Here is a 288,358-nt window from a genome sequence, read left to right as displayed (position 1 = left end):
GCCAGGAATGACTTTGAATCTCATTTGAAGCGGAGACCGTAATTGTCGTCGGAAATGACTCTGAGTAGGCTATATTAAAATGAACTGAGAAACACATGGTCATTGTCTTTGTAGGATACTGTCGCACCCTATCTACATGATGTAGCTGAAAGTAGCAGAAATGGCTAAATCTCTTAGAAGGGTCATGTGCCCCTCAAAACTGAGAAGGCTTGGTGATAAGTATGATTTTACTCTTTTTGATGATTAACTGACACAATAATCACACGTATTTATGGAGATGAGAAAGATATTTCAATACACGTAAATAATGTGTAATGATCAACTCAGGTAAGTGATACACCCATGAAATGTTTATCATTTCTTCGCATGGGGAACATTCTCAGTCCTCTCTAGTCGCTCGTTGATAGTATGAAGTAGCTAGTACAGTCGCCTTACTGTGCCTTAAGACCTTGGAGTTCCTCCTGTATGTCAGTTTGTTCTTGAGTCTCAGGTGGCTTTCACTGCTCTATCCCATCACCAATCCATCAGAACCCCCCAGCTGACTTCTCTTTTTTTATTGGAAATCACTTTTTCGTACAATGTATTCTGATCATAGTTTCCTTTCCCTCATCTCCTCCCAGATCCTCTCCACCCACCCAACTCCACACTTCATGTTGCAGTTAGGTTTCCATTGCTGCAATAAACACCCTGACTGAAAAGCAAGTTGGGAAGGAAAGGGTTTATTCAGCTTACACTTCACCAAAAGAAAGCCAGGACAGGAACTCAAGCAGGACAGTTGTCTGGAGACAGGAGCTGATGCAGAGACCAGGGAGGAAGGCTGCTTACTGGCTCGCTTCTCCTAGCTTGCTTAGCCTGCTTTCTTATAGAACCCAAGACCACCAGCCCAGAGACGGCATCACCCCCAGTGAGCTGGGCCCTTCCACATTGATCAGTTAGATCTCATGGAGCCATTTCCTCAACTGAGTCTCCTTCCTCTCTGATGACTCTAAATTAGCCAGTACACCTCATTTCTCTATCTCTTTAGGGGAAAATGAACAAAATACCAATAATAAAAAGAAAGGAAGAGAAACAGAATTTATAGCACACAGTAAAAAAAAGAAAAGGTAAAGCTCAAAAAAGTCAAACACATGCAGACACACAAAAATAAAACCATATAAACACAAAATCAGAAATCATAATATGTAAGAAAAAGGCTAATAAGGTAATAATATGCCAAAAACAAATAAAAATAACATTTACTTCATTTGTGTCAACTACTGTGGGGCATGAGGCTCACCCTTAAGTGAGATTTGTATATTCATTGAGGCACTATTAAAGAAAACCAATTTTTCTTTGTGAAAGTTTGACACTTGTGATAGCCCCTGGGTGAAGGATAGGGGCCAGATTCACTTCCCTTCCCCATGCTGGGACTCCCTCTGACTTGGACCTGTATAGGCCCAGTGCATGGTGCCATAGTCTCTGTGAGTATGGGCATCAGTTCTCAGATTGTTTCCATTGTCTTCCAGCCTCTCTGGCTCTTAGTCTTTCTGCTTCTCCTGCAGAGTTCTTGAGCCCTAAGAGGAGGGGTTTGATGAAGACATCCCATTTAGGACAAGTGTTCCAAGGCCTCTCTCAGTCTCAGCACATTGTCCATTTGTGTGTCTCTGCTGGTTCCTATATGCTGCCAGAGAAAACTTCTCTGATAGTGGATGACTGAGACAATGATCGATAGCTATAGCAAATGTTGTTAGGGGTCATTTTATTGTTATGTTCCTTTGGCAGAATGATAGTATTTCATCTATCCAGTCTTAGTTTCTTGGCCACCTATGCAGTGTGAGGCACGGTTTCCGCCTCATGGAATGGGCCTGAAATTCAATCAGACAGTAGTTAGTCACTTATACAACTTTTGTGCTATTATTACATCATCGTATTTTGTAGGAAAGTCGCCATTGTAGATTGAAGCATTTGTAGCTAGGTTACTGTTTACCTTTCTCCTCTGATAGGATGCAAAGTATCTGCCCATACCATGACCACTAGTCACTGAGGGTGAAGGTTCTAGGTAGGCATCATAATGACTTCTCTGTGTTCAGTGAGATACGTAAGTGTTATTTTCCCAGCTGACTCTTAAAAACTGTTCAATGTCCATCAATAGGTAATTCAATTAAGAAAGGGAAAAATGAAGTGAAGTTTTTAAAACTAGAGCAACTGATTATAAGGCTGAAATACTGTATAAGCTCTGCAATTTGTTCTTCTACTCCTTATGCAGGTTTGCAGCAAAAAGCTCCGTGATGCTACAGTGGGGTTCAAGTAGACCCAACACAACATCTGGATTTTAGATCCATAAAAGCTTGGACTTAGTGAAACTGTTAACTGAAGGATATATAACTATCAGGGGGAAATGATAACTATGTAGTTGCATTGTTTTTCAGCAAAGTTTTTGCTCAATTCACAGTGTAGCTCAAATGTATGGGTCTAATATCAGGAAATGTAGGACTATCAACAAGATAGACTATATGTGAGAGAAGAAAGATGGGTCCTCCGGTCTCTTAACTCAACACAGTAAGATGGAATTTCTTTATGTCCCCCACTTTCTTAGTTGTTTCTGCATTATTGTTATCGATATATTACATTAAATCTGATAACTTAGTTGGAAAACACATGATTACTTTAACTGTCTCCAAGAAAAGATTAAACTAACAAAATGTGTTTATGTTTTTCATTTTGCCCTCACTGAAATTACTTGTTGCAACTTATTTTTTATAGACTTCTGTGTATTTACAAAATTAAAACCCATTGGCAAAAATAGCCTGGCTTAAGGTACTACAAAACAAAACAAAATAAAACAAAACAAAAACCTTCACACAAAAGAATCCAAGGAGCTTTCCAAATTCACAAGAACATCAGACTTGAGTACTCCAGGAAACATTACCAAGGATTGACTTCAGCAAGTCAGGATCAAGATAACCAGAGTCCAAGTGGACAGGATGTTCCTATATAGGGGCAAGGCCAAGACTGTCCACCCCAAAACTGCTAAAGGTCTCCAGTTGCACAATCCTGTGACTATCCAAACTTCTCCCACACAAGCCACTCTGCCAATTGGATATTAGTTTTAAAATGTATAGTTCTTTTCTAAATGTGTGTTTTCTGTCTTTGAAAAATATTTCCATTCATTGTAAAGAATTTGGAAAAAACAAGATAAAGAAATTTACATGTAAGTGTACCAAAATCTCATTGTTGCTACTGATTTGATAAATTAACTCTTAGTCATTTTTTCCATTCATTCTTTAAGCTAATATTGCACATTTCAATTTTGTTAAGTCTAGGAAACATTCTACCAAAAACAAACAAAAAAAATCAGTGAAGTCATTTTTATATTCAAAGTCATTGATTTGTGTACCATTTTGTTGGGAAATTTTGATAGATAGATAGATAGATAGATAGATAGATAGATAGATAGATAGATAGACAGACAGACAGACAAATGGAGATGAGAGACAGACAGACAAATTCAGAAGCAGAGAAAAGAGGGAGAGAATTCCAGTTTTAACAATGAAGGTTTCTTCAAAGAAAGTGATTGCCAATTTGTCAGGGTTGACACTAATACTTCTTTGATCTTTCCAGAAAACAACAGAAAATAGTTCTTCAACCATTTTGGTTTACTCTCTTGAATACTGAGGGGCTAGCTATAGTTAGCATAATGTTGAGGGGCTAGCTATGGGTATTGGTCCAATTATGAATAAATCACATTTCCACCTCATTCTCCTTCTATGTCTTTATGTATAAGCAACCATTTTTGTTCTTTCTTAACTTTAATTGATTTTTAAATATTTTTATATTATATTTTATTTTTTTAAAAAAGAAAGCAAACTATCTTTTTTTCATTTTATGTACCAATCCCAGGTCCCAGTTCCTCCCCTCCTCCCATTCCATCCACCTACTTCTCTATTCAACCCCCATCCACTCCTCAGACAGGGTAAGGCACATTTCTTTAGGGAAGGTCCAAGGCCCTCTCTATTATATCTAGGCTAAGCAAGGTATCCATCCAAAGAGAATGGGTTTCCAAAAAATCAGTACAAGAAAGAGGTAGGGATAAATCCTGATGCTAATGCCAATGGCACTGCCATCTACCCCAGCTGTACAACTGTCACCCATATTCAGGGGGTGTAGTTTGGTCCTATGCTGGTTCCTTCCCTATCCCACTGGAATTGTTGAGCTCTCATTAGCTCAGGTGAATTGTTTCAGTGGGTATCCCCATCATGGCCTTGACTTCTTTGCATGTATTCCCACTCCTCCCACTCTTTGACTGGACTTTGGGAGCTCAGCCAAGTGCTCTGCTGTGGGTCTCTGCCTGTTTCCATCAGTTGTTGCATAAAGGTTCTGTGGTGATATTTAAGATATTCATCAGTCTGACTACAGGGCAAGGCCAGTTGGGCACTCTCTCCTCTATTGATTAGGGTCTTACCTAGGGTCATCCTTGTGGTTTCCTGAGATTTCTCTAGTGTCAGGTTTCTTGCTAGCCCCATAATGGTTCCCTCAGTCAAAATATCTCCTTCTTTGCTCTCGTCTTTGTCCTTCCTCCATCTCATCTATCCCATTCACTCAAGTTCTCCTCTCCACTCTCATTCTCCCCTCCCCTTCATCTTCAAATCTCCTTTCTCCTCCAGCCCCCATGATCTCAATTTTATCAGGAGATCTTGTCTATTTCCCATTCCCAGGGGAATCTATGCATGTTTTTCTTACGGTTCACCTTGTAACTTAGCTTCCCTAGGATCATGGACTATAGTATTGTTATCCTTTGCTTTACAGCTAGTATTCACTTATGAGTGAGTTCATACCATGTTCATCTTTCTGAGTCTGGGTTACCTTAGTCAAGATGTTTTTTTCTAGTTCCATCCATTTGCATGAAAATTTCAAGATGTCATTTTTTACCACTGAGTAAGTAGTACTCACTCCATTGTGTAAATGTACCACATTTTCTTTATCCATTCTTCAGTTGAGGGGCATCTAGGTTGTTTCCACGTTCTGGCTATTACAAATAATGCTGCAATGAACACAGTTGAACAAATATCCTTGTAGTGTGATTGGGCATCGTTTGGGTATATGCATAAGAGTGGTATTGTTAGGTCCTGAGGTAGGTTGATTCCCAATTTTCTGAGAAACAGCCATACTGATTTCCAGAGTGGTTGTACAAGTTTGCATTCCCACCAGTAGTGGAGGAGTGTTTCCCTTACTCTACATCTTCTCCAGCATAACTTGAATTCAATGATAATTGGTGTTTTTGATCTTACCCTTTCTGACTGGTGTAAAATGGTATCTCAGAGGTATTTTGATTTGCATTTCCAGGATGGCTAAGGATGTTGAACATTTCCTTAAGTGTCTTTTGACCATTTGAGAGTCTTCTGTTTACTTCTATACTCCATTTTTAATTGGACTATTTGATATTTTGATGTCTAATTTCTCGAGTTCATTATATATTTTAAAGACCAGTACTCAGTCTGATGTAGGGTTGTTTTTTGTCCTATTGACTGTGTTGTTTTACGGAAGCTCCTCAGTTTCAGGAAGTCCCATTTATTATGGTCGCTCTCAGTGTTTGTGTTACTGGGGTTATATTTAGGAAATGGTCTCATGTGTCCAGGCTTTGAAGGCTACTTCCCACTTTCTCCTCTATCGGGTTCAATGTGGTTGAATTTATTTTGAAGTCCTTAACTTACTTGGATTTGAGTTTTGTGCAGGGGGATAGATATGAATCTCTTTGCATTCTTCTACATGCTCAGATCCAGTTATGTCAGTACCATTTATTGAAGATGCTTTCTTTTTTCCACTTTAAGTTTAGCTTCTTTGTCAAAAATCCGGTGTTCATAGGTGTGTGGATTAATATCTGAGTCTTCGATTCAATTCCATTGGTCAATTTGTGTATAGGAGGGCTACTGATTTTTTGGAGTTGATCTTGTATCCTGCCACCTGTAGAGTTTGGGGGGTCACTTATGTATGACTATCATATCATCTGCAAATAGCAAAATTTTAACTTCTGCCCTTTCCAATTTGAATCATCTTCTTCTCTTTTTGTTGTCTTATTGCTCTAGCTAGAACTTCAAGAACTCTGTTGAATAAATATGGAGAGAGTGGACACCCTTGTATTACTCCAGATTTAAATGGAATCACTTTGAGTTTCTCTCCATTTAATTTGATATTGGCTGTCAGCTTGCTGTGTATTGCTTTTATTATGGTTAGATATGTTTCTTGAATCCCTGATCTCTCTGAGACCTTTATCATGAAAGGATGTTTATTTTGTCAAATGCTTTTCAACATCTAATGACAGCATATGATTTTTTTTTTCTTTCAGTTTATTTATATGGTGGATTACATTCATAGATTTTCAAATGTTGAACCATCCTTACCTCTCTGGGATGATGTTGACTTGATCATGGTGGATGATGTTTTTATGTGTTCTTGGATTCAGTTTGTCAGTATTTTAATTGAATATTTTTGCATCTACATTCATGAGTGAAATTGGTCTGTAATACTCTTTCTTGGTTGAGTCTTTGTGTGGTTTTGGTATCAGGGTAACTGTAGCCTCATAAAAAGATTTTGGCAGTGTTTCTTCTGTTTCTATCATGTGGAATACTTTGAGGAGTATAGGTATTAGCTCTTCTTGAGAATTCTGCACAGAAACATCCTGCCCTGGACTCTTTGTTTGTTTGTTTGTTTGTTTTTTGGGGTTTTTTTTTGGAGAGTTGAGAGGCTTTTTATGATTGTTTCTATTTCCTTGTAGGATATAGATCTATTTAAATGTTCACCTGGTCTTGATTTAATTTTGGTATGGGGTACCTATCAAGAAAGTTGTCCATTTCTTTTATATTTTCCAATTTTGTGGAATACAGGTTTTTGTAATATGATCTAATGAATCTCTGGATTTCCTCAGTGTCTGTTGTTATCTGATGGATGGGATGGGGGGGGGGGGGTTGAGCAGACTACCTGCTGGAAACTTGCCTGCTCGCTGGCTACAGAAGCTGAAGCAGGTGGGGAAGGGGGTTCCAGGGTTTTGCCCTGGTATGGAAAGCCTTGATAGTGGAGTGCCCACTTGGTGGGTAGTCACTCACCTCTTGGTCTTCTCTGTGTAGTCGCAGGCTGTGTTTCAGAGTTCCACTCAATTTTAAAAAATATTTTTATATTCTCTTACATATATACGAGGTGTTGTGATCCTATCTAGTCCTCCGTTACCTTCTCTCACTTCTCTCCCACTCCTGATGACGCCTTTCGTCTTCCCACTTAACCCCTATCCTGATATTATGTCTTTTTGTGTGTGTGCAAGTCTTGTGCAGGTAGCTATAGTCCATGATTGCAATCACCACGTCATATACTCAAGACAGTATTTCATAACACTCCTCCACATTCTTTGACTATTACATTCCTCATCCCAGGAGCCAACCAGGAAGTTTCATTCCCCATGGTTCCTACTGCACTTCCTTGACTGTGAGTGAGTTTGTTCATCAGAGTAATACATCACAGAACAGCAAGCAGGACTGCCTTTAAGTTCATGGCTGAGTTTATACCTGACATCTCTCAATAATGGACTGTGACATGGAAGTATAAACCAAATAAACTTTTCCCTCTAAGTTGCTACTGGTTAGTGTTTTATCACAGCAATACAAATGAATCTCTCTAGAACACATCCCTTTTTTTAAAAAAAGTGTTCCCTTGGCCTTGAAGGAGAGAACACAGATGTCCACAGTTGGTCTGAGCACTCAACAGCCACTTCTTTTCAGAACTTGGGATAGCTTAGGAGTTTTTCTGTTAATTGTCATTCACTGCAATAAGAAACTTCTCTTAGGACTGAGAGTATCACCAGGCAATTACTTCTTTCAGTACAGAAGTACAGCAAGCATTTGGGAAAAGCAAATGACAAGCTGAATGCATGCAATAGCAGCAAGGCATATAACTCAACAAAGTGACAACATAAATATCCAAGACTAGCATGCACATGCTAAGCAAGGACAGTAGCATCACAGCTTCCCCCCTGAGAAATTCCTTAATGCCTTTGATGATAGAAGATGTCATTATTACAATTTGCAAAATACAATGTTATTTTAAAAATGCCTGATTGTCACCTCAGCAAGGTAGCAAATGCACATAATCCAATACTTAAAAGAGGCTGGGACAGAAAGAGGATCTAGAGTCTGCCTGACGTACAGTATGAGACCCTGCCGAAAAAGAAAAAACAAAACAAAAGATGAGTAAGTTGACTAAGGATATGACTCAGTTGTGAAAGCGCCTGCTGCGCAAGCAGAAGGGGTTGAGTTTTTATCCCCAACACCCATAGAAATGCCAGGCTGTAATCCCAGTCTGGGGTCAGGGTTCAGAGAGAATGGGCAGATTCCTGAAGCCCATTGATCAGCCAGGGTAGGGACTTTGATGAACTCTAGATTGAGTGACAGGCCTCATTCAAAAAACAAATAAAAACAACAGAAGAGGAGCTGGAAAGATAGCTCAGCAGTTTAGAACACATAGTTCCCAGCACCATTTCTGGTGGCCTGCAACTCCTGTATCTTGAGATGCAAGTTATCCAGAACCTTCTTCAGGACTCCATGGCCATCTGAACTCATGTGCACATATCCACACAGAAACATACATAATAGAATTAATAACAATGATACATAATTTAACGGTAAAAGAGGAAGACATTCGAAGTCATCGCATTGCCTACACATACACACCCAAAGTCAACCTGTGAGAAATATGAAGGATGTGCTAAGTTCTTGCCAAAGGACCCAATCAGTGAGCTCCAGACTACAGGAAACTGGGTCAACCAAACCAGTTTCTTCACTTCAAAATGAATTTATAAAGGAGACGAGAAACCCCTGATTAAAAGTGACTTCAAAGACATTTTTGAAATGTGTCAATCTTAATGCCTTGAGATATCCATGAGGCAACTTAAAATTTGGATACTGATTAAAATTTTAAACATATTTGGGTTCTGACATTTCAGGTGTGCTAATGGCACCGCAGGGCTGGGGCTGCTGAAGTGTGGCTGTCAGGGAGGCATGTAACAGTGTTTCACAGACATCATGGTGTGAAATGTGAGGCTTGCTTCAAAAGACTGTTAGAAAGAAGAGGTGATTCAAGGAATGGTTACTAGGTTTCTCTTGTGTAAAGGCACAAGATAACTCTGCCTCCTGGTTTGCCGTCACTTCCTCTATGGTGTGGGCAAGAATATGAGAGGGTTTTCCTCTTCTTCTTCTTCTTCTTCTTCTTCTTCTTCTTCTTCTTCTTCTTCTTCTTCTTCTTCTTCTTCTTCTTCTTCTTCTTCTTCTTCTTCTTCTTCTTCGGATTAGAATATAACAAGGACATGGGGTGTCACCTTTTCCACACTATGACATCCTCTTTTGTTCCCTTTCTTGGGACACTTTGAAGAAGCAAACCACCCCGAAGTGAGACTCTGCACAGAGCTGCCCCTATGAAAGAGATCAGAAGGAAGTCTGTGCTAATTGCTTATGAGAAACTGAAGGCTGCCCAGATCTACTGGTTCAACCTGTAGACCAGCAATTCATAGCACTTTGAGATGAGTGTAACCTTGTGAGAAGCCAATGCCACAGAATCTTAAGGAACCCAATGCATGTGTTTGAAACCTGCAACAATTTTTCTCCCACAAATAACAAATATTGTATAGGACGAGATGGGTCATGGCTTCATGATTCTTGGAGTTGGTTGTCAAGTACACAGCCGTTCATTTACTAATTCTAGCCACTCACAGGTATGTTTGAGACTCTCCCATGACAAAGATGTCATTAATAGGAATCAGCTAAATCTGTCAATAACAATCTCTGGCTTTCCCTGCCTTCCTTCCTTTAATGAAACCTTTGCCAGTTCCTGATAAATAGAGTTTGTTTCCACCTGTTTCCTGCTCAGCTTTTCTAATGCTGGCCCTAAAGCTGCAGCATTCTCTGAGTATGCACCCAGTATAAATGAGGAATACCCCAATACACAGACTTAAGAGGGAAACACTGAGGAGAAAGTCCTCATGTGTAACTTTCACTGTCATTTTGGAGAACGGCAGTGGGACAGACGTGGCAAGAGGAGTCTTAATAGAGAGAGTGCACAAGAAAGGGTGACAGCAAAGATGCTTTGGACTTACACTAAGAAAACACAGACAAGTCAGAATTTGTTTTCCAGACTGTAAATTCACTGAAGACTCTGTTTTCTTTCTGTTTTATTCAATATCCTTTACTATTGGCCATTTTGCATTTTTACAAACTTTTCCTGGCAGAGAAATAGGAAGCCTATAACACAAGAGTCAGCTGTTGCTCCCTGTCAACACGTGTGGAACATGTTAGCGATCACAGATGCAAATAGCAGAATCTAACCACTGTGTTAAAACAGAGTGAATAATGAGTGCGACTTTGCATTGCTACTGAGCATGAAGCTCACCCATGCATCAGAGGTCCAAGTTTATAAGGTCACAGCTCGATAAAATTTAACAAGTATTTTAGAAGAGCTATAAAATGTTTTTTTAATCAAACCCACATGTAATTTTCTTATCTTCTTTTGACAGGGATGACTTTAAATTAGCTATTTGCCACTTTGTTCTCATAAAAAATGATTATAAGATGTGACTCACAGGGGCTTAAGTTATGTAGAAATGCTAGAATCAAATGTGCTGAGTGTCAGCTGTTGGGGACAAACAACTGCTCACCCCAGTCTTCTTTCTGTGTGGTCCAGCCTATCGTATGTAGGTAATTTACCATACAGGCTCTCGGTGGGGCTACCTGAGTATAAATTTGAGCTCTGTCACTAAACAAAGGAACAAACTCTCAGAAAAACATTTTTCATGCACCCAGCTATACTGTGTTCACCTACAAGTGAGTAGGATGATAGTATAGTTAACTACTCCTTTTGTTAAGGATGAAAAGGAATACCACACATAAATGACTTAACACATAGCAAAGTTCCTTAGCAAATAAGGGCGATCCCTCTCCGCCCATCACTGTTCTGATTACCAAATTACCTGAACCAATTCACTTTGGGCACATGAATTTCAATTAAAGAATACAGGGAGATAAATCTCCCACTCTTTCCCAGTTGATATTTTGATGTTAAAACCAAGGAAGAAGACTATCTTCTTTAGGATCTCAGTGCCCCCTTAGTTTCTCAACTAAGAACAATGGTCCTGAAGAAATGATTGGCATCTGGAAATGCACTGATTGTCATAATTAAGGAGATGTTATTCATATCTAATGGATAAATATCAGAGAGCCTGCTAAGGCCCCCACAATTCACAAGACCTGTCTGGCAACAAAGTTATCCAGTAGGAGAGTCACGAGTTGATGACAAAGAAACTGTGCTAGTTACAGGCAAGAACAGAATTCTTCCTTTAGCTGACCTTTAACAGTTTGGGACAGCATCTATTTACCAAAAACCAAGTCTACTCTCAAGCACTCTTTATGGAACTAAAGATTTCTTAATCAGAGTAAGCAAGACTTCAGAGGACTTCTCCAGGCCCCTGTCAACTAGAACACTTTGCTCTGAGGAGAAGGGGGAAGAACCAGTGTGCAGTGAGTAAAGAGATCTTCCGTCAGTTCTTTTGTACTGTGTGTCTTGGGAAATGTTCTATATTTCATAAACATGAAACCTCTTAATACAAAGGTGCTACCGTTTCTAATTCCCCATGCCTAGAGCAAGCTCATCTGTGCCTGCTGGACCCAACTGCACTAGAAATCTAGAGTGAGTGAGAGAGGACCAGAACAAGACAGTTAAAATACCTTCAGTAGCTGTGCAATTCCAACAGGTCCTGCTTCCATGCCAGTCAAAATACTAGGAACTGTTTCTGTGACTATTTCTCTAGCAACAGCCGCAGCAGAACTCCTCCCCACCACACACACACCACTAACTACCATAAATTTCTCAACCCCTATTATTTGAAGAGCTTGAAACCGGAAGCCCTGTTTTTCCACACTGAAAATATTTGAATGGGCTGTGTGACAGGCTCTCAGAAGCACATCCATCCAACAGCAACAAACCCTGTGCAAACACATCAACTGATGCAGAAATCCTCTGCACTAGAGGATGGGGGAGACCTCCACGCTGACACTGTAGGCGAGCCAAGTTTTCATGTACTTGGATGGCTGACCTCCAACTTCTGACATATTCATTATATTCCAGCATGTCGGCTGCAGATTGCATTGAAGCGATGACAGCTACAAGACAGCCAACGAGGAATGTGGCCATTCTGGCAACAGGTGGCCTTTCAGTTCTACTGGGAAGGTTAATCTAGTTTATCATCAAAGTATACTGTGCTCCAAGAGTGTCAGTCTTGAGAGCTCCAGTGACAGATCAAATAGAGAAAGCACTCTTCCATGGAAGCTGACATTTTGGGGGAGACCAATACTTTGATAGCACTCTATTGTTTACACTCGATTCAGATCTGTTAAGTTGCTCAGTTCTTTCAAGGATTACATTTCAACCTCCGAATTATGGTTCGTGTCCTTTGTCAAATGCTGATGGAGGCAACCACAATCTCACTTTCCACAATCAAGTACGTCTGCTGTGAGGGAATTTTCAGGGTTCGTAATTTGTCAGCAGAAAAACATTCTAAGGAAAAGGCCGACACAAAAAATTGTGTTTGTATCCATGTAGACTGACTCACATTCTTTGATGACTCTTAAATCACACAAGTTCAAACTGGCTCTGCTTAAACACCTTCAAAATGTGATCCTTAAAAGTAATTAACGAAATTTGAACCCTGTCAGGGCTCACAATGGGGAGCACTGACTTCCGGAAGGTGATGACTTCTTGCTGACTTTAACCTTAGATGACGCCAAGACATCCTTCTTCAGTTTTTTTTACATTCCCCGAAGTCTGGGATCCACAAGTGCTGGGTAGCAATGTTTACTCACTCATCTCATTGTGTGGCTGCCTTCCAAACAGACAGATTATGTTTTGCTGTACTTTGGACTTTATTTAAAGATCTCTTAATACTTCTAAAATATAGGAAGGCAATTAAAACACCCATTTGCCTTGTAAAAAGTCACTTTCAGTTGAGTAAAAGCTTCCTAGCCTACTGGTTCACTCTTTATATTAAAAATCTTGGTAAAAGAGGAACAGAACAGTGGTGTTGATGTGTTCACTCCTTTGTGAGCTTCTCTTTCCTGGGGGGAGTCTAAGACATCTAATTCATCTTTATAATGCACAAATTATTTTCTGTCTTTGAGGAAGCCACCTAGACATTGAAAGAGAAGGACACCTCTCTATGGTATTTCAGTCCTTGTCTGGATGGTAATGAAGAATCTTAGAAGCACCAATAGACTCAGCTCATTGTTAATGGTTCTGAAGCAAATGTTGAGCTTTCACCTTGGCAATCCTACAAGTACCACCATGGACAATGGTCAAGATGAGGACCCTCCACATTCACATACAGTCATATAGTTCTTCAGTCATACAGTACTCTGTTTATTGAGAACTTCAGAGAAAAAGAAGCATTGACACAGGTAAGGAAACAAAGTTGGCATGACTATCTTCTTCTATAACTGCTCCCTCCACATTTGTTTAAAATATAATTTATTTTATTTAAAGAATGACTGAGCCAGCAAGATGGCTCAGAGGTAAAGATACTTGCTGCCCAAGAGTAAGAGGTACACGTCCATGCTGTATGCTGTACAGATGTACAAGCAGGCAAAACACCCATATAAGCAATAATTTTTTATAAAAATATTGAAGAGAACAAATTCCATGACATTGTCATCTGACTCCACACAAATGCATCGCAGGCATATGTATACACACACGCATGCGCACGCACACACACACACACAAAAATAATAATAAAAAACTAAAAACTCAAAAAAATCATTATATAGTAATTCACATGTTCCAGACACTATTTTTAGTCCCTCCATATATATTAAGATATTAATTCTCAAAAATGAGCTAGTTGCTATCATTATGTCTTCTATACGAATAAGAAAAAATGATTGCAATGTCTGATTCTAAATCTTTTAAAGATTAACTTTATTAAATTAGTAAGATCCTGAATGTTTACAAATATTCAGAGCAAATTTACTTCTGCTGGAGAGCTAAAAAAAAGTGAGTCTTTACACAAAGGTAAATTACATTGCCTTTAAGAACTCCAATGTTTATAATTATTATAAAAATAATTTAAAATTTAATATATTGGGTTCAGAAAGTGTTATCAATGCTGCTATGTATCTATTTCCTCCAAATTGAAATATTCCTTCTGAAAAGGAGAGATTAAAAAAAAATCATAAAACTCAGGAAGCAAACGAACCTTGTAGGTCTCAGGAAGTTCCTGAAATTTGGAAGACTCACAGTTCCACCCCCAATGCTGCATAAGAAATAAGTTTCCCGAGAAAAATAGACTGTGATCTGACTAGTTTCCTTCAAGGAGCTCCAGGGATGTAGCTTTCAGGAGTTGTCTACCTGGCTTATGTGGGCTTTTCCATGATGTAGCTGTTATGCCCAAATCATGGAGTCCCCCCAAAACAACCACAGAGTCCACACTCATATGCAAAAGCAAAGAGCTTTTATTCAAACTCAAGTTTGGACCCTCCTTGCATCCAATATAGTGGTGAGGTTGGCGAGTCATGAGCCCAGTTGGGGAGGGTTTTTAATCATATCAGAAGTTGGGGTAAAGGAATTTCTAAGGTTTAGGACACCTGATTGGCTAACTTTTGTCTAGGGGTGTCTTACTGAAAGGGGTGGGGTGTGTGCTGGCCTAAGGGACATCAGGTGATCCTATCTATAATGGTTGGACTGTTAGGTATTTCCCATTGGATGATCTGTTCCTGGGTGGTGCCTGGGTGGTCTCTATTGAGCCTGTCATGGCTGGGTCCTAGAGCAGTTACCTTTATGATCTGTGTTCTTGTAAGTAACTCCTTACCTATAGTCCAGTAAGTAACCCTAATGAACTCAATGATTCATTAAGATAGACCTGAGTGGAGCTATTTATTTACTCTGCTGTTGGTACCCTATGTAGGGTGAACAGACATTTGTTTATGTAGTCACAGGAAAAGTCACACCGCAGATGCAAAAAAGAAGAAAGAAAGAAAAAGAAAAACACAATACCTCATGATAACAAATGTCACATTCCAACAAGAAAAATGTAAAATTTATAGGAACAAAGAAACACAAATATAAATATGATATCAAAAAATTAAATTTCTGGATCTGGGGAGATAGCTCTGTCAGTAAAGAGTTTGTTTAGCAGGTGTAAAAATCTGAATTTAATCCCCAGAACACATGTAAAAATGTCACATAAGGTGACATACACTTGTAATCCCAGTGCTAGGGAGATATAAATAGAAAGATTCCTAGAGCACACTGAAGAGTCGGTCTGACCTAATTGGTGAACACCAAGCCAGTGAAAGAGTCTATCTCAAAGAAGGTCAATGGCATTCCTGAGGAATACACACCTGCACATACACACAAACATGAGCATGCATGCACAAGTTTTTAAAGATAATATACTGAAGATTATCATTTAAAATTGTGTTTATAAGAATCTTTATGGCTGGGAGTCATAACAATTTATGTCATGAAAAAACACAATAGTCTGCATATTGAACCACACAAAGTGAGGGATACCTAAGACTGTATGGCAGGGCCCCAGAACAACCTATCATCTAGTGTGTGTGTCAAGGCTCAAGGACTTCCCTATTTATCTCAGCTCCCTGCTATTGATGTCCATCCACCTGTTTACCCATATGGACCTGGATCTGACCCACCATTTTCTGACCCTGGACCATTTTCTGCTCCAGACCTCCTTTGGCCTGACAGCTTACAGCAGAGCTCTACAGCTGTGCTCCTACATCTGACTCCAGCAGCCCCACCAGCAGCTCTCACCCAGCACAGGTCTAGTTCACTATCTTATCTCTACAGTGTCTTTCTCAGCCCATATCTGAAACTTCTTGAACTCCTCTACAGCTGCTTTAACTTACGTTAATTCTGGAATCTGTACCCACTTATGTAGACATATTCACTGTGTGATATGATATAAGAGTTAATATCAGCTATTAAGATTGGAATAAAGAATTTGTCATTGCCTCAACCCAGCTACCAGTTGTTGTCACCGAAGCTATAAGCCTTGTGAACGTATTGCTATTCAATAATTCTACATTATGGAAAGACATAAAAATATTGACTATATTTGTAACATAGTGTGTTCATAGCAGCATTACAATTAGTATTATTATTTTTCTTTTTTCTCTTTGTATTTTTAATTTTTTCTATCTATTACTATCCTACTAATATGAAAACTCTAACAGCCCCATTCTGCCCATGTGCCCGTCTCAAGCTATAGGCTATATATTTACGAAGACAATGCTTTTGTAGCCCAGGACCCTACATTCCAAGAGCCTGGTTCCTCTAACACCTAGAGGTCTATTAGAAAGCAATTTTCTAAAAATTCCAGGAAAACTAAGGAAGTCAGTAGCAAATGCAGCATGGTCATATGTGGAGCACAATATAGAATCTACTCTGGGATGTATGGTGTGCATGAACTAGGATCTACATCCTGGAAGAGTAGAAAAGAAGAGCTGGGGCAGACTAAGTGCAGAAAGGACTGCACATCCTGGAAATTGCTGTGGCACGTGCCCAAGATGGTCACAATAGCTTAAGGGAAGCATGCAAGACTGTGCCTGATTGTTTCTAGCTTCCTAATATAACCACGTGAACCAGTTACACAATATGGAAATGTTAGTTCTTGACAGGTAGAGAAAGAAATCTGTGAAACTGCCTATTTCCTGTCATATCACTAAGATCATGGCCCCTCTAACATTCCAAGGACTGCATGGACCCAGATACCCAGCCAGAGCATGACTGAAGGCCTTAATGGCCACAGTTACTGTCAGAAAACTAAATTGTCCAAGCCTGGTGGTGAGATAGATAGATAGATAGATAGATAGATAGATAGATAGATAGATAGATAGATAGATAGAGATAGAGATGTGCCTATCATTCCAGCTACTGGGAGACTGAAGCAGAGAGATTATAAATTCAAGGCTTGCCTGGACTATAGAGTAAATTCAAAGATTAGCCCAATCAATTTGGCAAAAGCTGTTTCAAAATGAAGGCTGTAAGGAGAAAGGAAGGAATGGGGGAGGGGGAGAGAAAGAGGAAGGGAGAGAAGGGGAGGAGAGAAGAGAGGAGTGAGGGAAGGGAAGGGAGGCAGGCTGGAGTATGCCACTCCTGAATATTTATCCACAGTACTCCAAAGTCAACACATCACAGAGACACTTGTACGTGCAATCCTTATCCTAGTACTATCCACAGTAGCTAAGTTATGAGGCCAACTAAGTCTAACAACAGAAGAATGGATGAAGAAAGCATGGTATATACACAAAAGAGAGCGTCTTCATACATAAAGATGAACAAAGTCATGGACTTACCTTGTTTCAGGAAAATGGATGCAACTGAAGATAACATTAATCAAATTATATCAGTCTCAAAAAAACATATCACATGTTTTCTTTCAGATGTGGTTCCTAGATTTTATATAAATATATAAAATCATATATGTACATACAACATGCAAATAGAAGTGAATCTGCCCATGGGATCAAAAGCCTAAAAAGAACAAAAGTCTTTGAAGAAAGAAATTGAAGAACATACCAGAAAATGGAAAGATCTTCCATGCTCTTGGATAGATAGGATTAACATAATAAAAATGGCAATCCTACCAAAAGCAAACTACAGATTCAATGCAATTCCCACCAAAATCCCAACACAATTCTTCACAGACCTTGAACGAACAATACTCAACTTCATGTGGGGGGAAAAAAACTCAGGATAGCCAAAACAATCCTACATAATAAAGGAACCTCAGGAGTTATCACCATCCCTGACATTAAACTCTATTAAAGAGCTACAGTAATGAAAACAGCTTGGTATTGGCATAAAAATATAAGAAATTGACCAATGGAATCAAATTGAAAACCAAGATATTAATCCATACATTTAGGAACACCTGATTTTTGACAAAAAAGCTAAAATTATATACAATGGGAAAAAAAGCATCTTCAACAAATGGTGCTGGCATACCTAGATGTCAGCATGTAGAAGAATACAAATAGATTCATACCTGTCCTCATGCACAAAACTCAAGTCCAAATGGGTTAAAGACTTCAATATAATCTCTCCACACTGAACCTGATAGAAGAGAAAGTGAGAAGTAACCTTCAATGCATGGGCACAGGAGACCATTTCCTAAATATAACCCCAGTAGCACAGATACTGAGAGCAATAATAAATAAATGGCACCTCCTGAAACTGAGGAGATTCTGTAAAGCAAAGGACACAGTCAATAAGACAAAAAGGCAGCCTACAGAATAGGAAAAGAATTTCACCAACCCCACATCAGAGGACTGATCTCCAAAATATGTAAAGAACTTAAGAAATTAGACATCAAAATATCAAATAATCCAATTTTTAAAAATGGCGTACAAATCTAAACAGAGAATTCTCAACAGAAGAATTTCAAATGGCTGAAAGACACTTAAGGAAATGTTTAAGCATCCTTAGCCATAGGGAAATGCAAATCAAAATTTTTCTGAGATACCATCTTACACCAGTCAGAATGGGTAAGATCAAAAACACCAATAATAGCTTATGTTACAGACTAAGGGGAACATTCCTCCATTGCTGGTGAGAATGCAAACTTGTACAACTACTTTGGAAATCAGTTTGGTAGTTTCTCAGAAAATTGGGAATCTACCTACATCTGGACCCAGCAATACCACTCTTGGGCATATACCCAAAGGATGCTCAACCATACTACAAGATCATTTGTTCAACTATGTTCATAGCAACATTATTCATAATAGCCAGAACCTGAAAACAACCGAGATGCTTCTCAACCAAAGAATAGGTAGAGAAAATGTGGTGTATTTACACAATAGAGTACTACTCAGTGGGGAAAAAAAAATGGCATCTTGAAATTTTCTTGCAAATAAATGGAGCTAGAAAAAAAAAAAACCCTGAGTGAGGTAACTCAGACCCAGAAAGGTGAGCATAGTATGTATCCACTCATAGATGAATACTAGCTGTAAGGCAAAGGATAAGGAGCCTATAGTCCGCGACCCCAGAGAAGCTAAGTAACAAAACCCTAAGAGAAACATACATAGGTCTTCCTGGGAAGGGGAAATAGACAAGATCTCCAGAGAAAATTGGGAATGTGGGGGTGGGGGAAGAAGGGAAGAAAGAACAGGGGAGGAGGGGAAAAATGAAGGGGGCAGAAGAACCAGAAGGAACGAAATGGTCAAGATGGGGGAAGGACAGAAACAGAGAAAAGGAAAGAGGTAGCTTGATTGAGGGAGCCATTAAGAGACTAGCAAGAAATCTAGCACTAGAGGAATTCCCAGGAATTCACAAGGATGACCCCAGCTAAGACTTTAAGCAATAGTGGAGAGGGTGCCTAAACTGGCCTTGCCCTGTAGTCAGATTGATGACTTTCTTAAACATCACCATAGAACCAGCAACTGATGGAAGCAGATGCAGAGAACCACAGCGAAACATTGGACTGAGCTCCCAAAGTCCAGTCGAAGAAAGGGAGGAGTGAGAATATGAGCAAAGAGGTCAAGATTATAATGGGGATACCCACTGAAACAGCTTACCTGTGCTATTGGAAGCCTTCCAAGTCCAGCCTAACAGCACGGGAACCAGCATAGTATCAAACTGGGCCCTCTGAATGTGGGAGACATTTTCAGGTTTGAATGGTAAATAAGCACATAAAAATATATCTGATAGTGAACAAATAAAATTCAATTTTTAGCTCCACAGCTTCAGAATGGATATTCTAACTGTACTGAAGTTCATTTGAGATTTGAGTTCAGGTTATTTTAGGAGTGTGATAATTTTTGCAAGTTCTTTACAATAGAGTATATATATATATATATATATATATATATATATATATACAGATTATGAAATACTTGTGATTCATTTTTTATCATTGTGATATTCTTGAATGTATAGAAACTCCTTGCAGAATTAGCAAACTAGAGCAGCCTCCTGGAGGCCCTGATGGCTGGGTATGTGAGAAGTGTGTGGCACCATACGTTCTCCATGGAACTGCATGTTCCTTCCTGAGGCCTCCGTACTAGCTACCAGGGGAAGCTGGGCAAGAACACCATGCTTCCCTCTCAGAGATCCTAGGACTCATGAGTCTACAACCAAAGCAGGAGATTTTCTCAGATATAGTCTTTGGGATGATTCTCTCCCAAATTTCTCAAGTTTTGTCTCGTGGTAAAACTTTAAAGTATTTTTTAATTGTAAAGTATTACTTATAAATTCACACGATCCAGGAGAGATGGCTCAGCAGTTAAGAGCACTGACTGTTCTTCCAGAGAACCCAGGTTTAATTCCCAGCACCCACATAACTATTCACAACTGTCTGTTAGTTCAATTCCAGGGCACCCAACACTCTCATAAAGACATACATGAAGGCAAAACATCAATGCACATAAAATAAAAATAATTTTTTAAAAAATCTACATGGCCCATTTCTCCATTATGTACAAGTTGGGATTCATTTACTTGGTACCTTTCTCTCCTTCTATATTCTTTGAACACGGTGGGCACGTCTTTATTTCCTTGTCACCATAACACAAGCAGTCATGAAACATGTAGTGAGAAGTAGTGGTGATCCCCCAATACTTGGGAAGACGAGGCAGTCTTCCTGGATGAATTTGAAGCCATCCTGATCTACATAGCAAGTTCTAGGACATCAAGGGATACATAGTGAGACTCTGTCTCCAAAAAAAAACCAAGCAAAATAATAATAATTAATAATAATAGTGAGCAACCTAAAAATTACTAACTTTCCCATTCGCTGTCTCCAAATTTAAACCATTTGTAAAAAGCATGAGAATTAACCATTTTTATTAGATAAGCTCAATGATTGAAAAATAAGTCTGAAATAATAATTCTTTTTTATTTTATAGATGACTCAAAATATAATTTAAATTTACTTTTATATAAATTGATTTACATTTTTATGTTATTCATAGTGTTTTCCTTTGAGGAGAAGTATAATATCTATTAGTTTATATGCAATTCAAAAAATATACAAAATAAGTAATCACATAATTAGACTTATTTCTTGATGTTAAATCACTTCAGTATTAAACTGTCATATTAGCTAATTGAATAATTTTCAATTGAAAGAATGAACTTTTAATTGAAAAAACAAGAACTGAAATCTCATCAGTATGCTCAAATAAAGGCAAATAAAATATCAAAATAGGAAGGTGCAGGGAATAAAGAGTGTTCGTTAACCTTTTGTATTATAATGAAACAAATGTGTGCTGGGTTTCTAAAAACAGAACACTACCAAAAAAGACATCATGTATATTTTCAAAATTCAACAAAATAAAAAAAAAGTTAAGGAACTACATGGAAGTCTCTTTTTATAGTCTTCAAATCAGAAAACTACATGAGAAGATGTTCTTAGCAGTCTCACAATATTTTAATTAAGTTCAATCTAAATATGAGACATGGCTGCAGTGTTGCAGATTATTTAACATAGATGGGAAGAGGTGTGGTCTAGGGTGAAGGTATTAATTATACTGTAGCATATAAAATCCTTATCATTAATCTTCTGAATATTCATGGATTCTCCTTTCAAAATTTCCAGACAGGTCAAATTCTAGAATTCCTCATAACTTTGAAAAATAAGAAGGAATTTAGGCAAAACTTTCCTTTCATGGTCTGTCACTGTAAGGGAACTTCATTCCATATGTTCCTGGATGTATCCTTTCCATAGGATCAAGGCCAAACTTGTGGTTTAGTGTAATTGGAGGCTTTTCTCTGTCCTGCCCCATCTTGAAGCCATTTTCAAACAATCACTCTGAAGTTTATATTAATTATAAATGTTTGACTGATGGCTTAGGCTTATTACTAGCTAGCTGTTACATTCAAATTAGCCTGTTTCTATGACTCTATGTATTACCTCATTTTTGACCTGTCTTGCTTCCTCGCAGTTGCCTGCCATCTCCCAGACTCCATCCTTCCTCCTCTCTATCTCCGCTTGGAGTTCCCACCTTTCTCTATCTTTCCTTGCCATAAGCCAAAGCACTTTATTTATCAACCAATGAGAGCAATATATTCACAGCATACAGAAAGACCATCCCATAGCAATTTAGCATTGGATAAGATAAAAAATATTGAGTAGGGAAAGAAAAATTTTCAAGACCATAAGAGAAATTTTAAATTTTAAATAAATCAAACTGCACTCCAGAGCCCATAAATCACATAACCACAGAGGGATGTTACAGAGGTGAGGATCTTGGACATCCAAGCAGCAGAGAGACTGTAAAAATGACAAAGTATTAGTTCTTTGACATCTTCATTTTTAATTGAAAGCTAGTCTGTTTTTTTAACACAGAAGATGGGATGGGAAAGTCTTGAGTGCAGCAGGAGCGCATAAGGAAATCAGCAGTGATGTGGAAAGAGGAGAGAAAAGGCAATGTCCATAGAAGGATACTCAAATTGTTGGTTTGCTGGTATTTGCCTTTGGTTTTAAGATTGACAAGATTGATTAGAGGCCAAATATTTATTGACTCTTAGGAAAAACATAACTCATAGACTCTGGTAAAATCTATAAATACATACTATATATACATATATATACATGCTATATATAAGTTTATAAATTGTATATATATATGTTTATAATTCGTGGAATTTCCTCCTTCCATCTCATGCTTTGGTAGTGAGGGTTCTTGCATTATACAAGGTAATTAACACATCAGGAAGCCTCCATTCTGCCCATGACCACTCTTTCAAGGACCTGCAAGTGAGAAAATATTTGTTCCATAGAGAAAGCTCTGTTTCCATAGCAACTGATAGATATTTGGCCACACCCTTAGAGATGACAAAGGTGTCCATTTGTGAAAAGTTATGGGTAGCTGTGGGTTGAGAAGTGGTTGCTTAGCAAATTCACAAGAACAGTCAATGTTATTACCTCTCCATACTTCAGAGTAGCTAGAACTAATGTTGAAGAACAAAGGGGGTCAGAAGAGTACATGAATAACATGTACCAACAAATGCAAGATCACATTGTGTTTAATGACTTTATGCTGAAATTACATAACAAGCATGTTTACTCAAAAATCTTCTATGCTTTCCCACATAATGGAAGCATTTTGCACATGTGCTTTCTCAATAAAAACACACTCACCTCTTTTCTTTTGTGTGATGCCAACCACTGAACTTCATGGTCGATGACCCTTGGAAGCAGGGAATCCTTAATGAAATATGTGTGCAGCCAACACTTTGTATCCATGCATTCTACATGTAAGAATTCAACCAAATTCCAACTGAAAATATTTGAGGAAAACAATTATCTCTACTAAACAGGTGCAAGTGCTTTTCCTTGTTGTGATCCCTGAACAATACAGTCTAACAAACATTTGCATTGCAAAAATATCATAACAAGCATTGTGAGTAATCTAAAGATGATGTGAGGGCTGGAGGGCTGGGTGTCAGTCACAGCAAGGCATTTGGTATCTGGGGAGTGTGTGTCCTGGAACCAATCAGCCTGAGGCACCAAGAGACAGCTGTTTATCTTTATTGGCTTATGTAACCAAATGATTAATCAGGCCATTTCCCCTTAGTTCTGAGTCAAGCACGATCAGGAGTTTGGATGTACAGTAGCAGAACTCAGTAAGGCTCTGTGGAAGACGAACCACTGCCTCTCCCTTCATTTTCACACTTAAGAGAGATAAACATAAAACAAATGAAGAAGAACTACGTGGGGGATTTACAGACCTTTAATTTCTTTTTAAACAGAATTCACTACATGGCATTGTAAGGAAAAAGGACAAAATTGGGGGTGGAGATATAGTTGCGTTTATTTCCATCTCATTTTAAAATACCTTCCCAAGGAAGCAGAGAAGAAAACTTACCTAGAAAGCATTCTATTTCGTTGGACTTTAGGATTCTAGTTGATCCTTTCATCTTATTTTCACTATTCTTTTTATTCCTAATTCCCTTAATATAATCAGGTATTGTTAAAAATTGTTAATATGTTTGCGAATTTTTGCTAAATACTTATTTGAAAGCTACCTTGTGTAGTGATTTCAATAGACATTAAATTTGGCTTTTAAAACATGCTTTTCTTTCTTAATAAGGAAAATAATTTTTACTTTAATTTCGTAAGCTGTTTCCAAGAAAATGAGAAAGATTTTTTTCCTCTTAGAATGAGTCTCCTTCCTATATTCTCCACCCAAGGTGGAATACACTGAGGTTTGTGGCTTCTTTGTTGCTGTCTTTTTCAATTTTGCTTTATGAAGTTTTTTTTGTTGCTGTTGTTGCTATTATTATTATTATTGTTATTATTATTAGAGTTTAGTGCATGTGTTCTACACAAGCCCAGCCTTTGCAAGTTCCCAGTCCCTCCCTTTCAAAATGCTCTAGTTCTTTTTTCCAGACAGCAAGAGGAAAAGCAGAATTAACACAGACATGGCAGTTGCCCAGATTGTGGCATCCACATTTATTCACTTTTCAGAGAGGGTCTTCAGATTATGTCACTTTGCTTAACATTCCACCAATTGTGAAAACAAGGACTTAGTGCAATATTTTTAGGTAGAATCGCGGAAGCATCATAAAGGTAAGCAGACACTGAGACTAAATACGACAATCCTGCTTTACCCGTGGAGATGGTTCCAGAACCCCACACAGATACCAAAATGTGAGAATGCTCAAATCCTTTACTTCCATTGTCACAGAGTTTGCAAATCGCCTGTAAGCTTCACATGATACCTGATACAATGTGAATGCCATGGAAATCGTTATCCAGCAATATTGTTCAACAAATGATGACTAGGAAATATCTGAACATGTAGACTGTGTATTTATTACTCTCATGTTTGTATGCACGCTAACCACAGAAACAGTCGACCTGTTGCCACAGTTTCCCATCAGGTCATGCAGGGAGCATTCACCCCCTTCCGTTCTGACTGCTTCCCACTCCCCCACCCGCCTGTGCATCTCTACCGAACCAAGTGACGCTGGCTGTTTCTTTGCCACGCCAAGCTCTCCAGGGCTGTGCTCTGGTTAGCTTCTGTTTATTTCCATGCCACGGAAGAACAGAGGAAATCCATAAAAAGCAAAAACAATTTGAAAATTGAAAAGACATGTGAGATGTTTACCTAAATACAGACTACAGGGTAAGAAGCTCCCCTAAACACGAGGCAAGCTCCTTGGAAGATCACCATCCCTGTTCCTTTATTGTTGTTCATACTGGACTTGAACCTAAAACCCTGAACCAGATAGGCTAGTGCTGTGTGGCTGAGCTGTGTCCCTGAATTGTTTTTAAGTATCTCTTCTCCAGTTTTTGTTTTGTATTTAATATATTTTAGCAGCCATTTCTAATGTATAAATACTTAAATATTTGAGGGATTTTAAAACTTTAAAGTCTAAGCTAAAGTGAGATAAGCTTGCAAGCATTCCCTAAACCATGGAGAGACTGTCCTGCTGGAGCTAGCCCCTTGCTATGAGTGCACATTCGTATGTCAAAAGACTTCTTGATTATCTCCAAGCTCTCTGCCCCAAATTCATGTGACTGATTTGTTATTCTTTTTGACTCTGAAGTGACTACACGTGAACTTATTTGGGGATAGATAAAATGTTAGGTTTTGTCATCTTGGTCCATTTGTTACTAAGTGCAGATACAAACAAGGTACAGCTATCTGGAAAACTGCCTGACACATCAGCTATGAAAAGCAGAATGCTAAGTGCAAGCAAATGGGGAATCTTCTCTCGCCACCCCCTTTTGGCAAAGCATTGTATCAAGGCTGCCAGTGCTTACCAGTGAGCTAATATTAGTAAACAATGCATTTATTCCAGATACTGTTTTACCATATTAATAAAACAGAAGCTCTACTATTATTTTCCCAGTCTCTGATAGTTCCTTCACTTGAGATATACTTTGAAGACTAGGCAGACAATCTGTCCATGTTGGGTCCCTTACTTCAGGAAACAAAATACCTTTTCCCTTTTCTTAAAGGTGGATAGGACATAAGAGGAAAAACAGGTCTCTTTATTTATATTTCTTTATTTAGAACTCATATTAAGTAAGGATCTGTGTCAAATCTTTTCCAATTCTTGACTTTCTGGTCAGAAGGAAGTGATATTGAAGAGCAAACCAAGGCAGAGAGCACACATTCAAATGTTTTCGCACCCTCCCTGCTTCCGTTCTTTGAAAGCTAGAAGTTGCAGAGCTCAATACATTTCGATATTCAGTTCATGCTTAATCAAACTTTTTTAATCAACACAGCGCTCTGTGTTCATGTGCACCTGTATTCCAGAAGAGAGCATCAAATTCCATTATAGATGGTTGTGAGCTACTATGTGATTGCTGGGAATTGAACTCAGGACCTTTGGAAAAAGCAGCCTGTGCTCTTAACCCTTGACCCATCTCTCCAGCTCCTCATGCTAAATAAACACAATGGTTTTATAAAACTTATGGAACCCGAGTGGATTGGAAAAAAACAAAAAAACAAAAAAAACACTGTTGCTCATGCCACCCAAAAAGAGGCATATCGTCCAGATTTACTAATTTATCTAAGCTCAAATTTCTCAAGTCCTGACTGTCTCTTACTGCATGTTTTTATCAGTCAGGTTTGCAAATTTCTTCATTATTCATTGGTTACCTAAATGTCCCTTCACCATTTCTCAGGTAAATACAGAATTAAACATCAACATCACAGCCACTTTAGAAACATTTGTGCTGCGGCCTACCTCCAGAGATCACTGAACTTGGAAAAACATGAACCCTGTCATCTGCTTCTTCCCTGATGTGCCCGTAACCATCCTATCATCATTATCTCTTCTGCTAACAAAGTCCATTTACTTTTTAGCTATTATCTTCTCCTTGTCAGTCATAACTAATGGCACTGAATCTTGTTTAATTTTTCCCTATCTATTATATTCCTGTCATGCTTTTATTTTACCGTACATACAGGTTTTAAAATAAGTCAAAGAAACTGGTTCATTAAAAAATTATTGGAATGCTTCTCACAGCACACAGGCTTTCGTTCTGGCGTCACTTCAGATTCTGCTTCTCAGTTTTGTTCTCCCAATCAGTTCTTTCTGCACAGGAGGAACGTCTTTAACACAATCTTTCTGAAAGTCTGATATCCAATGTTACGATCTGTAAGGCCAATTTGTATGACAGTCAGCTTTAAGCTAGCCATGGTAACTGAGGAGCTACTGGCCTGTTATAATTAACTGAACACTCTCAGAAGGAGCCAGAATTCAAGTAGGGCACGGCTCTTTACCCTCCACAAAAATCTGCCTTTAATATGCTTATAAATATTTGCGACCAAGCAGTGTTATTTTGAACTTGTTCATCTGGTAGGCATTTCGATTTTCTGGTAGGCATACTCATAAACATTAAGCCAAATGCAAAGAAAAGGTCAGAACCGATAACCAAAAAAAGTGAGAATGGATTACCGATCTCTGATTTAACGGGGTTTCTTCCAGGAAAGCGTGTGTGCCAAACCAGTGAGAGACAAAGTAATAGAGATATTCGGCTTTGGTGTTCCAGTCTGTATCAATAAAATACTTTGCAAAAAATTATATAATTTATAATAATAAAAGCGATAGAAGATAAATAGCGTGGCTAATTACTTATATAACCAATAGCATTAGACTATTAGCTACTTCAATATGGACTAGACTGCTTTGTCTTAATAGTGACTATCAAGCATGAGGCTTGCTGGCCTGTGGACATGTGGGACCCAAAGGACAGCTGAGCAGAGGACAGTGATGTAGCTGGAGATAGAAAAACAAAGTTAAAATAATCAAAATTTACTGAGGCAAAATTTTGTGCTTTTGGCCCTTCGCTGTAGGTCAGGCCTGTTTGAGGCTCACTTATGCTTCATATAGTCACCCTGAGCCACAGGTCATTGCTGGGCTTCTTCCATTTCCCAAAGGAAACAGACACAGGTTTGGAGCATGCCTGGGAGGGATAAACGACTGATAGTATTCAGAACCCCTGTGCATCATGGAATTAAAGAAAGAAGTTTTGTAGATAGTCTATATAATTAACCCATACCACAGAGGAACTTTCATCCTTCCTCCCCACCCCCACCTCTCTCTCTGTAGACCCATTTTCACTACATAACCCAGACTGACCTTGAACTGGAGCACATTCTGTCGCTGCTCAGATTATGTCCAGATCTCTCCTGGCAGATGTTTTACAAAGTAAATTTAAGTGACAGACACACTGGTGAGAAGGGAAGGAACACTTTCCTATTAGTAAGAGAGTTCTAGGAAAACCTTCTCAAGTCATATGTGGGCATAGTCTCCAGATCAAATGCTTTTTTTGCACATATTTTTTGAGTTAAAATAAAACAAATGAAGCCTAAGTCAGAAGTATTGCAGTGAGAGAGGGAGACATGACTTCTGTCAAAAAAGTGGAGTTCTGGCAATTCTATGAATTCATCTTTAACATGACATCTTCATTTTGACTGACTGACAAATAATGGTTTATGAATTAAAGCAGAATTTATGTATGTGCTTCCAGAATTAAGCTGCTAAGAGTAAAACATTCGAGAAGAAAAAAATAAAATTGTATCTCAGCCTCAGCTTCATGTACCTAATAATGTTCTAAGTTTGGTGGAATATGCCTTCATACTCTTAGGTAACAAAGAGAAAATTACACAGAGAAATCATCAAGAAGATGATGGATAAGCGTTCAGTTGCTCCGGTAGATATGAAATAGAAATGGAACGGATTTATAAAAAAATAAAGTTGGTACCTATCCAACTGAGTTGTCTGAAGACAAGCCACAGTTGGGTCAGTATTTCAAGTGAGAGAGACTGGAAGTGCTGGGCACATGTGACACTTGCCAGTTATCTCCTGGTTGAGAGCCTCTTGAGAGGTGACAATATCTGCTCCATGTTGCAAGCAGCCACAGCAGGCTTGGCCCATGCCTTTGTTCTCTTTATTAGTAAGACAATATGTCCATGGACATTTCATCTGGTCCTTACACATAAACCTGTAAGACAGACCCATGTGTTAATTTTAAAGATAAATACAAAAAACCTGAAGAAGCTAAAGAGCTGTACCTAGTTACTAAGTGGGATCAACATGAGAAAGACTCCTTAAGCACAGTCAGGTTTCCCTTCTCTGACCCTTGACAATATCTGAGGCTGCTGTCATAGCTACCCTTCACTTTTAGGCATCAGAAGAGTCTCATTTACAGATGTTGGGGGCCAATTTGGTGCAAATCAAACCTTCAATTACTGAATCAATGCAGAACTCCCCTTCTGTTCCTGTGACAAACTCGAATGTACAGCCATGGGAAGGGGAGGAGGCTTAGAGCCATGGCAGGGGCTTGGTGGGGGGCATGACTATGGGGAGGAGTGAGATATCCTTTCCTCTGCTTAACTCAAATCCTGCCCACTCATTTAGAGGATTCCCAATCCTCCACAATCAAGAACAGCAGGTAGATTGTTGATAAAAGAAAACCGCTCTTAAAATTCCCAAGTCAAGCTTCTTGGTTGCTAGTCTTGTTAGTCTGCTCATTACAGCTAATGGATCCTGAGCAGTAGCCACTCAAACCCTGACTCCTGTGAGTTGCTCACTGTGCTTCTCCAGCACGTCTTCAGTGACTTCCGGGTCCAATTCTTCCTCAGCTATTGGTTTGTATTCCCCCATGGAAGGGATCCGTCACCCCAGAAGATGTTCCTTTGGCACTGAGCTGTCCCAACAGAGCTCAGTCCTGGGTGCCCATCCTGGTGAATGTCACTTCTAGCAAACACTGTGACAGCCTGTCCAGGCAAAAAAAATTGAAATTCAGGTCTTTTTGGTGTGTGTTCTCTAAAATTAGGGAGTAGGCCAGAGGCTTACTGGCCTGTACTTGGATCTTTGATCCCAAGAACTGAGAGCAGGCAAAGGAGGGGAAAGATCAAGCCAAGCGAAAACAAAATGCTTTAGGAAGTTGGTTTCCATGGAGGCCAGAGAAGGAATCGCTTCATGATGTATTACAGGCCCTTATGAAATGCAAATCTGAGCTGCATTAAATGAAGTGCAGGGACCAGAAGAGGAAAGCAGAAGCACCCCCTCCACCTCCATCCCTCATCTCCAGTTGGCCTTGTGGCTGACCCAAAGCTCTTATCATTTAAAACTGAGTAGGAAAGATCCCAAGGTCACTGTCAAGAAACTATAGCCAGGACATGAAAGCTTTGCTGTGTGGGTCTAGGTAAGGTCACTGTCTCCTCATTGTACTAGTAGGAAATAGCAGTAGCAACTGGAGTGACAGACAGGAGATAGGTACATAAAAGGTGTCCAGCACGCTGTCCCCCCATGGCCTCTATCCTTTCCCAGATGCTCTAGGATAATTGATTTTTAAAGTAGAAAATCATAATTCTCATTGAGATATAAAGTCATCAGACATCCAGATTATGTTTAAGTCTCTGTGTGATCAGGGAACAAACACAACACTAAAGCAAGCTCAAATGAGAATCCCTAGTGCAGGTGGCTGACAAGATGGCTCAGTGGGTATAAGCATTTGCAGAGCAAGCTTGACAACCTGAGTTCAATACCCAGACTCTGCATCAAGGAAGAAGGAGAGAACAAACTTTTAAACCTCTGACCTCCACAGGAATCAGTATAATATTTATGCACATATGCATGTGAAGACACACACACACATACACACACACCATATATATACAATAATAACAAATTAAATAAAACAAAAATCATTTCAAAGATGAAATCCCAAATGCAGATACCCAGGGCACTGGCAACAGCAGAATAAAAATGCATGGCTTACTAGCCACAGAAGTGGAAACAGGGCAGAACCAATTATCTCTCCAGAAAGAATAGTCATTGGTATCTCTGTAGACAGGAATAATTGTATGACTATCAGGTTTTTTTATAGTTTATAAGATATAAAGTTGTAAGTTATTGAAAATAAAAGCTGCAGATCCTTGAGAATTACATAACTGACATAGTCATCTAGACTAGTGTTTAGTTTTCCATTAAAAAAAAAAAAGATCAATCAATAACTGGGTTTAATAGCACGCACTTGTAATCCCAGCACTCAGAATGCTGAGGCAGGAGGATCATAATCTGAGGCAGTCTGGGTGATGCAAGAAGACTCTGTCTTTAAAAGTCACCACAACCACCAATGAAAGATCTACCCCTCCTTTTTGGTTTTGAAGTTGTTGGCATTTTCTTAACAAGGCTATCCTGAAATATGCCAGTCGTTATTTTCTCATATGGTAGTCGGCCATTCAAGAATTCATTTGTAATTTAACCTCAAAAACTAAAAGATAACGCTGTTGGTTGAGGACCAGAAAAGTGTGGCCCTTGTGCCAAATCTTACAACTGTGATTTTTGATATAAAATTTGAATCTTGTTGTATCTGCAGCTACTATCACTCAGCAACGGGAGAGCTCAGAGATTGTAACAGAGACCCATGGCACAAAATATATAAAGTATTTACGATTGGGCTCTGTACAGAAACCATCGTTGAGCGCTGCTTTGGTCATCAAGCAGCAGCAGCAGTGTGGAACAGCCATGCTCGTTCTCTTCTCTCAGCACAGTCTTCCCAGAGTCAAGGAGAACAAGCATGGATGATGCATGGTTCTCACCGGCTTTCTGGAAGCCCCCTCTGCTCTACTTTATCACCTGAAACAACAGATCTGGGCAATACAGGCACAGCCAAAAGCATGTGACCACTTCCGGATGGAAACTGGAGAAGCATCCATCCCTCCCCTTCAGACTATGGGTGTTTAACATGCATACTGATGAATCTTCAATGAACCTCCAAGCTTATACCCTCCATCACTGTCCACAGCACAGATGCTTAGGCGTTGAAAGTCGAAGCCTGGCCTGTGTAGCTCAAAGCCTGCCTCAACATCAGAATGGGCATGACTCACAAGTTCAGAGACACCGCCTCACTCCACAGTTGTCCTGGCTTCACAGGCTTAAGTTATCTCTTTCAGAGCCATTTGCTGCTATTTTAAAAGATGTTAGATAGGAGGAGAGTACTAGGGTGAGAAAGAATGTTTGGGGCAGAATGCTTGACACCTCCGTGCTGCTTCCCCAGCGTCCAGATGGAAGAGGAAACAGGGTCGGCTTCCACACCAGCCTGGCAGAGGAAACAGGCATCTGCCTCAGGACGGTATTTCTTACTGCAGATAGCAGCCAGCAGTGCTTTCAGATCCAAAAGAAAAAAATGTGCCTCTGCTAAGAAATGTGAGATCAGAACCCAAGCATATTGAACTCAGCTTTGAATTCTCTTCCTCTCTCTCTCTCTCTCTCTCTCTCTCTCTCTCTCTCTCTCTCTCTCTCTCTCTCTCTCTATCTCTCTGTGTGTGTGTCCTTCCTCCATTCCCTTCCCTCCCCACCCCTTTCTCTTCTCCCAAAACAACAACAAAATTTTTGTATTGCTAAATTGTCAAGATGCTTTGGCGTGAGTCAGGTGTTGGGGTTACCATAGGGAAGTAGGTCGCCCTTAAAGGTACCATCTTGCAGTCATTCACTTGGTCCTTCCTGGAAGAGCACAGAAAGGCCAGCACACCAGTTTCCCCCTTCCTTTGGCTACATCAGGAGGAATAGAGGCTCGGGTACTGAGGTGACTGACTTTTGGTGTGGCTGGGATTTTCAAGCTGAGAGTCCAGTTCATGGGAGATGTTAATGTGTCCCCTCACTTTCTCTGAAGGTATTTCCTCTAGTTATTTTTTTTTAAGGAAGGTCACACTTGTAGTGATCATGGAGTTACCTTAGAATGTTCTTTCTCAGGCTATTGTTAAACAAAATCAGCAATGACATTGTGCAGAGTATGATGCACAGTGTTCAGGGTGAAGATCAGCTTTGGGGCAGAAACTGGGTTCAAATCTTGGCTCTGCCTCTGACTAGCTGAGTGACTTGGAACTTACATTTTCTCATGTGTGAGTCAGGAATTGTGCTGTGTTGAAGCTCAGGTGAGAACTGTCGTGGATACTGATGATATTTCTGTAAGTGTTTGCCCCTCTTCTCTCTGCTGTAATCAGCAGTACATGCGCGTGAGCAATGTGGATATTGCCAGTGACCAAAGGTACACTCTACTCTCCTGTTAGTTTCTACTGTTTTCTCTCCCAAGCTTCTACTATAGATACTGGGCTTTTTTCCCTGCTCAGACTAGACGACAACTTCTTGATAAAACCAATCAAACGGGACCTCAAGCTAACAAGTTCACTGTCAGAATTAGGGCTGACCTAGTAACTACCTGAAAGCTTAGGTACCAAAGGGTACCTCAAGGGAGAGAGAGACCCAGTGGAGATGTAATGACTGTATGATGTATATATAAACATGATATAAGAAGAGGGTGCTGAAATTTACAAAGTCCAGTGCTTTTCTGTATAGCAGGCCAACAGCTACTTGCATGAGAGGTCATTCCTGAACAAAAGTTTTGAGGGTGTCTTAAATTAAAAAGGAAAAAGAATCCTAAACAACATGATCACAAAAACACCCAGACATTTAGGTCATTATACAAGAGATGTCCTTTTGTTTTGTTTTGTTTTTATGGACTTTTCTTGAAGGATGATCATATTGTCTGAATGCATAAGTGACAGCCCTCGTAGGTTAGGCTTTTAGGTTATTTTAAATCCTTCGGTGGCTTAAAAATAAAAGCTATATGGCAATTTAAAATGTGCTTTCTTGTATATTTCCAAACAAAATAATTTTGCAAGCTACATTTCAAGTGGAATTTGATGGATACAAAGAAGGTCCTTCCGGATAACCCGAAGATGGTAACAGTCTGTATCCAACATAAATAACAACACCAAAGGCCTCTGCTTCCAGCTCCATGAATGAGTTTAAGGTAATCCCCAGTTACTGCTCTGCAAAGTCTGTACTCAAATTAGCAAATATTTCTGGTCCAAGCAGTAGTCAACCAAGACACCCCAAGGTCCAGCAACTTTCCATTCCATTCTCAGCAACTTCTGAGAGCCCGGAAGACCCTGTGGAACAAGAGGATGCTTCGTGGTTCTTTCCTCTTGGAAACTGCCTAGAGCAGGTTTCTGCCACCAATGGTTGCCATCTTAGAGAACATTCCAACTGCATCTGATCCAGTGTCATATGTGTCAAGGGAAAAATTATTTTCTCATCAATTGTGTTGCCCTAGTTCCACATGCAAACAGACATTCCTTCCACAGTAAGGGGAGCAGGAAACAGTGCTGGCTCCAGGTAGCTCTCAAACAGTTGCTCATTCTTTACTAAACCCTCATCATCTTCAAAACACATATTGTATGCTAATCTACATTTATATAATAATATTTAACTACTTTCGAGATTATTACCCATTGGAAATAAAATTCACAACCATAAAACCATGAAATAAGCTGTAATTGAATTCCTAACTCTTTATTTCACTTATTTTAATTTTGTACTGCTGGAAAACGAACTCTCTGCCTTATAAATGCTAAACAAGTGCCGTGCCACTAAGCCACAGTCACATTCACAGGCTATTTTAAAACACATACATTTTGATAAATCTATAAAAGGAAACTAAGGTGATTTATATATGTAAGTTTCGGGCAGTCATTAATTCTGGAATATAGGAAGGGGAATGGGGTACCACATAGATAGATACAAAAGTATGTGTAAAGCCAGGCATGGGTATCTTGACTTCTTAACAAGTGCATGACACTCAGAAAAAGTCAAAATTTTTGTTAAGTCAATTCTTACAACATCCATAGTAAATATGTTCATCCAAGGGTGGGGGAGTAAGTCATCCAGAGAGTGAAGATGAAGGGGAAGTGGAAGACAAGCATATAGGAAGGGAAAGGAAAGAAAGGAAGAAACAGGACCTTAAAAAGTCACCACAGAAACCATAATCAAGGGGTGAATAGAACAAAACAAGGTTACAAATAAAACTACATAAGAGAAGTCAGTGAGAAAGTCCTCAAGATCAAGAGACTCCAGAGCAATCAATATTAGACAACTTGGGAGCCCTTCCTGTTGGTCTTCCTCTGCTTCCTTCTTAATGAGCAGATATATTCATTTTTTACCTTAGCCTTCATTCTGATCCTTTGTATAAAATTTTCATTTGATATTTCGGCTCTAATAATAATGTAAGAAAAAGAATAAAGTAGAACTGGAGAAGGGGGAGTCATGCAAGTGTTTGACTTATCCCTGATGTTGTAGAAGTCTTTCCTATAGAAAGCATGTAAGGAAAGCCAGTGCACTCCTATAACCGGCAGAGGCTGCCTCACTTTACACGTCTCCTTGCAAATCACACAGCATTTCTTAAACATGCTCTCTCAGGGGGCTTCCTGAAGCTCCAAGTGGAGCCTAAGTTTTCTGGTCGTATTTTGCTCCAGGCTGTATCCCTGATGCCTTTCCTTATGACCTAAATTCTTCAGTCATCACCATTTCTTGCTCAGCTAATTTTTGTTTGTTTGTTTCTTTACCAACCATGTAATTCCTCTTCTAACTGCAGAAAGAAAACGTCCTTTTTCACATACACAGATATTAAAAGAAAATATTGCCGTGGACCCAAGATTCTTCTCTTAAACAGAGGCCTGACTTCCCCCATTCCTGCTTCCAACAGAACAGTCCATTGTTCCCTTAGAGCCACTTAGGATTAAATCCATTTTGTCCTTATGAAACATCATGTTGAGTTTTGCTGCCAACGTAACTGCGTGGAGAGTTGATGGAGACTCTGGGAGGCATCTGATGTCAGAGGGGATTTGCCTCCATGCGTGGATCAATGCTTCTCAGCTGTCAGGATCTGGTCCCCTTTCTTTTCATTGACAAATGCTCACTGGCCTTCTATTTTCTGCCCCGTGATAAAGCAGCATACAAGTCCAAACTGAAAGCCGGCTAGATAGTGTCATGATGCACTTGAACTTCCAGAAAGATAAAACAAAAATCATATGTTACAGAGATACCAAATGGTCCACGAGAGCACCTAATTGCATAGTTCTTGCAGTTTTCCTCACTAAACTATACTGCAAATGTTCTCTATCTTTTCAGTCTCCCCAGTGAAACTCTCAATAGCTCTTGAAAACAAGAAGGGGTCTCATTCTTCTTTGTTAGCCCAAGCCCAGTCCTAGCCAGTCATTCCTGTCTTGGAAGCCCCAATGCAACACTACAGAAGCCCTAGCCAGGACTCACGAACTTTAGGTTCCTACTCAGGTTCTGACAGTTGCCGACAGGATGACACTGGGTCAGTCATTACTTTCTCAACACTGACCTGGAGATCTGGAAACGTGGTCAGCCTCTGCCACAGAGGTGGAATTTAAGAAACAGCTGTGAAAATAAAAGGCACTGTCTGCAAATATTGGTTTCTAAATCTACTGATAGTAATCCTTTATTAGTAAAGCTTGTAAAAGTTTAGTACTTAGAATTAAATATTCCCTCCGTCCCATCAATATACCAGATTTGACAAACTACTGATACACTACTATCTTTAAATATTTAGGGTAATAAATCTACGCTGTATAAAGTGTAACTATTAAATGCACATTTTAATGAGCCAAGAAAGGTTTTAAAATAGATATATATCAAATGGTTTCTCTACCCAGCATTTTAATTCAGAGCAGAAAGAAGAAAGAAATCTTTTAAAAGAAATACAGATAAACTTCACAAGGAGCACAGAGCAAATAAGAGGGGCACAGTGGTTTCCTGTGTTCTTTAGAGGTATGCAGTATCCTTGGGAGTTTGCTTGGCACTTTACAGGTGGGTAATCTTCAAAATATTTGTCAAATAAACATCATCAGGCCCCATCATCTTATAGTCTAGATTTTCAAAGAAACTTAACAATTCACCCTCAAGCTAATGACTATTTGCTGCTTCAGAAGCAATAAAATCAAAGCAGGAGAATAGCTTACTTTCTTCTTTCATATCTCATTGTTTCCTTGAAACAAACATTCACATATCATAAAAACATGAGTTACTTCACTTCATAAAAGTATACTTGGAACCGGGCGATGGTGGCACACAACTTTAATCCCAGCACTCGGGAGGCAGAGGCAGGCAGATCTCTGTGAGTTCGAGACCAGCCTGGTCTACAGAGCTAGTTCCAGGACAGGCTCCAAAGCCACAGAGAAACCCTGTTTCGAAAAACCAAAAAAAAAAAAAAAAAAAAAAAAAAAAAAAAAAAAAAAAAAAAGTATACTTGGAATTCTGAATATCCCAGAATACTCTGGAATATTTCCATAGAATATTCTGGATTATTTGGAGAGATCAGTCAAATACATTATTTACATTCTTTATCTTCAATTACTAGAAATCTTAATCATAAAATTAAAATACAACTGAGAAAAATGGTTTAATAATTATGGGCAACTAAGTTTTACAGAAGATTTTCTAACCACCCTTCCTTTTAGCGAAGGAAGCTATGTTCTTCACACTGGCATATATCTTGACTTCTAAAGGAACGGGCTAAGAACGAACTCGCTGTCTCTAAAGCTGTTTAGATCAGGAGTCTCTCCCATCCTTGCAACAAGCTGAGGAGCTAAGAGCAGTAACTGATACAGATGATTCCACAGATCAGAGCCATGACAGAGCTACATCCTGCTTGCCTCCTTCTTGCTGCTGCTCCCTGTGCCGTTCCTTGGCAGTCCTTCACCCCCATCTGACTGTTTGGTTCTTCCTTCCAGTCTCTTCCCTTCCAGACCTCATACCTCCTGTCTCCTCTCCTCTAACTATGCCCCGGGGTATTTAGGGATAATATTTATCGTTTTGCCCCTTTGGAAGCATGAAGTACTTAAAAGGTGAAGAAATTTGTCATGTCGCTAAAGCATTATAAGGCTGTTGTGAGAACGTAGGTCACTTTAATAAGGGGATGGACCCATTAACTTTCCTCTATGATGTATTATACTGGTAATATTTTGGTCCTCAAAATAAAACCCATGATCATTGCTAGTAATACAAGTACAGAGAGCATGAACATATGATGGTTCTTCACCAAAATAGATAGATAGATAGATAGATAGATAGATAGATAGATAGATAGATAGATAAATAAATAGATTCCATGTAGTCCATGGGCTAGATCGTTCTCATTGCTTTATTCCTAAGTCTTCCTGTATAATTGCATGTCCTCCCATAGTAAATAAAGCTATCTCTCTGCACTCTTACTTTGGATCAGTCATATAGTCAGTAAAATAATGCATACAGCCGCCAATTTTAGCAAATAAAAAACACAGGCTCCCCAGATGGAATATGTTATACTCAGTGCAAGCCTAGACCACAGGAGTCATAGCGTATTTCTGCTCACCTTTGCACCTCTCCCCGTTCATGTTGAGCAGGAAAGAGAGCCAGAGAGTCAGCCTAGGTACATCTGTATCAGTTTAAACCCACCCAGTCCTCATTCATGTGCGTGAACCCAGCCAGATCAACAGAGCTATCTCATTGACCCTGAAGCATGAACAACAGACATAATTTCTTGCATCCCATTGAATCTGTGGTTGCTTGTGATATGCATTACTGTCCTGAAAGGTAGTAAGTACAGCCTTGTAGGGAAAATATGTTATTGTTGAACACAGAAGCATGCTGAATACAGAAAGAATCCAAGGACTGCCTCTAAAATGTCTTTGAAAATGTATCCTCCCTCTGTCACCCTGCACACAGAAACACAAGGGTCAGGGGAAGCTTCTGTTGTATAGTTTTCCTCTCTACACAGAGAACTAAAACCCTCCATCATGTCTGTCACCTCCACATCATTGCTTCCAAGAACTGTGTAGACTTTTCAGCAATATTTTAGGGTTCCTAATGAAGGACAGGTTTATTCTCTGTGGTTTCTCGAAATGGCAGGCCCAGTAGTTTATTTAATATTCCAGGGAAGGGACAGATTAAAGGTGCGTAGCTATCTAATCATATTTGCTCACTGCAGCATGTGAAGAGTGAATTACTTCAGTCTCAGCTTCCACTGGGTCCCGAGAACTGAGGCGGCATATTAGATGAGCACCCTTCACCTTCAGGTGTGCCACATGGAGAGGAGAGCTCCAAAACCCAGCTCCAGGAATCTTGAGCTTTTCAGACACATAACAAATGAGAAAACATGGGGGGAAATTGGTAGGTTTGTCATTTGCTACTTAAAGGAGATGCTGTTGCATTGAGTGCTTTGCTGGCTAGAGAATGATCAACGACAGCCATGTTTTCCATTTCCAATGACCGAATTTACTAAGTTTAAAGCAAGCAACAACGAAAGAAAAACAGTGTTAAGTAGCAGAGCTAGAAGGAACAGACAGATGACATAACACCCAACAGAAACCACTGGCTAGCCTGGCTGAAAAAGCAAACAAAGGGAACACCATCAAACCAGGGTGGTATGGGATATTTGTTTACACCGTGTGAAGATGTGTTGCTGTGACTGATTTAATAAGAAGCTGATTGGCCAATAGCTAGTCAGGAGAGGTTAGGTGGGACTTCCGGACATAGAGAGGAACTCAAGGGGATGAATCTAGGCACGTTGGAGGGGACAGCAAAATGCAGAGCAAGTCAGATGTACAGAATGGGAGAGAGGTAAAAACCACATGGACAGAACATAGTTGAATAAAAACAGGTTAATTTAAGTTAGAAGAGCTAGTGAGACAAGCCTAAGCTAAGGCCAAGCTTTTGTAATTAATAAGAAATCTCTATGCCATTATTTGGAAGCTGGTGGTCCAAAAGGAAGTCCTACAATGCAATACAATAAGGGCTTACAAACAGCAAGCAAAACTCAACCAAGGAAGCAAACAGTCACATTGGAGCTTTCCAGGCAGAGATCTTTACTGTCCTCTTCATGGATCACCTTTCAACCTCCTCTTCCCACTGTAGACGATTTGTACACAATGAGATAAACAATAGCAACACCTGTTGGAAACTTAGCAGTTCTCAAGGATACATTGTTTTTAATAACTTCAGCAGCTTACTGTTAGCCTTTATTCCTAGCAGAATGAGGAGGGGGTAGGTGTTAGGTAACCTGCCCTAGAATAAGGTGTTTTAGAGAACCCTTGAAATCTAAGTGGACTGGAAAAACTAGAGAACATTGGTCTCCACTGACCCCGCCTACCTGAAGGAGCAGTGTTGGGTGACTCTGGCCACCTCCAAAAGCTCCATATCCTCCCAATGGCCCCTCTGAACCTCCAGAAATGGAGAAGAAATCCTTCCTGTGGCCAGTACACTTTGTCTCCATTTACGAATTTTAAGACTTGCCACAAGAATATTTCAATGACTGGTGGGGTGGGGGAGCGTGGGAGCTGATCTGAGAAAGCAGAGATGAAGGAAATTCACATTACGGGTCCAGATAGGGGATGCTGAATACCTCGGCTGGAAGAAGTTACAGATGTGACACATTCCATAGTTACTAAACCAGATGTCCCAAAACAAAATGAGAACATTTGAGCAGGAGAGACGAATCTCTGTGCTCATTTTTCCATTAGACTCTGCTCTTAGACAGACAAAAGTCATCATAATTGTTATTTTTAAAAAGCCAATGAAAACGTTGCCTTAGGGCTTTAAGACTAAGCCCCAACCTGAAGATATTAAAGGAATTCCCATTGCTTATATTACCCCCATCTTTTCCTGGCACCACACAGGTGACATCCTGCCCTGAAGAAAGAGGTCAGTACTGCATTCCAGAGGAAGCCTCACAGAGAGAGGCTCTATCAAAGCCTGGAACATGTGCTTGTCCCTGACAAAGCAAGCTGTACTCAAAGTAAAACTGAGAGAGAATGAGAAAAACTAGGCAGCTCAGTTCATCTTTGGAAAAGCAAGAAGGATTAAAAAGGAAAAAAACAGTGAGAAGGATCAGTTGCGCTGGAAAAAAGCAAATGTAGACTGGTATGCATACTAACCTTCCCTCAAAGAGCTCTCTTAATCCACTACATGGTCTGCACCCTGGCAAAAACATTTCATGTTCTCAGTTCAACCTGGATGATGGGAGATGTTTAAGCTGCTTCAATTCAACAAGAAGTTATTAAGCATCCACTTTGTCCAGGGCTCTCTGCCAGGTGATAGGGAGGCAATAATGATGAACAAAACATAGATTCTGCCCTCAGGAAGCTTTTGGCCGAGGTAAGACAAGAACAGAAGTAATAAAAGTAACTACAAGATACTTTGGTGTGTGCTCTAATACAGGAAGCACAACGAGGAAAAAGATTAAAGGTAGCTGACATGGAAGCTAACAGGATGCCAGGAAGCCTCTTAGACCCAGTGTCCTCAGAGATGCACACTGAGGGGTATAAAGGAATTCAAGAAGAGAGGAGAGAGGGAAGTAGGACCACAAAGTCCGACTGGACTACCTAAGAATAACTGGTGTACTAACATTTCCGTCTTCATCAAACTAAGTTATCTGAAGCCCCAAGAACACAATGTGTTGTCATGAGGGTCCCAGGCTCAAAACAGGATAGAGAATGGGGCCCTTGTTCAATCCCCACCTGCTTTTTCCAGTTGTCATGGGTGACTATTTCCTTGGTTTATAAATGAGTGTGTTCAGCGTGGTCCAGCGTTGTTCCCTTGTAGCCCTTATTACTAAAACAAACATAACAAAAGAAGCAGAGTGACCATGGTTGGAATTAACGATCAGAATTTTGATCCACTTGCCGTACTCAGTTCCATCTTTCCTCCAGAATCTTTCCAACTCCCTTTGCTCCAATTTTTCAGCTATCTGCCAGTATCTGACAATAGTCTACTTTATCATCACAATAAAGATTCTGACATGCTTTCGTAATTACATCATGTCTCTCGTAGCTTCCAGCTCCAGGCATCCTACCCTGCATACTGCCAGTTCAATTTGAAGCAGACTCTTGTGGGTTCAAAGGGACCTAAAATGCATCATAAAGACTGCTCCTATCCTGAAAAAATATATATATTAGCAATGGCCAATGGAGCAATTGGGCATTTAATTGCATTTAAAAATCTTAGTTCATTTATTTTAAGGTAACCATCCCAGCAGACAAAAATAATAATAACAATGGAGAAATTTGTTTCACAAATGTATTCAAACTGAATACACTGCTGGGACTCCTTTTAAAAATTCTTCAGGGAAGTGCATGTTGACTTTTCTTGCTTTAAAAAGAAACAAGACCTGGTCACCCAGGTGTGTTCTCTGTAAGTACCATCCAGGCCATGGGCTGCGGGGCATGCCAGAGCCAAACATTGGTAAGGCTCCTTGTGGTACTCGTCAACCAGCTGGATTGTCCATCATTCTTCAAAATGAGCATGCTAATTGCTTAGTGAACAACTGGTTCTAGCTAGACCATTGAGCTAAACTTCTGTGGAAATTGCTATTTTCCAGTCAGCAGCTGCAAAAACAAAACAACTCCTAGTATCAGAAAGTTATAAAGAAAATTACATCCTTCTGCCTCAGTTTCTTCCTTTAAATAATGAGGATTTAAAAATGGTAGCTGCCTTGCAGAGGTGTTGAGGAAAATAAGGTCATTGAGTTTAGAGTGCTTCAAAAGCACTCCTGGGTGTACCGTGAGCACACAGTATGTGATGAATGTATAGAAGGGCAGCCATCAAGTCTGCAGCAGCCTGGGGTTGGACTTAACCCAAAGCATGCTGTTTGGGAATCTAAAGAAAGAATCCTTCCTTGGTAAAAGCCTCAACTTCCTCCCCCTCCCAACCAAGCTGGCTTCCCAGCCCTTGAAGCCTTGACCACAGCATAGTTTTGTGGCTTTTCAAATGACCACACACAGCAGGAATTCTGTCCACAGCTGGCTGGGCCACTCTCCTGCCTATCGGTAGTCAGTAAAGAGCTAGTGGCCATTGGAAACTTAGATACTCCCTGTCTAGCCACTTCCCAACCTTGGGTCTGTCGCTTCAATCTGGAGCAGAGCACCTGCGAGTGGAATGTAGCATTACTCTGTCTGCTTTGAGGGAAAGCAAGTCAGCAAGTCAGTAAACAGACTTCAGGCAAAAAAAAAAAAAAAAAAAAAAAAAAAAAAACTACACCCATGTCTTGTAACTTGAAAATGATCTGTGCATATCTAGTAGTGAAAACACAACTATCTGACTGTGCAGAGCATTGCTGAGCAAGGCAGAAGAAGGCAACAATCTTACCAGACTTGTATCGTACGCTAATCCCAGTTAGTGATTCCCTAGTGTTTAACTAAACACAAGAACACATAATTAGGAAACGTCTAGGTTTTTATGCTGCTTTCCCTTTCTGCTTTCTCAAGCAACTCTGACGTACAGAACATATGGTCCATAGGCCTACGGCTTCCGTTGGCTTCCGTCAGTCCCTGCTTACTCAGCTGGTGGATTGTTTATCCATTTCACAGATGAAGAAACTAAGTCTCAATAAAACTAAAACTTGAAGCAGTCACACTGCTACTCATAAGTGAAGGGTCAAATGTTCTTGCTTTGCAGTACCTCACACTCCCTCCATTCTACCCCACTGGTAGAATCTATGGTCAAATCTATGGTCAAAGGGAAACAAAAGACAGAATAGAAACTGGTCACCATAGGGAGATCTGTCACTCAGACACTTAGGTGGGGTTCTGCTAGCCATTTTTGAAGTAGATATTAGAATTGGGGTTTGGGGGGTGTGGGTTTGGGTGGGGGTGTGCACATGCATGTGTGCGTGAGCGCGTGCACAAGCGCACATTCAAAGAGATAAATGGTGGAGGAAGGTCACAGGAGCAGCATCACAATGACTATTAGAAAGTGAATGAGGCAAAGCTTCAAGAACAAATGAGAAGGGCTCTCTCTCTCCCTTAAGTGGAATCAATATTGAGAACCCCAAAAGAAACGCAAGTGAACTCCTAAAGATTTGAGTAGGTCCAAGCTCACTAATCTGGTCATAGAGTAAACCGTAGATTGAAGACTCCATCCATGAGGAGCCCTGGGAAGGGAGCATCTTGCCGCCCATGTGTATAAAGGTGTTTGTAATGAGGTATGTCCATCTGTGTTCATGATGGTTGTCATTTGAATGTCTTTCTATAGATTCACATTTAGAGTGCAGGTTAAAAAAAAATTCTAATCCCCATTTCTCCTGGGAATGGAAGAGCCTGAGAGCTTGAACTAGGACATAACACTTTGGAGATGGTATCCAGCACATCCCCAACTTTTGCTTTTAAACCTGGTATGGATCAGACATTTTCCAGCACCCCACCCCCACCCCTGCCATGTCGCTGCAGCAAGCAGCAAGGGGCTGTGGGGCTGCCAAGCTGATGAGACAGACTGCGGAAGTGAGTTCTCCACAGATACATGAGAAAAGAACGGCACTGCCTTCCAACACAGGAAGCTCCTAGTCCAGCTTCTCCCCAAAGTGCACCTCCTAAGGACACAGGATGCCAACACAGCCCAGATGAAAGCCTGGCCTCCCTGTGGAGCCTCTTGTCCTACCCTCCATGCCAGGAGAAGTTAAAGGTATTTACAACAATGGCTGGCCTACTTCAGAAGCTGGAGGCCTTGCCTTGAGGGATTGTAATTATTTAGTTCCAGCCTTCTGTGGTGTCACAGCAAGGCTGCAAGAAGTCAACATGCCTGGAATTAAGGCTTTTTAGAATGACTTTCAAAATGCACAAGACATAAAGCCATAAAGTACACAAGGCATGAACTCTGAGGTGTAGGAGGAAAAGGACGTGTGCAAAGTAAGCTAACATGTGATGGGGAAGAAATACAGATAGTGTGACCTGGTGTGAACTGGAAATCCCCCTCAACTCCCTTACTTTTTCCTTAGGAAGCACTTCTCTGTTTTTTTCTCAGGATATTCGTAAGGACTACCTCTTTTTGCTTGCTTTGCTTTTTCTTTTACGGTGCTGGGGATAGAAGTTGGGCTTCATGCCTGTTAGGCAAACCCCCTACCTCCAAGCAACATCCCCAGGCCTCATTCTGACTATTCATGTCAATAGAGTTACACTGTAAAATTCCATCTGTTTTATTTGGACCCTGGATGGGCACTTGAGCCCACATATCCCATTTTATTTAACAGATGGCTTTTGTGAAAATATCAAGTAAAAAAGAATTTGGAGATAGTGCTATAAATGTGTAAGGAAATGGCGCCATTTAAGAAACGAGTTCCAGCAAATTATTAGGCATAAAGTAAATTATTCTGAAAAAGGTTCACACTTTTATAGAGGCATTCTCCTTCTAAATGTAGCTGTATTTTCACACACTGAGGTTTTCTACAGTGAAGAAAGGCTGGCCTTTATTGTCTTATTACTTCTGATTGGCTTGATATCTTTAGAGTCTTGTACAATTTGTACTGCTAGTGTGAGATGTAAGTATATGGGGCCTGACCCTCTAAGTGAAAAGAGAACAAATTGGAGGCCACTGGGGTACAGTTCCGTATATTAACTCACTCCTCATTTAAATTTCAGGCTAATAGAATGAAGTCACAGTTGGGTGGAGAGAAGACTAGTTTCCCCGCCGGTCTGTGTAGCTGCTGAGTAAGTAGACAGAAAGGCTAGCTGATCCCCAGTGAGTAATAACGTAAGACTGAGCATGGGCAAAACAGTTAAGCATTTCCCAGTTCACATACATCCACAGACTCACACACACACCAACCCTACAGCATTCCTTAGAATGTAAGTTAGTGCAGATAACAAAGGTCCGAGATCATGGAAGTTTTAAGAAGAGAGTTTCTTCCTCTCTCATAAGCTGGCAATTAAGAACTGTCAGGGGGGCTGGAGAGATGGCTCAGTGGTTAAGAGCACTGGCTGCTCTTCTAGAGGTTCTGAGTTCAATTCCCAGCAACCACATGGTGGCTCACAACCATCTGTAATGAGATCTGGCACCCTATTCTGGTGTGCGGGCATACACGGAGGCAGAATGTTGTATACATAAGAAATAAATAAATCTTTAAAAAAAAAAAAAAAAAAAAACTGTCAGGGGTTTCCAGTTTGGGGGAGAGTTTGAGATCCTTCTAGGCTTTTTATTCTCCATTGCTTGGAAGGGCTTAACATTATTATGGTTCTGGCAAATGGTCCCAGATGGTAACAGCAACCATTTCCCTTTCTATGCTATTATAGGAGAATGACTGTGGAGGGGACTGCAACTATTATGTTTGCTTCTCTTCACCCAACTAATGTAAGCTACTTGCAATGTATTAAAAAATCACATTTCCAATCTCTGTTTCAGTGTTATCTTCCAGCCAAAGGGATGGGAGAGAAAGAGCTATGCATAACTTTCTGATAGTGTCATTAAAGGTGTTGCCATAGCTCTGTTACACCTCGCCTTTCCACTATCTTGAACTATGCTTCCGACCCCCAAGAACCAATAGTGACTTTTGTGATGGGGCAGTTTTATAATCCTTCAGGTCTGAAGTTCTTGGATAAGCAATGTCCGCATATGATGTGGGATTTCCCTTTGAATGCTGTAAATACCATGGTGAATAAAGAAATTGCCATGGCCTGTTGATAGGGCAGTACTTAGGTAGGTAGGAAAAGCTAAACAGAATTCTAGGAGAGAGGAGGCAGAGTTGGGGAGAAGCCATGAAACCTCACCGGAGATAGACACCGGAACTTTAGTGGTTAGCCACTGCCTCGTGGCGATACACAGATTAATAGAAATGGGTTAAACAAATATGTAAGTGTTAGCCAATAAGAAGCTAGAGCTAATGGGACAAGCAATGATTTGATTAATACAGGTTCTGTGTGATTATTTTGGGTCTAAGCAGCCAGAAACAAAAGAGCAGCTCCTTCCCTCCAACATGCATAGATACCTACATACACATCTTTAATTTAATATAATTTTAACGTTGGACTGGGGAGTCATTTTAAACATACAAAGCACTAACACGAAGATCTATGTCACTTCTAACTTTCCACAATTTTTGCACAGCTTTGACATACAAAGTAGTAGATTTCTTTATTTTCATACACAGTTGGTTTTCGTTGGTCTACCATCCTCTCGTGCTCTGTCTCAATTCCCTTCATGCCCACCTAAATCCATCTAACCCCTTATTCACCCTTGGACTTGTATATCACATGTGTTCCAACAGCCCTCTCCTCATTGCCCAGAATGTCTCTTCTTCCCTCTCTCATGGGCTCTTTTCTAGTTCCCTGGCATCTCTACTCCCCTACTTGAACATAAGATCTGCATATATAAAAAGTATAAGCCATTTTTATCTGGCCATCTATTTGGGACTCTAGTCTTTCCCCCTTTGTGCATGCTTCTCCCACTATTCTCCACATAAAATCATATTTGAATCATTTTTCCTTATGATTTTATCATTTCTAATTCACCACGAAGGAAAAAAAAAAACATGTATCCTGGCCAGACATTTACAGAATAAGTACACCAACACCAACTCTGAAGTCATATCACACTTTTTACTAAAAATATTCAGCTCTTATTATATCATTTGCAAAGGTAATCCAATTTTCAAAATTACAGACTACCAGGAAACTCATACATGAGATGAATTTTTTTAAATCAATGAGGCGTGGATGTGTTTTCAAATTATAATACCAAATCTGGATGATCACCCACCATGTGGGTGAGGTCTGGCTTGCCTACCCACTTTAAGGCTCTGTAGAAAAGATGACAAGACATTCTTACACACCAGGAGGACTTGCCCCAGAGAACTATCTAAATTCAGCTCAGAAGAGGACCTTGCCAGCCAGAGCTTTGAAGAGCTGTGATTCTTCACATGATTTACGGTTACCTAATACTAGCTGATAAAATTAACAACTTCTAGATCATATTAACTCCGCAATCCAAGCTTATTTCTTGCCTACACCACCATTCACTTCATCTCAGTGGCCAACCTTCAACATAGTCATTGGATACCCAGACTCTGAACATCTGGTGTTTCCTCAGGGTAAGTGCTCCACGGTTTTGGCCAAAAGACAAAGGATGTGAGAAACATGGAACACTGCATTGTCACTTCATGGTCAAGATTGGATATCCCAGTATGTCTACGCTGTTCCGTTTTCTAGAACATGCAACCCTAACCTGAATGAAGAGGACTCTAGGCGATAGGATCCTCCATCATGTTCTGAACAAGGAAATGAGACCAAGATCTAAGAGCTGCCCTTCACATCCCAGGCCACAATGTTGGTGCTCATTTTCCTTCCCTGTTTTGCTACACGGGGACATGTACCACTAGAGATGAAGAGTCTGCCTCATCTCACAGACATGGAGGAATGGGGAAACCTTAACCGTCAATTACAGCCTCTAGTTGTTGTGTTGGACTGCTACTGCTGCTGTGTCTGCCAGGTCACCCCTTACACGACTGCAACATGCCTTTCTTCAGTTTTGGGAAGGAAAGTGGTGAACCTTTCCTCGGCACAATAACAGAGTCAATCCAAAAACACTTATCCTGATTTGAAGATTTTAGTTGGTGTATATTTGTTTTTCTTTGAAATAAAAAGTATTCTATCTCCAGGAGGACTCTTTCCCAAGACCATCAAGAAAGAAGTCTTTTAGTGCAGCATTTTATTATTTTATTTTATTTTGACTGTATCAAAGCTATGACAAAAAAAAAAAAAGCCTAAACTACGTACTCCTGGAACTCAGAATAAAGACACAGCGATGACCTCAACATTTCTCATATGCCTGTCATCCTGGCTGGGTCTCCAAGCTTCTCCCCCTACCTCTCGCTTATCCCTTTGATGATCTGGAGGTGCAGAAGAAGTCACTGCAGCTCTTTTCTCCAGCAGCTCTGTTTGCCCAGGTCCTGGGGATGGCCACAGTAGCCAGAAACATGTAGCATGAGAGAAAAAGATATCTTGCTTCCTTCGTAAAGGAAGAATTGAGAATTGGCAGAATAACCTACTGCAACTATACTGGCAAAACATGGGTACTGGGACCAAACTCGGGTCCTTTAGAAGAGCAGAGAGTGCTCTCAGCTCCTATATCATCTCTGCGGCCCCATACAACTTTCTTTTGACCCTAATATTACGTTTTTTAGTCATGCATGCTGACTTGTGTAGCGGCATTTACTTCGCTTTTGCTATAGCATTGTATTCTGTTCTATGAACAAAACAGCACTTCATTCGCTGCTCTGCTATAGGGCAGTTTGTTTGGAGTTTCTGTCTGGGCATTTAGCTATTAGAAACTACACTAATGAAAAGATCCTTATATCAATTCGAGTATGCCTGTGCAATAAGGTCCCAGTCATATAGCTACAAGGGGCAATGCCCAATTGTATAGTATTCGTGAGTTCTACTCTAAAAGATGAAATTGCTTGTACCAAGTTTCTGCACCAAGTCGCATTGCTACCAGCTTATAGGACATTTCTCTTTGCAACACATCCTCACCAACACTTGATGCTACTGGGATTTATACACTCGAGTCTGGTGCTATATAATGGGATTACATCGTGGTTTTAATTTGTATTTCCTTTAGGTCATACTTTAATCATATACGAACTCAAGAACCAAACTGGGAAAGCAAAACAATTCACCATGGCCCTCCTTAAGAACAAGGTAAACTTCCTCATCCAGTCTCTTCTTAAAGAAGAGTTTTTTTTTTTTCTTTTTTTTTTTTTTAAAAAAAAGAAGTGGGGATAAGGGTAGTCCTAATTATTCATTAGACTTTAGATGTCAGAAAACATCAGAGGCCTTAGGCTACTGTTTGTGCTGTAAGATAAACAGCCGGTCTTAAGCGGCTCCTTTTAGGAGACCACATTATTAGCCAAAGCCATGGGAAAAGCAAATACATTTCAGAGGAATCGTAAATATTTCTTTTATCTTTCCAGATAAAGACATTTAGTATGAGTCCTAATGCACAGGCTGAGCCATACACAATTTATAGCAGGAGAGGGTTTGAAACACTTTTGTGTAAACAAGCACAGATAGTTTTTAAAGGTTGCTAAAAGGCAGTATGGGCTTTTTTTTTTTTCTGGAAAGGGAGCCACTCCCTGAGGGACCAGCTCTGGTCTGTGTCAGGGCCTGTTTCCCACTGGCGAAGCTGTTCCATTAAGCACCATTTTCATCTCTGCAGCCCTTACTTTCATGTAATGTTTACATCATTGACACCTCCTCTTAGTGAGTCCCTAGCATAAACAGAGGCTGTAATGTATTTAACAAGATTTTAAAAGACCTGACTCTGGGACAAGGACAGCCAAACGGGGAAGAGATTAAAGCCCAAGTTTTACAATATCTCAATCTCCTCTGACAAGAACAACACAGCCGTTTCTGTCCAGGAGAGACACAGGCTCCGTGTGTTTATTCACAAATTAAAATGTGATGGGTTCCAAATGTGCTCTGACCAGCCAAATTCAGCGGGCCACCTAGCCTTTTAGCAGAAAATTATAAACCCAGATTATAAACTTGGAAGAGAGATGTGAAAACAAGCTTGCTTTAATTCCACGACATCAGCATGCTAGTGGGAGCTGGGGGTGTCTTGAACTAAAGAGGAATTCACACAGAGTCATATAAGTCTTTGCAATTTGCCATCTTGATTTAGAACAAAAGGCGGCAGCGTGGGGGGGGGGGGCGGCAGTGAACTGTAGAGACTAAAACTTTCCCTGATCCGGTTCAGCTGAAGGGGGCAGTAGAACGCGTGTGGAGGACCTTTCTCTCACCAGTTTGGACTTTGAGGTGGCTTCTGGTTGACCTGTATTTCCTTGAGTGAGGCTGGGCTGGGCGGAGTCTGAGTTCCAGGAAGCTTCAAGGGCCATTGTGGGTCAGAAGTCGAGGGCACTGGAGAGGTACCATCCAGGTCAGTACTTCTCAAAGGAGGTCAGTGGACCGGGTGGGGCACCCACACTTGTCAGTCTCTGATAAGAAAGGTTACAAGTTGGGGGGAGATGATTCAGGTTTATATTGGACTTGGCTGCCATAGGTCAGTGAGCAAGCAAATCACTGGACCAGAGAAAAAAATGAAAAGATGAGCAAGAAAAGGAAATGGTATCTTGCTCCCCGTCTCCACAAATAGTAGGAAGGCAGTAGACTTGGGTTCTTGTTAAAATGTAGGTACTTTTGCTTTTAATTGACAAAAAAAAAGTGTATATTTATGGGGCACAGTGGTATACTCAGATATTTGTACCGTGAAATGATTACACCAAAGGAACTAACAGACTCACTTACTGATTTGCTGTTGACAACATTTAAAACCTCATCTTGGCAATTTTGAAATATGCACAATTAGTCTTGAACTTGGCACAGCTGGCCGTCCAGCGGGGCTCTCTGTCTCAAACGTGCAGCTGCTCAACAGCATGCATGCCCCTCCAGCTCTCCTGCCTCCCTGACCTCCGCTGATTATACCTCTGCCTGCTCCTCCTTCTAATCGGTTTGTTTAGATTCCAAAAAGCTATGAACTCGGAGGATTATCTCATCTGTCTGGGGCCAGCTTGCTTTACTTAAGAGAAGGTCATCTAGCTTCATCCAAGTTGTCACAAAAGAGGACAAAGGATTCTCTTGTGTTGAAGGCCGAACAGGATTGTGTTTTATACAGCATGCTTTCCTTATCAATGCTCCCACTGACGGGCACCAGGCTGTTTATCTAGTTTGGCTGTTGCGGACGCGGCAGTGAGTGAGAGAGTGTGAATTTGTCGAAGTAGATTCAGGTGCTGCTGGCCGCGGCACTGACCACACTGTGAGGAGCACGGGGTCTCTACTCAACACATCTCAAGCCGCTCCCCACCATCTGGACAGTTTCCTTTTGTGATCCTAGAGCAAAACACCTACAGGTATTTATAAGTGACAGCTCTGGCTTTGGGGAGGAGGCAGAGTAAGGTTCGTCATCCTCGGTGCTGCTTGTACAGCTTTTTCCACCTCTTCACCTTCTACTCTAGTAGTTAAGCCTGGCTTTATAGAGTTGCCTGTTCCCTGAAGGATCTGCCAGTGTTTGCAGCATGGAATATGCTGAGGGTTACGACCAGTGTAGGCCTTCTGGAACAGGTGCGGATTATGACTGGCAAGAGCGAGTACTGACCTCAGCTTTTAAAACATTCTCGTAAAAAGAGTGTGTTGGTCTCTGGCACAGAAGTCAGTCGGAGACTGCCTTCCTTCCAGAGAGGATCAGGTAACTTCTGAGGACTAACTTGTGTTTCTCTGTTGTAGTTTCTAGAATACAAGCCAATTTGTGCTTTCTTCAAAATAAACAGAGCTCGCACACAGGATATTTGCAGGCTCTCAGTGAGCAGAGGTCACCTTGTCTTCTGTGGCTTTCTGGAAAACAAACAAACAAACTTACAAACAAACAAAAAAACCAAGACAGTGAGCCATTCCTGGTGACTTCCAGACTGCCATTCAAATCTCTGCTGTGGAAACAGTTACGTTGCTCTGTGCATGTCCACTGGGAGGGGTGCTCTTCTGAATGAAGCCGTTGAATTCCCAAGAGTGGCCCCTCTAACAAGCCCTTTGCTCCGCCACAATTGTACCCTTGTAGGTCCGTTATTTAGTTTCATTGCTCAGAAAAGCACTGAAGTTCTGGGAAGGGAAACACGATTCAAACTGCATTACTGTACCAGAAACCGGGGCCAGCATCCTAAGAAGACAACATTCCTCAGAAGTCACAATGCTTGCAACTCAATCTCTAAACTGGGTGGTGCTAATCTCAGCACTCAGGAGGCAAAAACAGGCTGATGTCTGTATGTTCGAGGCCAGCTAGTCTACTAAGGGCCTTCCAGAACACAGAAACTCTTTCTCAAAAACAAAAGAAAAGGAAAAGGAAGAAAGAAAAAAAAAGAAAAGAAAACAAGTCTCTAAATTGAAGTTGTTTAAAGACAATTCCAAGATATTAAGTTTAAAATTCAAGAATATCTTGCTGCAGAAATTCCTTTACTTTGATGTAACTGCTAATAAATATTTCTGCATGTGTCTCTGTATCTCAGTATCTCCTGTGTAAGATAGGATAATAATAGTGCCCATTAATAGGGTTACGGTAAGGATTTTATGAATTAATAAGTACTGAGTCACAAGTGTAGCTCCTGGTATATGTAAGTGCTGTTGGAGGTTTCCCAGTGACTCAGAATATTGCCACTCCACCCTACGCCCACTCCTACTCACTCAAAGGGACACCATGCTGGTACACTGGAAGGGTACTGACCAACTTCCAACTCTGTCCCACAGAAGTATAGTGTGTGTGTATGTGTGTGTGTGCGCGCGCGCGTGTGTGTTCACTAGTACATGCCAGGAGAGGGGAATGGATTCCCTGGAGCTGGAGTTACAGGGAGATGTGAGTCTCAACACCCAGATGTGGGTGTTGAGAACCAAACACTGGTTCTCAACAAGTGTAAGAAGTGCCTTTAACCTCTAGGCCATCTCTCCAGCCACAATAAAAACATTTTAATATTTGAAAACAACCCAATATATCGAAAATCTTAAACATTTTATCAATATAAAATTATTAAGCCATTTTACTGTTCTTCGCTGTATTCCAAATGTGACTTGTTTTACACTTACAGTGAAGCACAGTGCAAATGCTCTTTTCACCAGAAAATTTAATTTGATGTTCAAATTAAAGGAAAGGTACCATTAAAAAGATAGATTCACTTACCCTTGCTATAACACACACACACACACACACACACACACACACGGCTTGTCCAGGACGCCCCTGGAGTTTTCCAATAAGTGAAATGAGTATCAGTTTTCCAGTTAAAATTTAAAGTATAACCAGGCATGGTGGTGTATGCCTTTAACGCCAGCATTCAGGAGGCAGAGGCAGGCAGGAGTGGGTTTTAAGGCTACCATAGTCTACAGAAGGAGTTTCTACACAGAGAAGCCCTATCACAAAAACAAAACAAAAACAAAAATAAAAGAATAAATAATTAAATAAATTATGAAATCGGTTCTTTAGTCATGATTCAAGTGCTCAAGAATCATATGTAGTTGATAAATCCACAGGGTAGACTCTGAAAATGGACAGACGTAACACTGAGTCTTGGTGAAGTTATTTGACCAAATTCCTAATTTGCAAGAGGAAAAAAAGATCATAAGTTATTGTCTTCCAAATTAGAAGCAATCTACCTGACACTGATCAATAAATTATAGGTCTTCAATAAATAGGAACTAATTTTTACTTAATACTTTAAGTAAAATTTAAGAAAAATCATCAAAATATTGATAAATATAAAGTCATATGAAATGGCTCCATATACCCTCTTTCTAGACTCCACAATAGTTAACACCTACCTTATTTCCATGATTTCAGATCTGTTCTATTTATGAGTGCACCTAGTCATTTTCACGTATTCCAAAGAGAACATTAGTATACCCTGACACTTAGAACTCCATCAAGAATGTGTAATTAAGCCGGGCGGTGGTGGCACACGCCTTTAATCCCAGCACTTGGGAGGCAGAGGCAGGCGGATCTCTGTGAGTTCGAGACCAGCCTGGTCTACAAGAGCTAGTTCCAGGACAGGCTCCAAAACCACAGAGAAACCCTGTCTCGAAAAACCAAAAAAAAAAAAAAAAAAGAATGTGTAATTAAGTTCAATATTTGGTATAATCACTGTGAGTCTCACTGTCTCTGTCTTTTTCTTTCCTTCCTCCTCCCCTTTTCTTCCTTTTTCCTCTTTTGTTACTCCTTCCCTTTCCCTTCTTGCTTGTTTACTCAGGGGTAAAATGCACACATAGTAAAATCCCCAGATACTAAGTAACCATCATACCAGTACTGGAGTACATATGCCTGTCTAAGCCAGAGCTCACTCAAGATGTCCATTAACCCAGATAGCTCCTCCACCTCTTTTTCTTTAATCCCCGCCCTCCCCAGACAATCACTGTCTGACTAACCCTCCTAGATTAGTTTAGCCTAATCTAGAATTCTAAGTAAATGAGACAAGACAGCACTTGGCCTTCTGTCGAAACAATTTTTCCTCAGCATGTTTTTGAGACACACCTGTGTCACGTCCCTGTATATTTGTTCTTTCTTTCTTTCCTTCATTTCTTTTCTTTCTTTCTTTTAATTTTAATTTAATTTTTAATTGCCCAGCAATTAAAAGATGACTATCAAATCTTTGGTGACAAATGAATATCCAAAGGAAAGAGCTCTTCAAGCACATTAAATCTTACCTATCTGTGTCTGGGCTGGTGGTCACTGTAGAAGGTAGATACCAGCTGGGTGCAATGGCTTTCTTTCTGGCCAATAATGCACTCCTAAATTGCCTTCTCCGTCTCTTTCCCTGCGAGTCAAATGGAGTCACGTGGAGTCACACCTGGAGTTTCCTTTCACATTTAAAATTGCTCAGAATTTTAAATTCTTAGCCCCAAAGCCCTTAGGACTCCAGAATTAAGCAGATATTTCTCTGGGTATACAAATCCTACTGTGTTGCATAATGGTCTTAATTTTTCTTTTTTAAATTTTTGTTTCTTTGTTCTCTTTCTTCCCAGCAGATAGTCAAGTATTTGTGTTTAGTTCCTTGCTGTGGAGAAGTCTGTGGCTGGTCATAGCAGAAGTTACCTTTACAGGATTGGCCTGAAGGATGTGGTTTTGCAAAAGCACAGGATTCCTGAAGGAATTTCCAAGGATGAAGCCCCAGGGGTGAAGTGGGAAGGGATAATGCCAGAAACTCCAAGAAGCAGAAACTGTCCCCTGACTGGCTAGGGGTTGGGTGTTGCAACCCCATGTCAACCCTCCCACCTAAGGAGGACCTCGGGAGATGGATGCCAGACGTGGATGAGCCTGGGATCTAGTCACAAGCTACCAACTGAAGCACTGACTGAGAGTCCCCAGCCTTACAGTTCACAGGGATTCCACACTCAGGCTGATGCTCTGATGTGAGAGGGCCCTCTCCTGATTTCAGGTTAAGCTTTCTGATTCTCCTGTGACCCCAGAAAAGAGGATTCCATTCTCACAGTGGCAAAGACAAAATCTCTTGCTCTCTGAGAGAGATGATGGCTCAGATACGCATTTAATTTAATTTTTAAAAATAAAGAAATAGTACATGTTTAGGAACTTGATATAAGGACAAAGAAGAAAGAAGAAAAATAATCAATATAGCATAGGAACAAAATAGTAAGTGAAGGGAGCAGGCAATGACGGCGAAAAGTGAGGAGAAGCGAAGAGAAGTAAAAATGTATGGCCACGTTAATATAAATAATTACAAAATAAAGAAAAGCCGAGAAGCCGTAAGTAACAGACATCTATCCCTTTCCTCACACAAACATATGATTTCAGAATGATAAATTAAAAAACTGCTTAATGCTACAGTTTTGCATGAAGGATATCCAGCTACCTCTCCAAAAACGACTTGGCTTAATTATATTGTACATGTCTGCTCATCTGCTTGATGGTCCAGTGACGGTTGATAGCTGTAAAATAATTCCTATTAATTTACAAATATAGGCCATAAAATTTAATTTTCTTGTCTTTGTTTCAGCAACACTAATTATGCTACAATCAACACTCTCACATATTTTATACTCAATTGATAGCAATGCCAAAATAGCAATGTCAAATATCATTGTTGTGGAGTTTTTTTACTTCTAATTTTTATTGAGAGAACTTTGTCTGCTGATGCAGTGCCAACTAGACCTGTCAATAAAATTCTCTTACACACCATGTTCAAACATTGCACTGGGATTGCACGTACTAGATGAAATTTACTACTGATGAAAATTATACACCGTTTTCATCTCTATATAAATATAAAATAGATACTTTTACCATTCATTAAAAATATCTAGATGTATGTACCAAAAGCTACAGCTTCTCATATCAGATCTAGAGCTACAGACTTAGGAGAATTTAGATTATTCAACAAGGGAGAACGTGTCTCAGATTCCATGCAGCAGTGCTCCAAATGGTAGGTGACTTACAAATACCTATGCAGCCACAAACATAAATAAGAAAATGGAGGCTTAGCCCAACTGGGAATAGCAGCTCTCACAAGACTCCCCTGCATGCTAACAGAGCAAAATATTTTACCAGTGAATCTGCATTTTCGCTTACCTAAGCACTTCTGCCATTCGACTCTTGCACACCCCCAAGTGAGTGCATCTCTGATGTAGCCTGAGTGCAGTTCTTTAGCCTTCCAGACCTTCCAGGTGAGGATTGGGCAGTAGTTCTCAGCATGGGATTAGTTATGGGCTTGTGGCTTACTGTCCCTGCACTGGAGATTGCATCTCAAGTCACAGGATGCCACATAATCTTCAGTCAGCCCTTCTAGGTCTCTGTGATAGATAAGTAGAGCTCCCTAGGGTACGATGTTGATAGAGGTTAGAGAAGCCAGTCTCACCTGGTCCTTGCTTAGGCTACGAGGAAGCAGGAAAACAAAGAGAAGGAAGGAGATTGGGTGGAGGAGGATAGATGAGAAAGAACTTAAGCTACTTTCCGCATGCAAAAAAGTTAAAACTTCTGATATTAACAATCTGTCCAAAGATCTTTTAAGCACTAAAATGATCGCAAAAAAACACAGCTGACCTGCATGTAAACAATTTCTACAATATTAAATATATATATATATATATCATTCACATAATAGAGAGAGAGTTACACACACACATGCACACTCAAACACACACGCAAGTCACACAAATGGGCTCCCTTCTGCTTGTTTGCTTGCTTGTTCTGCAGCAAATAGTCATTTCCTTCTTCCCAGTCCCTTCTGTTTTTACATTCTCATAACCTCTCCACTAATGAGTTGGGCAACGCAGGTATATGATAGTGAGACAGCAAACATCACATTTACAGTTGATCATTTGCACAGGAGGAGGGCAAATAGATCATTAAAACCAAATATTAACCATCTGCTGTCTCCATCAACTATAACAAAGACATTCCTACCGTATACAGATGTCATTAAACAGATGAAAGACTCCTTTGAATTAATTAGTTTGCAAACCTTATTGCCTTTTTTACTCGTTTGCTTATTCATTTGTTGGCTACCACAACCTGGTGAAAGCTTCCTCAGTTCCATAACCCTGTTCTTCCTTGATCTAACTGTAAGAATGAAGGGTTTGGGTGTGTTCAACCAAGTTGAGCTAAGATCCTGAAAGACTGTGTACAACAATCTTATAATACAACAGGACAGTGTTTTGTTTTTAAGCAAGTTATTGTGGAAGAAACCAAACTGATAGAAGGCTAGAAATCATTGACTGTTACTGATTTCATCAACTTCAAAGCATCTCTCCGGTGATGTTCAGGAAACACTAAACCACTGGGAAGTTGCTGCTTTATCTAGACACTAAGATAAGATAAACTCTGGTAAGTCCCTCTAAGTTGAACCAGGGACTGGAAAGAAAAGAGCAGGAAACACATTCCATTGCAAGAGCTAGATATGCTCTTGACCTGTAAGGGTCCAGGGGAAAGGTGCAGAACAGCAACCCCTGCAGAAGGCTTTTGCTCCTGGAGACTAAAGAGCTCACAGAAGGCTGACAAATGGCTAATAATTTCATTGTAAAACAGGACTGTTACCTTGGAAGGCCTCCAGAGAACTGCCAGAGATGGCCAGTCACTGATGTTCCCTCTCCCATGAGTGGCATCCAAGCCATCTGCAAAGGCTCATTGGGCTTTCTCCACAGTAAGAATCCTGGTGCAACTCAAAGTGACCTTTTCCTCAGAGGAGGCGAAGGCAGAGTCACTCACCCTGAGCAGGGCTAATGGGAGAGATAAAGAACGCAGAGAGATTTGTTTGTGCCAATCTCTTTGTTTTCCTAACTTTGGTTTTCCCTGCTAACACTAACTACATACAATCAAAATGTAAGAGTTCTGAGAGCCATATAGTTAGGTGACAGGACCACTTAGTGAAGATCACAGAGTGGACCTACACCAGTGGTATGTTGTGTACGGCAGTAATCGTGTCCCTGTAGGGATACGGTGACAGAGTGATAGCTACAGTGACCTACTCAGCAAATGCTGTCACGCATTTGATTCTCCTTTCAATTCCAGCTTGGTTTTTCAAGACAGGGTTTCTCTGCGTAGCCTTGACTGTCCTGGCTCTCACTTTGTAGACCAGGCTGGCCTTGAACTCACAGATCCACTGCCTCTACCTCCCAGGCACTGGGATTAAAGGTGTGCACCACCACCACCTGGTGCGTTAGCTGGTTTTCTATTGTTCATATCCTCACATCCATTCATCTACTGGTGGATATTTAGGTCACCTGCCTGGCTTGACCTTTGTGAATAGTGCAAATATTTCTTTGACACAGACTTTATTTCACCTGCGTCCAGATGCGGTAGTGGGATACTGGCTCGTAAGGCCATTCTACTTTTCATATTGGGAAGATTATATACTGTTTTCCATAATTACTGTATTATTTTCTCTTCTCCAAAGTTATTTTCCTACCTGAACATGATCGATGATTCCCTCACACTGTGTATCTACAGGACAATCCTCTCAAACTTCCTACTAGCCTGTAGTCTTGTAAAATGGCTACCACCTCTGCCAGGTAGCTATGGGCAGCTCTAGAGCTGTGGGACGACTTTACGGAACCCTCCTCTATTCCTCCGCAGAACCCAGAGACACGTGTGTGAGGCAATCAGGAGGACTTCTGCGTCTGGAAAGATCCTTACTCCTCAGAGAGCATTAGAGAGTGGCTATTCACCGGGCCCGCTCTTCCTTCTGTTACTACTTGCTGGCTCACGGCGGCCAATCTGTCCCATCACGTACATACACACTAGCTGCCCTCACACACATGCAAAACAACCAAACATACGCTCCCTCTCTACGGCATGAACCAAGTTCCTCCTGTTTATAAGCAGCAGCCCAACAGAGCCTCTCCGTTCTGTAACTTGCAGCTCTCTGCAAGCTGCACCAGAATAGAGATGTGTTCGTACTTTCCAGTCACCCAGATTGCCACTTGAGAAAGCGAGTGATAGACAAATAAGCCGCAATTCGTTTAGAACATTTCCCCATGTTTAACTTCCAAATTTGAGAGTCTTAAGCGTGGTTGCCAGAAGCAAGTTTTTCTAAATGCACTATTTTTTTTTCTTGGTTTCTTAGTAAATGGTAACTGAATATTTTCTCCCCTACTGTTTCTTTTCAGAGGCCAAGAGTTTTTTCACTCCTAGTCTGCAATACCCTGCCTGGGCTGTCGCCCAAGTGGCTTTCACACCTAAAGTGAGAAAGAATTAAGTGCTTCTGCAATTCAGAAATGGTTCTGTCTGCCTGGGAGCTGCAAAGCTCTCTTGACTGAACTATTCCTTTTAGACTCCGAAGCTAAGTGTATGAAGGAGCCTACAACGGTGCCAAGAAAGAAGCTAGAGAAAGAAGCCGAATCCATTATCTTCCTATCGGGAGCTCTTCTGGGGAAGGACCCACAGATGCCCACTGGCTGTGTAACCTCTGTGCTTGTCAACTTCCCATTTTCCACAAAATGAATGTCTAAGTTGTTTGCTGACCCCACTTTCATATTAATTATGTCGCTTGGTCCCTAATTCAGTGTTGTGCTTGTCTTAATGGGATGGGTTTGCGCTTGCCTTCAGTTATTCTCATCGGGAGGTGTCAATTTACATCTCAGGACTGTATATTATCCTATAATCTGGGAAAATAGATCTCAGACACAGCAAGCGAGACAAAGGTCAGAAGGGGTTGAATAAGTATCCTTAAGTATTTAAAGATTTTGCTCTTTTTCTAAATAAGCTGTGTTATGTGGAAAAGCGGTCTTACACATTATATACGCTGTTTAAGGCCAGCCCTTCAAGCTGTGAGTGACAGGCTCTTGTTGCTGCTCCCAGGACTCCGCAGGCTTATAAGACTCCATAAATCACAGTGTCTGTTATTATGTTTTCCTTTTTTAAATGAACTGTAAATTTTCAGCCATTGTCTCCTTCTAGTGTTTGTCCTTAGGTAATCAAAGCAAGGCTAACAACGTCTTTCACAGGCAATTTGAGAGATTGGACGGGGAACAGTGAATATACTCAAAACTGGTGTGAAAAAAAAAAAAAACAAAAAAAAAACTAGAGCAATCTATATTTGAAGCTGAGAAAGGGGCTGCCCTGAAAATCACAGGGCAGTCAGTCTATTTCCATACCTGAAAAATACGAGAACAAATCCTCAAAAAAAAAAAATCAATTTGCAAACGCCCATAGGATCACAGAATACCAGGTAATAATCAACATTGCTTTGTGAAGAACAGTCTTGTCAGAACATCTAATTTCCTTCTAAAACAGAGTGACAGGCCCGGTAGATCAGAGGGATGAAGCAGATGTAAGAGAGCTCGAATTTTACAAAGCTCTTGATTCTCTCTTCCATGCTCCGCTCATCAGCAGATGACTTCCGAGCAGATGAACTCTGCAGAGATAGATTTCAAGAAGGCACTGTGCTGACTTGACAGGTAGGCTCTGGGGAGGAGGAGACGACGTGTAGGCTTGGTATAGGAATGAGTGGTTTTTTAGGCCTCTTAGAGCTGTATTGGCATCAAACAGAGTCCTGATACATACTACACGCTCAGTAAAACTATGAGTAGAGCAATAGTAAGTGGGGAAATTGTCACAACTTTATAAGGAATGGCTAAGCAAAGACCCCACATTGAAAGAGAGACTTGCCCCTCCTTTATGAAGAGCCAGCTCCCCAGGGAGCCGAAACCGTATTAGGTAAAGGCTCCGCATTGTCTGATGTAGATTTGGTTAGGGATTATTTTGAGTGGCTTTATATATATGCAAATAGAATGGTATACCATTTATGTGGGATTAGAAAGAAGCTACACAAGTTCAAGCTTTATAAATGCAATAAGAATGTTATACAAAATACTGGCTAAGTCAAAGACAGGCCGTACTCTCAATACATCCTGGAATGAAACTTTAAAGAAGGGCTCAGTGATGCAAAGGAACCAGCGTTTGAAGGCAGGGCTTGCCAGCTGGCTTGACTGTGAGATGTTAAACTCTGCTTAGCCTTTCATTCCCCCAATATGTACATGGGTTCTCCTAAATCTTAGAGGGGAAATCAAAAATATGTGAGAACACATACACACACAGCCCACAAGCATGTGTGTTGATTTTGGTTTCCATATACAAACAGGCACATTTCCCAATATCAGGTATATTGCAGGAAGCTGAAAAATAATAGTGCCTCCCTTCCATTCTCGTGGGGGTAAAGTCTACCCAGGAAAGCACCTGTCATAGCTTCAGTGATGCACCTACCAAGTCCTTTTCTTATGGCACTAATTCCAGTCACCCATGGATATCTGTAGTCCACCCCTTGTTTCTTATCTCCTATTAGTTCCATCTTTTAGATACAAACTTTGTTTAGCAATTGGTTAATCATGTGTGTGTGTGTGTGTGTGTGTGTGTGTGTGTTGGGGCGGAGGTAAAATGTTTTACTCTAATTCCTGTTTGTCTGCATGACTCCTACGTTCTCCTCATCACACAGGCCACTCTCAGTTCCTTTGAAGTGTGCACCTGAGCCAAGTCTGAACCGTCACCACCGTAGCACGCTTACTGTCCATCGATGGCTGTCTTACTCCATTTTAGTTTGCCATAACAAAGATCAGGCAATTTAGAAAGAACCCGGGTTTACTTGTCTTGTCGGTCTAGGTCTGGGAAACCTAAAGACATGATGCAGCATTTGAGGAGGGCCTTCTTTTGTAGCATAATATTGAAGAGGCCATCATAAGGCAAGCCAAGCCAGCTGCTAACCCAAATCTTCCTTCCTCTTATAAATCCATGTGGGGATCGTACCCTTTTGAGTTCAGCTAATCCTAATTACCTTTCTAAGAACCTACTTCCGGAGATTTTTATAGGATTTATTTATTATTGGTGCTGGATATTGAACCAAGAGCCCCACAAATAGGTAACTGTTCTGTCACTGAGAGACAGTCCCAGCTTCTTTTGACTTTTTATCTTTAGACAGGATCTCACTGAATTGTTCAGGCTGATCTTGAACTCTCTAGCCCAGTTCAGCCTTGAACTTATGGCTGGATCTTCCCTGTTCCTTTCTTCAGAGTAACTGGGATTTTAAGGTCTATGACAGGAAGCCTGGTTTTCCAAATATCATTAACATATGAATCCGGATTGAGGCATTTTATTTAAGAACTTTTTGGAGAATGTGTACAACCTAAACCTGTCACCATCTGATGCAACTTTCCACCTTCAGTCTTTTTATGGAGCAATGGAGTTGTTTTGATCTAGAGCCGAGAGAATTTGTAAGTCAACCTCTCCTTTGCTGATACTATCCACTAAACCAATATTTCCCACTAGGAGGATTAGCCACTGTATTTTAATGAAAGAATTCAGAGAGAGCAATAGATAAGAAAAAAGGGATAAATATGATTAGTCATCTTCAAATCCCTGTTTCTATTGTTCTTGAGCCGGAACTTACGTCCCTGCCCTCTCAGGTCTTCAGAACTCTCTAACTCCAACCACTTTACTGCTACTGTTTATAACTATGTTTCAAATTTTAAAATTAAAATCTTTTTTTTCTAAAAATCTTTGAAGGGTATGGTAGCACAAACCTTTAATCCCAGCATTTCAGAAGAAGAGGTGGGACGACTCTGTGAGCTCAAGACCATCCTGACCGACCCAAGGAATTCCAGGCCAGCCAGGGGTGCATAGACCTGTCTCAAATAGCACAGAAACCCTAACCAACCAGCCAACCAACTAAACAAACAAGCAGAACAACCACCTTTGACTGCATATACCCTCAAATACATTCAAGACAAAGAGAAGCCACATTGTTATTTCAAAGCTCACGTATATTCTTGGGCTTGAAACACCCTTTCTGAAGTTTTTCAGAGTTCTACTGATTTTAACTCTCACCCATAGCACTTAGGAATGTCTAATACTCATTCCTTTTAACAGCAAAGCCTATCCCCCCTTGGTTTAGAGGTGAAAAAATACTTTATTGAATTTATGGTAAGTTACAAATTCTGGAAGAATTCTCATCGTTCTTCCTTTTGTATCCTTTGCTCAGTTCTCCATTGGCTCATTTTTCAGTTGATTTGCAAAAGCTATTTACATATTCTAACATCTCCTATCATACATATTGCAAAGAGCTTACTAAATTTTGCTATTTGCTTGGTTGCGACGCCCTTCCTATAGAATAAATTAGAGATTGAATTAGTAATTGTGTCTACCCCTGTTCTTTAGAAATGTATTAAAGTTGCTTTTAGTGAATTCTTCAAAGCTATAAAATCTACTAGTTCTTAAATATATAATTATGTAATTTGATCAGAACACAGTCGACATTTTATTTGTTTTGCTTTTTGTTTTTCATGACAGGGTTTCTCTGTGTAGCTGTGGCTGTCCTGGAACTTGCTCTGTAGACCAGGCAGAATACAATCAACTTTTTTTTTTTTTTTTTTTTTTTTTGTTTTTTGTTTTTTGTTTTTTCGAGACAGGGTTTCTCTATGGCTTTGGAGCCTGTCCTGGAACTAGCTCTTGTAGACCAGGCTGGTCTCGAACTCACAGAGATCCGCCTGCCTCTGCCTCCCAAGTGCTGGGATTAAAGGCGTGCGCCACCACCGCCCGGCTTACAATCAACTTTTTTAAGGCTTTTTTTTTTTTAAAGAAATCATTGAACATCTCCAGATTTCACTTCATTTCCCATCCTTTTGAGGGAAAGTAATGTAAGTTACCCATTGAGTTGATTCCTTGGTCATGGAGGAAGAGAGTTCAGGGAAACTTTTCTTTCTTCTTTCTAGAAGGTCAGTTTTTTTGGTCCTTTCTTTTCTTCACCATAACTACAGTGTATCACCCTTTGTAGTTGATACAACCAACAGACTCTCAAGAACTTAAATTTATATACCACTGGGGTAATAGGTAAGAACAAACCTATGGCTAAAACTTTCAAGTGACCTTGGAAGCCACGACAGACTTAACAATTTGATGGAAAACCAAAAGGAAATAGATTACAGATTGTTCTATTAATGTTGGAGCAAGATGTTGAGGTGGCCAGAGTTTCAGGGAAGTTATATGACATCCGGATGCGATGGTTTAAGACAGCAATAGTCTCTCAAGTTTCTATGCAGTCAAATATCCACTGCCCACATTGCTCTGAGCACTAACGTCAACTTTGCTCCTATCAGAAAAACTGGCTAAGCACTGCTTACACTATTCAATGGCTTTTCCAGCCCCACGTTTCAAAGTCTTATATATTTCTCAAAAATAAACAAACAAAACCAAAACCCAAAATGGCTGGACTCATCCAACAATTGGTTATGCCCCTCCGGGTATGTGGTTCCACTTTGCAACAATTCCACTTGTTTTGGTATTAGTTTCTGTATTTGTTACTTTTCTAGTGTTGTGAAATATCATGACCAAAAGAAACTTAAAAAGGAAAGATTTTAGCTTAATGTTCCAGAGGGAGACTCCATGAGGCCAGGGAAAGCTTGTCAACATTCATCACAGTATTGGTGGTCACATACTTCTATTATTATGTGCATTTGGTTAGACTTGAAGATGTGGCCTTTTTAAAAAAATCATTAGATTGAAAATCAATTTTCCCTTTTAAACTTAAAAAAATGCATTTTTAGCATAGCTGCCAACCTATGTCATCCCTGCCATATTTTACAAAGCAACTTTGGTTCACATAAAGTCAAATAGTTCCCAGAACAAACACCTGCTGAATATGCTAACTTACATAACAGCTGGAGAGGAGTAGCAGAATCTTAGAAAGACGATACGTTTATTACTGGCTAACATTTCAGCCACTGGCACATGGTTATCACCAAAGGGAAAGTAAGGCTTGTCATGGGTCAGCATTCAGTTCTGGAAGCGGCACTTTCCTAGATTCGGCAGGGTTATTCCAGAAAAATTTTCCAGGGACCACTGAGGAATGGAACTGTAGATCTGCAATGTTCCTGAAAGATGATGCCCAATTCTCTTGGAGCCAGTTCTGCTTTTGTCTAAATAGTCTTCATCTTGAACCAGTGTCGCTGTTTTCCCAGGAAAGCAATTCAGATGGGAACTGAGTTGGTTCAGTGCTGTGATGATGTCTTAACTAAAACTGTGAACTAATCTCTGTATTGCCAAAGAGTTCCTTGCTTGGTGGCAGAGAGAAAGAGCTGGCTTTCTCTAACACAGGTGTGTTGTGCTAAACCCTGACTGTGCCCAAACTTGAATCATAGGTGAAAACACCTTTGGGGAACAGAAGAGTGGCTTTCAGGTCGGCAAATACCTTTGTGATGGAGGAAGGTCATTGGTTAATTAATAAAGAAACTGCTTGGCCCTCATAGGTTAGAACATAGGTGGGTGGAGTAAACAGAATAGACTGCTGGGAGGAAGAGGAAGTGAGCTCAGATGCAGAGCAGCTCCTCTCAGAGGCAGACGCGATGAAGCAAGCCGCCAGGTCAGACACTCTGAATCTTTCCCGGTAAGACTGGTGCTACACAGATTATTAGAGATGGGTTGATCGGGATATGAGAATTAGCCAGTAAGGGCTAGAGCTAATGGTCCAAGCAGTGTTTAAAAGAATACAGTTTGTGTGTTGTTATTTTGGAGCATAAGCTAGCCAGGCAACCAGGAGCTGGGGCGGCAGGAACACAGCCCACAGCTCCTACTACACCTGTGTCCTTTGACTTCAAGTCCATCAGTCCTTTGAGAATGGGGCCTCTTTCAGCTCAGTGACATCGTAACATGGCTCCAAACCATTCTCTTATCTGCCATGGTGATATCTCTATGCGTTCATGAATCAAAACCAAATCAAAAATCAAAGAAAAGCTTCCTGGGTGCTCCATCTCTCATTGTATGTGTGATAAAGTACAAATCAACAACAACAACAAAAGCAAACCACACGGAACAAAACCACTGTTTATCCAAAGACTAGTACAACCAGCTTGTAGCATACACCTTTAATCCCAGCACTCAGCAGGCAGAGGCAGGTAGATCTCTGTGAGGTTGAGGTCAACCTGGTCTACAGAGTGAGTTCCAGGATAGCCACGGCTACATATAAATAAACAATTAAATAAATAAATAAATAAATGACTAGTACCAAGTTTTAAAAGAAAAGCTACCACATTTTGAAATTCGGGTATTTTTTATGTCAGTTTTTAATTTTTTTTATTTTTTTTTTAGTATTTTCATTAATACGAAAGCATGTGACTTTTAACAATACTACATGCCTAGATACAGACTTAGTCACATATTTTGGTTTTTGATACAGGCCCCCAAACCTCTCAGTGTATGGATAGTGTCTGGTAAAACCCAGACCCAGGCCTCACCTTTTTTTTTCCTTTGAGAAATATTCTTGCAGCTTCATTTGTCATTGAGATCTACAAGAGCACACACACACTAAAGCAGAGAAGCTAATCAGTCTTAAATGGGCAAGGTTCCATTATTCTCTCTTGATCGAGGCACTTAGCCTCTGTAAATTTGGTACCTCCTCAGCAAAACAATCTAAAATTGTGTGATATTTGTAGAGAGTGTGAAGATGTTTTGCTGTGATTGGTGTAATAAAAAGCTCACTGGTCAATAGCTAGGCAGGAGGTATAGGCGGGACTTTTGGGCAAAGAGAACTCTGGGAAGAAGAAAAGCAGAGTTGCCATCCAGAAGTGGGGGAAGCAGGGTGGGCAGTACGAAAATGAGCTAACGAGCCACATCAAAGAACACAGATTAAAAATCATGGGTTAATTTAAACTGTAACAACTAGTTAGGAACAAGCCTAAACTAAGACCAAGATTTCATAATTAATAATAAGTCTCCATGTCATTATTTGCTGGCTGACGAGAAAGTACTACTACATAAAATCCCTTCTTTTCATTTCCAAATTAAATATTGAAGGGTAACTGGAAGTTTTTCACAATTGGGGACGTTGTGACCAGCTCTGGAGCTGTAACATTCTACAGGCAGTGCACACAGCCCTACTTTGCATGAGCCTTTGGATGCTCTGTCCAGAACTGGAATGTGTCTGTCTGCAGAATGCTATTAGCTGGGAAGCAATGCATGATGCTGCATATTGTCTTCCTGTTTTTATTTTGTTTTGTTTGATACAGGGTATCTCATGTAGCTAAGTCTGGCTTCGAACTCCCAGTTAGCTGACATGGAACTGGAACTCCTGAACATCCCACCTCAAGCTCCAAGGGCTGATTACAGGTGTATACCATTGTGCCTACAGCCGGGCGGTGGTGGCGCACGCCTTTAATCCCAGCACTTGGGAGGCAGAGGCAGGCGGATCTCTGTGAGTTCGAGACCAGCCTGGTCTACAAGAGCTAGTTCCAGGACAGGCTCCAAAGCCACAGAGAAACCCTGTCTCGAAAAACCAAAAAAAAAAAAAAAAAAAAAAAAAAAAAAGACCTAAAACAATCTGTAACTCTAAATACTTGTGGACCTAGAGATTTAAAAGCAGCTTGAGACCCTATTTCTTCATTTCACAGGATTAATACCAAGACAGAAATGAGGGGAATAAAGAGAATAAATCCTCTGTTGATGGGCACCGTGGTAAATTATTGTCTCTTATTAGTGTTGATAAAAATAACAACAGCACAGGTACACAGCACAAAATCAGATAACTGCTATTTTGACTTTCTGCCAAGAGGATATTTCTGAGGTCCTTTAAAGGGAATTAAAGGCAGAAGACAGTTCAGTACAATTGGACAATTTTTGAGCGGGCAAAAGTTTAAGCTTTGGTTCTTGAAGGAGTAAATACCAATTAGACAGAAAATTTAAAGCCAGGGAACTTTTCACTCCTGGCAAGGGCTGGATGCCTGGGGTAAAAGATACAACAAAACATCACACATAAAATTTAAAAAATTAAATAATCCTCCAGAAACTTAAGCAATACATTTATTTGCCTTGTCCTTTTTTCCTCTACAGATCTCTCATGGGTTATGAGTTTATATTAGTTTTATACATCTAATAGGACATAACAAGGTACTTGATAAGCACATTCCATTCGCTCTGGTTTGGTTGGGAGAGACCTCTTTCACTTTTGGTGGTTGCGCTGCCGAAATCTGGAGCCCCTACTCTGAAAGTCCTATTGACGGGGTCCTGGATTTCTCCTTGGCCAATTGTGTCCCTCTCTCGGAAAGCCTGGGCGATGACCCCTCTCTCCCAGAGACCTCCTTATTGGCCTCTCGAGATTCATGGGGACACTCTGTCTCTTGACCTTAGATCACCACCAACTAGAGATGCTCCTTCACTCCCAACACTACTGGTTACTTTTAATACCCAGAATTCACCCTGGCACCTGAACAATGGAAAGGGAGATCCCTTTATGTCTCCGTTTTTTTTTTTTTTCTTTTCTCCAACACCTTTGTGTGTCTCTTACACTCTCAGACTTTTCTACACTCCACTGTGCGCCTTTCTTCCATTCCGTGTCCTATTTAAACCTCTGAGTGCTACAGGAACACCGACTGACTGCCAAGCACTCTGTGCCCACCTTCCTTGGCCAGCTGACCCAGCCGTCTGAGAACAATGCTGCCATGCTTGCACTTGGCGCTGCTGGGGGAGCCCTGCTCGCCACCCCTCTCTGCAGCTGCAAGTCTAGCCCTAGTCTGACCACTCTGCATGTTCCGGCCCAGCTTGGCCTGGCCTGAACTCAGGGAAAGAAAAGAAAAATCTTTCCTTTCTCTCTTCCCAACAACTAGTAACCCAAGACACCTACCCACCTGGACACCCAGCCTCTCTTTTCCCTGCTCTCAGCTGTCTGTCTCCCCTCCCCCAGGAACTGCAGTCCTAATACAGATTCCTTATGCCCAGGTTGGGACCACTGTAATCCCTTTCTTGCTACCTCTCCTTAGGAGCTGCCTGCTAAGTTCTACAGCTCCCTTAAGTTCTTAGCATCTACAAACTTAACCCTCTCATCTTCCTTCTAAAGTCCTGCAGATTCTCTACACACCTCTCCCTCCCCCCTCCTGCTTACCCTTCCTCTTCCATTAACCATTCATTTCTTATCTCGATGTCAGAAGTCTCTCTCTCTCTCTCTCTCTCTCTCTCTCTCTCTCTCTCTCTCTCTCTCTCTCTCTCTCTCTCTCTCTCTCTCTCTCTCTCTCTCTCGGGCTTCTGGAGCCTACTATGCCCTTGGAGTGCCCACCACGTGAGCAACTTTCTAAAGATACTTACTGACTCCCTTTTCCTCTGCACTCTCTCTACTCAGCTCCCTTGTAAAGCTTATAGAAATTTCCTCCAGCCGGATTTTGTTTTTTGACCCTCTCACTTCCTTAGACTTAAAGAGATTGACCTCAGGTCAAATTTTGGCACACCTGATTTCCAAATTCTCACAAATCATAGCAACTTCTCACTACTCAAACAAATGATCCCTAAATCTCTTATAGCTAAACGCGCTCTGCTCTACACTTAGAGAAACCTCAGCTCTTAGGTTCTACTTCCCACTCTTAAAAATCTTTGATCTTGGATTTCTCCACGCTCTGCTCTCAAAAAATTCTCCTATGTGTAAACTCTGTCTCAAGATTTGTAAGTTCACTGGGTATGGTTTAATCTATAAAATCTGTAACAAAAATTGGCTTAAAATTTATAACTGAAGACCTATAATTAAAAATCTACAAAATATATGTGATTCAATTCTTGTCTAAAATACACTGTACATGTTACTTAGATTCAACTCTTGTTTAAGAAAATAGCTGTTTTAAGATAGTAATCATGTGGCCCTCCTCCATCTTAGCTGATGACCTCATTAGGAGAGAAGCAATCACATGACTGGCAGCCATCTTTACCAAGGTTAAGGAGTATATGCTGTGTGACTTCATCTCAAGATGACCACATGGCATAAAACAACAATTAAAAAATTTCTCAGTTCTACTGAACTCTCTGTTTATTATTTATTGTATTGTGTTAGACTAAGGAAGTAACAAGTCTCCAGAATATTTTGGATTGGTATGAATTTTTGTATGGTTATAAAAATTTAACACTATATTTACTATAATATACTATATATGTGATTCAATCCTGGTTTAGAATTATTATATGGTTATGAAATTTTAAGGTAATAGAGGTCTACTCAGATTAGTAAAAGCTGACTAAGTGATTTACACCTAACTACTTATGTCTTTGCTAAGTATTCAACACCAGGCTCCTAAAAAAAATTTGATAACTAAGGACATATGTTTGATAAATAAGGTATATTTGACAAATTAAGGTTTATAAATTCCTAAGGTCTACTCAAATTCACAGTGATATCTGTCTATGATTTAGATAATTATTAGATAGACTAAGTCATATAAAAACTGTGATATTATATAGTGATATGGTATAAAATAATTAAAAGTTCCCCGAATTGATATGCACTGTATTTATGACTAAAATTTTATTTTGATACTAAAAAAAGCATTAATTCAAAAATGTATTTTTTAAGGCTAAACTTACCATGTATAAAAATATAAAGTCCTAATCGTATAAAAACTATTAACTTACTGTAAACTGTTAAAAATAATTAAAACATACAAGTTAATCATCATTTACCTTATAAATGATCAAATTCCTTAATGTGTACAGAATTATACTATAGTCATGCTAAGTACTAATGCAATTAATTACAGTTATAAGCTTTATTTAGCCTCCTCTGTTTTCTGAAAACAAGGAAAGTTTGTTCAGTTTAGACATACTTAACAGATAATGGTCCTCAAAACTTCAGATATCTGTTGAACATGGCAATAAACATGTGTAAATGCAATTTATAAAGGTATAAAAAGTGATTTAAGGTACATAAGAGTCTTAGATCTCTTTCCTTCTCTCTATGCTATTGTTTGGATTCCCAAACTTTTACTATGACTTACAATCATAAATCTCCTTCCCTTTCTACAATATAAATTTTATTTTAGATTACAAACAATGGTAAGGCTAACATATGCTGTGGGACAATGCTCTTGTACCCTCTAAAGATTTGTCACTTGTACTGATTTAATAAAATGCTGATTGACCATTAGCCAGGCAGGAAGTATATATAGGCAGGGTGATCAGAATAGAATTCTGGGAAGAGAGAAGGCTCAATCTGCAGTCACTAGCCAGATGCAGAGGAAGCAAGATGAGAATGCTTCACTAAGTTACTAAGCCACATGGCTAAACATATATAAGAACTGTGGGTTAGTTTAAGCTATAAGAGCTAGTTAAAAATAAGCCTGAACTAATAGGTCAACCAGTTTATAATTAATATAAGCCTCTGTGTGTTTTGTTAGGGTTGAATGGCTGTGGGATCAGGCAGGACAGAAACTTTCATCTACAAACATATATAAAACTTTTATTCTTTTTATAAATTCAAAAATTCTTATAAAGTTTCAGGAAATCAAAATGAACTTGAATCCACCTGTCACAGGTCAAATGGACTCCAGGAAAGTTCCCCTGTCAACCAACAGCCTGTTTCCCTACCTGCCTCTTCTGAGGAGGGAATCTCTTCCCCCTTTTCTGGTTTTGACTCCCCTTCCCCAACTATCAGGACCATGGACCTAAAAGTTTCAAATGTACACCCAACATAAAAAACTTCCCCTAAATTCCTTAACTTTACTTTTGTCTTTATTCTATGCATCCCAAAAGATTTCAAACCAACTGCAGGTTGCTCCAGTAACTCATCAGTCCTGGCTGTTTCCTTACATACTGCACTTTTCTAGCCTCAGATGGTCCTGCAGAGCCTGGACAACAAGTAAAATAGCTTGCTCTTCCTAGCCTTGGCCAGCAACCCAGCTTCTTGGGTCCCCAACAATGATGCCCCAATGTCAGTAGGAAGTAACCAAAATAAAGACACTTGTGTACCCAACACCCAATGACCCAATAATAAAACAAAAATGTGGTAATAAAAGGCTCTGGTAGGCTTGAGCACAGCAAACATGGCTCTGGCAGGTCTTGCCCTCTCCCAATCCTTCTTCCTTGCTAACGTGTTAGTTTACAATCCTAAAGCCAGTCAACAAATTCTATTCCCTTATTTGATCACTTTTTCCTCCTAAGGTTGACCAAGGTCCAGTCATAAAGACACTATACCGACCAAACCCATCCAATCAAAATTAATCAGCTCATCCTGATATGGGATTTCCCCATCCTTTTATGGACTGCCGTTTTCCTATGCACCAAGAGGTAGTACTTTGTCCTTCCGAGGCAAATATCCCTTCCTCTTCTCCCTTCCCTTCTCCACTCTCCTTTTTCCCTCTGAGGCAAATAAATCTTCTTAGTGATGAGGTCTTTGTGTGGTCTGTGCCAACTCCAGTCCTTTCACTCTGATCTTGTGGTTTTTTTTTTAGACTTTTGTAGCGGTGGAGGTAGGTGGTAGGGTGAGCGGTGGTGGTGGTGGTAATAAAATTCAAATGAACACAAGAACACAAAGTATTGCAAAGTAGAAATGCTGAATCCACAGAAGCCTAGGTGGAGTGGGGTTAATAGTTCCCACTTAAAGCTGAGGCTGCACAAAAATCAGGTGCCTGCTAAAAGCTCAGGTCACCTCAGAGAGCCTCCCCATGTGCAAGGAATGGTGGTCCAACATGGTAACCCACCCTTCGGGGGCTGCAGCAAAGTCCTTTCACTCCTGATCACCCAAGCTCCCACTGACACTCACTGGGGAACTATGCACATGGTAATGGGAAAGCACTGCACAGAACAGTGGACCAAGGCCCTGTTCCAGCAAGCATCCCAACCTTTCTGTAGTCTGAGAAGTGTTCTTGTTCACACAAATCATGGTGCCAAAAATTGGCATGGAGGACAGAGATTGACTATCGCTGTGGAAACAATAACTAATTTTCCTGACTCAGACATAAAAATGGAAATCAGATTTCATTAACATGACTGTTAGAGGAAGCATGAAAATCTATGAAGACATGATGGACGCTTATCAATAAGCTTGAAAAGCCGATTTCTTCAATGAATCCCCCAAACTTTGCTTTACCGGGGAAGGGCCCAGGTTTCTTAGGAAGGTGCTTTAACTACAGCTGTACCTGGCTTCTCGGTATTAAGATAAACTATCCTACCAAAGTTCTCAGATAATGGGAAGTCATAACCTAAGGGACCAGCCTGTGTTTGCAGGACACTAGTTCTGGCATCTCCCTCCATTCCTTGTTTCCTGGGACAGGTCATATGCATCACAGGTATCTCATGATGAATTCCCACCATTAACTCAGTCCTAAATCTCTGAGGCCTTCCAGGAGGAAAAAAAATCGTTGTAGCTCAACTCATGGTCAACTGTTCCCTAGGAGATACCAGAACATTTGAATTGTGGAAGGGTCACAGCACAGGAACTGTAAAGGCCTTCTGCTATTGATTCAAGTTTTCAAGTTGAATAACTTGGGAGAAATATGGCAATGTACAATTAGGTGGATGCATCATGAATGTCCCTTCCCATTTCTTCTCCAGTTCTGCTGTGCATAGGATGATTCTGGACTAGATTGCAAACCAGGGAATCGGGGCTTCCAAGTCAGCTGGTTCCCAAACTACCACTTAAGTTTTGATAAATTTTTCCTCTCTTCGAATCCTTTTTTTTCTGTGTAAACAGGATTGTGGCATCCCTCCTCTCCTTTCTGGGCCTGCCATGAGATCAAATGGGGACCCTGTGCTCATAGTCCTCTAAACGAAGGTCAGTCTGGTGGGAATTATTATTCTCTGCAGGCAAACTATGAAGGCCCTGCTGAGAATTCAGTACTGGAGAAGAGCAAGCCCAGCTGTCCTGCAAACTAACTGGGATGTACATTACATCCACAGCACCTATTGTTGAACAGCCAATGAAAACTGAAGAGAAATGGCAGCTCATCAGAGAGTTCAGCCCTTGGTTCCGTACTGCTTAAACATTCTCACTAAATGCTCTCTGCTGTTCTCAGGACACTGCCAATTTACAGCTAGAACCCTCCAGTGAATAAATGCAATTAGCTCAAAAGAACAGACAGCTGCTGACTGCTGCTATGGTGAATGCCTTCAGAAGAACCTGAAAGGCGGCAGGATCCAGGTCCCAATGGAAACTCTTAAATTGCTCCAGAATGAAGTAGCTTCAGATATACTATCATCAAGCTGAATAATTAATGTCTTTTCTGCACTGATTTTTGTAATTTTATAATTGCGTACTCAATGTTGGACAGTAAACCTCAGGATCAATTTCTTGATTTCTACTGCCAGAAATCAATCAACAAATAGCATAGCCAAAGTTTTCAGGATGGAGCCACTGCATGGAAGTCCACTGAGGCACCCCAAAAGCAGCTGACGCCCTGGCTGACGGTCAGGCTGCAATCAGGTTGGCACACACATCACATCTGTCCAAAATGCCATCTTCTGGCTGAGGAATATTTCTTTTTCTTTCTTTGATTATGTGATAGAGTTTCAAGAGTTTAATTTCCAACACTTTTAAGTGTTGCAGGCACACACAACATCCCAGGGTTATCACCCCATGAAGCCATTTTGCTCAGTACCAACCCAAAGTGAGGTGTGAAGCTTTAACATCTTGAAGCCCTCACTCTCTGGATCCACCACGCTCAGGAAGGTCTTTATGGCTCCTTTGGTTTGGCTTTTCTTTCACTCTTTCAGGGCTAAGCTTCAGTCAGCCTTCTACACTTCCCATCCTCGCACTGGAACTAAGTGTGCTACGGGAAGATGCATCTTTATTGTTCTTCAGAGTCTGCAAGAACCACAGAGCGAATTCGATGGTAAAATCAACTCTTGGAGATAAAGATCCAATGGCCAGCACTTGCCCTACTACAGAGCCACATCACCAGTCCCTACAAGTTACCATCATAGTCTGACAATTAAGGCAGAACTTCTGTGGACATTAAGCCAGGCAGGCCTCGACGTTACTTAGATGTTGCCCTCTGTACCCAGTTCAGCAAATAACTTAAGACTTTACTCTAGAATGTCACCCACGGGCTCTGGCTTTAAGAAATCATTCCCTGGCTGGTAGAAATATCTGGGGAGGCTGTGGAACTTTGAGGAGTAAGGTCTAGTAGTCAGAAGTCTAGGGCACGGTCTTCAGAAGTTATACTGACCCTGGTTCTAGTCTGTGATCTGTGCTCCACATAAGTCTCTGCCTCCTGTGCCTGCTGTCAATAATGGAGCCACTGTCTTTTCCGCTGGGCCGAAACATTTCTGAATCTGTGACTCCCCTCTGCCTCTCGGCAAAAACCCCAAACAAACAAAAACCAAAATATTATCCTCCCTTCAAGTGATTCCACCAGGCTTTTTGTCACGGAGACAAGAAAAGTAACTAGATTCCTGTAAGCCTAGTACCAGATAGGGGTAGGGTACTGTGTCACATGTGAGGAAAAGAAAAGGGAAATTTCACTCTCACAATGCCCTGGAGATGCCATTGCCACAGTCCGTTTATCAAGCCAGCTCCCCCTGTAGGGCTCTGGGTACCGCCACCTGACTTAAAGCTGTTTTCTGATGCGCAGACTTGTTTTCCCCTTTTGACTCTACATTCTCAGAACCATACTGACAAGTAATTTAACACAGTGGAAGAGCAGATCAAAGCCTGGCACATAGCCAACATTCTTCCTTCCATAACAAATAACAACAGTGCCACCCTGCCTAGAGTCGTATCTTTGTAGACAGTCACTTGGTGTTTTTCAGGTTGTCACTTCTCAGCAGCCTCAAAGGATTTGCATAAGCTCATGGCACTTCACTGGACTTGATGCTTTGGTCTACATGGGTGAGCAAGGCTGGAATCCACTCACTCAGTACCTAGTTGGGCATCCCATGGCTGATCACTGTAGACTACCTTGATGTAGCCAAATCCCATCTTTTAAACTGGGACTCTTTAAAAGTCCTCCTTCCCTCGAGTCATCACAAAAGATCCGACCCAAGATACTTCCATAAGCTTTTGTGTCTTGGAGACTTCTCAAACCGCAACAGTTGGCAATGGTCTAATCTGTCAAATTCGGAATGCTGTGTTAACTTCACAGAGCATTTACAAAAGCGCAGGACACATTACAGAAATCAGCAATGTCCAGTACAATAGCTGTTAGCCTCCATGGGACGACAAAGCACTTGAAATGTAGTTAATGTTACTGGCAAAGAATATTTCTAATATCAATTAGTTCTAAGAGTTAAGTTTAAATAGCTGCAAGTAGCTAGTGTACTAGAATGACAGTACAAATCTAAATGGTTCATATTTTGAAAATGATGGACAGCTTCTAGATAAAAGCATTTAACAAAAAGAGGAGGAGCTCAGTAAATATTTGGTGCCTTCCATAACTTCTTTCATGCCTTCTGAGTTATTTCAAAGGAAAAGGGAAAAAGACAGCAACAATTAAAAACCCATACTACTTAAGAATCTGACTTCAATGTAACTAATGATTTTTAATATGGGGAGTGGCACAAAGAAAATAAAAAAATTAGAAAAATAAGCATTCTAGAAGTTATGTATGTTTAATGCTTAAAAGTCTGAATGCACATACAATCTACCATCATAGAAGTACTGGTGGCCAACACAATGCGTTAGAACTATGTACAATGCACAGTTTAGTATCAAAATCTTTCTACACTGTAGAGTTTTATGAAACTGTTAATGACATCAAACACTAAGCACTTAAGACACCATGTTTTGCTACCACACGAAGAACGTCAATGACAGTCCATTTCAACTTGCAGCATCCACCCATTGCTAGTATGAAATTAAATGATTTTCTACTTATACAATAAAGTTTATCTACACAGTTCTTTTGATTTTGATCCATAGCAGCAAAGGCACTGTACATCAGCAGATCCACAGACTTAAAAGATCTTTTTAAAGCATTCAAACAAAAAATAATAATAAAAAAGGAGTCACATGTTATAGTTTAACAGCAACAACAACAACATAAAAGATAACACAATGTTTCTGGCACAATGGCACAGCCTGTGTCCATTTTAGGGACATCCAACTAAGACATGGAAAGAATCAGAGGTAAAGAAAGCAACTCATCATCCCAGGAGAGTCTCTTCTTTGTGGCCTTCAGAGGAGGGCTCTGTAAAGCCTCCTCTGTGGGCCTCTTTTTGTGAAAGACTTGCCTTTCACAGCGGTAGGCAGACAGCACTCCTGCACTTGCAGCTCCTAAAGAGCATGCCACAAAACAGCCCGCCATGGCTCACAGCGACACAACTGCCCAGAGACACACAGCTCCCTTTGCCAGTAAATTTGGCAAAAATATTTAGAAGAAATTAAGTTCTCTCTTTGAGGCCCAATTTAATTTGTTTATCTGTCTATAATACAATAAAAAAGGGAATTAAAAACATATTACAAAGATACTTGTCAACAAGTAAAAAAAAGAAAGAAAAACATCCAATTATTTTTTAATATAATCTAAAGTTATAGACATATTGGTTAAAGATGCCCAAAAAGACTCAAAGGAATAGTACTTGGCTTGTCATATTCTACTTATTCAGCCAAATTTCCAAGTGTTTTTAATATAAGTAGAAAACAAAACAACCTCATAACAATACAGCAACATATTGCTTCCATGTGTAATTATACATTTCATGTCTCTATACAGTCAATAGTCTACATTTAGTGACATTTTTAATCAGTTCTTTTAAACCTTCCTTTCCCCTCCCTTACCAAAAGTGAGGGGGTGGAGCATCAAATACAATGCACCTTCATTATCAATGCAGGAGCGGACAGCTTTATTTAGTCAGTCATTGTTAGAAAGCCTTCTTTAAACAAAATAAATATATTACAGATATAATACATAATTAAAGATTCCATTCACTGTTAGGTATTCCATGTTCTTCCAAGTCAATAGCTGAAGATTTGGTATCACAGGTTCTTAAATGAGTATTCACAATTCAATAGCAAAGAGGAAGTGGGGCTATGGAGAGGGATTAAACTCCACAACTGCAATGAGTATTGGAAATCCTTGGTTTTAGATGTGGGAGAGGGGGTGGAAAAAAAAGTACAACAGCGCAAAGTGCTACAAGGAGGAGTCCAGTTTGCACGAAGATTTGTCCTTAATAAATAACTTCATAAACCGTAGCCTTCTTGTCCCCAGAGCCAGTGACAATATACTTGTCATCCACAGAGATATCACAGCTAAGCACCGATGAGGATTCTTTGGACTAGGGAAGAAACATATTAAGAATATCACATACAGGTACTAAGAAACAGGATTGGTTATGGAACAAATATACAGGCAACATGTTCCATGGAGCACCCAGAAGCAGGTACGGCAGTCCCAACATTTCTAAATAGGGCAGTACTACAGCCAATCCTCGAATGCTTATCCATCACTTAGACTAATGGTTCTTGCCCATGAGGCATCAAAGAGACAGTTAACTCAATAGGCAGAGTGCTCTGTCAATGAAGCGAGGCCCTGTTTTAAATTTTATTCCTGGGGCTAGAGAGAGCTCAGTGGTTAAGAGCACTGGATGCTCTTCCAGAGGACCTATGTTAAAATTCCCAGTTCCCACATGGCAGCTTACAACTTTCAGTAACTCCAGTTCCAGGGAATCTGACACCCTCCTCTGCACGCAATATGGTGCACAGACATCCAGACAGACAAAACACAAAGTGAAAGAAAATTAAAACCAAACAAAAAGCAAAAAAAGTCTCTATAAAGCATAGAGTTTAGATATGAGGAAACTCTCAACTGCTACTGCCAGGTGGCCTGGATCTGGACTGTGCCACAGAGCAAGTAATGGAAGATGCTAGTAAAAATGCCCAACACTACTAGGATAAAACATAAAAACATGTACGAGTTCAATAGTTGGAACAGAAACACATTCCATTGAAAGGTATGTGCATGGAGGAAATGAAGGAATGAGGGCAGACCCCACACAGGTTTTAAACCAGGACCCTAAAGAATACTTTGAACATTAGAAATTATAATAAATATAAGATGGCTACCTAATAAACTGAATGTCTCTCAAACTTTTCTAACTGTAACTGTTAATTAAAATTCCCAAGTCAGCATATACATAAGATATAATACTTGTATTTTGTTTGTTTGTTTGTTTGTTTTTCGAGACAGGGTTTCTCTGTGGTTTTGGAGCCTGTCCTGGAACTAGCTCTTGTCGACCAGGCTGGTCTCGAACTCACAGAGATCCGCCTGCCTCTGCCTCCCGAGTGCTGGGATTAAAGGCGTGTGCCACCACCGCCTGGCCATAATACTTGTATTTTATATAAAAGACAGAGTCTAATATTTTTTTCTTTCATTTGTTCACCCAAAAGATCACAAAACCTCCAGTATTAAAGTATAAGCTTCAGCCAGGGATGGTGGCGCATGCTTTTAACCCCAGCACTCGGGACGCAGAGGCAGGTAGATATCTGGGAGTCTCAGGACAACCAGGGATAGATACATAGTGTCTCATATAGAGAAAGAGGAAAGGTATAAGGGGTGTCATGGTAGCTGTTTTTTCATGAGGATAGCCTTGCATAGCATTCTATTCTGGATACGGATAACTAATCTGCTTTATGATGACTTAATGTCACCTTGTTAACGGACCTGGAAGTCTGTCGTATTAGTCCCAAACATGGAACAAAAGATAACACTCTAACTACAAATTAAGAATAGGAAGTCATTAACTTGCCTATGAGATCCACACATTTGCAAAAAGAAAGGAGAGATTGTGTGCATGTCTGTGTTTGTCATGTCTAAATTTGAAGTTTTTACAAATAATTTCCCCACAAGGTTCAACTCTTCTACTAAGAACAGCAAATTTATAAAATCAATCCAGTTCAACAGAACTTTTCTGGGATATTCCTGGGAAAAAGAGTTAGTTATATTTAATTATATAATATTAATTAATTATAAAAGAAAGTGAGCAAGAACTAGAAGAAAACCAACAGTACTTAAGGCGTTTAAATTAAAAAACAAACTCAAAATTTAAAATAAAAATGTTTAGTATACATAAACACAAAAATGTCCCTATATGACCTAAAACTCCCACAAAAAATATAAAAGAGGATTGAGTCATGGGTAATCCAGGATTTGCTGTGACATTAAGGTTCAGAAATTGCAGCAAAAGACTAGTGCTATAGCTTGTGGCTGAGCAACTAATCCTCCTCCCCGCTTCTAGTAGGTTCTTGCTTTGCCTGTTAGAAATGGTATCAGGTGCCCAACATATTTTCAGGATGCATGAAGATGGCACAGCTAAACCAGGACAGGTAGCACACAACACCAGTACTCAGCAAGCTAGGTATTACCTGGAATATGCTGGCCCCGTAAGGTGTCCTCCAAGCATTCAGAAGGTTGTCCTTTCCAGTGCTCACAAACCATTTGCCTACAGGAAGAGAGTTTAGTGTTACTTTGTAATTTGCTTCACAGAATGCTGAATTAACATTCCATTTATAACAAATAAGAATGCCTTTGCCTTCCAAAAATAAAGCCCACCCTCCTTCTGGATTTCATGAGTCACTGATTGTAAGGATAAGGAATAAAGTGGATTAAGGCTAGCAATTTACATAGCTTACTAGGGAAGCATGCATGGTTAAGGAAGCTATATAGCTGTAAAGAAAGACACATTAACAAAATAAAAGACTCAACTTGGAAGGAAGCAACAGAAGAACCAAGCAATCATTCCGGTTGATAGAAAATGAACAAAAGGGACTGCTTACCACAGTGGGCAAACTTCAGTGACAGCACACAGCTCTCATGAAGATGCAACTGGTATTTGTCAGGCTTGGTGACATGCAACACTTCCACATTGCTATTCTCCATCCCCACTGCAAGCCACTCTCCAGTTGGGCAATAGCCCAAAGAAAAGATCTGAAATTAAAACAAATGATGGTAGCTATACAGGACAAAGCCTTTTTAACCAGGAGGTATGTTCTTCTTTTTTTTTTTTTTAATATTTATTTATTTATTATGTATACAACATTCTGTCTGTGTGTATGCTTGCAGGCCAGAAGGGGGCACCAGACCTCATTACAGATGGTTGTGAGCCACCATGTGGTTGCTGGGAATTGAACTCAGGACCTTTGGAAGAGCAGGCAATGCTTTTAACCTCTGAGCCATCTCTCCAGCCCAGGAGGTATGCTCTTAAATATAGAGGACATCAACAAAATCTGCAATAGACAGAAGAACCAAGTCTAAGAAATGATCTCTAGCAGATCCATGTTCAAGTATTGTAATGATATTGTTTGTAATCTAACAAATAAAGCTTGCCTGAAGATCAAAGTGTAGAGCTAAGCCACTAGTTAGCCAGGCAGTGGTGGCACACACCTTTAATCCTAGCACTTGGGAGCCAGAGACAGATGGATCTCTGAGAGTTCAAGGCCACCCTGGGCTAGGGAGATTGAATTTGTCTAAAGAGAAACAGAGCTCACTAAAAATGATCCCAGCACTTGGGATCATGTGCCTTTAATCCCAGCACTAGGAAGGCAGAGACAAGAGTGATATGGCTGGAAGGAAAGAGGAATATAAAGAGAGGAGGAGACAGGTACTCATCTGCAGTCTGAGGATTCATAGAGACAGGACCACCCCTTCTGTCTGAGCATTGGTAGAGGTAAGAACTCTCTAGTGGTTGGTGCTCTGCTTCTCTGATCTTTCAGCATTAACCCCTATATCTGACTCCAAGTTTTTATTATAAGACCAATTAGAAATTGTGCTACAAAGCACACATTTTCTTCTAATAGGCTACTACATTACCCACACAGTCCGCACCTGAGAGGTGAAGTCATGCTGTTGCAGCTGCCGCCCTTCACGCAGGTCCCAGGATCTCACAGTGTTGTCTAAACCGCCTGTCCAGAGCTTGGTGCCATCATTGGAAATGTCAATACAACTGGCTCCATCTGTGTGGCCCTGGAATTGCCTGAAAATATAAAATGTAGGGAAAGCCCTTGAAATGTTAATTTTTATTTTAATTCAATTAATTAATTGAACTCAATTAATTGTGAACTCTGCTGATAAAATTCAGTGCAGGCTTCATCTACAGATCTCATTTGGTTTATGCTTTCTAATTATTCAAAATAACAGTAAAACATACCATGTAACTGTGTCTGGCTGTGCAGGAGAGAAAGGACGTGCTCACAAGAAACACCCAATGTAAGTACATTCAGTGTGATCCTCTGCCCAGGGTCACTTCTGATAAAATGTACATGGGGTATGGAGGAAAGAGTTCAAAGTGGGTCCCCACCACACAGTCAAAGATGGCATTGAATATCTGAACCTTACCCGAAAGGTACAAGAACAACAATTATTTTGTTTTTGGATTGAACTTAGTAGTCCTTCAAGATAAGACCATAAAGGGCTCTTTTCTTCCGACACATGCCCTCTCCATCATAGTGAAAGTTCCCAATCTTCTCGTATCCTTTCCCTGATTATAATGCTCATTCTCATTTCTCAATCTATAATGCTGCTGTCTACCTGTTCTTAACTATGGGAACAGTCAATTTAGGCCATGTGAGCATTCACAGCAGTCCATGAGCACTGGGCCCTTGGCAAGAGCCACACAACTGCTGGTGAAGTTGTGACACACGCAGCACCTAAACTAAACCATATACTACACCTTCTCACTGAGGAGTAGGGGCAATGATGGGTGTCAGCAGGCACAGATAACAAATTAAAGATACCTAGTGAACCCATGAGGTACTGACAACATTCTGTATGTAAAAATGACCTTCACTTCTAAAAATCTAAATCAGTAACGCTTAGTGTGTGTGTGTATGTGTGCACGCATATGTAAAACAAAATTCATTTTATAAAACATAGTGGGGAAGCAAGATATTACATTTAAAAATTTTCATTATCTCTAAAGTTTAAGAATGCTGTATTTCACCCAGACAAACATATACACACTCAGACAGTTTTGAGCACCATGTGGTAAATTAGCTCTCTCTTATAAAGAAAAAGTGGATTCAGCAGACCTACCTCACCAGAGTCTGGTTGTGCAGATCCCACACTGCAATGTTGCCATCACTACAGCATGAGAAGCAGACCTTGGAGTCAGGGCTGATGGCCAGAGCATAGCAGGCAGGGGCTGAGGACGTCAGCTCTGCCTTGATGCGTGGGGTTGGAGCTGCCAGGTCCCAGATGGACAGTGTACTAGCTTCCCCTCCAACAATTAAGGTGCGACCATCAGGGAGCAATCTGCAGGAACGGATGTAGTTATCCCTGTTCTACGGAGACAAAAGCCATCACAAAATTACCCATGAGGAAAGAAAACAGCATTAACACGAGAGCAGGAATCCATAAAAGTATTGTGTTCCCTTCTGGTTTAATGAGCCATTTATACTTATGACAATGATAAAGTAGATTAATGCTACAAAATTACATGAAATTAAGGAAGTACTTAAACTTGATCTACAAAATTTAGTACCAAGATATTTAATCTTAATTAGCACCCAAATGCAAAGATCTAGTCCAACTCCCGCTACCAAATTAAGCAGCCGTGGACGTAATCTGCATATACAGATAACATGGGTCTGCAAACAAACCATTACAATTCTCCAAGCTCTGAAGCCCTGGCCTATTTTGCTGAGGATGAAGGGTCCTGGTATTGAAACCACATCATAGTTAAAGTCACTTGGCAGTAGGCACTTTTGGCCTAGCTTTGCTATGTATGACTAACAGGCAGAAATTGTTTCCCCATACATGAGTTTATGGAAATCTTACATACATTAAATTATGTTATATTGAATGTTACAATAAAGGACTGTTCTGGTATAAGGGAAGAAAACTAAGCTGCAATTTCCTGTACAACCCAAGGACAAATGATAACAGACCAGCTAAGGGGCTGGGAAGCCATATGAACAATTGACTTAAAGTTCTCAGGTATGTTCTGGTAGAAGCAATGTGTGAACTCTTAGCATTCTTGAACCAAGTGATTTACTTTTGACCTTGGGAACAGGGTGAATGCAGATTGTACAGATACACATACTATACATGAAGAACTGGACCACTCTGAGAGAAACCCCCCACCTATCTTCTTGGGACTGCTATGGTTCTCTCATCGTCAAGGTCTTTCTTTGTCATCCCTGCTCACTTACCAGGCAGTCCAGTTGGGAGACTGGGCTCTTGTTGCCAGGATGGCTGATGTCCCAGACCTTTACACAGCCCTTGCCACCTGTGTACACGTGCCTTGTGGGATTGCTGATGGTCACTGCACACACCACCTCCCCATGGTTGAGGGTGTTGATCTGCCGAGCATGTCGAGGGATCCCGGGTCCAATGAGGGCATCAGGGGGAAAGGGGACAGGCTGCATCTGGCCATCGGCACTAACGTGAAAGGAGTACGCTCTAGGGCACAGGAAGAAAAAACAGGAGGAGGATAAATGTAGGAAGCATTAGCTTTTGTTTTGAGACAGGGTCTTATGTATACCTGGTTGGTCTCAAACTTACTATATAGAGAGTGGGGAGTAACCCGTCTGTCTCTACTTCCCATGTGCTATGATTAGAGGTATGCACTGACATGTCCGATTTAAGCAGTAATAGATATCAAAACCCAGGTTTCATACACATAATAGAAATACATTCTACCAACTAAGCTACATTCCTTGAAAATGTCATTAAACCATCCAATATAACAAAAGAGAAAGAAAATCCTTTCAGTGCTACTTGAGATCTGTTAAAACAAAAATCAAATTTATCTGGTACAGCACAATAAGCTTCAAAGTCATGGGGCTTGGTCCATAACCGAATACCAACTAGCTGTTTAACAGTTGCTGTGTGACCATCAGCAGTTAGTTACCTAGCCCCTCTGAATTCAATACTAACTTCAAAAGGGAGAGGATGAGTCTGTAGCTTACAGAGAATTAAGTGGGATAGCTAACATCAAATAGACATAGTACCTATTTTTTTCCACTCTAAACCTTCATTGCTTTGTATTTTTCAGTGGTTCCATGGCCTGCACCAGATTTTACCTATAGATGAATTCATTCCAACCAAATCAGTTATTAATGGAGATGACTAAGCTAAAATTCTAAAGCTCTGAATAGTCTCATTCTGTAGATGAAAACGGTGAGATGGCAGATATGCCAAAAAATAGTTATAACACACTGATCAGACAAATTCTAAAAAATCCAAAAGGAATGATAACTTGAAAAGTGTCCTGCCCGACAGCCCCAAGGCCCACCTTACTTGTATACAGTATTTCCATTTCCAGTCCACACCCTTAAAAGCCCTGTGGTGTGTGTTGGGCGCCACTCTGTTGTAATAGGAGGAGCAGGGCTGCGTCCCCGGCACCCGGCCGCCCGCATGGCTAGCTTATGCCCCGAAATAATTACACGGAAACTGCATTCTTTTAATCACTGCCTGGCCCATTAATTCCAGCCTCTTATTGGCTAGCTCTTACATATTGATCTAATCCATTTCTAATATTCTGTGTAGTACCACGAGCTGGCTTACCAGGAAAGATCTTAACCTGCGTCTGTCTGGAGTGGGAGAATCATGGCGACTCCTGACTTGGCTTCTTTCTCCCAGCATTCTGTCTGTTTACTCCACCCACCTAAGGGCTGGCCTATAAATGGGCCAAGGCAGTTTCTTTATTAAATGAAAGTAACTCCTCCATCAGGTGTGAAAACATTTGGCTTTAAATCTTCATCAACAGATTCTACCTTTAGGACACAACTGTTAGCAAGGGAATAGTGAGGCTGCAGGGATGCAGGTCAACTTTAGGAGAAGCAGGTGCCAACAGCAGGTGGGAAGGTGCTGAGCTTATCGTGGTAGCTCCTAGGTACCACACCCCTTTTTGAGAAATATGTACCATAGCAGAGAAGGCATTTATGGGTGTATGGAAGACAGGGACTTGGACTAAACCATGTGCAGGATAAGAATCAAAGCTAAGATAGTGTGGTGGTTTGAATGAGAAATGCCCCCAAGTTCTCAGGCATTTGAATACTTTTGTTACCTAGTTGGTGGCATTATTTAGGGAGCTTTCGGTGATGCACCCTTGCTGGAGGAAGTAAGGAGGGCTTTGAGATTAAAAGCCTCCTGTCACTGCAGTTTGTTCTGTTTCCTGCTTGTATTTGAAGATGTGTGTTCTTAGCTACCAGTTGCAGCCACCATACCAGGCTCTTACTACTTCCTTGCTATAATTATAATAGACTCTAAACCCTTTGGAATCATGAGCCAAAAGGAACACTTTCTTCCACAAGTTGCTTTTAGTCATGGTGCTTTATTATAGCAACAAAAAGTATCTATTATCAATAGTTTATAGCTCTTTACTGCAAAAGTCTAGGCTGGTCATGTTTACAAAAAGTTAGCCCATCATTGAGGGTATGTCACAGCTGCTTAAGGGAAAGGTTGAAAAAGCTGAGAAGTCAACAGAGTATTTTCTAAGTCAAATAAAGAGGATAAAGAGGACTTGGAGTCACGCCAATTGTGACCTCAGAAGAGTGAGCTTATGAGGAATATGAACACAGATGGGAATGCTAGGTGCAAGAGCTACAATTCATAGGACCTGACTTATGAATAAGCAAGAAAAAGCTTATTCTTTTTTTTTAATATTTATTTATTTATTATGCATACAATATTCTCTCTGTGGTGTATGTCTGCAGGCCAGAAGAGGGCACCAGACCTCATTACAGATGGTTGTGAGCCACCATGTGGTTGCCGGGAATTGAACTCAGGACCTTTGGAAGAGCAGGCAATGCTCTTAACCACTGAGCCATCTCTCCAGCTCCAAAGCTTATTCTTTATACTGGAAAGGATGCTTGGATTCTGGAAGCAACACTATGGGTGATGATGCAAGCTTTTAATACAGGCAGTTAAAACTGAGTAGACAGATTTTTTTTTAACCACTTAGCTGTTATGTTTTTAATGACAATTCCTTAAAAAACAAAAACCCCTTCCAAGGATCCCTTCACTAAATAAGTTCTAAAGAACTTTGAGAATTTAAATAGTTAAACAACTTTCCTTCAAGGTTTTAGCAAAATTTCCATCAATATAATACTCTGAGTACCTACTATGTGACTTCTGGAGCCCAACTACATGAAGGACTGGAAAAAATACTCTCTAGCATTTTTATTACTAGGACAGCTTGGCTTGAGTTCAGGCTTCTGGGGGAACAATGACAGTTTCCATTCGTGGTGGTAGTGGAAACTTCTGGTCAAGACTGAAGGAAAAGAACTGAGCACAAGGCTCAGAAGCATGGTGAGTCAAGCAGCTTGTAATTCTACAGTAGTCTAACTGCCATGACCCTTAGACCAAGGTGGCTACTGCTTTTTTTTTTTTTTTATTTATTTATTATGTATACAATATTCTGTCTGTGTGTATGCCTGCAGGCCAGAAGAGGGCACCAGACCCCATTACAGATGGTTGTGAGCCACCATGTGGTTGCTGGGAATTGAACTCAGGACCTTTGGAAGAGCAGGCAATGCTCTTAACCTCTGAGCCATCTCTCCAGCCCCGGCTACTGCTTCTTTAAACATTCTTTTTTTTTTTTTTGGCATAAAATTTAAAAGTTCTCATATATGTTATATACATATATATATATATATATTAAGATAAATTTCAACCTTAAAAGTGTAAAAAGAATATAATTTTAAAGAAAGATCATTTAAAAAAATTTGAACACCTAAGATTTCATTCAAGATTTATAGACAGCAGTGTCCTAACTTACATTCTAAGTACGATTACACTCCTGTGGCTTCAAGGCTGACATGCATGCAGTACGAACCCTCACCTTATCTACTCTACTACCTCTGCTGGCTACTACTTGGACACTGTTAGCAGCACCTAAAAAAGTCTGTACCTCTTCTCTAAAGGAGCCCTTTCATCACATCTCAGTTCACATGGAACCAGAGCATCTGAGTTGTTATTTGATTAATCCCATGACCTCATTATATAGTCACTGCTTGAAACAGACCAATCTTTCACGTTCAGAGTTCTTGGTCAACAAAACTTGTTAGTCAGTCAACCAGTATTTGCAGAGCATACACAGGTACACAGAATTTTATGGTAATTGATATTTATGTCTTCAACTCTCAAGGAACTCAAAGTCTAATTTGCCTTGTTTCCCTTATTAATCAGCCAAATATTTACTGAACAACTTGGCTATGGAGCCAGCACTGTTTGATGCAATTGGGACATTTGGGTTGTAGTCTGTAAGTTATAGGAGGAAGAACCTTGAGCTTTATTCAGCAGATAGAAGACAAGAACAGAGCCAAGGCCAGCCAGGTGTGCTTAACACTGAAGGGTAGGTGAAATGAGAAAAAAAGAACACAAGGAGACACTAAGGCAACAAACAAGTGTCTATGTAATACTGAAGTAACAAGCAAAGGGAAGTTAGAGAAGGAAGAAATCAATGTACATTTATTTACTCTTTGAACAAACCAACATTGTGAGCATCAATGGTGCCTAAGTAGTATTTAAGGGATTGGAAGTTCCCCTCCCTCCCTCCCCCCCTCCCCTCCTTTCTTTCTTTTTGGAGACAGGGTTTCTCTGTGTAGTTCTGGCTGTCCTGGAACTAATTCTGTAGACAGGCTGGCCTTGAACTAAGTGATTCATCCACCTGCTTCTGCCTCCAGAGTACTGGGATTAAAGAAATGTGCCACCACCACTACTTTGGAAGTTACTTCTTTAACTGAATATTCATTATTTGATGGGAATGCTATCTGGTATAGTCACTGTGAAAATCAATGTGGGGGTTCTTCAAAAAACTGATCTATACCACCCTTGGTTTATACACAAGGGATTCTACATCTCACTACAGAGATATTGCTCATCCATTTTCATTCCTGCACTGTTCATAACACCAGAACATGGAAACAGCCTAGATGTCCATCAACAAATGAATGGATAATGAAAATGTGATATATTTACACAATAGAATATTTATTCAGTTGTTGAAAAAAATGAAACCTGCAGGTAAATAGATGGAAGTAGAATCAGTCATCCTGAACGAGGTAACTCGGACCCAGAAAGAAATATTGCAGGTTTTCTCTTATATAAAAACGTAAGTTATTAAGTTTTAGATGTCTGTGGTCCATATAAAATATCTAGAGGTTAGGTAATTACACTAATAAGCGGCTAAGAGTTTTCCAAGGACGGGAAAGCAGAATATAGTGTTATAAAGGGATAATGGAGATATCAAAATAGAAAGATTAAATGGGGAGAAGGATGGGAAGGAAAGGTAGAAAAGGGAATATGGCGAGGGATAACTAACACTTAAAACCTTTTGAAAAACCATATGAAAACTTATTGTAGAAGCTTCCTAAGATATATACATGTATAAAAGGAATTTCAATGGAGTTAACATAATAGTAAAGATAATAATCCAACTAGACACCATATGTTACCAAACAAAACCCCCAGTACCAGGAACGTGTTACGACTTTTTGACTAAAGGCATTGCATAGCCAGCCCTGCCCCTTGGCCAACATTATAGGCTATTGTCAATGTTACTAGTTCACTCCACAACCTGATGGTTAGAACTTATTGCTCATGACATCACATACTTACGTCTCTGAATATGCAAATATTGAGCTGCTGCTCAACTACAAGCTTCATGCCCTATTGATCAGTGTTCACAGTGCTGGAAGGCACTAGACTATGCATCTTACAATCTCATTCAGCTATGAACCCTTTGAGATATAATAGTGACTTGCCTGGAAAATGTACCCCAGCAAAATATACTGATTACAAGTGAGACACAAATCTTATGGGAGTAACTAACTACTTTTTTATTATTGTTAAAGTTAAGGTTCACACTTCATGAGATGGAACTCATAGTGACACTGTTGATTAGGCCAAAAACCCGAGATGAGATAGGTCATGGGCCTTAGGGGAAACCCTACTAGTTATTTTGCTAAATGAACATAGCAATAAAACAACTCTTAATGACATACTGTTATACCCACAGATACTCATTAGTGCATTGCTCAGTCCTTATCAGAGAAGTTGCTTCTTGCAGATGGTAATTAACATAGAGACCCACAACTGAACAATGTACAGTGTGAAAGACATAGGGTGCTCAGTTCCAAACGTGATGTTTGTATCACACCTCTCCCCTCATAGGCTCAGGGATCTATGTGGAAGAGGAGGTGGAAAGAGTCTAAGAGCCACAGCTAGGAGATGATTCCAAGGAAATAATATTTTTTGACACAATAGACCTGATGCACATATGAACTCATAGCAACTGTGACATCATACACAAGACAGCAAAAGTTCAAGCTAGATAAAATTCCAGCATGGAAAAGTGGAAGTAGGCACAGAGTACCAAAATTAAGCAAGAAGGTATTTACAACTGATAGCTGAGAGGGAAAATCTTCAATGGAGCAATATTGCATGTATCAATCATTCTGTAGGGCAGGTCTCATGCTCAGGAGTAATCAGCCAATACAATATTGAATCCACATTTATTTGTGTGTGTGTGTGTATGCTTTTTTTTGTTTGTTTTATTGAGAAAGAAAGACCATGAAGTTGGGTGGTAAGGAGGCTATGGGAGGAGTTGAGATGGGGCAAGAATATGATCATAATATCTTGCATCAAAAAAAAAACCCAAAAAACAAAACAAAATAACAAAAAAACAAAACAAAACAAAACAAAAACCCCAAAACCAAAAAGGCCAGCACCAGCTATGTTCAAGTTATACCAGTTGGGACTTTTCAACCCCACAATTATGAATCAATGCATTTCTAAACATTATATTAAAAGAAAACAAAATTAAAAAGTCCTATTGTGATCTGCTTTTACAGAACTTATATTTAAGTGGGGAGATGCACACAATGGCTACAAGTAAGCATTCAAAAGCTGGGTCCAATAGTATCTCTCTACTATCAGCCCAACACTTACAAGGCAGAGGCAGAAGGATAACAAATTCAAGACCAGCCAGCTTGGGGTACACAGTGAAACTCTACCTAAAAAAAAAAAAAAGAGGAAGATGACAGTAGAGAGGAAGGCAGAGAAGGATGTTATTTGTACAAAGCGAGTATGGCAGAATGCTCTGTTAAGAGGGCATCTCAACAGAGACCTGAAGTGAGACAGTGAGTCATAGAAAATGTTGATAGAGGGTCATCAGTGAGAATAAATGCCAGAGAGACAGACTCCGTCACGTGTGGATAGTCAAGACTAGGGATGCAGCATATGTATGGCAGGTACAATCTCAGCAAAGATGTAATCAAAACTGATGTGTTTATGTGTTTCCTAAAAGGGAAGAAAAAACACTTTTTTCCTCTTTTCTTTCTTTTTTCTCAAAGCCAAATACTCACTTTAAAAGTTCTTTCTTTGAAGAACAATCTAATTAGAACTGTGTTTAGGTAGTGAGGAAAAAAAAGAGTGCAAGTGTACCGAAACCAAGACTGTGGAATGGGATGCGGTGAGATTACAAATAGAAAAAGAGGCTAGAAGAGGTGTGTTGTACTCGGCCTGTTATCATTCCAGGGCAGTGTCAACAGACATTCCAAATGCTCAGTTAACAGTAAAGAAGCCAATGAGCAAGCTACCTTTTCTGGAAATAGCACTGAGCAGAAGACTGTCCTGTTTTCTTTTCTTTTCAGTTCAGCATGTCTGTTCTCTATATGTTCAAATTCTAATTATCTAAGTTTGCATATAAACATCACACTTTCTGAACACTACTGCCTTGAAATCAGTAACAGACATGGAGAAGCACTGATTGCCAGAGCACTTTCACAACTTACATTTTTATATGAAGGCTTGATTTTAAACTAAAAACCCTATGCCTTGTCTTTTGCTAAGAGAAAATGAAGCCCTATTCCTATTCAGCAATGCCCAAATTCCAAAAGTAAGGCAAGGACTGACTAGAGCTTGGCAGCATAAATCCAAAGGGACAAAAGGTACTCACGGTTTTCCTCCTGGAATGCCTGTCAAGTTTGGAGGTATTGCTGGCACACCACGCATATGATGGTGTGGATCAAATCCCACCTAAAATTGTCCCATGCAAAACAAAACAAAAAACGAAACATTCATTTGCTATACCTTGAACAATATGGCACTTAAAGCCTAATATACATTATTTGAAAATAAGATTTTAGAGACATTTACAGAAGTAATTATTGATAAAATGAAAGAATGTTTAGGATTTAAAGGGTCATTTATTCAGGACAGGAGAATAGAAAAAAAAAATCAAACTACTGACTGTTGAAGTTTATTACAGAAACAAAAGGTTTTTTATTTTCTTTGGGGCCCAATTTTATAGTTTAAAATGTCAAAATGATTACTATATTTTAAGAAGTCACAAACTTTCTCATCTTCCCAAAGAAAATAATCAAGACATAATCCACATATCTTAATTTATACAGAAACATTATGATTCTTCCATAAATACCTTTTATTATATAAACTAGATTAAAAAGAATACAAGACAATGCTGTGTGTTCCCAAACTCTATTATAAAAGCAGGTAAACATACCACAGGTGATCTTCCATAGGCTGCTGCAGCTGCGGCTGCTGCAGCAGCTGCACTCATCTGGGGGGAGATGTTGTGTAGCCCAGCATAAGCAGCTCCAGGGCTGGTCAGCTCCCCATTCATCCCAGCATGGGGCACAATCCCAAAGGGGGTTGGATATGGACAAGGTACAGCCATGGGCGTCCTTAGGCTCGATGCTGAAGAGAAAACCAAAAACACAGAAAACTGTACTAGCGCATTGTTTGCTTAGTTAAGAACATAACCCATAATTCAAACGAACTCATTTTACTATTCTCAAAATTATTCAATCCTTTTGGGTATTTCAATCATCCATCCCATTTTTCTGAATACTTAACACGTGCTAGACATGGGTGGGGTCACATGCTTAATTTCGAACATTTACTTTGTCTAATGGTCAGTGCTGGTTATCACTACTTTTAACAGATTGCATTACTTAAGTCACTTAAAATCTTTTTGAAAACTGAAGTAAGTATACAGTATTTCCCCCCTTACTAACCTAAGGGGTCCACACCTGGTGGCTTTCCAGGTACAGGCCTCAATCCGGGAGTAGAGTTACTGCCAGGGGTAGGTGCATCAGTTCGCGGAGTAGGAGTATTGGACTTTGAAACGGGAGTAGTAGATTTTTCATTCTAATTAAGAGATGGAATATATCAGCCAGGAGAATTTGATTTTAAGAGTTAATTTAATACTAAAACAGTACGCAAAACAAAACAAAAAAAGAAACTTAAGAATTTCTTCAGCTTCTCTTATATTTTGTATTGATTAAAAAGTAGTTGACAAAGACTCAGAGAGGCTCACCACAGAAAAACCTGCACTGAAGCTGACCTGAGGTCATTTCTAGGAACCTGATTTCAGTCAGAGGTCAAAGACATCCTGAACGTGGGCCACATGCTGGTGGCCATGGATATGTCAGGCTCCTAACCACTGTTGATGTCCTAAGAAGTATCCTGGATGATTAGCTCCTCTTAGAAACTCTCACATGAAGCATCATGTAACCCATAGTAGAAAGGAGAGGCCATAAAGAGACAAGCAGAGTTCCAGAAGAAAAGACAAGGGTGTTGAACCCAGACTGTGATCAGGCTTTCCATCCATCATATCCATCCACACATATATTCTGTATCTGCACACAAACTGAAGAATATCCTATCCTTTAGTTGTAAATTCAAAAGGTCACTGAAAACTTCATATGCCTTTTTTAAAAATGAAAAACGTGTTGGGGTGAAAAAAAACAAAAACAAAAACAGGATTTGCTACACACAAATGCAATCAACTCCACAGTTGCAGGCAGAGGTATAGGGACAGGCAGTTCAGTCTGGCATTTGTGTTAAGTCAAAGCAGACTTTTTATAAATGACAGAATATTTCTGAGGCAGTAGCTAAAATTATCACAGCTGTGCATAGCTTGGCAATTCAAATGCAGCTCGTAATAAAATGACTAACACCCCAAACCAAGGTCACCACAAACCACAGGCAATAAGACCACCTCCCTAACTCCAGTGTGATGTTTCTCACCCATTATCTCTCTTGTAAACGTACAGACTCAGGAAGCAAATGCCATCAATTTAGTAAACCTTTCTGCTCCAAAACATCTTTTCTAATTAAACTTGTATCTGAAACACACATGCATCAATCGGAAATTCAAGCCCTAAGAAAAATGTGAAATATATAAAAAATAAAAATTCAAAAATTATCTTGGAAGTGGCAATTCTGGTAAGGATGGGGTAGCTTACAAGGCTAAGCTCTTTGGATTTGGAGGAAGGAGTACTGCTGGAAGATGCAACAGAGGCAGGGCTGATGGGGGCATCTTTCTTCAGGAGGCGTGTCTTGTCCAGGCCATTCTCTCTAGGGGAGTGTGCTGGGCTTCCTCGAGGGGATGATGGATCCTACAAAGAAAAAATTTAAGACTCACAACTGACTCACAACACCAAGGTCCTTGACTGGGGAACTCTTCTAACTGAAAGCATTTAATAGCTTGCATAAAAATACAAAATGTTCTGAAAAAGACAACAAAATTAACTGAAATTGCTAAAGGAAACATCTGGTATTGAGGTCAGATTCTAAACAACAACAAAAAGTTCACTAATCTGCAAGGAACATCAGTACAGTCAGGAGGGCGACCACTGACACCTGTGACCTTCTTGTGGTGGAAAAGGGTAGTGTCAATTGAAAGGAAGGGGCAGCACTTGAGAGGCCCAGCAATGGACAGTCGGTAATAGATTCTCAAAAGTAGGCCACTAGCCTTTGTTACAGCTGCAGAGCAGCAGGAAGGGAAGCTAGCCACAAACATACCTCATTGGACACATCAACTACTAAGTTGTCATCACTCTTCTCACCATCACTGTCCTGTATAGAGAATTGAGAAGCATTATCTCTAGCCCCAGTAAAAACAAGCAACATCACAGTTTCAGCTACATTTATGTGCCCACGCCAGGTCCTTATGTGATGTGATGAAAATTGTATCAAACAGAGTTATCACATTTTACAATGCACTCTACAATGTACTCTTCCTTATTCTTCATGTTGATGTTATGAGTTAGGAAATGATTCCATTTCCCATTCTTGAAAAATGGAGTACAATAGCTTGCTTACTACTCTAAAACTCAGAACACAAAAACTTTCACACCCATCTAGACACAGACTATAAGTGTGGCGAGGCATAATTTGGTCTGGCAGCATTTAAAAATTCTGAGCAACTCATTGCATAGTTAAACTGTGAGATAAAAATCCAAAGTCTGAGCATCGTGTGAAGTTCACAGTCCTACAGGGAACCAGCTGATGGGAAGCAGAGCAACAAATACCTGCCTCCACACTTCCTACCCAGCATGCTCCCTTCTCTTATAGGACCTGCCACTAGAGGAAAACGAGTATCAGTTCATGTGAAGAACACTATGGACGTCTAAGCTAACCACATAAAGTTCTGGAAATAAACTACCCTAACAAATAATGTCGTAGTATACCCAGGTCTTAGATTAGATGTTATAGAAAAGCACTGTGGTCATGTATACATATGTACACATATACATGTATGTTTGTGCACATAAACATACACATATAGCTTCAGCTAGTTGATGGAGATAGCTTGAGACACAGCTATAAATACTATATTTAAAAAAATCTCTTAAAGGATATTGTTATCCTATGTTCTACAATTGGCTGGTAATGGTTAAAATTAGCAGCTGATATAATGAACAAGACAAACTGGCCTCCACCAAAGCAAAGGTGGATGAACTTACATAGCGAGCTGCAATTTCCTTTTCTTCTGTTTTCTGTTTTTTGCTCTCTGAAGAATAGTCTGTAGAGTTCCTGTGTTTCTCAGAACCTCGGAAACTAGCTGATGGGGATACCGAAGAGCTCTGGAATTAGAAACAGACACTGGGTTGAAAAAAATCATTCACTTAGAAGAGCAATTAAATATTTATTTATTATTTATTTATCTATTTATTTATTTAGTGCTGTAGTGCATGCCTGGGGAGCTGTTAAAGGGAGACAGGAGACAGAGGAGGAGATGAAAGGAGAAAGACAGAGGTACAGAGGAAAAGAAACAGAGAAAGACAAAATAGAAAGATAAGTAAAAAGAGAATAAAAAGGACGGCAGGCTGAGTACGAACCCCAAAGAGCAGATCTGGTCTCGAGTATCTCAAGCATCTTGCTCAAGACTTACACAAAGTTGGGAAAGGGAATGGAACCCAGGGAAAGATAGGCGTGGCTTTGTTTTGTTTTGTAAAGTTTACTGGCTGACACAAAGTAGGTATTTGAAACTTCCACAGAGAAACTAAATACAGTTGAGCTTAAAGGATAACCAGTAGTTTTTCAATTAAAAAAAATTAAAAAGGAGGAAAATAATCATTACAGGCTTGAGTAACCAAATGTGGTGGCCATGTGATACATAGGCCATAATTACAGAATATTTTACTCAGCCTACATCTACGGCCTGGAACATGCAGAAGCAAGAAAAAAAAATGCCTGCAAACATCAACTGTGTTATTTCTTTATGTTCTTCATAAGCCTACTCATTTTGTTTCTGGAAACCCTAAACTCATTGTGGCCAGAGCAGAGGAAGTGGGTTCATGCCTCAGGAAACCACAGTAAGGGGCTACGGGCCGTAGGCTCAGGCCACAGGCTTGATGTCTGTTCTTTCAACAGGCACTTAACCTGAGGTGTCCCCTACCTTGGTGACAAGACTTGAAGCCTGAGAAATGTGATTCTCTGCCATGAAAGTCAGCTGATTATTGAGCATATGTATGATAGCTTAAAACTATGGATGAAAAAGTGAAAACAAAAACTACCCTCAAGAATCTGTCAGGCCATGAGCTAGGGAGATGGACCATTGGCCTTAGTGCTCCTCTCTAAAAACTCCATATGAATCTGGAAGAAACAGCGTGTGCCTATAACTCAAGCCCTTCTACAGGGAGACAGAAGGTAGAGACAAGAGAATCCCAGAAGGTTAGAAGCTAGATGGTTTCCTGTACACAGCAGGACACAAGAGACTTTTTTTCAAAAAAATTGAAAGGCAAGGATCAATAAATAATACCTCAAGTTATTCACTAATCTACACACACACACTCTACCCTTAACAACCCCCACCCCAATCTTGGGCTAAATGACAGAAAAGGCTTTGGTCATTGTTCACTAAGGACAAAAACTAAAACAATCAGATGATTTTTGTTTTTATGGTGATGGGGTTCTAACCCAGAGCCTCCCCCATAGCAAATGTTCTCTACCATTTAGCGACATCACCAGCTCCCAAAGAAATTTAGGAGACTAATTAACTTAAGCGTCTCTAAAGACTTCTAGTTTCAGTTTATTTCTAAGCCATAAGACTTGACATTTTTGCTTCCTACGCTTACTAATTCCAATTTGGTATTGTTTTATAGTCACTGTAGTAACACACAAAGACACTGGTTTCCAGTCAGAACTTCCTATCTAGTTATTACCCTTAATACGTTCTCCATACTTTTAGAATCTTCTATTTCCACAAAATAGATTCAGTCATCTATCCTTAGTCTTCTTTTAAAAAGGCAACTGGTTTTCTACAACTTTAGAAAAGACATTTAAACTCCTGATTTTGACTGTATTCCAAAGCACCCACTATGAGTGCCATTCCATGGTCCTGGCCCTGCCCTGCTGCCATCAGTGCATTGAGCATGTTCCTCAGAGCTCTATGTATTTTCACAGCATCTTTATCTTTCTCCATGGGATTACAGAGGTGCCCTTTTGCTCAGTATCTTTTAAAATCCCTTCCAACATAAAATTCAACTCTTAAGGTCTGTTTTCAAAGCTTCCTCAGATGCTTCCTGGCAGAATTAGTTACTCCCTTCCTGTTGTTCCCTTAATAAGCTGTTTATTCAGTGAACAGAGCATGTGCAATAACTAGACTGCTGCTTACTTACAAAACATCTTCCTACTTCATTCAGACTGTAGCTCCCCTGAAGTGCGGCACCCAGCAAGGTGGGCTGCATAGAACTGGCCAGGAATGTTTTTAAACACAAAGAATTCCAAATGGCCCTCAACATGTGTTTCAATCTAGTTCAAAACTCCTCAGATAATTAAATTGGTGGGAGGTGGGAGAGTAGGGTAGAGGGGGAATTTGGGAAGAGATACCTAACACCTAAAAATCTTTTGAAAATATCATATAGAAGCTTCCTAAAATATTCACACACATAAAAAAGAGTTTAAATGAAATTACCTTAAAATGAAGGGGGGGGGGGTAACCCAACCAGAAACCACTATCAAATAAAAAAAAAAACAAAAAACAAAAAACAATACCAGGAATGAATTACTGCTTCGAGTTGTTGGCCAAAGGAATCCCACAAATTCCTATGCATTTAAGGTTATTGCTAATGCTCTTGGTTACCATCTAGAAAATGACAGCAAGACCCTAATGCTAAAGCCACTTGAGTCACAGAATATGATGAAATCAAGTTGATACTAAACTGGAAGCTTCATCTCTATTGGCTAGCTTTCCTAGTGCTGGAGGGTACGATGTATGCTACTGGAGGAGAAATGTTATCATCAGTTGTACTCATCTGTAAACGTCACTAGTTAGCCTGGCCAGATATGGTCACTGTTGCGATAGTGGCATGACTGTTAAAGGAGTAATCAACTTTCTAACTGGAGTTAGGGTCTGTTCTACAAGATGGAACTCCCATCTAGCACTAACAATGAGGCTAAAAACTTGTGGCTAGATAGGTCATAGGCCCTGGGGAAGAATATATTAACATCCTTCTAAAATGCAGATAGCATTAAGATGATTCTTAATCATCTTATTACTATACTCGTAGTCAGCAAAATCTCTCAATCCTCAACACAGAAGCTACTTCTTAAAGGAGGTGGCAATTAACAGACTTACAACTAACTGGTTAATATGCAAAAAGTAAGAGACTTTGGAGTGATCAAACCTAAATGGAACATATATATCACACTCCACCTCTTCAAGGTAAGGGATCTTTTGGACAAGGAGGCTGAAAGACATAAAGGAAACTATTTTTTGGGTATAACAGGGCAGCTATCCACAGAAACTCACAGCAGTTACAACAGCACACACACACAAAGTACATGTGGATGACTGAAGAGGTAGAGGTGGATCTCAGGAGTTGGGGTACGGAATGAACATGATCAAAACACAGTGAATGAAATTCCCAAAGAACAAAAACATTAAAAAAAAAAAACCATTAGATATATTGAAGAAGGTCACTGAATGAATTTCACAGGTTATCGTTTGAGTAAAATGTGCTAGGGTGCCTTGGAACTGCAAAAAAAGGTTCCACCCTTTATCCATCTTATTATTATTTTTTAACCAATAAGATGCCTTCTCCTACCAATGTGGTATTTTACAAATGAAGAATTTGTGTGTGTATGTATGTTTGACGCTATCTAAGCCTTCTGACACTCTACTTCCAGTCATTTCAACTTTCTTCAAAGGAGGAAAAAACAATTGCTAAACAATAATGAATACATTCTCAAAAATTAATGCTAAAAAGTAATGCTGTTTTTGTCTTTTTGTTTTCCTTTGTGAGACAGGGTTTCTCTGTTTAGCCTTGGCTGTCCTGGATCTAGCTCTGTAGACCAGGCTGGCCTCAAACTCACAGAGATCCGCCTGCCTCTGCTTCCCAAGTGCTGAATTAAAGGCGTGCGCCACCACTGGCCTTGCACCAACACTGCCCAGTGCCTATTTCGTCTTAGTGCTCATTTACTGTCATCCATGTTAAATCAAACAGCTTCCTTTTTCTTAAGGTTGCTGTTTGCTGTATGGTCAGCTTTCTTTGTATGTTGTATGAATGTATGTGTAGTATGTGTACACATCTATATTTAAGTTTACATGCATGTGTGCATGCATGTGGTATTTGATGCTGGGTGTCTTACATGGTCTCTTTCCACTTATTTAGGCAGGGTCTCTTGATGAACTAAGAGTCAACCATTTGTGCTAGTCTAGCCAGGCAACTTGCTCTACAAGAGGTGTTTTCCTATTGAATGCTGGGATTACAGAGGGGTCACCATGTCCACCTTGTTTTTGGAGATCTAAATTCCACTGAGTCATCCATCTCTCCAGGCCCCTGCCATAATTTCACTGTAGAAGCGTTACACATTACATTTGCTAGTAAAATAATAAAGTAATTATCACTAGCACTTAAAGGTTAAGCTGCTCAATGAATAGTGAGTGAGGTGATCAGCAACACCCTAATAACATAACTGCTCTAGAGTCAAACTGGCTTGGCATGGATTCTCACCACACAGCTTAGAAGTCTACCACTCCGCTACTGGGTGGGCACTTGGGTCTTCCCTGAGTATGGGAATGGGGAGACTTAAATGATGATAAAGACAATCATGATTCTGCTAGAAAAGTTTATTTTAACATCTCTTGGATTATCATAAAAGCTTAGTTAAGTTGCTTATTCCCATAGCTTATTACCTAAGACACTTACTGGAGGAACTCCATCAGGGCACTATTCACATCTAAACATTTAGGCTCATTCAGAAAAAATATTTTCATTACAATTTATCATAATACAAGCAATATGTTATACATGGATAATCACAGAAACAGATCAATTTAAAAGTCAAAAATACTCTGGATATTAATGTTTTGGAAAGCTCTGCATTTAAAAAAAATCCATTTTTATCAGGAAAAGGAACAAAATGACGTATTTAAAATAAAAAAGTTGGGGGTTTTAATGTGGGGGCACAAAGAAACTCTAAGGGAAAAATAATACAAGCTTTTATGTTTCCTATAAAAACCCAATTATACTGGTAGCACAAATGTACCTTACAGCTATTCCTACTATTATAAAACAGGCTTTTTCAAAAAGGAAAAATTCCTAGTCCTCATTCTGAAATCCACCTTAGATTTTACTTAGGCTGCTGGCCAAATTTGCTATAGAACTAATACTTCCAACAACTCCAACACCTGTCCACCTCCAGATCAAAGATGGAGTGTATGGGAAAGAGTTCTATAAAGGTCACATTAATATAATTAGCTAATTTTAATAACAGGGAACACTAACTGTAATAGCAGTCAAGAGCACCTCTGGAGTCAGACAGTATGGAGTCTTCTATTTAACAGCCCTGAAGCCCCAGGAATAATGTTTACCTTCACTCAATCTTTTTGTAGTTTGGGATAGTAAGATACTATCTTCACCCACTGGGCTTCTTTGAGGATGAAGAAAAACAGTTTATATAAAGGTCAAGAAATAGTCTTAAGCACAGAGCCTAGCCTCTCAATGACAGTAATGCTGATACCTCACTATACTGCGGTTTCTATTTACTACAGATTGTGAAAAAGAAGGTCCATGTGAGGACTATTCCAGGCACTTTGTAGTACTTCCCCTCAACACATACATTCCAAAGGCCCATGAGGATAGGATTTCAATAAACCAAAGCATACCTTTCAACAATCACAGTAAAGTTCTGATTCTATATGATAGAGAAAGAACGATAAATTTTAAAATTTGATTTAAAATGTCCCCCAAATTAATTCTGCTTTCCATTCACAAAGGTATTATGCTTAGACATCCCTGCCCACTTAAAGGTCATAAACAGAAATAATATGCTAAAATTTGAATGAACATCTAAGATAAAGAATCCTAAAAGTTTGGGCTGGCAAGACAGCTAGCTCAGCGGGTAAAGGTACTTGCCACTAAGCCTGACAACCTGAGTTTATCATCTGGAACCCACATAGTGGAGGTAAGATAGAACTCTTCCTCCTCTGACCTCCATGCATACTCTATGGCAGGTGTGTGCCCTGCCCAAACAAACAGACAAACGTGAAAAAAAAAATCCTAAAACTCACTCACTGGCCATGGGTGTTGCCTTCATTATCTACTAGGCACTTAAGAGTAAGTCAGGTTTTAGTCAGGAAAACAGTGACAATGAAGAGCTAAGGGGCACCATGAAAATATGATTGGAGTTTGCTTTATTTTCCAGGCTTCTTTTATTGTCAACAATAATCATTTAGATGTCAAATTACACTGTTACTCTAATTGAAATGTAGTTTCAAACCTTAGTATGAGTGGGTCATGGTAAACTTAGAGAAGTCAGAGAAGGACCAAGATACCCACAGGTCCTTTTACTGATGCTACAACCAAAGTCCAGAATCAACATATCCTCTGCAACCTCTTAGACAAGCTGAAAACGCATACCTATACCAAAAAAGCAAACAACAATGACTAGTAACTTATTTTCTTTCAAAAAGATTTATTTTCTTTTTACAAGCATTAGTTTTTTGCCTGAGAGTATGTATGAACACTGAAGAAGGGCATGCTTGGTGTTATGAATGCCCTGGAACTGGAGGTAAGAATGACTGTAAGCTGTCACATGGGTGCTGAGAACTACACTCAGGTCCTTTCAAGAGCAGTAAGTGCTCTTAGCTGCTACTGAGTCGTCTCCTCCAGCCCCTGACTTCAGAAAATCATAGTTCTGCTGTGTCTCAGTGATGAAGCACTGCACATTTTACAAATGCTACAGGAGGTTTCTAAAAAACATCGACAGCCCAATAAATTTATGTACAACAAACTAACATAGTACCATATCACAGGAGAATGTGATTGATATTTTTATTGACTATTAATAACCAAAATATTCATATTTCCAGAGAGCAAATGAGTGAACCTCAGCTGTGAAAAATATAATACCTTAAAAATGAAAATCGTTTGGTCAAAATGCATAAGTCTCACAGGACAGTTCATATCACATGCAGTTACTGTTGACTGTGGAAAAACTCTGAGTCAGTCACTGGTGTTGGTTTACTGCTCATTACACCAAGACTTTTATTTAAATGACCTGCTTGATTATGGCTGTCAGAAAAAGCATACTCTGCAGACAATCTCACAGAAAATTTTTTTAAATCAACATAAATCAAAACTCACCTTCAAAAATAACTAGAACTTTGTGAAGGTCTGCCCTTGTTAAAAGAATATTTAATATAATTTCATATAATGAGGTCTACCTTTACTATGTTTCATCTTTGTAGCAATTCATGAAGGACATACTCTTAAATTTTTGTTGTTATTACTGTTATTTTTCTGTTTCTCTTCTAGTAAGAAACTTGGGTCAAGACAAACTGCTGCATATAATCAAACCAGAGTGACTAACAGTTTGATAGGGGATTTTGAAACAGCACTTCCAGTTTTTACACTGTGGACATAAAGTCAGATAGCCTTTGGTTTAAGACTGGCCTGCATCAGTTTTTATTAGAACTTACTACAATTCTTGAAGTTTTCATTTCCCAGCAGGTGGGGCTAGAGTGGGGGCATTGCTCTAAGGTTTCAGTAAGGCCTGAAGAGCTCATACTGAGAGGAGAGTACTTAGCATCTATTGTAATAAGCCTATATGAAGAGCCAATCCTCTTTGGCAATGGTGGAAAGTACTGCACAATCTTCACTCAACAAGGATTTACTGAATATACATGAAATGAGATAAATGAATTCTACAGCTTGCCTTTCCATCATAAGTCAAAGTACTTAGAATACAAAAGACATATGCATTGTTTTACTTCATGAAATAGTAAAACAGCACTTTGATATTTAGTCATTCATGTTTTGTTTTTGTGGTCTCGGCATTACACATTACTTGGTCAGGATAAAATGCCCTAATAATTTATAAGGTATCAATACAATTGATTTTAAATTAGAACATTATCTTAATGTCCTCTTGAGGTTTCTTGACTGTTATTTCCTCTTCCTGGAATAAGACTGTTGGCTCTGCACCAGAAATTTCATTAAATACATTTACTTTTTTCTGGTAGTTTGGGGGCAAGAACATGACATTTTGATGCCAAAGATGTGAGTGAGCTTGACTCTTATACAGGTGTCTTAGCTTTCCTCACATGACAGTCACCCTGCATGTGGTCCAAGCTATGGGCCACATGAAGAGACAATGGTGCAGGTTTGGTGTGTGTGTGTGTGTGTGTGTGTGTGTGTGTGTGTGTATGTGTACAAGTACTTCGCCTTGATTATCACAATTTTAACAGAAACTATAATAAACATTTGCCAAGCAATACAGCTTTCTTTTTTTTTAAAAAAAATATTTATTTATTTATTATGAGTACAATATTCTGTCTGTGTATATGCTTGCAGGCCAGAAGAGGGCACCAGACCTCATTACAGATGGTTGTGAGCCACCATGTGGTTGCTGGGAATTGAACTCAGGACCTTTGGAAGAGCAAGCAATGCTCTTAACTACTGAGCCATCTCTCCAGCCCCCAATACAACTTTCATTGCACACAAATGCTTAATTGTCCAGTCCATTCTGTGCCTTTCAATTCAGTGGCCTTCATGTTTGCAAAATTTAACACAGTCATGTGCTTTTGTTCTCCCCAAGAATTCTCTGCCCTCATTAACAAGATACTTAAAATATTTGTATGTGGACTCTACACTAATTAGAGTTATACGCATTGGTTATTTTCTTTTGGAAGAATAAAATTATGTAAGATATAGCCTAAACTACTCTTTTACCTACTGCCATATTATTAATGCTACTAACTCTCCTTCAATGGGGTATATAAATTTGACTGTGCTAAAAACCAAAGTGGCGAGCTTTAAGAATTTTCTGGTAGGGTAAATTGCTTAAGAACTATCTTGTGCTATATTTTGTTTGTGTGTGTATATAAATACCAATATAATCCCAACATCTGTTTAGAAGAATTAAAGCAGGGTAATGACTTAGCACTAAGCTTTGGCAAGCCATACCTTAATATGTCAGGATCCTTACCTTGGTCTTTTCATGTTGTTATTTTTCTAGTAAAATATTTCAATCTATATAAGGTTAAACATATATCATTATGAGTGTTAGCTACAAACAACCTCATATGTATTCTTCTGTGTTATTCTTGCAAATGTTCTATACAATGTATGATAGCATTTCTTCAGGAACACAGAGGATATAAAAAAAACCCAACCAATTTAAATACAAACTGCCTAGTAGTTTAAGGTTGTCAATCTGAACCTCTGGTCTTCATGTTAGGACAGAATAGCTAGTTTCTAATGATTACAGCTGATACAACTTTCAACAAAAAGTGAGTTGGATCTCAGAATAGAATTTGTCAATATAAATGTAATATAGACACACATGTACTTATTTTTCTAGTAGCCACAGTATTAAATGTGAAAGAAACCATAAAATTAATTTCAATAACATATATAACTCCAGACATAAAATATACTATATCAATACATAATCAATATAATATTTGAGATATTTTATAATCTCTCCTCTTTAGTACTGCACTTTCAAAGGCTGGTTTGCAGTTTATACTTATAGTTTATCTTGGAAAGGCCACATTGCTGTTGTTTGATAGGTGCGTGAGGCTTGTGGTTACCATATTAGGCAACACAAATCCAAAAGTTTTCAAAGTCATAAGAGAAATAAACACCCATTAACATTGCAAGTCCTCAGCCCTATGGTAGGACAGGTAGAACAGTTCCTATCTACTTTTCCCAATTCACCTGGAAGTTTCTTTGTTATAGCAGACACCCAAGCCTTTTCACTTGAGAGTTTTATGCAAGTTCTGGCAAGAATTTTCTTTTCTGGCCTGTGAGGCTAAGAATTTTTCAGTTTTTCTGTATCAGTTAACTGTCATATTGTGAAAGTTCTTGACCTGTGATGCCAGGCCTGGACCTCATGTGAGTTCCATTTCAGCTTCTCATCTCCTTTCCTGACTTCTGCACCACTGCCTCATTACAGCTGTTGAACAAAGGAACATGGAGTATGCTCTCAGTCACATGTGATTTTCATTACCTAGATACCGGAAAGTATACATATGTAGCAAGCGTATACTGTTTGATAGTAGTCTTTTGAATCCTTGACATTCAATATAATCACTTCTGTGATCTTAATAGTTGTGTGTCTGTGAAGGGATGGGTGGGAGTTTGTGTAGGTAGGCACACCAAAGGAAGAAGGCTTTCAAAGTGGTGATTTTGAAAGTGAACTAGGCTGAAAACGTATTAAGAGGAAACAATGGGAAACATAAAACTGAAACAGAGGTAAGCAGTGTTGGGTAGAGGTGAATCCAAAGTGATACCTTTCTTTGCTGCAACTCCACCAATCTAGGGTGCAGGTCTTCTTTCAGGGTCTGTGCCAGCCTTGCCTCTGACTGCATATATGGTGAGTGCTGTTGAAGAAACATATCAAGGCCACCAATTTCCTTCATTATTCTAAAAGGGATACATTTCTGGCAGAAGAGGGGCCATTTTCAGTTAACTTCATCCCTGTTGCTTATCATGTGGTCAATAGCTGTCTGTAGCTAGGGAGAAGCACTTTTCTCTGAAGATTGACCAGTGAAAAGGAGAGATTCCCAAGGACTCATGTCCTAGTAATTTTTCTGTGATTGTCATTTAAAAATAATAATCCCTAGGGATTTCCTCCTAAGGCTTTTACTTAAAAGGAAAATCTTCTTCTTTTTCCCCACTTGGGCAGCTAAATCATCACATACAAACGGGAGAAAAATGGCTAACTATAAAACAGAAAGATGCAATCCTTGAGAAAAAGCTTTCTATTAATTTTTTTCTTTATTTTTTTACAATATCAACTACCTGCTGTTTTATGCAGTTTTAATTATGTATTAATAATTCATTAATATTAACTGTGATTGATGGTGACTCAAATATAGAGGGATGAAAACAAGAGATAAAAATGCTTAGATATATGAGCAAAGATTTCAAGAGAAATGACTAAGCAACAGCTTTTCAATGACAGATCTGCAGATGCAGGTCTGACTGCATATAAAACTCTGGAAGAAAGAGTCACCTAGTCTGCATCAAGATTACTCTAGTTACCATATGCCCACAAACAGACTAAACCAGTTGTATTTATATTTTGATGTATATAATACATACATGTACATATATGCAACAATAATAAAACAGGAAAGAAGAGGCTATAAATTTGAGAGTTGGGCTGTGGGTACATGGAAAGAGTTGGAAGAACTTGGGAGAGGAGGGAGGAAAGGGAAAAGAGAAAGTGATGTGATTATAAACCTTAATTTTTAAAAAAAGATTACTCTGGTTAAACCAAGAAAGATCTTGGCACTATCAGTGCTGAAATGTTGACAGGCAAGTCAAAACTGCAGTCTATTGTCTCACCTGCTTTCCAAACAATCTGATGAGAAAAATCTTAGCATTCCATATTCCATTCTACTTACCATAGCAGACAAGTGTGAATACTCTCCTTTTCCTCCATTTGACCTTCTCTCTCTCTCTCTCTCTCTCTCTCTCTCTCTCTCTCTCTCTCTCTCTCTCTCACACACACACACACACATCTTCTCCAGACCTACCAGCAACACCTCTGTCAACACTTAGCCTGCTGTTGGAACTATGGGCTAAAGAGGCTATTGACCTTTATTCTAAACATGTCCTTTCTGGGTTAATTACTTTTGTATATTTGGTGTACTCTATGACATTTAATCACTACAGTGCTACTCAGTAAACAGAACTGAATGGAACTAACTGCAATTCAGCATCAAACTAATTGGTGCAAAATTGCAGCATGTTGAAAATGGACTAGAAAAAAATACTCTTGTGGTATGGAGAAATAAAATGAATACTATTTGATTAATCACCATTTTACTAAAAAGAAAGAACACTAGTCTAGGAGTACACTTTTGCAATTAAAAACTAAAATGGCTCAATGGACTTCATTTTGTAGTACAAGGACAATGTTGTATTTGCTAACCAAATGAATGAATATAAGTAATTTGCAACTCAGGCATGGCTTCTGTGCTCTAGTCTCTCTTTTCATATATGCACATATGTGTATAAACATCTCATCATAGGCAGTCCTCCATTAATAAGGTCAATGTCCTCTGATCTGGTATTCAGCTTGTAGTATCTTAGGAGCAGTGATCTGTTTCAGAAGATTCCAGTTTAGGACTTTCAAGAATGTCTCCAAGAACAAATGACACAGCACAGACATTTGGGCCCCTGATGAAAGTTTTCCAAAATAGGTACTCTCTGACTTCTGTCCACTGGGAATAGACAGTGGGATCAAGAGGACGTTAGTCGCTAGAGTATAGGGACAAAGAGATTCAGTGCAGAACTTTAGTCCTAGCTAGTAATGAGAAACGACTTGATTAAACAGGCTTGTGCTAAGATATCAGCTACGTCTTGAGCTGAATGTTGGCAATATGCTAGATATTTGGGAAGTGAAAGGAAACAAGACACCAGCTTTTCATGGCATAGAATCTCAAGAAGTACATCATGCAATAAGCATGTGCTCTAGTGTGTGAACTGTGGTTTCAGGTTTTGGTCTAACATTAATAAGCTATGTGATTCTGGGTCAGGCAACCCTTCCAAGCTTCTACTTTCAAAGCTGCCCAACGGAGATAAGGGTTTATGCTCTATAAAGATTTCTGGCTACAGTCTAAATGCCTATGTTGCAATACAACTCTAACACCTAAAGCCCAATGTGTTTGTATTTGAAAGTGGGACCTGTGAAAGGGGATTAGGTCAAGTGTGGAGCCTTATGAGTTGAATGAGTAAGCTTGTTAGACAACTAGAGGAAGTATCTGCTCTTCCCACTAATATGACAAACATGGCTAGGTGCTGCTTATGACTCAGAAATGAGCCCTTCGTCAAGACTCTTGATGGGAAATATCTTGACCAAGACTCCTGAGCCTTCCAAACTTTTAAGAGGTATAGTTCTATCCAGTTTATGGCATGAACTATGGAGGCCAATGACAGTTGTTTGTAATAACTATATGAAGGGGAAGGTACGCTGCCCTTCTCTGCTTACTTCTGGAACTTGCCCTAAAAGGCACAGGTTAAGCCCTGACCAAGAACCCCCTTCTGGGCAGCTGGAAGCTGAGAGACTGACCTGTTGTGAAGTATGGAAAGAAGAAGCATGCTCTCAACTGTGACTCTAGCTACACACTCATCTTAGTGCTTCCTTCTCCCCAATCTGTAGAATTCAAGTTAAATGTGCCTCTAGAACAATCCTGACTCATGGTGACCGAAATGTGCCATACACCTGCATCTCCACGTTCACACAACTTGACAAATGACTTCAACAAGAATTCAAGTATAGCCGGGCGATGGTGGCGCACGCCTTTAATCCCAGCACTCGGGAGGCAGAGGCAGGCGGATCTCTGTGAGTTCGAGACCAGCCTGGTCTACAGAGTTAGTTCCAGGACAGGCTCCAAAGCCACAGAGAAACCCTGTCTCGAAAAACGAAAAAAAAAAAAAAAGAAGAATTCAAGTATAATGATAAATGAGAGGCACCTTGGTAGGTAGCCAGGGACTTTGCTAGGCCCAAGACACTAAGGATACAGAAAAAAGAACAGGCAAAGGACCTTAAATAGGCAACATAACCTAAGTTATCAATAAAATAAATTAAAAATAAGTGCAAACACTCTGTGCTACAAAAGGAGATAAATCAGAGGGTAGAACTAGAAAACATGGAGGGCAGAGTGTTGTGTCTCAGAGGACAGTATGGAAAGTAGGGTGGTGATTATTGTGCAGACCCACTAGACCTCAGTAAGGCCTGGGATTTATCCTACATGTCACTGAAAGGCAGTAAAGGTACTCATGGTTTAAAAATGAATCCAAGGTCTTGGAAAAGGTCTAAATTCTCAAACCTTCCCATCAGACTCTTTCTCAGTTAAACTAGAGTAAGAATTTTGAAAGCCTCATGGACAGAAAATATCTTTTTAGATCCATCCTTTGTAATTAAAAATAAGAACAATTATAAATGTAAAATATAAATTCTGTGTGCATGTCAATTCATGTTAAATTAAAATAGCAAAATTCTGAATGAGATTATGAAAGAAGGTCTTAGTGGCTTGAAGCAGGAACCAATTAGCAACTACTACAGTTATCCAGAGCTGGATCACAGAACAAGTATGATGGGAAGAGGACAGATGAGAGGAAGATGTCAGAGTTTTAGCTAAATGACTTCCGTCAGAGAAGCATGCATGTGTACATAAAACTGAAATCAGGTTCATCAGTAAAGCCAACTTCATGCATCTTAAATCAGATATAGTTTCTTAATTCAGAAAGAAAAGGAGTTTTAGGTACCCCATGAGAATACTCCTAATCTCACAGGGCTTATATGACCATGTAAGTCATGTGACAAACAGCATCCTTATCTTTATCAAAGAAATAAATAAAAAAACCAGCCACATGACTTACAATTACACTGATAAAATCTAGTGGCTCTCAGCTATTGCTGCACATAAGGAGAGAGAGAGAAAAAGGGAGGGGAATGGAGAACACAATGGAGAAAAAGGAAGAGGGAGAGGAACACCTTGGCCCTATCCCAGAGCAATTATATTTAAAAAGCTCCTGGGTGATTCCACGGTCGACAACCTATGACCTAAGGCAGAGTCAGCTAATGGCAAGCCACTGCTGATTGCTATCAATCAGAATGCCTAATCAACTAGAACTGCATAGCCATTGGCACCACATTACCTTAGGGACCTCTGCAAGAACACAATTAGCTCAGGGAGATCCCAGACTTGCTAGCCCTGCAGCCAATCATGCAATAATGAACAACAGATAAAAAACTGCAAATTCCAAAATCATAGTTCAGAGCTGTAAGGGAGAAAAACTTCAACCTCAACCCTGTCCTGAGATAAAGCGCAGCACTCTTAACCCACTTCTGAATGCCTGTATGTAACATTCCCATGTGTGACTCTACAATGATGACAAAGAGATATATTTTGAATGTGATAATTAAAACAATAATCTCAATGAAGTGGGTATTATGAGATAATTGGCCATCCTCAGGATATAAGCAAACTACGGTAAAAGCCAAGGACACTTAGCATCAAGGTCAATTACAATAATTGCTTATCTGAATTACATTATTGCTATTGTAAAACCTTATGAAAAAAAAAAAAAGAAACAAAGAACACATACTGAAGTGGAAAGACCTAAGAGAAAGAGTTCCTGTTGTTTGTCATTTAGGAATTCACATGTAAATATAAGACTACTGAACTGAAAGGCTGAACTACACATGGTAACACGGAAACATGAAGTGGCTCTAACTTGACAACACTGGAGAGTTCAGGAGAACATTAGCCCATGGTGATCCAGACAGAGGTGAGTTGTTCTTTGGTGCCCAGATGATGTTGAAAGGTGGTGGGACCATCAAGAGAAGATGCTTAGTGCAAGGTAATCAGGAGACACAGAGGGGGCTACCCTCAAAAGGGATTATTATGGTTTGTGCAGGCCCTGAATCCCTCTACCTTCCCATCCCACAAGTATGTTCATGTCATTATCATGTCTTACAAGACTCTCACCAGAGGCCAAAAATGGACCCACCCCAATTAAGATGTTCAGCCTCAGATATGTTGAGACAACAGAAAACAAAGTAACATGAACCATTATTATGTCTCACTCTCAAGAACTGTGAGCCAAGGAATCTTTATCTTTTTAAAATAACCAGCTTCAGATATTTTGTGACAATAGAAAACAAGGTAATAAATAAGACCTATCATTAATATCAGTCATACTTACTTCCATTAATACTCAAAAGGAAAATTTATGACTGCCTTCTATTGAAACTGAGGCTCTCAATGAAACTACATTATAGCTTGTAGGAAGATTATTTGTGTCCTCCACGGCCACTTTAGCTTGTCTATATTAACATTTAGGATCAAGTACCAAAAGTCAACCAGAAAAGAATCTGGAAAAACTTTGAAGGCCAGAGAAGGGAAACAGAATCTTCGACCTTCTTTCAACTAATTGAAATGTGTTTGGCAATCGAAGAGTCTAAGACTTTAAAGTTGTGATTAAACATCAAGACTTTGATGTTTTATATGGTATTCTTCCCCACTACACTAATGAAGTTAATTAGTGAGGAAGAATGCCATATAAAACATCAAAGCCTTGGTGTTCACTGTCGACATCAATCCAACCAAACAGTAATAAAGAAATAATTCTGCAAAAGGCATTACCTTAGAGGAGCTAACTACTTCTCCTTACAAGCTCAAACTGTACTATAGGGATATTTTTCAAAAAATTCCGAGATGCTATCCACACTGTAGTTCAACTGTTCAGCAACAAAACATATCATTTAATGTAATTTAATTAAGTGGCCCAAAATGTCACATTGAACAAAAGGACTGAGGCATCCCACTGTAGTAACATGGATGGCTGTTAAGTGACCACTGCTATGGAATAAAAGAACGTGGGAAACACAAAGCAAAAAGCCACTGAAGGGTGCACTGAAAGGTAAGAGTCTAATTATATATTACTTGGCTACAGAGATGGCTTGGCAGTTAAGAGCACTGGCTGCTCTTCCAGAGGACCCAAGTTCAATTCCCAGCATCCACATGCCAGCTCACAACTGTCTATAACTCTAGTTCCAAGGGATCTGACACCCTCACACAGGCAGGGAGACACCAATGCACATAAAATAAAAATATATCTTAAAAAATAAATAATGTATTACTTTAAGTAGTGAGTTTAGTTTCTGATGGAGAAGTTACTTTTATTTAATAAAGAAACTGCCTTGGCCCATTTGATAGCCATCCCTTAGGTGGGTGGAGTAAACAAAAGAAAGTGCTGGGAAAAAAAAGATGAGTAAGGAGTCGCCATGATTCTCCCATTCCAGACAGACGCAGGTTAAGATCTTCCCTGGTAAGCCAGCTCATGGTGCTACACAGAATATTAGAAATGGGTTAGATCAATATGTAAAAACTAGCCAATAAAAGGCTAAAACTAATGGGCCAGGCAGTGTTTAAAAGAATACAGTTTCCGTGTAATTATTTCAGGTAAAACCATGAGGACAGCCGGGTGCCGGGGACGCAGTACTGCTGCTTTTATTACAACAAGTTTCAGCCCCCAAACAAAAGAGCAACACCATAAGCTCATAGTTACAATGTGCTCCACTAAATGGGGTAGGGTAAGTGCCATCTTTATCTGGGAAGGCCCAGAGAAACCAACTAGTTTCTTGTTACTCAGAAAGTGCTGTCCAGGCCTGTATCTCAGCCACTTGGGAGGCTGAAGCAGAAAGAAGACAGCAAGTTTAAGGTCAGCGTGCACAATTTACTGAGACATACCCCCCAAACTCCCCCCACAAAATAAAAAGGGGATGATGCAGCTCAGTGGTAGTGCACTTGCCTAGCATTTGCAAGGGAAAAGGAGGAAGAGGAGGTGGTGTTAGTATAGACTTTCAGCTTTTTCCTATCAAACTGACTAAACTGGCATCTGTTGTAACCAAAATGTTTGGTTGTTGTTGTTATTATTATTATTATTAATTGAAAATGTGAAAGCATTTGTGAACCTTATTTTAGATAGAAGGGGACCTGAGTTTCTGAAATAACAAAAGTCATGTATGACTGCAAATGGCGGGCAACAGAAGACAATTCTTTAATTATAAGTGTTTGGTTACATTATAAAAGTCAAAAGAAAAGATACTAACTACTATGTTAAAAATTCAACAAGTTCTCAGCAGCAACATATCAAGAAAAGAGGACAAAGGTGAGATAGGGTGTGTGGGGGTAGGGACTGCTCAGGTGGCTTGCTGACAGATATAGATTCAAATATGGCTTAAGAATGTTTTAATTAACATATACTAATTACACATAGATTAGTTTTACTGTGACATTTTATATGGGTACACAAATGTTGATCATATTCACATCCTCTTAGCCCCTGTTCTGTCCTGTCTCTGCCAATCCCTTTCTTCTTCTCAACTGTGATCCCCCCCAACAACATTCATATCCTTTTCCAGGTTTTGTTTTGTGAACCAATCAGTTTCATCACGGTGATTTACAGGAGCATGGGTTAAGGTTTGTTTATAGGACTACTTAAGCCAAGAACTCTTTCTTGTTCTGTTTGTTTTTGTTTGACGAGACAGTTTCTCTGTGTAGTCCTGGCTGTTTTGGATCTCACTCTCTAGACCATGTTGACCTTGAATTCATGTAGATCCATCCACCTGCCTCTGTCTCACAGGAGTGCTAGGAATAAAGCCCATGTGCCACAATACCTGACAGCCAAGCATGCTTAACACAAAATGAGAGCTTGTACTCTGTGTAAGTATGAAAGATGCAAAGGACATGAAAATGCTAATGAGAGAGAGAGAAGCAGAGAAAGGGAGAAAAAACTGGAAGTAAAGTTCTGAGAATTTCCTCTTGAAGATCTTAAGTGAGAGGAGGGAAAGAAAGCAGAAACATTTCATTCGCTGGGTCAATCACAGATGGTTGCACAGGATGTAGACTGCCCAACTCATGGATGCACAAGGAGCACAGGCAAGTTCACTGCCGCAGTCTACACAAAGTAAACTAAGGTGATGTTGAAGTGTTCACTAGATGATACACGCCTCTCGTGAAATGGGAGCTGCATGAGGGCTTCTTTACCTTTTTACTACTCCTATCACATGTACGTGTGCGTGCACGCGCGCCACACACACACACACACACAGTCTGCACCAAGTGAGGAAACTTTAAAAGCTTTCAACACGTATCATTTGTGGTTTATTAGTGTAAGTTCTCATTATAAGTTAGCATCATATAGCAATTACTACATTAATGAAACAGATTAATCTCACTCGTCCTGTGTGACCTTCATGGTAACTTAATCACATCTACCAAAATCTTATGTCCAAGTAAAGTCACATTCATAGACATAGGGACCAGAATTGAATGCCATCTTTTAGACAGATGCAATTTACCCCACAGCAGGAACCAACATTGTATATGCAATAAGCTCAAGGCTTTAGTAATCAGTCAATAAGCACATGTTGTCATGTGTTCTTGACAATAAAGAGATACAACTAAAAAAATGTCATATATGTACCTCTCATAAGGGTGATATATGTTACATCTCAGCAACTATCTTCTAGACTGTTTCCAACACACACGCGCACACGCATGCATGCACACATGAGTTTCAGTGTTATAGGAGAGACTAGGTCAAGATTTATGTAGAAGTCCTGTCCTTTTGTCTCATTCCTTTCTGCAATCCTGCTGCATGTCTTTCTGCTTTGGAGGAAGTGACAGAATTCTACTTATATTAGTTCTTCAAAAAAATAAAATTTATACGCCAAAGTTATAGGCGGAACTATCCAAAATATTCCAATTCTTGGGTAAAGAAAGACAGCAGCAGGCAGGATATAAAGACCCACCATAACAAAATCAATTTAAACAAATAAACAAGCAAACAACCTAACAAGGGCACAGTTCCTTGAGAGACAAGCTATCAGGTTGAAGATGAAGCATGCCTATGTGAACATTTTCCTAAAAGAAAAAAAAAGTTTTAAGATGGATTAATGCTATACTTAAATGGTATGATTGGTATTTAAGTTCTTAATTACAGTCAATTTCTGAACTCAATAAGGTCTCAATCATAAGATTACTTTTGATTAGACAGAATTTTTAGGTAGTATGCAAACAAAAAATTTTAAACTCAAATAAGGTAGCTAAAAAATATGCTCTCTTATATCCCAATATTCTGGCAAGAATGAATAACATTCAGACATATGACCTTTTGTTCAATTTAAATGAGTTATCTTTAGATATTCTGTGATGACTATTCTTATGATTTAAGTACTGCATAATAAAATCCATCTCTCATTTTACTTTGGTTTAGGAAAAGCTTAAAAATTCCTCCCCAACAGTATTCTGGCAAACACTCTTAAATTATGTAATTCACCAGGTTCAACTGTGCTGCTACAATCACTTTCAAAGAAGATAGTTATAATACATTATCATTACAGCTATACAATCCATGCTGAATGCTCCTTGGCTGAATTCCTAACATTTTAATGCTGAAATTGATCTGTTTTAAAAACATCATGTGAAGGGTTTTTAAATACCATACAGGCCCAACCTCTTTATTTTAAATGCCTTAGAAATGAGCTTTTATGAACAGGGGGACCTCCCCCCCAAGTCCTGTTCTCTAATCTAGAATTAAGCATATTTTAAAGAACAACAGGCATGTTTTCCAAACAAACTACTGTGGTATACAAATTACTCAGCATGAATAAGCAGAACAATGCTTCTCGTATGAGTTTAAAAACCCAGAGAAAGCTGACATTTCATCAAAGTTGTCTTGGAAACAATATTCTTTGTGTTATCTCAAACATGAGAGGTGCACATTTGTGCTCAAGCAATCTGTGAAGCAATCAAATGGTGGTGACATTGTTAATGTTCCAGTACAATAATAAGAAATGGGAGTACATGGGCACTGCAATAATATAAGGCATTCACACAGATATGCCACCATGACTCACACACATTGGCCTCCAAGCTGGTTCCTACGCAGGCAAATTATTTCTCTGCCTCCAAGATGACTGTGGAAGATGGGCTGCCAAGGCATCCATGACTTCTTAGATTTCACCTATAGTCCACGGCTGGTAGTGACTTGACACTGATGCCAGCTTTTAGCCTTATTACTTGCTTTGGCCAATTGTCCAACAGCACTACCAAGTTCTCAGGACATACGCAGCAGGACCTAGACAGGTAAGACTAGCTATGGTCGGTATGGTGTCTCTCAACTCTACCTTGACATAATGAATACTTAGAGATTTAAATGCCAGAGGAAGGTTATAAACTGCTGTTCAACAACTTGATTTATCCGACAACCAATTGCTCATGGCTTAATTAAAGAGAGGATGCTGAACAGGAAACTCTTGGCTAACTGGTTTGGAGTAGCTGTCTACACTTTCCTCCTTCTCCCTACTCAGTAAAGGTGAAACAAGCATTGTAGCAGATCACTGTCATGGAAATACAGGGCTGTGGAAAACGGGAATGGACAAGATCTTTCTTTTTTTTTCTTCAGTGGCAGGATAAGAGAACAAATGGGCAAATCCTGACACTAGACTTGGAGAATGTACACCAAGAATGCCTCCAGAATCAGATGCATTTGAGAATTAGTATGTGGGGCACTTGAGGGAACCAGTATAATACATTTATTGTAGCAGGGTCTAGAATAACAATCTATAATTCAAAGTTAATATTTTAAGTTAATTCAATTTGCTGACAAGTGAGTTTTTTTTAAAATCACTAAATACCTGTGTCTATATAGCTTTGAAAATTAATATTCACTTTCAATGGCCATTTTAATGTGGATATCAGATCTTTAAATCTTCAAGAGAACACATAAAGCTACGTAAAGAAGGTTAGTATAGTCTTAATATCTCAGTACACGAGTGCTATCATTCTAGGGGGAAGGCTCTGTGTCTGGTTGACTTTCACTTCTGCTGTAGTATGCAGAGCTCTTTGCTCTAAAAAAACAGCACATTGTCCACTTGACTGATGACGATTTCCTTTCACTACAGCGGCTAAGTATAAGAAATTTTTCTAGTTCCTAAATACATAATTCCCTCTAGGTTAAATTTTAGTCTTCGGTTGTTTTATATAAGCTTAGAAAGCACCCAGACTATTACTTTGGTGCTAAAAACTAGGTAAAAATGGGAGCTGGGTCTTATCCAAGGCCCCACAGCCAGCAAGAGGTAAAGTAAGGCTCTAAGTATCTTACTACTGCAATGGCATTTCTCTGATAAGCACAGACGTTTGGCGCATATCAGAGATTCCTGTGCAATACTTCTGATTCTAGTGCATTAGGTTCATCACAAAGTGAGAGTCAGGAGATAAACACACTAAATATCAAGGAGATAGTTTATACACATAACTTGAAGAACAACATCTGTGGACCTTGGCACCCCTGGTGTTTTTATGTCTCTATACACATCTTTTCTGCCTTTCTTCATACATTTCATAATGTAGTTCATACACATTTGTAACCAACACAGAGACTGTATAAAGACAATATAAACAGTTCCATGCATTTGTTTATCAATTCCATCATTCACTGCTCATTCTACTGGCCATGTACTTATGTGATATTCATAAGATATTCAAAAGAAAAAGAAAAAAATGTAGCAAGGGTACTTGGTGAGGTATCAAGAGTTTGATGACTGTCATACTTGTACAACCCACTTCTTTTATTATTATTATTACTTAAAAAATACTGATCCACATTCCCATTCCCTCCCCATCCACTCCCTTCTCCCCCACCCCCCTCCAATCCTAACAGAGGGCCATGCACCCTGCCCTGTGGAAAGTCTAAGGCCCTCCCCTATTACATCTGGGTTGAACAAGGTTTACATCCAAAGAGAACAGGATCCCAAGAAGCCAGTACATGCCATAGAGACAAATCCCAGTGTCACTGTCTGTGGCCCCTCAGTCTGCCCCAACTGTCAACCCCCTTCAGAGATGACTCCCAGTCCAGTTGGAGTTGGTGAGCTACCATTAGCTCAAGCAAACTGTCTCAGTGGATGAACCCCTCATGGTCTTGGATTCCTTGCTCATACTCTCACTCCTTCCACTCTGCAACTGGATTTTTGGAGCTCAGTCCAGTGCTCTGATGTGGGCCATTGCCTGCACAACTCACTTCTGATTCAGAGGCAAAGCATGTGGTTTGATGACATGTGTATCATAGAGGTAATGATGGGCAAACCTACAAAATTTGCAAGGACAGCTGTTAAGGATGTCACATCTTGAAAGTCTTAGATAGTACAGTCTCAAGTTTGTTTTCAGAATAGTTACCTCTGATTGTATTAAAATACAGAAATGACACCTAAAAAGTTTAATAAAATAATTCTATAATTACTGGTATAAAATTACCAAGCTGAGGACAAAGGGAAAGAGACACTAGAATGAAAGAGATACAAAGCACAAGGCCTGGGGAGTCACACTATTAATATTTCTACTACTACTAATACATGTACAAAAGAATAGAAAATCATGAAGATGTCATAAACTGAGTTCATGTTGAACACAGAATTAGCCAGAATACTAATTAGAATATGTGATTCTGTTTACTGAAAAGTCACTATGATGTTTGTTCTCTGCAAGGCAGTTTACATATATACTGTCTCAATCTTGACAGAATCCAAAGGAACAGATATACTACTGTTTATTATTATTATTATTAAAATAATAAAGTTAGGAGACTTTTAGTAATTTGATATGTATTCACATCTAGTTTATAAAAGACCTTGTATAGCCCCTTTCTACTCTGCGTAGTGCTGTCTACTGTATGTGGATAATTCATGGCTATAACTTACCATTCTCACATGGATTTGGAGGAAGGCAAGATACTTCTTCAACCACAGGAGGTAAGCTGAAGTAGGATTTATATGTCTAAACCAGTTCTTGTTCATTTCAAATGGTCACATGGACAAGAGTAATATTTACCTTAAGCTAAAACAACAGGGCTTTGCATAATGTTTCACTACTGAATACTGAATGTTGTGGGATAATGCTTTTGTACACTGCAAAGATTTATCACTCATAATGGTTTTAAAATGCTGATTGGCCAGTAGCCAGGCAGGAAGTATAGGTGAAGCAACCAGACTAAAAGAATTCTGAAAGGAGGAAAGGCAGAGAGGCAGTTACTTGTCAGAAGCAGAAGAAGCAAGATGAGAATGCCTCACTGATAAAAGGTACCAAGGCACATGACTAAACATAAAAAAGAATTATGGGCTAATATAAGCTGTAAGAGCTAGTTAATAAGAAGCCTGAACTAATAGGCCAAACAGTTTATAATTAAGATAAGCCTCTGTGTGCTTCTTTGAGACTGACTGGCTGCAGGAACAGGTGGGACAGAAACTTCTGCCTACATACTAAACAAACAAATGCACAATAGGCTTCATCACCTAGTACCCTCCCGAGTCTAGTTTTATAAGAACCAACTCCTTGTTTAAAGATAAGAACACTGCCCCCAGAGAATGGTGAACATACACAAGCTTAAACAATGGTGGCAGGCACTGTACATCTCAGTCTAGTGTTCTTCCCACTCCACCTCTGGTTAGTTTCTCTCATCATATATCTCATTAAAAAATAATAAACACACACAATTAGAGTATGGAACCAAAATAGTTTCAGTGGTAACAAAGGTGGCAATATATTTTTTTTTAATTTTGAGACAGAGTTTCTCCGTAGCTTTTGGTTCCTGTCCTGGAACTAGCTCTTCTAGACCAGGCTGGCCTCGAACTCACAGAGATCCGCCTACCTCTGCCTCACGAGTGCTGGGATTAAAGGCGTGCGCCACCACTGCCCGGCCAAAGGTGGCAATTTTATTTGCTTTATTTTGGCCTGTATCAGAAAGCCATTAGGTATCAAAAAGAATGAAGAATCCCACAATTAAAGTTGTATCTAAGATGAGCAGTGGGAATTAATAGACCATCAAATATAGAAGTTACAAAAGAACATAAATAGCAATCCCTCTATGTCTGCTCAATTAGGACATTCTAGTTTCAGGAGACTTGGACTATGACTGCTTTCTAGAGAGATCAAAGTGGTTAGTGTAGGATCCTCTCATCTCTCACCTCACTTACAATTCTATTTAGTACAGCCGAAATTTTCGTTAAAAGAGATGCAAAAAAAATCAATAATAAAAATTACACTAGCAGTGCTTAATGAATGAAAAAGGGATCTTGAAAGTGATTAAGGCCCCAGTTACAAAGGACTGTTAATGTAAATGACTATATTCAGGGGCCAGGAGAGATGGCTTAGTATACACCATTCTTGTAGAGAACCAGAACCAGAATTTGGTTCCCAGCATCTACACTGGGCAACTCATTACCCTTTGTAACTGCAGATCCAAGGGATCTGCTGTCTCTGACTTCTAGTAACATCTGCTCTCACATGCACAAGCACAGGCACACGTGTGTGCGCACACACACATGTATGTATGTACACAATATATTATTAAGAACAACTTTAAAGGGGTTGGAGAAACGGCTTAGTGGTTAAGAACACTGGCTGCTCTTCCAGAAGACCCCGGTTCAATTCCCAGGATTCACATGGTGGGTCACAACCATCTCTAACTTCAGTTGCAGATAATCTGATGCCCTCCTCTGGCCTCCAAGGGTACCAGTAATATATGTGGTACTTGAACGTGCATGCAGGCAAAACCCCTATATACAAAGTAAAATTAGAAAGAAAAAAAGAAAAACTTTAAGAACATTTTTTTAAAAAAGTATGTTTTCCTGTCCTTTTGTTGCTTGAAATAAAGTTGGTTAATTAAATGAAAATAAATGAAGGCCTCACATATACTAGGCAGGCATTTTACTACTGAGCTGTGCCCCTGCAATTCTTCATTTTATTTTGACATAGGCACTGCTATGTTGCCCCAGTGCTCTTGAACTCACTCTGGAATCTACGTAGAGCTTGAACTTGCAAGTCTCTTTCTTTAGTCTTTCAAGTAGCTAGGATTATAGGCCTGTATCACAAGGACTGCATTTGGCATAAGACTTACTTTCCATCTTAATTCTTTGGGAATGGATGCAGAAACCCACCCAAAAGTGCTTTTGTCAAGCTACACATCTCAATTTGGTATTTTTAAACTGTAACTCACCATAACATGCAGCCTTTAACTTAATTCCTCAAGGCATCTTCCATAAATTGACAGAGCACTGGATCAAGCATTTCTCTGACTGCCAATCAACTATCCCATCTGTTCTATTCTCCGCATATTAAGACGCTTTCTTTCTTTCTTTTTTTTTTTTTTTTTTTGGAGACAGGATGAGGTAGCAGCAGGACAGAAAGGAAGGGCTAAAGGAAAACTAGCAATAGTATTTATCACAAGTGGTTGCCACTTCATCTGTGACCTAAATCTCCACAAGTCAGCTAGCAGGAATTGGGAGCCAAAATGCTGGAAGAATAGGTATGTGCTCTAGTTAAGGAATAGTCAAAAAGATGAACAGATTTTAAAATTATGAATCAGTATAGACATTTAGGTTATAAAGCATCACTACTAAACTACCTTGTGACTATACTTAAAAAACAAAATAGCCATCCTTGCTTGTCCATAAAATAAAAATGATACTAAATTATAAAACCCAAATCACAAAATTCTGTTATTATACAAACATCGCTTTTAACCTCTAACAAACTGATAAAGCTACAAGTTAAATGCTCTCAGCTTTTTGTCATCAGCAAAATTTTAATTGATCAGATAATAGATTCTAAACAGCAAGAGGAAGATGCATCTGCTAGAGATAAGAAATATAATACAAAACACCAAAGGCTGTGTGGTGACATTCTAAAAGCTGTGAGGTAAAAATGGTCTTCATTTACCAGTTTGAGAGGTTCTCAAACTGAGAACCACCCACAGGATCAGTTTACAGATCAGTTACACAGAAGGAACTTATCACAAGAGCACAATCAAACACCAAAAGGCAGCAGCCCTTTAGCTTGGATTTTTGTTGATTTGACATGCATGAAATGGAAGCAGCTCACACAATAGTAAGCACCTTTCTAAAAGGCAGACTTCCTAATATCTCCAACATACATTCAGCCGAGGCTATGTAAGGTTCTTCAGACAAGAGAGTTTAAACTGAGCAGAAGTAATGAGGACAGACTCTGGAGTTAAACAGTGACACTCTCCTGGGCAATAGTGAGCCAGTTACTTCATCATTGTACCCAACTCTCCTCATCTGCCATATGTGCATCACAAAAGGAAAGCTCCAACACTAAGTCATGCTATTTTGCCTAATGAAGTAGAATTGTACTCAATATCGTTTTAAATGGACTACGAGGTGAGGTCTAGAAATTGTTTATAAAAATATTTTTGTTACAATAGCATTTGTTATCCTATTTTATTTGCCTATCTCCCAAAATAAACACAACAACTATTAAAAAATTTCAAGGCCAAGTTATATTAGTTTTTTTTTTTTTAATTTCATTCATTATGAGATCAATATACCAGACAATTCTCTTTGGTATTTATCTTGACTTGCTCAGGGATATATCCTCCAGGTTCTTGAAGGCCAAAGTTTTCTATCAGCTGTGCCCTTTTCACTGGTTGCTGACATTTAAAGCATGCTTTCACATATTGCAATGTTCTAAGACTATCTAAATTGATTGGAATTACATTTTTTAAAATATTAAAGTATTTTATCACATTATTTATTTATTTAGTTTGTGGATATGCATGCATGTGGGGTTACAGGGAACTTGCAGGAGCCAGTTCTTTCCTTCCATCATGTAGGTCCTGGGGATTGAACTCAGGCTGTGAAGTTTGGCAGCATTTGACTTAATCCGCTGAGCCCTTCTACCAGCATTTTTAACTCAGTCCCTTGGCTGAGTGTTTTCTTCACTCTAACTACTCTCCCTTGCACTCTTATTTCTTTTTAAAAACTCTAAGACTTCCACTCAATCTCGTCCTTCTTCTTAGTGTTTCATGAGCTAGCAAAGGGATCTTTTTACATAAAACTAGTATCAAAGAAATATAATGGATGCTTACTTTTCATGACTGGGGAAATATAAATCCCCTGTAACAGAACTTCAAAACTTTAGCTAAGCATGGAAACTAGCATGCCAGTCAGGTAGGTAGAAAACAGAGTAATTACCAAGCAGAAAGATGTCTTTTTGGGTGGGGGGTATTTCCTGGACCCACTTTTCTAAAAACAAGGTCAAATGGTTGGTAAGAGAGGCTGCCCCAAATATGATCTGATGATTCCCAGAGCCTGTATTACAGAGATCATCCAGGAAAACGGTTTTCCACTTCCAGATAAGGCAATTCTCTAGAAAACAGATCTTTGCCAGACCTTTTTTCTGGCCCATGTGGGAAACTAAAACCATCACAATTCAGAAGCCTCTAAAGTCTGACCCCAGTGAAAAATGTAGTTATGTCAACCTGCTGCCCTAGTTTTCCTGTGTGCCACAAAGGCAGTCACTCCCTACACCTAATGTGTATTTTCTTTGCAACAGTTCTGGCACCTTTGGCACTACAGATAAACACGGAATCAGCTAGACTCTGTTGGTTTGAGCAATATGATTTACATTCTGGTTATCCTGTGTAACAGAAGAAAATCTTCCTCGTTCTGTAGCAGGAGACAATTATATAGCACAACACTGATAACTAAAGGGAACACATGCCAAAATGAACCAACAAAATATCGACCCCCCCAAACCCACATGCTTCTTTGTTCACATAGACTTGCAACAGAGAAAAGTCAAGCTAGTTGCTACTGAGGTTACTTGGGATAATACTCTGTGAAGGAAGGATTCAGAATTTAGATAAGAGTGGGGCACAGACTTTAGCTCTTACTGGACCCTGGTTTGCTGCTCCCAGCACCCCAAATGCTGCAAAAGCCCCTCTCTCTGCAATGTACCCTGCCACAGCTGATTCTTAATGCCTCAGGAGTTTTCTGCGTCAACTCAGCCCAAGGAAAAGGAGCTGCAAATCAATCAGTATTATAGTGCAGGGATGTGTGTTCTTTCCCCTAACAGCCAACCTTGTTGACAGGGATTAGGTGTATGAGTAGTAAAATAATGAGAAGAGGCAAGAGTCTCCTCTGCTCAACAAGCTCTGCTGGGTATGCTCCCTCCCCACACAATTAGGGCAAGGCAGCACTGTGAAGCTTTACAACACTAGAGGGACAAGTCCATTTTATAGATAATCTGACATGAAAATAAAAGAGGCACTCTGCAAAACAAGGCAAACCGCAGTCCTCAGTTGCTCACTCTGCATTTGAACATGTAGTTGCTGGTCTCTCTAAGCATAAGCACACAGTCAAAGCCATTTAAACCAACATTTAACATATTTAAAATAACAAGAAGCTACAATATTCTCTCAGTTTGGTCTCTGGTTTCACATATTCTGAGTGGCAAGTGGTCTTGCTCTAAAACACAACAAAGTCATGATGTCACAAGAGGTTAAATGATCTTGAATCACAAAATCTCCTTAGGAATTACATATGTACTCAGCTGGCTACACTTAATTTTCTATCATCAGCACTTACACGATCCATTTCATAGATTTGTTATAGCAAAAACTTAATTCCAAAATAATTTCCCCCATAGCCTGGCACATTTCTAGTTTGCTTTTTTCTGCTATTAGTCTGCTAATTTAAATATTCTAAAAAAACCTAAATCAGTTCATTTTCAACTATTCATATCGTATACTAAACTTTTTTTTTTTTTAAGGAGTAACAGTAAGCATGTGGTAAGTGCAGATACTTTGACACTTGGTTGTTACAGCAAACATCCCTACATTGCCTTCCTCACAAAGGCTGGCCTCAGATCACACTGTGTCACATGCACAGAACTAGACAGGTCCCAACATGTTAGCCAGCTTCCCAACCTTCAGAAACCAGGTTCACAAAGAGCTTCCTTGAGTCCCCCTTCACAAAGATGTTATTTTAGTTTTAAGAGCATAGCAAGTATGAATACTCACTTAAGTATCAAGAGGAGAATGTGCATGACTACAGAGGCTCTAAAGTCTCTGACAATAGCTATCTTTGCAGTCCTCGTCACTGCCTTAGGGCACAGTGTCCCAATCTATTTGTCTTGGCCTAAGCAATTTTCCCTTAAACTGATTCTTTCACTTACCTGTCTTTTATTATGTTTTAGCTTAAAGTCTCTTATTATTTTGGAGTGTGGCTGAGACAAGTATGTGATGTTTCATGTCCTCCTACCTTTTTATTTTTTAACATTTGTTAAAGATGATAAAAGTTTTTGTCTTGCTTTTGTTGTTGTTGTTGTTGTTAAAGTTCTCTTCATTTCCCACCTCCTTCCTTGAAAACTAAACTTTGGTAGGAATTGTCAACTCCCTAATCTCACAGACAGTATTCCTACTCAGTACAGAACTTCAAGATCTAGGATCTTTTGTTTACTGTTACTGGAAGAAGTAATATATCATCTGAGAACCAAAACCCTGGGAGTTACACTTTGCAGCATTTTCTTTCTTTTTTTAAGTAATCTGGCATGTAATATACATGAAAATTTGCAATCAAGTTCCTGACCCTCAGCTGACTACTCGACTCCAGGACTGCAGAAAATGCAAATATGAAAATAACTTGCAATGCCCACCTTGAAAGGTACAGTTAGCTAATATTAACAATACATTAACTATGTAATTTCTTAAGATTTGATTCCATAAAGTAGGCTAGTCAAAGCCTAACAACAAACAAAAAAAGAAACAAGGCACGTTTTTCTTTACTGGTTGAAGGTGGGGAATCCAAAACCCGAGTCTTAAAAAAATAGACCAGGATAAAGAGTCCCCAGTCTCCTCCCTGCTCTAGAACTGAGTAAAGCAGTACCAACAAAAGATCCCCTTGATAGGACGAGGGCACCCTGGACATAGCAAACAGAAATTATGGCTTTTTTCCACTAAAATAAAATTTAGTCAATCCGATGAGCATCACGTCACCAAAATGTACTGCTCCAAACGACATTTTAATTCCCCAAATATAGGTGCCATTTATTTGTGTTAGTATTTCATAAACATGTTTTTGGTTTCATTAGTTATTCCAAATGAGGAAAGAAGATTCTGTGACAGTTTGCAGTAACTACACTATGGTTAAGTTATGCTGGCCAATGCTTTTAGACAAAATTTCACAAAATTTCTGATAGGAACCTGTCAGCAGGTCCATTCTCTGGAAATGACCCACCTCCACTGACCATCTGTGTCCTGAAAGCAAACTCATTGGCTTGTGAGTCAATACTGGGAGGGTCACTTAAGGAAACGTGTATACAACCCAGGGCCAAAAGGACTATATTTAGGCTTCTGATAGGGAATAAAAACATACAAAAGAAGCTGGGGTAAGATTTATTCAAAGTGAAATCGTAGAACAGAAGGACAGTGACTTCTCCAACACTCAATCATTTTCAGTCACACATGCTGTCCTGTAATGTGCATTGATAATTCTTCATGAATAAAATGCCAGTATTATCATCTGCAGTTATGTTGTTGACATTCTTCTGCTATTTCACTAAAAATACTATTAATTTTCTGGCTTTGCAACAGCTGAGCTACTCCACATTTGAATATACAAAAGAGTATTTTGTTACAATCAAATTAAAACGTATTCCAGAAAATTACTTCCTTTTTTCTAGCTATATTATTTTAGCATATATGGTCCTTCCTAATTCCCCATCATGATGTCATACTTGCCATTAGCCAATTCAAAATACCTTAATTATTAAATTACCTATCATTCCTGGTCAGCATCACACTTGATAGCCATGGTGAACTATATGACTTTTTTTTTTTTTTAGGGTTATGGCACTGTTGGCCTCTTTGGTTTTCTGGTCTTTAAAAAGAGCCAATGTACATAAACACCGAAGTCCCTCCCCATCCCCAGTTTCCCCCCTCCCTCCCTCTCTCCCTCTCCTCTTTCCCTTCTTCTCCCTCCTCCCCCCTCCCTTGTTTCACATCTAGATAGGTTCTACCATTCTCATTTAAGTCAGGATGAAAACCACAGCTCCTGCCAAGCCCTCCTGGCATCTCACCACTTTATTTGTTCCCATTTGTATCTAATGCTTTTGTCAACAGTTCAACAAAAGTCAAAGCAAACAACCCACTGCAAACACCAGGGTAACAGCAACAAGCAGGAATCCTTCACAATTATCCAGCCCAGCTGCTCAGAGATCAACAGGGGCTGCTTTCATTTACAACAATGTCAACAAAAGACTGAAACCCAATAACTAGATGGGTCAATACCGCCACTGTATACCCTCTGGAGGAGGAAATGCTGTTCACCTTCTTTGCTGCTTCAGCAAACATGTAGAATAATTCAGTCAGATGGACAAGTGCTTGTCTAATCATTTGCTATGTGAATAATTCAACAACTTCCCATGTAAACTACTAAACAAGGCTCTTCAAATATTCCTGTGGCACTTCTAGCTAGCCAACCAAAGCAGAGCATAAAGGAAAGAAAAGAAGATGAAACAAAAATCCTGACTCCAGTAAATTCTAAGTGATAATCTCTGTTCTTAGAAGCCCAAGGCTTCATGACTAATCCTTTTAGGTCTGACCTTCGCCTGGCATTCTCACCACTGCCTGACTTTATATTTATACTAAGAAGCAGTGTGTGTGTGTGTGTGTGTGTGTGTGTGTGTGTGTGTGCCTGTGTGTGTGTGTGTGTCACTGCAGAGCCCCAGGGAGCTTCACTCAACTGCCTCCCCATTGCAAGCACTTCTACTGGCTTTGAAAAGAGTTATTTTCAAAGTATACTGAGATTCTGAAATAAGCTATAAATGTAGTTTAAAAGTACTGTTTTCTAAAGGAATCTTAGAATCCCCTAGCCTAGTTTTCATAAAAATGTTTATTCAATAAACAATATTTCAAGATGCAAAAGTTCCAAGCTCCCTCTCTTTTTTCCCCTGAAGCATATGGTTTGTGAAATATAATAGGAACCAAAGAATCTGGCAAATGGGCTGCTGACTTGAGTCAGGGGGCCCTCTACCAACTGAGCCCCTTTTGGTAGGACCAAGAAAACAACTCCCATAGACTTTGTATACAGACTGAGTCCTCCACACTATGAGTCTGGGTGTCACTTTCAGGACTGACCCAGTCCCCTTCTTGATGCCCCTCAAACAGCTGGTTTGAGAGCACCTAAACCTCAAGGCAGTATCTAGGGTATAATAAAGCTGTGAGGAACTCAGCCCAAGAGGTTCCAATAGGGACAACTCCAGAGGGCTAATAATTAACACCTTGGTTTTACATTATTACAATAGTATACTTGATAATACGATGTGTTAAATCTTCCATTGAGATTTTTATCCTGACCCACAAAAATGGGCAGACCCAACATGCTAATGTCAGTATTCAGAAGCCCCATCATAAAACACTGAACTATGTTCCGCAAAACCCTGCACCCACTGCTATACTGTATGCAGCTCAGTGGTAGAGCACTTGCCTAATATATCAATGCCCAGAACTACAATATCAATCAATCAATCAATCAGTTAAAAATAAAAATCAAAAAATAATGTTGGTGTCAGGCTAGCACAAAGAATAGAATAACTAAATGCTAACCAAATTATTTTCTACAATGGTGTTCTTTTTCTAGTCCTTAAACATAACAGAGCACTTCCTACTTCTAAGATGCTTTGTCAAACCTAAATGAAGAAGGCAGTAGAGATTCAAATTCATTTCTTGTCGTCATTATAGCTTGTCAACTCACTGACAGGCTCCAGGTTCACTAAATACTGTGTGTTTTACTACTTACCACCAGGGATTACAAATCTTCTAGAGTTCTTGGCATCAAGAATTGTGATTAAAAAAACAACAGGCCAGAATACGAAAACCAAATTTTTGAGATTTCTACTTCCTTCTAACGGTATCTCATGGTTCCCACAACTCTTCTGCTTTTCAGGCTGGTTTCAAGTTTCTAACTAAAGTTACTCACTTTAGAGAGTGAGAGAAGATGCTATCTGAACTACAGATGAAGCAGAAGTAGAAGCTACAATGACTATCCCCCAACCACAGAAATCACCTGAAAGTAAGTGTGAATCATTAAATATTGGTAAACCAGGCAATAATAATTTTAAATCTCCATATTCCCCTTGTTTTGCTAACTTCTCCAAAGAGCTTTCAGAATATTAGTGGAACGCACACATCAAGTCAGGGCCACTAACGTCACTGTCAGCATTTGCACATGGTGCTGGTGTTGTGGATTTTTCTTGTCAGACCTACTTCTCTCATCATCAGAATCTAGTTTTATATATAGGTTTCAAAGTTTATCAATATCAACAGGTTTCAAAGATCAGACACTGGATAAAATAACTTTTGGTCAGTTGTCTATCAAAAATAAAGAACCTACCTCACTATCTCACTTAAACTTTTTTGACATAAAAAGGAAAATATTTGAATTGAGAAAATTAATTCTCTCTACTCAAAAGCCCCTCAATATAAAATGCTAAACAAATCAAACAAACTGTGAAGATTCTTGTCTTCATGTATTTAATAAATGTTTTACTTTCAGTAAGAAAAAAAAAGACTATCTCCATCATGACAGTATTTCAGCCATATCATTCTTTCATTTCTCTCCAGAAATAGAAAAGGTTATGGCAAGAAAGGAGAAGGGCAGAGGTAGCAAAGAAGGAAGAGTGAAAGGAACTGACAGTGACAAGAATAATTTACCAGTGAAAATCTCGGACTAACAGGAAGAACTATACAGTCTGAGGATCCAGATCAACGGCAGCAAGGGGGGTGGCAGTTTGTGAAAAGAGAAATTGAAGGAGTCAATTCTGATGGTTGATGGAGAATCTAATCAAAAGAATCATTTCTCTTGCTTATTATGTATGTAGTCATAGCTTGTTCCCCCAAGAGCAAAAATGCTACTAGCCTATTTTGAAATTCTCAAAAATAAGGTCATACTAGGTGACTACCAAATTTTATTATCCAAATTCCAACCTACTCATCCAATTCAGAAAGATCATTCAGACCAATGGTAGTGCAATATGGGGCAAGGGCTAATCTGAAGACATGGGTACCTCCAAGCTTGCAAGTCATGATAACTATGGTATAAAAACAAGTAATTATTTCAATTTTCTCTGCAGATTATTTTTTCAGAGCAGCCCAATAAACTCAACGATGTCCAGATATACTAGAAAAATTTTTATTCATTTCTCCATGCCAGAAGAAAGTAAGTTAATAACATCCTACTGAGAATGCTGTCAGGCTAAATCCCTCTATTCCTGCATGCACTACTGGGATAAATCTCCCTTCACTTTCATTCCGCCACCCACTCAGGGCAAGGCCCTGGGGATAGCTCCAGATTACCCTTCACACTTAGTGTCACAGGCCCAAGCCCAAGTGGCCCAATCAGTGCCAAGAAAAGAACAAACCAAGAAAGATTAATTCGCAGATGTTCATGCATTTCACATACACTGTGCCCCATGGTCCGTTGCTAGGGCAACAGAGACCACCAGTGCGAGCTTTATTGGCTTTATGAAGTGCATCTCTGGGACTATAGTCCAAGAAATGCTGCATAATAATAGTGAGGCTTCTCTAAAACCTTGTTTTGTGTTTATCCATGGTTAACCTTACAAGTATTATAACTTCCCTATAACCTCCAACACTGGTCCTACCACCACCAAAAAGTTTTACACAGAAACATGAAAATGCATCTCCTACAGTTCCATTTTAGGAAGACCTCCTTCAAACTGAACATTAGATCTCATGACCAAAAAGTAAATGAATAAAATCCTACACCAATTTGGAGACCACCATATTAGTGCAACATACCACACCAACATTGACCACCAAAGCCTGCACACACATATCCCTTACCCATGTTCTTGGTCTGCCTTTTCACCTACCTGCTTGCCTGACTCCCCTACCTCCCTCCCCCAACAAGGCCTCAAGCCTGGTAGCAAGTATTCTCTACCACAAAGCTCAGTCCAGTCCTTTTACTTTTTATTCTGTGATAGTCTCACTAAGTTACTCAGGCTGGTCTTAAAAGGGTGAACCTCCCAAGTTTCTGCAGTAACTAGAATTAGAGTCCTCTACTACCAGGCCCAGCATAGCCCTGTATTTCTACACATCCAGAAAGACCTTGCCTTTAAATATCAGCAATCTGCCTCAGACAGACAGACAGCAGAACCAATAAGCCTAATCAGGCTAGTCTCTTCAGTGCCATTAACGGAGCTTACTGCAGTGATTCAGATTTGGTGTCTCCCTATTATGGCCACTGTGTACTTCAGATGCGGCTAGGGCCAACTAAGAAACTGGGTTTTATATCTTTATTTTAACTAATTTAAGTTAAGGAAGTGTCATATGGCTACAATATTGAACAGTGTAGCTTCAGGTGCTTACCTAAAACCTGTCTTTTTAACTCAAATTTCTCCTTAATTCATGAAAATATTACTTCAAGTGTATGTACATAAGGACAGCTTTAATGTTCTTGGCTACTGCTCACAGTGCTGATTCCAAAAGCCCCAAGCACTGCATCCATCCAGTTAGCCTGGCTCTTTGTAAAACAGGCCCAGAGAGCAAGCTCTACTTCTTCCTTCAGGTCTCCACTTTTCCTCCTACCCCCACCAGGGTGAGAGGTTAAAATCACAAATGTCACAACTCTCAGGGCAGTAGCACAGATCAAGAGTTAATCTAAAAGGAAGTGGCGGGTGAAGGGGAGAATATGGGCTGGCAGGACTAGGGAAGATCTGTAATCAAGAGGAGAAAAATAAAGCCAGTGAAAGGATCAATAGAAGGAACAGCTTACATTCAGATTCCCAGGAGAAAAACCGCAAGGAGACAATCATTTCCTGGGAAAAGCTCAAGCCTAATGAGAATTTACTCTGCTCCTTTATGTGACAACCAGCCCTTTTGTGGCACAGGCTTCCTGACTGACAGGAACCCAGGGCCCCTTAATAGGATTTCCATATTATTTCCAACACCTGCCCAGAAGTTATTTGTTTACATTGAAGGAGGCAAGATTCTTAAATCAGACATCTGCTTCTAGTTCAGGCATATCTTAGGAAGTCATCTAGAAAGCAGCTTTGTTGCCATGGTGACATTTTTATTTTTCCTTCTTTAGTTGGCTCAAAACATTAGCATTTCCAATTTCATTTTGTTTTTCAAAGGGCCAAATGTCATTCAAGAAAACAGAAGTATTTTTTAAAAAGCTAAACAGAATTTTCACAAATATCCAGAATAATTAAAATTACCGTAAGGAGGGCCAAATGCAAGGTGAGGTGTTATTAGATTGCCAAGGGCACTTTTCTAAGGGTAGCATCACTAGTTTACCCTCTCCCCCAAACAGGTCTTCTTCCTCTCAAGTCTGAACCATCAGAAGCTCAAAGCACCAATTTAAAGAAAATTCAAGAATTCTCCAGGATATGATGCAATTATTTAACGAGTTTACTTCCATGTGTAAGAATTCTTCACATGTACCCTATCCACATACCCAAAGTCTCATTGACAAGAATACTTAAGAATTTCTATGTCCATCTTACTGCCTGCAATTCAGTAAAGAGAGAGGTAAGGGACATGTAAGCTTTTCAGGCATTTGTTGGCTGCACAGGTGATGTAATATTAAACACTACGAAGAAGGAAAGGAGCACAACAGGTTGCTCTGGTCTCTAGTAACATAAACCTAGGCACATCACCAACTTCAGAGTGGTACTGACAACTGAAAACTAACATTCAAACAGATATAACTTAAGTCAGAAGCACTGGTAACTAAGTGGATTTTTAGTATGATACCTTATTAAATGCAGAAATAGGAAACACATGGGTGCTGATGCATGAATCACCTGGCAAATTTAAATGAATATGCTGGACAGTCTTTAATATGTGGAATATTAAATACTTGTAACAATTAATTTGACTTGCAGTATTTGACTAAACAATACAAATCCGGAAATGACTTTATTTCTATGAATAGCAAGCTGAATTAAAGGAACCAAAAACTTGTTGAGAAGTACCACTTAGCCCTCAGCAAACTTCCTATCACTTCTTCATGAGGCTACTAATTCTTCTGCTTTATCAAAAGCCATGGCATGCGTTATAAGATGATGCTTGTTAGTGGTGGCTCCATATGCAGAAAGTTGTTTAAGCCAGAAGATAGCTGAATTATTTCACACCATACCACAAACCAAAATACGCAAGACGAACAGAGGTAAATATTGCAAAAACCAAGAGAGAGACAAGCACTAAGATCCTTCTAGATGATTTTTGTGTTCCCTCCATTCCAAAATGGATGAGTATTTTAAGAACATAAAAGGTGGTGAACAATTCTTGGGAATAATTCTTTTGGAAAAATTATGTATACTTTGAGAAACAGATGCTTCTGAAGTTACAAGTGCCAAATGCAACACTTCAATCGTGGGCTCCTCTGAAATGTTTTTAAATGTTAAATATAAATTTACTGTATAACATTTTTTCAAGAGACAAAATGCATTCTAATTAAGAAAATTAGATATAATAAGCATCAAGATGAAAATGTCTAGTAACTGTTGGTTTAAGGGGGAAGAGAATTTAAACTACCTTTGCAAAATCAGCTAGGGAAGGCAGATCTGACAATCAGCCTACCCTGTTAATTAATATTTGTTCTGCTTCAGCAATCGGTGGAGGCAAGTGCAGCAAAACAAGCGTGACTCCCCCGTCACATCATTAATCCACTCGTGCTCACCACCTGAGGACCAGCTGTGCCCCAAAGACATTCATTCATCTGTTCCACAAACAAACAATTACAACACATTTTCTGGAATTAGGGCACCTGTTACATTTCACACAGCTTACATGCCTGGAGGCAGAGCTCAATTAATACTACACAAATTTGTGCATTATAAACCAATAGAACAAAAGTTCCTGATGGTTCTTTGATAAGGTAATTGTTAAAAGTGAAATTCATGATAAAATGCTTTTAAAAGAGTTAAAAAGCAATAACACTAAAATATTTCAAATTACCATTATATTTTAGAAGATAGAAAGCACCACATTAAATCATCCTTATACTAAGCTACCCCCAAAAGAATAACATTCCAAATGGCTAAGATACCTAGAGTTACAGATTTGAGATCCAGAAGGCTAAGTGATTGTCTACTGATTGAGACAACACAGCTTACCTAGCACTAAAGAAGGGTCTGTCTATTCAGGAACCTGGCTTCACATTCCTGTCAACTAGTTCACATTCTAGACTTTTCTAAAGTTTGCTTGTGGTTTTAAATATAACAGGAAGACCTTTATTACTTATGATAAGAGAAGGGCACAAGAATAGTTTGTATTATTTGCCTGTACATGTTGATGTTGAACAAAGAAGTGAATTTTACATAAAACAAAATGAGTCAAAATTTGTGTTTGCTTCAGCAGCACATATACTAAAATTTGGGGGAAACGCAATACTAATTATCAATAGAGTTCTATTTGTGTCTTTTACATACAGACAATGATGTATTGAAAATGTAAATCTACTGTCCAAATGAAGTACTGGTTAGCATGGGTTCTTAAAGTATATTTTTAATATATGTTTCCTCCACTAAATTCTTACAGTATTGAGAGTAAGATTCTAATCTGTGAGGCAAAGGGAGAAAAAGAAAAATCAAAGCTTGGTTTAACAAGGGCATAAGTAAGTTAGGTCCAGCAGGATTGATCAGCAGGTAAAGGCACGTTGTTACTGAGCCTGATGATCACCAGAATTTAATTCCTGGGAACCACATAGGAGAAAACAGACACCTGAAAATTAATCTCTGGTCTCTGTACAAATATCATGGAACACATAATGTGCATGCACACACTACATAAACAATCATTGCTAGTTGTGGTAGTGAACACTGGTAGAACATGCTAAAGGGTAGGGGCAGAAAGATAAGTTCACCCTGGCTATACCTGTGGGGATGCAGAAACTACTCAGCAGCTAAGAAAAAGTGTTTGCTACTCGCACAGAGGGCCTGGGTTTGGTTCCCAGCACCCACATCAGGTGGTTCACAACTGCCTGCAAATCCATCGCCAGAGGATCTGATGCCCTCTTCTGGCTGTTACGGGCACCAGGTGGTGCAGAGACATAAATGCAATCACTCATGCATGTGAAAACAAGCAATCTAAAAAGAAAAGAATTAAACAGTGTCATCAGAAAAAATATAAAAGGGAAATCATTTTAGATGTAGAAAGGCCTAAAAGTTTTCACAAAAGAGTAATAAGGAATCTTATTTGGATCATATTTCAAGAAAATAAATTCTGTGAATACTCACAGAAAATGGATTCTTGGCTATGTATTAAAAATATCAAGTAGCTATTTTTTAAGCAATGAAAGCTTTTTGGTTATGTTCAGTGAAGAGCACTGACCAGAGTTCCATTCCCAGAGCCATAATCAAGTGGTTCACAACCATATACAACTATAGATCCAGGGAATCTGATGCCCTCTTCTGGCAAACAGGGGTCATTTGCATATCCAACCCACAACACACATACACACAAAAACAAAACAAACTTTTAAAAAAGTGGTTATTTAGATGAAATGTACCCTTTCCCCAATGACTTAAGAGGCAAGTGCATGGTATTTATAATTTACTTCAAGATACCTCAGTGAAGGAAAGGATTACATAAAACATGGCAAAAGTACAGCTCTTGTACCTAGACAGGTTTCTTCAACAGAGTTTCTTTGTGCGATTCTTTGTACTCTGTTGTATGTTTCTAATTTTTAGCACAAAAGGATAAGAGTAAATCACCCAAAGAGCTGTCCTTTTGATATGGCACTGGCAATGTGACTTTGGATAGGGCCTTCATAACACTAAGCCTTTCCTCAGGTAAGCAACAGGTTGAGCATGGCACCTGCTTTTGTAAGTGACATCTAAACTAGGAGTTAAATATGCAAGACGGAGGAGTCTTCAAAGAAATCAAAGAGGTTAACTGGACTACTGGGCACCCACCAACCAATTCTTTTTGAGGTTTGGAGAAACAGCTTTGTGGACAAAGCGACTGAAGTGGAACCAGAGTCAAATCACATTTCCTATTCAGATAGCTTTCCTCGATTGCCGACAAAATACTGAGGGAAAACAGATCTTAGTGCAAGCCTACTATTGGTTTGCTTATCTGGTTCTGATGTGGGACCTCTGTGTGCTGTGATTACCATTAATGAATAAAGAAACTGCAGTGGCCTGTTGATAGGGCAGAACTAGGTAGTTCTTCCCCCTACATGGTTCTTAAGCTATTCTTTACAGTATTTTATTGGTGCCTTAAATTCCTTTCAAAATTTTATTTTCTATTCTTTCATGTCTTTAAGAAAAACATTTTGTCTTTCTAAAGTCTATAGTAATACAAATGGACCTACCATGTTTTCCACAAAAGTCTAATATCCCTATAGTAATATGAGGAACAAAACTGTCTTGAGAAATATGGTTACCCCCTTCCTGAACATTTCTTCCAGTGTTCTCACCTGTACTTTCTTTCTCACATAGGACATTTCAAAGGGCTGAACATGTTCAAAAGACATGCTTTTAAAACAGATAGTCCTTTGAGACATAAAAAAATATAGGTATACTTATGGGGGGCAATGCAGGAGTATTCAGCTACAGATCCTAGAACAGAATTTGGGTCATTAAATCTAAAATGTGCAAAGCGAAGTGGCAAATAGAAGTAATCACTCTGCTCAAAACACACTCTCACCTGCAACACCCAGCTAATGAGGCAACAGTACTCTCCTGGCCTGAATCATACACTTGAGTATGAACATAAAAACAACCTTATTCTAATTTTCCAGTGATAAACCTTTACTGCCAACAGTGACTAACTGGGAGAGTAAACAGAAACATATGATGTTTTTAGTCATCTGTGCAGAATAAGCACTAACATACAGATGAAACAGAATAAATAGGCATTGCCTTACACACAACAAAAAGATCACCATAAAAGTCTTTAAGCAAAAGCAAAGAATTCTCGTAGGATAAAAAGTATAATATTCACACACGCAGAAAAGCATTTAGTGTGAAAAATATGTAAATCTTTAAAATTAAGTGCAACAGCTATATTTATTGCAATGGCAAAAAATAATCTCAATGTTGATGGGCTTTGTAAGAATACAGGCCAATACTGCATTCAGCATTTTAAAAGAGTACAGAGGTTCTGGAGATAACCAGAATGTATAAATGACTGAGAATGATCATAGTCTATGAAGACACACAGTATCTGGTGATATTTTGACAAAATAACAACAATAAAATATTCACCATTTAGAGCAGGAAAATGCTTGCACTTCTGCTGTATTTTACAGATAACAAAAGGCAAATCCTTCAGTTCTAATAGAGAAGGGTGTCCTATATTCAAGGGATTATGTACATTAATAGAAATGGGTTAAGATGTAAGAGTTAGCCAATAAGAAGCTAGAGCTAATGGGCCAAGCAGTGTTTTAAATAGTATAGTCTCTGTGTGATTATTATGGGGCTGGGCAGCCGGGAACCAACAAACGGCTTCCTCCAACAGTGTTAATGAAAAAATGCTCAATAATAGCATATGGAAGAAATCATGGAGCTTACTGACATTACATAATTGTGAGTTTATCTATCTGTTTCAGTTGACCTTAACTTCGGTGCCTGTTTTCTTGCTTGAGTATTAGAATTATGTAGATGCTGGATGTAGGGGATGGTACTAAGAGTAATTTCTCAGCTTTAAGTTCCTAGCAAGTTTAGGAAGTTTGATGGTTGTTGTTCTAAGCTGTTGACCACATTTAAGATGAAAACTGGAGAGTGATGGAAGACCTGAATGGCCTGGAGCAACTTGGATACCTCAGCAACTGGGAGGTTCTTGGCAATAAGTCAATCAATGTCCCCTATGATGAACATTCTAGAACCAATTACTTTTACCCTAAATTCCTTGGGGTTCAGTACATAAAAATATTTCATAGGTTTTATCTATTCTTTTTCTACAGGTGAGAAATATGGAAGAGAATGGGGAGAAATGGAATAGGAGATGGTCAACTACTCAGATACCAGGTAGGAATTCAGTTTGGGAGTCTTTTGGGCTGTCTACACCAATAAGGGTAAGAGCACATTAGTAGTCTGAGTTTCTTAACCATTTTCAGACCTCACACGTGGGGCTTACTACTGGTCACATACAGTCAGTAGATAGCCAAGACAAATAAGGAAGGTGGCAGGTGTTACGGCCCCTTATTTCAACAGTACTACTGTACACAATGTTTTAGTTTCTCATCACCAAGTAAATTGATTCTAGGACTCCCCACAGTGCTGTCTCCTTTAGATCCATATTTACATTCTCTCTCAGTGTCAAAAAACTTCAGATGGAAGTCTGCAAATAACAGGCTTAAGAATGAACTTGGCTACCGGAGCTATAGAAAACTAGATCAATAAAGCCAACAGCATGTGATTTAGTGGGACAGAACTTCAGAGAAGAGAAAGGAAAAGGGAAAGACCTAACAATTTAGTGAGAGATTTCACTGCTTTACTTGGCTTCTCAATGAAAAGCATGTTAATTACTTGGGTCTTTGCAGTGAGCCTAAATGTCTGTTTTATAAGCTGTTCTGAAATCCACCCTGTTTAACAATCAGTAGCATGAAAAAAAATTTTTTTAAAGAATGTCTCTCACAATTAAACACATCTACAACTTTGTATAAATCAAAATTTTGGTACCATATCAAAATGTTTTGATGAGGCTGTGTCATACTGCCCACATCTTCATCATATGCAACACTAATTACTACCAGCAGATTCCGATTTCTCTGCACATTACAGGCTTTTAGAGGAGCTATAAAACTTTTCAGGCACCATTAATTTAAATTTGTATTGAAATTCCTTTTTGACAGATGGCCAAAAATTACTTATTATTTAGAGTACAAGAGCTGCCTGTTTCCACATTAGAAGAGGAAAGGGAAATTTCTAAATCCAGAAGGAATTTATGTCACATCCATTGCCTGTTAAATGTTAAGGAGAATTATTGTGCATGAATGAATTATTTCAAACTACCCCAACTAGTAGACAACTGGATCACTGGCTGCTACAAACCACCCCCAGTCACATAATTAGTCAACAATCACAAAAATCCCCTCTTAGCCAGGAATTCCTTACAAGAGGACAAGGAAGCTCAATGGAACAGGCAACTGCTTAGGTGTCAGCACAGGAAACATTAGCCAACTATTTCACCTTGTAAACATACAGGACAATTCCAGACCAGACACAGCACACTTCAGGTATGGATTTGTAACTGTCATTCATAATAAACCAGAGAAAAACCATCAATTTATTTTCTTGGTACTTGCCCTGCCTTCTGACTATTCTGACACTTCCAAGCTCCCTCTGAAAGATTATAGAGGGTTTAAAAATATACCCTACTGTTTCTTATATGAGGGAATATAAAATGTAACTGGCATAAAGTGTGCAGTGATATATAAATATTTTCACAATGTTCTGTGAGTGGGGCCGGAAAGGAGTCTTTTGTCTACTTGCCTGCCTGAGGGTATGTATTCATCATGAGCAGTTAGGGAATGTTTACAGTATAGCCTTAGAGAAGCTTCCTGAGAACTCCTGTCAGCCAATCCTGACCACCTTATTCACTTATTACTTCTAAAGTACATGTGGATACACTCTAAGCTTTCTAATGTGGGAACTGATGTGAATAGTATACATAGACTTCACAACTGCAAATACATAATTAAAATTTTATGTGTACATTTCTAATTGTTGACAGTTGCTTGTGGCTGCAGTTTCCCTGTCAAATTCAAAGTTTCTTGAAGGGTAAAATGGATATACTCAATATTGAATTTCCATTATTTAAGGGATCTAAATAAAATTTTAATTTAAGAAAGAGTAAAGTACTATTCATAGTGAAAGCAAAGAATTGTGACTGGGAAAGACTTCAGTTTTGGATATAGTTGACAAAAAAAACTACAGAGGGTCTAACTAATGTATGGCCACAACATTTAATTATTTAAAACTCTAAAAGACAAAATGACAGTATTCATACTCTGGACTAGTGTTTCATTACTGGGTTACCTTGCAATGGGTAAGTAATACAATGACACGCGCTATGCAATTGGGCATACACATGGCATATTTCTACTGTACATGAACCAAAGGTAATGGAAGCACTCTCATAGTTTATTCAATTCCTACATGACAGCTTATGTTTTTGTTTGCATACTATGAAATTCAAATGCTCTTAGCCTATCTCTTTCTGGTATCACGTAAGACAAGCATACACAAACCATCAGGCCCTAAATACTTTTTGTCTTCTCCACAACTTGCATATAAAGAGAAGGCGGATAGTCTTCAGAGAATTACTTGCCACACTACAAACCTAAGTATTACAAATAGAAAATGCAATGTCTCTGGTGAACAGAAATATTCTTATGGACAGTTTGTTTCTTCCTTCAGGTTGCACATGAATCTAGGGCCTCACACATACCAAATACAAGCTCTCCCACTGAGTTACATATCCAGGCCAAACAGATGTTTGATGCTTTAATGTAGAACTTTATAGGTAGAATTTTTTTCGAAAGTAAGTATGTATTTCTTATTAATTAATACATTTATTATATTGCATTATCTTAAAGTAGTTTTTAAAAACATAGTAAGAACTATTAATACAAACAATGCTATCTAGTTCATGACTCAACCTTGTTCTACAAATCTAATCCTCAGAAAAATATAACCATTGTTTAAAAAGATCAACCACACACGTAAGATGAACACAATTTGGGAAATGCCATCTATATTACTCTCTAAATCTCAAAGAATTCATTATTAGATAGATTCCTATCACTTAGAATCTTTTAAAACTATTCTTGTGCCTGAATTTTGAGTCCTACCTTGATGGAGTCTCTGTCTGTAGGCAAAACAGCAGCAAGGCAAGCATGCAAGAGCGGGAAGAAAAAAAGAAAAGTGCCTGTTAGTTTACATAAAATCATAAAGCTATCAAACCTGACCCTGCTAAATAGTAAATTGAACAGATGTCAACTTTGCTGTAAAGTTAATTATTAATAATATACTAACAAGATTCACAAAGCACTGGTTCACCTTTGACACGATTTCAATTGAACCAAAGTTAGCCATTCTTATTTGTGTACCTTATTGACTTTTCCACTTATGAAAGAGTTTATAATCATGAGTCAACTCTACCATGGTATCAAGATAACTCTAGAACAAATATTACAGTATTTCTAGCATCAGAGAAGGTAAATTTATGCTTATGGAATACAGACAATTTGCCCCTAACTGTAACTCTGGTAATAACACTGAACCAGCAGTCGATAGGACCTTCTTTTTGATTATAAGCCACACCCTTTCAAACAAATAAACCATCCCTGTGCTAAATAAATTACCCTAAAGGAATGGTGGAAGAAATTTTTTTTTAACCTTAGTGGCTATTAAAAATTATCAGTTTAAGTGTAATTGGACGATTTCATTGGGACTATTGGCTTCCCAATAATGACACAGAGACTTATTAATCATGAAAGTTGAGCCGATAGCTTAGACTTGTTTTCTAACTAGCCCTTATAACTTAAATTAACCCATTTCTATTAATTTACTTCCTTGTGAGGTTTTATTACCTCACCTCCATAATTTCCATTCTGCTTATTCTGTGTCTCCTGGTATCTGTGCCTTCTTCTTCACAGGATACTCTCTGCCCCCAAAATCCCGCCTATTGGCCATTCAGGTTTTTATTAAACTAATTAGAGTGACACAGCTTCACAGCGTACAAAAGATTATTCCACAACATTAAACATAGATGGACTTTTCTTTTGGCTGCCAGCTCACTCACTCTCTGTCTGTCTCTGTCTCTCTCTCACACACACAAACCATGACACTGAGATTTATATTAATTATAAAAGCTTGGTCTTAGCTTAGGCTTGTTCCTAACAAGTTCTTATAACTTAAACTGACCCATATTTTTAAGACTATGTTCTTTTATGTGGCTCAGTTACCTTTGCTCTGTATTCCCCATCCTGCTTCCTCTCTGCCTGGCTAGTGACTCTGTCTTTCTTCTTCCCAGAGTCCTCTCTGCTGCTGGAAGTCCCGCCTAACCTCCTCCTGCCTAGCTATTGATCATTCAGCTCTTTATTAAACCAATCAGAAGGTGCCTTAGCAAAGATACATCTTTACAGAATACACAAATATTCTGCAACAAGTAAGCAGTGCATAAACATACAGGAATATTACTAAAATGCCCCCCTTTACCATCACCTTCCTTAGAGGAGAATGAAGGCAGAACTTGAGAAAATACAACTGAACTCCTGATTTGTTAATCTCATGCTTTTGAACAGCAAAAAAGGTATTTAAAACAACAGATTTTGTCAATTTGAATAGTGTTATCTCAATAAGATAACCAGAATCTTTCTTAGTATGCTCTGAAGGATGATCTAATTTACAAATAACAATTAAATTGGTCAAATATCAAATAACCCTTTAATAATTTAAGTTTTCCTCTCAAACAAACTGGTCAAAGCTGATTATCAATGCTTAAGTCATTTAAAACAGGATTTTACTACTAATTTAGATTTAGGAAGCAAGGGATCAAAGGCAATGATCTGGAGAGCTGGAAATTTAGCTCAGTGGTAGACCTAGCCTAGCATATGTAAGGTTCCTTAGTTCCATCCCCAGAAGAGCTAGAGTAGGAATAGGGAAATGGGGCAGCAAAATCTGGAAACAGTTCTTTACCTTCTGAGCAATACTAAGGTATCATGTGGCAAATGACTACTTCTAATAATTAATTAATCTGCCTTCTGATGGAAATCCTTTTATTTAGACACTGGCAAAATAAAATTCAGAGACAGAATCAAAAATGACATCTGGAATCTATCCCTAGAAGATAGATAATACCACACTAATATCCAAATGATCACTTACTTACCTCTTTGGTGATCATTGTCATGGTGCTTTTTCTCATCTTTAATTGGGAGGTGAGATTGACCTCCTAGTGCACTGGAGAGGGCTAGAAGTCCTGCACTGCTACCAATGGGTGGAATGGCTGGGGGCTGAAGCCCTGAAGGGTGTGGTGTCAGAGGCACAGGCAGACCATGTCCATGTGATAAATGCTGAGCTTGGAGTTGTTGCTGCTGTGAAAAATTAGCCATAGATATTGAATTTGTCCCCTCAAGGAAAACAGAAGGTATGAATAGATAATGAAAACAATACTGCATTCAAGAAATAGTTACCCTCATGTATTTTTTTTAACATCAGGGAAGGTAGAGAAGGAGATATATAATTGATGTGTTACTTCCAAAATCTATTTTTTTTTCTTAACACATGTAGAGCAAACAACCTAAGTTTTTAAAATGACAAAACGGGCCAATAAACTTTCAAAAGATAAATGTTATTTAACAAAAACTCTGTATTATTTTGTTTTAGTACAAAAGGCCAGCTATCATGTATTTCTAATCAAAATGTATATGTGAATAACTGTTAAAGCAGTCATGTTGAACAAGAAAAACTGAAAATCGAGAAAATTAGTGCTAAACAGTTGTTCCAGAACCACTGCACAGCACGCAGGGAGAGTTAATTTGAAAGAGAAAACCTGAATTAACAACCCAGAAAAGGAAGCTGGTTGCAGCCACAGTTTTTTAAGCCCTTTAAGTGTCCTCAGTGGCACTTGAGCAAATTACTAAAGAAAATCCAATGTAGCAAGGCTTGGGTTCTCCTGTAGGCTTGCTCAATAATGCTGAAATAATTGGGCACTCTGTGCACGTTTAGTGATGCTCGAATGAAAAGCTAGAGGCCTGCCCTTGTACTCTTCTCTAGCAGCTGACTTTGTGTTGTGACAGGTTTATTTGAGTGGGACCGTGATGCATGCACCAGTAACTACGCTGACAAGAGTTTAAAGTCATTTTTACCAGCACACTGGCAACACATAGAGAAAGCCCTTAAGAGGTTGAGATGGGAGTGCTTGACCCCAGCAGAGACTGAGTCAAGCCTGTCTACAGGAGCTACTGTGGGTAGGTTTGCTGCCTTTGCTGAATGGGGAAGAGGAGGAGGAGACAAGGGAGGATGCTGAGTTAAATACACCCTGCAACAGGACACTCTTCAACTCAAACCCAGCTAACAAAATTCTATCAGAACAATTGCTGGGCAATTCTGAGACTAACATATGTAGTTACTAAATATCAATTATTGCCTTAAATAAGTCACTTTTAGGTCAAATCTATAATAGACAAAGAATCCTATAATTTTCTTTCTTAGCAAGATTTGACAAATTGTTTTCAAAAATGAAATTACTTTCTAAAAAGAAACTTGAAATGGCTTTTTAAAGTATTTCGAAAAAAATGTGATTTTTTTCTCCCTCTTTAAATTACTTTCTCTTTCTTCTTCCTCTCCTGTGTGCCTTCCTGTATGTGATTATCAGCTCTTTTCTCCTGCTGACCTGCATCTACTTTCTGGCTTCATACATTTACCATAAAGCAAGCAAAGTTGAAACAACTAAGGAGAGTATGCACACACATGGAAAGGAAATGTTGGAACACTCTCAGATGCTCCAAAAACTTAACCTCATAATCCATGCATAAGAGCTTTTCCTAAATGCAGTTTTAAAATGAGATGTTTCCTCCCTGCAAGTATGAACTTCATTGGTTGTTCAATGCAGAGTTATCAGCCTTGAAAGCATACATACATGAACAACAAGAATGGACTCAGTAAATTTGTGCACGTGTGCAAATATGTGCATGTATGTATAGAAATAAGAACTTGCTGAGTTTTATATACATGTGCACACATATGTACACATGGACACACATATATGTGCACCCATATGCAAACATTTATACACATACATACATACATATGTAGGTGTAACAACAATAATAAGAGGCTACCAACTTGAAAGAGAGGAGGCATGAGAGGGGTTCAAGGGAAGGTAGTTGGGAGGGGCTGGAAGGATGGGGGAAAGAGATGATATAATTCTATTTCAATTAAAAGCGTATAAAAAATTAAGTGGTTCCTCATTTGAGTGACCAAAATCATATTCACAATCTTTATTTACTGCTACTTACTTGTGACCAAAAGTATACATGCAAAATTATATTTTCTAAATATGTAGAAAATTAGATACATGATGAATACAGGAATTTAAGTAAATACAAAGTCAAATTTACTTTAAAATCTAGTTCAATTTATTGACAAACTGTTCCAATTCTCTTTTTCCTCTAAATTTCAATAATATTTTATTAGTACAGTTTGGGTCTATGGCTGTTTATACTTCGGAGCTCAACTGGCAAGCAGCTACAAGCTCCTCAGTATGTGTCCCTCTTTCACTGAAGTCGCATGACACCAAAGCTCCAGACACAGAAGCATTCACACACATCTGATACGCTGAAGAATATTCACGTCATTATACATGGCAAAAAGAAAATATCAGCCTAACTGAAAACCTTCAGTGATTCCAGTGTGTTATTCTTCTCTCTTGGAAGATAACAGGTTTAAAAAGAAAAAAAAGGCATTAACTGACTTATTTTTCCATTCAACTAGTTAGAAAATATGTACCAGTCTGTCTGCTATACATGAGAGCTACAGTAAGCTTCTTGGTCTACTCTCCTTCAGATAGGCTCAAACAGGAGCCTTATCTCCCATTTTTCTTTCATGTGTACCTTCAAGGAAGAAGATTTATTCCAATAAAGGGAGGGCGCGCGTGCACGCGCACACACACACACACACACACACACACACACACCTGATACCACTCTAAAATGTCTCTTTGAAAGCTATTCCATGGTTTTTAAAATAATACCCTCCCTAGATAAAAACAGTTCAAATTTCTTAGCATTCAAGATCTTCCATGAAACTAGTATCACTTTGACAATACACCACAGTACAACATTCAGGAAACTTTACCTGAAATACTCATCAATTGAATGAGTATGTTATTATTACTAGCCATCATCAATACACATATATACTCAATAATTTGTCTCTGTATATTTAAATTCTCTTCATCCTATTCTAATGTTCTTGTGAAGGGATGCCTCCCCTGATTACATTCAATCAATCTGATTCAAAGTACTATAATACTGCTTCTGAATTCTGATGGCACTTGAGGACAAATTATTATAATAACACTCAATAACCCAAGAAAATAAAAGGAATGTGTATATGGATAACTAGATATAGTTGCATATGCTAACATTTGCCACACCTTTATGAATAGAGCTATTTCATTTAAAATCTCATAGTACTATATATTTCTTCTTCTTAGTATGTTCAAGCAGGTATCAACTAAGGCCAGTACCATCTTACAAGTGGATTAATCTTGGCTTTATTTTTTTCCTAATGACCCAAATTTCAAAATATAAAATACAGTCAAAAGAAATTTAAGTTAGCTTTTTCTATTATATTCTTCATTTGCAATAATTTAAAAATAAGCAAGTTTCATACAATAGTAAGGAAACTTAAAGCTTATTGCCTCTTCACAGGAAAACTATGGACTTATTTTTTATTGTTGGACCTTTAGACATTTTAAATGTCTAAAAGAGAGCTACCACAAAGCTCTCCTTAAAATAATGAAGTCAGATACCCAGTCGTATGACTGTACGTCAAAAGCTTTTATTGTTTCTACTGAATATATGGAATACCCATTTATTCTTTGCCTAGTTTCCACAAATGCTAACATCATATGCAATGTTTAACAAAATCTACAAAACTAAGAAAATTAAAATCAGAACATCACTGTTATCCAAACTACCAACCACATTCAGATGTTTACCCCACACCAATGAACCTTCTCTGTTCCAGAATTGAAACTATGGTATCCTATTCATATTTAAAGAGCTTTTCAGTTTTCACTTATTAAAAAAGCCTTTAAAGAATTTAGGAATAGTAACAACAAATGATTGTCATATGTTGAATAGCATATAGTTTGAATAGGTTTAAAGGAAAAAAGAAAATGAAAAAGGCTCCCGTAAACTCATTTCACAAGCCACATATTCTTATAAAGTGCCTACATAATAAAAAGATATTCATCACGGTGTTCTCTACAATACAATTTTATTAAGTATTTTTAAAACATAAAATTACATATATAATGCTATTTAGCATGTCATCAAAAAGTAACTATTTCAGATATTGTAATATTCCAGTTGATTTTCACAGTTGATGTTTATAGCAATCAAACAGGCTCCTTTTAGTCTTTAGTGGCTATTTTCTACATTTGTTTCTAAGTTCTTACCTTGGGAACTATCCTAGAACTAGAGCTAGCATTAGACACCATCTTCTTTAAATAAATCCATTAAGCCAACAATGGTTAAACTTAACTCCCAACACTTTCATTTAAAAATGATTTTAATGGATTAAGTATCAAACGACATGAAGTTAAATTAAAAAATAATCTGTATTATGCTTCCTTCCCAACAAAGCAGAATCCATGGCAAGGAGTAGACTTCCCTGAGTACAAACTTGCAACACTGTGAGTCCACGACTTCTCATTTCTGCTTTCTGAAAACTACTAACCTGTAAAGGTTTTCTACTTTATCCTCTCATAGAATAGATGAAATCCTCTATTTTAAAAGACCAGAGGATGGAGGTGGATGGTCTTTGGACTTCCCACAGGGCAGGAAACCCTGATTGCTCTTAGGGCTGACGAGGGAGGGGGACTTGTTTGGGAGAGGGAAATGGGAGGTGGTGGTGGGGAGGAGGCAGAAATCTTTAATAAATAAATTAATTAATTAAAAAAATTTAAAAAATAAAAAAAATAAAAGACCAGAGGATGGTTTTTATATGCATATATAGAATACTGACATAGATTTGTTAGTAAAATAAATCAATATAAATTAACACCCTGGATATACAAACCAGCAAGCTAAAGAAGAAAAAAAAAATGTCAACTTTAGAAGAATTAACCCCTCCAATAAAGATAAAAACTAAAGAGGAGGGCACGAACTGTAGGAACAATTTAACAATCAACCTATTTTTCACCATAAAGCCAAGAGACAAAAGATATCTTAGAAAAGTTATTTCCACTGATAATTTTTGTCAGGCCATACCTTTATTTTTATGTCTTATTTCACTAAAATATAATTAAAACATAAATAAGGACATGAAAAGGGGTGATTTGTTTGGGAGGTGGAAGGGGCTAAAAGGGGCTAATGGGGCAGACTATGATTAAGGAAGGGTGTGTGTGTGTGTGTGTGTGTAGCTATAAAAGAATAAATCATCTCAACAATAAAACATAAATTACTTCTGCTTCCCTCCTAATGTGCCATTCAAGGAAATAAACATTAAAACACAGCAAAGTTTAAATTCAAAGCAAGTAAATACTCCATCCAGATAATTTAATTCTGGAAAAAAAAAGAAACAACCAGATACATAGCAGCAAGGTGGCCGACACACCTTAATTCTGTTCACTGCATTTTACTGGCCATTCCTTAACAAATATTTATTTACAATCTCAAGGTTGGAAAGGACAGAAATCGATTTTACAGGGAATATCTTTTGAAATGTCTACTAGTAAAAAGGAAAATTTCCTTTGAGTAAAAGGTTCCCAAAATTTGGGATGATCAGGGACTGACTAATAACAAATCGGAGCTGACAAGGGTAGAACAGCTGCCACTGGAATTCTGCCCATCCCCAACCCAGCCAGGTTTCCTTGCTCTTGACTCTACCCTTCATGTCTACTAAATTCTCAAACACCATGCATCTTCATTAGAAACAACAGACTCCTGACAACAATGAGCACATTTAGTGGCCATAATTTTGTCTCCACCCTTCACCCCCCTAGCTATCATGGGTCTTTAAAAAAAAAAAAAATCTACCTAGACAAATAGTATTAGGACAATAAGATAGCTATAAAGGCTTAAAAAGAATTGCTGTTCTTTTGTTTGTTTGTTTTTTAATACTCACAAGTCCTTCCTTGGTAACCTGAGAAAACAAGTGGAAATATAGACATTCTAGTGTCAACAACTAGAGAATGGCTCCCAGCCTCTCAAAGCCAGAGCCCACTGGCTATGAAGCACACAAGCATCCTACCTACCAGCCAGTCACAGAACGTGTTCTCATTCAGCTGGAAGAAACTATACTAAGAAAGAAAAAAAAGGCCAAGTAGACCTTAAGAAGCCAGAAACAGGTACCATGCTATGAAATGGAACACTTAGGACAAAGGGAATATAAGTGCTATCAGGCTTATAAAAATACTGTTTTAATACAGAAATCACTGTTAACCCCATCTCCAAACTATGGGGTTGGGCAGAGTCTAAGAAACGAAGTCCTGGACAACATTCAAGAAGCATTAAAAAGAAGTGGAACAAGAGCCAGTCAGCTACAATCCTCACCATCTATGAGCAAGAAATAACCACTTGATGCTTCCAAGTTTCTTGTAACATCTACCTCCCAAGGTGGCTGTGAGTATTATAATACACCTTCTTCTGTTATTGGAAAAGTGTACCTACCCCCTCTCAAAACACACACAAAAGAAGGGATAGTACATCAGTTACTTTTATATTGCTATGATTAAGACCACCACAGGAGGGAAGCTCTTTTTCAAAGGATATTAATTTAAAAGGAAATTACTTCTTTATTCTGAATTAATTCAGAGCACATAATGAAATTATGGGGTACAAAGTTGTGAGAAAACAGGTTATTTGGTGTCAAGAATTACTCCATAGATTATGTAGCCTCCCTATAATGCGATAACTGGAAATATACAACATCACTTGTAGTATTTCTACTTAAAAATAAAACAAAAGCCTGACTCTAATCTTGAAAAAAAATTAGAAACAACCAAACAAATTCAGGATATCGACGTTTCCACAAGGCTAGTCTAAAATCTTTAAAATGCAAACAAAATATACAGCAAAGTAATGTGAGAACTATTTCAGAGTCAAGAAAAATGAAGAGATACGGGGGAAAAAAGGAGGTTATATATGAACACCAAATTGGAAACACTAGAAAGAAAAAAGTGCTAACAAAAGTGCTAAAATACATCCACAGCTGGACAAATACGATGACTCTCATACTGGACAAAGAAATATTTTAACAGCATTGTTCCAACACCAGAAGACATCCTTGTCCACAGAATACTGTGGGACAATGGTTTTGTACCCTGTAAAGATTTGTCACTTGTATTGGATTAATAAAATGCTGACTGGCCAGTAGCAGGCAGGTAGTATATATAGGTGGGGTGACCAGAATAGGAGAATTCTAGGAAGAGGAAAGGCTCAGTCTGCAGTTGTCACCCAGACACAGAGAAAGTAAAATGAGAATACCTCACTGAAAAAAGGTACCAAGCCACGTGGCTGACACAGACAAGAAATATGGGTTAATTTAATATGTAAGAGTTAGTGATAAGAAGCCTGAGCTAATAGGTCAATCAGTTTATAATTCACATAGGCCTCTGTGTGTTTCTTTGGTACTTAACGGCTGCAGAACTGGGCAGAAGAGAAACCTCTGTCAATAACATTAGACACATATTTAAGTATTAATGGTAAAGTACCATGACTGTCTCACTTTCAAGACGGTCAATACTTAAGTACATGTGTGCATGTGCACAAGTGACAAAGCATTACCTGGTACATTTCCTCATGAGCATCTGGTGATTGTTCCATTACTTATTCAAATTCCCTCAGCTGTGGGGCACAAGGGACAAAGGTATGTTCTGCCTACCATATAAAGGTTTTATAACCAATAAACGCATTGGTAGAAGCTAAAGATTAAACCAATCGAAGGAAGAATAAAAAGAACAAGGAAGAAACTTTTTCAAGCTAGGCATTGCTGATGGGAACCCCCACAAAAAAAAGGCATGTATGTAGAACAAAGCTCTACAACAACATTTCATGATAGCCTTGAAGGCGAAAGAATGGAAGAGGGTTATTTATTTTTGTGTGTTGTGTACATATGCACATATATTTTATACATATAGATATGATAAATCTTTAAAGTACTCAGGTATAGATCTCATATCAGGAATAAGCATTTTTGATATATATATATGAAAAAGCATATATATGCTGAACCTATGCTAAAATTATGCTAAATTATGTTAAGCAAATACTATGGGTAATACACTATGTTTTCCATTCTATATCTTTAATAAAATCCTAACAGAAAGACTGATAAAAGGCACTGGATTAAACTCACATACCTTATATATGTATTTGTGCATACATCTGTCAACTGCTTATGTTTGAGTCGAAGGACATTTATAGGAGTTAGTTCTCTCCTACCAAGTAGGCCACCAGGATTGAATTCAGATCACTGGGCTAGCTGGAAAGCGTCTTTACTTGATGAGCCATCACTCCAGCTCTGGTTCTGGTGTTTTGTTTGTCTGGTTTTGATTTTTTTGAGACAGGGTCTTTCTAGTATACAGTTCTGGATGCTTTAGAACTTACTATGTAGACCAGGCTGCCCCTGAACTCACAAAGCTTAGCCAGCCTATCTCCCAAGACTTAAGGTGTACGCTACCACAGCTGGTTGTTAGTAGTTTTGCAACTGGTATGATCAGAATCATACTCCTATGCTGGTTATATATTACAAATGATTTCCCCAGATGCTGGCTTACCATCTTGTTTTCTCTTACGGTGTCTTCTGAAGAAATTGCCATATTTGCTTTAACTGAGAAATAAACACTAGTAATCTTCACTGTCCTGAGTGAGATAACCCAGACCCAAAAATATGAATATGGTATGTACTCACTCATTAGTGGATTCTAGCCATAAACAAAGAACATTGAGCCTATAGTTCTATAGTTCATGATCCTAGAGAAGCTACCCCCCTCCCCCAAAAACATACATAGATCCACCTGGAGATGGAAGCAGACAAGATCGCCTGGCAAAAGTTGGGAGCATGGGGGTGGGGGTAAAAGGAAGGGAAGTGGAAGAGGGAGAGGGGAGAAGGGGAGGGCTGGGGAGAGCTTGGGGGAGTGGGATGGTTGAGATGGAAAAAGGATGGATATGGGGACAGGGAAGGAGATATCTTAATTGAGGGAGTCATTTTGGGGTTGGCAAGAGGCTTGGCTCTGGAGGGATTCACAGGAGTCCATGGGAATGACCCCAGCTGGACCCTGGGCAGTAAAGGAGAGGGTGCCTGAACTGGCCTTGTCCTGTAGTCAGACTGATGACTATCTTGAATATCACCATAGAACCTTCGTCTGGCGATGGATGGAGAAAGAGACCCACACAGGAACACTGAACTGAGCCCCCAAGGTCCAGTTGAAGACTGGAAGGAGGAAGAATATGAGCAAGGAAGTCAGGACCATGAGGGGTTCACCTACTGAGACAGTGTGCCTGAGCTAATGGGAGCTCACCAACTCCAGCTGGACTGGCAATGAATGAGCATGGGATCAAACTGGTCCCTCTGAATATGGTTGACAGTTGGGGCAGACTGAGGGGTCAATGACAATGGCACTGGGATTTGTCTCTACTGCAGCTTTTTGGGATCCTATTCTCTTTTGATGCATACCTTACTCAGCCTGGATGTAGTGGGGAGGGCCTTGGACTTCCCACAGGGCAGGGTGATTTGCCCTCTTAGGACTGGAGGGGGTTGGGGAAAAAGGTGGGGGAGGAGTGGGAGGGAAGTGGAAGAAGGGGAAGAAATGGGAATTTTGATTGGTGTTATTTTTAAAGTAATAAGAAATAAAATAAATACTAAAAAAACCCACTAGTAATCATTTTCTCATAGTTTGAGCTGTCATTGACCTATTTAAGAAATTAGACAAAATAATGTGAAAATTTTTTGAAGTTTTAAAAGATTGTTTGCCTCTAGAATTGACTTCTACAGATCGAGAAATACAGGAATCAAACTTCCATTTTCTCCAAAAGAACAATTTGCAACCCCTAGTACAAGCCGCTGGCATCCACTGTTCTCTCTCTGATCTGCTTACTCTTTCTGACATAGAAGTAGATCTATGACTGAGCAGTTTAAATTTTTTTTATTTATGTATTAGGCTGCATGTATATGATGTATACCATGAACAAAAGGAGGCCAGAAGAGGGTGGAGGATCCCCTGGAACTGGTTTACAGAAAGTAAGCTATGATGTAGGCACTGATAATCAAACAGGCTCTGCTCAAGAGAAACAAACAAGTGCTCTTAACCGTTACCCACTTCTCCAGTCCCTCTTTGTGTAGCTTTATTTTAACTCTATTTTGTTTATTTTTACTTTTGTTTTATATTTTTTGTATATATTTGTCCTGGAATAACTCTGTAGACCAGACTGTTCTTGAACTCTCAGAGATCCTTTTGTCTCTGCCTTCCAGGCATTGGGATTAAAGGCGTGTGCTACCACACCTTGAAGTCACAGAGGTCAATCTCCCTCTGTCTCCTAACTGTTGGGATTAAAGGTGTGTACTACCACACCTGACTAAGTACTTTAAATCTCAGGGTAAGGCTTCTTAAATGGGTCACAGGAAGCTCAAAGAAAAGGGAAAGGAGTGATGGCATTTGTTACTCAGTCAAAATGAAAAGCATATTATTCCTTAAATGACATCTTACAGAAAATGTGAAGTCAGAAACTGGGGACAGGAGTTTGTAAGACATAACCAAGAGATGCTCAGGGTTCATGGTATTGATACCAGTTAAAAACCAACCAGAATTTTGGCTGAAAAATAAGCCTTACTTAAATATAGCCTTACAAGACTATTTTAAGATGAAACACAAAAGCATTTAATTTTTTTAAAGTTCACAATACTATGCACACAGAGAATGAAAGCAACAAGAATGAACAGCACGAAATAGCTAGAAAGTATTCAGCAGCTCAAACCAAAACAGAGTGATGCTTGGATATGGGCTATGGCAACAAGTCAAAAAAGAAAAGAAAATTTTAAAAAAATGGAGAGAGAAACTGAGATTTTTTTTTTAAGACAAAGACATGGTTATATGAGAAGGTTTTTAAGGATAACTCACGATACCTTGTAAAATTGGGCCTCACTTAACCAGGCAGATCAAACCATGTAGATAGGCCAGAGAAAGAGAAAAGGAAATAGAATTTTGTCTTTTTTTTCAACTTGAAATACTATATATGAAATGAAGAGATAAAGAATAGCAAGAAATTAAAAGTCTAGTCTAATCCTACCAGCCAAGAAAACACTAATGTCAGTGGATCTATGCATGGTATTTTCAATGCATATGTAAGCAGTTTTAAGTGAAAACAACATCAAGCTATCTTTTAGTTTAGTCTGCTGTCTGTCCTATCTTTTCCTATGTAGTATATATCAAGAACATTGCACTGTATTTCTAAGTGATGCTACTTTGCTGGTAATCACTGGGTGGTTTGCCATTATCTAAATATGGTAGTGTTCTCTTAATTGATCTCCAGCTACCGGATGTTCAGGTTGTTTCCACTATTTTATACTCAGTCACAAGGTATTAAACGCACACCCATACCAGTTAAGATAGTTACTCTTCAAGTTACAGAATAAAAACATAAAATAATAAGAAGACATTTTCTTCATTGAGAAGAAAAAGAATCTTTTGTTAAAAAAGAAAATATACTTCTTTATATCTCATTAATTGGATAGGTCATGTGCCCACTTATCTGTAAAGAAGTCTGACAAAGCATCTATAATGTCAGCCTTCATTGTAGAAATTGGAACCCATCTACAAGGGAGAACCATCATTTGTCTTTGCTCTTGATCATTTCAGCAACCTGTTAAAAACCCCCAAAAAACTTCCCAGTTTTCAATATAAGTGACAACAAGCAACTTCAACTGAGGGTGTGTGTTCTGTTTACCATCAATGATTTCTTCTCCTGGGTATGTAATTTGTACAGAGCTGTATCTAAAAATTGCTTTGGGTAAACTCAGAAAAACTCTGGGGAAATTAAAAGAAAAAAAAATCCTATGACTACCACCTTGCTTTCGCACCTAAGTGGCATAGCCTTGCTGCTCAGAACACAAATCTGGGCCAAAAGAGTTTTTCCCATTTTATGACTCCACTAAGAAAAAAAGTTAAGAAAAACAACAAACTTTTAAAAGTTCTCAAGTATAATTCATCTTTAATTTGTAAGAGGGTGAAGAGGTAGCTCTAACTCCTTTTAGGTCAACAATGTTTTTTAAATTTGAGTATTACTCTACCTCGTAGTATTTGCTACTCATAAGCAATATATAGACACAAGACAAAAAAATGAGCACAGAAAAAGAACGAAGCTTACAATCAAACAAGGATATAACTTTAAGGAAGGACTATTAAAAACACAAGGCATTAAAATGTGAGTTCTAACTCGATTTCTCCCTGACTGGCCTCTTGTCCTCCCTCAGTCATCTCCTTCCTCAGTCCTTGTCAACTGACTACAATTAGCTATCAGCAGACCTTAATAATCCCTTCTGTCTCTAACTCCCTGGACAATATTTAGCAACAAATTCATTGCAAACTTCTGATTATCAAGTTTTGAATAACAATTCTGCAATGCCCCCTTGAACTTCTAGAGACATACATTCTGTATACATGTATCCCATAATATTTTACTGTTTAATATTTGATTTTTATTGTTCTTGTTATATAGTCCTATTCTTATAAGCACAGGTTCAAACATCATTTGCATTATGAGACTAAAGACAAGAAACCTTTGTCTTCTCATATTTATTAAAACTTTTGATTCTTATAAGTAAAGGTAATGCCAGCAGACAAGAAGCAGCAAGGTATGAATCAAGATAATGCAACCAATCTATGAGAGAGATATAAATCAGATAATTCGGGCTAACCAATAGGCGTGTGCATCAGACACTCATTCCACTTCCCTCTCAACACTTGAGTCCTGAACAACTCTAATAGTGTATTTGATGCTAAAGACAATATGCTCTCACTGTAAAAGAAGGGAGGATAGTCAGGAGAATAAAAAGAATGAGAGCATTCTGACAAACTCAATAGAAACAGAGATCTCATCTCTGACACTTCCTCCTTATAGGACTCCTTTTGGGAGTTAGTTCTCGATTCTAAGTTGTGATTCATTATTGTAAAGTAAATGAGATTATTTCTACATTGGGTTGATACAAAAATTAAACAAAACACATGCAAATGCTTAAGACAGTACTTGAAACAAAACACATATCCAGTAAATATAGGTTCTTTTTATAGTCACTGTAAGGTAAAGAATAAAAGCCTAGAAACACGATAAATCTATAGAAATCACCAATACAAAAGGGACCCTAAATTTTAAAATGAAAATCCCATAATCATTACAATAGGATTATAAGGTTAAACTAGACAAATTAGTGGCTATTAACTTCAGCCTTGAATGTTATAAAAAAGAAAGCCTAAATGGCATTACTATGATCATATGACACTGCAATTTGTTTTTTGTTTTGTTTTGTTTTTGTTTTTTGGTTTTTTGTTTGTTTGTTTGTTTTTCGAGACAGGATTTCTCTGTGGCTTTGGAGCCTGTCCTGGAACTAGCTCTGTAGACCAGGCTGGTCTCGAACTCACAGAGATCCGCCTGCCTCTGCCTCTGCCTCCCGAGTGCTGGGATTTTAAAGGTGTGCACCACCACCACCCGGCTGACACTGGAATTTGTATATTTTCTATCAGTCTACATTTCCTCTCTACCTAGGCTCAATGCAAAAAAAAAAAAAAAAAAAAAAAATCCAAACAACAGTTCTAACTATAGTACTTGCTTATGCATTTACTAAATAATATTATGAGCTATTATATGTTTTTGATTTATTTTATAAACATTTATTGAAACAATGAGCTACTCAGTTTGGCACCATGGTTAGAAAGTGAACAAGAAGAGTGTCATACAGATCAATGCTAAGTGCTATGAAGAAATAAAGAGGCTAATGGCTCAGAGAATAGAGGGGACGACACACCCATAAAAAGGGTTGCCAGCCAGGCAGGCCCTTCCTGAGGCAGGCAATCTAAATGGACGGTTTGAAGAAAAACACTAAGCACTGAAGGAAAGCACTAAGCATCATCAAGACAAAAGAGGGGGCACTGTGGAGAGCAGAGCTGCTACACAAACCTAGTCAAGAACATGCTTGACCAGTGCTGCTCAACAGCAGGTAAATAAAGCCTGGGGGTGTGAGAAATCTATACGGCATGTGAGAAATTCAGATTATTTTCCTAAGCAAAAAGGCCAACCAGAAAATTTTAAACAAGAAAGCAATGAGATTTGATATATGTTTTAGACAATGACTACTGAAGCCTGGTCAGCAAATTAAAAAACCCAAAAATCATATCAGGAAGCAGCTGTAAAGGACCAGCTGAGAAAGTGTCTTAGACCAGGGACAAATGGAAGATGCACTGACTAAGGGCACAAAAGTTAGGAATCACAATAGACAAGATTTTAAACAAAACGTTTTTATACTCATTAAGCAAAATAAAACTCACAAACATAACATAACAAGAATAAATAGGATTAAGAACCTAAACTGAAAAATTCTCAAAGAGTAAGTAGGAAAAACTATCTGTGATAGAACTGGGTGCATACTATTTAGAGACAAGAATAACGTAAAATCCACAGAACAAAAAACAATTCTCAAACTAGAATTACCTCAGTGTTTAAAGAAAAAAAGTGAACACTCAAGCATAATAGCTCATGACTGTCACCTCAGCACTCAGAAAGCTGACGCAGGAGGATGCACATTTGAGGCTAGTCTGGAATGAATATCTAGTAAAATCTGTCTCAAAAAACGAACAAAAGTGTATCCTTTTCAAAAGGCACAGTGAAATTAGAAGAGCTACAAAAATCAGTGAATATATGTGACAAATACATAAAATATTTATCTAAAATATTAAAAGATGATCAAAACATAAATGACAAGGGGAAACAGTGACGATTTTGTTCTTCCTTTTGAAGATATAGAGATAGTAAATTACATAAAAAACAATGCCATTCATTTTTATTCAAAACAAGACAGAAAAGCACAACAAATACCACTAACTGAAAAGCTGTAATCACAAGGGTTGGTGAAGACGAAGAGTGAGGCTCTCCAGGCCTTTAAGAAGGCTGCAGAGCAGCAGGGCCTCTGTGAAAACAGTGTAGCACTTACAATCTGAGACACACTCAGCAGATCATTTAGTCAGAATTCTCACTGTTAGGTAATAACCCAGAAGAATTCTGAAATTTGCTTTAAAAATGTGGATGTGAATAATTCTTGTACTGCTATTCTCAGTCACTCAAAATTGAAGATAAGCCCTTTGTCCTCTGAGATGTGCAAGGATAAGCAAACTGGCCTACACTAACCATGGGATATCATAAGCAGTACACTGGACCTAGCTATTGACAAAGAAAACTACATGACCAAGTCTCGAAGGTCATATGTTTAAAGAAGAGGCATTCAAAAGGCCATAGAAAAACAAATTTATTTACAGTACATTCTCCAACAAGCTCACTTTCAGAGAAAACAACTTTAATCCAGAGGTACTGCAAGGAGGGAAACTGTCTACAGAAAAAGAGGGGGAGGGATGGAGAGTCTGCTCCTTCTCTGAGGTAGTAGCTCTACAACTATATTCATCTGTCAAAATTCATACACCTGCACCAAATAGGACTACCTCCACAAATCTGACTTAAAACAGTATCAAACATTAATGACAGACATATTTCTGAGTTCTTAATTTCAGGCATCTAAAACTGCATCTACAAACATACAAACATAAAAAGAACATGAGTATCCTTAATTTTGATTAATGCTTACAGCCTCACTTTTGTCTTCTATTTTTCTTCAATAGTCTTCTAAACAACTTTTATTGAAATTGAAATATTAAAATGTTTGGGGCTGGAAAAATGGTCCACTGATTAAGAGCACTGGTTACTCTTACAGAGGACTCAGGTTCAATTCCCAGTACCTGCATAGTGGCTCACTATCATCTATAACACTCAAGGTGATCTGAAGCTCTCTTTTAATTTCTGACCAGACATAGATGTGGTCCAACAGACAGGCATGCAGGCAAAATGCTCACATACATCAAATAACAAAGTCTTAAAATTTAAAAATAAAAAACAAATTAAAATGTTAAAATGAATTAAGGTAGATTTGTGCAGTGAAATATAAAACTAGAAAACTCACAACTTCCAAACCTAAATAAGGAAAAGTGAAATCTGAAGATTCACTTCAAAACACATCAAGAAATATTTTAAAATACTCAGAATGAGAATACTGAAGAACGTGAAGTGAAGGCGTCAGAATAACTGCTGAATTAACAACAGGAGTGCGTGCAACTGACTTATCCTCACTAGTCATTGAAGAGTTCTACCCTTTTTACAAAGGTCTTTAAGGCAGCTTTGATGACCACAACTGCACTTTCAGGTTGAAGGAACCTAAAATTAGTTTCTTGAAGGGCAGATTAAAAGTCCTTCCAATTTTCCCTAAGTCCCAAGAGTCATGCACAATTAGTAACACTTTCATTGCCTGTTTCAACTGAGTATATCTCACTTAGAGCCCATGTTTGCTCTGCCCTCTCAACTTTCTGAAGGATACAAAGAACCAGGCTGAGCCCACAGGAAATAAGGTCTCTAAATGGCAACTGTTCATGCTGCATAAAGAAACACCACTGAGTAGAAGTCATCAGAGAAAAGGGAGTGTCAAAAAAAGAAAAAAAACCTAACAAAGAGATAAAAATTCTGAACTGTTGACTTACAAGCTAATCTGAGCAAACCTGCTTTCGCTGTGTAATAGTGAACCCAGTCCATGCACAGATTGTCAAGCTCAACCTAGCAAATTTGGGAGCCTTTCTCCCAGTGGACTCCCAGAGCCTACAATAGTCTCAAGCTTCATCGGTTACCCACCTAGACACATTATCCAACACTGGTGACACTGTGCTCACTTCAAAGTAAGCTGTACATGTGCAGCTCTTGATACAAGGAGGGAAAGAAAGCTCCTCCGTAAACAGGAAAAATAAAGAACTACATACTTCAGGTTAGCAACAGTTTGGGAGAGGAGATAAAATGGCTGGCTTCTAAAAATTTCTTCCAGAAGAGCTTTCTATTAGGAATTAAAAATACACACAAGCAACAAATCAGAAATCATACTCCTAACCTAGAAATTTTGTGACCTCTGAAGTGAAAATTGAGCTGAAAATTATTTAAATGTATGAGTCTTTGTTATGAGAAGGGAAATCAGAGCCTCTTAAGAGTCTCAGCAAACTGCAGCACAAAGATTGAATTATAACTACATCACTCAATATTGCATCTCCTTTCTCCAAGGGAAAAAGAGAGCAGCGAATCAACATAAAGAGGGACTTGATGCAAAACTGCTTTAGTTTTAAGCATCATCACAGCTCTGTGAGCACATATAAACAGAGCCCTATAAGTGCAAAAGGCCCAGGGCCACCTGCACAGTGGCTTTCCATAACCAAGCTTCTTAAACCATGTGTGGAGACCAAGAAAAAACTGGCAATAGTTTCTGAATGCAATAACCAAAAATTAAAATGCATTATGAACCCGAGGTGTTTCTGGTAGTGCTCACCCATACTGTGGCATGGAACTGCACTGAGTGTTGATTTTAAACACATCAAGGCGTGTGACACCAGCAAAGACTACCTGAAACACTTCAGTTTATAATAGAGATGACTGTGTGCTACAAATTACAGTGTTTTACTGTACAAAGTTTTCTACTCGTAGAAACATCATGGTTTAATTACAGAAAATAAAAGTTTTTAAATATTTTCCTACTATTCTTTATAGAGAATCTCTTTAAATTGTACTATGTTAGAATGCTTATTTTTAAATTTTACTGTTAGAGTTGCTGACCTGTGTTACAAATAATCAGAGAGAACTCTGACTTGGAATTAGGTCAGACTTCCCAACAGTTTCTGAAAGTCTTCATATACTGATCATTTTATTCTAGCATTTTATGTGAAGTGGGGTTATGAGCACTGAGGATTATAAAATCAAAATACTGATCAACTCGGAAAAACTGTAAACTGCCCAACATCTTATATTATGAAATACTCAGCTAATATTTCTTTATATAAAAATAAGCACATTTATCTCATTAGTATGTGAATATATATATATATATATATATATGTTTTGCCCCCACATTTATTTATTTACTTTTCATTGATTTAAATCCGGGATGGGTACAGCATCACACAGATTCTGTGTCCAATGGTCTTTGCAGGAAGGTTGCTTCGGAATTTGGCATGCACCATGCCACTGTTTCCATGGGCCTGGAGTTACTTTCCCCCAGATCACTCTAGTTGTTGTTTTTTCATTTTTTTTTTTTTTTGCTTTATACACATAAGCGCATCTCTTGCCCAAATAGAATTCAGTTTCATCTCGGGCATAAACACCTTCAATTTTAAGAAGAGCTGTGTGCTCTCTCTGGTTCCGGAGACCTCGTTTATAGCCAGCAAAAGTGGCCTTCCACCACAGCCTTCCAGACATACTGTCTTTTAGAAGTCCAGTTCCCAGCAGGCCTCCACAGGCGCCAAGATAGCTGAAAAAGGACGGCCTCAAAAACTGTTTTATAATAAATTTCTTTGTCATTATCAGCAAATGTTTTATTTATATATCTATATATCCAAAGCTTCATGGAAATGTCTTGGATGAGAGGGGCTGCAAATACAAAGATTTAAGAAGTCTTGGTCTCCAAAGCCTTTAAACTCCAGGCAGACGGTAATCAAACTGAAATAGCAATAGCTGAGAAAAACCCAAATCTACTCTATAGCTCATGTTAAAGTTAACTTAATAACATATACAATAAGAAAGCACTTTACCATATACAATAAAGACTAAAAGAAAAATAATATTACTGGTCATAAGGTTTGTTTAGATTTAAAAATAACATGAGCTGTAAATGATGAGCTTGTAAAGACCGTTTACACACAGACCAGACATTAGAAAGAACGTACAATTGTAACATATGACCTCAGTAATCTCCCTACATGATAAAGACCCTTCACAAACTGATTCCTTTGAAGCCAAATCTTGAGAATGGTAAAAATTCTAGTAAAAGAAGGGCTAGCACATAGCTGCTGTGCGTTTCAAACAATCCTAACCAAGTGTTAGTGTGTAGGGAAAGAGAAGTGAGAAGGGTGGCATTCTTAATTCTATGGTTACGATGGGCAAATGAGTGCTAGCTACTGGCACCCCTTGAAGGATAAATTTTTACAAAGCACCAGAGGAAAGCAAGTCCTCCTAATCTTGCACCCTCAAGCCATAGCACGTATTAGGGATGAGATGGGTCCAGGAAAGACAGTTTCAATAATGTGGGAAAGCCATATTCAATATAGGCTAGCAGCAGAACAAATCACAAAACCATTGGTGGCCTGATAGTGAACACAAAGGAATGGAAAACTGCTCTTGGATATATACAATGTTTTGACTTTTGTTAAAAAGGTAAACTGTGTTTTTCATTTTATTTCAAGGTTTATCTTACTAGTGGTAAGATAAACTACCTGGCCACAGGATTATATATTATATAATTAGTATAGAAGAAGTACTCACCTTTTTTGTAAGATTTATTTCCATTTTAAATATGTATATGTGAAGGGGTGCATGTAAGTGTGGATGCCTTTGAAGGCCAGAGGCATGAGATCACCCTGAGCTGTTAGCTGCTCAATGCGGGTGGTGCTAGGAAGCCAAATTCAGGTCCCTGAAAGAATAGTTCCTACTTTTAGTTGCACACACTTGTTTTACATATCCTGCACTTTTATGCCCTTAAGGTTTTTGTCTAATGACCTATTTTAAAAGACCTATCAGAAATTATCACAATGTTTCATCCAAATGCATTTGAGTCTTAAAATGGTAGTTTTGAAATCTGTAATAGAAAAGGGGGGGACATATTTTCTAAACTGTCCTTATGTTAATACTCTCCCCCAAAATGTCAATCTGCAATAAATACATGCATATTCATTCCCGCACGGGTGAGCGCGCACACTCACACACTTACACTGTAAGGGTCAGTAGAAAAAATAAGCACGCAAATTTATATCCAATAAGAGTCAATCAAATGACAGAAACAATAAAACAAAATGTTAAGACAGAAAATAGCAACAGTAAATATTGTCTTTTTGAAAAAATAATTCAAACACATAGTATAGTAAAAGGCAAAGGCATTTTAAATCATTTCCTTAGTAATACAAGTAATATTTAAATAGATTTAATAGTGCTGCTCCAAACCAATGAATTATGGGTTTAAAACCTATTAAAATGTAATGTTTTTTTCCTGAGCTGAGAAGAGAGAGATTTAAATCCACTGAATTTTAATATTTCAGCTTGAGCTGCAGGAGGTAGAGAAAGTCCAAATGAACTATTCCATCAGCACCATTCAAGCATGAACATTTTAATCAGTTTTCCTTCCTTGGAGTTCTCTAACACAGTTTACGCTGTCATTCTGAAAGCACTTAACACAGAAAGTGTGAAAAACCACCAAGGCTTGTTATTGCCTTCACAATTGATGGCAAATAATTTTGCAGACTTCCTATCATTAAAATGTCACTACTAAAAATTGAAGTTCAGCATTTCTAGTGCTAAACTGCATTTTCCTGCAACACCATGGCATACCTGTTCATAAAGGTTATTGGGATGGGGTATTTTAATGCTTGCATTTATATCATTTCCCCTTTAAAAAGTTAGGACAAAAAAGAGGATGAGGAATCTTTCTTAAAAAATTTATTTTCATTTTCATAAGCTGAATCTCTTTTTCTCTAATGCTTACCCTAACAAACTTTTTCTTAACAGTAGTTTGTTGAAATTCTTATGGGTCTAAGTTAGCCTCCTTTATTAAGTATAACCACATTCACACAGCATGTACTGATTATATAGTGTAATGGATTTAAGAATCATTTTAAGATAGTCAGATGACTCAATCTAATAATACAGGAAATGAAAACATCATTTCTAATTAGATCATATTACTGATTTAAAACTGCAATTTGTGTGTTATTCCAACAGCGCAATCTCACAGAGATTCTAATTTAAAAGCACAGTGGCTAGGAGGACGCATGACAGTATCAAACTACATGCATACTATTCCCCCCAGCCCATGTGCGGTAACTCAAGGAAAGCTTCAAAGGAACATGAAATCAAAATACAAGGCAGTAACTATAAACAAAAGCAAAAGAGAAATTTCCTGGTTTTCTTTCTTATAAATAAAAGAAAAAAATTAACTTATTTGAGCCTATCAATGCTTTTAAACTGAACATGACCTGTGAAAGAAATCATTATAACTGTGTTTCATTCCATTAAACACAACTAGCTTATTGTCAGGAGAACAGTCACCTCTCCAGGTTTCAGGCTCACTTCAGCATTTTGCATTTAAACTGAACGGATCACTGGTTTGGCTCATTTACCAATGAAGGTAGAATAATATTGCAGAGTTAAAAGGTGCGCTTCATCAGATTTCATTAAATCTAGGAACATTCCCTCTTGTCTGGATGATGTGCCTACATATTAAATAGGTGCATATGGAGAGATAAATAAACGAAGGTCTGTAGTAGTGTAGTGGGTCTTGTGCCTCCTGGATGAAATGTTGTCATTTCCCCAGTGCAGAAAAATCACTGCCAATTTTATTCTAAAATCTCAGTAAGACAAATCTAAACCTGACCTATCATCACTCTGGTAGCAAATCAAAGTGCTGCCATTTCCTGGAAAGGTAAGGCAGTGGATAAAGGCTTTTGTTACCAAGGCTTAAACTGAGGCCAATCCCTAGGCTCCACATGGTAGGAGAACCGATTCCTACAAGTTGCCTTCCAACCTCCACGAGGCATGTCATGGCACAAATGTGTCACCACCCCAGCATACAAATAAATAAATAAATAAATAAATGCTACCATTTCTTAAAACGAGTACAGAGAACAATAGGTGCATTTAAATCCCAAAAATGTACATAAATTCTCCGAAAACTGATACAAGACTATCATCATGCTTTAAAACCAAAAAGAACCTCAGCTGCAGAATTTTGAAAGTGAAGCTTGTAGCCAGGTTCCTTCTTTCTCGGGTGTTTGTGGTTACCTAGAATAGCAGCATTTATTTTTATTTTTGTAATATCTGTTTTCAGAACAGGCAGATTATATAATTTTAACTCCATTCTGTCCAAATACAAATAGTTTGAAACTCTACAAAATTCACCAACATCAACGCATAATGCTTTGATAGCATGAAGCTCTACTGAATTATTTTTAAGTAAACTTTTAGATTACATAATTAAATCTACATGGACAATATGACTAGTAGGAACAACTACAACTTACAAATGGTTTCTCTGAGAAAGCAATGTTATCCTATTCAACACCAAGTATGTGAAACCAAAATAATGTAAAACAGCATTAAAATCTATGTGAATTGATAAAAGTAGGGAAACTTATTTGATTTTCTACCTGTCATAATTTTTTAATAAAAAAAAACCACAGGTATGATTTACTGAATTTTCCACTGTTCAGCTGATCACTAGAAACTAGAAAAGCAAAACAACCAAAATGCATTGTTTTCCTAAAAACAGGTGCTAATCAGATGTAGGTAGCAAGCTGTAAAAGTCATCACAAACACTAAACTACATAGAATAACAACTGTAAGTAGGTTCTATCATCATTCACCTGTGAGAATCTGTAAAAACAAAGAACACACATACCATTCTGACATGACCATAACTCATTCACATGAAAAGTCTCATGCAAGCAGAACTGTGAAGTACATAGTTTAACTTTTAAAACTGAGCTGTTTCTCTCTCTCTCTCTCTCTCTCTCTCTCTCTCTCTCTCTCTCTCTCTCTCTCTCTCTCTCTTTCTCTCTGTGTGTGTGCACGCTTGCTGCTATCTTCTTGAGTTTTAAGAAAGAAAAAGTAGTCATCAAATGTTTTCTCTTCACTGCCCCATCTCTCTTTCTCCTGAGTCTACAGGGTCTTTCTGGTTCCGCCTCTGCTTCCCAAGGCACATTTTTCTTACTCCTTTCCATTATGATGTCTGTTAATTTACTACCTTTTTTTTTCTGGTGGTCAGAGAGAAACAAAATAGACCTTCAAATAGGCCATTAAAGAACAAGCTACAATCAGACTACTGCTATCAACACCAATGCAATGATCCCTGAGTCCTGATTCCTTAGTTAAAAGACAGGGGCATAATTGTAGCAGTATCTTCACTGCAGATTGATTATTAGGCGACCCTTATTCTTATCTTCACTCAGCAATTTGAATTTTAATGAAAGCAAATGGAATAATTAGCATTTCAAAGTGTGTTTGATACACTGAGAGAGAAAAAGAGAAAAGACTTTTGTGTATAATTTATACACAAAGAAAGCATTTGGGAGGGAGCAGAAAAGAGTGGAATTTTCTTTAGAATGTGGCAAAGCGCTTCCAGCACTTCTGCATAAACTGTCAAGTCAGTACCAGACTGTTTACAACCAAGAGTTCTCCTCTTTATTATTATTTCTAGGTTTTTATCAGTTGTTTCATTTGGAACTAGAGTGAATGCCTAAACCTATGGATCCAGCAAGTTATATAAAAGATCATTGCCACTACTGCCAGCTAGCATTTTCTAACTGGGCCACTGATTGTTTTAGTTCATCTACTTTCTTCTACAAATGGACACTAACCTGTAAGATCAACTCATAAGAAAGAAGAAAGAGTAGAAGCGGATAAGCAAAAATACATACTTACTAAAAGTGTTATTAAGACAAAATAAATCATTTGGAACGATAAAAAGAAATCAGGTCATTTTAACATCAGAGCAAACTGTATCATTTCTTCCTATCTAGTTTAGCAACAGAAACTAATGGCACAATAAGGAAACATGAGAAAGAGTTGTCCAGTCTCCTCAGGGGAGTTTTCAGGAGCCAACTTCATTAGTAAACTGTGGCACAAAGCTTCTGAGCAGCTAACAAATGCCTCAGGAGACTGAAGGGCAAGAGCTCAGTTCACTGTGGTCATCTATTACTTTCTGCCCATTTGGTGGAACAAAATTTAAAGAGAGAAAAACAAGAAAGCTAAGGACAAACACTAAGATCAGAGCTAAAATGGAAAGGCCACGTACCCCAATGATGGCGTTCAGTTCTGCCATGGTCACCTGCTTGGCCCGTTCCACAGCCTGCACCACTTGTTGCTGGTGCTATAAATGAAGATCAGAAACAGAATACAATTATTTGTTTTCTACTTAGTCAGAACAGCTTTTCCTAATATGTCTTCTAACTTTTCATGCAAAATAGCATTTGGGAGTCTCCAGATTAAATAAAATCCCCAGGTGGTAGATGACTACATAGATGTCAAGGGTCACTGGGCCCACAATGCTTAGGAATAACCAGGTATCAGCTGTACACATCATCTCTGTGCTCATGGAGGATGCTCCCTACATCTGCACTATCTGCTCATATTTCATTCTCAGGCCAAGAGAGCACTCTAACCAAACATCTTCTGCTAGTACTGAAAACAAAGCTCAACTTATCCCATCTGTTTCTTTATTATCTCCTTTTCTCTATGCTACTTACAGGAAGAACATTTTTTTAAGTATTCCCTACAAGTACTTATTTTTAGATTCTTCTATGGTGTTCATTTGCATAAACAGTGAAAGGTTATTCTAATTCCATGTTCTATCTCTCCTGGAAGTGTAAAAGCGTCTATGTTTGTATTTCTGTCATGAAGGGTTGCATGTTTAAACAAAATATAAGCAAATGAACTTGAAGTACTTCATGTACTTTAAATGCAATTGAAAAACAAAAATTTACAAATCTAAATTATTTTTCCTTAACAAAACTAGAATCATTAATACTGAAAAATCTCTCTACCCTTGATTCATTTCCAAGGAGAATGAGCAATACGAATAAGTTTTATGATATGAATAAGTTTTTTGATACTGGTAAGAATCAAAACACAAGGAATACAGAATTGTGCATGGTGGCACTCACGCCTCTGGATAAACACAAGCAGTTGTATAAGACTCTCAAAATGTAAACATAACCCCATTAAGTACATGTGAAGAGTCTAGTATCTATAGACTCAAATTTGGTCTGTGGAATTCTTTCAAATAGCTTTAGCAAATGAAGGACAAAAAGGTATGTCACAGGCATTTCTCTGTGTGGTTGGAAGAGGCTTGTGTTAACTGATCTCTGGTAAAAATTTTAGCATCTATTCTTCATTAATTTGAAGTCAATACATGATTCAACTATAAAACTGCTTACAACACACAAAGAACTCGCCACAAAACATGTAATTTTCCTTTACTATCAAGTTTCCATGTCTAAACTCTCAAACATATATATGATATTGTGACTTAACTTCTACCTCTGACATGAACAGAGATATGAAAGGGAGGTTCTGTGGTAAAGAAAACTACCTTAAATTAGTTACATATAACATGGTGTTTTATCCTTTGCTTATTAATAGAAAAATGTTACATAACAAGTTAGTACCTTTTAAGTTTTCACAGAAATAAGCTAAAATATATACTTGTGAATTGTTTTTAATTGTAGGAGTTTCAGTTTCAAAACATGACCTAAAAGGAAGCTCAGTCTATAAACAGCTACCTACTTACTTTTCCATATTTACTAAAATGATAAAAATTTCTCTTATGTAAAATTTGGAGGAAGGGATGGTGAGATAGCTCAGACTACCAGTAAGGTGCTTGTCATAAAAGCATGTGACAGCATGCACTTAATTCCAGCACTGGGGTTGCAAAGAAAAGATCTCTGGAATTTACTGGCCAGCAAGTCTAATCAATAGGCAAGTTCCAGGTTCAGTGAGAGAGCCTGTCTCAAAATGAGGTGGAGAGAGAAACTGAAAAACACACCAGATTTCAGTCTCTGGCTTCTATGAGCACATATGTACATGTGCACACAAACAAGTATGCAGACACAAACACAAACATACACAAATCTAGAAGGAATAGACAGTAAGAGTCTATAATAATAGCTTCAGCTTATCTTAAAGACACTTTAAAACTACCTGCCATGTTTACTGAGCACTTACTGTGTGCCAAGTTCAAAGCTCATTTTAAATTTATGCTATTTCTCAGCATTGTGAAAAGCAATGTACTTGCAAAGTGGCCTCTGAGATTTTTAATGCTCCATGCAGTTTTAAAATCTGTATACATACTTGTGTGTGTCTGTGGATGTTTGTGCCAGCAGACCAGATATGTTGGATCCACCTGCAGCTGGAGTTACACAGTTGTGAGCTTTCCCATGAGTGCTGGAAACCACTCTTTAACCACTGAGCCATCTCTCCAGCTCCCTCCCATCGTGATTATGTCGGGAAATTGTTGCAAACTTTCTACCTTTTAACTTGTGACATTCGACAGTAGCTGTTTAAAATTTCCAAGTGAGACAAAGAATAGCATGTGCGCTCACCCACAACACATAGCACTCACTCTACTCATGCACAAATTCACTTATAGTACAAACGCTCTTACCATGAGAAGTCTCAATCTCCTGAAATAGCTCCTTTACATTAAGTATTAAATATTCAAAAAACAATTACATGGAACAGAGATATGAAACATAACTATGTGAGGCCTCTTTAGCATGAGGACTGTGCAACTGTTGCTTCATAAATTGTATCTCAACTGCTAAGAGACAAAGACGCCTCAGGCAGCAACACTCTACAGCATTGAAATCAAGTGCATTTTTTTGAGAAAACTCAACTCAATTCACTGATCTGCCATCAGATCTAACAGTAACTTGTTAGGAAGCTAACATAAAAACGGAAGTTGTGACTCAGCTTGTGTGCTTTGATAGCAATGGCTAAGGGCATACAGTTTTTGGACTTTACCTGCAGTTTGGAATTCACCTTCCCTGTTTCTGCTCACACACATGAATTCTCTGCTGATTAAGGACCTTTTGAATATAAGCTTCCTGAGGCAAACAATGCCACCTCTCTTGTGAGCTCTCAAAACACAAGTACCACCCTATCACGCCTCTCTGCACAACAAGGAAACACATCACCCCATACACTGGACGCACCCATCAGGTAGTGTGAACATCAAAACTCACACAGAAAGAAGAGGTAAAAAGATGAGAAAAGCAAACTTTGTTATTATTCCCCAAAGTTGGCTCAATGCATTTTGTTTTTCATTATCAGATCTTAACAAATAAGCTCCCTGACTCAGGAAATTCATTGTGCTTATAATGCGGATAGCTTTTCCACTATGCCTGACAACTCTTCATTTTCCTCCCCTTCCCTCCCTGTCACTTACTCCCATTCCACTCACATTTTATTTCCAGCCCCACGTCCAGCTTGTTCTTTCTGATACCACACCTCAAGTGGTGAAAAAGGCACTTTAGCCCCTGCTACTAGACAGAAAGGAACAGCCCCTTCTTATGCTTCAACGCTACCAAACAAAATATTAGTAAATACTAAAAAGCCAAGGGGATGACTGAGATTTAAAGGAGACAAAATATATCTAATTACTTTTTTCTTAAAATGTTGAACCTTACATTCCTTAGTTTTAAAAAAAACTATGCCGTAGAAATTTTATGACTGCAGAGTTACTGAAAAATCACTGAATTACACACAAGATAAAATAAATTTATGGGACATATATTACACTTTAATATGATTATTTTACAAAAATACTGTAATTTGTAGAATACAGGTATTGCTGGGGATTAAAAACTGTACATTGAATTATTTTCGACTATTTTCATTGTTATAAAATTATTTTAATATTTGATCAAAAAAGCATTAAATTTTTCTTCCATGAAACAAAATTATAAGTCCATAGAGGTCCAATAAGGCCTACTGATGAATAGACCTTTAAGAACCAATATGTGTGCAATAGGTTTTTAAAGTATGTTTTTCAGAAGTGATAGCAATGTCAGTGTCTCTCATAGCAATTATTTTGAGGCAAGAGATGTGATACTAAAGAGAAAAGTCATAATAAAAATTGTTGCACTTAAAATTTTTATAAATTTACTGCACATATTCGGAAGAAAATTTCAGGCAAAAATGCAAAGATGCTCAGAATTCTAATAATGAAAAACACCCCCCCAGATGTGAAGACACAAAATAAGACTCACCACACCCATTTAATATACAATGCACAATTAGAGTACGAAAAAAGGAAGGGCATAAAATATCAGAAGAGATTTTAAGAGGGAATCACGAAAGTCTTAGCTTTTCATTCATTTGTTCATTCAAATATGTTAAGTGCCTAATAAAGCACAGGCACCAAGGTTAGGATTATGACATGATAGACCACACCCCCTGATCTCACAGTTGTTTGATTTCTATGAAAAGGGGCTGGAGAAATAGCTCAGAGTTAACAGCCCTTTTTTGTTCTCGCAGAGGACCTGGGAGAGATGATTCCCAACACCACAAGGTAGCTCACAATCATATCTAACTTCAGTTCCAGAGGATCCAACACCCTCTTCTGACCTCCATGAGCAATATATGCATGTGGTATACATATACACATGAAGGCAAAACTCTCATAGACAGAAAAAAAGATAAATCTAAAATTTAAAAACTCTACGAAGAAAGATGGGGAATACTCAAAAGCTCTGTAATTACTACTGAGGAATAAATTCCGAGAGAAAATTAGAGGATGTTATGCAATCATTTATCAAGGAAATATCTTAATCTAATCTAATCTAATGTAAATACTAGGGGAAAAGTCCCTAAGGAAGCTGCCTTGACAACTGCAACTGGATGGACTACTGTGAATGAAGAATGAGGAGAAAAAAAAACCAGGCAAAAGGAAGAGCTTAGCAAAAGTCTTGAAGTCTCTCAAGGAAGAAAGTAAGTTAGCTGTGTGTGACTAGAGGAGCAGGAGCTGTGGAACCCTGCTGAGGAACAGGCAGGGTAGGATTGCTGGCCTTTGGGATAGGCAAAAAGTGGAATAACAACAGCAACAACATAAGCAAATGCACGGAGACACGAATGTATGGCATTTTCTAGAAAAGCACCTATTGGTAGAAATAAAATCTGGAAGAAAACAAAAGATGCCCAGCAGTGCAGGCTTTATTCTTATAGAAAGTGAGATGTTATTAAAATGTTTTAAGCAGATGAATCCTGTCAGCGCTGGACTTTATTAAGATAGATTTTACTGAAGGCAAGGGCAAGGAGTGAACCAGACTGCAACAAGAACAGTTACAGAGCCATGCAATATTCCAGGTGAAAGATAATTAGGTCAGAACTTGGACTAAATGCCTTTCTTAGGAATCATTAGCCACATGTAATAAATGCCACTTATTTACCATAACGCAAAACTAAAAGAACCTTTAGAGATTCGGAGACACGGAAACCAGGCTTTGTTAACCACCAAATGAGACTCTGCACCCTTACTTCCAAATGCTGTCTGGTTTGGTATGGTAAGAACTGCAGTACCAATTACAGGACAAAAAAACATTAGTATATCCAATAATTGACTCTCTACAGCATTCTAGCCAGTTGTCAGCCATTATCTGAAAAAGAGTCATAGCCTCTTATTAATAAGCTTTTTCCAGTGGAGGAGAATGAACATTAACTCTGATGACTTAAAATCTACTTTCCCAAAACTTCTCTTGACCCCAGTTTTGTCTCTAAATTTGCCTCTGCTTCCAGCATCTGAAAATAGTAAAACAGATTTTCAATTCCTTTCTTCCAGGTTAAACATTTGTAGGTCACTCAATGGCTCTAAGGCCATTCATCCTTCATGGCATACTCAGTGTAGATAGAACACAACGCTCCTGGTACATCTAGCAGATCAAGTCCAAGTAAAAATACCACTATATGCTTTGAAAGTTTCACTGAAATCTCCCTTTAAGAATTTAATAACCCTACTTTTAGAATCCTACTAGAGAATTCTTACCAAGTTTACAGGCATATATGCAATTTAAATATAACTGTAATCTCCAAATAAGGCTGTACTAGTGTTCCAAAATGGTTTCGCAAAAAAAAAACTAAATATTACAAAACATATAAGCAACACCAATACTTAGTAAAATGAAGAACTTCTCAAAGTTACACTTCAGATGGTGAACATATACACACAGCCTATTAATTTTGGCTTGAAATATAGGACCAAAGACTACAAATCTAAACAGAGTTCTCAAAAGAAGAAGCATAAATAGTCAATATTTTTAAGTGTCCAACATACTTGATCATTGAAGAAATGCAAATTAAAACTACTTTGAGGCTCCACTTCACCCTGGCAAAGTGACTAACATCAAGAAAACAATCCCTGGGGAGTGGTGGCACATGCCTGTAATTCCAGTATGCAGAGGCAGAAGTAGGCCTATCTCTGGGAGTTCAAGGCCAGTTTGGTCTACAAAGAAGAGTTCCAAGACAACCTGGGCTGTTACACAGAGAAGCCCTGTCTTAAGAAATAAACAAAAACTTTAAAAAGAAGTTAAAAAAAAAAAACACAGAAATTTCTGGCATTGATGTAGTGAAAGAATGTCATTCTCTTAAGTAGAAGGTAAACTAGCAGCCACTGTGGAAGTCACCGTCAGGTTTCTCAAAAACTACAAATACAACTACCATATGATGAAGCTATTGAGTGCTCTCGAGAGTGCACGCACACACGAGACTCTCTAACCTATGACAAAGACACCATCACACCCATGGTCAGGGCTACTCTAGTCACAATATCAATGCAATCAGACCAGCTATTCATCACTGGATGAATAGATAATGAAATTATACTAAAGGAATTTTATTCAACTGTTATAAAATAAAATTGGTGGAACATGAATTGAACTTGAAAAATAAAAAAGTAATCAAGGCTCCGAAAAACATCTCATTTTTTTCCCTCTCATATGTAGATCCCAGTCTCTTGGTGTACTTATGCAGTGTGTGTGTAGATAACAAGAAACAAAAGGGAGACCCATTAGAAGGTGAAGGAGGTTTTAATGAGTGGAGAATAGGTAGCAACACAGGCGATAGTAAAGTGGAAAGGAGAATAGGAAGGGAAGGCTTAAGAATGGATGGGGTCAGAAAGATGGAGAAAAGAGATGAGAGAGAGGAATTCAACCAAAACCGAGTATGTATGAAAATACCAAGGAAATCTACTTTGTAGAATAATCAAAAGACAACAATAATACAAAAAATAAGCATTTAGGAATACTTTGGAAAAGCTGCCCAAGTCTTTTCCACACTCATCGTTTGCCTTGCCTTCTTCCCTTCTCATATGACACAGAATTATTATTATTATTAATTTTCCAAGACAGAATTTCTCTGTGTAACTTTGGAGCCTATTCTGGAACTAGCTCTTGTAGACAGGCTAGCCTCGAACTCACAGAGATCCGCCTGCCTCTGCCTCCTGAGTGCTGGGTTTAAAAGCGAGTGCCATCACTGCCTGACTCCAGAATTCTTTATTGGTATGTCCGAGCTCTACAGTTCACAGATGTCCAATAGTACTTTCTACAACATTTACAGTGTTTGATTTGTACTAATAATATGTCATCCACCAACCACAGATGAATAAGCACTGAGTACTCGAAAGGTGGCTAGTAGAACTGAGAAAGTAATTCTTAATTTTTCTTAAACTTTACTTATAATTTGAATTGACATAAATACTTCTGCATTAGATGATGCAACTCTGTTTATACTCAGAGTACTTTGAAATTTATCTTCATTCAAAGATAGTAGGTTTTTCAAGCATACATTAATTTTGGAAACTTAAATATAAGGTTGCCAATGCTGCCTTTGGAGGGAAGCCCACATTTAATTAAACCTTCAGGATAAAAAGAAAAATACCTCCTGAGAGTCATCTTTTATTTCCTGAGGTCAAACAGATCATAATCCCACCATTTTGCTACCAATTGTCATTAAAACACATGGTCAGGTAAAGCAAGAATATTACTAGTCATCCAAAAAACACAGAAGAGAATTATGCTCGAGTAGCTCGGAGTTGTAATGGTAATAAAAAGAAAAAAAAAAACCTATCCTAAATGATATTTACTCTGCACATGCCTCAATGTAAAATTCATAAAAATGGACCAAACCTTCAAAGAATGCCCAGTGCACAACCCTGCATAGAAGGCACTGTGATACATTACCAAGCCTGACCAATTGACTCCAACTGACTTGTGTGGTACAGGCTACAGACACAAATGTTTTCCCTAGATGGTCTTAAAGAGTTGTCTGGGTGCCTGCCTACCAGAGATTTGTGGGGGATTTCAGCAAAGCTCACCTACATCAATGTTACCATGTTACCACAAGCCACTGATTCCTTACAAAGTTAACAGGCAATATGAGTTAACGTGGAGTGATCACGCACCGGTAACACTGCTACCAGTGTGTGTAACCACTGCATTTTTTTCATTCCCTCCCTATGGCACAATAAGAAAGTGACTGATCACATTTTTCAACTTCCATTTCACAATTATTCTATACATTCAAAATGTGATTCAGAGAAACCCATACCCACATCTTAAATAAATGGCATGAGTAATAAATTTCTAAATCACATGCCTAAAAAGGTTGTTTTCCTATTACATTAGAAGAAACAAATGTAGAGCTAAGATAAAAACATATGTATCATTCGAAATTTTAATTCTATGGGATTCATACGACCCCTATTGCATAACTATGTGTCACTGTCTACTTCTTAAATGCAATGTAGAAAGCCCAAGTAAATCTAGAAAATTCTGAGGAAACAAACAATGAAACAAAGAAAATTCACAACATGGTACAACTCATTAGAAAACCTAATAAGTAAATGGGGGAAGGAGAGCTCCCAGCTGGAATTACTCTGTACCTGAAAACATTCAAGGTGAAAGTTACCTTTTCCCTAAGTAAATGTGAGCTGAAAAGTAAAGGACTAAAACTCTTCAATATAATTTAGCTTTAATGGTCTGAAATGTCTAATGAACATGTCTGTTAAATATTTTTTAAAAACAATTATTTCATTTATCAAACCAGTATTTACTCAAAATAACAGACACATATGAAAAACTGCTCTGCTCCTTTGTAAGCCCAGACCCTAAGTAAGTCTTCATATCACTGTGAAATCCAGCCTACATGACGCCTCCACCAGCTCCTAGGCAGCTCTGCTTGTTTTAAATACCTTACGACCAGAACCCCTAGTTATGAAGTTCGAGAAGGAGGAAAGGAAGCAAATGTCCATTCCCCTTGGCACTGAATGATTAGAAACAAGCTGGTCGGTTTATGGATGGCAAGGTTTAAAACAAGGACCATGAGTTTAAAAAATGGGACTTCAGTAGCCACCGTTCAGAAGGAACTATGGTCTGCAGGTTATTTCAGGCTGTGGTCTAGAAATGGTTTGCACAAATGCAGAGAGAACAGATAAGTAAGTACTCAGATACAAATGGGACATCATTTCACAACCACAGTGCAGGGCTATCCTGACAAGAGGGAGAAGAAAGCTTGTGAGGGAGGTCAGCAAACACTGGAGCATAACAGTATCTTCTGGACATGACAGGGCCGTGACACTCGAGAACTCACAGCAGCAGAGTCTGTGAGCCCTGGACCCTAGCTGAGGAACTATGGATAGATGACAGCTTCAGGGGAGAGAGAGAGTTTCTTTAAGGGTTTAGCCCCTAGTAGACCAACCACACTCCAGTGGACAGCCCCCTTACTCAGGAATATATCTGGGCAGTACAAAGTAGATTTTGTTATTAAGTAACAAAGGAAATGAGGTTGGGGAATAGGGAAATGAGAGTGAATCTGAATTTGGGGGATGAGGTGAGGAGGTCTGGGACATTACAAAAGGGGCAGTAAAAGTGAACTTCTTTCACATTCTGCCCATTAAAAAAAAATGCCCCCCCCATTCCTGTTTCTGTAGACAGGGCAGGACCCAGTGGAGCTATAGAAAATGAACATGAAGATAAAAAGTTTACAGTAAGTTGAAGTTAGCAAATAATTAGTACATTTCCTTTAAAAACAACTGTTTCCTGAGAAGAATAAGCTTTTTTTCATGAATAAATCAGTTAGGTAAGTTGAGTTCTAAAATTAAAATATCCTGTTAGGTCTTTTACATCATCACCAATTCTTAATATTTTATAACCTGTTTTTAATTTATGTGTTGTAATATGAGCGGCAGGGCTGCGTCCCCGGCACCCGGCCGCCCACATGGCTAGCTTATGCCCCGAAATAATTACACGGAAACTGTATTCTTTTAAACACTGCCTGGCCCATTAGTTCCAGCCTCTTATTGACTAGCTCTTACATATTGATCTAACCCATTTCTAATATTCTGTGTAGTACCACGAGCTGGCTTACCAGGAAAGATCTTAACCTGCGTCTGTCTGGAGTGGGAGAATCATGGCGACTCCCTGACTCGGCTTCTTTCTCCCAGCATTCTCTCTGTTTACTCCACCCACCTAAGGGCTGGCCTATAAATGGGCTAAGGCAGTTTTCTTTATTAGTTAACCAATGAAAGCAACAGATAAAATACAAGAACCACCTCCATCATTTCCCCTTTTTCTGTTTAAACAAAAAAAAGCTTTTATTTTAACATAGTAAGATTACATATAGCAAAACAGTTTATCAAGCAAGAATTACAGTTATAATATTTATATCTATTTTATCTTTTATCATAACTAAGGAAAACTATAATTATAACTAACCATTTTTTAACTCCATCAAAGACTCCAGAAGGATACAATATTACCTAAGTAAACAAGAAATAAGAAACTTCAAACTCTAGAAATGACAGAGACATCTTGCTGTCTGGACAGTCACCCAAAGTTCCTCTGTACCGTTGGGGCATCCATCTTCAGCCTTCAGGCCCATAGTATCCAGCAGACATTTTCATCAAGCAGGAAATTTTAAAGACAGTTTAGTCACTTTTTGTTGTGTCCTGCAGAATGTCTCTTAGACTCTTTCATGAGTCAGGAACCCCGAAAGACCGTCTCATCTTTAGGCGAGTTTAGTAGTCCTCTCTCTGAGGGTTCTCTGTGTCCAGTTTATGCAACAGTTCAGGCAAGAGCAGTTTCTTGCCCAAATGGCTATCATACTCCATAAGGAGCCTCTTCGATGCCCATCTTCCTCTTGAAGTAGATTGGTGCTGCCAGGAGCAGATGTGTCTCATTGTCATAAAAAGCCCTAAATTATTAAAACACTTAAATGCCATATTCTGTAGCCTTTGAAAGATATGAAGAATGCCTATCTGAAATATATCTATGATAATGGGCCAGGCAGTTTTCTTTATTAGTTAACCAATAAAAGCAACAGATAAAATACAAGAACCACCTCCATCATTTATGTTCATTGTTTTGCCTGAATGTATGTGTGTCTGTATGAGGGTGTCAGAAGTCCTGGAACTGCACTTATAGACAGGTGTGACCTGCCATGTGAGTGCTGGGAATCAAAGCCGGATCCTTCAGAAGAGTAGCCAGTTCTTTTAACAACTGAGCCATCTCTCCAGCCCCATCAATTCTTATTAACAAGCCCTATTACAAAGGTAGCTCTGGAGCCTATCATAAAACGGAGAACTGTACCATCAACACCATAAAGGATGTAAAAGTGGCTGAGCTCAGGTTTTTTTCACACTGCATCCTTTCGCATAAATCTGTCTCTTGTGATGAAGCCTGTTCCTTGTTATCAACACAACTTTCTGCAAAATGGAACTGTTTACTGAGAAGAGTGTTGAACTACAATATTAGAGAACTATAACCTACTAGGAATCTGAAGTTCTTAAAGGTCTTAGAACACTTAGAACCATGAAGTACCTACTATTTGATTCTAAATAATCCTTACAGGGAGGGATACATACATATATACTATATACACACACACAAAACCAAAAACATAACTGCTCTCCAATTTGGTTCAGTATTTAGGTGTTTGATATTTAACACTTGAAATCTAACAAGTCAAAATAATGGCAAAAATATTCTTTTCCTTCTGAAAAGTTAATCGTAGAACTGACTGCTTGATGCTAGAGTGATAAAAGTCCTAGAGAACCACATTGAACTATTTCTTTGAATTTTTCTAAGTTTCTCTTCTTTTCCAAAATGTCTTAGAACCTAAACAGATTCCATTTCCCTGAAAGTACACTAGGAAAGGAGGAACTAGGTACTTCTTATACCAGATGCTATTTCAGTTTCAATACATACAATACACATTTTAAGGCAGAATTAATCTCATTCAATAGGAGCACAGGCTTACAGAGATAACGTTACCAGCATAAATCAATGTAGAAGAGCTTTGATTTAATCCCACATTAGCAGAAATGTTGCCCCTATTATCAAGATGTAACAGTGAAACATAGATTTCTTTTTACATCAGATTAGCCTTAAAAGGTGCAAGCTGGCTGGATGGGGGAGGTGGGTGTGGGATGGGAGAGCATACACCAAGACAACATTTGCTGGCATTCCTCAGCGTGACTGAGGATCCAGAAAAACTAAGGGTCTATAGGCTCTATCCTGATATTGCTCAAGAAAAATAAACATATGCCCAGCTAGTTCAGACTCTTTGGGCATAGTTTTAATTTACAAAGAGAAGTAAAAAGAGAAACAATTCACATGCATGCAAAACACAATGATTCAAAAGGATTTAGAAGCAGTTCCAGGCCTTCCCCAAAGAGAACTCACAGACCTGTCTTTGCTGGTATCATCACAGCCAGAGCTGCTATACCCACAGGGAAGAGCATGTGCTAAATGCCCAAGTGTGGAGCCCTGCTAGCCCACAGACGAGGAAACTGAGGCTGAGAGAGGCAAAGTACTTGCTAAAGGCCACACAGCTTGGGTTGGATTAGACAAAGCCATGTGATTTGTAGTTGGGAAGTCAGGGCTCCACCTAGGTATGGTGGCCAACAGCTGGCACTTCTTTATAGAACTGACAGCTTGGAGGCGGTTACTTGTAATTTCTTTCCTGAAAATGAGACAACATGAAAAAGAACTTCCACAGGTATTACCATGATATATATTTTATGAGGACAAAAATCTGAGAGCAGAGTACAAACCTGTCTAATAGCCAAAAGAGGGGTGAAGAAAAGGTTCAGTCAGATGATGGTTCGTGGTTACCGAACTCTGGTATTATGGGTCCTATGAAATTCTAAAATCTAAGTAATAGACAACTATTAATTTTTAACAGCAAGAGATAGTACTATCTTTGTCTAATACTTAAGACTTTAGTAGTAACTATGTATATTGGCTCCAGTTTTTAATGCTGCAATGAAATATTAGAAAAGAATCTTTCTGTAATTTTAAGATAATACATCAACTTTTAAGTATATTTGAGCTAAAATTTGGTTTTTAAATAAAAAGGTTTTATAGTTAAAAATTAAAAAATTTAATAGTTTTAATTAATTAGTACATTTTTTGTAAGTTTGAAAAAAAACTATACACTATCAAAACCAATTAACACACAGAACTAAATTAAAGGCAGACGTTCTAGATGTATATAATTTACCTCCTGTTTCTGTCAGATTCCAAACACCTCCATCTACACTGTCTTGTAACTTATGCAAGTCTCCAGGGAACACCTTCCTTTTTTCCCCCAGATAGAATCATTTAATTTTTCAATAAAAACGTTTAAAAATAAATTCAAATGGCATAGCTGCCTTCCTGGCAGCAACACTGTCACAAAGAAAGCTGGTGTTAAAAGATCAGATTAAGAGTCTTCAGTCCTGGCACTAAGTGATACCCGTAGCCATGCAAGAGTGATTTTCCTGCCACTGAGGAAACAGGAAATAGAATCCTTCTTTCTCTAATAGCCTGCCTCTTCCCCACCCTCCAGATTAAGGTCCATCTGGCCCCAGAGAGGAAATGAGGTATCTGCTTACAGAATACCCTAAAATACAAGGTTGACTATGTTTAACCTCAAACACAAATGAGACCCTGAACAATGAGAACAATCACACTTGTGGCTTGTACTTTAAGAGACATACTTCCATTGTACAAAATCATAAATAGTAAAAGAAAGATATACACAAAATTAGGATTTAGAAAACCACGATGTAGGATTATTATGTATATTAAGGACTGAAATCAAGAACTGCCAAACCTTAGGAAAACAAATAGTTTAATGTTGAAAGAATGATGTCTACCCTTCCAGACAAATGCAGAAGAAAAGGGTTGTTAATACCTCTCCCAAGGCTTTTCTCTATGGGGTACAACATCCTCAACCAATTAATGTCAGTCTTGCTTAGTGTTGCTACCATTGCACATTCTGCTCCTACTGGGCCTGCTCATACAAACAACATAACTCATGTGGGAAAATAAATTAGTACCTCCAAGACCACCTTTCATTTCTGACCATAAACCAGTCTGCAAAAATGCCACGTGGACAAACTTGTCCTACTAATTGCATAGAGTGGTCTGTATCTGCCGAGATCCAAAAACTAATACCACCCCAAGGGACAGTTTTAACTTTTCCCCTCTACCTTTGAGCATCACACCTCAGCCTAGTTTTAGGGTCACATATTCTTCTCACTCTTTATCTCCACAAGCAGAACTTCTTAAAGTAAGAGACAATCAAATCTAGATGAGGCCTGGAACAGTCAAGCTCCCCAAAGAAATGAAAATATGAGCTAGAGATGGCTAAATGTTGAGAATACTTGGTTCTCTGGCAGAAGAACTAAGTTCTGTTTCCAGCACTCCCTTGTTGGTTTATAGCCATCTGTAACTCCATTTTTAGGGATCTACTGCTTCCTTTTAGCCTCTGCAGGCACCAGGTACATATGCAGCACACATGCACAGAGGCACACAAACAAAGATAAATATTTTTAAAAAGAAAGAAATGCAAATATGCTCTTTAACACTTAGTTAAAACACATCTAATCTAGTCACAGGTAAATACTAGGTAAAAATAGGTAAATGACGATAATGATGTTAAGTGGTCATAGACGGGGAAAACAGCATGTGAATTAGGACGTAGCAAGGTTTGTGAACGGAGTGTGCCCTTCTTCAACAGAATAGTTATGCAAATCAAATCCTGGTTTGGACAAAATAAGCCAGACAGAAATCCACATGTCTATAATGTATGTACAAACTCAAATACTGGTTTGTGTCTAACCCCAGCACATGCATTGTTAGACAAATGTGTAAATAGCTGTTTTGAATGGCAGTGACAGAACACAGTAACTAAAAAGAGTGAGAGGAAAGTGCCTTCTCTATGCAAAAACGAAGTACCAAGCACTGTGGTCTCAAGACTTTAGAAATAGTTCATTCTTCTTACAGCTGATCATACCAGAGCAAATAAAGAATTTAATAATCCAAAAGCAAAACTATCCCTTTCTAGTATTATCATTTAAACTTTCTACCTACCCAAAGCAAGCAAATAAGCAAAGTAAAAAAAAGGGGGGGTGATACAAAGAAACCACCAAGAACTAGAAAGGTAGACCCTCCTTTGCACCTGCATAAATTTTTGACAGTATACACTTTCCTTGGTAGTAAGCAAAGTAAGTGAGCCACATGCCAGGCACTGGTCCACAAAGAGGCGCCTATCAGAAAAGCCTAAAGTGACACAAAAATGAGTACACTGAATTTATCTTGGATGTTTGTTCTAAATACATAGACAACATAAAAGGATTAATCATTAACTTAAAATAACTTTTAATAGGCAGAAGCCAAAATTCCCATTAGGTGAAGCTCTTATTGAATCCCAATGCTCAATGACAGATGTAGAGATCAAGTTCTTGTCTTGGTGACAATATTACCACCTCTGCAATTAGATGGCATTACAGCAAACAGGCATAATCCTGAGCAATACTACTTTTAATAATGGCAACAAAATATTTTAACAATTAAATTTTACTTAACAGATATATTCCATTATTAAATACATTTAAATTTTGTTACACTGGAAATTAATAAGGTTCAAAAGTTGGAATGAGAACACTACATCTTAAAAATGTAAAATACGAACATCAACAAAATGACAAGGAAAAAAAGAAAGAAAATGGCAAGGTCAGAACCATGTCTAAATCCCTTATCTGTAAAAATCAAAATGGCAACAACTTCTAACCATCAGATCAACTATCTTACCTCTTGGGACAGGAAAGGAATGACCTGTGCACAGATAGCATTTAGTCGTTTCACAATCTCTGCCTGCAAAAAAGAGAGAAACACAATAGGAAGAACAGTCAGCTGGATATAGATTCCCCAAAATATTAACCGGATGATATTAAAAGACTCTTGTCCTCTGGTTGACGGTGTCAATGGAAGAGGAAAACTACCTTCTTAGCAAGCCCATTAAAAGGATGCAGTGACAACAGAGCCACATTAGCATCAGGATTTACCAAATAGCATTCATCTTAAAATTTAATCTTCAAGCACCAGAGTAATAAAAAATGGATTTAATCTCCATGACTAGAACCCAGTTTCCTAAAGCTTTCATCAGAAGGACCCTTGCCCAATCTAATGGTTTTCTTAAAACCCCTAGTCTTTATTTAATGCGGATGACACAGTTTTCCTCTACATATCACAACTGTTTCCATAACCAAATGATTAGACTTCCACAGTTGTTCTCTCTCTTCCCTACCCTCTCTTAAGTTAAAGCAAACCTTGAATTTAACGACTGAGAGCCTCAGCCTCCAAGTGCTTGAATCTTAAGCATGTGCTGCCACACCTGGCAATCTGTGACTGTCAACACTTAGTGGGATTTTTCTACTTAGTTCCCAATTTCCTGGGGGGAGGAGGAAGGGAGAGAATAGCAGTAATCAAGTAAACTAATGTAATTATTAATGACTGAGTAGCAGGATACTTTCAAACAGTAAAGGATTCCATATCTGTCAGCCAGGGTTTTTAGTGTGTAGTTTAGAACAAGCTATATATAGTCTTAGTACATTCGACAGAACAATGAGTCTGAAGACTATCTTCACTATCATTTTTCTACAGATCTGCAAAAGTTTTAACAAAGTTAGACTATAGAAACTATTCACTAAAAATACAGGGACAAAATATATTTGCTTTGTACACACAATTCTGCCTTGGAACTGTGGGGGTTTTAGAGCAATAAAGAAAAAAACCATGCTGTTACATGTTTTATTTAAAAACCTGCTCAAACTTTACTTATGTTCACCTTAGTATGAATCTTCAGATGGCATTTAGACACTTTATGATAAGCAGACAGATTTTAATATATGCACATATGTGCATACAAAATTGCTCATATTTTAATGACGGGGTGGTGAAAGGGGGAAGTTAAGAAATGTTAAAAGACAGAAAATGTACAGCAATTACTATTCCTGAGACATTCTTAAAATAAATTTCATCCAGAATCAGTCATTTTTATGAAAGCACACAAATGTTCTTTTTCTTGCTAAGTCATTATAGAACAGCAACACTACTTATGCAATCGAGGCTTCCTTGTTTTTGCAGCAACCCTTTTAACTTTGTAGCTATGCAATTACTTAAATGCCAGCACCTTAAAAACTTCATCAGCTAACCCAAAACAAAAATTCACCATAAGTCCCCAATGTAGGCTTTCCATTACAGCCTGTACTTAACGAGAAAGACAAAGCCCAGAACCACTAAACAGCAGTGACTAAGACTCCACTGTGCTGCCCTGATTTAATTTACTGCCCTGGCCCCACGGATCATTTAGCCATCCTTTAAGAATGCTTAAACCACAATGAAAGGCTGCAATGGGAACCACCAAACCCCTCTCCACCTGGATGCACATTCCACAGTGGTGATGGAGTTAAATTCTAAGGTAAGTTAAGAAAACAGAACAGCATTCAGGAGGCTGAATGCTCAGTGTCTCAAAGGCATTTGGTGGTTAGGCTTTTTGTAGAAAGAGGTGGGGGTAGGAATAAAAGATAATGAGACTTTAGGGCAGACCAAACTGATGATTCTTATGCTTAGAACCATCTGCCAAGCATATTTTCCTCATTATGTTGTTTACATAAATAAAATAGTCCCTTGCTAGAAGGGTTGAAAAAAAGTATGTGGGCATGTAGGAAAACTGAGTTCTTTAATTTGCCTACATAATGTAGGCAGTAAAAACTACTCAGGAAACTCATTCATCTGGTCAAATAAAAAAATAAGAGGCATTTGGCACCTCAATAAGCTATTTTAGGTCCAAGCATCTATTTAAGGCAAAAACAAAAACAAAACAATGCCAAAAGAAAAAGAAAAAAGTCTTAATACTAAAAATTATGTATGTTAACACACCAACAGAAAAACAAGGGTAAAATCTTCAAAGTTTTCTTTAAAGGTCTCCTTTTGTTTAAAAGACTTCTTAATTTCTTTACGCTGTCATGCCAATAGATTTTCATGGACAGGCTAATTGGCAGCAAGGGGGTGGGGTATGTCTGTGTGATTTCATACAATTAAGCAGGCCATTCCTCACTTTGAAAGCTAAAGTTGCCTCGGAAACACTGCTGCTTCCATGGTCATCTAATTTCACTTCTTTTGTCCCACTGGACCAAGCTTTGGGGAGGCATCATTTATTTTCAGGCGTTTCCACTGGGCTTCAGCGATCAACCAGTAATACCGTGGACACACACTTCTAATGGCCTATGTTTTGAAACTGAGTCTAATCTAATGGCGTGGGGCCCAAACTCCTTTTCTAGCACAGCCATTAAAGGATGTAGGTTATTGCTGTTGTCACCATTGATATTTGTCATTGTAATGTAATTAGGGCCCTAAAATGATGCATTACAGCCCTTGGCACAGCTTCTATTAAAATCTTTTCTTCTGCTCACTGAACTGCGACCTGCTTTCTGATGAATAACAGACAGACAGCTTTAGGGTAAGAAGCAGATTCATCAAAGAAGTATTTTTCAGCTTTGGGGAAAGAGGGAAAAAGACAACTTAGCAGGAAAAGCCATAGTACACATTTGAATTGCATCTGATCACTTGAAATTCTGATTGCATCTGATGAATCTGGCTTAGACAATATATTTCCAGTCTTTGAATCACATGGTTAATCAGGGCTCTAATCTGCTATCCATCAGACTATGCCAGTTCTTTGGCTTCCAATCAAATTTATAGGTGATGTGGGTCATGCATCCCTGAGCAATGCATTCACAGATAGCCCATTGAAAAAGGCAAAGATGCTGAAACACTGTTCATTGTTAGAATTGCGCAGTTGTTATAGCATTTGATGCTTTACAGGGCATTGCATAACTACTGCCTTTAATATCCATGATATGCCTAATCAGCACTTATAGTCCTAATAAAAGGACAATTGTTCATGTCAAAAAATGACCAAAAAGAACCCTCATACACTGACAAGTAAACATTTGATGCTTCTATTACATCTTCCGTATTCATAAAGATAGACATTTAAGAAAAGCAGTTGATGGTGCTGGTGAAATGGCTCACCCCTTAAAACTGCTGAATACCAGAGTTCCATTCCCACACCCACATCTGGAAGGTGACATGGGCCTTTTAACTCCAGTTCAAAAGGATCAGATACCCCTTTTATACACATTGGCACTTGCACACATATATGCATACATATATAGGGCCCATATAAATAAAATTTCCTTCAATTTTTTTAAATATTTATTTATTATGTATACAATATTTTGTCTGTGTGTATGCCTGCAGGCCAGAAGAGGGCACCAGACCCCATTACAGATGGTTGTGAGCCAACACGTGGTTGCTGGGAATTGAACTCAGGACCTTTGGAAGAGCAGGCAGTGCTCTTAACCTCTGAGCCATCTCTCCAGCCCCCTTCCTTCAAATTTTTAATAAAAAAGTTGAACATATTTTCCTACACTCAATTCACCACGATTCCATTTCTTTTTATTTTCTACCTTTGTGTCCTATTCCAATAGATTCAATAAAAATGACAATCTTCCCTACTCAAAAAACAAACAAACAAACAAACAAAAAAAGCCATTTGGTTTTGACAAAATACCTTAGAGAAAAAGTGACAACAAAAAAGACATTCTGAAAAAACAAAAAACAAAACAAAATCCTGACTTTGCACACACTCATCACCTAGTACTGTGTGCCGTTATGCTAACTCTAGAGAAGAGATGAAGAATGGGACAGAAGTGTCACCAGTCATGTTGGGGGAAACAGGAAATTTCAAGTCACTCATTTTAATTCTTATACACAGGCAAGTTAAAAAAATTTATTAAGTATCTTATAGCATGGAAAAGATTTTTTTTTGCAAATAAGGCCTTTATAAATTTAACTTATCTATCTACCTATTTATTTATTCATTCATTTAGGATTTTTGGGACAGGGTCTCACTACTTATCCCTGGCTATCATGGAATTCACTACATAGACCAGGCTGAGTAAGACTGTTTTTAAAGGATACCCCACTTCCTCCAACAAGAGGAACTGTCTGTGGATGCTCAATGCATATTATACTGAACAATATGAAAGTGTCAATTACACTTTTTTTTTTTAACTTCTCCATGCTTCTCTCTCATTGAGTTACACTGAAACAATGTCTCTATTGACAGTATCACTAAAGCAATGTCCTCCTGGTTGTGTTTTAAACTCACTTTCAAGCCATTTTACTGCACGGTGAAGTGTGCTATCAAGAGCCAATGCACAACTTGGCTAACTGAACACTTTCAAGTAACCCATCTGTCCTAACAAGATTCATGGTACTATTGGTGCCTTTACATCTCATGAAGCTATTTAAACCTGTCCCTAATAGTCTTATGAAAAACTTTCACAAGTATTAAATTGTGCTCCTCCTTCTTCCTTCCTTTCTTACCTTGAGCTTTCTAAAAGTACTTCTTTAAAGTAAACCTTAGATAGTCACCTATTACCACATTACCTGTACTTTGATACTATGATATTATATTTAATACTGCCTCAGCATTAAGAGGGATCAAAAGAATGCTATATTATACGGGGAAAGATTAATGATCCTTGTGCCTGACATTCAGTAAGTCATACAAAGTCAAATCACTGCGGTTCTCAAGCCTGAAAAAACAATGTTTTCAGTTATGCTCAGGCCCTCAGAGAGGAAGGGCAGGAAATAAAGAAGGATGAGAGGGAAAAGCAGGGTTCAGCAGGCAAGGAAAATTAGCTTCTGTGGTGACTTTAACCTCAGTTTTCAGAGAATAGGGTGGAGCTGGTTGAGATCCTCATTACCTGTGTTCACCAAGTTCTGAAATGCTTCTCCAGTACTTTTCTGTATCACAGCAAGTAATGTCAGCTACTATGTTCCTTTTCCCTCCATAAACGTACTGGGCATTTGAACTCTAATTTACAACTGTGCATTTTCATTCCTAGACACAGGGATGAATACTCTTTGTGACAACAAATGCAAATAATATACTTTGCTTTTCTCCCACAGGACTGATTCTGTCCAAAATGACTTTGAGAAATACCCAAAAGTAAAAAAATTTTGGATTCTGGCATAAATAAAACCAACTCATGGTCCTTTCCTTATCAAGGTCTCACAGGGATGCCTGTACTATATATCCATCAAAGCAACAAGCCATCTCTTAGGAAAAATCATGCCAGATGATTAGGTCATTTCTGCCTGGTCAAATCCAGGAAGATCAAACCTGGAGGCCACAGGCCACACACACCCTAAGACAGCTATGAATGAAGCCCAACACATTTGCAGAGAAGATCATGTTTTGATGCTGAAAGGTTGGACAATACCCTGGTTAGGTTTAGACCTTCTTTTTCTGTTTACTTCTTGCTACCATCATTCAACAGTTCTCCATTTATGTCTATATTCCTGAGTATTTATTTTCTTCTCTTTCTCCCAACATTATCAAAATCTTTTATGTCTTCATGTTCCCCCTAGTTACCTGATATTTCAAATATTTACAGCCATCATCGCCAAAACATCCTTTCATCTTTGAATACTTACCCACAATGATGAGTACCCAGTCTGACCAAAATCAAAGTTGTGACTTGTCCCTATTTGGCCAGATACATGGCCCTCATCCGCTCTTGCTATAGTGCTGGGTTACACAGCCTCGGCAGGTGAATCACAGCCCTGGCCAGTTTGTATAGAAAGTATTTCAAGGGTAAAGACAGAGACTCACTCTTTCTCAATTCTGTTTTTGTTGACCCTGCTACCTAAAACTGTCTTTACCAGGCATCCCAGGACTCATTCTGCACCACCATCATGTTAAGTCTCAGTCCACAAAACATCCTTTCCCTGCAATGACTTCACAGAAGAATCCCTCTTCCACTCACTGACCCACTCCAGCCTTGTGTGCCGCCAGCATCTGCCATTAGCCGGAATTATCTGTTTACCAATTGCCTAGGAATCTTGGTATAAAGCAGATGGAATTGAAAAACTCCAAGGTGATGCTGAGAGACTCTGCTGACCCATAAAAAAGGCAGACCTTATGCAGAATAGCAGAGTTTTAATGAATATGAGCCATGCTGTCAACAAGGACAGCCCATGTGGCTGGAATACACAAAATATTTAATGTATCACTTTGTAAATGAAGTATATAATCCAGGCCAAGCAACTGGAATTTCTTAATTTTTTTGTAGGCATGCAAGAACTGTTACGGAAGAGCTGGAATACACCAATATACCAACCATAAAGGACTATTCATCTAGAAGACCTACTCACATTCTAATTTGGTTTGCGTAGCTTCCTGGAACATATCTTTTCTGACATTTAGGAAATCAAGCTATTTAAAAAGAATAAGACATACTCATTGGACAACAAGAAAAAATGCAAATTCATTCTGAGTGACTTCTGAATGGTGAGTCAACGATTAAAGCTTCCATTCTGAATTCTTGGCAGGATATGTGATTTAAAAGATTATTAAGAGACAGAATGCAGCTGTATCTTAGTCTCCTTCTATTATTGCTTGTAGCAGATTACTGATCATCTGAGCCTTTGGCATTCAGTACATCTGCGAGAGGGTACACTAGGAGAGCATTTTGTATTCAGAGTTCAGAATAAATTCTAGACTAGTACCTGAAATAAATCAATTTGGTTAGAACAGTCACAGAAAGGCCTTAGTCATGCTGCAGCATCACAGGGCTCAGAGGACATAAAAGAACAGCTCCTAATATATCAATGTATAGTGGGTCATGAGAACTGCACATGCTACAGGGTATTCATACCCACCTCATACCTATTAAGACACTGTTCAAAATAGACTATGAGAGCCAGGCAAGAGGAGCCATGGACACTGCTGTAGCACAATACCTCCAGAGAACACGTGCCTCCTTAATAAGGCCAGGAATTGCTTCAGTGTTCCTTGTTGCATGAGCCCTGAGCATCAGGTAAACTTACCCAGAATTCTATTTTCTGGTTCCCAAAACAAGCTGCTGATGCACATGACAAACCTGTTTCAATACACTCTTGTTCAAGGTTTTAAAAATTAGATTTTTTTGTTTGTTTGCCAAGAGAAAACAAGTATATTGCCTAATTTTTGTTGATGGAGTGGTATATTTCACCCAAAAGGGACTCTCACAAACTGACTCCACATCCAAGCTTCTTTCAACAGCTCAGGCTGATCGATACCTTTCCCCTGAGGGAAGCAAGCCATCTGGGACAGACTGGTCCAAAAATTAAGCAGCAAAAAGAAAAGACCCATACAACAGATTGAGATGCACCTTGACCCAGTAACCATAAAACCCACAAACGTTCCCTGTAGTCTGGCTTCTAGCTACTATTACATGGTAGGTGGGTGGGTGAGTGTTACATACTCCACGAGGGAATTTAAAAAAAGTAAAAACTATTGTCTATTTGTGCTTTTTTTTATGTATTTAATATATTAAAAAGGAACATAGTATAAATGCTGTGGTATAAAGAGGATTCACATTTTTCACAGAATTCTTAAAAACGATTTTACAGTGAACAAGCATCAGCATCTTGAAACATGGAAGTATTATTAAACAAAATTTCAAAACTATAATCCTTGCAGTGAAACATTTTGCCATTTTATCTATCAACATTGCTGTTCCTCTAAAAAGAATTTATCAACACTGTCTTCTTATGTAAAAATATACATGTAGATATTTAACTTCCTGAGTGACTAGTCATACATCAAATATAATTTAATGAAAGGATTTTAAAGTTCTTAGAATGAACTAGTATAGATTTATAATGTATATTTGTGATAAAATTCAAGAGCATACCACAGAATTTGTACTTAAATTCTGAATTAGAAAATGATTTATCCCCAAACAAAACCAATAAACTGTTAATAAAACGGATTACTGAGTTCCATTTTCTCATTTATTAACAAAATGCAGATAGCCATTTCAGACTACCAACTTGGATGCTTCCTACTATCTACACCAGAATGATTTCGTTACCAAGAAAATCCTTGCAACACAAAAGGGTGAGATAATTCAAATATTTGCTTTATAATACAACCAATCTATACAGTTCATCTTCCCCAGACGGAAGTGACTGGAATGGTGGGACATTCTTTTGTGTAGAATCCTCCCTCTTCACAAGCCCCGAGGTGCAAATGTGGAGCTCAGTCCTGCCTTCTCTAGAAAACTGATGCTAGGCTTAAAAACGTCTCTTCTTCAACGACAGGTGGAAAACTGCGGGGCTACTCTATACAGTTTCAGAAATATTTCCAGAACAACAATGAAAAGGGCCTAAAATGGCCCTGTAAAAAATGTCCTTGGAATGCTTGCTAGTGTCGAGATGAGGACCACTTCCCACTTCTACTACTGTCCCTTCTGCTATCATAGTCATGGTTCCAGCCATCATGATTCCTGTCGTCATAGTAAAAATCCTCTCGGCCTCCTCTGTAATAATAGTCGGGCCCATGATCAGAGTAGCGCTGCTCACGACTATAGTGTCTATCTGACAGGTAGGGGTGATTTGTGCTTTTATAATCTAAGTTGCTTTTAGAATGCACAGTCACCCCTCTATCCATGAAAGATTTGTGATGAAAGCCCCCAGACATCTAATCTGAAGATGCTTATTATTCATAAAATGGCAAGGGATTTGAATAAAACCCATACATAACACCTAACAAAATGTAGATTTTATATATATATATAAATATAAATATATATATATATATATATATATAAAAATATACTTTACTGTTTAGGAAATAATGATGGACAAGCGTGCTTAGTACAGACACATTTCTCCCAAATACACTGAATCTACATTTAGTTGAACACACATAAAAGGAACTGTGAACAAAGAGAGCTAACTGTATTTCAAGTTACTTTTAAATTATATAATGCATGGGATTTATGATATTTAAAGACATGCACCTTAGTAAAAAGGCCTAAACCATGAATACATTACTGCCTTTTTACTCATTTAATGAGTATATATTAACTGTCTACTTATTATTGTGAGAACTCTTAGGTGCTGAGTGGAGATATGGGTGAAGTGAACAAGATAATCCCTGCTGTCCTGAAGTTCAAAGCATAAGGATAGAGACAAACATAAATACACAGACATACAAAAGAGAATTTCAGATATTGAAAAGGGTGAGCCTGGTTTGGATAGGATAATAAGAACAAAAGGAAGTGATTTTGAAATAGAAACATGACCCATAATATCATCTTCCAAAACAGGTTCTATACCACACCTTGCAGAAGTTATTAACAAATACATATGCAAAGTGTTTTCTACCCAGATGGCCTCTCTCTGCCTAAACAAAACTAAATACAGCTTTCTTTCCTACCAGACATCTCAAAACATCTCATTTGGTAGTTTAGCTTAATATTTTTGCAATGAAATACACAAAAAGCAATACCACTGAAACCTCCTTGACTATGGAACCCTAAAAGCTCTCATAGCAGACAATATTCTCAGGAAACAGCTGGTTAGTGATTTCACAAACCAGGCCTCACCCCAGATATATTAGCTCAAAATCTCTAAGAGTAGGACCTGGGAATGAGTGCTCCATTTAAAAATTCCCTGTGTAATTCTAATGTATAGGTACAACTGAAACCATTATGCTAGAATACAGGATACATGCAGCAAAAGCCAGTGCAAAAGGGTGCAGAAGCAGTCTACTGGGGTCTGACTAGGAGGTCTTCAATGACATACACCAGAGATCGAATTTGACATAACATGGTAGGTAGCAAGGAGATCCAGGGACAATTTCTAAGAAAGTGGTAGCAAATTATAAGCATGTAAAGATATCACAATGTCTTTAGGGTTCTGGTCCTCTTCTTACCACAGATTACATTTGAATGGCTATGGAATGAAGAGATAATAAACATAAAACATACTATAAGAGGAAAGATGGAAGTTGAAAGATCATTTTAGACCAAGGACAAAATGAATTCTCGAAGCACCTCCAACTTAGGAAATGAAATAATCTGATTTCAGGTATTTGCTTTCACTCTGAGCTAGCAGCTGTGGCACACAGTTTAGTGAATGCAGAAGGCTCTGACCCCATGAGGTGTTTACAGCCCAGCAAGGAAGAAGATCAAATAGAAATAAATAAAAGAAACCAGGCCTATTGGTGCAGGCCTATAATCCCAGGTACTTATGAGGCTGAAGCAGGAGCCTCACAAGTTCAAAGCCTGTCTACATAACAGAATAAGCTCAAGGCCAGACTGCACAATGTAATGAGACACTATTCCAAGATATAAAGTAAAAAGTGGGCTTGGGTTATATAATTTATTTAGCTCACTGGTAATGTGCTTGCCTATCATAAGAAGAGCACAGGGTTCAATCCCCCACCCATTCTGTGGGGAAAGGGTTAAGGGTACTGGGGAATATCCCTTATATGAAACATAGTAAATCCTCAATCTTTAATAATTTTCTACTACTCTGCCAGATTCCATGTCATATCTGAAACAGTGGAAGAAGAAATAAGATTTACAAAGCCCTTAATAAAATAAATGAGGTAGACAGTATTTCTCAATGATTAAGGCATGAATGTTATCCTTGAGGAACCAGGATAAAATGAGTCTGAAAGATGAAGGTCAGGACAAGAAAAGAGCATTCTAAAAAGGGGTAGCCTGACACACCAGCCTAGCGCATTCACAGCACAGGAAAAGCAGTGGCAGCAAATGTAGCTCGAGAGGTGGTTCAGAGAGCCTAGGGGTCAGGACTGTTCCCACCAGGTAAGACCACTTAGACATGACCTTACTCATAGTGAGTGATTCTAAATATGGTGGAAAGGAGTGCTGCATCAGGTCACAGCAACCATCCTACCAATTAAAGAGAGCCTGTTTTATACAGGGTATGTCACTTACTGTTCAGAGCAATGAAAGAATTTTACTCTTGTCCCTACTTTAAGATAAGAACAGTGAAGCATTAAAGAAACCACCATAATCAGAAAGATAGCCAGAGAGAAAGAAATGCAAGCAGGAACAACAGCAGGCAGATTTTAGAAAAGTGTGGCTTGGATGCATGGTATGGATAATGAGTAAGAAGGAAGCACAGAGATCTTGTCCTCTCCCAGAGGGCTTCCTGCCTCCAGAAACGGGGTAGACAGGTTCGTTGGCTTCCTTACACAAGCTCACTGGACCTCAAGCAGGCTTGTGGAGGAGGAAAACATTTGGAAGCATGTTAGGTTTAACTACCATGAGACACTCCAAGGAGAAAGACAACAAAAGAAAAGTTCATCTAGTGAATGAGATAATGCATCCAGAGAGGAGAATAAAGCATACAGATAGTCCAGGTATCTAACCCAATACCAGAAATAAAGAAACAGCAAAGGCTATCAGTAAAGACAGCCAAGAAGCAAGGCAACAGATTCTCTGGCACAAAGGTCTACCAAACAATAATGGCGACCAGAGTGATAAGTAAGGAAACACATTGCATGAAGAGAACTATGAGTGGTTGGACTGGATTTGGACAACGGAAGAAACCTATGAAACAAAAAAGAAAGCCTGAATGTACAGCTACACATCAAGGTAGGCAATTCAAAGGGTTGTGTCAAGATTTGTGTTAGAGAACAGTTACGGAAGGGGATGGAAACAACTCAGCCTAAAGTGACTATAATGTTCTAAAAGCACAGCAGATATAATCATTAGCTATGAATTCCCAGATCTGCAGGTAATTTTTCTAACTAGTAATCTAACATGAGCCATAACTAAGCAAACTCCCAAGTGATTCCAAACTCCATGTCCACAACCTTGAAATGAGAAGAGGTGTCCTATATATGACTGGCAGAAGTACCTATGCAGACTGATGTATGAATAAAATTCTTTAAGGGAAATAGTTGCTTTAGAACAGAACTGAGATTAGATAGTACAATAAATTAAGTGATTATATTGTTAGGTATTGATCGAAGCTCAAAGTTCTTCCTGTTCTCAATTAAGAAAGTATCCCTCACTAATTTATACTACACAGGGGAAGGGCTGTAGAGCTCAAGAGGAAGCTAAAGAAAGATCTAAGGAAGAAGATACCAGACTGGTACAGTAACAAAGAAGAAACAAGTGCTTCCTCAATTGATGAGGAGTGGGGTCACAGGTCAGCTCCAGAAAATTAGCTGTCTCTCCACTTTGGTGAACTATGACCCAGAAAAGATAGTCTCAGTATTTACATTCTGCTACTGATAAAGGATCTCTCTTCTGTTTTCTCAGTAAACAGATACCTGTCCTGGGTGCAGTAAAACTTATACATAGTAGTAAGGAGTAGCAGCAGCTTCCAGGTACAGGAGGAAGGGTTCGGATCGATTTTAAAGCTTCTTTGATGATAACATGGTCCTAAAATTTAAGACTACAGAATAAAAGTTATGAGATTTATATAAGAAATGTTCTTGTCACTGAGTAGATGGTGAAAATCGAGGTAAGAAACCCCTGAAAGAAGAATTTACAAGCATTTAGAAGAATTGAAACAAGTTTTACATTTACAGAAGCACAACTGCAATGCCCCCCAATGCTGCTAACTTGTCAAATGTCTGGGCCATGATGTGCATGTTCATACCACCTAGAATTTAATCAGAACGTTAATTCAACTTACTTTTTATAAAAGTATTTAAGATCACACTTTATTTTATGAACTTCAATATGAGTCTATAATCACCTTACAAATAACCCTGATGAATCTTTTGATTGATTACATATTCTAAAAAGTTAGCCATCCCCACATTATCACCAATTAGCAGGACGATAAAGGGGCTTATGGCCAGGATGTAAATCAGTTACTGTTTAGTTCAGATGGGTGAGTTTTTCTTGTTTTCTGTTTTAAACATAAAGACACTAACCACAAAAGAAGTTGCATGTTGATTTATATTCCAGTACAAGCTCCTTATCTCATTGCCCAGATTTATTAAATGTTCACAGAGTTGCCGCAATCCACTAACCATGCTCTAAACTCTACTCCACGGTAACAGCTTTAAATCCCAAACTGTAACCTCTTTAGCCTTACATTTTAGTCTCAGTGTCTTCGTGGCAGCAAATTTCTCCAATACAGTCCTAAGAAAACATTTCTTACCTTCCTTCCTGGCTTAGGAAAGCTAACTGGCCACAGCTATAACACTTAGGAATCAAGTGAGTGAAGTCATTCAGGGGTCTTCCTACAACATTTCCTAAGTTGTCTACTGGGTCTAAGGTTCATCAGTTTAAGTATGCTTGAACTTCTGCATAAAATGTACTTTTAAATTGTTGTTTTAAATTATATTTAATAAATTCTCCAAAATGATTCTTTTTGATTACTTACCCCAAAATGTTTCTAAGAATTTAGAGGTCAATCTAAGATGAGAAAATGTGTTTATAAGTCACCATTTAGAATAGGGTCTTAGTGAACAAAGAAGAGAAGAAAAATGAAAAACCACCAACTTCTCTATAGCAATCTAACAGTCCACCAGTTAGTCACTGGGTCAGGGCTCTGATCATCAAGCCATATACAAAGCAAGAATCAACGGGTAACTACCTCTAGGACCTCTAGGGTACCAACAATCACAGTTGTTCAAGTCCCTTATATAAGAGGGTCTATTCACATGTGAGCTATGCACACTTTCCTATGTACTCTTACTCATCTCTACATTACTTAAAATATCTAATGCAATCCAAGCGTTGTGTGAGTAGCAGTTATACTTTACTGTTTAGGGAACAGGGAAAAGATAAAGATATCTGTGCATAATCTGTACAGACAAGTCTTTTCTCAAATAATTTTTATCAAGTTATTTAATGACATACTTTTTTGGAACTTTAAAATGAAATAAAAACACATTCCTTATTTCAGGTATTCATGTCTGAAACCTGACTGGTGAATTCACTGAGGGACAAAGCCTCATCAGTCAGTCTATAGAGGAAGACTTCAGTCCCTGTCTTTGGCCTCTACATGATTCACAGTATTTTCTTTAGCTTTCTGAAATTCTGCTAGTATTTAATTTCCTTTAATATTACTTTCTATAACGAAAGTAAAGAATCTAAGCCCTATCTTTAAAGAGCTCAATCTAACTTAGACTGAAGAAAATAAAGACATTACCATGTTTGGAGAAAGTATCTATCCAAAAGGATAGAACCCATAATGAGCACACCCAGGTTATGTCATTACATTCAATTGGCCACAAATTAACACTAGCTCTATGTGATACAATAGAAATTTAAAGCCATGGTCAGCTTTGAAGAAAACACCCCACACCCTATAAAGCAACGTATGTTTCCAATGTTTACAACAGACTACATTGATGTGAGAGAGTCCCCTATGTGTATTGCTTGTATTGGTTAATGAATAAAGAAAACTGCTTTGGCATGATAGGGCAGAACTTAGGTAGGCAAAGAAGACAAAACTGAATTCTGGGAGGAAGAAAGCAGAGTCAAGAGATGCCATGGATCCTCCACCTGAGACAGACGCTGGTTAGAATCTTTCCTGGTAAACTACTGCCACGTGGTGATATACAGATTAACTGGGTTAAATCACTATGTGAGAGTTAGCCAATAAGAGGCTAGAGCTAACGGGCCAAACAGTAATTTAATTAATACAATTTCTGTGTGATTATTTCGGGGCTAAGCTAGCCGGGCGGCTGGGACGAACAAGCGGGCTTCTCTTACAACACTACATGACAGAGCAGTTAAGACCACATCCTGTCCCCACATTGGACTACATCTGCGGCTTCTTGCCACCAAGCAATATTTTGATTTACCAAAATGTTCTAGATGGGCTTCCTAATTTCAAATATATTTAACTTTTCTTACTATCACTGCTATTCTTACTCAACTACGGAAGCTTCAGTTTAGTAAGTACCAAAGGGTACAGTGACACTTTGAAATATAATGCATGCACCATCTTGAGGGGAGAAGCTAAACATACACAAATAATTTATGTTTACTTGTGTTTAGCTCATAATAAAAACAAACAATTATTTCTTTAGAAACATAGTAGTTCTACAATCAATTTAGACTCAGCTTCATATTTACTAAAGACTTCAACACAAAAAGGAATCATTCACCTATCTAGGTTTGTTAGTCAAAGGATTTAAGAATAAAGGAAGGAAAAAAAATAACACCAAGCACGAGAAATGTAAGAATAGTTGAAGTTTCAATAGGTGACAAATAATTTAGAGGGTTTTGCCCCTATATTAGCATTATGAATCTCTCTAAAGAGGAAGAAGTTAAAACTACACTTACTTAAAATTTCTTTCTATCAATATAATAATTATGGCAACAGTCACAAAAAAAAAAAAAATTCACAGAAACATAAAGTCACCCAGTGGCCAAATGTTTTCCTTAAAAGGAAATGTTCTCCAAATCACTGTCCACAAAGGATTGCCTGGTCTGGGTATAGAACACGAGCACTAACTAAGTGGTATCCTGGAAGTCTAGACAAGAGCAAAGATACAGCAACAAGAGGAATGAAAAAAAAATCTTCCTTTTGCTTCTTTCCTTTCACGCCTTCTTCCGCAGGTACTCATACTGAATACACCCGACACCAGTTTTTCCCCATTCAATGTCTCTCTGCTAATGTCCCCATGTTTCTCCCATCTTGTAGAGGACAGTGTCTTGAGGTCTTCTGCAAAGCACTACCACAGCCATGAATATTATACCACATGGTTTCCTTCTCCTTTCTAGTCCTACTACTGTTCCTGTAACTCAGACCCAACCTCATCAATGCTGTCTCTCTATTCATATGACTACAATCAACATTCACTGATATTTGCTCTTGGATCCTAAGCCAGGTGCACAGAAGAGTATACCAACAAAACAGATGAGGTCCTGAATTTTCGTGGGATGGTCTTTTTATGATTCCTTGAACAATCAAAGCACTCTTTCTAGCATGTGAGGCCTTCAATAATAAACACATCCTAAATAAACCAACTCCTACTACTCTCTTGTCTACCACTGGTAATGCTAACCATTCCTAAAACACACAGAACATTCTTGATTCTGTGGCTCCCATTTAGAATGTTCCCCATTCTTCTCTTCCTGCCTAAGAGGTCTTAACTCTTTAAAATTCTTCTGCCACCTTCCATGACAGCACCCTAATAGTCCCAGAACAAGAAAGAAGACCTCTTCTCCATTTTCTATCACAAGTGTCTCCACTGTACTGTTTACACTGATCAAGAGAAAAGACAGGATTTCCTGAGGGGACAAGCCTTCTTACCTCTTCTAACTCCATAGGTCTCAAAGTACCATCTAAGTGGCAGTATGAGTCTAAGTAACTGTTAGTCAATAAAATATAAAAGCCGTCATAGCTTTCATGAGTCCAGGACTACAATCTCTTGTCAAATCACCCTTCCAAAGAATAATGCAACCCCACAAAGCTAGAGTTTTTTTCATGTTTTCAAGTTACAATCTTAACTTTTACAAATCCAATACTAGATACTTGAATTTGAGAAGCTATGTTAATTTATAAAGATGGTTTCTGAGTATTCACTAAGCAATACAATCTGGTAACTGCTTATAATTATGTATTTTAAGTAATCGAGAGATGGTTTGAGGTATACAGGAGGATATGCACAGTCGCATGTAAACAATCGTGAACCTCAAATAAAAAGACAACAGTAAAGTATGGAATGTCAAACACCAAAGAAAGTAAGGGAATGAAAAGTGAAATTTGGAGGCAGGGATGTGTTTTATCTTACCAAATTATATCCCCAACTGAAACAAAACAAGAAAAAACAAAAACTTCAAGCTTTTGCTTAAAGTAATAAAAAATTCTATCCATTTCACTTTATCTGATTAAAGCAGAACCTTACCACACCAGCTAGATCAAACATTTGGAAATGAGGATTTTGTACAGAAATATGCTATGTCTGACCCAGCTCCATCCTTTACCACTCCCTGTGAGAGCTACAGTGTTCATTCTACACATCACAACTTAGAATCTCCATCAAGAACCCTAAGTAAGCACTCCCAGCCCCACCAAAAAGAAGTTAAAACAGAGTAGCTGTGAAATTTTTACTTTTTACTGGCTATTTTAGGTTAAGTGTAATTTAAGTCTCACACATTCACAGCACAATACAATGGAATTTACAGGAGAAAAAAAAAATAAAAACTCGGGCGCTTGGTGGGCAGTGTATACCTTTAATCCCAGCACTCAGGAGGCAGATGGATATCTGAGTTGCAGACCAGCCTAGTCTACAGAGCAAGTTTCAGGACAACCAAGGATACACAGAGATACCCTGTGGAGAGTGGCGTGACACCTCACGAGCTCACTGATTGTGTCTTAGTTACGGTTACTAAAGTGATGAAACACCATGACCAAAAGCAACTTGGAGAGGAAAGGGTTCATTTTATTCATAGTTTCATGCAGCAGTTTGTCATCAAAACAGTGAGGGTAAAAAGTCAAGCAGGACAGGCTACAGAAGGATGCTGCTTACTAGCTTGCTCATCATGGCTTGCCCAGCCTGCTTTCTTATAGATCCAGATCACCAGCCCAAGGGAGGCACCACTCAAAATGGGCTGGGCCCTCCTCCATCAATCACTAGTAAAGAAATATCCTATATCCAGATATTTTGAAGGCATTTTGTCAGTTGGGGTTTCCTCCTTTCAGATAACTCTAGTTTGTGTCAAGTTGACATTTACCATGTTTTAGACTTAACTATTTAGAGAAAACTCAGGATTCAATGTCATTTCATTAGGATTAGACAAAGTTAACTATGATGTACTCTGCCCTAAGTAGAACATATGTGAAAGAACAGAAGGGCTATTTTGCAGCAATATGTGTACTGATCCCTCTGCTAGGGCAAACCAAGCAAAGAGGTCTATTGGATTCTCCCTGACACAATCTACAATACTTATCTTAGTACTACCCAGAATGGCATACCAGGAGAATTGCTGGGATGAATGAAAAATCAATCTTTCTGCAAACTTTCCTAGAAAAGGGTAATAGTAATTCTAGTGCCTTCTAAGGGCCTCACATAATACTGACTATCCAGTACTGTCCATGAAAAAGCATTCCATCTTGCATAATAACATAAAAACCATCTGGATGTTTTTAGTAGAAAACAAGAATTCAACAAGAAGCAGAAGAATAAAATTTTTATTCTTCAAAAAATTTTATTACCTTCTTTTCTTTAGGGAAACAATGATTACAAAAAGGTCATATAATATAATGTTTCCATTCAAACCTGATAAAACTCCCATCAACTCCCTGTGTTTACCACTCTGGGAAAGGGAGAAGAAAAGTCTCAAAGCAAGCAGAGTTTGAAGGACTCTTCAGTAGTCATCCAGGCTGATTCTTGGCCTACCTCTTACTCAAAGAAATCATAATATGCCCAAATATAAAAATGCAACAGAATTCTTTCCTCTCTGGAGCTGTTTATTAGCCCTAACACTACTGAAATTTTAGGGTGGATACTCTCTGGAGTAGGGACTGTCACATTCACTTCATGATGCTCAGCAGTACCCGACCTCCACCCACTAGAAGCCAGCGGTACCAAAGTTGTGACAACCTCAAGTATCATCAGGTCTTCTGGAGAAAGGCCTTGGTTGGAGATGCCTGTTCTAAAGCAGGAGCTCCTAAATTTTTGTTTGTGTCCCAGTTTTCTCTCCACATCAGTAACTACTCCCTGGGAGTGGAGGACATACGATTAACATTTAAGTGCCAAGAACCCCAATCCCATCCTCACTTCAGGTAGAGACTCAAAAGTTCTGCAGTCATCTAGCCATTCTCACATGTTTAAAAGGAGAAAAAAAAGGCACTATGCTTTCTTTTGTTAGAAACTTCAACTTCAAAAGAACAAAACTATTCAGAGTCTATGATCTCCAGGCAAGCAACCAGCCATAAAATCTTTAAAAGGAAGGGAGGGAGGGAGGGAAACCCACTAAGTTAGCACACTTGCTTGCAAAATTAAAAAAATAAAAACACCCTCATCAGGTTCTCTATCACTTGTAATATTCAAGCTAGTTGTATGCAGAGCACAACAGTAGTCTTTCAGGTACATTAAAACAAAAAACAAACAAACAAACAAAAACAAAAAACCTTACATGAAAGGTTCACTGAAGATGCAGGCATTGCCAATGGTTCAGAACTTGAGCTCTGAAACCAGTTTCCTGAACCTAGATACTAATCCCATCAGCTGCATATTCCTTATCATCTTGGTTTCAAGCACAACAAGGCTATCTCGACCCCTTCCTCATATTAAGACATCAGAATAAACTGTTGCATCCTGGTACCCATGAGACACTCAGTCAACCTGGATTTATGATCAATGATGTTCAATGAAAATCTCTCTAACTGTACTCAAGGACTGTTACAATGTGGCCATAACTGCTCAACAAAGATAAACAAAATAGTATATGGTTCTAGATCATGAATCACTGGCAACAAATAATTATTAGAACTGTCTACAACATCCTAACATTGTTCAGACAGAGCTTCTACCAAAAGTACAAGCAAGTAAAAACAATTTCATTTCCTCTTACATAATATCATCTTAAACCTTAACTTTCTGAAATGGCATCATACAATACAAAATTAAAAGATAACTTAGGGGCTGCAGAGATAGCTCAGTAATTAAGAACACTGGATGCTCTTCCAGAGGACACATATCCAATTCCTAGAACCCACATGGTGGCTCAAAACCATCTGGAACTCAAGTTCTAAGGGATCCAACACCACTGCCGCCTCTGTCGGTACTTCATGCTCATGGTACATAAACATACATGCACGCAAAACACTCACACACATAAAATAATGTTTAAAACTAAAAAAATTAAAGATAGAAGTAACCAATTCTACCTTTTCTCTCATTTTGTTTGTGGTAGTAAGAACTGAACCCAAGGCTTGCACATTAGATAAGCAAGTACTCTGAACTTCTGGCTCCTTTTTTTTTTTAAACCACAGGTCACCAGGCTCAGAGGCTTTGACAGAAGTAAGATAACAAACTCTAACCTCTGATTGCCTATCTAAGGCTTTTCTGTTTATCATAAAGGTAAGATTTCCCTAGGAGCTCAGAAAAAAAAGAAAACATGGGTAGTTGACATTCAGAATAAGGGGTGTTGCGAAATATACACGAAAACGTAAAAAGGCCATTCTCTTAGTTATTCCATCATATAATCATCTGCTTCCTTTGCTGGGTCCCAGGCGTTAAGTGCCAGGGACATAGCAATAAGTAAAACATAGTCTTCCTTTTTCAGCCTTTATACTGTTAATTAAAGAAGTTGATATCTACTAAGTTTTTGAATCCTAAAGCCAAGATTAAACATTTCTCTATTATTTTATTTACCATTAAGTCATTTGATTAAAATAATACGCTCATTGTTAACTAAGTTAAACAGTCCAAACCTTTCCTAAGTAAAGATTCCTGATGGATGAAGGCACAAAAGCTCCAAGGACTTAAGTTATCCAGCTTACTGTCAGCCACATCCTTCCTTCAAGTGCCATAAGATAAACCTCAGCTACAGTCAAACATTTACACTGACTTCAGAAGTAATCCCAGGTGCTAGTTACACAACAGGTAATAAACTCCTACATATCCCCTTTGCACAACTTATCCTAGGAAGAAGTAATTTCAAATCCGCATTGTTATACATACAATTTTGGAATCTAAATAATATATGCCAAAGGAAAATACAAAACCTGGCCACTCTAAATCAGCTCTTGTACATTTTAATCTACATATTTGACAACAGCTGCTCAAGTCTGCATGAACATTACTTTAACCTGAACACTGATCCTAATAGAATTAAAACATTCCAAACCATCCTAATTAACTACGGAACTTTGTTACCTAACAACTGTGTTTTAGTTTACTCATGGACAGGATAGGGATAATTTTGACACTGCCAAGACTTAAATGAGAGAAGGAAAAAAGTATCTTGCAAAATATGAAGTACTATACAAACATACCTTTCTTGAACTAATAGGCAATTATGAACTTAAAACAATAAAAGAAAATTTTACAAGAAACTTTCTGGGCTGAGTGTAGCTCAGTCAGTCACAGAGCACTTGTCTATAATATATAAGGCCTGTTACATCTTCAGAACTAAATAAAATAGTCTAGCAGATCCTACTGTAGTTATTTAAACTCTCTATACATCTCTGCCTTGTCACATGTTGTAAAGTTGAAATAAATAATACTAATGCTATAATTTCATAAGGTTACAAGAAAAGAAGATCACCTGCACAATAAACTATGGAAATTTGCTTACTCTTAGAATTATCACTCTTTCAACAACACTATGCCATTTCATTACAAATATCATCATCTCCAAAGTTCCCAACTCTCTAAAAGAACTAGTAAGACTTACAGAAAAGTTAGTCAAACACACCTCAGTACACAGTTAAGATCAATGCACATTCAAGCCACATGTACAGTTATTAATAGTAGAACTCTTCAAATATATACTGACTAGTAATGGTGTTCAAAGTGAATTTTAAATTCAGTCAGAAACAATTCCTGTTTTCGACTTTAAAAGCATGAACATACCAAAATACATATATTCTACTTTAGCTGTTCTTATTCCTGAACCCCATGTTCAGCTGCTTTCATTTCCTCTTTCTACATGTCATTTTCCTACAAACTTCACTAGTAAGTTGAGCACTGGTTGTCTATTCTGCAACCCAAATATATCCTGAAAAAATACTAACTGCACAGAGGCTTAGCTACTATCCAAATAGTAGTTCTCTCCTTCACCAGCTATTCCATGAGCACCAGCACTCTCAGTATCAGGGGTGCTGCAGAAGGCAATGCTAAAAGTGGAGCTTACACGGTAGCTGGGAAGGGGAAACAGGCAATAAACAAGTGTGTGCCTAGAACAGCCTGTTTGTGTGGCATGGTTCAGGAATGAGGGAGCAGCCAGTTTGATTAAACACTTTGCTAAAAGTGGATCTTAGCTTTAGATTTCAATTTGCTGATCCCAGATTCCTTCTGGGCAGGGCACTGACACTGCAGGGTGGAGGGAAGGGGGAGCAGTTGAACTTCAGGCACAAGCACACAGATCAGATCTCTCACTAAAGACGGCAGTGTAGGGCTGCACCTGCAGTACTTTACTTCTCTTGGTGCAGAAAGCCAAAAACATCACAGAAACAAGCATATTATTTGTTATTTGAAAACGGTTTGGCCAATAATGAGAACTACAGAAGGGAAGTTAAGAAACTTTCTATTTCCCCTTCAGTCACTGGCTCTCCTATGTGACCTCAGGCATATTCACTGACCTTTATGAACTCTGGTATCCCCACCCATGCGCTGATCCTTCCTGACTGTCACACTAGGCTAGTCTCTTAAGCCTTTAAGCTTCAGTGTCATCTGTTAAAGGAGGCCAGAGGAATGACACTGCTTGGCAAACTTTAGGGCACATTACTGACAGAAGCTACTTAAACAAACACAGAGATCCAAGCTTGCTAGCTGCTTTATGGAAACATCAGGTAGACAGAGGTGAACATGTAAAATGCCTAAGCTCTCTGCAAAGAAAGGTGTCACAAGTACTAGTGTTTTTAATTTCAACAGCGTTACTCTTTCCAGTTGTATTTACAGGCCTTTCTAAGATCTACAACTAAAAGATCCTACAAACCTTCAGAAGCAGAATATGGAGTTGAAAAACAAGAATAAAACCAGGTGTGGAGGCTCACAGATATAATCTCAGCAACCAGAAGCCTGAGACTGGGGGATTAAGAATTCAAGTCTGGTCTAGGCTACACAGTGAGACCCTGTTTGAAAGAAGCAAGCAGCAGAGTCAAAGAATTATTGCCAGTTTCCCTCCCATCATCTAACTTGCCTATGTGACCACAGTTAAGGAGGGTCCTGCAGAGTTCTGAACTCCCTGGAACCAACCAACACTTGTTGAATATTTGTACATTGAAAAAATATTGCTGTGATTGGTGTAATAAAAAACTGAACAGCCAGTAGCTAGGGAGGAGGTAAAGGTGGAACTTCAAAGCAGAGAGAACTCTGGAAAGAAGAGAGGAGATGCAGAGCAAGCAGGATGTGCAGTAGGAGAGGTAACAGCCACGAATCACGTGGCAGAGCACAGATTAATATAAATGGGCTAATTTAAGTTATAAGAGCTAGTTAGAAACAAGCCTAAGCTTATAGGCTGAGCTTTCATAAGGAAAAAAAAAAAGCCTCCATGTCATTAATTGGGAGCTGACCAGACAGAGAAAGACTATACAAATGCTGGATGGAGAAAAGTTATGCTTTTGTTTTGAGATGCAGATCCCTCTACTGATGGAGGAAGGTCATTGGTTAATTAATAAAAAAACTGCTTGGCCTCATAGGTTAGAACATAGGTGGGATTATTAGAAATGGGCTAAATTAATACGTGAGAATTAGCCTAGAAGAAGCTAGATATAATGGGCCAGGCAGTGTTTAAAAGAATACAGTTTCCGTGTAATTATTTTGGGGCATAAGCTAGCCAGGCGGCCAGGAGCCAGGTGGCAAGAACGCAGCCCGCAGCTCCTTCAACACCCTACACAACACAAATCCTTGTGTATTTATGAGCAAAAATAATTCTCTGAAAATGACAAGATAACCCATCTCCCAGAGAACAGAGTAAACCTAAAGGATATCCTGGAGTTTTACCCTTCTGCTTCTTTGACAAACCAGCTAAGAAAATCTACACTGTGCCCATCTGTCTCCCTGGATCAAGTACAGGTTACACACTGCAGCTCTCTGAAGAAAACTATTGGCTCTATGATATAGAAATAACAAGAGCCTGGCATCAATGCTGTGGGTCACTTCCAATGAAAACAGAGGGGTATATAGATTTGCAGTGATGAAGGCCAGCTAAATCCCTCTTTACAGACCGAAAGCAACTCCCACTGACAGCAGTTACTAAGTCAAAGTCAAAACAGCTCTATCTTTCACTTTGGCTAAGACTTCTAAGGCCTTCCCCAAGTCTAATAATTTCATAAACTGTCTTCAGGCTACTGATTCTGAACAAGTCCTAAACCTTACAGTCATCACCAGTGTAAATCAGTGTCTATGCCTAAATGTGCTGTCTCCTGCTTCTTTCCAACAGTCTTGTTTGCAAAACTGGTAACTTGGCCTGTGGGACCACTACACTAGCCCATCTCCATTACCAGAATGAGGTAGAGTTTCTTTTTTTCCCCTTTTTATAAAGTTTTCAAATTGTGTGTGTGTGTGCATGCACAGAAAACGTAAGTGTAGATAACCGGAGGCCAGAAGACGGGGTCATAACCCCTGGAATTGGAGTTATAGGTAGCTGTGAGCTGCTTGATGTGGGCACTGGGCACAGGACAGTAAGCATTCTTAGCCACTGTGCCATCTCTCCAGTCCCCTTTTAATTAGTATTTTTCTGAGTCAGTTCCCACTGTGTAGCCCAGCCTGGAATTCACTATGTAAAACAGACTGACCTCAAACTGATGAAAATTTGAGTGTCTCTGCCTCTAGAAATTTTTAAAAGATAGTATGAAGAATGATAAAAGAAAATACCTTCTGGAAACATATCTCTTTTTCCCTTTCTAGCCAGCAAAAGCATTATCACCAAATTCAAAACCCAGGCTATCAAATATGAAAGGCAATAAAAGTTTCCCATTAAAAGCAAATACAAAGAACTTCTAAATGTTTAACATATAATTACCAACTCCCTTTAGCTGCTCTGTAGGACAAAGAAAAAAGTAAAATTTTAGGAAAAGTAAATGAAAAACATAGCAATGAGCCTTCACTGAGGCTGAAGAAGCATCCAAAATGCAGTTCATTTTTGTCTAGCTCATTATTCCAACACAGCTCAGAGCTACACTGCCTAGATGCAAACAAATTTGCCAATCAAAATGATAAGTAAAATAAACAATAGGAAGCAGATATTGAGGGGCAGTGAGTAAGAAATATGCCTTTGAATGTTACAAAGAAATTCTCTCAACAGGAAAAGCAAAACATCTGCCTTCATTTAAAAGTTTGAGTTGTGTGTGATTTCCTGCATCTAAGAACCTCTTTCTGAACAACAAAGAGGCCACAAAACATCATATTTTCCCCTCCCAGCCTCCCCCTTCAAAAACCCCAAGGTGATGATTAACAAACAGCCCCCTTGTCTTCAGACAGTCTAAGAAGCCACAGGAAAAGATAAATTAAACAGAAGAAACCTTCGCAAGTAAACAAGAAACAGGCTGCCTGGGGAGAAGACAAAACTTTCCTATAAGAAACAGCAAGTAGTTCTCCTCACTGTCAAGTGGTAGACCAGGGAAAGCTACCCAGAGCTCTCACCAATTGAGGCAGCCTGCTGGACAGAGAACCCAACCTGAATAGTTTCAGCCTTGGACTCCAGGCAGCTGTAGAGACTCTTCATAAGATTCTGGGTGCAAGTCCAAAGTTCAGGGGCTCAAGGGCAAAAATCAAAGACTATTTTAGCAGCCAGGAGCATCTCCATTCCAGCAATGAGCTCGGGCCTGAATCTCTAACTCATGGCCAATTCATTTCCTAACAGGGCAGCCTCCCAGGCAATCATTCCAACCTACCACCTATTTCTATATTACCATGTGCAGATCTGACCCTGCTTAATCACCCTTTGATTGGACATAATCCTTTTCTTAGGATCTTTATAAGAATTAAAGAATTTTGGCAGTATGCCCAGATCTTTGGTAAGCACATGCCAGATATATAATAAACGTTCACTTCCATTGCAAGGAAACTCTTAATTCCACCCAACAACCACTACTTAAGGTGAGGGAAAAAAATACAGACATTTTCCTGTGGTGCCTCAAAACCAAAAAAAAAAAAAAACTAACATAAAAAAGAAAATATGGAGGAACCCACAGAATTCAGAAAATAGCCCTCTCAACACACGTACACACCCTCAGGGGTTAATTTTCACCTTCTGGATCCTCTTGCTGAGAAAAACCGTTTACTGGGGTCTTGCCCAAGAAACTGCCACCTGCTAGTGACAATGCTAGAACCTCTGGCAATTTTGGAAAGAAAATAATTTTAAATTTACATACATTTAGATTTACCACAAGGAGTAAAGTTGGCCCCCTACCCCAGAACATCCAAATCAAAGAGGTTAAGTAAAAGAGAAACACAACCAAAAACCTCTATTCCATTACTATTCATGACAAAATAGGATCAGGGATCAGTAATCTTAAAACAAGAACACAAGAACAAACATGAGCTCCCATTGTTCTCTTCTCTTCCTCTTGGAGCTTATGCATGAGCATCAAAACCTCTTTAACACCTGCCAGCCCAGTGGTATCCACCCTTGTTCAGACATTCTAGATTATTTCCTAATGGATGTAAAACAGAAGAAAGTTCTGAAAGCAAATTCTTCATCAGTTTATAAGCTATTTTCAAATAAAATACCTCACTTTTGATAATGCTTTCCTTTTACACATATGCAAGTTTAACCATACTCATTTCAGAAGTCACTACTTAAAAATTTTACTTTTATCTATATATTCAGACACCTGCTTCTCCAAGCATGCTTTCACATTGAAACATATAGAAGATATATAAGAAATAGGTAATATCCCCCAAGAAAGTTATCTTGAGAAATCTGCTCCGAACAGAACTTCAAATAAATTGACTTCTACCGCAAGCACTGTCCCCAAATAAACTGACTGCATCCTACAATCAAGTGCACTCAAGGCTGGAATGTCAAGTCAGTCATATATTATTTCAACCTCACTAAATCTCTCCTTATTCTCCAAATCCTAGGCTGCTTTCTAAAATAGTTCACTAAAAAGCACCAACCTAATTAACAACTGCTTCCTCTGCAACTGTGGCCTTGATTTCACTTATTTACACATTAACTGCAGCCTCCTTTTGGCCAAGCCAGTCTATTCTCTGTACCATGCCGAGCCTTTTATCTGCCCTGGACAGCATTTTCTCCAGCAGATGAAGTAGATGCCGATTGATTTGCTGTCGAGCATGGTAAATTAATAGCAACAAATTGCTGAGGGCCCGTCTCGCTGCTCCACCATGCTTCGGCAGTTTTGCTTTATTTGCTCCATGATGGGCAGCAGTCGGCCTCTTCAAGTCAATTTCTTCTTAACAACCTGCAATACTTTTCAATGGTGAAAATAGAGCTGTTCCTTGTAAGTCAGAAATCAATATCCTATTGCCCTCAGAAAATGCTAAACAAGCAGTATTGGCAATCCACTTGGTACTAGAGGGTATCAGATATAATGCAAATCCATACTGCTTCCCTCCTTGTAGTTATTACAGTTTGCTAAAAGGTTCCTAATGTCATTTATCATCATTTACCATTGACCAAAGAGGCAATGATTATGATATCCTATCAGTTGGCAAGGCCTTTCTTTTCTATTCAATTAATATTTTAGCAGCACTCAAATGGTTGTGGCCCAGTCTTGTAATAAAATTTGCATGGCTTGGGAGGAAATAAGAATTTTGTTGCTTTAAGGGGAAAAAAAATTACACACAAGAATATGCAAACACGACAAACACTTTATAAAATTGTTCAAGTTTCACTTTTAGATTTTAGGTGTCAGATTCCAAAGATTTTCTGATGATTCTTAAAATTCAAGTACTAAGCAAATAAATTTTAGAAGAGATCTTCAAATTATAAAGCACTGAGAAAATTGTGATTCTCAGCCCCTCCTCCCTTCCACATCACAGCACGTTCACCTATTTCATTTCTACAGGTTGAATTCACACATCAATGGCTCCTAATCTACATCCAATATCCACATTTCAGAGTGGCAACAGCAGAGTGTGATTCCATTAGAGAGGAATTCTTCAATTATAGTGCTGCAGGCGAAGGATTTGAACAAGCAGCATCTAATGGTGGTATCAAATGTACACACCATCCTATTTGCCCAGGGTCACTGACCCAACCAAAGTCATACTACACATAAAGAGGGATCAGAAGAAACTATCAAAAGAACACTGGTCCAACTATCCCATCTAAAGCAAAAAACAAAACCCTGCAAAGGGCAATTCTTGAAAAATCAACGTTCTTTCAGTTTTTAAAAAACTCTATTTTGAAGACATCACAATGAATTCCATGCCATTTCTAACCAGGTCCTAATTATCAACCCCATTTTCACATGAAAACTGAAGACAATGGAAAAGTAGTAATTCCCACTGTGGCCTAGAACACTCCATTTGAACTTGAATTTCTTTGGTTTTTCTTTCCAGCTTCATCTGTTCAGCTCTATCAATTCTCCTAAAAACTACCAAAAATTACATTCATATTTTATGCTTCAATTCCATGCCATGTCACTGAGTCCCCCCCACAAAAAAAGAACGAAAAAAATCCCACTAATTTTGCCAGACTAATGCTATTTACTCAGTTACCAAAATTTAAATTAATTATGTTCTCAAACATAATTGTTAAAAATTGGCAACATTACGCAGGCTTAATTAAGATTAAATCCAATTTACTAAATGTACTTTAATTGGTACTAATTACATTAGCTTTCATTTCAGAATGACAAATTCCCCATAGGTTTCATTTTATGGTTCTCCATCAGACTCAACCCAGGGCAACTGATGATGAGCATCAGCAAGCAGGAGGGGGAGGACTAGGACCCTCCCTGTTTACCACTGCTTCATACTAGCATCCTCTGATCCATTTGCTAAGTCACAGATTCGTAGACCATTCAAAACCTTCATTTTCAGTCCCAGTTAAAAATTTCCCTAAAATACTCTGTGGCTAGCTGCAGCCAAGATGAATAGGAACACAGGAATATTAACAACAACAACAAAAGATATGCACAAGGGTTTCAAATATCGGGGCCACCAATTACTAGGGTACTTCTGAGGTCTCCTGGGACTCCTACTCTTGAACCCTTGAGACACAAATCTAATAAGTGAATAAGCCTAAACCGATCTTGAGAAATAGGCCCAATTATGCCTCCGGGCAACTTCCTTGCATTATTGCTGCTTTCCATTACAAGGGTATCCAGCGGGTGCATCTGGAAAAGAGGCTAAGAGAAACTACGGCTGTCTGCCCAGGAAAACAAATAAAGACAGATATGCCTCTGTGCTTAAGGGGGAAAAAGAAAGAAAATATAATAAGTAGGTGGTTTGCAGGGCTGTCTGTATTTCATAATGTGATAAACTGCCCTCGGGATTCTTGATATGATTGAATTCAAAAGCAAGAAGGGAAAAAAAAAGCAAAGTGTACTCTTCTCAATTTTAAATGGACAGCATTTGAGGCCAGCTGGACAAGATGACAAAATTTAGTCATATAAAATGTAAAATGTGTAAAATTAAGGGATCTCATATATACCCCCCAACATCAAAATAAGAAACACATATAGCTATGTGACCTAGGTACAGATAGCACAAGGAGATCCAGATACTAAATGGTCAGAGTAAGACAAAGTATAGAAAAGGGAGAAATAAAGGGGCATTCATCTAGTTCATTCTTTAAAGAGAAACTAATTTGGGGAGAGCACATAAAAACCATAAACAAACAAATGAATCAATAAGTATGCACAAAATCCAAATTATATAAGCAGGTAATTGTATTCCTGTGAGGTAGAGCTAAAGAGAATACACCCATAAGCTGGATACATTTTGCTGAAGCAGTATTTATATCACTAACATAAACGGCAAAGATCCTAAAATAAAAATGTAAATATGCACCATTCAAACTACACCATGTATATATTAGTATACAGCATATGTAATACGCTAACATTAGCATAATCAAATAGCATACAGAGTAAGACAGAACTTTAAAAAGTCTTCAATGCAAATAATGTAATTTTTCGCAACTTTTATTTCCAAACACCATCCGATTGCCTCACTGTCTAAGAGCCAGCCGTCTTTTAAAGGAGCTACTGATGAGAGCGCATTCAGGCCATGCGGTAAACAACTGTCAAGAAGAGTTCTTACAGCTGGCGACAGGCAGCCATGTCACACTTTTTAATCTTAGAGGGCACGTACAACAAACACCCTGACCACAAATAAATAAGACATAGAAAGCAGAAAGTTGTCTATCGCCTCTTTCTCGGCAGGCAGATATGCATCTATTCTGAAATGGTTGGGGAGAGTCCTGAAGTCCTTCATGAGGAGATGACTTCAAAGAAATGCTTCCTGGAGGAATTACCATTGCCAAACAGTATCATACATATACTATCTTCGCCATTTAGGGAACTTAAGCCAAATCATTTCATTTGGGCTCTTGTTAAAAAAAAAAAAAAAAAAAAAAAAAAAACAAAGCCAAGCCCTATAGCAGCTGTAGTAGTCAGTCACATACACCCATATACCCATGAGTGCTTGCTCCCCTGCAACCCCAAACTAATTACTAGATTTTAAGACCCAGGGTTAAAGAGTAATCACATCCTCCTATCAGGTTCATTTACTCTGTACAAATTTTGGAGGTTAAAGCTAGAGTTCCTGGTAAGACCCAACTAAGTAGCCTCTGGGGACCAGTACAAGGATGTTACATCAATTTCTTTTATAGCTCTGCAGATTTCGTTCTGATCCTCCCAGCTCACTCATTCTCTACTCTCTCATAGTGATCCAATGAAGACTTCACACAATTTACAATTCTATTTATTAATATTTTCCAAGGACAGTTCTTTCATAACATAGAATTTTGATGGTTGAAATATATACGGCAACTGTTTTAAAAAAGAAAATATGTATTTCAAATTTTGCATATGGCTTTTAAAAGTGAAGAAAAGTTTAATATACATTCTGACTTAAAAATAATACTTCAAATTATTAAAAGTCAGGATAATATGGAACATGAGGAAACACATGCAAAAAACTAACCTTCTCACTCATTCCCAGTCTTTTCAAATATAGATAGAAATGACAAATGTACCAAAGAAAAACCACAAATAGACAAATCTCTTTTCTAAGTGCGGAAGTCTTACTGTCATTTAAAATAATTATAAAGAATTAACTTACCTGCTTGTGCATTTCTATGTTCAACCCATAGGACATTTCATAATACTGTCAAAGAAAGAAAAGCAATTAAATTTGTATCTTTCCAATAATCTCTCCAGTTTGTTCAAAATGACCAAGTACACAGAAAACAAAGCAACCAACACAAAGGCCTTACCTTAACCAAAATATCCACAATATCTGGGTCAATAAATAAAAAAGGATGCCCAATTACTATCTTTAAGAAACTAGAAGTCACCTTAAGACATATCCCAAGAGAAAAAAACTAAGAAAATGTTAAAACTCAGCATTCTGAACCTCTCCAATTGTTTCAACATCACAAGCAAATGAGTTGAAAAGTCTGATAAAAATTTGATTTCACATGACTCTTAATTCCTAAGCAGAGCGGAAATATCTCACACAAACGCTGATTGGTGTTGTGAAGAACTGTAGGAAAAGGTGATGCTACCTCAGAGTTCAGCTTTTGGTTTCAGAGTACTACTCACACATGCAAAGCAGCAGAGCTTAATAGAAAATTAATTAATCAGTTACTCTGTAAGTTCTTTCAACACAAAATATACTTCTGAATCATAAAAATGCTTCATAATACTTCTGTAAACATAGATTTGATTTGTCTGAATGGAAGTATAACTACAGTACAGAAAATCTGGCAGCTCAAATCAACACTCCTAAGAACCAAAATAACACTATTGAAATTGAAAGCATGCACACAAAAATATAAACAAAGTAGCATGATGAATGGGAAAATTTCTGAAAAGGGTTCTGGTGTCTTTTCCTATCCAAATCAATAATTAAAAGGCATAAAACACATTTAACTTTAAGAGTATATAAAAAAAACTGTCTGGTTACAATTGGAGCAAGAGCAATAAAACAACAAAGAAAACCACTAACAAAAACATTTTGCTTGTGACTAAACAAAAAATAAATGAGGGGTTTTTTTCTCCTATTTTTTTTCAATCTGTAAAAACAAAGCAAAGAAAATTATACCCCATGCAACTGAACTTTTTGAAAATTTAAATCAAAGCTGGTTGTCAAAGCCAAGTTATAACAACCTAGAATTACAGGTTGCTAATGGACACATACCCACAACCTCAACACTGGTAGGGCCACTGTGATGTATCCTGCAGCCTCCAGCAATTTAAAATGTATTCTTGCTTTCAGTATCCCCGGCTAATGAGCACTTTGAATCTGTGACACAGTTTTCTTACCATGACATAATGCCGCTGCATCTCTGTCTTCTCACTGGCGAGTTTCTCACATTCCAGCTTCAGACTATGCAAGACATAAAATCATCTAAGTACAGTGTAGAACTTAATCCTTCAACTCCAAACCCACATCCCTTCCACTAATTCATCACCTCCTATTGTCAGACCAATGATATTAAACAGCACTTTAGTAATGAAAGGGAAGAGAGAGAAATGAGCGACAAGAACCAGCCTGGTCTTGCCTTTTCAATAAGGATAAACTGTGGGGGTTGGGAAAGAGGGCTTTATGTCTGAAAGAAATAAACACTCTAGCCAATTTAATTCTGCAACTTCATCCAGAATTGAAGAATATTCACTAAATTCACTTACTAAAACAAGAATTTAAACATTGATAATTACATACAAAAGCAAGAACTAAGTCCACGAAAATGCCACAGGAGAGGTTTTACCTTTACTATTCTAAGAGATTAATGAAAATGGGAATCAAAACAGTCTCATGAATGATGTCTTTTTTTTCCCTCCAAAAAAAAAAAATAATAATAATACAGATTAGTCGAATATCATGGGGGGAGGGGGATGCTGATCTGGTCCAGCAGCTTGTTTGGGTTCGTGCATTTATGCAGTAAGAATTCTGCACCATTACGGATCCAATGAAACAAACATGTTCCTAAAGCACTCCAAGACTGAGAGCCTCGCAGACTAAAGTATTGTTGTTGTTGTTTTTTAATAAAAGTAATGAAATGGCTCACTGTTTACTTCCCCTGGCTCTCAAGCTATGCCATGGAATGGCAGAAGGAAGGGATCAAGTACAGAGTAAAAAGGAACCAAGAAGTCAAAAGGCCCCAGAATCTTCCCAACCTTCCATTCTCCTGACCCAATAAATCAATATCGAAAGTTTGGCCTCAGCGTTTTCCAAGTCTCCACTGTTTCGATTGTTCTGTTTCCTTTTCTGTTTACAGGAGAAGAAAATGCTTCATTTCTTTACACCTGCTTGAAGGGAAAAGCGGCCCTGACTTGCCTTTTCTGCCCACAGGGGGAAAAAACAAAAGGTAATACCTTTGGGGGAGGGGGGGGGGACGAAGGGGGTGGGGTTTGTGTGTTGGGGGGGTAGACAAGAGCTAAGCAAACAGGAGGATCACCTAAAGTCAACATCGTTACCTGTGATATTGAGCCTGTAAAAACTGAAACTCTTCCTTAATCCGATCACAGGATTCGGAAATTGTAAATTTGAAGGGTTGAGCAGGCTGATGCGGTGCCTAAAGAACAACAATAAAATATTTAATTAGCCCACATTGCAGGTGGGGGGGAGGACAGCCGGCGGTGGTGGCGAGGGGGGGGGTCGTTGCGCGGCTCCCGCCTCTCGCTCCCCGGCAGGGGTCCGGGTGCCTCCAGGCGCTGCCTCCCTCAGCTCACTAGACCCGCACCTCAGCCTGCTCCCCCTGACCCCCATCCCCAGCCCCGAACCCCCGGCCCCGCGCGCCCATCCCTCCCTACCCGGAATCGAAAGTGGCCCGTCGGGGGCAGCCGCGCCATGGCGTCGGGCCGCCGTCAGCTAGCTGAGCGAGTCCGGCCTGCAGCCGCCCGCACCCTCCGCCCCGCAGACTCGCGCCGCCCGACTCGCCCCCTCGGGAGAGAGGCGCGGGCGGAGAGCGGCGGCGCGCGGCTTCCCGGGGCTTCTGAGACAACAATAAGAAAATGGCTACAAGTCGGTCGCCTCCCGCACCCTCGGAGTCCGGCCGGCCGCGGACAGGGCGGCGGGCGCGGCGCCACTCACCGGGTGGCGCGTCTGCGGGTACATCTTGCTCAGGTCGCGAATCATCCACGCCGCTTTAGTTGGCTGCGCCGGGCAGAGGCGCGCGGCTCATCCGCTTCGAGGGCCCCGCGGCGGCGTCCCGGGCCTGCGGGTCTCGCGTGACGCGGGCGGCAGGCAGGCGCGGCGGCTGGGCGCGGGCGGCCGGCTCCGCATTCCCCGCGGGCGTCACTGAAGGCGGCGGGCACCGTCCGTCCTGCGCCCGCCGAGCCCCGCGCCCGCCGAGCGCCGCCCGCCCGCTCGCTCGCGCCCCACTCCAAACTTTTTTTATTTGTCTTTTAATTGGCTGCTATTCCTCGGAATGAATGGTCGCTTCTTCCCTGAGTGCGAGCGCAAACTCCTTTGGTTCGGAAGAGGTCTCGCGGCGCTTGGGGGTTCTCTGGAGATTTTTCACTTCACAGCAACGATCTTTTAAAAGGCACCTTTTAGCTTCTTTTACCACATTTCATTTCCTTTTCTTCCTTCCTGTTTTTTTAGCCCCAAATTGAAGGGGATTATAAAAATAAAAGAGCGAAACGCTTGCGGCTTTTTAAAATTCTCTTTCAAACTCTGCGAACACCACCTCAAAATAATACACGAGTGTGTAAGAGGGGGAAAGAAGGCAGCCAACAGCCGAACGCCCGCTCGGAACGGCTCTAACAACGCGCTCTGTGTAGGTGACTTCTTTGACCAAATTTAGCAGCAGCTAATCATTAACATTCTGATACATATTCACGACCATCCGCGGAGGGCCCGTGGAGCATCCCGGGAGATGTAGTCCTCGCGAGGCTACTGTGGCCGTGGATGCCGCCAGATTGACTACAGTCTCCGGCTCGCCCCGCGCGCGCTCCGCGGCGCTCTCCAGGCGCTCCGCCCTCCCGCGGCGCGAGGGCGCCGCACCAACCAATCGGAGGTGGCTGAACATTAATCGCCGTTCTGTGTTACTGCCCATCATTTCACCGCTGACAAATGGCAAGCCAGGAGGGCGGGGCCGGAGGGCTGGACCCACGTGGGGACAGGGCGTGACGAGGAGTTCCGACCAATGAGTGCAAAGGATTGGTGCCGGCGGGGGCGGGGCGCAGTGGCCCGCCCGGGGCGGAGCCTCGCCCTGGCCGCCGTTCCCTAGCGCGAGCGTTCGAACCGCGGAAACATTTGTTCAGCTGTCAATCAAAGTAACGTGGGGTGGCGAGCCGCGGCTGCTGCTGTCGCTGATGCCCTGGCTGCATCTTTAGAAGCAGGTTTCGGCGGCGATGGCGGCGGCGGTGAGCCTGCAGGCCGGTCCGAAGACGCCCTCCGAGGCTCGTCTCCCGCCCGACGCAGAGCCCGGGCTAGCGGCCGCGCCGGGGTGCGCACTAATTAGGGCCCGATGTCTCGGTAAAGAGACAAGCTCGGCCTTGTGCAACGCGCCGAAACCCCTGTTGAGACAAGAGAGGGAGGATCGCGCTGATCCCACTACGTGCGGTTCACATCCATTTTACGCGCTGCTGGAGTCGGCATAATTTTCCGCGTGAGCGCGGACGCGGTCGGCCCGGTTTAGAGCCACAGCCGGGAGGCGTGCACTGGGCTGTTCCCGGAGCCTCCCGGCCGGCCAACCGACTGTAACGTTCCCTTTCTTGGGAGGCACAAGTCAAGTTCGTACCTGGTTAAAAGAGGGCCCAAGATGGCCTGGAGAGGACGGTCAGGGTCCGGGGGAGGCAGCCCGCAGCAGTTTTGGGGCTTAAAGGGTGTGCGGGAGCTAGCAAGCTGCAGTAAGAAATCTCTGACCTGTGGGCAATCAGAGTAATTCGGAAAAAGTCAAGCAGGATTATAGCTAAAGTCGCTGCGTTTGGGACATTTATTCCTGAGACCCACTCTGAGTACCGGCTAGTACGGTGCTGTTGTTTCAACAAAAGTGAGAAACCCGTTTTTCCTAATGATGACGCTTTCCTCAGAAAAGGAAATCAGTAGCTTAATGCCCAACTCTAGGCGTTCCTGTGGGGCTCCTGTGCACTGGCCACTGAGGACACCGGGGCAATAGCCTTCCTAAAAATCCAGAACTGTAGCCCACAGAATGCTTCCGTTCTGCAGATAATTTCTTCATTTCCAAAATAAGACGACGAAGGACTTGCCTCTATAGGATAGAAAATGTGGCCAATTCCAATAAAGACGGAATTTTGACGTGAGGATATAAAAAAGGGAAAAGATCTTGATAATGATTGCATGTTGATTGGGATTGCATTCTAAAATATCGGTTAAGCAAAATATGTTTCTGTTTTGTCTGTTTTTTAACCTGGCTTCCAAGAACTTTTAAAAATTTTTACATTTATTTAGTGGGGGAGGAATGAGAGAGCTAGCGTGTGTGTGTGTGTGTGTGTGTGTGTGTTTACTACCCCTGGGCATCAAGCTTGCACGAGACAAGTGCATTTACCTGTTGAGCTACCTTGCTGACCCTAAATTATTTTCTGAAGTTCCCAGACATCCATTGTACAGCAGTGTTCTGAGACATTCTCAGAAGGCTTGAGTAATGCCATGTCTGCATTAGGACACTGAGTCTCAGAACACGAACAGCCACTGTTTTTCTGAGGTTGTTTATTTGCTTTCCCTGGAACTTTTTAGTAGCTTATTACCACGGTGTCTCTAAGGGCAGTTCCATGTTCTTTCTCTATTTCAGTCAAATGGTAGGAAGTTCCATGGGACTGGGGACTTGGTTAGGCAGGGCTATGCTCCCAATGCCCTGGACGAGGCCTGGCTTGTAGCTAGTGCTCAGTAAATGCTTGTTGATGGCCTTGGCAAATCCAAGCCCTGTGTTGTCCGTATAGAAGGCTGCCATAGCATTTGGCTTAAACTTCCTGAAATTCCATGCAGTCAGTTCCCAGGACAGGAAACCAGAAGTTTAATACCGGAGCCTGAAGGGCTATTGAAAGGATCAGGGTGGAAAGAAACTCTGTTCATAGGAAATATCAACTTATAGTAGAGACCTTTCTCTTAACCTCTCTCAACAGTTTATGTCAACAGAAAAGTGGCTGGAGAAACGGAGTGTTTTTTGTTTTTTAAGGATACTTTTAAACGGCAGTCTGCGTCTGTGTGTTATGTTTTGGCCTTCAGTCAGATCTGCATAGTTCATAACACGCCTCTGAAAGCTGCCGGGTGAGACAACACATCTCCCAGCCCGGCCCCCAGCACGCTGGGTGGTACTCATGTTGGTCGTGTCTCCTACTCGGCCCTCCCTTTGCTTCTTTAAGTTTTTTCACAGTTGAGCCGATCTGGGAAATGATTTAAGGGCTTATTTTGTTCTACCACAGAGTGGGAGATTCCAGAGATCTCATATGAGATGGCTTTGGTGGCATCTTTGGTGTATAAAAGCCATGCCTAGCAGGGTCCAATCTCAAAATTGACAGATGCCAGGCCAAGAACACTTTTTACGAAGGTTAAAGGCTACAAATCATTTATTATTTCAGGACGTACCGGTTGAGCATATCGTAAATGCCAAAATAAGAGAACTTAACAACAAACATGGCTATTACTGATTTATTGCCGTTCTTCTAACTTTTACTCTCTTTGTCTGCTCAATAAAAGTGAACCTGGACCCTTTAATTCCAGCAGAGAGAACAGGTTCATCAATAGAGGGCCCTGGAGAGATTCCAAGACAAAGAAGTTTGCCTCCTAGTCCAGTGTGTGTGCAAGGTCATTCCCCAAAGAACAAGGAGCAGGAGGCAGCAGCGGCCAGCAACTTCCGCCAATCAGGTGGCTTTGGAGGAAGTGTCTGAGCATATACCTCCCTCAACAGATCCTCCTAACACTCCACAAGTTGCATTTCCAGCAGATGCTGATGTGTGGACTTCTGACAAGTCACAGAAAGTAGGTTTCAAGCGGGAATCATCTGCTTCTCAGCTGGTTACAAGAGTTCCAGTTGTCAATCCGCGAGCCTCCCAGGGTCTCGCAGGAACAATTCCTTTTCCACAGACCACCGGGGACAGTGAGGGTGGTGGTAGGGGGTGTTCTGTCTCAGTACTAGGGGCAGTTGCTTCTCTTTATACCTGTTTTGTATGTCTCGGGCACTACATTGCACATACCCACACACAAAATAGCTACAGTTTTAAAAATTTTGAAAATATAACCAAAAATTAATCCAAAAATAAATGTATAATGAATCAAAGGTATTTCTGGCCCAGTGTTCCATTGCAGGACTGTAGCATTGATTCTGAACACACAGGTCCATGCTACCATGCTATGCAGCATCACTGAAAGATGACTGGAACACCTTCGCTCGGAGTCTAGACGACTGCAAGTTATGAATTTCAGTGTTTTTAGTGTACGTACAAAGTTTTCCGCTCTTATGGAAAAATAATTTAATTATAGAAAACAGACTTTTAATATTTTCCTACCACTCTTCTTCTGCATGTAAGTATCAAATTAGTATGTCTTTGGATAGGATTGTGTTAGAATGTTTGATTTTTAAAATTGCTGTTTGAATTGCTGACTTGAGCTTCATGAAAAAAATCATTCAGTGAATTTTGGCTTGAGATTAGGACAGAATCTCCAACAATTTCCAAGGTGGCCCTAAACATTCTTCTGCCATTTGATTCTGTCTGTGTGCTTATGCGAAGTGCTGCTTTCTGAATTGATGATCTCTTCATGGGATCTCTCAGCTCTGAAAATGTTGCTGTGTCCTGCAGCAGCATCAGGTATTCAGCTGGGATTTTGTTCTTGGTGTGAAAATAAAGAGGCACTTTCATCTCATTAGTATGCAAATGTCCTTTCATCTTTAATGATTAACTTATAAATACATCAATGAGTTATTTCGAAATAAATTTCTTTTTGATTTTATTGTCAGTAAATGTTTGATATATATACCTACTCAAGGTACCGTTTGACTCAAGGTTGCCCAGAATTTAGCGAAAAGGATTAGCAGGTAGAAAAAGTTAAAGAGACACTGATGAGAAGCTTTTCACTTTGACCAATCATTTTTCTCTGATTCCTTATTGTGGGTAATAATTTTTTTATAGTGAACTTTACTTGTTCAAATTACTTTTTTCTTTCTCTTCTGAGTGAAGCCAGGCCGACAGTAAACATCGAGAAGTGTCTTTTCTGTTGGAGCTTCCATTTCTCTGTTGGAGCCTGATGTGCAGGAGGGGCCAAGAGTTGTGAAAAGAAATGAAGGGGGAGGGAACCCCAGTACCCGGGGAGATGGAACAGCACCAGATGGGAAGGCTTCCTGGAAGAGACAATGTTTAAGCAGAGACCTGAATGTCAAGAACAAGTTGGCTGTTGCACGCACCATAAAGTGAATTCAGGTGAATATAAAAGCTTCAGTTTCAGAAAATGTTGGCAAAGGTGAGAGATTAAAAAAAAAAAAGTATGGGGCAGGTGGAGAAACTTAATATTAAGTCATGACTACATGAATCCAAGTCAATAAAGATCAATCTATTGTTTTTATCTGTGGGCAGTTGATTTGGGAGACATGGGTTTCGTATATACACGCACATGCACGTGCACACGCACACATGCACTCACTCACCCACCTGTTGCCGTGCCATGGTCTCACCCACTAATGGCTGGCAGCAAATTGTAATTTGAGTAGAGGCTGCATGCAATTCAAATATGCAAGATCTGCTTTGAATGTACAAGTGAAACAGTGAGGATCCCGGAGACCACTTCTAGATCAGCAAGATTTGTTCAGTGAGTGGTCACCACCACCCTTTCACCTATGGTAAGACGGAGATAACAAAACCATAGTCTAATTATTTGAAAGAACTTCGTGTCTCAAAGAGTGCCAGACCTGTAGGTTGTCTGGGTAGCTAGAGCTTTGTCTTTGCCGGTTGCCATGGTGTGGGGTGATGGAGACTAAGAGCTACCTTTGGATTGGGAAGCTCTTTCTTGGTGGGTAAAAGGCAAGTGGACTTTGTTTGCCTTTTTGCAGGAAGGGGGGTGGTCTGCGAATTAGGCAGATTTAGATAGATACTGAAGAAATTTCAGGGAGAAAAGAACATTCTTCATTGAAGTGTTGTATTAAATGAACTTCTAAAGACTCTTATTGTGAGTCATTAAGGCCCTTCTCCCTGCTAGGGACTCAGGTACCAACAAAGTTTGTTTGTGTGATGGGAAAGGGCCATCTTGTTTTTACTTTGCTTGAGGGGTTGACCAGTGAGCCAGGCCCACATGCAGATCAAGAAATCTCTTTCTTGTTCTGAAAAAGGTCAGCATTAATGGGGAGTGCATGAGAATGATAAGACCGTCAGCAGTCGACTTGCCCTAAGTCAGCAGTAGTTCTGAAATCCCGTGGAGACCCCAGGTTCTCTCCGACCTAGGTAGGTAAAGAGAACTGCAGCTGTACTTCCTGCACCCTATGCCAATGAAGCAAGTCAAATATGAGAAATACACCGTCCGAAAGTATCTCTCCTGGAGAAAACCTCATGTTATCATTATTTTCCTTGAATCTAGAAGGAACCTTGAAGAAATTGTTCTATTTTGTCCAGTGACTTTAAGCAAACAGGGTATCGTTATTTTTACCTTAAAGGTTAAACACTGAGACCCCAAACAATTACTTGCCCAAGGTCATACAACTTGAAAGCACTGTACATCAGAACTCCTGTCCCCTGCCTCATTATAGGATGCCTTGCATAAACCCTGATTCCACAAGTGGATATTCAATCCAAGTAGGCAATTTAAATACTGTTCAGCTCACCTGCCTGGTTTAAGCCTTTTTAAACATATGTTTTATTGCTGGAATGTGGGTGGATGGTGAATCCAGGAAGGAGTGTTGCTGCTGCCTCAGGGCACAGGCAGAAACGGAGTATTCCCACAGCCACAGGAAGCACCTGCCTGCCTCTCGGTAGCCCTGTGTGGAGTGTCTGAAGGCTTGATAAGTGAGATTCAAGGGAGACGAATGGTGCTGAAGCTGTAGTCTGACTCCGGGAGAACAGCAGGGTTCACACCTGTGCAGCTGATCATGGAGCCTCCACACAGGCTCCTGCTCTTGCTAACGATCGCAACAACCTGCAGGGCAGAGTTTACAGGAGAAACATTGCATATTTACTCTCGGAGATCGGCAGTTTGAGAATGGGATAGGTATGGGAGAAAAACAGCTAAACATCGCATCATTCTATACAAGAAAGTAATAAATGAAAGTTCTCTATAGCTTTGCTTCTATCCATAGCCCGTTTCTTGATCGCCTATAACCTGCTCAACTTTAAGCCTTTCTGATCTCATCTATATGAAGTCTTTCCATAAAGGACATCTATGTGATCTCTATACCCTTTTCTACCTAGATGCAAGCACTGGCCCTTCTAAAAACACCATCTTAAAGTTAAATTCTTAATATAGATTTTTATTTATATACATTCCCTAAACTTGATTATGTTTTTCTGCCTATATTTTTTAATTGCCCAAGGAATAAATTGTTGGAATGCAGATTGAGGGGGTATGAATTCAGACACTTGTTGAAAAGTGACGGCTACACAAAAGAGTAATCTGAACTGTAAGGGTCTGTAATCTTAATGTCAGTGCTATGCAAGTTCCTCCTGTCATCATTCAGTTCGGTACTTGTTCTCAATATTCTACTGCATAGGACAACTCTGATCAATCACATCACTTCCTTTAACAGCAATCTATTAAAAATATTTGAATGAGCCACCATTCATAGTGTATCTCACCTCATTGTACTGCTACTTTGAGAAAAGACTTTGACACCCTGGGAAATTTTCATTCGTAAAGCTGTTTTCTTTCTTCACTGCTTGGTTTAATATAGAACAGAATTTAAATGCTTTTAGTCTAATTTTTAAGGGTTTATTTTATTTAAGTGTATATATACATATGTGCATACTCATATAAACACACACATATGTGTGTGTGTATATATATATATATATATATGAGTGCAGTTACCTATGTAGGCCTACATAGGCCAGAGGAAGGTGCCAGATAACCTTAGCACTGGAGTTGCCAGCAGTTGTGAGTTACTCAACACACGATCTAGAAACAGAACTTGAGTTCTCTGAAAGAAACTATATGTAAGTCATCTTCCCAGTGCCTGGTATGGGTTTCTATTAAAAAAAAAAAAAAAAAAAAAAAAAAGTCCTAAAGAGAGATGGCTATTGTAGAGATCACAAGTGTTTACAGAGTTCCATAACCTTTTACTATATATCAATATACAAAAGCACCAAGAAATAGATGAGTTTTAAAATGCCCATTTTACACCCTAGCCAACTGAGCTTCTGTAAAACCAACAGTCCCTTTAATCTTACGCAACTGTAGTAAGCAAACAAATTGGAAATAAAGATTGAGCTTTAGAGTTCACCTCTTTCCAGTTTACTAAAGCTGCCCTTTAATCCTGTACAACCGTTTTATTACTTTGTGCTCTATGAAGTGTTTCTTTATAAAACTGTTAAGTAGAGGAAATGGCATTTGTGATTGTCTTACCAAAATGGAAACCATAACTCAGAGGAGAGTGGCCAGCTTGGTTCCTATGCATGTCTACAAACAAGGACGTGTGAACTCCACAGTTTGGGCTAGGGATTTATCTGGGTAGTAGAATAATTATCTGGTGTATGTGAGGCCCTGCGTTCAAGCCTCAGTACTCAGAGCAACAAAACAGACTCCACAATTTAAATTCATTTGTACAGCCACAAAGAAGAACCAGGCTTTAATGACTTAGATATTTACATTTAAAAGTATATGGGAAGGTATCATTTGCATAACTTAAATGCCAGCTATTTGGGTATCTTCATCTTCCAGCCTGCTAGATTTCCTGTTTTTGTAGCTGTGAGCAAGATACTTCCCCATCAATCCATGTATGATCAGAAGTCCAATATCCTTCTCAGCATCTCCAGGGAACCCTGGAGATTTCTGCTCCTTGGAATCATTGCCCACTGTGATTTCTTCTTTTTGATGAAAGCTTGGTCTTCATCATGTGCTTACAGCACATCTTTCCATTTTCACATCAGACTGACATTTTGGACATTCTCTACTCTTCTGATTAACTCTGACACAGGCTGTACATGGTGAACATTCTCTACTGAAGATGCAGATGATGGAGGGTATCACAAGTCGAAAAGACAAACAGGGAGAGTGTGATACTCTCTGTGTCCTATGATTATTGTCCCTACTCCTTCTACCTGCTCAATGGCAGATGCGTCTATGCAATGGACCAGCGATCCCATCCAACCTCCTCCGAGGAAATCCGCAGACAGTGTGATTGGCATACGTTTCCTGAGATAGTCTCTCCCATGCGGAGTATTTTAGAGCTTAGGATAGATTTCTGAGTCTGATTTTTTGCAGCATCTACACAAAAGAGATGAAGAAAACTCACTCATTTCCCAGCCTCAATTTGAAACTCAACGCAAGATACCTTCTGTAATTTATCCAGTGAGAATTTAAGGGGGAATTAAGGCTTTGAAGAGGAAAGGCATGATGAAAATAATCATATAATCTACAAGAATGACGTTCGTGAAGGACCTAAATAGTATGTAGACTGCACTATGCAGACAATTTTCCCTTTACAAGCTTAAGAAAATTGGTACTTATGATTTCTAGAAAGGAAGCAGTTTATTTTTAACTCCTTGGAGAATCTAGGTTCTTCAAATTTTCTAGACAACTAATCACTTGGAAAATTATTATGATGACAATTGTCATGTATAAATATATTTTAATAAGACAGAGGAAAGATAAAAGAATTGTCAGCTATTTACTTCGGGTTCAATTCGGAGACTTTTTGTTTGTAACATGTAGATTGCTATACAGCAATCTAGTCTACAGCAATTTTTCCTCAAAACACGAATCAGATTGTAACGGCTAGTCACACTGAGAGATTCATGCTAAGCTATAGCTACACACCAACTACTAACTATATTTACAACATGAGTGCTAATGATGTTTCTCATCAGTTTGAGGATGAAATGTTCGCAATAATTTGATATAAACAACTGTATTTCACACCACTTTTCAAAGTTAAAGAAAACTAGATTTTTGTTAGATGATGTATGTCAGTCACATACACTTTTCTAATTATTTATGGAATGCTCAGGAACATTTATCAATGCTGTGTCAAGTAACTCTAATTAAAACATTATTATCTATAAAGCTACTGCATACACAACTAGAATTTTACTAATTATTAAAGCCCAAATCATCTCAAGCCATCGCTTAAGGAAGAAGGGTTGCCAAATGAAATATCAACAAGTCAATTCAATGGAAATTTAAATAGTAATGAAAAGAGAGGTGTAGTTTTGTTTTGAATAATTCTGATGTCTTAGGATTTTGACCTCACTGTGTTCTGCTGTCCCCTGCAAAGACCTTGAAAAGTTGTGATTTCTTAGAATTTTGGCCTCACTGCATTCTGCTATCCCTTGCAAAGGACCTGTGTTTTTCCCTTGTTCCCCCTGACATTCTTGTGCCTACAAGGCGCTGTTATGGCACTGACTGAATGTGGCGCAGGTTAGTGTTACGGTCTGATTGTACAGAGTGGAGGAAGACTTGAATAAATGAAGTCCTGAGTGAGTGGTACTGTTGACATGGACATGGCCTTTTCAGAGATCCCAGAACTTCAGACCCACAGCAGAATGGCAAAGCCTCCCCATCTCTGCTCTCCTGGCATGAACCTCAGAGGGAAATGGCAAAACTTTCCTCTGGACCTTGTGTAGATCTTGATAGTGTGTGCTGAAAATGTCCACCATAGCATTCTCCCCAATGGATATTTATAGCCCAAACACTGTTCCACTAACAGAGACTGATTCTACCTAGATTAGCTAAACCTGTCCCCTTTTATCAAGCTATATTCCATAAACCTTGGCTCATCCTTTATCTGTTCGTAATGAGCCTGCATCCTTGCCAGCTGTACTCAGCAGAATACACTTTCTTCCCCCTCCCTGTTAACTCTATAATAAAACACTCTTTTAAGAAGGCCCCAGTCCACCAGACCCCAGATTTCTGCAGTTGTGTCGGTATAGCTGCCTTGTCCACATTCTCTCACTGCCCCAGGCAGGTCCAAGGCTCTCAGAGTGTGACAAGGCCTTGGCAACCAATAATCTCACCTACTTGAGAGGCTGAGACAGGAGGACTTCCAAATTCAAGGCTTATCTGGGCTACAAGTAAACCTGGGCAACTTGATGAGACCCTGCCTCAAAATTAAAAAAGAAAAAAAGTAAGAGAACGAGGAATGTTTGCCTACAGCATGTGAGATCCTAGGTTCAATTGCTAGTGAAAGGTTTCTGTACCCGGATATTAAGTCTCTCTGCTGACACAACCAATCAAACCAAGCCGAATTAAGAATTGAAAGTTCAGGTTTAATGAGTAAAACAGTGGTCTGGGGTTGGGGATGGAGAAAACCACCTGGCAAACCAGCTGTAGGCATGATCCCAGGCATCCCAGGGGGAGAAGCCTCCCTTTTGAAGGCTTTCTGGGACTGGGCAGGGTTTGAAGTGGGATGGGGTGAGGTAGAGCTACACCCAAACATCCAGCACTAAAATAAATAAGTAAATACATACATAAATAAATAAGTAAATAAAGGATTGAATGTAATACCTTGATTTCCCTCTCATTTTCCTTTTATAAGTAAATCTATGGGATCTAGGGCAGATTTTCTGTCTTGCACAACTTTTCCCAATTAGCAAATCACAGAATCAGATTCAAAGCCAAGACTATTTTTTAGAAGATTATTTTGTTGTTCCTCAAACCATTCTCTTCGGTGCCAGAAAGAAATAAGACGTTTATGTATATAATTTTTGTTTGTGAGACAGAGTCTCAGAATGCAGTCCTTACTGGTCTAAATCTGTGTAGTCCAGGCTGCCCTTGAACTCAGAGAGATCCACCTGCCTCTACCTCTAGAATGCCAGGATCGAAGGCATATGCTTCTCTGCCTAGTTTTTGTATATACTTTTTAATATATAATTTTTTAATATAAAAATATGTAATAATTTTAAAATTATTTTGGGAGCTGGGAGATGGCTCAGTAGCTGAAGTGCTTACTGCACAGCTTGAGGACCCACAGAAGAAAGCTGGGCATGGCAAACTTGCTGGGTATCTGGAGACAAGTAGATCCCAGTGCTCATTGGCCAGTTATATTGCAAGCAGTCTCCAGCTTCAGCGAAAGATTCTATCAAATATAGTAAGATAGAGAGTGATAAAGGAGGACAGTCAACATTGACCTCAGTCTTCATAGATACGCATGTGTATTCGCACCAAAATCTTATATACATGTGCACGCAAGCACACATATACCATGCACACACATATATAAATTGTTTAATTTATTTTGATTTAAAAGATTAAGTTGTGATTGATAATATATTTTTGTCTTGCTTTTGGAGACACAGTCTTACTAGGTATCCTAGGTTACCCTGAACATCGCCAGGTAGTCCTGGGAGACCTTGAATTTACTAACCTCTGACCTTAGTCTCCTAAATACTAGGATTCCAGGCACGCACCACCACACCCAGCTTAATGCATTTTGGGTATTTATGCAGTAAGATCTTCTAGAATTGCCATATGAAAAGAGAATCAACAAATGGTTGCTAAATTTATATTTCTCCGATTGAACAAAATTAAATTCTAATTCATTCAAATTGTTTTTGTGTACTGATGAATAATCAAATGGCCCATTCTCTAAATCATCATTTTGTGTTTTAATTCTCAGCAGAAGAATAATCACTAAAATTAGTGTTCAAAATACAGAAAGAACTAGGGTGTGTATACCAAAACCATAGAGGTTCCCTGATGACCCTATACATTTAGAGATACTAGAAGTTTCTGACATGGTTTTGTGCAAACAGTACATGAAGCTGTGATGAAATAATATGACAGACAGACTCCTGAATGTGCCCGGCAGTTATTTCATGGGCAATTCCCTGCCCACTTATGGTCATTCTCAAATCTTTCTTTAGTTAAAGAGGGGCGAAACATACTTAATACACAAACCTATCATTTAATTAGCTACATTTTTTTATATTGTACTAATAAACAGTGTTCCAAAGGCTTGTTTGGGTAAGATAAAAAAAAAAAAAAGACAAGAAAAGCTGGAACAAGGCACTGTATTGTTTGAAAAGAACCTCCAGATATTTTAGGTTGACTGCTCCATTAAGCCACCCCCCCTTTTTTTTTTCAGCAACATTCACTTGAGAAAGCAATCTAGAACTTTTTTTTTTAAAGAATGTAATATCTGTAAGTATTTTTGCTAACCAACATAGATTTACGAGACACAAGCAGGAGCAGAATTGAAATTTCATATCCGAGTTAAGGACAGACACAAGCTGAATTCAAGTGTTTGTTTTCTGGAACGCTGAATTCATCCTCTGGATTGTACCACAGAAGGCTGCAAGCAAAACACGGGCGGGTCTAGCAAACAATCCTAGGCTGTTTATAACAACTGAAGCTGCGCCTTTCATATCAGAGTCCCATCAGCAAGGGGAGGGGGCAGCAGAGATAAGCCCATCAGTGAAACAGTACCCTTTAACAGCAGCCAGGCACTTCCTGCAATCAAAACCATGCTAGCATGTGGCTTGTTCGAATCAAAATTACTGGACTGGAGCCAAACAAGGAAAAAAAGTAATTGATAATGTGGTTTTTCAGAAACCATCCATCCATCAAATGTGTCAGTCCTTCATAATACTTTATTTCCTTCTGAACAAAGATCTTTAAAATTCATTGTGTGCACTTAAAAACAAAGTGGCCTTGTGCTGGTTTATAAAGATTCTCTTTTAGTTTGGGTTTGTTTTGTTATTTGATTACATTCCCTCCCATCCTGCATATTGTTTTTTTCCCAGAGAGTTGCTAGAAATTTCGGCCGTTCTTAAACAAAGCATCTTTGTGCCACATCAGCTTGCATTTCCCTTGGATTATGTTTGGGTGGTGACTTTTCCCTGACTTCAGCATGTAGGATCAGAGCCACAGCCTCAGTAAGTAGACTGTAACCAACAGATTCCCTGCCCCTGTTTTTGTGCTCTGCATCCTATTAACCTGCTGGTTGGAAATGCAGGAAGTATTGCATACAGAGGGGAAAATGAATGAGGAAATGCTACATTGCATTTGCAACCAGAAGACGCCATTCAGAGTGACCAGAAAGGAGAGGAGCCTCTTCTAGCATATATGACAACCATTTAACTAAAAATGTTCATTGATTTTAGGATCTTCACCATCAATTTGCAAAACTGGCAATGAGTAAGCTTATTATCAATATCCAAAAGTAATGTCTGAGATGTGAATTCTAGCAGTTTGCTCCCCACAACCCTGGACAACTTCTGTTTTGAAGTCAGGCTTAGGAGTCAGTGAAACACCCCTACACACACACACACACACACACACACACACACAATTTTGCCACCAATATGGTTCACATAAACACATGTCAAAATGAATCATTAAAGGTATCTGGCCTTCCCAAGCACCTTTTTTGTTTCTTTTCCCTTCATTTTATTTTTGCTTGTTGTAAGATTTTGCTATGTAGCCCAACCTGGCTTTGAACTTGCCATCCTTCTGCTTCCATCCAAATACCCATACTACATACCTACATGCACCACTACACCCAGTTCCAAACATTCTGTTTTAAATGTGAGTGGCATAATTAAAGCTTTGCAGTTGAAAATATGATACAGAGCCTTGTAGATATGATGTGAAGAAGAATTTCATATCATCTTGAAAGATTTTTGTACTTAACAAATCTAGGTGATCCTATTCTGTTCTCTCCTGAAATCTTCCACAGTCATATACAGAGTAGATATTTAAGAATAATGTTTAGATTTTGTTGTCAGTGTCCTGAGGCTTATAGGCAGAAGTTGAGCATTATGAGACACTCTTATTACTGGAAGCGGCTACTTCCTGGAAAGACAAACCCAGTCAGTTACTGCATCAGGAATCTCAGGAGATTTTTTTTTCTCTTGTTCTGCTGCTTGTTTGGTTTGTTGTTTTTCTGCTTCTGTTGTATGGGATATGTAGCACTGTCTCTTCCACACACACAGCAAGCTAGCACTGGACTGAACTCTGTCTCCAGGCTGTTTTAGAAAAATAGCCCATTGAGTCCAATAGAACCACTCACTAGACCATGGGCAAATAATATGGGCCTCACTCCTGGAGAAAAATGATTCTATCCCTGACTAGAAACCACCTGTTGCCAATAGCTCTTCAGGTAGGTGTGTGGCCTCATGATCTCCTTCCTCAGCCATGCTGAAACATTGAATGCTTCATCTTGTACAGGTCTTATGCAGGTAACCACAAACAACTGTGTTCCTGAGTGGACCTGCCATGCCATGTCCAGAAGACCTAGTTTTACTGCCGTCCTCCCCAACCACAGGCTCTTACAATCTTTCTTTCCCATCTGCTGAGATGTTCCCTGGGCTTAGGGATAGATTGGGGTACCAATGTCCTAATTAGAACTGAGCAGTGGGCAGTCAGTTATTCTTTACACTCAGACCAGTTGTGCTAACTGCCATGCTCTAAACAACAAAAAAGCTTTTTTGATGAGGACTGAGTACTACACTTATTGATAGATATAAGTACTTAGAAGATCACTCTATAGTTTGATATTATGCCCACTTAGCAGCAATAATTACAGTAGGTTCTCCCCGAAGGCTTATGATTGTCCTAGCTGTGGCTTCTTATCCAGTATTACACTACCAGGCATGAGTTTCCTCCTATGCAGTGTTCCTTAAATTCAATCAGAGAGCAATTGGTTATCCCTGTAATTATCACCAGATCAAACAACTTCCCAGCTTTTAATTTTTTATCTTGAAACAGGGTCTCACTAAGTTCACAAATTGTCCCTAAGCTCCCTCTGCAGACTAGGTAAGATTTGAGCTTAAAAAGCTCCCTCTGCAGACTAGGTAAAATTTGAGCTTAGAAAGCTCCCTCTGCAGACTAGGTAAGAAGATTTGATCTTAGATTCAATCTGACTGTCTCATCCTCCAGAGTAGCTGGGATAATAGGCCTATATTTTCATCCAGGCCCAGAGTTTCTTCTTAAAGAAAACCACAAAGAACTTCGGTAGCACACAAAACTTCTATACTACAAGACCTGTCCCTTGGCTTTCTCTTTTGGCCTGCTTCAAAATACTGCCATATAAATATATATATATATATATATATATATATATATATATTTGTATAAAACATCAATTTTCTTGTGTAACTTCTGTTGTACCTATAAGATATTAATCCTGGAATAGCAAAACAGAATCAAATGTTCATTCCTTGTCAAAGATTGCTACCTAACGAATACAAAAGTATATAGGACTCCAAGGTTACCTTCCGTGGGAAAGATGTTATTAATTTGAAAATAGTGAAGAGGGCCACTACTAAATCATGGTGGATACACTGAAAACAAGAATTGGTTTAGCTTTGTAGGAGATTACCAATAAAGGCAACGATATAATCTGCTTTCTAAGTTCCTGAAGAAAATGCGAGGAGAAGTAGAGATATGTTTATCTTTTGTTTCTCAGCTAGAGCTTACTTTCTGTAAGCTTCCATTCTACACATTGCTTCATGCTAAGCCTTGTGGTGTGATTAAAACCAAACTACTGGGTTGGACTGAAGAGATGACCCCATAGTTAAGAGCACCTTCTGCTGTTACAGAGGCCTGGCTTCAGTTTCCAGCACTTATGTGGTGGTTCATAAGTACAGCTCTAGTATCAGAAGATCTGACATCGTCTTCTAACCTCCATGGGCACCAGGAATGCATGTGGTGTGTGTACAGACATACAAGCAGGCAAATCACTTATACACATCTTTCCTCTTGGGGCCAACACTCCTTTGGGCACATGACTCACCCTGCTGACTTTATAGGTACATATTTACATACTTTCCCACGTCTCTTTGAGAATGAATCAGGGTGTGTCAGAGCTTCCTAACACACAGCACAGTATCACTAATTAGTATGATCATTAATTCAGTGAAATGTGTTAAGTTGGGGAGAAAAAGAAAGAGTGGATTTCTACACTCCTATCCACATTGGGGATCTTGTAGGCTGTCTAGGCAACCAGGAATGACCTTGTTAACACACCCAGGGTGGGGTTGGGACAGCAGGCAGGCTTACTGAACTGCTGACTATTTTTCTGTTGCATGAATGAGACCTAGAATGTATTTGGTTTCCAAATGCTGCTTAAAAGGACAGTCACTGTTTAAGTGGCAGATCAAGGTCCATTTAGGGTCATCAGTATAAGCAGGGACAAATGGAGAACTCAACCATCAGAGGGATGGATACCAATGATTGAGCTAGAGGATCAAACTGACCAGCCTCCTGATCAATCCACAGAAGACCCTCCTAGAAAGAGAGACCCTTCGCCTCTCTCTCTGGTCATTAGCTCCCCAGTCTAGGGATCTTCTGCAGTAGACCCCACAAGCCTCCTTAGCAAACGCGACTTCTCTGAGGATTCTGTCTTTTTTTTTTTTTTTTTTTTTTTTTTTTGGTTTTTTTGAGACAGGGTTTCTCTGTGGTTTTGGAGCCTGTCCTGGAACTAGCTCTTGTAGACCAGGCTGGTCTCGAACTCACAGAGATCCGCCTGCCTCTGCCTCCCGAGTGCTGGGATTAAAGGCGTGCGCCACCACTGCCCAGCTAGGATTCTGTCTTTTTACTGTTGCCACAAAGCTCCATAAAGCCCCTCCCTTCCCACTGCACCCAGAAGCAATGTTGAGCAAAAATTGGGAACAAAGGCAGAACTCTAAGGCTGAACACTTCACCTAAGCAGGCTGAGTGTCGATATAGAGAAACTGTAGAGAGGATTAAAGTCTCCCAGATTGTTAAATCCAGTGATGTTCTTTTATCCCTGTTTCTCAGGTAGATATTTATCAGTTCGTAGAAAAATGGAAGAAACTGCTTCTATTAGTATCTGTTAATAATATAAGTGAATATGTTGTTCCTGGTCTCAGAGTAATGAAGGTACTACCCTCGAGAAGGACAGAATCTGAAGAGTGATAATGGGAGAACCCACATCAATATAACAGAAGGTATCCATTAACATGAAAATCTGCGCAAGGCAGATCAACTTTCAATTATGCATAAGTCAACAAATTGTGATTCTGTGAGCATCACTATGATATTAATGGTGTTTTCATTGAACCAAAGGGTAGTGCCATTATTATGTGATATCTTAATGCTATTCCTTGACCCTGGTTTAGAAGCAAGCAGGTACTTCAGTGGGTTATAAACCTTTAATCATAACTGTCAGGTACAAGTGACAACAGAAGTTTCAGCACTGTAACAGATTAATGTCTGCTTCTCAACGGACCTTTTCAAGAAATAATACAAAATGAGACAAAGATAAGCAGATGTCGGAGATAGACAGAGAATGACCAGAGAGGCTTAACAGATTTGGGGAGAAACAGAAACAGAGCTGTGGATTCTTTGGGGCATGTCAGGACTATGGGCTACCTATGGCATCGTAGCGCACCATGTGCATCTTCCTCACTGATGACACCGTGGACTTCCAGCCTTGATCTGCATCATCTGCTTGGTTCTTTCTTCAGCTCAGGATCAGGATTCCTCTAGTTCTCCTACCTCAAAAATCTGTGTGTGCACACGTGTGTGTGTAGATATGTAGGTGCTGGGTAAGCAGAACAGGTGATATCAAATGGATGGACCACGGTGTTGTGATGACAGAGCACTTTGGATCTTCCCTTTGAATTTGAATGACCTCCCTCTTTATGAAGCTGGACTTATTGACTGAAGGCCATTATCATGGTGAGATGAATGAGAGGAAGTGGTTACACATGCTCTTTCCTCCTTTTGTGTTTATAGCTACCCAGAAGTGAACATCAATATTTAAATGTCTGGATTATCTGAGGCTTGTAAAAAACCAATTAGCTACTCCTCAAGCCCAGTGTTTGGAGCCTTTGTGGACCAGAGCATGGAACTGTTTAGTTCTTGTGGTCAGAGGATGTGGACTCAGAGAAAGGTTAGAAGGGTAAGGGTCATTGCTGGGATAGTGGGGCCTTACGGTAGACTGTATCCTGAAAGAACAGGCTGGAGCCAGATCAGGAGGCTGGGGCAGCCCTTAAGAGGCAGTTAGTGGAGGGCTCAGCAAGAATCCTGGTCACACTGGGAACATGTGGGGAAATACGTCGTAAACTTGAGCCTTTAATTCTGAACAGTTAAGACCATCTCTGGCTTCAAGGGAAGCCTGCCAGATTGCAAAGTCTTAGTAAACTGCAGTAATTCTGGTTTCTTGAAATGAACATGTCTGCTCCCTTCAGAGGTTAGTTACACACTTGTATCTGCATATAGGGCCAGATTCTCAAGCTGCAGAGACATCTATGCTTGGCCTGGTGCTGAGGGCCTTGACCCTCTGGATTAGGGCTCATGTTATTGGGCAGGGTTCCTGTTTTGTTAGTCTAGACTCCCAGGATGTCTGTCAGAGATCAGTGTTCTTGCTTCGTTGGTATTCCTTTTCCTAGTTTGAGGCATCATTAGCTGTCTAGGCAATATCCATTCATCTACTTCTTTATTAATAGAACTTCCTTTGTGTTTCTGGACGATAGTTTCCAGGAAATATTTTACCTCCTTCATCAAGAAGAACAGGATTAACCAGCCTATCACTTCCTGGCTTGAGCTCAGACACACTGTCTGGAGCAATGGGATGAGCATGTGGCTAATTAAAGTACAGAAGCCAAGGTCAGTTTTTTTCAGCAATTATTTGTTGAGCACCTGCTATGTTTCTTGTCCCATGGACTGGACACCGCCACCATCGTATTCTCTATTAAGGCCTAGGCCGAATCTGCTGCTGCAGCTAAACTTCTGCCCATATTCAAGACCCCATCATCTGGGGGACAAATATTAAATTCTGTTAGACCTTCTTACATGCCCACACTAGCAGTGGCAGAGTGAGCGGAAGAAGGATGGGAGCCTCTGTCGGGCCCTCTTGTCTTTGTGAATGGGGTGCTTGAACCGTTACTTTGCTAATGTGTGATCTGAAGACAAATGGCACAGGAGATTAGAAGAGTCTAGAAAGAAGGTGGTCAAGGTGAAGTCACCAAAAATATGAAAGTGTCTAGTGGTGAATAGAACATATCCAACCACAACTACAGTTTCCACAGTGCAGAAGAGTAAGTGTAACTTTATCATGATTTCAACAGTTTCAGAGCGTATCTGATTTTGTGTATCTGATCTTTATCAAACAGATTCAGGCAGAGTAGGTACTCCTGAGTCTCAAAACATTGAGATTGCTTTTATAGAATATGACTATTATCTGAATTTTTATTTAAAAAGAAAAATATGTGTGTCTATGTGACAATTTCAGCTGGGAATGGCTATGGCATATTTGAATATAAACGAATAGGATTGGCTTTTATATACAAGTGAATTTGTTTTCTGAAAAGTGAAGGTATTCTATTGGGAAGTTTGGGTGACTATTTTTCATTAGACTCTTTCTAGATTTTATTCCAAATGCTTATCAACCTTTAAATTCTCATTCTGTAAAGACAAAGCCACATAACAGACCTGATCTTCAGCTAAATTTATATAGAACAAAAGTGCCAAAAGATGACCCAAATCATGTTACTCTGTTACCCCTTCACCTTAGAGGATGGAACTAGCTAATCAAGAGCTTTTCTTACATATCACCTGGACATGGTCTGAGTTGCTCTCAGTGCCACTCTGCATGCAGCCCACTGTCAGTTCTAGAGCAGTCTTCCATGGAACCGTGCTCCTGGATTTGCTGTGTTTACACGAAATATACATGTTCTAGAAGGAGCACCCTGCTTCTGGAAACAGTCTTCAAAACTTATAGTTCGAATCTGGACTGGTTCCACAGATTAGATGCTATTTGCTTAAACTCTAGCCTACGGTATCTTGGAATGCAAATCACGTATCATCCATCAAGCTAAAGTTTTGAAGGATGTAGTAGAAAATGTCATGGTAGTGGCTTGTGAAACCTTCCTCTTGGGACATTCTGTACGATGCTACAATAAGAGGTGAACTTCACCCATTTGGAAGGCACACCGGCATCAGAAGAGAGGGGTTGTCAAACAGCCATTTCCGTCTGTCAGCAGTGGTTCTGTACTGCTGAAGAGCTGGCATTTCTGTCAAACTGAAAGATCTTTTTCTCAGGGCAAGGTGTTACGGAAGTTCAGGGAAAACTCGGAAGAATCAGGAAGTCTAATCTGCCTTGCTTCCCTCAGTCCTTGCCTAGGGTTAGGAGAGAGGTTAGTTTTGCCTCCTTTTTTTACCCACCTTCCCAACCACACAACAGAGGAAAAGATCTAATTCATTAAAGTAAAACCCAAGGAAACAGAGACTAGGAGCAAAAGAGAGTGGGTGATATTTAGCTGGACGACATTTCTGGCAAGGAGGACTAGCTGGTTGTGATGTTGCAAGAGAAATCCACAACCTGAATACAGAAGCCAGGAATTGCTTAAGCCCCAAGGAAATCCAGAGCCCTCTAAGTTTTCTTGACTCAATTGTAGTAAGCAAGAGGACTGTGAAAATTCCCTAAATCTGTTTCCTCTGTCTTCCTGTTGCAGTTGAAGAAAATGGAGGAGGAAAACTGCCCAGCTGGCAGAAGCTGAGTTTCCAGATTGGCCAATTAAAGAGCTCAATGTATTGCCAGGAAAATGATTCAACACACTGATGCCAATGACACCTACTAAAGCCATCATTTATCTTATTATTCCCATCAAGCTGGATATTTTTTGTGTGGATGGGAATAATGGAATTACCTTCTTGCCAAGGCCACACACACACACAGAGAGAGAGAGAGAGAGAGAGAGAGAGAGAGAGAGAGAGAGAGAGCACTCCCAGCTCCCATTGGAGCACTTGGGAGTAGGAATTAATAACTTGGGTCCTTCTCTTTCCCCCATTTCTAAATGAGAAGTTTTGACTGTGAATGTAGTAATTTTATACCAGCATTAACTGCTAAGTGACAGAGGAATCTAATTTGCATGCTGCGGTGGGCTCAGACCACCCTCAGATTCTGGATATTACACTAGGAGCATTGAGGTAGAATGATTATATCTGTGGTTAAATGTGGGATTACTCTGTTTTGTAAATCCGTGGCTATATTGGTTATCTATTTCCACAAAAATTCTGTTAACATGCAACCACAAGATCCAGTAGCCTAAAACAACAATCTTTTTCTTTAGCTCTTGAGTTTGTGGCTTGGTTGGGCAGTTTCAGTTTTGGCCAGGCTTGGCTGATCTTGGCTCAGCTTACTCATAGGTCTGTGACTCAACTGGTGGTTTGGCTGGTGGCTGACTGGTCTAGAATAGACTCATCTAGAACCATCTGGCTCTGCCTACATTATCTTTCCTCCCCCACAGACCAGCTTGGGCTTGTTCTGATGCTGGTGGCAGAATTTTGAAAGAAGCAAAAGCATGTAGGACCTCTTGAAATCACAGCTCAGATTTACTCCACAATTAATCTCTTGTATCCTATTCTGCTGACCATAGCAAGTCACAAAGACTGTGAGGAAATAGGCTCTACCTTCTTTGTTAAAAACGAAGCATTTTGGAGATGAGTGTTTCAATATTTAGTTCATGCTGTCGTTCAGCGTAGAATCTTCTTGCCTCGACTTCTTGAGTAGCTGATATTATTTATAGGCGTATGTAATGGGTGCCCAGCTTAGGCTTTACCTCTTGATGGAAGTTGGTATAAGGTAATACAGTAAAGACAATGACTAGTAGGCAAAGTGGAGAACTACAGACATTTTTGCAATCAACAGAATTGCTTGGGAAATTATGTAAATAAAAGGAGAGAGTATTTTAAAGAGGTGGTGGCCAAGAGATGGCAGGATCTCTTTATCGCTTAGATTTCCTCAACACTCTTGCTTTTTTGTATTGATTGATTTTATTGAGCTTTACATTTTTCTCTGCTCCCCTTCCTGCCTCTTCACTCCCTGCTTCAACCCTCCCCCAACGTCCCCATGCTCCCAATTTACTCAGGAGATCTGGTCTTTTTCTACTTCATGTAGTCTCTCTTAGTGTCCTCATTGCTGTCTAAGCTCTCTGGGATTGTGGTTTGTAGGCTGATTCTCTTTGTTTTATGTCACTCTTGCTTTTTTATAAGCAGCACACACTCCTCTTACAAGAATAGAAGCAGAAAAACCCCTGTAGACTCTCTTCCCCTACCATGGTGATTATCCAGAGATGGGCATCTGTCCAAACCTAGGTTAATCAGTCATCTTATGCCTTATTTCGTATCTCATCTTAGTGTTTTTTTCCCCCTAGGAGCTGATCAGACCTACTGAAGTGCACTCAAAATGCTTCTGACAGTGGAAGGGACAAGAATTCATGAATCTAGAGACTGCCATCCATCATCTGAGGGACAAAGTAAGTCTATGACGCTGAAACTGACACCTGGAGAACACATAGACAATGGGATAATAAAATCTCAGGTCATTTCAGTCCCTCTTATAATAGTTTAGAAATTTTGTCACACTCATTATTCCTGTGCATTGGGTTTGGAAGGCAACTTTTACTCTCTTCTTTTCCAATGCAAACTAGAAGCTGGTCCACCAAACCCAAGTAGTATAATATACGGTGAGATTTGGAAAATAGCTCTCTGCTTTTCAGCATCTTTTCACTGTGTTTTCATTTCATTTTATTTTATTTTGGAAGGTGTATGAATTGGAACACCTTAACATTTTCAATATATTTAGTTCAATGTCCCCATTTTGAAGTCCCTTTCCTGTCTTTTCTGCCACATCCTTTTCCTCTCTATACTTCTAATGTACCTCAGACATATGTTATATAGTATCACCCATATATCATAGACTATGTTTATAATTCTATGTACATCCATCTAGTTAAATTGTAATTTGTTCCTTTAGGCTAGACAGTTTTTTTTTTTAAAAAAAAATCTTATTTATCTTATTTACTTTTGTGTTCTTGGAGCATAGTATTGCATTGATTTTAATAAAAATGCAAGTATCCTAAAGATTAGTCTATTAAAACTTTAAGCCATTAATATCCTAGCTTGAATTCATTGATAAACATCATTTAAGAGTGTACTCATTCACCCACCAGTAACTCGAAATCTTGACTACGCAGTTGAATCACCTGGGGAGCTTTATAAATATATTGGTGCTTGAGCCTCACCCCAGACCAATTAAATCTGAATTTCTGGGATTGGGGCCCAGGCATCAATATTTTTAATAGATTTCCAAGTGGTTCTAATATGCAGCCAGGATTAAGAAGCACTGCCCTGAATGTGGTTTCTGTCTAATACAAAAAGCCAGAGTCAAAGGAACGATTGCATCTAGCTGGGAGTAAGACATCATGAAACAGGGAGTATTGAATTAAATGTTAATGACTGAGTAGTGTTTCAGTAGTGAAATCTAAAGGAACAAAAAAGGACCATATAGATATTGAAAGCCCCGGGAATATAAAGGAAAGGTGTATCCAGCTGATACCAGTATAGGGATGTAGGGTAGTGTGAAAGGCATTTATAGAATGCTTTGTGCCAAGTACTGGGCATTCTTTTGTCAATTAATCCTCACAATTATATTCTAAGGAGAGAACTAGTTTGTGAATGAAAAGAACAGAGTATGTAAGCCTCTGCTTAAGATCATACAAGTAGTGGTAAATTTAACACTAAGTCTAAGCTGGTCTCCAGGCCAAAGCATTCAATCTTAACCTGGGACTGAAAGGTGGGTGGCACCTGCTGGTTGTTACCTTGTTTCCCAATTTCTGCCTGCACCAATTGTAACTAATGAAGCACTTGTGGGTTCAGCCTGGGACTCTTTTCTTGAGTAGGTATCAGCATGGTTAGTATGATTGGCTACGGTCTACATTCATCCACCAAGTAGGGTTTAGCCTGCTTGTTCTCAGACATGAGGTCTGGTGGCCTAACCACATGGCTAGGTCTCTGTGGATCACCCACCAGGTTCAAGAGCCAAAGGATGGAGGAAATCTCACTTTTGAGCTGCAATGATTCCAAGAACAATGCCTCTAATATATTTGTTTTGTCTCTAATATTTCCTATTTATTTTACTTCTGATTTTTAGAAATGAGGGCAATATCCTATGCTTAGCCACCAAATCTACCTTTTTCCCAGGCAGACCGTGTAACATCTTGACCACTTTCCATCTTAAGCTTCTTTCTTCCTCTCAGCTGGCTTCACGCTGCTACACCACAAATCGGATGCAGCTGAGTTAAGGCAGAGAACAGACTGTGCTCTTCAAGCTAAACACCAGAGATTTATTGTTCAATTTTCTTTAATACAACGGTGCTAGACCAAAAGGGAAATCAATAGAGAGATTTTTCTAGAACCAGAAAGTGACAGTAGATGGAGTTAGGAAATGCATTATCTAGAACTTTCTTATTGCAGATGGAAAAAAAAAATAAAACCATTTCAAACTAATTTAAGCAAATAGAAGAAAAAAATTGATGAATGCCCTAAGGGAAGGTTTGATTAGGACCTCAAATCAGATCCTCTGCTTTATGTCCATTATATTAGTGGTCTTCATTCTTAAACTCGGTGTGAGTTCCCTTTGGTTCAAAGATTGATTATATCATAGCTAATACCAGTAATGTTAGGAGCAAATATTCTTATATTTTTACACTTACTCAGGACTTATAATCAACCCTGTGATTAGATTAGCTTGGATTTATACCAACCTCCAGTTCAATCAATGCACACAAACTGATGCAATTTTGTTGATGGGATACTTAGCTCAAATGCTTATCTCTGACCAATCAGCATGGCCAAAGAATTTCAGTGCTTTAGTAGCATTAGCATAGCTCACATGAGCCATCTCAAACAACGTGATCTGAGATTGGCATAAGGTAACTACACAAAGGACACTGAAAATATTGAAACCTGAGGGGAAAAGACAAGAGATGCCAGAAAGACGAAAAACAATAGTTACCACTACAGAGAGAATGACTTCTAAAGTCTAGATCTGCGGCAAATGAAGATTCTTCTACCATGTAGCAAAGATGAGAGCCATAACAAGATTGACCCCATTAGGCTACAGCCCATGTTTCTATGCCAGTAGAGAGAGATTGCCGTACTGCCACAGCCAAATCAGATGAACTACGAGGCGGCAATTCTTCCTCATCTTTTCTGCTAGATGATTAAACTATGAAGCAGTCTTAGTTTTAGGAAGTATTAACAACTTCGCTATCTTCCTGCTCATGGATATCATGGATAACTGAGTCTTAACTGTTAACTTCAACTTGTCATTTGCATAAGTATTTTAATTTCATCACCAACCTTTTCTGTCCAAGCTTTAATGAATCATTCATTAACTGGTTGATAATTCTACTTTTACTTATTATTTGAATTATCATCAAATCAGTAGAAAAATAAGCCACTCAGTCCAGAGATAGAGAAGCAAGCACTTTGTTCTGTTGGAAAGGCGGATTTAGGTTTAATTGATATTCCAAAGAAGAGTTACAAGTATTATTTATGTATTTGTGTATAAGCATTGACTTTTAGTAATGTTAAAAATAGCTTTGTGTTTGGTCACCATGTTTTATAAAAACCACCTTAACGTATTAGAGTAACAGAGTGTACTAACTGATAAAATGGCTATATTCACATTACACAACTTTACCATATTACTGAACAAGCTGGCATGGAATGAATGCAAGGCCTATAACAATGCTGTTATGCTAGATCTTTGAACATTAACACGAATACATCAAAATTGCTTGTATTTTAAGAATTTGCAACAACCACTAATGATGAGGAATGGCAAATATCCAAATATCAAATAGAAGGACACAGAGTATTTATAATGAGATTTTATCTGTCCCACCTGCCAGTTCCCAAATAATGACATGGAGACTTATTAATTATGAAAGTTTGTTTTAGCTTAGGTTTGTTTTTAACTAGCTCTTATAACTTAAATTAACCCATTTTTATTAATGTACATTCCGTCATGAACTGCCTATCCTGCTTCCTCTGTGTTTCCTAAATTCTTCCTTCTTTCTCTCTCTGCATGGAAGTCCTTCCTATACGTCTTGTCTAGCTATTGGTCAATCAACTTTTTTATTACAAGAATCACAGCAATACATTTCCACATGGTGTACAAATATCCCACAAGTATTCATGAGGGACAGGAACTGAAGGTATGCAGAACTCAGTTTAAAACCTTCCTTGCCTACCATCTCTGCTCAGTTCATCTTGTTTGTAGTGACTTTGTCTTGTTTTTCTCCATCAGTGACAGTTTTATATTTTATTGATTCCTTTCAAGAAAAAGTTTGAAGGTTACCAGCTGTCTTGCTCAATAGTAAAATAGAATATATTTCCAGAAAGAAAGGCAATAAAGTATTTAAAATTCTTGTCTTTGTAGACCAACTAACTCCAAACTATCAATCATTTTTGGCAATACAATTTGCAGAAGTTAATGGACTTACTTTTGCCTTAGCTTTTTATCCATATAATGTTAAAATAGAGAAAATAATAGTGCATGCATCTTAGGAACTTCTACACAGAGTACACATTTAACATGTGACAGTTATGATCATTAAAATCATCATACAAAAGAGAATTATGTGTGTGGGGGGAAGTTACTATGGAGACTAAGGATGATTGATTAATCATACATATAATCCACATAAAATATGCCATAGGAAAATACGATTGGGACAGATTTTTAAATCATAGTCTGTTAGGATTCTTTTCATTTTAAAGACTGTTGGCCCTTGATTTTAATGCAGATGTGAAAGGAGGGTGCTTTAGACCATTGTATTTTGGCCAACACAGCACCAGTAGTACTCTCACGCATAAGGACAATGAAGCATGCAATGAGCTGCTTTCTCCTCACTTGCATTAGCCTAAAGTCCTTGGCATGAGCCTCTTGTGAACCTGTGTGCAGAGACGCTGCTGCCTTCCTGCACTGCTGTACACCCTGCTTGGTCTCTCATACAAATGCTCTGCAGCTTGCTCAATCCACCCCTCCCCAGGTTTTCTCTGGGCAGGGAAGCTGATCTTCACCAAACAACAGTGGGCTTTGGTGGGGACCTACAATTAGAATTTACTAGAGATGTGTGGGTGGGGCATGCATTCCTTAGGCTCTCCTTGTCCAGATACTATTCCTGAGCTACACCTAAACCTTTGCAGTTCTTCCCATTGACCATCCCAACCAGGGTGTCACTGTATGCACCTCTTATGTCAATAGCTTTCTACATCCAAGTCCCTCTCCCGTGGAACTCCGCTATCCCTTGCTAGTTTCTCTAAACTGTGCTCACTTTGTACGGTCTATTAAACTCTTAACTGTTCACTCTGAGCATGCCATCTGTTTTCTACTGTACTTATTATCTACTTCCTATGTGTAGTTAAGTCTTATACGTTACGACAGATTTTGACCAATCAACCTTTCTTCCATTCTAATACATTAAACAAACAAAAGCAACAAAGACTTCTAAGAAACGTGGCATTGTTCCAAGTTCCTCTGACAAAGCTAATACTATTTCTGAAAGCACATTAGCAAGAACTATGATGTTAGACTTGAATACATTTCTACCACTGGAAATAATACTAATAGAAATTTGAGTGAAAGGGAAATTCGCTCTTGCATTTCTTGTGACACCCATGCTAGCCACTGCATTTAGAATTATAGAAAGATACATTTCCTTTTTTTTTCTTTCACATGCTATATTGCAAATTTTTCTTGATGTTTATAATTTTAAATGTGCTATTTTTCCCCATTAAGACCATGCAGGGTACCTTTGACACTTTCCTCTCATATGTCATAAAGGTTGCAAATTATTTTTGTTTAAGGATTGGTATGAAATTTTATTCTGGGACCAAATATGTTACTCTGGAAACAAGTTCAAAGAATTCATTATTGGACTCAGATCTCATAATTGGAAACAAATTCACACGTCCCAAGCTCCGTAATTAGCACATGCCAGACTTCCCTTCATTGTTGGAAGTCACTTCGCTGATATTAAGTTTTTATTCTTTGGGAAAGCTCATCTCTTTGTAACCTTTTTGCAGGATCGCACATGCCTTCTTTTACACTGAAAACATTCTGCCACAGAACAGTTAGAGCAAAGCAGGAAAGGTGATCCTTCAAACAAGGGCCACGGGAGTTCAAATCTAAGTTAGAAGAAAACAAAGGAGAAAGAAAGTTTTTCTTCTGGCAAGAACATCTTTTAGTCCTTTCTAGCTCTGAGCATATGAGGACCCATGTAAGTAGCCCCTCAAAAGGCAGGCTCAAAAGTTCACCCACATTAGTGTATTTTTTTTTAATGTATAAATGCTTTGTCTGCGTGTATGTCTACATGCCAGCATAGGGCATCAGATCCCATTATAGATGGTTGTGAACCATGTTATGGGTGCTGGCAATTGAACTGAGGACCTCTGGGAGAGCAGCCAGCGATCTTCATCACTGAGCTATCTCTCCAGACTCTATATTAGTGTCTTGAACGGCGACCTTTTCTGTTTCTCTTGTCAGAGACAAGTTCATTGCGTGGGTTGTCGAAGCCTACATTAAATCTAAGCAGTTTTCTACTAAGTCAAAATGCACCAGGATTTATTAAACAGTACTGACAAATTCCAAAATTACCCCCACATTGTCTGATAGGGATGTTTCTTTAAATATATTACTGAAAAGTGTTTGCGAGCATGTGGTGACTCACACCTGCAGCTCCAGCACTCAGGAGGCAGAGGCAGGAAGATTACTGTAAATTTGAGACTAGTCTGGGCTATGAAATGAGGCCCAGAGCAGCCTGGCTACAAAAGTGAGACCCTGTCTCATTCTCCAACCCTTCAAAACAAAAGAACAACAACAAAAAAATGTATTTGCAGCAACCTGTCTTTATCTAGGAGAGTATTAAATAATTTTAAACCATTATCAAGAGTGTAACTATTACTTTTTTAGTTCTTATATTGTTGAGACCCTTGCTACACAAAGAATGTACTATGGAGCAGGGTGTTGACATCACCTGGGAATTAATTAGAAATACAGAATAGAGAGCCAGGTGGTGGTGGTGCACGCCTTTAATCCTAGCACTTGGAATGCAGAGGCAAGCGGATCTCTGAATTTGAGGCCAGCATGGTCTAGAGAGTGAGTTCTAAGACAGCCAAAGCTACACAGAGAAACCCTGTTTCAAAAAAAGAAAAAGATTTTTTTTTCCCGGAGTATATGGTCATCCATTGAGACAGCTGGAAGGGCCAGAGTTTGGAGGAAAGCACATGAAAGATTTTATGGGCTACAGTCATGCCCTTGCATCCCTTCCCTAGAACATGAACACGAGTACACATTTTGCTATAAAGCAAAACATAACTCAGTTCTGTGCATCGGAAGAAGAAAGTAGAGATTTTGGAGGAAACCCAACAGTCACTGCCGCACTGCCAATTTTGATAGTTATTTAGCTACAAGCTTCTGTTTCCATCTCAATTAAATGTGAGTGAAAATATACTCAATGCTTTAATGCGGGGCTTTATATTTCTGTCACCATACAATTTTAGAATTAGTAGGATCTTTATAATCATCCACTCCCATGTGTTATTTTAGTTGTGAGAAAACAGGAACCCAGAGATGCCCAATGGCAAGGCCATGTGGTTTGCTACTCAGAGCTGGTTCGTTAGCTGAGTTGAGACTGTCCAGATCTCCATACCATGCCTCTTTGACTTGAACCAAACTTGGAAGCTCACAAGACTATTACTCCCCTAAGGTTATGTTTTTTACTGTATTTAGTATTGTTGTAAGTGAGGTTTGTAAAAGCACTGAATATCTAGACATATTGTTCACTCATTTGAAAATAGCTTACGGCCAGCAAGATGGCTCAGTATGTAGAATCACTTTTTGTATAAGCCAGATGATTGGAGTTCAATACCTAGAATCCATGGTGGAAGAAGAGGACGGACTCTTGAATGTTGAATTCTGACTCCATATGCATTGTAGCATGTGTACACAATACAATAATCAATAAAATTAAATTAAAAAATCATAGTTATTGTGATTTAATATGGCATCCTACTTATTAGTCTATTGCTGCGGAGAGTCACCATCACCGAGACAACTGACTGAAGAAACCATTGAAGTGTGGGCTTGTTTGCAGCTTCAGAGGGCTAGTCCATTATCATCACGGCAGGGAGTATGATGGCAGGCAAGCAGGAATGATGCTGGAGATATTGCTGTGTGCTACAGCCTGAACTGCAGGCAACAGTCAGAGAGTGAAACTGGACTGGGCATGGACTTTTGAAATCATAAAGCCCTCTACCAGTGGCACACCTCTTCCAACAAGGCCATGCTTCCTAGGCCTTCCCAAGCAGTTCCACTAACTGTGGGCCACGCAGTCAAACATGAGCCTCTGGGGGCATTCTCGTTCAAGTCACCACATATGGGAAGCACTGTTCTAGTGGGAAATGCAGCTATGAATCATCCAAACAAAGTCCCTGCTACTATCAATGTAACACATGATATTTAGATGATGGGCTTTTAATCATAAGAGATGCCACTGATAATTTACAATTTAGCAGTTACATATGGATTCCAAGCAATTTATAAATGTTGCCAGTTTGAATTTTATAGTGCAGACTTTAGCAGCTTTTTGTTTCTTTACAATTAGTTAGTTTATGGCAAGTGTCTTCTTGTAGTTTACCTAGCTAACCTTTTAAAGTATGCCTTATGCATTACTTCTCAAATAAATTCTGTTGCTGTTTTAGGTTAATAGGTTTTATTATGTTAAAAACCAAGCTTTATTTTAAGTCTCAAAACAGATTGGGACATTTTTAAGAAATTTCACTCACATGTTTTGATTTATCAAAGCATTTTACATTTACTTAAAATATTCCATTCCCTAGAGAAGTCCATAATGTACTCAGTGCAAATTGAACATCAGAAATCTAATGTAGCCAAATGACAGAATGAAACTCAAAGAAAATGTGAAGGCTTTGCTCTTTAAAAGAAAAATCTGTTTTTGTGTTACATTGGGTGTAGCTATTAGGGAATTATCTGGAAGTTATGTGTCACCTGAGTACAAAAATATATAATAAAGTTTATCGAAAAAGGTTTTACAGTCATAGTACATGAAGAAAAACACTTAGCATGTTGCTAAGAGGTCTAGATTGAGAACCTCAAGACCCAGGATCTAACTGTGATGGTACTTAAATTATATAGTCTAAATATTTTAATTTCATTTTATGTGCAACAAAACATGTTTTAACAATAGCACTTATTGAGCATTCAATGTATACCTAACACTACGATGTCATTTCTTCTTTTAGTCCCTCGAGGAAGTAATAGCAAATAAATGTCCTCTTCATCACCCCACTCCCCAAACACACCCTCCCGGAAGATATTAAGGGCAGGTTTATTTGGACCCTGTCAACTTGGAGACACTAAGGTGTGGTCTATCTCCTTCCCATAAACAACTCTGTCTTTCTAGATTCAGTTTCAGTGCCGATCAGGTAGGCATTGGAGCTGCGAGGGTGCTCTGGTCACCCTCCTACACTACTTTTGAGTTTTTCTGTCTTTGCGGCAACAAGAGACTAAAAAGCAGGTTCGTGGTTTCCTTATAGTTCACAGCAGCTAAGGTTGACTTGTTTTCTTTTTTTTTAAATTTATTTATTTATTTATTAAAGATTTCTGCCTCCTTCCTGCCACCGCCTCCCATTTCCCTACCCCTCCCCCAAACAAGTCCCCCTCCCTCATCAGCCCTAAGAGCAATCAGGGTTCCCTGCCCTGTGGGAAGTCCAAGGACCACCCACCTCCATCCAGGTCTAGTAAAGTGAGCATCCAAACTGCCTAGGCTCCCACAAAGTCATTACGTGCAGTAGGATCAAAAACCCATTGCCTTTGTTCTTGAGTTCTCAGTAGTCCTCATTGTCCGCTATGTTCAGCGAGTTCGGTTTTATCCCAAATTGAAATCTCAAGGTCCAAATCAGGAGCAGAAGGAGAGAGAGCCCGAGCAAGGAACTCAGGACCTTGAAGGGTGCACCCACACGTTGAGACAATGGGGATGTTCTATCGGGAACTCACCAAGGCCAGCTGGCCTGGGTCTGAAAAAGCATGGGTTGACTTGTTTTCTAAACCTCTTCATTTATCACCTCTTCTGATTTTACTAAGATTTCTGGCTTAAAATGATCTGTCCCTGAACCCACCTGAGAGTCCCCAGTGCTGTCTGGTTACATGCTTAACTAAACGGCACATCCGACACCTCCTATTACCATGTCATTGTAAAACAGAACAGCTTTCAGATCTTGTTTATGCTTCTTTACACCAGTGCAACCTTATGAGGAAGCAATCTTAATATTATTGTGTTATAATTTTAATTCACAAGCATGTAAAAATTGTTTATGCGTTTATGGTCAAAAATGTATAAAGATTGAAATATTTATTTCTCCATAGTCTACCACTTTTTTCCCCTTTTTCCCCTCCTAACACCCATAATGTCTTGATGCATGCCTGATCTCTCTCTCTCTCTCTCTGCCTCTCTGTCTCTCTCTGTGTATGTGTGTTTAACCCTTGTAAAAGTCATTATAGTACAATGACTCTAAGATACACTTTTTTTTCTTTCTTTTCTTTTTTTATTTGAGAAAGGGTTTCTCTGTGTAGCAACTCTAGCTGGCCTGAAACTCGCTTTGTAGACCAGGCTATCCTTGAACTCACAGAGATCCTCCTGCCTCTGCCTCCTGAGTCCTGGGATTAAAGGTGTGCACCACCACCATCTGACTACTTTTCAGTTTTTAATATCTTTGAAATTAGTATGTATCTCTGATTGTAATTCTTGGAAACTATTAAAAAATAAAGTGTGCAAATATACCACATTTTCTTTATCTATTCTTTGGTTGGGAGGCATCTAGGTTGTTTCCAGGTTCTGGTTATTACAAATAATGCTGCTGTGAACGTAGCTGAGCAAATATCCTTGTTGTATGAATGAGCATCCTTTGGGTATATGCCCAAGAATGGTATTGATGGGTCTTAAGGTAAGTTGATTCCCAATTTTCTGAGAAACTGCTATACTGATTTCTAAAGTGGTTGTACAAGTTTGCGCTTCTACCAGCAATGGAGGAGTGTTCCTCTTACTCTATATCTTCTCCAGCATAAGCTTTTATTATTGTTTTTGATTTTAGCCATTCTGACAGGTGTAAGATGGTATTTCAGAGTCATTTTGATTTGCATATCCCTAATAGCTAAGGATGTTGAACATTTCCTTAAGTGCCGTTTGGTCATTTGAGATTACTCTGTTGATAATTTTCTGTTTAGATCTGTACCCCATTTTAAAAATCAGATTATTTGGTATTATAATATTTAGATTCTTGAGTTTTTTTTGTATATTTTGGAGATTAGTGCTCTGTCTGATGTGGGGTTGGTAAAGATATTTTCCCATTTTGTAGGCTGCTGTTTTGCTTTGTTGACTGTCTTTTGCCTTACAGAAGCTTCTCAGTTTCTGGAGGTCCCATTTATTATTTTTTCTTTCAGTGTCTGTTCTACTGGTATTATATTTAGGAAGTGATCTCCTGTGCCAGTGCATGCAAGGCTACTTCAGACTTTCTCTTCTATGAGGTTCAGTGTTGCTGAATCTATGTTGAGGTCTTTGATCCATTTGAACTTGAGTTTTGTGCACGGTGATAGAAATGGATCTATTTGCATTCTTCTACATGCCGACATCCAATTATGTCAGCACCATTTGTTGAAGATGCTAGGAGTACTACTCAGTGGTAAAAATAATGACATTTTGAAATTTGCAGGCAAATGGATGGAACTAGAAAAAAGTATCCTGAATGAGATAACCCAAATACAAAAAGACAAACACAGTATGTACTCACTCTTAAGTGGATATTAGACATAAAGGAAAGGATAACCAGTCTACAGTTCACAATCCCAGAGAAGTCAGGAAACAAGGAGAACCCTAAAAGAGACATATATGGGTCCCCCACCCCCAGGAATGGGAAGTAGAAAAGATCTCCTGAGTAACTTTGCAGCATGGGTGGGATAGGGGAGGGTAGTAGAGGAGTGAGGAAGGGAGAAGGGGAGTGGGGATGGGGGAGAACATGAGGGATCCAGAAGGTCAAGTTGGGTGAAGAACAATGAGGGAGAGCAACGAAAGAAATATCTTGAAAGAGGGAGCCATTATGGGGTTAGTGAGCAACCAGACACTAGATATATTCCCTGGAATACACAAGGATGACCCCAGCTAAGAATCTAAGCAATAGTGGAGAGGGTACCTTTACTGTCCTTCCCCTCTAATCAGATTGATGACTACCTTAATTGTCATTATAGAACTGTCATCCAGTAACTGATGGAAGCAGTTGCAGAGATCCACAGCTAAGCACTGGGCCGAACTCCTGGAGTCTAATCATAGAGAGGGAGAAGCGATATTATGAGAAAAGGCACCAAGACCATTGCCTACTGTGGTTTTCTGTCCTGCACAATTCCCACAATTAAGTCCCAAAGAAATCACATAGAGGTCTACATTAATCATAAACTGACTGGCCCATTAGCTCAGGCTTCTTATTAACTCTTATAACTTATATTAACTCATTATTATTATCTATGTTAGCCACATGGCTCAGTACCTTTTTCAGTGAGGCAGTCACATCTTCCTTCTTTTGTGTCTGGGCAGGACTGCAGAGGAATGGGCTTCCTCCTTCCCAGAATTCTCCTGTTTTCATTGACCCGCCTCTACTTCCTGTCTGGTTGTCCTGCCTATACTTCCCAACTGGCTATTGGCCAATCAGCATTTATTTAAAATATAATTGACAGAATACAGACCATTTTTCCACACCAAGCCATGATGGGGAAACCCACAGAAATAGCTGACCCAAGGAAGTGAGAGCTCACTGACTCTGTATTGACAGCTGGGAAACCTGCATAAGACCAAACCAGGCCCTCTAAATGTTGGTGACAGTTGTGTAGCTTGGACAGTTTGTGGGGCCACTGGCAGTGGAACCAGTATTTATCTCTAGAGTATAACCTGGCGCTTTGGAGCCTAATCCCTATGGAGGGATACCTTGCTCAGCCTTGATGCAGGGGGAGAGCCTTGGTCCTGCCTCAAGTGATGTGACAGACTTTGTTGATTCCCCATGGGAGGTCTCACCCTCTCTGAGAAGTGGATGGGAGTGGGGTGGGGTGAAAGTGGGAGGAGCGGGAGGACAGGAGGGAGAGAGAACTGGGATTGGTATGTAAAATAAGATTGTTTTAAAAATAATTTTAAAAAGATAAAAGGTGCATTTTCAGCAACGCTTGGTTTCTTGGATTTACTGGCAAGAACAATCATAACAAATGAAGAAACAGAGAACGAAAAGTGCTGTTGTCTTCACCAAGATCCTGGTCGGCACCAGGAGAGCAGAGCCCAGAACTCTTAACATGCAAACCTCCTGGGAAAGAAAGATGAAGGTCGGTGAGACAAGTTTTTAGTCCAAAGCACTGTGCTATCTGAGAGCATCAGATTGCAATCCAGACCCCTTTCTCTCTGTATGATAAAACACTATGTGTTTATTTTATTATCATCATCATTATTATTGTTGTTGCTATTTTTTTTTTTTTGAGACAGAGTTTCTCTATGTAGTCCTGAAACTCACTCTGTAGACCAGGTTGGCCTTGAACTCAGAGAACTGCCTGCTTCTGCCTTCTGAGTGCTGGGATTAAAGGCGTGCGACACTGTGCCTGGCTGTATAATACACTAGTTTATCCTGTAACTTTGAGTAGTGTTTCGCTACACCATTTTAAATACAGGAATTTGCCCTTGGAATTCTCTGAGACACCTGATATCACTAGTATTTTGATTCAAAACAGAACCAATTGTATTATTAAATGTTTCAATACTTTAAGTATACATTTTCTTAACTGCGAAGTGCAGGTAACATGAGCATGTGGCAAAAACTGTAAAAGTAGCAAAGGAGATATGCAGAAATGTAATGATTACATTATGTGTTCCAGCTGCTCTGCAGCTTTCCCCAGAGGTAAGCACTGCTTGGCTTTCTATGTATTCTAGAGAATTCTATGTAGAAGCTACAGTCTAGACCTTGACTATCTCCTATACCGAACCTATATCAAGATACCACATTGTAACCATATGTATAATTACTGTCAATTAAAAGTAAAAAAAAAAATCCAAAACCAAGAAAAGGAAGATTCTGGAGCATTCTATTCCTCTCTGTAAATCTGAAAGTGGACAACAGCAATAGCCAAGTAATGACACTCAAATGATCCACAGTGAGAAGCGGGGTTGGGCAGGACATCCTCGGCCTGTGGAAATGCTTATAAAAAATTAGAAAGACCCAAGAACAATGGAGTAGCACCCTGCGTACTCACCTGTACCACCCGGGGAAGAGTGCCAACCTGGGAGGCTGGGGCTCACTGGAGACAACATTCCGGGAAGATGGTGAACTGAAGTCCCACACTGTATTTCCTCTTTGTTTTTTTTTTAAATATTTATTTATTTATTATGTATACAATATTCAGTCTGTGTGTATGCCTGCAGGCCAGAAGAGGGCACCAGACCCCTCTACAGATGGTTGTGAGCCACCATGTGGTTGCTGGGAATTGAACTCAAGACCTTTGGAAGAGCAGGCAATGCTCTTAACCTCTGAGCCATCTCTCCAGCCCCCAGTATTTCCTCTTAAATTCAAGTCGGAGGAAGGGGCAGAGCAAATGCTCATGCAGTAAGTACCGGGACAGCCTTCGGGGCTAGAATGAGAAACTGCAGCTCAAGGCACTGAAATGATGGAAAGACATTGTTACTGGAGGAAAGGAAACACTGAAAGTCAGGAAGGTCCATTAAAGTGCATGGTGCCCTTAGATGCTGCAGCAGTTTGGGTGATGGGAAGAGCTTCAGAGCTTTAGCCCTCATGTCTCCGTGAAGTCTCAGCTGTGGGAGAAGAGGAACTGAGGGGAGGCATAGACTTTCTTGCCTGACAGCAAGTGGGAATCAGGCTAGCTCTGATTTGCTAGTTGCCATAGGGAAGAGGGCACTTTGCTTAATTCTCTAATTTTTAGACAGTTTGCTGTTTTGCTGCAGTCACACCGTCGTGGCAGGTTATTGGGAAGACAAGGTAGAATAAATGAGGGCAGTGCTTTTCAAAGGCTGTCCCAAGGACCAGTAGCATAGACACCCAAGGGATCTCGTTAAAAATGCAAATTGTTGGCCACATCCCTGGCTGATAGCACAATTAGAGTTACCCAGTCTATGGCTTAATAAGTCTCCCAGTGGATAACTGCAGGATAAAATTGAGGAACTCAGAAACTGGAAAACCTCTGGCAGAGTTCACATGTGAAAGTGGTAAGCGCCTTTATCAGTGTGTCCCTTCTTCATTGGAGTCTCCAATTCTCTCTGCTCTCTAATGTGATAAACTGGAATATGCTAATGTCACCCTTTGACTTCTCTGTTAGAGAAGGAATGGGCGGAGGCAAAACTCCAAGGAGAAGCCAGGCTGTCACAGCCAGGCTCATACCCCAAAGGCCTTGACACTCATTCCCTAAGGCTTTCTTAGTTTCTAGGATTTCTGTTGAAAACATCCTCTCTGGCTTCATCAGCTTCTGGAGACCCCAAAGAGACAGAGGAGAAGAAAGCTCACAAGAAAATTCTTGCTCCACCAGACAGGCTCTATTTGGGTCTGTGACCTTGCTATTCTTTCTAACTGGTCCTTACTATAGCAAATTTTCTTCCTACATAAAAATATCAGCTAGGCAGTGGTGGCACATGCCTTTATATCCCAGCATACAGGAGGTGAAGGCAGGCGGATCTCTGTGAGTTTGAGGCCAGCCCGGTCTACAGAGCTAGTTCCAGGACAGGCTCCAAAGCTACATAGAGAAACCCCGTCTCGGAAAACCAAAATATATAGTGGACACTCTCTCTTCTACTAAAGCACTCTTTAGCCTTTTAGATTTAGCCCAGTTTTGAGAATACGTCAGTGGTATAGTATTTACCTGGCATGTTCAAAGCCTTAGGTTTAAGAGAGAGAGAGAGAGAGAGAGAGAGAGAGAGAGAATATAAATTAGACTTAGCTCTTTAGCATAGCAGCCTTGTCAAACTGGCCCCAAAGGACTTTCTCAGCTTCAGCCTTATCTCCCATTTTCTGCTTCACTCCTGCTCTCCTCCAACCCTGCCTTCCTCTTCTCACTCCCAATACACACAGGTCTACAAGCCCACAAGCACATGCCAGTGGTGAGCACGAGCAAGCTTTGTGGATGTTATCCGAGAGCGGATGGTGAGGGAAACAGAGCTCCAGCCCAAAGGAACACCGGTGTGAAACGACATGATGGAAATGGGAGTCTGAATGTATAAACTAGGTGTGGTGGAAGATGCTGACTCAGCTGGTTCTTTAAGGAAAACGTTAACTAACGTGATCCCACATGTACAAACGGGGAAGGACTGCAGACTGACCAGGTGTCAACACCTTCGATTCTGACTGCTCAGGTCTATGTCGCAATTCTATCTAGGATGGAATCTTACGCCGACTTTTTTACCCAGACCTGAATCAAAACAATCACAGCTAGCACAGCTGGTGACTTAGGGCTTCAGCGCTAAGCCACCATGACTGGAATCTAAGCCCATCACCCTGCTCCCATGTATACTATTCCAGACACTTTCCTGCCTCTTTAAAGAGCATAGACGGCCTGAAAACTTGGCTGACAGCTCCGACTTCAACCCACAGGGCCTTGATTTAGAAGAATTATTTTCCTGACCTTAGGAGATTTTATTTCCTTCTAATTGTGTCCTAATTGTTTGTTATTATTTATCCGTTAACTACTCTGGGTAGGGATACACTGCGATTTGCAGTTGTTTATTTTGTAGCTCTTTTTTTGACAAATTCTTGGTGGAGAGCTTCCTCTGCACAGCTGGTATCAATATCCATAAAAGGCCATTTGAGCAATTTGTCAGCCCTCTAAGTATCAATTTCCTGGAGTGAGTGTCTTCAGTGGCCTCCACTTATGTCTGAAATATTTTTATGAATGTTTTTGCTTCTGAATTATTTTTGTAAGATATGTGGGGAAAGGAAACTTGAAAAAAAATACATTTTTAAAAAAGATGGCATAGTATCCTCTTCCTGGATCCAATTGACAAAGCTTCAATCCAGGAATCCCTGTGCTAGACTATAGCCTCGACCCGTTAGAAATGAGCCCCATCACAGCAGTCAATGGTAATAGCTACACAGAGGGCTTTGTATTTACCATTTACTTTTCAAGAGTTTCCACATTTAAAAAAAATGTGGAAAAGGACTAATATATTTTTTTTACCTCCATTAGAAAATTACCCGTGTTAAGACATACTTTAAATTGGAAACCATTCCATTAATCCACTCCAGCCTGCTTAATTTCTTAAGCTTTTGTGTCCCTGCAGGGTTACATTTACTGTCAGGTCCCAAAGAAACTCAATGCCTGTGACTCCTCCCTGCACCTCTCCCCATCCTATACCCTAAACCTCTCCAGTCCAGCATCTGGGCTTTGCTTCTCCCCAGCTTCTGAGTTCTATATAAACTAACTTTTGATTCACTTTTGAACTCTTGGTCCATGGCTCCTCTCTTAGTCCATTTGCCCTCTTGCCACTTCCTTTCTTGCTTTCCCTCCTTCCTCTCTCTCTCCATCTCTCCTTTCATGGTCTAGTTCAGTCTGAACCTTCCTAGATGCCTCTGCTTGAAATCTCCCTTCTATCTCCAATAAAACCCTTCTCGACCATACCTGGGAGCGGTCATTTCCTCATTTTCATTCAGTTACATTCCCAAAGAAATGTAGAACTTGCTATAGAGTGGTGAACAAAAAAGATCTGATGGATCAATGAGTGGAGATTGGTCATCCTAAAAAATTCTGCCAGTGAGTTTTACCCCATTGAATTGTGTGCTGTTTACCTTGGAACAATGGTCTCTGTCTTGATATTTTTCACTGCTATAGCAGAATACTAGAGGCCAGTAATTTATAATTGTCGGAAATGTATTGACTAATGGTTCTCAGGACTAGAAACTCAAAAAAACTACATGGTGACAACTTGGCCATGGCCTATATTGCAGTCATTTCATTGTAAGACAAAGAAATGAAGAGAGGGTGAGTCGTCCCTTTATAAAAAAGCCACTCCCCAGACCACAAACACTCCTATAATAGGGTGCTAACTACCTACAGAGGGCGGTGTCTCGTGACCCAGACATCTCAAATTAGGCAGGCCTCCAAACAGCTGCATTTAGAACCAAGTTTCAACACATGAACTTTAATGAATACATTCAAATCATAGCAGCTTTTCATTAACCATCAGTTAAAGTGATTCCCGTCTGTGCGTATTTACCTTATAAAGCAGTACGTGTGCAAACTAGCACAAGGTCCTAGACACCCATGGCTGCACGGGTTCTAACAGCACAAGACGAAGAACAGCCAAACGCCATCCCTAGACAACTCGTTACCATCACACAGCAGAATACTATACAGACATCACGAAGAATTGGCATTGCTGCATCTCACGTGGAAAAGAATATATTTTGGTTTGCTTGTTTTGGAATGGGTCTCAAGCTCATGGAAAATTTGTTAAAAGTAATGAAAAGCATATTTTACCCCTTGAGTTACTTGAAAGTAAGCTCTTGTTATATCAACTCTGAACACGTTGACATCTATTTTCTTGTAAGAAGGTGTTCTCCTACAAGACATTGAAACAAACACATATCACCATCAGGAAATGTTACCAGTACATTATTCCCATATAATCTTACAACTTGTTAAGTTTTATGATCTTGTTACAGTTCTTTCTTATATCAGGCATGGCATTTAGCTGCCATTGAGTAGCAGTCTCCTTGCTCAGGTTGTTGCCAATCCTGTCTTCCTAACCCGTATGACCTTCACACGTAAGATGACTGGGAGAAGGCAATTTGTAGCCTGTCCCTCATTTAGCCTTGTATTATGTTTCTTCATGATTAGGTGCAGGTTATTCACATTTGGCAAGATAGTCTTTTCTTTGCAGTCTGTCCAGCAACACAAGGCTTCAATTTGTTCATTGTTGGTGATGTTAACCTTGACCCCTTCAATAAGGTGTCTTGCTAGGTGTCTCTATTTTGAGGTTGTTCTTATTAATATTTACCAATTACAAAGAAGAAAAGAAGGGAACTAAATAACATTGCAGAGTTGCTTGAGGAAGGTTTCCTCAATACCAATCTTTTTTTGTTGTTGTTGTTTTTTTTTTGTTTTTCGAGACAGGGTTTCTCTGTGGCTTTGGAGCCTGTCCTGGAACTAGCTCTGTAGACCAGGCTGGTCTCGAACTCACAGAGATCCGCCTGCCTCTGCCTCCCAAGTGCTGGGGTTAAAGGCGTGCGCCACCATCGCCCGGCCTGCCAATCTTATATACATGTATATATATGTGTGTGTGTGTTACATATATATAAATATATATATACATACATATATGACCACTTACATTTACACATGCATATATAACATATATAGTATGTAAGTAGAGTATCCTCCTTTGGGATAATTGTAGTAAACACTTGTTTATAGTCTTCTAAATTTATGTTTTGAAATAATCTTAATATGAATAGTTCGGGAGCCTGGCTTTTGTTGCTTCATCTCACACGTGGTCTCAGACATTATTTACCCCCATTTCTTCATTTTATTTCATGCAATTTTTTTCTTAATGTTTAAATATCTATGTCCTTAAAAGTATATGTTAAAAGTTTGTAATTGGTGTGGTTTGGAATAAGTGTCCCCTAACGTCTCGCGTGTTAGTTTCCAAGTCATGTGCTTTTGGGAAGCCATGGAAACCTAACAAAATGAGGACAAAAATTAGTCCCTGGGCCAAATGAGAGTGTGCTCTAGAAGATCCTTGGGATCCTATGATGGAGGAAGGTCATTGGTTAAAAAATAAAAAGCTGCTTGGCCCTCATAGGTTAGAACATAGGTGGGTGGAGTAAACAGAACAGAATGCTGGGAGGAAGAGGAAGTGAGCTCAGACTCGATAGCTCTGCTCTTTGGGGTAGACGCGATGCCGCTCCTCTCCAGAGCAGACGCAATGAAGCAAGCCGCCAGGTCAGACATGCTGAATCTTCCTGGTAAGACTGATGCTACACAGATTATTAGAGAGGGGTTGATCGGGATATGAGAATTAGCCAGTAAGGGCTAGAGCTAATGGGCCAAGCAGTGTTTAAAAGAATATAGTTTGTGTGTTGTTATTTTGGGGTATAAGCTAGCCAGGCGACCAGAAGCTGGGGCGGCAGGAACACAGCCTGCAGCTCCCCACTACAGTCCTATCTCTTCTCCTCCTGCACTTTGATTTCAGGTGCCATTGGGATCAGTTTGGGCCACCACTGCAATCTTACTGCAACAAGTTTCACCTCAGAACCAAAGCAGCAGGGTCCCCAGCAAGGAGCAGAACCTTTGACTGGCTCCACGTGTTTGTTAAGAGTGCTATAGAGCTGGCTAGGACACTAAGAGAGCAGAGGTATGGGTTGTAAGAGGACATACATGACACAGCTAATGTAACTCAGGGTTCTTACAGTGTACATACTGTTCACCGTGGACACAGTGAACACAAGTCCCCAGGAGTTTTAGCAGTTGGTGGCTGACACCATGCAGTAATCACTTCAGATTTCTTCCCTCCTAAAGCACTCCCATTGTGCTGGGAGGGTGGGACTTGCCCTGGGACTTGCCCTCAAGGACCTGAGACTGACTGATTAGTATGCAGTGATTGGTTTAGGATCTGTCATGTGATTTGGTATGGATCTTTTGGTATGGTGCTGGAGGAATGGGTCTTTTCCTCCACCCCATACCCTTCCGATGTAGATAGTGCCTAAAAGTGCAGTAGCCTTTTACAGGAGTAGGGAGACAACTGGCAGTAAGCTTGCTTACTTTGAACAGTGGCAGCAAGAGAAACCCAGACCGAGGTCTCTGACTCACCACGGACTGCTGAGTCAGAGGCAGCACATGCCTACCACCTGGTAGACAAAGACTGAAGGGCCTATTTCTTTGAGACTCTAAATCAGATTTTGTTATCTTCAGTCAAAAAAGCCAGGAAAACATGCACAGAGGCAATATTATACAGACTGAGATTATATTTAGGTATCTATTGATATAAATATGCATATATGTGTGTACCAGCAATTAATGAAAAGAGAGGCCATGAAATTAAAATTTGAAAGAGATTAAGGAGGAACATATGGGAGGCTCTGGAGTTAAAAACGCATCGTTTTAAGATGAAAGCCCAACCAAAGGACCAGGTTCAACAGTGCCAGTCTTCAGAAAGCAAGAAGATGGCTTAGTGTGACATCCTTCAGTGCAAGACAGAGATGGAGGAGTTTCTCCATAGGAGGCAAGCGGTTTCTCCTGAAAGTATAGAGCAGAGTTTGCGGGTCCCTGTTGTGTTTCAAAGAGATTACATACTATGCATAGTTTTGTACTTGCAAAAAGAAATTTCTAAGGATAGATAGACAGACAGACAGACAGACAGACAGACACACACACACACACACACACACACACACACACAGTACCCAAGGAGCAGAGAATTGGCAACAGTAGAGGAATGATGAATGAGAACTAAACAGTAAACAGAAAAGTAAACTTGAAATATAAAATTGAAAATTTTGTTTACAAAATAATGTTTTGGTACAACTTATTTCAATTCTCCTTACGCTGTTTTTTGGCCCTGGGATTTGGAACTTGATCACCTAAATCTTAAGTCTTAATTCCATTATCCATGGGATGAGTGTTCTAATGAGTTTCCTCTTTTACAACTCAAGAGTTCTCTATCAAACCACTCAATTGTGTCTTCAAATGCAAAGTTGTACACTGGTTCAATTAATAATTTAAATTATTTCGGTTAAGTTATTCCCACTTGAAATTTTCATCTGCACAAGTATATGGTGACTTATTGGCAATACATTTGGAAGCAGCCTGGGAACAGGTTAGATGAAGGAGTATGGACTTCTTCTCACGACAAAACCCTGAAGCTGTTCTAACTCCACATTCCAGCCTGCTGTTTAGCCCTTGACCGCCATTGCTGCTGACACCATTACTCTTTTTTTCTCCATTGAAAATTAATTAATAAGCAACTTACTAAGCTTTGGCTCCTCCTAGCACTGATCTCCATGAAAATGGGAAACCTTTGCTTAAAAAAAACAAAAACCAAAAAACCTTTTTTTTTTTTTTTTCTGCTTAGTGTTAAAGAGGCTTATTTCATTACAGAATTTTCAAGCACTTGTTTTTATTGTTGCTCCCCCTGCCCCCTCCCTGCCAGTGCCTTTCTTTTCCCAGGAGCCTCCTTCCTACTTTCACACCTGACCTTCCCTCAGCTCCAGGTCTTGTTGTCCTCTCATTGTTTCCTAGCCTAATTCTAGAGTAGGGAGTCTTTGCCCACTTCACAGTGGATTTATGAAGGACTTGGCACAATGAACTCGTTCCATAACTGTTTGCTGAGTGAGTGAGTGTGGTAAAGGTAGTGAACCAGACCTGTTCAAACATCTGAACAAGCTTCTATCAATGTGTGAGAAGAGCAGGGTGAATGGCAGCAGCTTGTCAACACTCGAGTGCTTGTGTGGTCAGGAAAATGCACATCACCCTAGTTTGTTTTCCCATGGCTCATCATTTATTGCAGAAACTTACAGGGTAAATGTAGAGAATCTTGGAAATACAATAATAGAAAGCAAATAGATTCTTATTAAAATAGATTAGCTTCTAAGTCAAGCTAATTCAAGTACTAATTCAAGTATCCTTGGATGCCTAGGACATGTGACTCTGAAAATGTGTAACTTTAAGGTTTTGTGTTTAAGCCACAGACCTCCAGAGCTTGCACCCCTCAAACAGAGATGATTAGTTCCTGAGGGTTTGGCATTAGTTCAGGGTGACTCCACTTTGTTAACTCTGCCCACTGATACAGAGATGAGTACTTTGCGTTGGTATGGATCTTGGTCTACTCATATAAATTTAAGGTCAATTTTGTTATATACATATTTCTGTTCTTGATTAAGGTATTGTGTTTGTGCATCTCATTTAAAAATGTAATGTGTAATTAAGAAACACAGGTTAGTAGATAGTCATCCGTAATAGTCAAACTGTACTCATGTTAGTTAGGTTTTCTAGACGTACAGAGATATATTTCTGATGGATAGGTATTCTCTAAACCTTTCAAAGATTTACAGAATATGGTATTTAAATGTTTTAAAAATTAGAACTTTTCATGACAATGAGATATATCTGCTCCTGGCAGAAGCAATCTACTTCAAGAGGATGATAGGTATCAAAGAGGCTCCTTATGGAGTTGGTTAGCCATTTGTGCAAGAAACTGCTCTTGCCTAGACTGCTTGATGGTATGCTGTATGAATTGGACATTCAGGACCCACAGAAAAATGACTGAAGAACTTGCCTAAAGAAGGTGAGACAGTTCTTCAGGTTCCTGCTTCATGAAAGAGTCTACCAGACATTCTGCAGGACACAGAAGAAAGTGACTGACAAACTGACAATACAGGCAGAACTGTCTTTGAAATTTCCTGCTTCATGGAAAAGTCTGCCAAATACTATGGGCCTGTAGGCTAAAGATGGATCGCCCAATGTTACAGAAGAACTTTGCGTGACTTTCCAGGTAGTGAGATGTCTCCCTTCAGTTCTAGGGTTTGGGAAGTTGCTTTCAATGTACTTCCTGTTAACTGAGGAAAAAGTATATCCTTCTGGGGTCTTTGATAGACTTGAAGAATAGATAGTTATAATTATAGTTTCCCTTAGTTATGATAAAAGATTATATATAAATATTGTAACTGTAGTTCTTGTTTGATACCTATTGTATTATATGTAATTTTACTGTGTTAAAGTTAAAACCTTCCTTTTTATTTAGACAGAAAAGGGGAGATGATGTGGGACTCCCCTCTGTATGCTGTGAATATATTTTACTACCTTTGGTTAGCAAAAGAAGATGCTTTGATCTATAGCGGGACAGAATATAGTCAGGCTGGAAGATATATATATATATATATATATATATATATATATATATATATATAGAGAGAGAGAGAGAGAGAGAGAGAGAGAGAGAGAAAGAGAGAGAGAAAGAGAGAGAGAGCAAGTGGAGTCAAGGAGACACTATGTAGTTGTTGAAGGAGACAGGCAATGGAGAACCTTACCCATAAACCATGAGCCTCATGGTGATACATAGATTAATAGAAGTGGGTTAATTTAAGATGTAAGAGCTAGCCAATAAGAAGCCAGAGTTAATAGTCCAAGCAGTGATGTAATTAATATGGTTTCTGTGTTATTATTTGGATCTTGGTGGCTGGGAAATGAATGAGCAGCCTCCACCTACAGCCCACCTGGGCTGAAGTTTTTGATCAGACTGTCCCTCTTAGAGCTGGATGCTGCGATGCCAGCTGCTCCCATCCCTCAGGCCACACAGGAGCTGATCCATCTTCTACATTGCCTTCCTCTCTGGGGCCTCATTAGCATCTTTTTTTCTACAGTGGCCTCTTTATAAAGTTCAATGTTGAAGGAGAGAGGCACTTGGTAGAGTTGCTAGAACCTTCAGCTGTATTTTTGTCCATTGAACAATTAAGTGTTTATCTTCCCAGGACTGAGACACAGGAGTCTTATTGACTCTAGATTAGGCGGGATTCAAGAATAGCATCCATATGTGTCCTGCTATGGACTCATCATCCTCTCTCAGATGAGTACTGTTGCTAACTTACCTTCGGTTGAATACCATTGTCCCTGTGTATGTGTCCTCCCCACTGTCACACACACACCACACTGGGCACCAATTTGTAGTAGTACCAAAGAGTTCCACAATAGCCTGCAATGGAGTATAAAACGGTTTATTTATTTGGGGATAAACTAATAGTAAGGCTAGCTTTCTGCAGTCCTCTGTGTGTGCTAGGAACTGGAACTGACTCCAGCAGAAAAGAAGGCTGTGATACTTTCCACCTGTACTTATAGTACATGAGACCAGGCCCAAAGTGGGCCAGTATCTTAAAGGTTATTGGCTGAAGGAATTCCCACAACAAGAAATTCTACTTTTCCTGTCTGTAATCTTTTCTCCATAGTCCCGGTGTATGTCAAACAGATCTGCAGATATGAACTGCACAGCAAACAGAATTAGAATTCTTTTCCATTCAACTTCTGGGTCCTACCAAAATTGGGGTACTTTGAATGTTTTATGAAAGCAGGAAAAAAGATTGGTAGTTCTTAAACCCTGTTGATGTAAGAGGGATTTACTGACTTGGATTTGGAACTTAGCTCACCTTTTATTTACACTGAGAACTTTGACAACCAACTGTTCTTGCTGGAACCTACTTCCTCCACTTTGTAAAATGAACATAATTTTAGTACCTACGTCATAGAGTTACTTAAGGTTGAATATGCTGTGGGCCAGTGTTCCTACTACAGGCCGGCATCACATTGGCTCACCCCATTCTCTGTAGTCAAGGTTTCCACCTAGATTTAATCTTTTTTTCAACACACTATTTAGTTTATCTCAGAAGAAATGATTTAAATTCTTAAACGACTGTTTTGAAGAATATTAAAAGTTAGAAGATGATGACAAGAGTTGTTTATTGCAATTCATAACTCAGGTAAATATTGAGATCAAAGTTTGTTTTTTTAATGAGAGGCTTAAGGAATAGTCTCAGACTTAAACCACAAAGCATGATTTTCAGAATTAGAGAAGATCATAGAGAAAGGTGGGATTGTTGGCAGGTTAAATTCCCTGTCTTCCTATGAACCACTGCTAACAAGACCCTCCTTTTCTACCACAGAGAACTCCAAATGCTAGTGAGAGAAAAAAAAATTTCATCCACAATACCTCCAACTAATACTAGATGTTGTCTAAGAATTTTCTAGAAATTTAAAAATCTCTCTATTTTCTCACATAGGGGAGATATATGTGCCACACTGGGAACATTTATAAAACCTTAGGCAGAGCATTTGGAAGGTGGCCTCGCTTAGAAATATTAGAAAAGGACACATCTGCCAAAATAATTCCCTAAGGAATTTGGAATCAATACCCTGAAATAGAGAAAAGTGCATATAAATTTGGGACTCAAATTTTGAGATCCATCTCTTGGGAGATAAAGCAGTGTGAAATAGACAAGTGTTTTTATCTTATTTTAGTTTGCTATAACACTGAATTATTTTTTTTTGTCAGCTCTCTGAGCCATTGTTTCATTGTGTGTGTTTACTTTTTTTTTTTTTTTTTTTTTTTTTTTTTTTTTTGGTTTTTCGAGACAGGGTTTCTCTGTGGCTTTGGAGCCTGTCCTGGAACTAGCTCTTGTAGACCAGGCTGGTCTCGAACTCACAGAGATTCACCTGCCTCTGCCTCCCAAGTGCTGGGATTAAAGGCGTGCGCCACCACCGCCCGGCTGTGTTTACATTTTTAAAATCGTGTTTTCTTGCTCTTTTATTCAGTACTGGAGAAAATTAAGGTTTTGCATTCATTCTTACTTCGAAAGGATTTTAAATTTAAGACATATTTAAAAACATTCAAAATGAATACACAGACCTCTGGCATAACATGTGTCTTTGTTTTCTGTTACTATAACAAAATATAGAATTCAAAGTAATTTATAAAGCATAGACATTTATGGATCTAGACAATGTAAGTGCAATGTCACATAGCTACATCTGGTGTGGACTCTGTGCCACACCATAAAGGAAGAAACCCAGAAGGACAAGCAAGTGTGTGGGGACAAGCATGAGAGGCACTTAGCTTTACCGCACCTTGCTCTAATAATAACGAATCCAGTCCAGGGAGACAGGTGTTAACCCTCTTACAGATATATATATAATCACCTCTTAAGTCTCCTACTTCTCAATACTGCCACAAGGGAAATCGTGAATTTTTATGTGACAGGGCCTCATGAATCTCAGGTTGACCTCAAATCTACTGTATAGCCTAGGATGACCTTGAACATCTGATCTTCCTGCCTCTCCCTCCCAAGGTCTGGGATCACAGTTGTGCACCACCTTGCCCACATAGGCAAGCTCTGTACCAACTGAATTACATCCCTAGCCCAGAGCATGTTTCATAACTTTGTTGTTGTTTGTTTCTTTCTCATATGAACGTACAATATACAGATGTATACACATCGCTATTTTTTCGGAAGCTAAATAAATTAAATTTTAGCTGTGTTTTTTATTACCTCCAAATACTTATTATTTGCTAATCCGAAGGTCATTCTTCTACACAATCCCAGATAATCCTTTAAAATCATGAAATATTACCATTTAACATATTTGAATCCCATTCAATTTTATCAATTGCCCAATAAAAATGTTTTCTAGACCTCAGGATCCTGTAGAAGCCCACCGGCTGCACTTAGCCAACATGGTTCTTCAGTCTTCTTTAATAAGGGAAAATGCCACAGGTTTTCTTGGCCTTATGACTTTGATACTCTTGAAAATTACAGGTCAATTGTTCTAAAATTTTTATCCCTAAAATCCCTACAAAGAGTCCCTAAAATGAATATCCCTAAATTTAGATCAAATCTCATGTTTTACTTGATACACATTTCAGCAAAAGTATGATAGAATGTGTGTTCCTCAGGAGATATTTTCTGCAAGTATGAGATGTCAGTGTGCTTCAGGTTAGATGCTGTTTAAGTCTCAGCAATCAGCTTTCAAAGGCTTTTTCCAGGTTTCTACAGTGTAAAATTATTCACAGGGTGTTTTGTAGCTATTAATTAATAGGCAATTAGGTAATTTCTGGGAACAGTTTAACATTGTGTAAATATTTTGTTTTACGTCAAAATCTTGCCTATCAGTTTTATCATCTTTTGATGGACTTTTATATATACTTTATTTATATGTTTACTATATAATCTATGTTGTATGTATATATAGTTTTTGAGACAAAGTTTCACTATATATCCCTGGCTGGTCTGGAACTTCTATATAGAAAAGGCTGGCCTCAAACTCATGGAGATCTGCCCACCTCTGAACACTGAGTGCTGGGATTAAAGGTCTGTATTGCCATGACTAACTTCAAAATTAACTTCAAAATTAAGTTAAGGTAATATTTGAAAAATGGTGACTTTGTACAAATTAGTTTTTGTTTTATTTGTTTCACACGATACAATGTTATAGGTAGCGCTACATATCACCTATCTATTTATCCTCTATATATTACCTATCAATCATCTTTCACCTATATATCTATCTCTACTGGCTGGTTTTGTGTGTCAACTTGACATTGCTAGAGTCATCAGAGGAAGGAGCCTCAGTTGAGGGAATGCCTTGAGGAGATCCAGCTGTAAGGCATTTTCTTATTCAGTGATCAATGGGGGTGGACCCAGTCCACGGTGAGTGGTGCCGTCCCTCAGCTGCTGGTCTTGGGTTCTATAAGAAAGTAGGCTGAGCAAGCCATGGGAAGCAAGCCAGCATGCGGTACCCTCCACAGCCCCTGCATCATCTGCCTCCAGGATCCAATCCTATTTGAGTTCTTGTCCTGACTTCCTTCAGCGATGAACCGCAATGCTGAAGTGTAAGCCAAGCAAAGCCATTCCTCCCCAACCTGCTTTTTAGTCATGGCGTGTCATTGCAGCAATAGAAACCCCTGCTAAGACAATAGCCATCATATCTTTATATAAATATCAAGTTGGGGTCTTCAATGAGTTACGACCTATAGTGGCTTGAATGAGAATGCCCCCAGAGACAGGTTGGTGGTGCTGTTTGGGTAGGTTTAGGAGGTGTGGTCTTGCTGGAGGAAGTATGTTAGTAGGTGCAGGGGAAGGGCAGGCTGTGAGGTTTAAATACTATGTGCTATTCACGGTTTGTTCCCTCTGCTTTCCGCTTCTGGTTCAGGATAGGAGCCCTCAGCATCATGGCTAAGCCTGCTGCTTGCTGCCATGCTTTCCTGTCACATCATACTTTTTCCTCCTGGGACTACAAGCCCAAATAAAGCCTTCATTAAATGAGTTGCCTTGGACATGGTGTTTTATCATTGCAATAGAAAATAAAACAATACAATGTATTGTCATTGTTATTATATATTTCAAAGTTTGAGTTATCCCATATTTGCCAGTGAAGGTATCTTTAAGTTAAATCTCCTGCCCTTTTGACTCTTGTTAACTCCTTAGATCCTTTCTTGCTTTCTGGCATACGTTGTTTCAAGCTCATCTTCTTTCTGTGTACTCACTCTGGATTCAGCCACTTTTCTAAAACACTTGACTTCCTTTATTTAGAAATCAAGGCCCGAATCCCTTAACTACCTTCATGCTGTTGTATTGAGGTCCTCTTTGCAGATCGTACTAAAGGAGATCTGCGTGGACACAGATATCCACAAGCACACTTAGAGCTTTCTTCCTGTTCGTGTATGTTTCAAAATCATGATTCCACGCTGATACTTCTCATTCCAGTTCAACAGTCCTGAAAACTTCAGAGGAAATACTTCTACTCTTTCTATATGTGTAACTCCTGCAACAGTGAGATGCCCACTTCCAGTTATTTTCAACTTATTTATTTTTTCAATACTCTAAGTAATCAATGTTCTTACCACAGGGCCTTTTCCTTGAGCCATAATTCTACCAACCATTTCTGGCCAGTGAATATGCAATTGATTTCCTTGACTTCAAACAAACAGAGTGGGTGAAGGTCAGCTATTGTGTGCTCTGGCATTGCTCTAGCAACTTTATCAAGACATAGGATGGAAAGTGTGTGGCAGCGCTGACACTTTTAATTCCAGCACTTGGGAGGCAGGGGCAGGTGAATCTCAGTGAGTTTGAGGCCAGCTTGCTCTACAGAACGAGTTCAAGGGCAGCTAGAACTGTTTCACAGAAAAACCTTGTCTCAAAAAACCAATGAAAAATAAATATAAAGGGCTGGAGAGATGGCTTAGTGGTTGGGAGTGCTGATTACTGTCTGTGGTTCCAGATCCAAGGGATGTGACACCCTTGCGTGGATGTACATGCAGGCAAGACACTTATGCTCATGGAATAAAAATAAATAATAAATACATGCAACTAATTATGTCCTAAAAAATTTACAATCAAGTTTATCATGTTACATTGGCAGATGAGTTTATGTGAAACAGAGCTATGATTTCATTTTGTAGGAAATCATGAAAGATGGATAGTTCTGGACAGGCCACATCTCACTACTTCTGTTGCTAAAATTCCTTCCTAAGGGGAAGCCAAAGCAATATCTAAGTTCCCAATGACAAACTGAGGGGTGATTCTGCCCAAGTTCACTCTGGAACCAACGAGTATATTGTGATGCCTTACAGCACATAGGTGAGGGTTATATACAGGGGCGTGAATTGTCTCCTCATCCCTGGTGCCCCAAACAGGCTGCACCTGGAAAGCTTTATCCAGGAAGGATGCAGGTACCCCATAACTTTTCTTTAGTAGCGCAGATCAAGCTCCCCTTTCCTATCCAAGGCCGAGTAGCATACAACAGGGGGTAGGGGGAACAGGATACTCAGGTGAGGGTCTCTGACCCTCCCAAGAATCTGCCAGGACTGTTGCAAACAGCCTGTTTTTTTTTTTTTTTTTTTTTTTTATGGGACAAAGGTACTTCAGAGAAGAAAGAAGTGACACTTGAAATTCCACCCTTATCCAGCCCTTCTCCACAGAAGTGTCTTTCTTTCAAAGCATGAGGTACTTGGGATAGAAAATGTCACCCCAGGACATCTGTGCCCCTAATGTATACTAGTTAGTTTCCTCCTCTTCTTCCTTTTATTATTTATTCTTCTTTCCAGGGGTGAGCTTTTAAGCAAGTGTTTGATGATGATGTCAGAATATATAGAAGTATTCTCCACCTTGTCTTTTTCATGTCTTCATTTTGTAATATACTGTCAGGAATTGAGACATCTAGAATTATGTAACACAGCTAGTTGTGACGATGTACGCCTTTGATTCTATCCTTGAGAGACAGAAGCAGGTCAATCTTTGTGAGTTTGGGGCCAGCCTGGTCTACACAGTGAGTCCTAGGCTAGCCAAGATTACATAGTGAGACCCTGTCTCAGAATATATGTATATTGAAAGCACATTGATGTAGATATTTCCTTGTATCTTAATCATAGTTACGTTGAAAAACTTAAGAAAATTAACATAATATGATTAAGGACCTCTAAGTACATGACCACTTTATGGAAGATTATATAAAATTCTGTTGACAAATCATGATTTTATGTTTCATCTTTTTATCACACAGTGTCATGACATTGTTCTAGTTGTTAACAACCTGCTTGAAGGTAATATGGTAAGGAAATAGTGATCTAATAGCCTTATATTCTTTGAAGATTATTTTTTCCAGTCACATCTGTTCAGCATCACTGGAACAAAAAGTATAAAATGCAATGAGTTTGTTACTCCAGTGTTTGACTTCTCTTTTTCCCTCATTTCCCCAATCCCCTGATAAGCTGTTGGCTCTCAGGGGTTTAGGTCTGCAGTGTGTATCATTGCATCACAGGCACTGATGTGAAGAATATATAATAGGAAGATTGACTTACTACAGCACCTATAGATGACTGTTTTCAGTATTCGTGTAGGTAAGGGAATGAATGTTAGAGAGAAAGCTCCTAGTAGAAATCTTCCCAAAATGGATTAATTAGAACTACTTGAAAGTCTTTAACCAAAGAAAGCTACAGATTGATTGCTTGTGGCATGTGTACTTGAAAGTGTCAATCTAGAACTGTCTCATTAGTTAAGGAAAAAGAGGCTTTGGATTCAGTTAGGAACCATTACAGATGGATGAGAGAGGATTAGGAAAGAATATTTCAGCAGTTTTTTAAAATTTAAAGTGTTTTTTTTGTTGTTTTTTAAGATTGTATGTATGTATGTATGTATGTATGTATATGTGTATGTTTGGGCATAGAAGAGGGTATTCAGTCCCCTGGGGTTGGAGTTAAAGGTGGTTGGTTTTGGGCCACCTGGCATGGTGCCGGGAACAGAACTCTGATCCTCTGAAGGAACAGCTACTATGCACATTTCCAGAGCTATCTCTCCAGCTCCCCCTTATGCTTTAAAAAACTTATACTAATAATCTTAGTATATAAAGTTATAGGGCAAAGCAATTTAATAGACATTCTCTTGTCTAAATCTGCACTAGCATATCTCTAACAAGAAAAGTGGACTCAAAGCTTTGCAAAAGGGTCAATTCAAACAGAAAGATTCTCAAAGTAATATGATAAGTCCTGCCTGCAAAATATGGTAGAAACACAAATGTTTTCCTGGGTATACCACATTAAGGCTAGAAAAATATTTGTAAAACTTTTGCAATTTAGGATATTTGGATTTTTTTTTAAATTGGAGTCTTGTTGATATTTTGACCTAATTGGAAGAGCTAGTTTAGTTTTTGACTATTATATATGATCTTACAAAAGAAATTTTTCTTTGGAATGACAAAATAACAGAGTTAGGTTTTATTGTTGTTATCATTTTTTTTCTTATGAATACTAGAGAATTTTTCCTCCATAATGGATCATTTATGGTTGGCTGTATGGTTGACGTTTACTTTAGTCAATGGGGTCAAAATTATTTTAAAATGTGATGGCGATACTCTACCCCTGGTTCTTAGATTCCAGGCCAAGGAACGGAGTTATTGAATATTCTGTGGAGTCTGGTGCAAGCTTGATCTCTAAAGAGAGTGGCTAGATAGTCCTGGTGCAGAGTAATTGGGTGGAGAGGCCTGTGGGCAACATTTCAAGGGAAACATTGCAGAAGTTAATTTTGAGGAGTTGCTTCTATTTTTATTTCACATGAGCATGCCTGGTTTCCTAGCCCTTGTGCTATAAGCAAGAAGCTGCAAACTTTTCCAATTAAAATGGAAAATGCCTAGGCAGAGTCTATGGGCACCAGGTAATTGGATGAGAATTTCACCATGGATCTTGCCCCTGCTCATCCAAATATCCAGAGTGTTTTCTTTACGACCTGCCGAACACTGGGGATGGGGAACCATTAAAAATGCTTCATTGACTGTGTCAGTTTCCAGGCAGGTGCTTTCAATTTTTGCCCAAAGTTAAAGGATCCCTAAGCGAGATCATTTGTAAATAATTATCTTGAGATTTGACTCACCCAAGATCATATTCTTTTCACATGCTCATGATTCTGCCAGCTAAACCAATGATTCACAAACGTTTGCTCTCAGGATGCTTTTTATTGCTAAAACCTTTGGAGAACTCAAGAGTTTTTGTTCCTGTAGGTTTTTTTCTTCAATATTTATCAGTGTAGAAATCAAAGGTTGAAAACCATTTAAAGTATGTATTAAATTATTATAAAACACAGCAATAAACCCCTTACCTGCTAATGTGGACATTACATTTTATTCACGTGACTATATGATTTAAATCAAAATAGTGAGTGTAAAGAATGGCACTGTTAAGTCTTTGGAAGTCTCGTGTCAGATTCATATGCTGTATAGTTCTGGAACTCTCTATCATGCTGTCATGAAACAATGAGACTAAAAGAGGCAAGATAATCTTTGTGTTGCTATCCTAGTATTATAGCTTTGACCTCACAGCCCCTCTGAAATGAGGAACCCCTACTGGTCCTCAGACAACACTTATTACAGAGTCACTGAGATAAACAAACATGAAGAGAATTACAATCCGGTTAAGTGCCCCTGTTTAGAACTATGAAGGTTCAGTGTCTTCATTGGCTGCTCCAGAAGTCAGCAGGTAGCCAGCATCACGGAGCAGCCTCCATGATGATTCTGACCTAGACACCTCTGCCCCCATGCTCTGTCTTTTGCTGACTAGTACAGGTTCCTACGTCTAGAACTTATTAACACAGAGGTAATACTTCTAAGCAGAATCTGTGAATTAAATGCTGAAAGTTGTAAAAGGAATAATAAAGTCAGGCTTGATGGCATAGGCCTGTAATAACTGGCCACTGGGGAGGCTGAGACAAGGTGGCTCATAAATTCAAAAGCTGACTTAGCTACAGAGCAGGTTCAAGGCCATTCTAGGCAGTTTAAATTTACTAAGAACCTGTCTCAAAGAAAAAAAATTGAAAAAGAATGGCAGGCAGCTGTAGCTTTCTGGTAGGTAGCGTACTTATGTAGCATTTGAGGGGTTCTAGGTTAAATTCCTAGTGTTGGGGGGGAAAGGAAAAAAGAGAATAAGAGGAGGAAGAAAAATGGAGGAGGGGAGAGGAGAGGAGGAGATACTGGGCGGGGGCCGAGATTGGAATAGGGAAGAGGGGAGGGAAAGCAAGTTAGAATTTTCCTGATGTGGAATGTTGGTTTAATAATTGACAAAACAGCCTGCAGGTAGGCCATTGTGACACAGGCCTATTAATTCCAGGACTTAGGAGGCAGAGGCAGGCAGATAATCTGATTTCAAAGCCAGCCTGGTTTGCAGAATGAGTTCCAGGACTACACTGAGAAACCCTGTCTCAAAGACAAATAAACAAAACAATAGACAAGATACTAAATGAAATTCCCTTCATTGATAGAATAAAGGAGAAAAATCACATGATCGATTCCACAGATGTGTTGACAGCACATGAAAGCAATACTTATTTATAATTAAAGCTCATTAAATTGTGATAGAAGGAAATTTATACAATCTGATAATTTGTATCTTGAGAAACATACAAAAAATACCCAACAGCTTTTTTCTTCTTTAACATATCAAATACTCACAACTATATTTAACAAACATTGTATAAAATATCTACAAAGAAAGCACAGAAGAAAAAATTACTGAGATAAAATTTAGTGTCAGGTAAGCAAAGGTAAGCATAAGACCCTTTACCATTAAGAATTCTAACTTCACCAGAATTCTGTAATATTTCAATCCAACTCCAAGATGCATTTTATTCTATTTTTTTTGTAGAAATTGCCAATCTTATTTTAAAATTTATATTGAAATGAAGAGAGAAAGGATTGGCAGAGATACTGTTGAAGACAAGGGAGAGCATTTGTGATCTCCAGACAGTAATTCTGGGTTGGTGTCTCATATCTGTAGTTTCAGAACTAGGGAGGTTGAGACAGGAGGATCACTGGGCTTGTGTGTGTATGTGTGTGTGTGTGTGTGTGTGTGTATGTATATTTGGGCCATAGTTTAAGGAGTGTAAAGCAAACTTGTTATTATTTATCTAGAATAAGGCATAGGTTTAGGGCTGTCTCTTATATTACTCACTGCCTCAAAACAAAGAAAACAACAATAAAAATACTATATTAATTAAGGATATATTCATTCACACTGGAAAAACATAATTAGAAAAAAATCAAGTTCAGAAAAAATTACAAATATAAATACTATTCACAACAAATGTGTTATTCTATTATAATGCCAAACAAAGTATGTTATGAAAATGGTGCTGGATTCATTTATTATCCAGTGATAGAAACATCCTGTAATTCCTACAGTATTAAAAAAGAAAGAAGCTCTGGAATGATCGTAACTAAATGGCTTCTTAGAAAGTTGAGAAATTCTTTTCCACTTGGGCTGCTAGGAAGCCTCTCTTAAATGGCAAACATAAGAAGACTAGCCATAAAGGAAAACACCGACAAGCTTGAATTACACAAAAATTGAGAACTTTGGCACATCAGGTAACAGAAAGACTAGGGAGAAAATGTATTTGTATCATGCTCCTACCAAAGATCTCTTAATATTATATAAATGTGTGTGTATGTGTGTGTTTGTATGCATGCATGTGTGTGTGTGTGTTCATGAGCAAGTACACAGATATGTCCATCTTAATAAGAAAAGAGTAGTCAATGATAAAGTAGCCAGTGATTCAAGAAAATTTAATGAGTTCAGTGTCAGTAGATATTTGGGAAATACACTTACAGAATGAATAAAGCAAACCCAAAGCACATCAAAAAACAAATTAATTAAGCAGACCAAAGCCTTACTAGACCATAGCAGGGTTTAATGGAGGTAGAACAGTTGGAATTCTCATACACTTTGGCAAATTCTGTGGTGTTAACCTTCTAAATATTAAAAAAAAAATACCTTTCCAGGATGGGAGGAAAGTCAATGATGCAAGCATGAAGACAAGTTTGACTCTTCGACACCTCTCCCCTTCTAAATTCATGTGTAGTAACACTTATAATTCCAGCACAGAGTGGGGGTGGAGGTGGGAGGGAGAGAGCAGAGCAAGGTGGATCTCTAGGACTCAGGGCTTACTGGCCAGTTACCCTGGCCTACTAGACAAAGGCCAAGGCAGTATGAGAGCCTGACACAAAAAGAAAAAATAAACAAAACAAGACAAACACCCATCCCCAAATAACCAACTTTGCCTGAGAAGTGACACCAGAGCTTGTTCTCTCATTCCACACGTGTATTTGAACACACATGAGCATGTGCACACATATACAGTATACGCTTTTCTTATAAACAATAGTTTTTCTCCTACATATACATCAACATAAGTGCTACATACCAGCCCTAAAACATGTACAACAATATTGAAGACAGCATTGTTCATAATAGCTCCAAGTCAGGAAAAAACCCTACTATTATTTGTTCATTTTTAAAATTTTTTTATTATTTTATTTTATTACTTTAAAAAATACCAGTCCGAATTCCCACTTCCTCCCTTCCCCCCATTTCCCTCCCACTCCCTTCACACACCCTCACCCCTCACCCCCTCTAATCTTAAGAGAGAGCAAGGCACCCTGCCCTGTGGAAAGTCCAAGGCCCTCCCCACTACATCCAGGTCGAGCAAGGTATACATCCAAAGAGAATAGAATCCCAAAAAGCCAGTACATGTAGTAGAGACAAATCCCAGGGCCATTGTCATTGGCCCCTCAGTCTGTCCCAACTGTCAACCACATTCAGAGGGACTAGTTTGATCCCATGCTCATTCATTCCCAGTTCAGTTGGAGTTGGTGAGCTTAGGCACATTGTCTCAGTGGGTGAACCCCTCATAGTCTTGACTTCCTTGCTCATATTCTCCCTCCTTCCGCTCTTCAACTGGACCTAGGGAGCTCAGTCCAGTGCTCCGATGTGGGTCTCTGCCTTTGTTTCCATCTGTTGTTGGACAAAAGGTTCTATGGTGATATTTAAGATAATCATTAGTCTGACTACAGGGCAAGGCCAGTTCAGACACCTTCTCTATTGCTTCGGGTCTTAGCTGGGGGATAATCCTTGTGGATCCAAACATATATAGATCCACCTGGAAACTGGAAGCAGACAAGATCGCCTGACAAAATTTGGGAGCATGGGGACGGGGGATAGAAGGAAGGGGAGAAGGGGAGGGTTGGAAAGAGCTTAAGGGAATGAGATAGTTGAGATGGAGAAAGGACAGATATGAGAGCAATGAAGGAGATATCTTGATTGAGGGAGCCATTTTGGGGTTAGCAAGAAACCTGGCTCTAGAAAAACAATATTTATTTATTAAAAAAAATTCTTTTTAAAGGTTTATTTTTTTATGTGTATGAATGTTGTTTTCATGTATGACTGTGTATCACATGTGTGTTTGGTGTCTACAAAGGTCAGAAAAAAGGCATAAGATTTCCTAGAACTGGAATTCTAGTGGTTGTGAGTTATCATGTGGATACTGGGAATCAAACCTGGGTACTCTGCAAGAACAAGTGCTTTTAAATGCTGAGCTGTTCTCAAGCTCCACGGTTTTCTGTTTTTGTTTCTTTAAAGACAGGGTCTTGTGATGTAGCCCTGATAGGCCTCAAGATCACAACAATCCTTCTGCCCCAGCCTCTTGTTTGCTAGGATTACAGACAGGAGCAACCATGCCCAACCCTAGACACATGGTAATGTAGTGGTGCAATGGGCCACACCCCAGTAATGAATAGGAATGAGTCACAGCTACCTGTAACAATTCACAGAAATCGCTCTGATAAAGGGTGAGTTTATATTGCTTTAAGACTCTACTGGATAAAGCCTTTATAGTAAGTAAGATAGACAAGGGGTAAGTAATAGCTGCAGACTAAGAGTGAGACTATGGCTTTTGATAATCACCTGTATATGCATTATATGGTGATTCATCACTTCGGCCAAATTCAGCAAAATAAATTCTTTAGATTTGTACACTTTCTGATAAGCATGTTACATTTTTAAAAACTGAAACGCAAATGTTTCTCTTTACTAGAATACAGGTGCATAGTCTCCCCACTGACTCAAAGATCTTTAAATTAAAGCCCAAGATACTGAGCAGAGGAAGAAATGAATCATTCCCTTGTGGCATTGTCCAGCATTCTGGGTTGTCCTCAAGTAAAAATGGGTGTCAGTTTGTTGTCTCTCTTGAATCTCTAGTTCTGCTGTTTCTTTGTGTTCACTAGATCAAGGTTGATGCCTGCCAGCTGATTAAAGGTGCATTAGGAAACGTGGCAGAGATGGGGCCACAGGGTCTGAAGCCTATCAATTGGCGTTTCAGCATGTGCAGGTAATCTGAGGCACCCTGGGGGAAATACACTTGTGGGGAAGAATAGTGCAAAGATCAGGTAGATGGTTCTGCCCACAGGAGGACAGGTTCCACAGGTGTGGCCACTATACAGAACAGATAATGTCCAAAGGCATGCATGGGCGTCAGGAGAGTTGAAGTGAATAGGTAATCTATTCGTTCGAGTATTTATTGTCTGTTCTTGAACAGAGATTGTTAGGTATTGTTAATGACTGAGCAAACATCTCAGGGACACGGCTTCATAGGGACTCTGCTACAGCAATCAGGGTTGTTTTTTTCACTTAGCACTCCCTTTAATGGGAATGCGTTTCCTGTGTTAATGAGTGCGTGCATATACTTACCTTTAAAAAAAATCACAGTCTTTATTTGTAAATATTGTATTCTGCTGACACAAGGCCTGGTAAGAGACTAAGGGAGTCTTGACAAATTCAGCCAAATTTCCATTTCCTCCCTCTGTAAGCAACATTATACATTTGTAAGAAATTTGGGCAATAAATAGCAACCAGGAGTGCATAAGCTTATACGTGACTTGTACCAATGCCAGCCGCACGCAGGCTTTGCCCATACAGTGCGGCATGAATTATTCAACACTTCTGTGTTAAATGGCCATTTTTGGAATCTAGTCTGTATATTTGAAGTTTTTGCATTTTAAGTGGTAGACTTAATTTGTGCTTATCCTGAAATTATAATTGCTATTCTGACATGCTGCCTTTAGCAAAGTGTGTATTCTTGTGCATAGAAAGTACATTTTAGAATGATGGCATGATTTATAACACACACACACACACACACACACACCCTAATATTGTGGCAATTCTGTGCACATGGCATACTCAGAAATTTTCTTCAAATCTGAAGATCCAAAGATCTTACAAGTAAAATAAGGCTGTATTTAAGCAAATTATAATATAAATTAAGTATGTAAAAGATAGGTAGAAATTATTTCTAACCAAAAGAGTCAAAAATTTAGCAATATAAAGTGGCGACCACAGGCTGGACTTGTGGTCAGATAAGATGAATGTACAACCGAGTTCAGCTACTCATTAGCTGTGTGGTCTTGGACGATATACCTCTCTCTGTTGGGCTCTGTGTCCTTCTGTACAGCTCTTATTACTTGTCTTCTAGCGATACTGTGGAATTCAATGAGGTAAAACATACAATGTTCCATTCTCATCAGGAGATTAAAAGGAGGACTATTAATATTTAGTAGAAACTTCTGTAACAACAAGATTTTTTAATGCTCCCTGCTGACTTTTGGCTTCTTTTCTTTGTTAAGGTGTGATTATGACACAATGCTTTTGAAACCTTGAAGGACATGTTCGTCTTGCCCAATCGGGGTAGGAGATACTGCTGACACATTCCCACTTCCAGCCTGCCGTCTTCGGTGTCAGAAGGGAGAGAGAAGACCATCTGTGCCAGGACAGCATCTGTCGAATCACTGGGTGAAGTCATGATGTAAATTGAAGAGGTTAGAGGTACTGAGAACTGTGACTATTCAAACAGATCTCATGTGGATGTCTTTGAGAGTCAAGCTTTGAGCTTCTTAGAAGCAAGTTTTTTAAAGTTAGTTCTGAGTCAGGGTCTGCATTTGAACAAATGTGTAAGATTTAGCTAAAAATTTCCTAGGGCAACATCACATAGTCTGATACCCAACTCCACCCCATGTTTCCGAGTTAGGGTTTCTGTTGCTGTGAGGACTAGAGAAACTCCTATAAAAGGAAAACATTTCTTAGAGGTGGCTCACACTTTCAGAGGTTTAGTCCATTTTCATCATGGTGGGAGGCAGACATGGTGCTGGAGAAGGAGCTGAGAGTGGAGGGGGAGCTACATTGTGATCCTGCGGGCAAAAGGAAGTGGTCTGAGACACTGGGTCTGGCTTAAGCATATATGAGATGTCAAACCTTACCCCCACCAGTGACACACTCCTCCAACAAGTTCATACCGACTCCAACAAAATCACACCTCCTAATAGTGCCACTTCCTTTGAGCTTATGTGGGCCAATTACATTCAAACTGCCACACCGTGCCCTCCCACCTCCAATCTATTTGACAAGCATCGTTTGAATTTTGTACTGAAGTCAGTATGTCAGTGCTGAATGAATGGGCTATGGAGGTCTGCCTTTAAAGTGAGTTCCTACCTGTTTATGGGAAGACTTCTTTTCATCTGTAGGTTTCCCTTTATCCTTTCCTGTCTCTTTCTCCTCTCCCTGCTGAAAGAATTCAGATGGACTTTCCTCTTCCAAGACGAAGCTTGTTCTTCATTGAGAAGTTTAAAGTTCCCTTAGTAGTTGGTTGAGGTCTGAAAACATTACAGCCATTTCTTACCCAATCAAAAAAGACTGGGAGACAGACCCCTCTGTAACCTGCTGGCTGGTGTCTGAGGGTCCAGCTAGAGCACTGATCACTGCCCTTTGCTTATTTCAGGATGCTTCCTCTCCATAAAATAATTGAGATTTCTAAGTAGCCCAAATGCTTTCACCACCCACTACAGCAAAAAACAAATACAGTTATTAGTAACACTTGCTTACTCCCCGTTGTTCAACTTGTTGGGAATTGGGGCAAGCAGAAAGGGACCCAGAAAAGAGAACTGTGTTCGGAAACATCTGACTGCCACCCAGCTGATCCTTGCCACACCGACCTTATTCTTTCCCCTGCTCTTACTCACCTCTAGTTTTCTCTCCTTTCTTAAGATTTCCATTTGAAATGCTCTTTGAATGACAGGCAGTGAACCCCAGGATCCAAAGGAGCTTTGATGTTTGCCAGGAGTTCTAGAAGACAGTGGTTTCCACAGAGCTAACTACTCTGGCAGAGAATCTATCAGAAAACTCGCATTGAATACAAAGAATTGGCTTTCCTAAAACAAAAAGAATTAGTATCTTTCTGGGAGGCTCACCTGGAAGATTCTTCAGGCCTTTTCCCTTAAGATGTCTGTAGGCACGAAGCTCAGTTCTTATTTCAATAGAACATTTATATGTCAATTGCAAGAAATATGTCGAGGGGTGCAGTTGACTTTAATATCTTATTGAGCGATGTGACAAGAATTTGAAAATGTACAAACTAACCACGGGATGACCTTTCAAAACTGAAATGCAAAAGTGGGAATGACATTTTCTCATTCAATTATGTATTTTGAAGTCTAAATTAAAGCACACACAACACCAAATTAAACATCTCCTCCCCAGAGTGAATACCCCAATCATTTATAACTAAGCAACTTAAGTGTCTAGTAATCAACAAACATTAACATGTAAATACTTTGTTTTAATAAGCCATGAACATTAATATGCACGTGGCTGAAATTATCCCTACTGAAATTCTTCATCTGCAACCCAAAATATCAGATACGGGCTGTGGGGAAAGAAAACTGTTAAATTTAATTCTGAAAACATTCATGGGAGTTTGCATAAATCCTCTTTATTTTCTAGTGGATTTTTTTTTCTTCAGGATTTTTTTCCCCTGCCCCTGCTAGGAGCCTTATGAAACTGAAATGTCAAGTGAGGGTTGCTTTATATCATGTTCTGTCAATCAAAGGAAGGGAGGCTTTCTGCATCTGTTGCTAGTATATTGGCACTTTTTGAAGAGAGTTTCGGCGGGAGCGAGAATAAATAAAGATCCTTCAGGCACTTTCTCATTTATGGATGAGGAATCAAAGCAGTCTGAAACTTCATTTTCAGCCTGATACCCTGAAGATTGTTGGCTGATAATTCTGGATGGAACAGCTTATCTTGGAGGATTAGGGAGAACATGGCCTTCCTATTACTTCTGGCTTCAGCCTATTCAGCCGGGTAGACTTTGTCACACAGTATCTGGGCCTTTACATATGTCACTAATCTTATCTATATCTTTTCAGCTCCTTCTGTTGGAGCTGTGGTTTCCGGTGCCTAAACCTCCATTTCTTCATTACACCAGCTGTATAGGCATTAGCCTCCCCTAACAGCCTTTCTAGACTGTGTAGTTCGGTAATGGCAAGTTTTGCAGACATTCGGCTTTTCTGAGCAGGCTCGGGCAGGATTTTTTTATCCCAAATCTTAAGACTTTCACATCAATTATATTTAAAAGCTTCCTATGGTTCCCAAACAAACTTATTTCCCCTCTTTACCAAATCCGCTTAACAAAATGAAATAATCTCTGCAATACATTATCTTTGCCACCATTAATGATAAAGCGAATGTCTCCCTTCCGTGCCTGTGCACAAATGGCGCATCGTCACACTTGTGTCTGTTAGCAGGAGGCAGTGTCTCACTCGTAAAATGAATATTAAGTGTGTAGTGAATATAAGAAAGGGAGACCACAAACCTGACTTCAAAATTACCTCTGTCTTCAAGATGCCTATAGTTTAGTGGAGAAAAATGTGAACAGGCAAACATTCAACATGATGCAGGATACAGATGATGGCTCAACACAGGTAGGTCTGGGGGCCAGAAAATCTGAGAAAGGTGGTCAAATAAAAGATATTTGCAAACAAATGGTAAGGATTTGAGCAGAGTGATGTTGGTCTGGAATTTCTCCAGGGCTATTGCCCATTAGTTTCAGGAGATGTACACGTCACAAACAGCCCTGGCCTTAGAGAGTGGCTTTGGAGAAGCTCTGAGTCAAGCACCCAATCTCCATGTCTCCTGGGAGTTAAACTCAGAGTAAACTGCTCTACCTCTCTCCTAAATACAGACTGTGTGTGTCAGCCACCCATGCAACTGCATAGATCTAGCCAGCTGTCCCACAAAAGGAAGCTCTTTAAGGTAGAGGGGCACTTGGCTTTTTGTATGTTCTCCTTTTTACAGAAAGTGGATGAGGACAAGAGGTCTGAATCGAGAAACCACTTGGAGCAGGGGATGGAGTCTACTGTGGGGAAGGGAGAAGGAACACTCAGAAAAGCATGGATTTCTGGCATGGAGATGGCACACTAGGCTGCTTTGCGTGTGTTTTGTGTTAGCGGCAAGGCCTTTCCTCTCTGGCATCTGCATTGCCAGTCTATTTTCACCAGTGTTTCTCACAGTCACGTTTTAGGAACACCCATGGTACCCGATAGAGCTTCTAGTTTCCCAGCATAGCACAAAGTGATAGGAAACCCTGTCCACCAAATATTTACTGGGTTCTTAAAATGCTTAGGCTACTTTTCCTCAAAAGTATGGGCCCCCCACTCACCCTCACTTAGATTTCACTTGCTTGGTTAAAACATACTCATGGATAGGTAATTGAGTGCAGAATATGGAATGTAAATCATAATGTCACAGAAATTGAGAAGAGACAATTCACATTTAAAGTTAGGGAAGAATTTTCAGACAAAATATAGGGTACCCAATTAAAATTGAATTTTAGTTTCAAGAATAATTTTGGGTTTAACTATTTTTCAACTATCACAAAGGAGATACTTATATTTAAAATTAATATCCCATCCTGGCATGGTGGCACACACCTTTAATCCCAATACTTGGGAAACCAAGGCAGGTGGATGTCTGTGAGTTCAAGGCCATCTTGGTCTATATAGCAAGTTTCAGAATAGCCAGAGTTACACAGAGAGATTGTGTCTTAACACTTGCCCCAATAAAAAAATAATAGTATTTCTAACTTAAGTTCAAATTATAAATCTTACTTGTCTTAAATTTTACTTGGTGTACTTGTTCAGGAATTATTTACCTATTTTCTGAAATGCAGATTTGATAAAGCATCTAAATTTTATTTGATAATTCTTCCCAGCCTTCCATTGTGAGTTCCTAGGGTATCTTCAAAGGGGATTGCATTCAAGTTGTAGAGAGAGTGGATCGATGGGAAGAAAGGGGGCCTTCCTTTCCAAAGCATGGAACAGAACTGGGGCTACATCTGGAAATCCAGAGCACCCAATAAACATGACATTTTAAAAAATAGTGTCAACTGTAGTCAGTGAAAAAAAAGAAGGCATGTAAAGCAATATCACACCCAACATTGTGTAGCATAAAATGCTTGTGTGGGTGCTAATATAGAGTAGCGGTTCTCACATTCTGAGCTGATCATGTTCTTTGTTGCTGTGGTCGTACTGTGCGTGACAGGATGACAAGTGCTGCTCCAGCCTCAATGTCCTCTGCACTTGCTTTCAATTGGAACAAACAAAAATGTCACCAACACTGCCATATGTTCCCTGGAAGTAAGGGAGACATAATCTTCTATGCTTTAAGACATAAGATATTAAAAATAATGTTTCTGGAGTACAATAGGCCATAGATATTCATCTTCCTCATCCTAGTGGTTCCTTTGTGGACAATTTGTCTAAAGAGGGCAACATTTGTTTTAAGTTTTTAAAAGAAAAGTATGTATCTGTGTGTGTCTGTATGTGGGTATGTGTGTGTCTGCGTGTGGGTATGTGCACTATGAAAGCAGGTACCCTAGGAGCCCAGCAGGTGATGCTGGATTCCCTGAGCTGTGATTACAGGTGGTTGTGAGCTGCCTGATTGGGTGCTGGGCCGGCCATCTCTCCAACCCCTAAGAGGGTGCCTTCGGATGGTGATAATAATTAATATTTTAATACTACTTTTTAGCAAGGATGCAGTTTTTCTTTCTCATTTAATAATATGTTTCATTAATATTTTGGACTGTAATCTTTTTGAGTGAAGCACTATTCATCTTATAAATAGCTAGATCTAGTACTTGACACATAGTCCATGAAGTGTGAAGTGAAGTCTGGGATAAAACCTTCAGGTTCTGTTATGAGAATTCCAGAATCAGTGAACAAGGCAAATGTGTGAGCATGGGAAGAAGGTAGGGTAGGAAGGAAGCCCTTAATGTGGCCTCAGGTAAATTGCTACAACAGGTAGGATGAATTCCTAGAGAAGGACTTTAACCTGTATGAAGTCCTGCCAGTAGATTTTCCCCAGGGATTTTATTGTATGCTGTTTAGCCTCATTGAGCATTGCCTGCACTTGCTGTTTCCATTAATGAATTATAACTCTCATCCCCACAACCAGGAGTAGCGTTGTCTGGAAGCCGTGTGCCACTGTGGTTACCCTGGCTCTCAATCACAGATGCCTAAGCTTCAATTTGTAACCTGCTGCTCCCTGTTCTCTTGGCAACAATCCCATAAAAAGTCTGTAGGTCTGAATAACGTACTGATCAAGAAGCTGCCAAATTTTTCACTTGGTGCTGTACAGCTAATACCTCAGGATGATGGGAATCCTGGGGAAGGACAAAACTTTTAAGAAGTGTAAAGATCCAAGCTACAGGAACTTAAAGGTGTGTGTGTGTGTGTGTGTGTGTGTGTGTGTGTGTGTAATTGTATCTATATACATCCATGATACATCGGGATATTTTTTCATGTACATGGTTTAAGTCCTGATGTCATTCACATCCGGATATTTGACCGGATATCAGATTCAAGATTGGCAAGAGTTCCTTCAGCTTAATAGTTCTCCACTCATTCTTTGGTTATTTCTTTCCCAAGACCCATTTTTTTTTCATTGTCTGTACTCTCTGTCCATATTTGATTTCAGTGCATTATTTGTTCCTTTCTCTTTCCCATTCCCCAGACGGAAGGGATTTCTTGTTGGCATGAACTACTGATTTTCCAGGTCCTTCTTGCTGTATGGAGTCCTTCAGTGCTGTGACACTAAGAGATGTTTGGTGGTTTGAATAAGAATGTCTTTCATGGGTTCCTGTATTTGAATGCTTAGCCATCAGGGAGTGACACTACTTGAGAAGGATTAGGAAGTATGGCTTTGTTGGAGGAAGTGAATCACTGGTGGTGGGCTTTGAGGTTTTAAAAGCCCAACTAGGCCCAGTGGTTCTCTTTTCCTGCTGCCTATAAATCCAGATGTAGCTTTTAGCTACTTCTCCAGCATCATGCCTGCCTGCATGCCACCGTGCTTCCCACCGTGATACTGATGGACTTACCCTCTGAAACTGTAAACAAGCCCCAATTCAATACTTTTTTTAAATAAGAGTTGCTGTTGTCATGGTGTCTTTTCACAGCAATAGAACACCAACTAAGACAGGCTGATTTTCTCTAGGTCGTAAGAAAGTCAAATAACACCTTCTGAGAACCACCAACTCCCTTTACCTCCAAGGCCCACAGTAGACATTGCTCACACTTGGTCTCAACACATCTACTCAAGCAACTAGTACAACTGCACAAAACTGGTTGTCTGAGAAAAGTTCTTCATTGTTCTCTGAAGTAATGGAACACAAGAAGGAGAAGGGAGAGTCAAAGAAATAAGCAAGAAGGTAAGAGGTTATTGGGACAATGAGGCTAAGAGGGCAAGACAGAGGAAACCACCAGTGAAGGAGGCAGACCTCAGAAACTGGTCTGTAATGAGACTGCAGTTCTTTTATGAGCTGTGCTGTTCATGTACCCGAGTCCATATGAATGAAAGACTAAAACTATTCAAGATATTAGGGAAGGTAATAAATATTGACATGTCTACAGAAAGCATTAAACTAATAAAGACAAATTATCAAATGTGTGCTTTCCTACATGATTAATAATAATTATAGCCATGTATATGAGCTACTTCTCTTTCTGTCTCTTTACCATGCAGCATGACAAATAATGAGCTTATTATTAATGATGTAACTGTTAAATATTTTATTTGATGACAACATTGAACTCATAATACATGATTGGAAAAATTAGAAACAAAAGATGTTTCTCGTTCTTTTTATTGTCCCTGACACAGCTTCCCTTGTCTTACTCACTGGGTGTTGGCACCAGTGCAGAGTTCAAGGCCACGGTTTACTAGGTAGAAAAGACTGTAATACCCTCTTACCCATAGAGCTCATAAAACGAGGCGACAGAATATGAAACCTCTAAACTTTGGCAGTTAGAGACCTAGCTTCAAACTGCTTTTGTGTGTGTCCTTATTTGAGGACATGTGTGTGAATCTGCCCATGGAGCCCAGAGAACAACCTCGGGTGTCATTACTCAGGTGCTATCCACCTCTTCTTTTCTTTCTTTGTTTCTTGTGGTTTGTTTTCTTTTGAGACAGGTTCTCTTTCTGGTGTGGAACTCATTAAGTAGCCTGGGCTGGCTGACCAGGGAACCCCAGGGATCTGCCTGTCTCAATCTCCTCAGTGTTGGGTTATAAACATGTGTCATTATGCCTGTGTTTTTCTCTTAATGTGAGTTGTGAAGATCAAGTTCATGTCCTCAGGCAACACAATCACTTTATTAACTGAGCTATCTTCTGACCCCCCAAACTGCTGACTGATGAAGTATCTCAAATATAAGCCTCTCTTTTCTTTTTTTTTTTAACTTTCCTTTTTCTTTCTGTGTTTTTGAGACTGGGTTTCTCTGTATAACAGTACCTAGCTGTTCTGGAACGAGTTCTATAAACTAGGCTAGCTTTGAACTCATGGAGAGCCACCTGCCTCTACTTCAAATGATGGGGTTAAAGGTGTGTGCCACCACCCCTGGTTTTTTACTGACATTTCTTTTAAATGCATTCAGATATCCCATCATAATTATAGCTAGACAGTGGCATTTTGTTGTTGCTAACTTACTATGATGCACAAAACTGCACACAAATTTTTCCATTCCACAGAGAATCGATTAATACTGAGAGATCTGGGAGTGGAGCAGACATTGCTCCCAGGAGGGCTCTGACCTCACCCATGGGGACAAGTGAAGGCTTCACGTGCCACAGTCCATGAACCATGCCCATCCTTATTTCCTTTCACTTTCCCTCTTCTTGGCTTATTTTCTGCTCTTTCATTTTCTAACTGAAAGATTTGTTTAATACTATCTATAAGTAAGTCTCAAGATTTCATTTTCTCAAGTATTCACTCTGCCTTAAGAACTACAGATATGTGACAGGCAGGGAGGACCATAATGAGTAAAACATAGACCTGGATCTTGCAACTTTTTGTTGTGGTTAATTTACAAGATAGAAGCATTGGCTTTTTTTCTCTCTATGTTGTTGGTAAGCGGTAACATTTAGGAACTTATGATATATAAACCTGCATCTTACCTGAACTTGGCCTCTGGCTCAAGTTCCCATAGTTCACCACTTCCTTAAGGCGGATCCTGTCAGTGACTGCTGAAAGCCATTGTTTCCATCCTGTTTCTGGAATTCCAGTTTTGTTTGTGTCAGCGGATGACTGATCTGAGTCAATCGAAGACAACTTTGTATTTCTTTGCAATGCAAAAATGTGGTCTCATCACCCTCTTTTAACAAAGAAGTTATCTGAAGCGGGCTTTCTGAGAAAGAATTTGCTTTTTGACAGAAGAAACTGATATGGTCAAGAGTGAGATAGGAAAGAGTCTTCTCTGTCTTCCAGGGAGAATGCCCGGGGGAGGATACAGTGCTTGGAGATGTGGCTGCGGT

At 39.3% G+C, this 288,358-nt stretch overlaps 1 protein-coding gene and 1 pseudogene across 14 annotated transcripts; both read right to left on the bottom strand.

The window, feature by feature from the left end:
- Positions 1-76,821: 76,821 nt before the first annotated feature.
- On the bottom strand, positions 76,822-217,698 carry Tle4 (TLE family member 4, transcriptional corepressor). Of its 14 annotated transcripts, none has more exons than XM_057777414.1 (21): positions 217,008-217,698; positions 216,392-216,489; positions 215,237-215,300; positions 214,032-214,076; positions 183,053-183,115; positions 167,221-167,295; positions 143,258-143,462; positions 141,216-141,232; positions 106,300-106,389; positions 96,020-96,139; positions 95,076-95,129; positions 94,517-94,669; positions 93,284-93,416; positions 92,770-92,963; positions 92,203-92,282; positions 84,449-84,698; positions 83,331-83,578; positions 82,125-82,272; positions 81,077-81,227; positions 80,666-80,742; positions 76,822-78,579 (listed from the first exon to the last, which is right to left on the bottom strand). In XM_057777414.1, exons 1-21 carry the CDS (start codon positions 217,050-217,052, stop codon positions 78,472-78,474), a joined length of 2,418 nt encoding a protein of 805 aa, XP_057633397.1. In that variant the 5' UTR covers positions 217,053-217,698; the 3' UTR covers positions 76,822-78,471. The 14 variants fall into 14 exon arrangements, with proteins under 14 accessions (XP_057633397.1, XP_057633400.1, XP_057633398.1 ...); XM_057777417.1 differs by having other exon boundaries at positions 93,299-93,416; XM_057777415.1 differs by having other exon boundaries at positions 143,258-143,459.
- Positions 161,318-161,639, bottom strand: LOC130879186 (60S ribosomal protein L35a-like; annotated as a pseudogene).
- Positions 217,699-288,358: the final 70,660 nt, after the last annotated feature.

Source organism: Chionomys nivalis, chromosome 8, assembly GCF_950005125.1.
Source record: "Chionomys nivalis chromosome 8, mChiNiv1.1, whole genome shotgun sequence".
In the NCBI taxonomy this organism is placed as follows: domain Eukaryota; kingdom Metazoa; phylum Chordata; class Mammalia; order Rodentia; family Cricetidae; genus Chionomys; species Chionomys nivalis.
The sequence above is the reverse complement of the archived record's forward strand: the minus strand, read 5'-3'. Positions and strand labels throughout refer to the sequence as shown.

Bases quoted from the DNA above. Each gene is read 5' to 3' on its own strand.
- Tle4 (XM_057777414.1), bottom strand. From the start codon at position 217,052: ATGATTCGCGACCTGAGCAAGATGTACCCGCAGACGCGCCACCCG. The intron at 92,964-93,283 runs GTTAGTAAGGGG...TTTTCTCTTCAG, and splicing joins ACCAGGTGTGGACCCCTTAG to CATCGAGCCTAAGGACGCCC. The intron at 92,283-92,769 runs GTATGTTTACCT...GGACAATTTTAG, and splicing joins CCTATGGAAGATCACCTGTG to GTGGGATTTGATCCACACCA.